This window comes from Hippocampus zosterae, chromosome 11 (assembly GCF_025434085.1).
Source record: "Hippocampus zosterae strain Florida chromosome 11, ASM2543408v3, whole genome shotgun sequence".
NCBI classification, from domain to species: Eukaryota; Metazoa; Chordata; class Actinopteri; order Syngnathiformes; family Syngnathidae; genus Hippocampus; species Hippocampus zosterae.
Window position 1 is genome coordinate 10,971,681 of NC_067461.1, and position 263,457 is coordinate 11,235,137.

The following is a 263,457-nucleotide window of genomic DNA, read 5'->3' on the forward strand; positions in this document are numbered from 1 at the left end:
GATATCCAATTGTTGGTGGACCAGTCTGGACACCAAATAAAATGTTTAAGGTGCTCATTGTCGTCAAATTTTCTAAATTGAGAAAAATTTGAATGACGTGAGAAATAATTTGTCTTGTTATTTTCGATTCAGGAGGAACAAAGCAAAAACAAAAATAAATATATATATATTTTTTAAAAACTCTGCGTCAGACCAAGTGTGACTCCTCGCTAGCCTGAGATCCAATTCTAGTTTAGGGCAACAATTTATGCAGTTTTGCACCACTAATGTCGATGTATGCTTTGTCAAGGCTTTATATTAAACTTAAGGCCATGTGAATCTTATCATATTGATGTAAGTCATATTAAAGCTAAGTGTGTGTGCCATAAATCAACGTTCATGTCAAACAATTCTTGAAGCTACGTGTTGGCACAACCTTGACATGTGCCCATTGGCATCTTGAGGCTGGAACACAGGACCATTCCTTTACATAACTTTGTGAACCTCGAGGGTGGAAAAACACAAATATTAAAACATCAAAAATGCATACGATGTACCTTAACATTAAATTACATTACCATTGAAATGGAGCCCTGGAGTGAAATATACCGAAACACTCAAGGGCCACAGCATTGATACAATTGTACAAAAGTGTAATAAGAAAGTGTAATTGGTTAACTCTCATCATCGATCAAAAACTGATCATTACTGCCTTTGTAAAGATAGCTTACTTGCCTGAATGCAATAAGTTCCAAAAGCTACATTACATTTGAGAAAAAGATGGCATCTGGCAAAATTGACACTTTGCTTTGGTTTGAGAAAATGTCATACTCTGAGGATTGATTCAACATTTTAACATGACCTTGATCATCTGCTGACTGTATTATTATTAGTACAAGTGCAAGCGCCCACAGGCATACAAATAATTTGATTAGCTTCTTTTGTTGTCCCTGTTGAATCCAAACAACTCAGATGTGAAAAGGAAATAAACATTTGTGCTAAACCAGAGCCCCCCTACCCCCCACACACCTCATTGGGGACATTGGTGATGCTGAACTTGACACCGCCATCACAGCTGCTGTCGTCTGAGGCGTTTATCTGACATGTCATTGCTCTGACCTCAGGAGGGGGTGCGCAGATGAAAGAAATGAAAAACAACATTGAAGCATTCATTGTCTGCCTTGTATACGCCTCGTGTAAGCTGATTGGACTTGCACGATTGTAACTCCTCACCTGAAATAATGACTGGGATTTAATTTGCATTGTGAGGAGGCCAGGAAGATGATCAATGAGGTGCCAGTGAATGAGATGGAAGCAGCATACGTAAGTGAAAAACGTGGTAAACAACTGCAGAGAAGTGATGAGAGACGTGTTTTCCATTTTGGCGTGCTGTGCTTCAGCGAAGACATGAAAATATAACAGGCTATGACGATATAATGAGACGACAAAAAGTCTTATCAATTTTAGCTTGCTTGAAAATTAAATGAAAGAAAATACTGTGATACAGAAAAAAAATCGTTGCAGCCTCTGCCTAAAAAAATATAGTTAGAATTATATATATTTTTTATCATTGTGAATTCACACTGTACATAGAGAGCCCCCTGCTATATTGTGGTTTATCGTATTTCTTGTTTTGAAGTCATTTTACAGTAGGCTCATTCCAGCTGAATTCACCCAAAGGAGGTCATCTGTTTTAGAACCTGAAATCCAAGATTTTAACGACACCGCACCAGTGGTTTGGAAGAAATTTTCGGATTTTGATAAAAACGGGCATGGAACCCAACTTTTACGTTATCTTATTTTCAAAATGAAATCTATTATTATTAGTGAAAGGGGAATTCAACAGGGATTTTAAATATACAGTACTATTTTTCAATAGAGGCAGAGAGAGAGAGAGAGAGAGAGAGAGAGAGAGACGTAAACTTCTATCTCCATTCCAAACATGTTTATGGAAGAAGTAACAAAAATTGTTTATATATATATGTGTGTGTGTGTGTGTCATATATTATACCCTTTTGTAGCATATTAAAGATTGGCAGGATGGAAACGTTGAGCATTATAACATGTTGTGGATTCTGCGATTGGCTAGCAACTAGTTCAGAATGTATTCCACCTACTGCCCAAAGACTGCTGGGATAGGCTCCAGCACGCCCAAGACCCTCGTGAGGATAAGCGGTTTGGATATTGGATGTATAGATGTTTGGGATTGAAATTCAGGAAAGTTTATCTCAAGGTCGCATGGTCCACAAGATGAATACAATTCAAGGTCAAAGTAAAGGTCAAAAGACCTAAACATAGTTAATGTTAATAAGATATTTGTATCTGCATTATGTATGAGCGGCCTCGTTTGAAGACAGTTCGAGAACCTTTTGTTGTTGTTTTTTTATGCAAAGAAGTAACACCTGGGACCTAAAATGTGAAATCAGCTGATTTTTTTTTCCAGTGGGACATTTCTGCAGCATTGCATTGTGGTGTTGTTTCAACATTTGCAACATTCTTCAACTGGGAAATGGAAATTTGCATGAAAACCAGCCAACGCTTTATTTGTGGCAAAATGTTGGCGCAGTGCTCTTACTGTTTAGTCTATCCGAGCACCAACAACACAACATGTCAAAGCTCATCATCGCTGCAAAAATAACAAATGAGCTTGGGGGGGGGGGGGCTTTCATACTAAATGCACTTTGAGATGGCAGACGCTCTGCTGTGGTGAACATTTTCCTAAAACAAATGTGCAGCTCAATCTAAACACCGTTACCTTCTGTCAGCTGGCTTAGATCCCAGCTTGCTGTCACAGCAAACAAAATGAAAATCGTCAGAAACCCATCAGGGAATCTGACTCTGCTCTCAAAGTGGCTTTTTTTACATTCAGGTGACTTTAAAACATTCTTTTGGATTCTGCCTCGTCGTGCGGCCGTTTAAGCAAATCTGGTAAAATACGGTTGTCATTTGTGGTAGTGTTTCTAATATTTTGCAGCCTCAGAAAAAGACACCAAAAATACTACATATGATCCATTTAAAATGGCCTACTGGGCAAAGACTATTTTTAGTAAATAAGAAACAATCACTATACACTAACAATATTAAAATGGCAAACGTATGGTACATAATTGCAGAGGTGGGGGACTGGAGTCGCTGATTTTATGACTCGCGACTTGCTTGTCAAACACTTCTGAAAGATTTCACTTGACATTGACTTGACATTCATGATAGCCATGACTTGAAGAGTCAATCAGTCCATTTTCAAATCCGTTTTTTTTTCTTGAACTATATAGTTTGCCTTTTGCTTTTGAAAGAAAATCATTTGTGTGTGTGTGTGTGCTGTACAACCAATAATCCAGCCACCAGGAGCCTCCGAGTGGGCTGTGCTCCACTCTGACAATTCTGAAACTCAGAGCATGCACCTCTGCACTGTGAGGCGAATGTGTTAACCGGTCACCTGCCTAAAGTGGTTTAAAAAAACTAATTTAAAAACGTGATTATCGTGTAGTGTTTGTGCACTGTATGTCCTACAGTAAACCTCGGAGCTAAAATATTCAGAATGTTTTTTCTTGCGCTGCTAATTCCCCTCAATCCACTGCATGCCTCGATGGATCCCGCAGTTACAATGTGTCATCACACATCTGACATCTTGTCTGATGCGCTTGATTGAGGGGCAGCCTAGAGAGCCAGAGACAATCAACTCGTCCTTGAGATCCTGATGGAAAGAAAACGACCTCCCTCGTTCACTATCTCATCTCGCGATTTGAAACAATCATTTTGTCTGTTGTTAGGATAAAATTGCTGTTTATTTGAGGAAATGCCATGAAACATTATCACCAAAAATCAACGAGCCATCGTTTATTGTTCAAACGGGGCCGCTGCATGCATTACTAGCCAATAACCAAGTCACAGCATGCAGCATGTGAAAACGTCTCCTGCTTTCTCAGCCAATTTAAACACATCAGCAAGATGGTATCAATATGCCGCTGCATAAGCTTGCACATGAATATTTTGCAACATTTGGTGTGTTCTTCTTCACATTAATATTTCACACCATTTCTGTCAAGCCTTATAAAACAAAACATCAAATTACGCTGAGCGGTATATTGCGTGACTTAAAAGACAGAAGTGGTATTTTATTTAAACACGAAGATCCTTCTTCCAGATGAATGACAAAGAAAAACTAGTGGCTAAATTAGCATTAAAATTTAAAACCTCACCCATACCATGTGACTCATTTCTTACAAAAAATAATAAATATGCCGAGGAAAGAACTGTATGCAGTTCTGTCCACAATTTTAGCTAATTTCAAAAAATTCACGAGTTCAGTTTCTCAGCCAATGGGTTCACATAATGTGTGATTATATTTCAATAAAAAAATATATTCCACATTCTTTAGCTGGGTTTCTGTTGGAAAAGCTCAAATCATGGGACCATTTTTTTGTCATGCATAAAAAATGGGGGGCAAAATTAAACAATCCCCCATTTAAATGTTTATTGCTTTCTCTTTTTTTTATGTAAACACCCATTCAAAAGGGTATCAGTAATAATGAGGCAATGAAATCATGCACACAACAAAACAGTCATAAAAAAAATAAGGTTCACACTGCTTAGAAACATGTCAATTAACTACAGAAACATGTCAATTAACTATATTCACATCTTTTTACAATAAAAAAATGTTACCTTATAGTCTTTGGATTGTTGAAGGCGTCACAGAATTCATGTTCGCCACCAATACTCCGCAATCCACAATTTTAATGCATTACTTAACAGAGCGAGTTACTGTCAGTCAAACTCAGCCCTCTCATCCAAACACAAGCCCCAAAAATGTTTGTGTTTCTGTCAACAAAAAGGCTGCGTCCACTTTCATGCCGCATTCTGCTCCGAGGGCTGTGTCATGGAAAATAAACACAGAGTGGCTCTTTGTGTGGACTGAAGGATAAAGAAATGTGATGACAGCTGAGAAGTCTTTAAGCACCTTAGACTCAAGTATTTCTGCAAAACAAGACAAATACACAGTGAGTAGAAGGATCCTTTTGGAAAATCCTGCATGTAATCTGAATGGGAGAGGAGTTTCATCAGTTGCATTCGCACCCCGAGAAAACTGCAGTGACAAGCATGTTGTGAAATGGATTTGTAAAGGAATTTTGCAAATGGATGCATGCATAAAAAAATGACATACAGTATATGTAGAGTATACTGAGACACCACATTAACACTTATCAGGATGTAAAAATTGAAGTTATACATTGCAGCCATGTGGGAAAAATAATGCAGAAGGTTGCTAAAATTTCTTACTTAAAAAAAAATGGAATATGCAAAAGTGTAAAAAAAATGTGAAAAGAAGACAGAAATGTACGTACATTCTTTTTGGGTCACATGCTGTTTGTGTGATTTATCTCAGTGATTGAGGGGGTCAACAAAGACATAAGTTATAAGTTGTAACGTTGAGAAACATCAATATGTGTTGACCACACAAATTTTGAACTATATATAGTCATTCTTTTTCATTGAAGGCGAAGTCAACCCAAAGCATTTCTTTACAGTGATATGCTATATTGCCCCCCCCCCCCCTCCCTAGTCTAATCACTGCATTCTGATTAATAATACTGTTTTGCGTTTGTGGAGTATGAATGAAGAAGTAAAATCAATGTTTTTAGACATCTCAAGGGGGCGCCATTTTGCCACTTTCTGCGGACTGATTTTGACATCGCAGTGACTCAGGTAATCATGACTCACCTGTTTTCTGAGGCTGAGCCTTGTTTGGTTGTTAACAGAGGCTTGGACAACTGTGTTGCGCCCCCGCCCCCCGATATGGATGAAAACATTTGGATTTTGCTCGTTAACTCATATTCCAAAAATATTAATCCGACTGAAAAAAAATCTACCACCCTTTACGGGGAGTTAGGGAAGTCAGTGTGCATGTTTTTATTAAAAGACATTTCAATACAGAATTTAAGTGTCATGTTTCGGTTTGGGACAAACAGGTGGCACTGTAGGGCTCTCCCTGCAGCTGCACACCTGTTGGTCGTTATGTCATTGGTGCTTAAACAGGACTCCCAGCCCGAGCACTCATCTACTGTCATGTTTGTTTGTTGCCGTTTGTTGCTGCCATGCCGTCCACGTTTGTCATGTTTTTGGTCATGTTTTCTGTTATTGATAGTGTTTTGCTTAAGTCATGGGTTTTGTTTGCTACTTTGGATTTGTTTCGTTATTAGGACTATGTTTTGGATTTGTGTTTTTGTGTGTTTTCTGTGTTTTATCTATACACTTCTTCAAATAGACCCTGCTCCTGCCTCTTGCCTGCTTTTTGGGGTCCACCACCACCACCTCGCAACGTGACATTGAACTGTATGAAAACATGTTCACTCTTCCTGTAAAATATGCATACATACCACGCTGCATTCTTGACCAGTGATGAGCGCTGAACCTGTCCTCTTGCAGCAGTTTCTGCAGTCTACATGGTTTTAAAAGAAAACAAATAGAACATGTCACTTTTTAATGTAGACTGTGAAGTAAAAGTATGTTCTACATATAACCCTATCTGGAGTGCCAACTAAAATTCGAAAGTATTATCCATATACAGGAAAAGGATTTGATACTGATCTTGTATTCAAGTGGTATTTAAAAAAAAAAAGTCCAGCTGAGTGTTTTATCACAGCAGCTGTGCTTATTAAAGTGACTGTTGATTTTCAGGCAGCGGCCCATTCGGGTGAATTACGAATGGTGAACTAATTGCGGGGCTACATAACATTTCAACGACACAAATATTGTCAAGAATCAGTTATGATTGATTCATGGTCATCCAATCAAATCGCAGCTCTGCAAAATGGATTTCACTGCTTGAGCCTAGGCTACTGTACTTTATTGTAGACCCGTGTTCTATTGTCTTCTAATGGGCGGTCAGAGTTATTAAAAAAAAAACTCTTTGCAATCCCTGTGGGAAGTTTCAAATGAGCTGATATTTGGAAAAAATACGACATTTCCATCTTGCAGCATGAAACACAAAGGAGACATGCACCTTTTAAAGCGCGTTCAACCATTTTGTGCGGGTGTTTTGTTGACATTTTCAGAACACGGTGAATGAAAATACTTTAAACAGAAAACGTTACAGTTGTTTATTGGTATTTGATTTAACCAGCGGAGGGATATATGAGCCAAACCTAATAATTTATGGATATGCCCCATCTATATAAATGCGGATAACCACAATGTTACACAATCGTACGCACGCAAGGGGTTAGTTTTATTATTTTCTTTTATAGCGTCGGTTTATTGCATCCACTCACCTGTTTTATGATGCATACGTCTTGACCACCGATGGTGCTTTAATACCTAAAAGAAAGCAAACAAATTACAGTATATTTTGCATCAAAAATAATAACTTGGTAAATCCTGGCATTCATGCATGTGAGAGGTCGCTGCATTCTATCACTGTGAAAAAAGTAAACCAATCGAAAGGAAAAGCCTGGAATTGAATGTAGGACAGCTCTGAACTGAATTCATGTGGCATTTAGAACAGCATTTTAGTGCAGTTTAGCGTAATTTGTAAAAATGTAGCTATTATAAGCATCTAATTAGAGGAACTTTTAAATCAGCAGGATGTTTATTCTGGGAAGGTTTACTTTTTTGTTAGTGGTTGTTAGATTTGAATATTACATCAGTATTTAATTACCTGTTTAGAGTTTATCTGGACAGCAGCGATGAGGTTTAAGAGATGCATCGCAAGATCTCAAATTCAATGACAGAAAAACAAAAAAACGTTAGAGACATCGAAGAGTAGGTAGATCAACGTTGCAATTTTTCACTCAGAAATTCCAAGAAGTATGTTAGTTGTGGTCTTAAGTCACAGTTTGATTTAATCGTTAAGATAACACAATATAAGGGGACTTCTTACCTCTTTAACAGCATATGATTCTCAATGTCAATCAGTCTGTTTATTGACGTCAAACTTCACAAGATGGATTACAGCGGAACAAAACAAATTCTTACATAAGGATGTTATAAGTTTCAAGGATGTTTAAGCATCGATTTAAATGATAAATAGAAGATCTTCGTGGGCTCCTAAAGCAGTGAGTAGGTGTCAGTAATGCAAATATTTAATCGCATTAACGGTGTTGCATTTTGTCAGCAAATGAAAAAATGAAAGACACATACATAGCCACCTACTGTATTCACAGAGTCTTTCACACGGTGCAGGGCTTTAGATTTGTTTTTATTAAATAGTCTATGTACAAAGAGGTCAGACACACAGAATAAAAGCACTAATTAGAAAGTACAGACTGTACATTGCTTGATTGATTTCTACCACAGAGAGAAAAAAACCGGTTGTGAATGAAAAAAAGAGGTGGTTAGACCTAATTAGTCCTTTTTAACACGACATCATCATGGAGAGAGAAACACGGGGGTCATTTGGAATTGGGTTTTATTCCTTTCTTTACTTTCTCCTTCCTATTGTTTTTTTTTTTTTTTCAAACATGCAATTACTTCCAAACAATACAGTGATCACAAACCTGCAATTACAAAATTGCACACTAAAGGTGGTGAACAGAAGTCATTTCGGATTCATTTTTCATGAGGATTGAGGGTGCATTTAGATCATTTGGAATTGTTGGCGAGTCAAAAACTTGCTCACCACCAAGGGAAAACTATTGCGCCGTATGTTTGCATTGGCGGTGTTTGGGAATCGCGGCAATATAGAAATAAAATAGCACCATAAATAGTTTTTAAAAAGTGTCATTTTTCATTTTTTACATTTGTGTAGATAGCCCCCCCCTCAAATTATGATGCAAGTTGATGTGCTTTAGAGAAGAGAATTTCCCAAGTGTCAATCACAAATTACAAACTGCTTTTTTGAATCATCACAGTGGGTTCTGACACCAACAGAATTCATAACTGCACACCGTGCAAAACTCGACCTATCAGAGAACATTTTGGGGATTTTTTTTTTCATAATAATTGCACCTGATCTCTTTCACACACACTGATTTTACTCATTTAATTGGTGCAGCGATCTGTTCTCCCCAGACTCACGCTAGGAACTGAACTTGCTTCGGAGATATTCCTCAAGTATTTTTGTCTTTATTTTTCTCAAGATCTTGCATCTTTGAAAAGCCACTGCTTCAAGTTCTTATCTCCATGCAACTGACAAAAAAAAAGAAGGTTTTGACATGAGTATTAATAAGTTGACATAAATTGCAGGTCACATGTGGGGCACCTTCAGTATCGATTGTAAGGATGTTTTCTGTATCCCCATCTTGTCAACTGTAGAACTGGAGCTTTGAGACTGGGACGGGAAATGGGCCACTCCTCCTCTGGAAAACCAGTCAAAGCATCGGCGTTAGTGTGCACAGGTATCACCTTTTGTCACAGTGACTGAATCACAGTGAATCTGAAAAGAGATTCTCCACAAAATTAACTTTACAAGGACTTTGGCCTCTGTTGGAGCATTGATGTGCTTTGACAGCCAGCAGCTCCATCCTCCCTCAAAGTCACATTACAAAAAGGCGGCCACCTCTTGTGCATGGCACATTGAGCAGGCTTCCAAATGGGAAAATGTTTATGGAGCAGAAAATCAAATCAGTGGCCTCTTGGTTTTTGGTCATCATCATCATCAACACTGCAGTGCGAATTTGGCTGTGCAAAAAGCTTGCAAACCCGCGGCAACCGTCTGACTGTGCCACCAACCTGTGACAAGCAGGTCAGTAGGTGTTTTTTGTTGGAAAAGATTTGTGGTCAGATTCATTTGTTTTTTGTCTGGAATGAGCCATCAAGGGCCCACATCCGAGAGGCAAAACAGTACACCTTCACAATGTGCATCCGTCATTTCCCGGCGCGACTTTCTTTTGGCACACTGACTGCAGTTGGAGCCAAGAGGGAATCAGCGGTGGCTTGCAAACATTTCCAATGCATTTATTGAAGACAATAACAGGATCGGAATGGATTAAAATTCTAAAAACGATTGATCCTGAAGCCGATTGGATATATTTATTAGGGACGTCAATTTAGCGCGTTACCCAAACTCCCTTTAATGCAACACTTTTTATTGCAAAATACACATAAATGATAACAAATATTGACAAAAATGTGAGTTGTGTACTTACTTTCGTGATTCACCGTTTATGTCGTACAGTTCAAAAGTTTCAGTTCATTTAGAAATGTGCTTATGTTTGAAAGGACTGTTTTATTAATGTATTTTTTTAGAGATGACTTCACATTAATCACAGATACAAACGAGGTATGAATGTGGTAAAAACATCTTTTAAAAGTAAAGACCCTCTAACCTTTGAACAATCATGTATTCACATTTAAATAGTTCTCTTCATAAGCTTACATAGACTGTATACTAATTACATTTTTAAAAAATGTGACATATAAGCCACAAATGCAATCAGGGTCATTTGAACATAACAGTTGTGACCAAACCTCACCAGTTAGGAAAAAAATATGCTAGCATAGTCACTTACCATAGTTGTTATAGGTGTCGTCATTTGTTCCTTGCCCATATTCATAATATTCCGAGATGCTAAATGATAAAGATGTCAAAATGATCAAGTCGTCACGACATGTTGTACATCATGCCCAATCGATGCATGAAGTTAAGATGACTAAACGATGACTACATTTAAAATCTTTGCTGGCTAAGAAGAATAAAACGAGACATGGAGATGTTTTGTGTGTACATGCCAAATACCGTGCCAAAGAGATGCATGCGAGTTAACAGCAAACTTCAAAAATAAATGCGGAATGATTGAACTGCGTGTAAACGTCACCTCTTCGACTGATTGCTGAAGTTATCGTCGTAGGCATCGTAGCTGTCATCGTCGTATTCGCCCCCATAGCCATCGTCGTAGCCCTGCGCGGGAAAGACGTGTCAGCAAAACAGTTGACTCCTCCGCTCATTTATTTGCACTCTCACCGACAACGATCCATGCTTAGTACTGTAGGCGATGCCCATAATGCGAAAAGAAATATACACACCGTGTTGCAATTATTGATTAAGGTTTGCAGGAGAAAATGTTTCTCAATTGGAGCTAAATTAACACCTTCTGAGGCTTCAATTTCAATGCGCAGCGGATAAGCAGTTCGAAAGAGAGCGAGCACAAACACCCACTGACAACTCTGAATACCAAACAAAAATGCCAGTTCAATTTGCTGCAGAAAACACACAATACATACATTCTCTGACGGGGTCGCCGTCATTTTTTTTCTTCTAAGGACAAGCCCCTTGTGTGCTTCTAAAAGACATGTATTTTTTTTCAATCCACACAAAGCAATGTTTTGTTTTTTTAAATCTGGGAACAAAGGGAAAATATATTTTATTATATTTAAAGCTTTCAGAGGAGCCGAATTCATTGCAAGGACTTACTATTTATAACTAGAAAGAGTGTGGCAGACAAAAGTGAGAGGAATTTCTCTTCAATTAATTCCATGTGCAGATTTTGAAAAGTGGAAGGAGGCTGGAGCAGCTGCAGGGCTCCACACAAGAAGGCCGAAGCTAAGAATCAAACCCGGAACCTCGGAACTGCGAGGCAGACTGGATCAGTCAAACTACAATGCTGTCCAACCTCACCCCCGTAGATTTATGTCAAATTGTACTTTCAAGGTTCCGCTGTTTCCAAGACAATGCCTTTAAAAACACGATCGGGAACGACAGTGTGCCCTTGTGTCCTTTAATTAATGACGCATGGTTCTTCAAGTTTTACCATCATTTGTTAAAAAAAAGAAATAAAATAATAACACTGGTCCTTTTATCCAAGCAGGTAGGAATAAATCAAATGTTAACACAAAGGTGGAGGGTTCTTATTGGGCATAATTAGACCAGCAAGGAGCTGAAGGCCTGTAGCCATGCGCTTCATTATCAGTTGACAACCTGCATTTCCCCCGACAGTGACGGATCTTCACGCCGGGCTGCCTCTCAATATGCCACCGCAAAGCAGGATGGGAAGGAAAATGAGATTTGCTCCGTATTTTATTTATTTATATATATATTTATTTTTTGTCTCAGTGAATGGTTGTCGCTCTTCACGCTTTCCACCTTTGCAAATGCACCTTTTGTTCAGGCATATTCCCATTATTTATTCATATGGTTTGCTCAAAATCAAGCCCTTATTATCACCTCAAAACTGATAAGCAGAAATCAATTTTCCACATGACTTTCTCAGTTGCATTGGTTGTCGCTGGGGTGAAAGATGTTAAAAAGTGGGGGGTTGGAAAAAAAAAATCGGACAAAATTTGAACAAATTGTTTCTTTTCTCACCTGTGATTTACACTAAGTCTAAGTTTTGTATTTCAGTTAAATAATATTGCCTCAGAAGAGTGAGTCATCCGTATTTTTCGATAAACAGAAAAGGGATACACGTCGACTTCTAAACAAAGCAGATGAGCTTTTTGTCCTCAGAAGTGGCCTGAGAAAGTGCTCCCCTCCTGCGCCGAAGCATCTTTCAGAGAACAGCTAAACCGGGGAGGATTTTTCTCATTTCAAAAGGCTGTCTTTTGCCGCTTCCACAGACGATGGAGTTTCTTTTTTCCCCCCTCCAAGCCTCCCAAAGCTCTGTGTTTAATCACATTAGCGTTTTTTCCCCCCAGCCCTGTTATGGTTGCAGGGCTCAGGTTTTGCAGAAGCAAGCAATGCGTTTCAAATTTGACCAACAATTTCCACACTCACCACATCATAGGTGTAGAATATAAGTATGATTATATATTATAACAACATAAACACAAGCTTCCTTGAAACCACCTATTTTTTTTTACCCTAAAGTACTTTGTGTTTTTAAACTATTCACCTTTCACTAGAGTACGTGTCTGTGCTTTAAAAAATATATTTTTTTAACTTTCACTGCAGGTTTCTTATCCTGTGTACATTACATTTTGTGTTTGTCCTTCAGAAGAAATAACACTTGCTTAATGAATTTTTAGATTTTTTTTCCCCCAAGACTTTGGTACTAAGGCCATCTGCAGAAAGTGCTATTGTGTCTTTCCTTGAATCAGACATTTTTTTTTCCTTTCATGCTGTTTTGCCACACTCGATAACACATACTTAAAGTAAAAAGCACCAAATTATATCCCATACTGTTGTAGCATACCGTGATGGGAGGGGGGGGGGTGGTTGGAACCCTAATAATATATCTTAACAGTGGAAATATCCGCCGATCGCTGAAAAAGCAGATATGTTATCTGTGGAAAACAGTCCTCTTTGGACCTGATAAGGGATCTGCATTGGAAGCACTTTCATATCATAGCAAAAATGGAATTTTGCAGCTTAGCGCAGACGAGTGACAGATCTACAAAAGTAGGAAATGTCAGCTCACATCAAACTGTTTGAATATTGAGCTTGAATACCAACAGCACAGAACGCAAATGCTGACTTTTGGTTGCCCATCAAAACTTTTGAGCGTGCCCAGGACACTTTTTAAGCATTAACGTGTCGTAAAAATGGTTGCTACTTTGTCATTGCCCTTGATTCTGGCATATAGCCAGTGTAGAACAACCACCAGCCCCACTGCGCTCATTGCATTAATGCCCTTCGATCCTGATTGTGTTCTTTGAAGAGCGAGAATGATGCTCTCTGTCATTTAACTACATGGCGGTGAAACGGGGTTCATTAATCCCAAATAGTCTCTTAAGAGGTTTTTTGCGACAACCACGCTCACGCTACACAAAGTGGAAAATAACGTTCACATGATCAGTTATTAGGGCGACCCAGTGGTCCAGTATTTAGCGCGTTGACCTCACTGTGCAAAGGTCGTGAGTTCGATCCCTTCCTGTGTGGAGTTTGCATGTTCTCCCCGGGCCGGCTTGTTTTTTTTCCGGGTAATCCGGTTTCCTCTCACCTTCCAAAAACATTCATTGGCAGGCTAATGGAACACTCAAAATTGTCCCGTTGATGTAAGTGTGGGTGCAAATGGTTATTTGTCCATATGTGCCTGCGATTGGCTGGCAATCGGTTCAGGGTGTCCCCTGCCTACTGCCCGAAGACAGCTGGGATGGGCTCCAGAACACCCCACGGGCCTTGCAAACAGGTCCAAGGTCAGTGACCAGACAAAGCACGGCTCAAAAGACCCCTTATGATGAATGAAAATTTTGCAACTAGTTTTCCCTTGCCCGAATGCAGGTCACCTGGGTCCCCTCTGGAGCCAGGCCTGGTCGTGTGACTGATTGCCGAGTGCCTGATTGCCGAGTGCCTGATGGCTGGGTCTGCACCCATGCAGGAGGACCTTCTCATGGGCTCGCCACCTGTGGAAGGGGCCAAAGGGATTGGGTGCTCTATGAGCTGGGCAGTAGCCAAAGGCAGACAGCTTGGCGGTCCGACCCTCAGCTACAGAAGCTAATTTTAGGGACATGGGATGTCAGCTCTCTGGCAGGGAAAGAGCCCAAGCTGGTGTTGTAAGGCAGAATGGTTCCAACTAGAAATAATTGAACTCACATCCACACACAGCTTGTGTGTGTCACATCCACACTCTCGAAAGGGGTTGGACACTCTCCCATTCTGGAGTTGCCCACGGAGAAAGGTGTAGAGGAGTGTGGGCATTCTTTATGAACCACCCAGGACACGCTGGGGAGACTATGTCTGCCAGCTGTCTTGCAAATGATTCAGGATCCCTCAAGATGAGTTGGATGAAGTGAATGGTGAGAGGGAAGTTTGGACTTCACTGCTAAAGCTGCTGCCCCCGTGACCTGACCTCAGATAAGCGGAAAAAAAGGATGGCGATGATGATGACGTATTTCTGTCCACTAATCATAATTTTGCCTCTTGACTCATTTTGTGGAATGGAAATGAATCTCAGAGCCCATGATGGTTGTGAGCGTTGTGCACACAAACACTGTACAATACTGTTAATCATAGACTAATTTGTTGTTTTTGTTCTGATTAAGTATTTTTTTTTGTCTGCCAAAACAACTGAAACACATCAGTAATCACCTGCTCTGATATCAGAGTGAAATTATGATCGGAACTACATGAATGAACTCAATAACAAGGCAACTCAAAAATAACAACAAAAAATATATCGCATGATAATCCTTATCCTTATGATTTCCATCCAGTTCCAGCAAACAGCCACTCACATGAAATTTGGACAGTTAAGAGTGTTCAATTAACCAAAAAAAATTGTAATCTTGGAATGCCTCGGAGTACATGGAGAAAACAATAATTCAACCAATAAAATCAAACTTTTGAAGAAAACAGCGTAGAATTAGTAGTCTACATAAATACATGAGAGGGGAAAAAAATCGAATACCATGTTCATAACTTATAGTCCTCAAAATGTCCACTTCAAACCAATGAATTAAATAATTCACGAACTGTCCGACTTTTCCAATTCAATATTTCCCAAACTCCTTTGCTGAAGTTCCAATGGAAATGTAGTGGAAAATGTCCTTTTGGAATCCTATTCACAGCTGGTTTCTTTGTAGCTTCCATCTGGCAGATGCAGTAGTGGCCAGAAAGGTTATAGCAAGGTGATATTTGTGGTAGAAAGAATATTGAATTCATAAATTATGAAGAGGCACAGAAACATGATAACTGCCAGCTTCTTTGTACTTTCTGTTGAAGTTTTAATTCAATACCACCCTCAATAGGTGCCATGGACATGGTATCACTTTTAGGAGACAGCTTGACACTTTGACAGCGTACATAAGTCATCGGCCTCTGGAGAAAGTGACACAATATCCACACAGGGTGCATCTTTGCAGAGCCAAACCCGCCCGTGCTGAGCGACTGTTGATTACCGCACTCAAAATAGAATGTTTGGTTTGGCATAAAGAGAAGCATTATACTGACCCTAAACTCAGTCATTGGGGGGGGGGAAATACACAACCCTTAGATTAAAAAAAAAAAGATCTTGCAGCCTTCAGAATAAGCTCAAAAGAAACTGTGTAATGTAGCGGAAAAAAAAGAGAAACACCCGTCCAAGTATGATATGAAAGAAGAAACTGTTCAGGACAAACTCATCTTCTTCCTGTAATCCTCTAGTCTCTGTGCTCCCAACCTCCTTTCTAACCTCCAATTCCAAAGAGAAGAAACGTTGCGCTTTTTCACTTTGCAGAAATACGCAGGCTCCACATCAGAACTCAATTTGGTTTGGTAATGAGACTTTGCTTGTGCATCTCCTTGTACAGACAGCCCAATCTTCACATGCCAGCACACACAGGGGCTCTGCTTCGCAGGGGAGCCTCAAATGGGCTCCACTGGTGAAGGGGTAGCCTTTTTATGTTTGGATGGAACTTGGAGATCACCTTGAAATCTAAAACGACCTTGACAAAATCTCAAGACAATCTCGCGTTGAAGTTGATGTGATTGTATATAAATCTTTAGCATGAGGAGCCACCAGTGCAAGTCAGTTGAGTATTTGAAAGATGTTCATGTTATGAGCTGGGGCAGATTCAACTACCGCTTTATCACAGGAGATAGATTCAAAGACCCAAGTGAAAACCTGCAATCTAAAAAGACCATATAAACAAATTCTTGGTGATAGTTTTTTTCCTTATCACCCAAATTTGGAAAGCTCCTATCCACAAGAGGGGCAAACATTTGCTTCTGCTGGTGAAAGTTAGCGAATGTATATTCACGTCAGGGTTCATTCAAGTTCGCAAACATTTGTGAATGTTTGTCGCAAGGAAATATTGAACATGTTAAAAATTCCCCTGCGACAAGAAAAGTAGAGGCTGGCTCATATCTGGCAAATTTATGGTGACTGATTGGCAAACGTTAGCGACCCTGACGAGATCACAGTCTCTCCTTTCGCAAACAACTCGCAAACCCTCAGTGGTTTTTCTGTAAAGAAAATAATGTATGTACTGATGTGTCTGTGCTCATGGCCAGCAACAGCTCCCGCATGATTATGCTCATTACGTTTATGTCTTTTACTGTTCTCCTGGAGACTGCCGCCCTCCTTCACCCCATGGGAGGACATTACAGTAAGTAAGTGTACAGTAACAACCCACAAAAAAAAGGATCACTTGAAAATCCACAAAGTCAAATGGACACAAATGATGAACCGCAACATAGTGGGAGAAACAATACAATTGTTTTGACCAAGTGGAAAAACTTTCATGGGGAATGTTTTTTTGTTCTTACTTTGATTGTTGCATTCATGAAGTGTCATGATTGAACTGGGGCCAAATCCCAACCAACAATGGTTACACAGGCATTATACACTCTGGACTGTTTGCCTCCCCATTCTCTCCATAAATGCCTGAGCTAGCAATTGTACAGAAGTGTGGAATTGCCAATGTGGGGTAAGCATTTTTGACTGTGCTATGGCGTTTCATGGAAAGCAAAGTCATTTGAACATGTTTGGTAAATTATAAGTAAAATTTTAAAAACATGAACATTCCCCCCCCCCCCCCAATAATTTAATGCATTCTTTTTCCATAATGGCACACTATGCATAGGCAAGCCAGTCCCGTGAGGGCATTATGGGCAAAAATTTGATGTGTTCGCATTTATCTTATGCTTTACCAGTATGTTGAAATGGCCTTACCAAATATGTTCAAACGACTTTTCAGGGCATTCCAACGACTTCACCACTTTTTTCGAACAACTTTGCTGTACGATTCAATAACATAGCCCAGTCAAAAATGTTTACTCTACATTGGCAGTTTCACCATTCCGTACTACAGTCATACCTCAGTTTTCGACCGTTCCAGAAGGCTGTTTGAAAACCGATTTGTTCGAAAACCGAAACCAAGCTTTAAAACAAAAATTCTTGATTGAACACATCTGCTCACAATGGAACGCTACACGACGAAGCGTCAATTCCTTGTGTAAGGAAGGCAAGAGGACGCAAGTGGTGCATTCAAGTGCGCTCAGTTTGGACGAGAAACGATTTTCGGTCGTAATCCGAGGCATAAAAAAAACTCAAAAGTTTTTGGTGGAAAACCGATTTTGTTGAGAACAGAGACATTCGAAAGCTGAGATTTGACTGTATTTATAAACACAGCAGGGGTTTTTGTTTTTAAACAGCATCTGTTTAAAAGACCAAGAATGTAATGCATTCTTCCTGCGTCTATGACCCACCATGATATTTTCTGGGGACGTTAATTCAGTGGAAGTAATTATACATCTTTTTAATGAAAAAAAGTTGGCTCCTTGCTCCAATCTTTCCAAATAATGGAATCCATTGATGCTCCAATTTGCCCTACCTCGAGATGTAACATAAGACTCATCACATTAACGGCGGATTAAATCAAGTCTGATTTACCGTTCACCAGCAATTACTATGAGCTCTACTTTTAACTTTGAGCAAAGAGGATTAGACTCACATAGTCGTCATATGAGTCATGCGTGGCGGCTAACAGTGGAGGTCGGTACCCTCCAATTGCCGCAACCGCTGCTCCCCTGGCTCTCGGGGTTTGAGCTTCCCTCGTTAAAACAGATGCGGCAAGTTTGCCGTGCGTCGTGGTAGCCGTCCCCCGAGGTGTTACTGTGCTCCTTCCTGTGTTCCTGCGGGCCCTGCACAAAGCATGCAAGCAAGCAGAAAAGCTTGGTGGTGATTTGCCTTGGGAATCTACCCTGCAAGTTGACTGAGCAGTCTGTAAATTGCTGCGAAATCAGTGAAATCAGTTTTATTGCTGCTTGTGTCCAGGCAGCTCCAGTCGGCGGTCGTCTCACAGACGAGCAGGCCTGGATGAAACCTGAAATTCAGCATAAACTCAACCTTATGTGTCCGTTTGTATCGACAGACAGATACAGTATTTTCATGTGAACCAATTGATGGACAATTACCGGTACATTGAGTTATAAACGGACAGACATGTTTACAATGTGTGGGAACGGGCATGGGCACGCAAACATTTGTATTGTATGTGCACATAATTGACTTGATGTGAATGAACAAAAGATATATTGTGTGAAGGTACAATTTTATGTGTGTATTGCGATTGTATGTGAATGATCGATAAACGTTAACATTACCGTATATATTTAGGTGAATGGCAATTCAGCCAAAAAAGACGGAAAATCTTAACCAAGAAGATTTTGATTTTAATTAAACTTGTGTGCTTGTTGATCGTGATAGTACAACACGAAATGTCAAATTTGGGGTCAATCGGAGGAGGTGCTTGGGAGCGGCGGCTTGCTGAATTCTGACATTTTCAGCAAAAATCTTAATTCAGGAATGATTGGGAAAATCTTCACAAAACAGGTGTCGTTGGAAAGAGAATTCAACAAGGATTCGGTTGTGATACCATTTTAGAAAATGTATACATTTGTTCGTAACTTGACCTTTTTGATGTATGATTTGACCTTGAAATTGAACTTGTGGATCACGTGACTTCATGCAATCTCTCACATGTTCTCTAAAACAAAGTTTTCAAAGAGGTCAAATGTTTTGCTTCGCAGTGATCGGGAGTTAAAATACCCTCAGACTTTCACTGAATATTCAACTTCTAAAGAACATGAAACTATTTATCAGCTACCTTAAGCTGTGAGATAATATTGTTTTTAGTTTTTTTTAAAATTCCAATTGAAATGATTCCAACTGAAGATTTCTGGTCACTTGTTTACATGCTCCATTTTGTTGATCACAAGATCTGTTTTACTGCAATGTGACGCGTGCAGATTGACGTCAACATCACGTGATTTATCAAGAGAGAGTTCATTCACATGTATTAAGCATGGAAGTCTCATTTTTTTAAACACTTCTTAAAGCCACAGCTTGAACAGAAGAAGCTACAAATATTTTGAAACAAGTTCTGCCGTCACAGACAAGCCCTGGGAAGATGTCACCATTTATAAGTGCGTAAACAATAATGTCACGATGCATTTACTTCAAGACAGCAAATACTCAGACTGGATGCAGCTGGCCAGGCCAGCTCCCATGGCCTCGGCGTGATGAGGACCTCGTGCCACATTAAGATGCTTTAGTTTGACACAAAGGCAGGCTCACACACGAAACGGGCACGCTTCCGTAACTCATTCACTCCCAAAGACGTTTTGACGTCTTTTCAGACTTACTGAATGAGCTAATTAGTTATGAGGGAAACACAAAGAACTGTTGCACTGTCCGCCTCCTGAGTCTCACACAGATACGAAGCGGAGGCCACTATGTTGATTTTTTTCTTCAAATATTTAAAACAATCTCGATGCATGACGGGCGTAACGAGTTAGTGTTCGTGCAGTGATTTCATAACATTGGTCAGGTTTGCATTGCGGCGCATAAATATTGCCCCATTTGCAATTTTGTGTTTTTATGCGTTTGTTCGAGAAGTGGAACCACTTATTTTGAGCCCTTCCAACATATGTTTACATTACGAACGTATAAACGAACAGACACTTCCATAATTTGAATTATCATATAGAGTACAATATTTTCTGGTGAGTTCAAGTTTGGAAAATTTGACTGGTAAAAAGGGTGTCGGTACAGCATAAGCACGAGGGAACCACTGTGTGGATCGCAGGTCCGGATTGAATTTAGCAGTCTGTTATCCTTTAACTTACATTTGAACATGATGCAGGTGGGATGGAATCGCTTTTTGGGGTTTATTTTTTTTTTTGCTCTGGTGTATCCTCCTCTCGGTAACAGCCTAATATGAGCCAGAAATACAGCATCTCAAAGGGGTATTGGCGGTGCATATTTTTCATGGAGATTTACGGTAATTGCTTATCAGTGTGCCATAAACAGTAAATCTGAGTCGGGAAGTGCTGCTGGTGGTGCCGACTTTTTTGTTGTTGTTGTTGTTATTATGAGCATTCCGTGACAATGTTGAAATCAGCACGTCTGTATGTTCTGCCAAAATTTCACAGACCGTACCGTTTTACAAAGACCACCATCTGTGATACTGTGGACAATTTGCTCTAATGAATAAAGAAGTAATAAAGGGTGGCAAAAAGGCAAAAATTCCATCCAAGTAACCACGGGCGTGGCTGAGCTAATTAAGGGGTTGGTTTGATTTACATTTTATGCTTTTTACTTATTAGGGTTAGTTGATGTTTATTGTCCTCTTAAAATACTTTATGTTGTCTAATGAGACCATAGATGGGTGTTTTGTTGACAATGAGCACTGTGTTGCACACAACTCATACTAACTGCAGGTTTGGGGTGTTAAGCACGCTCTGAGTTGGCTTGCAGCAATTTAAGGAGGACTTAAATCAGAGTTACAGTTGATAACCCTTTGAATACAAAACATTTATATTTCTCTCAATTTGGGGAAAATATGATAACTATCTTGAACGGCCGGCATACTTTTAGGTTGGTCCTAGGCATCAGGGCTTTTTGGATTTTTCTTAATTCAGTTTTTTGCTTCTTCCAAAGTGCCTCATTTCCTCGTTTTACATTGGTTGAAATATTTTTTGAGAGCACTTTTGCTTCGCTGCCTTTCTTCCCTCCATGTGCGTCCTCCTAAATCCTTGATGCAAACCCCGCACCAAAACAATGCATACTGGTCACGCTTCCACACTCTTTTCTTTTAAATACTGTATACATTTATTGCAAGCAGACAATTTACAAGCAAACAAGCAAATATGTGAGCTTGCTGACAGGATGGACAATGACAGAGTGGACATTTTTGGCCACTATTAGCGTTTATTGACCACATGGTGGACCTTCACTTCTCAACATGATTCAGTTAGCGGGATGTGTGCCATTAGATGTAAGAAATATATCACACTGGTATGTGTGCAAATGTTTGGCATGTCTATAATGAGACATGAGTTTCATTATTCTGCTCATAAACTATTTCACCTTCCTGACTGTATAACCTCATCCTAATAAACCTGTTTCGGTATGTGTAATGAATGAGTTACCTGTTAGATACTGTGGTGGTTGCCCGAATGCTCCTTCCTTGTGCATTCCTGCCTCTGTTGGACTCATCGGAACCATTTAATAGCGAAAGCTCTCGCAGTTGCTCTTGTCTGATCTCGTCATTGTAGTCCTGTGGAAGCAAAACAGCATGCCTCACATTTTAAAAACTAAACATGCAATTGAGCTCGGACTCCCACAGACATTCTGAACAGAAGCAGCTGTCATCAAATTAACATCGTCTTGATGGGTGTTTTCATTGGAATGAATAAAAAAGTAATAGTATCTGTTTTGCATTCATCTCCCACGAAATCGTCCATCCCAGACCATCTTCCTATTTGTGTTGGAAAAGAAAATCTAATTGAAGGTTTCAACTTTCTTTTACATTTTTGATGGGTGAGAACCAATTTAGTCATCCCATTACCAAACATGATAATAATTACACAGACAGGCAGTGTGGTAGGAAAAGAAATGACCTTGTAATTTCTGACAAAAATAACATTATTTTCAAGAAAGAAACACCATGTCAAGTCACAATAATGGCCCACTCCCATCTTAAATGTGTTACTGGTAATAAAGATGTGACGGCAACAGTTTTATTTATATAACTAATTATTTTTGACATGTTTTCACACTTTTAACTAGAAAAGTAAAAACCCTCCAATGGTAAATAGAAGCGCTATGAATGAAATAAAATAAATATAAAATAAGTAGACGGTACCCCTTACTTTAAATATAAAAAGATAGAGTAGTTTATATCTAACATTTTCATGGTCAAGATTAAAGCAGCAGCTGGGGTACCTCTCACGTCGTTGGTGCTAATATTATATGTACAGAGTTAGCACAGCCTAAATTGAGTATTTTTGATTCATAGTAAAAAATATACATATTTTTTAAAAAAACATCAATTTTGTAACTATTTTGGAATATGACTTGACTGTCAAGTCAGACAACGGGCTCTATTTCCGTGCCTGCTGCAAGGCTCACGCGCGGTACGGCTTAAATCTGCGCGGAGGCGGTCGAGACCAAGATTTTGTATTTCCACAGATGCATGCAACTTGCCGCAGTCAAAAATGTCCATTTTGCGCCGTTGTGGGTGTGAACACAACCAACTTGATTAGTCATTAATGAAAACAGCTCCTTCTATTCCTTTTAAAATTGGAGTGAAAGAGACACAGGCCTTGACATGGCAGGAGAAAAAACTGATTTGCTCATGCAAGCAGTCTTCCTTGGACAGATGATGTAAAAGTCACGTCTGTGGGTGTCACAGTGGCTATGCATATTTTTGATTTGCAGCATGGTGGGTGTAATAATTGCAATAAAACAATAAAAAAACAATATATATCTATTCCTTGAACGGTTTTAGTTGCATTCAATTATTCGCACAATTCACTGCATGTCAAAATTTATTCCTGTGGCATTGAAGTAAATGACACCAACTAAAATTAAGTTACAGTATTCATTCACCCAACATCATTGCTTTTGAACTATTTTAGATTCTGTAGAGCTCTTGAATGCAGCTACGGACACATTTATTTGAATTCATAGACAGAAATACTGCACAATGTTTCGTGGGATAACATCAACATGAGATGGCAACTCATAAATGAAAAATGTGCTGCCTTTTCTCTTCATATCCTGCTTTTGTGCAGTTCTTTTGATCACATGTATAAGCCCACCGACGCTGCATTTAGTCATCAGGATAGCTCAGAGGATATGTTTGCCCGACAACAATTTGTTTCAACCAAGAACAGATTATCAACAAAAATAAGAAACGCAACTTAAATTATTCTTTAAAAATACACATATGCAAATTTTCAAATGTTTGGAAAACCCTTGCAGAATAATTATCCACTGGTAAAAAGAACATCAGAATAATGAATAATTTTTGCCATTCAATTTTCACTTGCACATAGTCCAAAGCAGAGCAAATTCCATGTGGTGAAATACCCAGTAGCGTATATCTAACAGGATTATTTATTATTATTACTCATACAGTGGATGCATTCATCTGCAGTTGACATTTAATTGCAATGTTAGAAGATGCCACCATAAAATTATACTGAGGAGTTCACTGCATGAGTTTGCTTTCTCAATCAATAACGTCTATCGCATACAAAATTAAAAATACGGCTGACTTTTTGGGTCAACCGCAAATCATGTCAGGAAGACTGTTGCAGAAGATCACTTGTGAATTTGAACTGTTTTACCCGTTTTACCTGTTTTTTAGGCACTGTTGTTGTTTCAACTGATTTGTTGAAACAAATTTAGAAGCATACAGTACATCTGCGAAAACACATAAAATCAAGGCACAAATGAGAAGGTAAACACGCTGCTTGCTCGTGTTGTTTCTTCCATGAGCATCCGCAGAGTCCTATTTTGATTTGTTTTGTCAGTTTTAAACGGGCACTACCAACGCCGACAGGACTTAATTAGAGCAGCAAATATCCCAACAAAGCGCGAGCACTTTAGTGGTGTTGATGGACTTGTACAATTTGAGTTAAGAATTTAACATGGACAATTCCAAAATCATTAAGAGTATGCCCACATTTAAATGTTATACAAAGTCAAGCTATTTTTTAAAAATAAATCAATCAAGCATGACCCTAAATGCTTGATGAAGATATTTAAGCAGCAGGCAAGGCAGGGAAGGCCACACAGACAAAGAAGGAAGATATTTTTACATTGTTCAACGAGAGTAAATGATCTACAACAGCACAAACTAAATGCCAAGCAGAAGACAAGAGTGCAAGATGTTTCGGCAATCAAGGGCATACATGTTTTAGGTTTAGTTTTTTTTAACTCAAATTTTACACATGAACATCACGTGTGAACAAAAAAAAAAAAATCCTAATGCCAGACATCGGAAACATTTGACACGCCGCGCACTTGTTCATGAATTAATATGGCCGACAGCATTCTGTTGGTTTGAACTCAGACTGGCAGGTCTTTTAATTGGAAAGCTGGCAGTTTATTCAAAGCGCTAGAAACGTGCCAGACCTTGTAAATGTTGACTGTTGACAGAGGCGTTAGCGTGAGTACACAGAGATAAACCGCGCCCAGGCGCTTTGGGTCAGACTGTTTGCTCACACAGATTAATTTTGACCATGCGTGATGCACTTCGCCCATCACGGAGCTAAAGTTGGATCTCGAAGGGGTTAACATGCCAGGCAATGCGATTCGCATTCGGCCAAGACAATGTGGAGCTTTTTTTGTAAAATGTTTAACCTAGCCACTCCTCGGTGTGCTCTTTCATTTCTTGTCCAAACACAGCAGTCAGCGCTCTCCTCGCATATTACGAGACTATACAAATGACAGAAGTCATTTGACTCCCTGTATTCCGAGAACCAAAAAGTGTACCTGCTTGGCAGTAGTAATTCATGAGAAGCATAACACTACAGTCATTTAAAACAAAAGTGTAGCCTTTGTTATGCTCTCCACAATTGCAGAAGAATGACTGAACACTTGTCGGCACCATCGACAAGCTATCGCTGCCTTCTGCGCCGCAATTACTCTTCTTGATCTCATTATCGCATCGACACTGGTAAAGACTCTTAAACATACTGCCTAGTGAACACAAATCTTCACAGAGCGAAAATTTGCAAAAATCCCCACAATGCCAGACGCCCTGCACTACTTCCTGCTGAAAAATGTTCTCTGAAGCACCATGTGACTGTTTATCTACACGCACACAACTGCAGCAGGATTGCGATGTCTATTGCTAAATTGGTCAATTAGATCAGCTCACTTGACATCACTAGGCTGTCAATTTGGATACACTGTTTCGTACATTCTCATGCTTAATGGTTGACTTTGTTATTTTGCTGCTGCTCAATGGGAGAGCTGAATAAAGTGATCTTTGTCATCCTGGTGACATCACTGCAATTTGTATATTGCGCCTACTTTTGGTTTGGTTACGAATCTATGACTCTATCCTGGAAGCGGGACGCTCAAAGTTACCATACATGATGATAGAGTGGCCGAAATTTTTTAAATTAAAAATTATAGTAAAAAATATTCATTGCACGTTTTACTGAGATCTATGAAAATTGGCAGGAGTATATCACAGCCCGAGACCAACAAAAAAGTATTTTTGAGCCATGTATTAAATCTTGGTGGACCAGTGATTAGCGCATCAACTTCACAGTGCAGGGTCGTAGGTTCGATTCCAGCTCTGGCCTTCCTGTGTGGAGTTTGCATGTTCTCCCCGTGCCTGCGTGGGTTTTCCCCAGGTACTCCGGTTTTCTCCCAAAACATCCATGGCAGGTTAATGGAACACTCTCAATTATCCCTAGGTGTGAGTGTGAGCACAAATGGTTGTTTGTCTCGGTGTGCCCTGTGGTTGGCTGGAAACTAGTTCAGGGTGTCCACCGCCTACTGCCTGAAGATAGCTGGGATCGGCTCCAGCACGCCCCGTGACCCTTGTGAGGATAAAATGGATCAGGAAATGAACGGATGGATGGATGTATTAAATCTTACTGGACAGCCGTCAGTTAGATTTTTAGTTCGGAATTTGATGCAATTTTTTGACTTTTATACAGGTCATATTGGAACAAAGTCATCCTATTGAAATTACCCGATCGTCTTAAAATTTTGGGTGTTTCATCTAAAAGTGTTTACGATGAAAATATCTTGAAAGCTTGGTATGCTGTTGCCATGGTGATGTGCTGTTTACGAAGAAACATTTTGGCTACTTTTGAGGGTCTAAACTTTGAACATTCATCAGGCCTGGAATATATACTTTTATTTTAGAGGGTTATTGTCCTCTGTACCAGTACCCCAATGTGCAAATACTCCAACTTGGCCAGAGTTGCAGGCCCCTTTATAGTTGCTCCCATCTCTACTTATTATTATTATTTTTATATACTACAATGTGCACCATGGTTACATTTGTACTAGCATTGTAGTAGTGCAGGCTGCTGTCGTTCATGCAAGACACTGCTGCTTCAGGAAGGACAAACTGTGCCAAACAAATCATGTGGCGACCCCTGAAGGGACAAGCGGAAAGTCGCAACAATACAGCAGGCTTGAATTTCTTTGGGATCCTAATGTAACAGTGTATTTGAGAGTTCTTTGACAAATTTGGTTTCTATACACTTTGGCCCATTCTGAATAATGGCCACTTTCTACATTTGTGCATTTAATATATTTGATATCTAACTACTTAGTACATATGCGGTATAATTATCCTTCTGGCACAGTTGCAAATACACTTGTAAGAAGGGGGAACAGCATCAACTCCATAAAACAAACTTGTGCAGCTTGTCACATTTGTAAAGTTGAATGAAAATGAACAGCTTAGACATAACACAGTGTGCACATTTGTTTTTGCCAAGTTCTGCCGGCTGCGCCATATTGCATTTAAATTGCTGAATAGAATGTTTCTATTTCTCAGTGAGATTATAATGTAGTCATGTAGTGTTTAGATGAAAACACATCAGACCAATATGAATTCCTTTGCAGCAAACAACTCTGAATACTGTACTTATTCTTTATGTCGGTAAGCCTGCCTGAAACAATCAAGTCAAATGCAGTGGCATTGGCAAGAGAAGTTACACAAGAGATCAAGTTCTGCTATGAAACAATGATGTCACAACGGTTCACTTACTGGAACAAGGAATTTTTTAATCTCCTCCAAAGCGTGGCTCATACGGGAATACGCCTCGCCCGGTGGAGCAAAGACTTCAATTAAAACATGAAGATCGTGACTCAGATGGGCATATTTGGCCTCTCCACTGTTCCTTAATTCTTCTTCCTGTGGAAAAAAAAAAAGAAAATACAGCGCAGTTCAGTTACGTCGAGAGTATGTTAAGTTTTATATGCCTGTGCATGAACTTTAATGAGATAAGTCTTGACAACATTGCCAGGACAGAAGTTTGAAAAGCAAAATACCGGGTATAATAATAATAACAACAACTGCAATACATTAATAATAATAATAATAGTAATAATAATGAATAATAATAATACATCATATTTAAACACTTAAATTTTACAGAGAATTTTTTTTCTTGTTTGTTTTTATCACGCTGTAGCTTGCAGTAGTAAGGGACTGCTCTGCCCCCCCCCCCCATCCCCCCAAAAAAGGGGACTACTATGCATCATAATGGATGGTTACTTGTTTACTGTCCAACCATTTTTCGTCTGTACTGCTTATCCTCCCCCGGGTCATTGGTGAGCTAAAAACCTACTCCAGCTGATTTAGGTTGAGAGACAGAGTAGGCCCTGAACTGGTTGACAGCCAATCGCAGGGCAAAAATAGGCAAACAACCATTCACACTCACATTCACATCTACGGACAATTTAACCCTTTCGGGGCCAGGAGTTACTACAGTGGACAGTTTATCATGTTAACAGGTTACAGGGTGCATGAAAGGGTTCAAGACCATTTCTGCCTTTCTAGATCAGTATGGTTTTTGATGGGAATATGTGACATCAGATTGGTTAATTTGTGTTTGATAATATAACAATTGCCTCATCAACATGGACACTGCCAGCGATTGGTAAATCAGGAATACATTTCTCACTACGAGTTGAAGAAATGAAATGTGGTCTCTCTTTGACTGAGCGCCGTGTTAATTTGCTTGATCCATGAACACAAAGTGCAATATTGATGCGCCCTCCAAGATGAGCTGTCACCCCATTGCCGAGCTGATGTACCCAAGTGGGTCACAGCTGAATGAGATGGTTGCGAAAAGCACACCACACTGACTTTGCCTTCATTCCAGCCTTTCCGACAAAAAAGTTTATTTGTCAGATTCTCTCAAAAAGGATGTCAGAGTGTCGACAAAATCAATATCATCAACACACAGACACACACACGAGCACATTAAAGACACAAACACAGTGATTCTGCTTGTCCTTGGTACCAGAACCATGGCACAGGTATATAATCTTTTCCTTTGCTACATAGTGTCATAAATCGAAATTCTCGGCAAGACTCTTCACTGACTTAACACGTTACTGGTCAATTAACTCAGGAGGTTAGGTACCATTAATTGGAACCAAAGATTGTTCAAGGCCTGTGGCTAACTCCTCAGGGACTGAAGACCTAACAATTTCATTTCAATCAGTCCTGACAAAGCCCTTACATTTTTTTTTGTAGTCGAATCCTTCAAAAAAAAATGTCCTTGACAAACTAAGACTTCTCTGCCAAGGCCACTATGATAAAACGGATGTCTTCGTTTCGAAGTTTGACAAAGAACTTTGAACACGGTATTGTAAAAAAAAAAAAAAAAAAATGATAGGGCTCTGACAAGACTCTGCATTTGAAGAAGACTGAGGTTGGGTGTTCTTGAAATCGCTTACATTTTAACTCAAAGTGAAATTTAATATTCTGCTATTTTGGGCATATTTTGTAATATTTTGAAAGATGGAGAAATACGTGGTCATACACAACGAATCGCAGTGTAGCCCACTGGGAATTCTGATGTTTATGACAAACTGTGTAGTGTAAATTAAATTAAGTCCAAACAAACCTGAGCCAAAGTAACAAAAAAAAAACAATAACACCAAACTCAACAAGACATGAAGACCAGTAGACAGTGACTACGATACAGAGCAAGAACAAATGACCCAACCAAGACAGCAAGGAGGCAGGGAACTAAATGACATGACAAGGAGGAAACCTGGACAAGAAAGGTGTCCTGACAACTGAGGGAGCTGACTGGAAGACACGAGGGATTGGTTGACAAGCACAGGGGGAAACAAAGGACACATTCAGAAATTCACTCTGATGTCGGTGCATTATTCTGAGAGTGTGCGTGTTCGGAGAGGCTCCTCTTTATTACTTAATGCGACCCATGTTCTAATTCTGGGTTGCGATAGCCCTTATCCAGACGGTTTTAAATGCTTCAAACACACCTGATTCAAATTCAGGATGTTTATCAACCCTCTCAGAGTGTCCGTATGAGCTTGACCACTTGAATCTGACATCTAAAACAGGCTGGATCGACATCCAATCAACCAATAAGCAGCCCATGCTCGAGTTGCTTCCATCTCTACTGCATGACTTCACAGGCGCATGGTGTCCCCAAGTCAAAACACCTAGTGCATGCAATGGCACTCAGTTTTTGGTGCACTCTGAAAACCAAACAGCAGATTTAAGCAACGGTCAGAGTGAAGCAGTGCGTGCACGGAATGTATTTCCCAAAAACACCGAACGGACAGAAAAAGTCATGAACCACAAGAAAATAAGAAAAAACATGAAACCGAATGCAAACCTTAACAACATCATGACAAATAAGTGGCAGCAAAGCACTATTTTAGAAATGAAACTCCTCAACTAACTTTAACATAGTTTCTGAGCATCAAAATGGTGGCAAAGCAGGCCCCCCCCAAAATTTTGGACTATGTAAATGACAAAGCACCAATATGCATGGTTCTACTGTACTATTCATCAGTGGACGTAATGGTTGGACATTTATGATTCTAATGTATACCCCACTGGGATGCAATTAAATCCCAACTACGGAATTCTCTTACCACGTACATATTAAATAAATACAAAGCAGAACAGAGACCAGACGACAGTGCAGCACTAAACCTATATATGGTCAATTGAAAATGAAGGACAGAAAACGTAACAAGACCAGCCAACTTTGTCTGATACAGAAATATGAGCACACATTTCATTGCTTCAAGATTATTGGAACAATTATGAACACACATAAAATTGGAAAAATTATGAACACACACGCCTGTTAAGAATTCTGTCAACTGTGTGTAATTAAACGATTAGTCGTAGGAAGGAAAACTGAGTGCAATACAGCTCAATAATCAACAGCGTTATGAAACAAAAAGTCAGAACAAAAAGCAGAGAGAGATTCTCCAATCCCAATGTCAATAACATTTCAAGGAATTGGAATTAATCAATGAATTGACTTTGCATTTTCTGAAGTGCACTGACATCAAAACCACAACCCCTGATTTCTTTTAAATAACTAACTTGCCCTCACAAGAATGTAAACTGACATCACTTCTGATCAATCCAAAGTCATTAAAGCCAATAAAAAAATTATGATGATGTCAACAAGAAACTTGATGTATCCTGTGATCAGGCTCCAGCGCTTTTCGGATTGTGTGAAAGAAACGTCACCAGTATTGAGAGAAACAAAATTCTACAGGACGACATTGATGGAAGTGGCACTGTTATGATGGCAGACTGAATCGCGCACGCCCTGGCTAAGTTTAGCTCCAGGGGATGACATGTCAGCACGACAAATGACTATAGCAAAGTGCTTCATTATGTTGCACTCACACATGACAATTACACAATATGCTTTTAAATTATTCATATCCTCCCCTACTTATGTTTGACAACTGAAAGCTGTTCATCTCTGCGTGTGCTTGGATGTTATTTTCAAGTTGCTATGAATCTTTATATTTATTTCACATCCCAAACAACCCATAAGACCATATTTCAACACAAAATATTATAATATTAATATTATATTACCTTTGCTTTATCCCTCATGGACCCTTTTCCGAGGATGGACATCTTGACTCCTGTTTCCTCTTGTAGCCTTTTCATGGAATTTCCCCGAGGTCCCAGTAGCTTTCCAACAAAATTAAACTGCAGCAAAAGGGAGAGCAAAAGCAACATGTCGAAGTAGAAACATCTAAATTGTAACATGAACCAATGATTTACACGTGAGGAAATGAAATGTGATCCGTTTGGGGGGAAAAAAGGTAAACCGCAAAAGGTGTTTACAGGCCATTAGTCTTTTTTTTTTTTTTAATCAATATAATCTCAGATTCCTTTCACCACCCGCCACGTGGGCAAATATCGTGTAATGTAGCCTGTAATAAATCAATGTAATTGTGCTTTTTCTGTAGCGAATGAAAGGTGAATGGGACCCTCATTCCACGGGTTCAGCATAACATCATGCCACCTATCTTTGGCTTGAACTCTGCCCTCGCTGGTCGTGTCTTATTGGTTTGAGGATCATATATAGTGTGCGGTGAGAGGAAAAATATGGGAAAACATGGGATGAAACCAATAACATCCCTGAGACTGTTTTGGAGGTCAGTGGTGAGATAAAGTCAGACATAATGAGTTTCCTCCCTGTGGAAATTAAGCTATAGTATTCAGATGACAAATGATCAGATTCAAGCCTTGGGCTCTGACTATCATTTCCCTCGCACTCTGCACCAGCCTATAGGTGTTCATATGGGCAATAATATTTTGGTTGTTTGAGCAGATAAGCATTTTCTTTACATCAGAAGGCTGAAATGCTCACTTCTGGCCCGCAGCAGATAAATGTATTCTCATTCGAGGGGGACGTGAGTTGAAACAAAAATGCTTAAAATTGAATTTTATATACTGTACATATCTATACACACACACACACAAGTGGGACAAGGAGTCAGCAGAGGGCACTATGATGAAATTATTTGTTAAGGTGATATCTCACTAAGCTGCCAAAACATGGTGGCAAATGCTGCTTTTAATGTCAGCGTTTGTTAATAAAATGTCTCCTTCATTCGCTATGTTTGCAAACATTCGCAAGCCTACGAAGCTCTGTGAGATAGCACCTTTAGACTTGCGCACATTGCAGTTGCAGCAATGACTGAATTGATCGAACAAAACATGCATTTGTGCATGTTATAGTGATGTTTTTGATGTCTGGATGTCACTTAGTCGAAGATTAAAGAGAATAGGGAGCTTGTTCATTTGTTAGGTAGCAGGGCAAAGCCAAAAAAAAAACAAAAAAACAAAAAAAAAAACAATTTCCTCTAATCCTAGTGGAGTGATATCGCATTTGGTGAGTGCACTTAGGTCTAAATCTTCTACAAAAACCTCAATAGAGTCATCCTTTATTTCTATCAACTTTGAACCATTCCTCTCCTCTTGAATACAGATTGCAGCGTCTCATCCAATTTACATCTTACTATACGAATCTCAGTTTGTTATACTAGCGCGTAAAAAGGAGGGGAGAAATCTAACAAAGACAGAAGTGCTTCTACTCAAATGAGCGCCCCAGGAACTCATTTAACTGCCGTTTGAGTAGAAGAACCTCTGGATAAAGACCAAGGAACCGGACAAGTCTGTACAAAAGGCAAATTAAAGTCAGAAAACAATGTGTGGTATGAATTGGATACAGCTTTAGCAAATCAACTGTATTGTATTTTTCCTGATATGTGTGTAGACTACATAGCACCACGGGATTTGATTTTCAAATGTCTGTTCTTACTGTGAAGAGACCACCTTGGGAACTGAACAGGTGGTCTTCGTCACCCCACCATCACTTCACAAGCCTAACCCAGATGATATTAACCTTCACACAAAGCAACCTTCTCCCGCTGCCAATAACTCCAGAGCCAGCTGCGGGGCTGCTGTGACTCAACTCCGGTAAGTGCACACTCAGCCGATTTGGTCAACATTAACATCTCCGCTGTGCGCCATGTTAGTACCAAGGCGAAACCATTCTTAAGAAAATAAAAGCTTCCATGCTGTCCTCGCTTGTCCTCTGATCTGCATGATTAAGGCACCTTTTGGACGCCTCTCCTCACAGGGGCCGCTTTGACAGGACTATGCCTAAGTTGGCAGGGAGCTGAACAGCAGATGGTCATAGCTCCTACGGTGGGAACACACTTGCTGGGCATGAGAAAGAGAATAGCCTGTTTTCATTAAGTTAATGTCTGGAGCCATTCTGCACCTCCGTGGCAGGCAATTTATGCTTTGAAGAGGGGGCAGGTACCGCTGTTAAATGAGCTTTGAAATGATCCAATGTGCCCCCTGCTGTACCAACTCCGATAGTTATGTGTATATTAGAGGGAAGGATGCAAGGGATTCTACAATTGTGGAGGAACTACACCTCCATAATTCAATACTACAAGAGTATGAACACGTTTGCTAAGATTATAATGCATGTATCGTTTTGATTGGTGACATTGGATAGCGACTGGCTCTGCAAACACAATGGTAATAATTATCCATCCATCCATTTTGTCGCTTTGTCCTCACAAGGGTCGGGGGGGGGGGGGAGAACCCAGAACCGGTTGCCAGCCAATCGCAGGGCACACGGAGGCAAACAATCATCCGCGCCCACACTCACACCTAGGAACAATTTGGAGTGTTCAATCAGCCTGCCATGCATGTTTTTGGAATGTGAGAGGAAGCCGGAGTACCCGGAGAAAACTCACACAGGCCCGGGTCGAACATGCAAATTCCATACAGGAAAGCCAGAGCCGGGATCGAACCCACAACCTGCGCACTGTGAGGTCGACGGGCTAACGATAATAATTATATTTTTAAAGTTTGGAATGAGAATCTCCTGGACAGTGTCTACCAAAAATCAGCATTGTTTTTTGAGGCGCATTTTGCAACCAAGTGCCGGCATCAACATTTCACTATATCACACATGCTCATGTTTAATTCACAGCATGCATACTGTTTCACTTATCAAAGCAAAACACCTTTCCATAATGAAATGTTTCTTTGGGATAGACAGTAATGGAATGCCGCTATGAAATGAATGGAGCAGAGCACTATCTAAAGGTCACAATAACACAAGAATGGATGTACTCAAAATGGTGCTATTCACAAGGACATATCGTTGTTATGGGCTGTATATAGACGAGCAGAGCCTGTCATGCTATATGCAAACTAGCTTGTTGAGGTGAAACAAAAAAAGAAAAGTGCATTCAAAACTATGCACATGCTGTCTCAATCTTAAATGGCACAGAGTGAATTCTAATCATTTTACGAAGGTTTATTGTAAGGAAAACTTACAAGTTAAAAGGCTACCAAAGTGAGTATACTTCACATCCCAAAAGGTAGGTTCAGGAAACTAAGTGAGCCATACATGTCCTGATCTCGACCTGCTGTAAAACTGACAACACATCTAATCTATCCCATTTTGCATCAAGAGGTGCACAAAACACTCATAGGCTCCAGCACACTCTGCGAACCTCGTGAGGATAAAGCGAATCGGAAAATGGATGGATGAAAAATAAAAATAATCTAAATTATTCATCAACTTCATGGACGGGTGCGAAAATAATTAAAATTTTCGTATTTATACGTGGGCGGCCCGGTAGTCGAGTGGTTAGCACGTGGACTTCACAGTGCAGAGGTAAGTTCAATTCCAGCTCCGGCCTCCCTGTGTGTCGGTTTGTATGTTCTCCCTGTGCCTGCGTGGGTTTTCTCTGGGTACTCCGGTTTCCTCCCACATTCCAAAAACATGCATGGCAGGCTGATTGAACACTCCAATTTGTCCCTAGGTGTGAGTGTGAGAGCGAATGGTTGTTCCTCTCTGTGTGCCCTGCTATTAGCTGGCAACCGGTTCAGGGTGTCCCCCGCCTATTGCCCGGAGACAGCTGGGATAGGCTCCAGCACCCCCCGCGATCCTAGTGAGGATAAAGCGGTTCGGAAAATGAATGAATGGATGAATGAATGAATATTTATACGTTCATTCTGATCTTAGTTTTAATCACACAACATTCTTCTTAATTAGCAAAAAATACCCCGTGTCGAGACAGGCATGGGGACCAAGAATACAAAACGTATCCTCAATGACCATTCCCTTGCTGTACTGTTCATTTATGAACATGATGGAGGCATACACCGCCAACCTCTAACACAGATGGTGTATATTTTCTTAGCAAATTGACTTTTTAAGCACCAAATAACTTTCATGAAGATGAATTTCGCCCGGTATGCCAGCATTCTTAGCAGACCTCGTCCACAACACACATTTGGAAAGCAAGAAAGGCACAGGCGGAACCGTCAACAATGGCATGGCTTCATTCAGGCGTCTCGGGATGCAACAACGACGCATCCTGCATGATAGGCTCATATGCTCGGAGAGCCAAGACTAAATGCAGGGATTAGTCGAGGTTATTTTACTGCAGGCTGACATTCATCTTCCATGCACCAATTCAGCAGATCAGAAACTATGTGAAGAGTTTTCCCAAGCAATAATGTAATTAATTTACATTTAATTACGCTCAGGCAGGAGGGCTGCTGTAAGCAAGAACGGGCACTGCGGCACGTCCAAAACCTGACAGAAGAGATTTATGATGTCTTGTGAATTTCTCTTCTGCTCTGCCACCAAGGCAGGACGTTACTGAACACCCGAGCAATCAGCAGCAATGACAAAAGTGAGCCAGGAGTGTGAAAAGAAAAAAAAGCCAATTAGCTGTATGCCTCTCAGTGGGAGACTCATTGGAGAAGGAACTACTCAAAAATATATACACAGCATGCATCTGCACAGTCTGTGCCTAGGAAAAATTTGAAGGTTTTTTTAGGCTTTTTTTTTTTTGCGGTAAAACAGTAATTTAAATTGTAACAACTTTTGAATATACCTTATTCACATTAATGGCAACAACGTTAGTGCTTAATATAACAAAGCAAACAAGTTCTTTGCTGCAAAATAATTAGATGATTTTTATTTATTTATTCGTTTACTTTTATCTTGAGCTTTGGCAACCATGACAACAGACAACAGTTCTTTGTTGTTAACTGCTGGAGTGCCAATTTTCACAACAGCGAGGCTTAACATATTTAGTTGAATTGTTTGTTGCCTTGAAATTTTGAGTTCACTCAACATTATTTTTGACAGTGCAGAACTTGCTCAAGAACCTGACAATGGACATATGCCTCATCTCCTGTTTGATGAACTATGCCTCTCAAAGAGACCACGGTCAGTCAGGATGGGCGGCTGCACATGGAACACTGTCAGTGGCACTGAAGGATTTGTATTCGAGTACCTCTGGTCTAGACATTCAAATCTGGGTCTGCAGCTCACACCAGACATGTCAGATAACACTGACATCCACAGCAAAGTGTCTGGCTTCCTTTTACATTTGTCATAATCTGCTGCTGATGTTTTACATGGCTGCTGTTGCCATTGCTGGCCTGAGTGACCTCGATAAATGTCTTTGCGGCAATTTTGGTTTTGTATTTGAGTAGCTCTGTATGTATGCTGCTTTGACTTTAAAAAGTCCCTTATGCAGCCTTATAGCTGATCAGGGGCTGTGCATTAATTTTTTTGAGTGTGGTCATCAAGCTGTTCAACTGTGCTTCTTGTATTTTCATTCATTCTATAAAAAGTTCATAGCTCTTGTTATTTGCAGGCTCTGCTGTGCTTTCATTAACTATCTAATCAAGAACCGATTTACCTACTGGAGCTACCAGACATCACTAGATGAATGCAATTAAGTGGAATTGTAAGGAAAGCACGCAGCACTTAATTCTTCAATAATGTGTCGTCTCCACATGGAAATTAGTCTGCGACGGAGTAACCTTTAAAAAAAAAAAGTTGCACTGGAGTATTCAAAAGTTTGCTCCCTCAGTTATGTCTCATTCTCTCTTTAATTTTATCAACATTGCCTTTGCCGAGAATTCACGATAAATTGAATGGAAATGGGAAGTGGAAGGTATTCTGACATGTCATGATTTAAAACTGAGAAACAGAGTGGAGATCCTGAAACTAAAAGTTAATTAATGTATGGATGTGAGTTTACTGGGCTCAAGTACTTGGCCAACACAAGTACAGTGTAAAACAATTCCCATAGGTCCCGGAAGGACGGCATCAAGAATTGCCACGGGAACAACGGACATGTTATACTCCTGAGTACCAGCTAGTACCGTTTATCATCATAATGATTTTAAGGCGTGCTACTTTAACCCTGTCATGCAACCTGTAACCTGATAACATGATAAGCTGTCCACTGTAGTAAGCGCTGTCCCTGAAAGGGTTAAGGTAAATGTCTTGACTTTGCGAATTGAAAGAGTGGACTCGCTGTAGATATGATATTGACAGATATACGGAGCAGTTGCGTCTTACCTTTGGATACTGTTGCACAGGGATGAGAACTCTTTCAGACAGCTTAATATTTTTATTGCTGATAATGTCAAGGTATTTCTTCATTATGCCATCTTGTTGCAGTTCATCACCTTCATGCTTTTCAATTTCTGCAGCGAAAAAGATAAAGGGGATTATTAGTTATACTGTGCAACAGTCCGGTGGCAGGGTGACGGCAAATGGTAACAACATCAACAACAACAATAAAATCAGACTCTGGGGACACTTTGGGAGAAATGTACTGTAACTGTGCGTAGCCTCACACAGCTGTAAGTAAGAGCACATTATGACACAAGTTTAGCCTGCTGCTCGATGTCATTAGAGAGCAGTTGTTTGGAGTGGTGCAAATTAGGTTGATGAGCTCTCAAATGAAGATCATATTTGCAGATAATTGATTTCGATCAATGCGCACTGTCTCTGTATCATTGACATGAGTGGGAAATCTTGCACAAATTGGGCCAACAGTCATCTGACATATCCAAGTTGGATGGGAAATTGATCAGAGGTGGAGCAGACTGAATCAGCATGGCAAAAAAAATGGCTCGAAACATTCCCAGTAATGACTTCCTGGAGAGAGCCTTTAAATGCAGTCGAGCTCCAGCTGTCAAAGGACTCTGAAGAGCTGCAACATTAAGATGCTTGTGGGAGATCCAGAAATGAGATGAACAGCAAGTTCGAAAATGAAATGCAGGCATTTTGCCAAGGCACGATTGTTCCTTTGGATCCTTGTCACACACCTATTTGCCGTACTCTTACGGGAGTGGAACTAAACAGATTAGAGAGGCCCTCCAACTTCAGCAATATATAGTGGACCCCCAATAATCACAGGGGATAAGAGCCGAGACCGGTCACGAATTGCAAAAAGCCTGGAATGATTGATACTACCTAGAAAAAAAAATCTGGGGCGCAGGGGTAACGGACGTCTCCACAAATAACGGGGAAGAGGTTCCATAAAAAAGGCATAACCACAAATATGTGGCAGTTATCTGTACATGTACAGTCGTATGTCAATATTGCTGACAAAAAAAAATGTTAAAATTATTCTGGCTTGGAGAATTTTTGACATAATGTCCATCCATTAGGTAAAACTGATATTAAATGTCTGCCTTTGGTCTGATTGATATTTCCAAAGTATGAATGTTTATTATATTGGGGGTAGTTTACAGTGGTGTATGATTGCGCTGCATCATACAAATACAGTAAGATTTGACTGATTGGGTGTGCGTAGAGGTCTGCTTTTGTTTAAATGTTTTCACATTAGGTTGTGGATTCATTTTTAAACATTATTTTTTATTGTGGCTTGCGACCAGTCCAGGGTGTATCGCCCAAAGTCATCTGTGACAAACTTCTACACAGCTGCAATATTAATGTGGATGAAGCGGTAGAGAAAATAGATGAATTGTTTCATTACGATCGGTAATAAGATGACAACATCAATCAGTTTGTTTACACAGTCGATAGGGACTGGGCCGGCCCGCGAATATTGAAAAAAAAAACATTAAAAAAATAATACTGAAAAAAAAGAAAAAAAAATCTGTCAACCTGCTATAAGCAGGATATTGGCATTGTGAATGTGGGCTCGTTGAATTGATTGCAGTCTCAAAATGCATTCTCAGTCAGTGAACACTATTAAGTTAAATTAGTCTCTTATTTTTGGTCCGAATTGATGATACTAACTGATTAGTTTTGAATTGTTTTGGTACTTTTGTACTTTTTTTTTTAATACTATTTTGTTTTGGGGGTTTTTTTTGTATTTATTTACCTCATTTGTGTGTAGCAATAAAAAGACAGTGAGGACTTTTAAGTTCCACAACAGTGCATCTCTTGTGGTCTGCAGCCTGCCACAAGAAGATTGTGTTTGTGTGAAAGAGGGGTAAATCGGCTTACTGTGAACAAATGTGGCAAAACAGTTGCACATGCATCATGGTTTTGCCACAAAAAAAAAAAAAAAACGTGAGCAGGAGCAATGTGAACGGGAGCAATGTGAGTGCAGGGATCAGAAGAGCACGAAAGTGAATTGAAGGTCACTGCTTTCAATTATCACACAGGATAAAAAAAAAAGATCTCATTGCGGGGAAACGAATCATTTCAACTCTCAGTTACTATTCTGGTGCTCTTGATCCGCTCTGATGCAATGGCCAAAACTGCTTCAGCAGTGCTGCGCAAAGAAAAGGAATTTTGGAAAAAAAAGGAAGGTTTAAAGGGTCAACTGTGGGATAAATGTGTCTACCTCTACAATTGAGGAGTTTGAGGAGGCATGACCTAAGGAGGCCCAATTTCATTTCCCAGACATCAAAACGAAGGAAAATAGAACCATTGAACTGTGAAAAAATAAAAAAAAAAAGAGAACCTTCATGCTGTGATAATTTGTCTCTCGGTATGTTAGCAGGTCCTTTTTGGTTCACAAAGGATTGTCAAGTCAAGTCAAGTCAAGTCAACAGTATTTATAGAGCACTTTCAAACAGCCATCACTGCATACAAAGTGCTGTACATGGAGCGATTTAACATATACAATAAACAGTAAGACGAATCAGTAATAAGTAATAAGTAATAAGGCGGTAGAAAGCACCAAGCAGTAAAACCAATAGCAATCTAAGTCATGCTGAGTCAAACGCCAAAGAATACAAGTGAGAGATTGTGGGGAAAGGAGGATATTACCATTTTTAATCTGGGGTGGGGCGAATGACGAAAATGGGAGAAAGAAAATATAAATTACCCCAAAATTTAAAATAAAGAGAACTAAAGGCTTAATTTTTTTTTGTGTGTGTTCCAGCCTTTGTCAGCTGGCTACTTCCTGGTTGTTGGAGAGTTACAATATTTCAATTATTGCTGCAATTATTGACTTTTTATTTTTAAAGCCAATGATGAAGGCTCAACAATGCAGGAAAAGACAAATAAATCATATGACTGCATTAACTTATTGTTTGTTCATATCAAAGACAAAACGAGGCCAAAGGCATGCTATGATTTACAGCATCAATCTGTTAGTTGAATTGACTGAACAGAGCAATTCGTTTTGTCTTTTTCTGCTTTAGACAGATGAGTGTAAATGCGGGGCGGGACGGTTCCTGGACAATATGAGTGTTTCATCTCTTGCTGTTCCTGTTTGTGACTGATTGATCTGTTTGCACTGTGATCAAGTAATGATTGACAAATCAAATTTTAAAGTCAATTGTCTTCTGCTGTAAAAAAAAAAATATTTTAAAAGGAGTAAAAACCAATTACCGCGCATACAAATGGGATGTGAAAAAGCAAGCAAATCAGGGAAATGCAATTCAGTCATTTTCAATTTGTCAGAGGTGCTTTCAATATGAAATCATCTGATTCAATACGAATGGGACTTTAGTTATCTACATTGGTGTTCGTACAAGTTGTTAAAAATGTCCCAATGGGGCTATTTTGTTTTATTCTAACAAACGATTTGTCATATTTATGACTAGAAGTTTACAAAAGCCCAACTGACAGTTTTAAGGCAGTTTTAAACCGTGATTAATTAGTAGCCACGATCCTCTTGGGGGCACATTTCCAACTCTCCGTCATAATACAGCCATTTGTTAAATATGCAGGATCAGCAAAACACTTTGCCAATTTATTTTAATGAATAAACACAATGCAAACATGCTCAGATGAGTGCTCGTGGCATACATATCGTATGGTTTGCTCATTAATGCGGCAAGTGTTCACCACTTGAGGTGAACACTATACCCATTCTTTATTGGTTCACCTCCCTGCTGTTATTGAGCTTTGATTTTTACAAGTCATCAATGAGAATAGGCCAGGCATACCATCAGTGTGTGTGCGTATGCTGAACACAGCTGTCTCCCGCTCTCCTGCTCATGAGCGAGCGACGGACCATCTGTCGATGCAAGTGATTAATGCGTTGTCTGCTCTTTAATGGCGGACTATGTGACGCGAGGCGCGACGAGACATCGAGCCCTGCGAGTCTGATACACAACTGGCCATTCAGGCATTGTGAGGAGTTAGTGGTTCACTTTCGACAGTCATCTGACAGGCTATCAGCTTCACATCTAATCCAATTTCTCTTTTAAGAACCGCAATACCATTTGCTGCGCCGTTTTTATTGTGTGTCCTCATATCAAAATGTGGACATAGAGAGCTACTGCAAAAATGTTGAGAGTTTATACCACCTGTGTCAAACTCAAGGCCCGGGGGCCAGATCTGGCCCACCTCATCATTTTATGTGACCCGCAAAAGCAAATCAGACGTCAACTTCTAACATGATTGCTAAAATTTGAACCAGAATTTCAACTCCTCATATGTAATAAATAAGTCAGATATTGGAAGCATTTTCTTGTTACCAAATCCCTCATTACAGAAACTTCAACAATCGTTGACTCAACCATTATTATTGACTTCTTTAAATGGTTTTCACAGTCGTAACGGTCCTCCAAGAAAACAGTCACTTCAATGTGGCCCGCGACATAAATGACTGACACCCCTGGTTTATACCATACAATATGTTATTTTAAGTGTTCATTTTACACCTTGAAGCAACAAAAATAGGACGATATAATAAATAAATTATTGGTTTTCTTTTTGATAGATCACTGCTCCTGGCTGACAGACGACATCGACTGCCGTAATTCATTTCTGACTCTGGTTCTATTTAAAGAGTAGATTTTCTCACCAGTGTCCAGGCATGTATTAGTTTGCCTGTTATTTTTCAGTTTAAAGTCGGATGGTCTCCGCTTTAACATAGTTACAGCAAGACATCTGTGAAATGTGTACCCCAGAGTGGTGGGAGGCCAACTTGCGGCTGCGTCGCCATGACTACACAGTTGATCATACAAAGACCTCAGCATTTGACAGTCACTGGGTGAGAACATCACCGTGTTAGAGGAACCTCAACACCTGCCTCCATGGTATTATTTTTCCTCTTTCCCAAGCTCAAGGGGGACATAAAGACGGCACTTTTTGAAGATGTGGATAACATTATGATGACTGTGATGTAAGAGCTGTGGGGGATCTTGGCAAAATCCTACCAGAAGTGCACAAGGGCATAGTAGAGATGGCTGGGAGAGTGTGTCAAGGCTTTTTTTTTCTTAGTGGCTTTTCTTAGTGTCCACTACGGACAGGAAGCAGCTCATCCTCGGGCAGTTAAGTTCTCATAAGCCACCTCTTGCTTATGTAAAATTACTTGGCACAGTGTTGATTTTTAATGTCCCATGCGTGGCGTGTCCCCTCTTGAATTGTAAAGTACTCCTGGTCCCGGAGATGCTCGCTGCAAACACACGCATGAGTCCCTGTCCATGTGCACACCAAGTTCTCGACAACACCTGCGTAAGAACACTTGAAAAAAATGCTGCCTATCCTGCCAGTGTGCATCTTGTTTGCTGTTTCTGTTTCACCCCTTGCAAATTATTGCTATGCATTCTGGATGATATGCATTTTTTATCTTGTCCTCCTTGTTGTCCAGCGTCTATCTATTGTCCATCAGCACACGTTACTTCTCGTTGGACCCAACATGGACATACCCATGTGTTGCCATGAAAGTAAAATAAATCAACACGGAGGTGTATTTTTCAGCTCTTATGCATTTTTCCAAACTAAACGAATTAATTTCTACCGCGTATGCAAAATTGATGACGCCTTTCTTCAATCGATGAACGAATCAACCGTATTTTCACAACCATACACTGTGTATTCATAGGCGTAGTCACAGTTATGGGTGCAATTTCTGTATACATCACATACACAATGCACACTGCATTATTCTAAAAATATCCGTAATAGTGTTGCGAGAATAGCTCAACTCGCGTTTGGTCTGACCGCAGCATTCACATGTTTAAATGTTAGCCTCCCTTTTGTCGTTGACATTGACGCAGCATTTAATGAGCCAATCAAATCCCCAAAGAGGTACAGTTATGCCCATCTCCATTCTCTGGCTCATTCACTCATTAGAATTGCTCGCAATGCTCCAGACCTTGAAAGTGAAGGATAATGGAGCCAAACATTCATTGTGAGTCGACTTTGATAACCTTGTCATCTTAATACTGAAAATGTAATGCACCGTTTCACTTTTCCAGGATGTGACTTTTGTGTCCTTTTAATGGGTCACGTTACAACTTGGTTTTGATCTGTCACAGTTGCCAATACGTATTTCTAATATAGAATGGACAGGCTAATGAGTGAACAGGAGAGACAGGTTCCAACATCAGTATCCTATTAGTATTCAGAGTAAAGCTTTGTTTTGTCTTACAGCACACATTAGTTTGTCAATTAAGTGATGAATCAGATTTTTAAAAAACCCATTTACATTCCCAAGTCTTAATTCAAATGCGGCACTGTGCAGAAATTCACTAACTTAAATGGATTATGATTCAGTTAGCCTACTGGTTTGGTGCGTGACTTGTCAGAAAAAAAGGGCATTTTTTTTCAAAATTAAGTTCAAATGGCTTATTCTGACTGAAGACAAAGATAGTCAGTCACCTTTCAGAAATCTGACAGTACAGTATTTACTCTTGCGAGGCTGAAATTCTGAGGAGTTGGACAGTTTTAAATTTAACAAGGTCAAAATGATGAATCTATTATCAAAGTAATTATTGATTAACTTGATCAACAATTAGCTACCGATTCATTTTGCACCTGGACCATACAACAAAATGAATAAAGTAGATTATGCCGCACCATGGCTGGTCTTCATATGATAAGCAATAATGTCTGTGGATATTTGAGTGTACCTGTTGTGAAAGTTGCCTGGCATACTGCAGGCCAGATGATCCTGTTTTGTGATCTGGATGACAGTGGGAAGTGCGAGACAGTCAGGTGTGTCATCAACACGTTCTCATACACACCGTATGCTTCCACTCTGCTTCCCAGTGAAGGACACACACGTTTACCTTTTTATAGTACGATTGCAGGTGACATTAAGCTGCCATCTTTCTCTTTGAGTTGAGCATTTATTGTGTGTCCTTGACACGACACATGAATGCACAACAATTTGCAGACATAAAATGCATTAGTATAATTACATCAACATTTCAATTATTGATTGATGAATTAACAACTCATCATTTCTCATATTCATCCAGAATTATTATTGAAAATTGATGAATAATGTGCAGAGATGTTTTTATTTATTTTAAATTGTCCAAATGCTATGAATTTTAGCTTCGCACCAGTAAATGTTATGCCGTTTATGCAGTCCTCAATGAAGGCGGACTGGTTATCTCTGTGTTTAATCCTTTTTTTAAGGTAACACAACTGTAGAAAGAAGATACAGTACATCCTATGTTGAACCAGCTGATGTTATTCCTGTTTTTCTGTGCAGGAATAGGCATGCTGCAAAGGTGACACAGTACTTGTATTTTAACGAATACCAAATGACTTGTCTGCATGTTTATCTTGGAGTAAATCACTGCAAAGCACTTGTCTCTGTCTTTACACTGTGAAGTTGGAATTAGTCCTTTGTGGAAAACATAACTTTACTCAGCATGCAGAAAAAGATCTTGTTGAAAGTTGGCCTCACATTTTGGTCTGCAGAATAGACAAGACAGAGGAACATGATAATTTATGTGTACACTTGAAATTAATAGGGGGAAAGTCATAGGTGGTTTGACATTTTTGTATTAATCTTAACCAGAAAATATTCGAATGCCTATGTTTGGTGAACGTTAACCTTATTTGTAAGTTGTCACCTTTTGTTCCACTTAAATGACAGCACATTCACTTAGGTCAAATCATTACTTCTCAACTTCTCAACTTTTGGCAGAATTACAATTCATTTTTTATGGCGAATTAAGGTTTCATCGTCTGTGTTTTTGGATGGTTCGCAATACATAATGATAAACTTTTCTAACTTAGTGGGCATATCCATTAAAATGTGTGCACATATTATAAAACAGTTAGGAGTAGGCCTACTGTCTATGGAGTGACATACCTTCTGCAAGCAGGCGTAGAGCATGCCCAAACTGAGGCTCCAGCGTGTTTTTCTCAGCTACCAATTCAGGTAAGTAATTATTTTGATGCATTCTATCGGGGCAGATTTGCATGCACACAGCTGGTCGTGCAGGCGTCCGATATGAAGCTCCTCGCTGCTGGTGCTGGCAGCTGCAGACTCAAACACGAGCAGATTCCTTCTTTTTTTAAAAAGAGCCCAGGATTATTTCGCCCTCCAAGGAGTCCAGTGTGCTTGCTTGCAGGCAGACTTGTGAATCACACAAGTGAGCCCATCTCTTCCACCCCTGGCTCTTGCCTTTCCGCCTCTTCAGCTCCACACCAGAAGCTCATACTGGGTGCTCACGGCACGCTGCTCCCCGCCCCTGCGAACACGATTGGACACATGCTAGGACAAGGGATGCTGCAGACGAACACACCACTCCTCCTTCCACAATCACATGCATACAGTAAAAACGAAGTACTGTACTGTAGTATAACGAAATGCTGCTAAACTTGGACAACGTTGAAAACAACAAGGGGCTGTCCCATATTGATCTTGCGCCAAGAACGCCGTGTTAAAGAAAAGAAAGATTGTTTAATTAAGTCTCATAGTTTCCCCCAAAAATCATGTGGTCATCATTAAATCAAGTGGATTACTCAGGTGAAAATAAAACTTTCAAGGTTTGACATTCACGCAATTACTGTAAACTCGTTTGGCTGGAAAGGTTAAATCGCAGTTACCGCATTTGCTGTGGTGTCTTTAACTAATTTGGCAAAATATAAGGTTTAGCCTGACATTAGACACATTTCGCCGTCATAAGAGAAAGTCGGTTTCAAACCGCCAACAGAAGAAACAGAAGAGGCAATTAATTTAGCAGGTCCTAAATGGCAATGACCATGTTTACTACAGTACAGTACATATCAATTTCCACCACTTTAGCCATCCGTCACATAACTTATTATTTTCATGTCACAACACATTCAAACTACAGCTTTAGAGAAAGTTAAAATGACCATTCAATCCATCCAAAGCGTTGAGGGGTTGTTTACGACGACTACTAGTTTGCTGGAAGTATTGAAACGTCATGGTAAAACCGTTTTACCGGCTTGATGTAAATTATTTTTAGTAAAACATGTACTCGTACTTTGTCTTTAGAAAACTGTTTATTTCAATTCACTTTCAATTTATCCAGTACAGCCTGTTTATTAATTAAAAGCATTCGTTGAATATACAAGTACAATTACGAGTTTGGTCATGGAATGAATTAAACTCGTAAGTTAAGGTGCCATTGTTTGTGGTCCCTCACTGAATGACTGATTTTGGTGGACTCTTGTCGACCTCAAGTGGTCAAAAACAATACTACATGTTTTGAAACTCCTTTTCGTGGCCTTGGGTTTTTCTGAACAGACTGTTTTTATTATATTTATTTTCCTCTCAAAAGTTGAACATGTTAAACATTTCTTGACGAAAATAAAAGGTTTTAAGACTATAAAAAGGGGCCAGGAATGGCATAAAGCCCCATTCTCTCCCGCCTCTCCATTTTATATAATTGGTTCTTCCCATTGTCTAAAATTTGCATTTCCATCTGGGGGGCACGGCCTCTTTTGAAAACACAGGCCGGGAAAATCTCCAAACCCATACCAGGAGTCCTGGCCAGAATAACACATTGCACCAAATCCCGCTTTTCCCAGGGGTGCACAATCAGCCACATTTTCAGGGATGTGGCTAATATTTTTTTCCAGCTACAGTTGCAATAGGGAATGCTAGAAATCCATAACAGAGGCCTTGTCCATATTCATTCAAGTCGCACTTTTCCTAACACTATTTTCATAATAACATGAAAGACAAATACGGCTCCTGACAATTCTTCATGATAAAATCTGATTGTGAGCTGGACTTTTTTGATTTCTTCTTCAGCCTCTTTGGGAAGGAAATCTGCATTTTTGCGCCCCCTGCTGTTACATATTGAGAGGTGAAATCATTCTGCCTCCACTGGGTACGGAAATAACGATTCAACACGATGTAAATTGATTAGACGAAATTTAATGGCTACATATACTAATTTAAAACATTTACACGTCATCCCCTCGCCTATTTTGAATATCAATAAACAATGCATTCACAGTATGTAGCGTGTGTGTGTGTGTGTGTGTGTGTGTGTGTGTGTGTGTGTGTGTGTGTACACATACTGTACATACTTTATGGCTATTTTGGGGGCGGGGTTCTTAGTTTTGTTTTCATGGAAACCCCCATACTGATCATGTTTCATGTTGACAGTGGTGCTGTTTGCTGGGAGCATTGGCATGACTACAGTTCCCACTGATACACTGGTGACCAGCTACGAGAAAAGAATGGGAGAAGCACGAGAAGTATGTGACAGGGGTGATGGAACACTTCAACACCCACTGGTAGTACTTCAACTTTACCTGTTCAAAGTGACTCCTCTCAGTTTGAAGCAATCCAAGTGTATACAAATACTACAAGCAATAGCAGGATTCCAGACCATGGTAGAGTAATAATAGTTTCCTGTGGCATACATAATGTTGTCTCGGGACACACCGGTTGAGAATCACTTATTGCATGTAGTGCATTCATACACAATAGTAAAATATGAGGTGTATTAGAAAGGTTCCAGGACTTGTGTCACAATTTCAAACAGGAGAAAGCCAGAGAAAATCCACATCAGCACAGGGGAAAAGTGCAAATTCCACCACAAGAAGGCCTGAATTGAGATTTTCAGAAGACCGCCCATTACTGCATATTGTCTTGATAATACTTATTTGAGAAAATGTTATGTTTTGTAATTTGACAACAGTGAAATGAATATTTTATCAGCGGTTGGTTAAAGTTGACCCAACCAGCTCACGTGCATGAATGTTATCTTGTCGACTGTCATTCTCGGGCCCATGATACTGTCTGTGCTGTTCCTTAATTTGATATTATTTCTGTTTCAATTGTGTTTTCCATGTTCTCTATTGAAAATAAGGCTGTGGGGGAATATGCAGACAACCTCAGTGGTGCAGTGTCTTGTACTGGCCATGGAGCGTAGATCCTTAATTAAAATCACCCTGGCCAGACTCGTCCTTACACACGTGGAACAAGGTTTCAGTTCATGTGTGACATTTTATATACTTTGCAATGACATGACTACTCACTTGTTATCAGCATATTTACCCCCCTGGCACAATCATCAGGTAAATCCGTGGAAGAGGCTTCAAACATGTCTCTGTAGTATATGGAAACTCGTGTGTGTGTGTGTGTGTGTGTGTGTGTGTGTGTGTGTGTGTGTGTGTGTGTGTGTGTGTGTGTGTGTGTGGCGCTAGTGGAGTTGTCGTTGTTCCTCCAAAGGGCCAATGGGCACCAGCTTTCACCACCAAACAAATGGCTAAGGCAGATGTGGAAAACGAGGTTCCCTACTACGGATTAGAGCCGCGTGAAAAACGCAAGGAGCATTTCTCCTAATCACAACAGCGAATGGTTCTTACGCATTATGAAGTACCGTAGGTGTGCAGACCTATGCATACTCACACCTTCTTCTCTAACTGAAAATGCTGTCATGCCATCCACAGTCCGAGTTTCATGAAATAAAATGCACACATATCCAGAACCTTGCTCAACTCACAACAAGCCGGAACAGGTCTAAGTGAAATGCAACATTTTCCTGGTCTTAATTCATGAGATAATGCCATATTAGTTGCAATTGCATTGCTTATAGTCTACTTCTCATCTGTTTTAAAGTACCATCTCTGCAAACTGAGGCTAGCTTCTTTGGTCCCTGGTCCTAGAATGATATTGGGAGTCGAATTGTAAACTAATTGTCAACTGATTGTTTATCAGTTGCACGGTTCTGTAGTTTTTGCTCTTCATTCTGGGTGGATGATAGTCTTTTTGATAGCAGTTTCCTGTTTGTAATTGTACTGTTTTTATGCTTGCACGTTGCTATGACGTGAATTGTGTTTGGCCATATTATCTTTGAAAAAAAGTCTTCGGGTTTCAGTTTTTGAATAAAGGTTTCGATTGCAGTTGATTGTATGTTCCCCTAGGAATGGGTTCATGATAAGGTTCTCGGATTAGGAAGTTTATCCTCAACGTTTTACCCTCATGCAACGTCTATGTACACTGTTGGCATGTTAAAATTATATCTCTAAACTGAAAATAAAATAATTCCAAAACAAAATAGCTGTAGTTTTTTTGCAGGAGGAATAACTGCCTGCACGCTCGCAGCTGCTAAGATACCTGCTGTAAACACAAACCACGTGACTTGCAGATCAGGAGCTTTGCGGCAGCGGGACGAATGACGGCTTAGCTGTAGAGGAAGTTAGCGAGGCAGGAAAGCAGGCAGCTGCGTTACTATGTAACCTATACGAATTGGACACATCATTGCACTCAGACAGAGGTAAGCACCCACGTATAAACGCTCACATGTTAAAATCTACAGTGAGCCAAAGCTGAACTTGATGCTCGTGGGCGTGTTTCCGCAACGCCTATTAGCTGCAGTCAGGCTACAAACAACCCTAGGCCTTTGCTAGCACGACCTAGTTAGCATGTCTGACATGTTTTGCCTCGTTCTTGATCTTTTATCTACTGTACATGTTATAAATTTGTCTCTAGAATGACAAGCCGATTTGTCATGCAGTTATGGTACAGTCATGGAGACATCCGTATGTTTACTTGGCTAAAGACTTGAGGAATAACTAAAACTTCCTCCACAGGTCATCGTTAGGTTGCTAACGGATATGATCCATAGCTGCAGATTGGCATTAGCAACGCGTGCTAGCTAGCAGGCAACTTATTTGTCGTCTGTTAGGAAAACTAGTCAACATATGTAACATTTTACATTCGTTTCCAAGTCAAAATAGTAATGCATCTCAGTTTTTGTTCAATAAATCCTCACCTTCTCGTTCTTACGTTCTCAATGAATCCATTCTGGCCTCTTGCAACTTGTGTACACGCTTGTTAAAACTTGAATTACTGATTTCCATTTGGCATTAGTCGGGAGTTTAGAATGTGCTACGAGTACTGCATAAACGTTCCAGCTCTTTAGTGGGCCTCCGACATTTGAATCAAAAACATTGTTGACCGAAGTAAACAACTCGCTCATTGTTAACTGCTAATTTAGGACAGTAACGTGCACCAACGATGGAGAAAGCACTGAATCGTGTTATTGTCACAAACTTAAGCCTCCCGTCCCCACTTATTTACGTTATCATTTATTGCATACTTGATCATGTTTAATTACATTTATGATGCTTTGATGTACACGTGTAGCTGTAACATCCACATGTAGGTTATCTAAGTAATGTGTTTTATCTGAATTTCCCCCTCGCAGGAAGGTAGCAGCATTCATGGATATTGTGGACACTTTTAACGTTTTAATACCCAGTGACCAGTTAGACGACAGCCTTGTCGTAGGTCAAAATCTGGAATGTGAAGCCAGTAATGAGTTTGGGTCGGGACTCTGCCTTGAAGATTCGCTCAAGAACATGTTGAGTGACAAAGATCCCATGTTTGGATGTGCAACGTCTCAGTTCAACCTGCTGGATAATGAGGACTCTACTTTTCAAATTTCAAGCTCAGCAGGTATGCTTACTACCAGTACATATTTTCATATGGTGTTGAGCCTGTTAATATGTGCTTTTGGATATAAAGTAGTTCTATATGGTTTAGTTTTTGTAGTTGTTGTTTTTTTGTGTATAGCATGTTATTTCACACATTTTAATACTCATGTAGTAATGTTGTTTTAAGTCCACATGTGATTCTGATGAAGGATTAAGGCTGACTTTTACTTCTGCACTGCTATGAACTGCCCCCCACAATCCCATTTACACAAACCTTTGTCTTTCCTGGCAGAGCTCAGTGGTGGTTCAACAACCGCGGGCCTCAGCGGTGACCTGGCAGTCACAAAAAACAATTCAGCCACAATCAAGAAGCCTGTGGGCAGACCCAGGAAGCGCCCAATTAATGTACAATTAGGTAAGCTGCAAGCTTATTTTTTTCCTGTATACTGCATTTCAACAAATTGTGACATTTGTTTGGCTTTTAGACACAGAATCCAATGACGGTCCAAAGCCTGCTGAGATTACCACAAATCCTGTACCCAGAGGAAGACCGGGAAGGAAGCCTTCCAACAGACTACAGAAGTCGTTTCTGATCAAGAAAGGGGTTAAAGGAATACAGCTGAAGAAAGAATTAACTCTGGGTGGACGCATCAATATCAACGATATTGAAGGTGGATTATGGTTAAAACCATCTGTTGTGTTGAAACGACTGACTGTCACCATTGGAGGATTCAAGATCGAGCTACTTCCTGGGCCATCCTATCTCCAAGACACAGAAGCCAATTTTGACGGTAGTTTTTCTTATGGTGCGGATGTTGGGTTCACCATGTTGTCAGAGGATGGTGTCGCTGCACCAAATCCTGTACTTGAGAAAGTCGCGGACCAGAATGTAACTGAGAGTTTGGGTATTGACGATACACCGCTTGGTCTGGGGCCGTATGTGAACCCTAATGACGTGCAAGCGGCTAATGGGACCGAAACAAAGAAATGCACCCAAGAAACTAAAGATGACAATCAGTCTGTTGTGAGAAAGCAAAAGCCTGTCAATGACAAAAAATGTGGTGTTAAATCGCCACCCAGCAACGGGACCGCTGCAAGTAACAAGGTAAACAATAAAGAAAAGAAACCAATTTTAGCCAAAAACCTGCTCCAATCAAAGCAACCGCTTACTTTCAATAAGAAAAGTGGTGTTATAGGTGAAAAAAGCAACGCGACTAAAGGAGCTGCAGTCTCCCAAAATGTACCATCCAAAGTTGTCCAAAGAGATGTCCTCCACAAATTGAAGTCTCTTAAAGAGAAAAGAAGCAGTGAACATTTGAAAAGGCGGTCTGACACCACCCCGAGTGAACATCCCACTAAACATCCAAAGATGCAAACAGGAGATCCCAAAGTGAGGCCAAGCTCTCCAGTGAAGAAAACGGTATCGAGTGGGAATCGTGTTGTCGATCAACACAGTCCAACCAAACCGTCTCATAGTCTCAACATCTTGAAAGCAGACACTTTGAACTCCACCCATGTCACTCGTCTGGGTCATTCCTCCAAAACACCAGAAGAAGCAGGGCAGGAGAAGCCAAAAATGAAGAAGCCTGAAAAGATGCTTCAAAGGCAAAAAAGTAAAACTGCAAGAAGCATCTCTGTGGATGAGCCACAGCTGTTTATTCCCGACAATGCTCCGGCTGTAAAGAAAGAAAGTGTGGAGCCACAGCAACAGGAGCAACCTGCCAATAGCGAGTCTGTGTGGGACGGAAACAACTGCTGTGGTCAGTGCAAGAAACACCACAACAACATGTAAGTATACTTTCAGATAAACATTTCCTCAAGCTCGAAACACAAATTAGAAATCCAATTCTTCATGATTGTATTTCTGCAGGCATCATTCCAAAATACTTTTGTCAAGATGTTTTGGGTGTGCTTGATCGACAGTAAAAAGCTTTTTCAAACTGCACTTCAACCCGTTCATTGTTGATGTGCTGCCGCAACACAACATCGTGCCATGTTGGCTGGCGCCTCATGAAGTTGGCCTTGCTACTGAAGCAAATCGAAAAATGAGTGCGCAGCTTGTAGCACATCTCCTTCCTCCTCCTCATCCTCGTTAAAAAAACAAAATATGGTACCATAAATTGCTTTATGGTTCATTATTACATAGAATTATTGATGGTATTAAACTGACATGTCCTGTAGCGATCAGATCAGATAGTCAGTAGTACGGGCTGCAAAGAAAATTGGTCAAAATATTTTTTTCACCCCCTTTCAGGTTCATGGTTGGCTGTGGCCGCTGTGATGATTGGTTCCATGGTGACTGTGTTGGACTTGACCTGCTCAAAGTACGCGAGATGGAGGAGGAGGACCAGATGTACGTGTGCTTAAAATGCTGCGAGGAGGAGAGTAAAAAGCAGGAGCCCGAAACCACACCTGCGCCTGAACGAAAGACCGAAGCTGTCAAGCAAGCTCCCAAGCCCAAGTCAGCAGCATCTGAGGAAATGACATCAGGGGGGGTGCGATCTTTCAAGAAGGTTCGTCATCTTAGCGTTTCGCTCACTAAAGTTGTTTAAACAACAGCTGTAGAACATTAATTACAAAGGATGTCTCGCTATGTGTGCTCCCCAGCTAAGTGATGCTCTGATATTAATCATAGCCAGTGTTTCCACTACACAAGGGTTTGTTGTCTTTTTTTGTTATTACTTTCCCTGTACACTGATGGCTTGCGCACGGGTGTATGCTTCCCGTAGGTCTGTATATTCGCCAACGTTTGGAGCGTCTCATAAAAGTTAGACATGGACTCATCCATTGCGTTGTACCAAAATAATGAGATTCAGCCAACATGGGAAAATACACCCACTGGTACACCCACATAACGTAACACATTCAGCCACTAGAAAGATAATATTGATTTGTTTTGATAATGTTTGACGCTGTCAGGGTGCTTCCAAACAATGTTGATCGTTGTGGTTGTCATTTCTAGTGGTGTAAAACTGCATGGAGATGTTTTGACACTCTCATTTATCTAAATTAGGTTATTAAAACATGAGATGAACATTTTTGAAAGATATTTTTGAATGCATTTGACTATTCTCATTTATGCAGGTCATTTCATTCTCAGGGCATTGAATCAATGGCAATTGGAAGAGTCCACTTGTTATTGATTCAGTGCCCTCAGAAGTACGAAGCCATGCCATTTTACACACCTGGGAAGTACAAAAACAACTATTAATGTACTAGAATTAACTTAAGAACACAAAACTTTGCCAAGTCCGAACATTCCGATTCTATTATCGTAAAGATGAACATTCATAATTGTTTTTACTTTTCCTGTTGATTGGTTTAGCCCCCCCTCCCCCATGCAAATGCTGGTGTTCCTTAAGTAATTTGTCATTCCTATCTCCTAAAATAGGAGCAAGGTCGAAGATCATCCGCAGATGTCAAAGAAATTCATCATAAAACAGGTATTTGATACAGTGCTTAAATATGGTAATGCTGTTAATATATTTTTATACTATTTTGCTACTTAACTCTTAAATACTAAAAGCACATTCATGAATCTTTTCATTTTATGGATGTTATTTTTACATTTTTCACAGCTAGCAGTTTGCGTTTCCAGATTGTACACCATCAGGAAATACATTTGGCAGTGCTGGAACTTTTTTTATATGGTTTTTATAGATTTCATCACTGAGGAAAAACACCTGTGTTCGAATTGCAGTTCCTTCTTTTTTGTTGTTGTTTTGTTTTCATTGAAACTTCCTCTGTACTTTTTCTGTCCTCACAGGCATTCAGCTGAAACCTGAGGCAAAAAGTAAAAGTGTATCTTCCTCTTCAAAAAAGCCTGCATCTGTTGAGGAGATCAGGCGCAGTGTGCGTGATTCTCTGAAAGACATCCTCATCCAGAGGTAGGAGATCTCCTAAATTTACATTACACAGCCTCTTCATCGAAGAGCTTTCAAAAACAGTTTTGTTCAAGATGCTGAACGTGTGACGCTCTGCATTTTAGGTTGAAGGAGTCTGATTTGAATGTCCCAGTGGAGAAAGCTTCTGAAGTTGCCAAGAAAATCGAGAGAGAAATTTTCCATCTGTATAAAGATACGGAAAACAAATACAAGAACAAGTATCGAAGCTTGATGTTTAACCTCAAAGATACTAAAAATAATGTAAGTGTAGTTGATGTCTCCAAATGAGACTAGACATGATCTGTGAAGCCATGACAGTTCCAGTATAATTTACAAGTAATCTCCTTTTGTCCTACCACTCAGGTTCTCTTTAGAAAGGTTCTAAAGGGAGAAATATCTCCTGGTAATCTAATCCGAATGAGTCCCGAGGAATTGGCTTCCAAGGAACTGGCTGCTTGGCGGCAAAGAGAAAACCGACACGTGAGTAATCCTCAAATCTCATGCATCCTCAACTAAACTTGATGGCCATTAAGACGCTCAGCAAGGCTGATTTATACTCATCTCCTCTTTAGTGAACAAATTTACCTCTGGATGACTTTTTTTTTCCACAGACAATTGAAATGATCGAAAAAGAGCAAAGAGAGGTTGAGAGGCGTCCCATCACCAAGATCACACATAAAGGGGAGATCGAGATCGAGAGTGAAGAAGCAAGGAAAGTATCTGAACCTGTGGAGGTTGAGGTAAGAAATGGACCATGACCTGATTTGTTTTACTCACAAGTCAATGTGCCACTCAGTTGTGGACTCCGCCTAACTTCTTCACAGGTTGAACCGCCAGTCAAAGCCCCAGAAGTGCCAGTCGAAGCTCCGATTGCTCCAGAGAAACCTGCAGAGAGCACCGAGACTCAGAAGGACACCACCAGCAAACACAAGTCTCACTTATTTGACCTCAACTGCAAAATCTGTACAGGTGACTTACAACATGAGCCCAAGTCGTGACCTCATACATCAAAGACGTCAATAACCGACTTTCTTGTCTGACCGATTCAGGCCGCATGGCACCCCCGGTGAAAGAGGCGCCCACCAAAGTGGTCAAAGTTGCGACAACCGTGGCAAAGCGACAGTCTGCCAAAAGCGAGGAGACGACAAGCACACCAACGCCATCTGCTGTTGAGGATGACCTCCACCTCACAGTCTTGGAGGAGAGCTTTCAGAAGGCTCACACCAGCTACGAGCGAAGGCGAGCACTCGTTTGTGATACGCGTCTTATGCGGCTGAGTGCCAAGATAGCGGCTGAAGTGCTACTCTCTCCATCTCAGGTCAGACAATCCAGCTGGCCGAGACGATGACGCATCATTCCTCTCCAGCCTGAAGTCCTTGTGGCGAGGCTTCCTGACTATGCACTCTGTGGCTAAACTTGTCACAAAAGCTTTCCCTGTGTCAGGCATTCTGGACAGCTTGACTCAGGTACGCCACTCTTTTTAATGTCACCCCCCCCCCCCCCCCCAACATACTTTTGACTTAAGTGTTTCAAGTCCACTTTGAAACTTAAATCTGTCTTATTAATATTCTCATTAAGATTTTGACGTCTTTGCCCCACATTGAAAAGCAAAATGGTTGCATTTACTTCAATGATTTAGCATTCAATGAGGGAATTGTGCTGATTTAAAGAGTGATTTTCTCCGCAAGTATGAGCACTCGCATCCTGAGGCAATCGAAGGTGACTCACTTGAAAGAATAGAAAGTGAATCCTTTGTGTTTTTCCATAGGATCTTCCTGACAGCATTATGGTTGGCGGAAGGATAAGTCCACAGACGGTGTGGGACTACTTGGAAAAGATACGCGCTACAGGAACTAAAGTAATAAATATTTTGACTTCTTAACTGGAAGGTTCAGACATTACATTACATCTAACCGTACATTGATTGCTGACACATGTTGTTTCTTTTTTCATTTAAAGGAAGTGTGCCTGATTCGCTTCTCCCCTGTGACTGAGGAAGATGAGATCTCCTACACTCTCCTGTATGCTTATTTCAGCAGCAGAAGGCGTTTTGGGGTAGTGTCAAACAACCGCAAACAAGTGAAGGACATGTATCTCATTCCTTTGGGTGCTTCTGAAAAAGTGCCACATCAACTTGTGCCTTTTGATGGACCAGGTGATCAACACTAGCAAATTCACCCCTGTCAAGAATAAAGTCATTGTCTTGACACAAATGTAATTATCATGTGATTTGCCAGGTCTGGAAAACAACCGAGCAAACCTTCTCTTGGGACTTATAATTCGTCAGAGGCCCAAAAGAGATTATATTCCAGTTGACGTCAATGAAAGGACAAGGATGTCTCCTGATGTCAAGCCCGTCCCGGCTTCTGTCAAGGAAACTCCTGCGGAAGAAGATGAAAAGCTCTTCCTGGCCTCCTTGACTACTCCCAATAAAAGCGAGAAGGATAAACTACTTGAGACTACAGAGGCTGTAGAGGAGCCCATCACAGAGTCTTTTGAAGAACCATCTGCAGCAGCGAACAGCAGCCAGGAACCCCACAAGCCTCTGCGTTTTCTTCCAGGTGTGTTACTCGGCTGGGGTGGAGAACTCCCGCCTCTGCCAGATTTCGGAGGACAGCCTTTTGCCGACACCCACAAGGCCCAACCTGCTCTGAAAACAGAGGTGCCACCCAGCGGGGGCTCCAAGGGCCCAGCTGCCGCTGCCACTGCTGCTACGCCTCGAGACCGCTTTGTCATCAAGAAAAAAGAAGTGAAAGTTGTCCAAGCTGAACCGCAGTCATCCGGCCAGACAGAGGATTCGAACGCATCACTGGGAAAAGATGCTGAGCCCGCACCCCGAGGTCCCCAAGTCTCTCTGAGAGATAAGCCTCCAGATGTTTCCACGGCAGCTTTCTTGGACAGCCTGGCGACGATTCACAAAGATGGTGAAGTGAGCAGCAGTGATATCCCCAAGAAAGAAGACATCGCTCTCCCCGATTCAGACAAAGCAAAGTTGGAATCACAGCCAGCATCAGAGAACACAAATTGCTCCAAACCTCTAAGTGGAATATTGAAAAAGATTTCCAACTATTCAAGTGTGACTGAAAACAAAGCCAGCGAAACGAGCCCCATTACCCCCGTTGATGATAAGCGTGCTCCTGTGTTGGGTAGCAGCAAAATCGGCTCAGTTACAACATTTCATCAAGGCTTTTTACAGATCTCTCAGGCCAAACACAAACTGAAAGAACAAAACCCATCTGATAGTCAATCAGTCCCCGGTGACTGCAGCGATCCTGCTGGAGGCCATTCGAGCGGCACAGAAAGTCAAGCAAGAAACCCTTCTGCAGTACCACAAGACACGGGGAGGGCGCCAGCTCCGCCAACATGTAACAGTGCTGCACCTGCCCACCACCAGCAGCAGCACCAACCTCAGGTACCATCTGTTCAAAACTCTTTTCACAACCTGCACATCCAGGATCCAAATCACAGCACAGCAGAGGCCCAGGAGTGGCCTTCCCCTGAGACAAACCCCGAGACTCTCGCCCAACCAACTGGTCCACCTCCATTGCAGGCCAAAGAGGAAGCACAGGAGGAGCTCTACACTTACTGTCATCCGTGGGAGGAGAGGGAGTCGCACAGCGAGGACCGGGACCAGCACCACGAGAGGCACGGCCACCGCAGAGACTCTCACCACCGGAAGAAGAGCAGGCATCATGATAGGGGGCGCAGCAGGAAACACGAGCACGGCTCCGATGACAAGCGCAGAGACAAGAATTGGCACCACAGACACTCTGAGGACCACTATGGCGAGCGGCGGAAAGAGCGATACTACAGTGATGACTACACTAGCCGCCACAAAGAACGCCACGGACACCGGCGGGACTCTGACTATGACTATGACAATGGGCGAAGGAGCTCTAAAGACAGTTACTCGTAATAATTAGGTTTTTAACTTTTTTGTGTGTTTTTTTTAATGGAAAACAAGCACCAGTTGTATGTGTTTTGGTGCTCTAAGAATCAGAATCAGAATCATCTTTATTGGCCAAGTATGTAGAACACACAAGGAATTTGTCTCCGGTATAACACGCTGCACTAGTATCATCGTAAACAACAAAATCATTGAACCATTTTAGAGTAACCACTAGTTTTGAAGTACCATTTTGTGGTGCAAGAAGAGTGACTGTCAGTGACTGTTTAAGGAGTTAACAGTCACTGACAGTCATTCTCTGATTCAAACCACTACAGCTTTTTTTTAGCTGTTTCGATTGTTTGGGATTTTTTTGACGTCGTCAGTATGCAGCTTGTATGTAACATCCCTCCCATGACTTCTGTTATGACAAGCTGAGCTATTTTAGTGGAGTTACAAAGTTCATCACACTTGCTTGTCAATTTGTTACACCTTGTACAACCATCAACTGCAGCAACAAAACCTCAGTTTTTTAGATGGCTTTGCTGCAACCAGTTAATCCTCAATGTAATGGAAAATAAGCAAATCCATTTCCGTTCCAATGTGAGCTTTTCCTATCGAGGTGTGACTATGAAATTGATGAGTGGGTGTAGATACATTCTTTTCCTACCAATTTGGAAAAGGGGCCACTTTCAATTTTAAATGTATTTTTTTGGTTGATCTTGTATTTTTTAAATTAACTTTGTTTCCATTGACCCGCTGCATTATATTTTCAATATCCGGTAATATTGAGCCGATTGATTGATTGGTAAAATTGTTTTAGAGCTAAAGTTATATTAGCTGCAAAAACAAACTTTATGGAGGCACCCATTGAGCAGCAGCTTGTGTTCCCCAAGTTGGTTCCTTTTAAATTGCCTGAAATATTTTATAGTCTTACTTTCTACTGGAAAAGCATTGTACATTTTTTGGCTTGTAATATACCTTAGAATGAAGTGTGCCTTTGCACGTGTGTATGTACAGTTGGTAATAAAGCGAATTCCTTTTTTATTGTGATAAAATGTAAACATTTCTGTGTACAGTAAATACAGTATATTAAAGATACCGTCACCTAAACAACACTGCTGTACTCTGATTAAATGTACATGAAACAGACTACCGACAGTTTTACCACTATGATTTGTCTTCTTCACAAAGATCTTTGTATGAAATGAAACAACTTCCTTTTTTGGGGGGATCTTTGCATACAAAAGAAAATTCCATTGAAGTTGGGAGGACAAAATATTTAATGTTCAAACTGATTAAACCTTTTTTTTTAAGCAAATAATCGTTGGCTTAGAATTTTACGGCTGAATTTAAAAAAAGCTGGAACAGGGTTATGTTTATCACTACACATTTTATTTCAGCACCTGATTTGAAAAATCACTTTACAATACAGTACTCGCCTTAATTTGCCTGATAATTTGTGAACTGTTTTGTTCCAAGCGTAATGAGCGGCCAAGATGAGTATCATTACCCTTTGCCATTGTAGTCTTTCTAGTGAGGCGACATAAAAAAAGTGCAACGCACACACACACAAAACATCTCACCCACCATGATAATAAGACATGATTAAGAAGGTGATTTACCTTAAAATCAGGGGTTTTATAAGGAGGTCTTCCTGCTCTGGAGGGCCTAGAGCAGGGGTGTCCAAAGTCGGTCCTCGTGGGCCACTGTCTTGCCTGTTTTCCTGCTCTGCCAGGAGCAACACACCTGATTCAAATCATCAGGAATGTTCTAATGCTGCTTCAGAGCTGGCTGATCAGCTGATTATCTGTATCAGGCGTGTTGCAGTTGGGAGAGCTGGAAAACAGGCAAGACAGTGGCCCTCCAGACCCGGAGCTGGACATGGCTGGCCTAGAGTTTTTGAACACCCCTCGAACCGCAGGCTGACTTTTAGGAGGAGGTTTTGTTACGTCTGTGTTCTGAGATTTTGAAACCTATGTTCCTAGAGTGTTAAAAATCATCTGCAGCGGTTGTGAAAGCGCAATATAAATCAGCATGTATTGTATTAAAAAATCTGGGTGTTTCACTTTCTCACAAAAGCCACTTCCCCTTCTACTACTAATTACCGTTATGAACATTAAAGCCCTCATCCGTTTTTGAAAACAGAAGGGCTTCGTCAAACAAATAAACATTTCGGAGATTTCCTTCAAAGCCCCCTGAAAACAGTCCAGATGTCACGACGGATACATTTGTGAACATTTCAAATCCCCCAAAGTAGAGCTGCCCCCCGTAGTTTAAGGCTACGTATCTCCCATGTGGGTCCACATCCTCGAGGATGATTCTCTTATTGTTCAAATTGACTTGAATGACCGTGCTGTTTATTACAATGGAAACATGGTGCCATTTGTTGCAGCAAAGTGTCTGACTTTTTGAAATCAACGGGAGGGAAATCCTCTCCCCAAGATTAAGTGCAACTTTCAGGCCTCCCTTCTCTAGTCCCACTGCCAGGAAGTCCTCATCTTCATGCCCCCCTTTGCCCATCCACATGATTAGACTGTCGCTAGTGTTTGTGAGGAAGATAAAAGAAACGTGGGTTGATCTTAAATTTCTCCTGCTGTATTTCAGATCAACGTATTTAACGTAAGAACGTCCGACAAACTTTAAAGTGTCTGTTGTCCCCTCTCTGGTGCAGTACTTTCCTCCCCATCCGAGGGGGCACATGCAGGTGTACGTTGTCTGACTAGCAGGAGAGCATATGGAGCCATGTTTACAGATGTTGTTGACACAGCTTAAAGACTGATTACAAGTTGGGCCGGTCCATGACGGTGGGCAGTCACACGTGATATCGTCCTTCCCCGTTGCCTTGCATTGACCTCCATTGTGGCACACCTTGTACCCACAGTCACTTCCATCCCGGTCTTCGACATTTGCGCCACTAAGAGCCCCTTTTTCCGTCAACTCCAACTCAAGTCCGTTTAGAATCATTTCTCTGATGCTGCCAGTGAAGCCCGTTGGCTCCCCTTCGATCGCGTCCGTGGCCACAGAGCTCAGAGAGGAGACGCCCCCGACAAAGATGTCGGTGGCAACATCCAGGGTGCTCATCCCCTGGGTCATGTTGCATCTAACTTCCTTGCCATCCAGAATTAGGAAGCCCTGCTGACCGATCCGGCCTGCCTTCACGGTGTGCCAGCTCCTCGCATGCAGGTCTACTCTCGTCACAGTCTGTAGGGCGTGGGGACCATCCCCCAGATTGTACCGCAGCTGGACAAAGCCAGACATCAAAGAAAGGCAGAGGAAGTCTCCTGCAGGAAAGAAATAAAAAATGAGTTGCTCGGAAGATATTTTGTAAAAGGTTACTTTAGACACATTTAATCCCAGGTAATTATTTATAGTTTTGTCATATATATTTTTCCAAGATTTGGGGTAGAAAAGGGTCTGAAAATGGCTTGTAATGAATGAGTTAATGTACTTTTATAACACTGGTGGCCAACCCGCGGCTCCCGAGCCGCATGTGGCTCCCGAGCTTTCACACAATTATCGTAAACGCCTCTGGGATGGCGCTGCCATACAAACAACGTTGCTTAATACACTACGTCAGTCTATCATCAATCCCTTTACTTGATTGACATAGAGGGCAACCAATCAGATGACTGAATCACCGCATGACTGAAATGCGCAGACAAAGGCGCTAAGTGCTAAGCTAGTTAGCGAATTACCTCTTTTTATGGGGGAGGGGTGCCCAATACGTCAATCGCAATCCACCAAGAGCCAGCAGAGCGGTGGGAAGAGGAAATGGGGTGGGGGGCGGTGGGTATTTATGTGTTTGTGTTTTAAGGTTTTATTTATCTTTCGGCGCTCCGGCTGTTGCTCGTCGTGGCGTGTATACATTCATATGTGCGCGAGTGCATGGTCGTGTGTGAGTGTGTGTGTGTGTGTGTGTGTGTCTCTTTGCAGTAACAGTAAAAATATTAGTCAGAGCTATGTTGAGGTGAAGTTTAGGTGAGTGCCCTCTTTCTTTCAATCAGATTTGGATGAATTATTATCGGCAGGAAATATGCATTTAAGAACATGTCCTTTCGTTTTTGCAATACTCTTGATGGGTTGTTTCGCTTTATAAAGTAGTTACCAGGTCTGTTCCCAAGATGTTGTGCAACGTAGAAAAGGATGCCACCAGGTGATAAAGGTTGGAACTGCATTTGTAAAACAGTCCGATGTCTCGTATTCACTGGGGGGAAGGACATCCAGGAGGAACGCTTTCCACTGAAGAATGGATCACTGATTCTCACAGCTGAAATGGGGACAATAGAGCAGTTAAATTATTGAACAGCGAAAGTGCTTCCTTGTTGACAAAATGAACAGAGAGAAAAAAAAAATACACGTGTAATGATGAAGATTGCGTGTGATGGCGTGACCTTTCTCGCAGTAGACTCCTGCTGTTCCCAGGGGGCAGTGACAGGTATATCCATTTGGAAGAGGGATGCAGGTGGAGCCGTGGGCACACAGAGGCGGGGGAGCGTGCGCGTCATCGCACACTGACATCGTCTCCGAACAGAGCGCTCCTTTCCATCCGAAAGGGCATTGGCAACTGCGGGAGGAAAACGCAAGCTCGTAGCTAATGATTTCCCATCCACCGTGCTTCTCTAAGTCTAATAAAATGTGCGGCCTTACTACACGGATGAACCAGAGTCCACACATGTTCCTCCATTCCTGCAGTGAACATGAACACACACATTGACTCCACATTGACCCACGCTTCGTCCAAAGGCGGGATGTCCCAGATCTTGGACTGTTCCATTTCTTCTCGTTTGAAAGTACATGTCAAAAATGCACCCTTGAAAAAGACAAGACAAACAAAGGATGCTGTTTTTATAGATGCACGTCTCATATCGAGAGGGTTATTTATCAGTTAGCTGAAATGCCAGGGGGAAAAAAAAATCCAGACTCATGAAAACAGACAAAGTATTCCCCGGTTACAATACAGCCAGTGTGAGACACATGGGGGAGGACGCCTGAGCATGCCTCGTAAATTCAATGATGTCATTTACATCGCTACTTATGTCTTTTCTGTCCATCTCGACATTTGGAGTACCAATATTTTAGACTTGATCAATCTTGGGGAACTTCCCCTTTTTTTCAGTCACATAACGATTCACATTTTGTCTTTCAGTGGAGGCCGGGATAGTAATTACTTACAGAATCAATACTGTATTGACATTGATCATATTATGTGCATAGTTTTCAAGCTCAACATGTTCATTGTTCAAAGCGAAATATCAAATGACATAAAAGCCTTTTAGAAAGTTGAAATATATTTGTTTTATTTTGTATTTAGTCAGCTAAATCAATCGTGTTGCGAAGAAAAGGTGTGATTAATGACTAAAACATCAATCCATCCATCCATTTTCCGAACCGCTTGATCCTCACTAGGGTCGCGGGAGGTGCTGGAGCCTATCCCAGCCGTCTTCGGGCAGTAGGCGGGGGACACCCTGAATCGGTGTCAGCCAATCGCTGGGCACACAGAGACGAACAACCATCCACGCCCACACTCACACTTAGGGACAATTTAGAGTGTTCAATCAGCCTGCCATACATGTTTTTGGAATGAGGGAGGAAACCGGAGCACCCGGAGAAAACCCACGCAGGCCTGAGGAGAACATGCAAACTCCACACAGGGAGGCCGGAGCTGGAACCGAACCCGGTACCTCTGCACTGTGAAGCCGACGTGCTAACCACTGGACTACCGGGCCGCCCTGACTAAAACATGTGCTGATTAAATGGTAAAATTAGTCCAAAATGTCCACCCTGTCATCAAGATCACATATTTTGCTGTTGGCATGTACCTTGTGTGCTTGCAAATTATTTTTTTTTAAATTAAAGGTGTGGCTTGACCAAGATGCATTTCTAACAGTGTAATATCTGACCAATACAAGGACTATGAATTTTGGGGGAAAATAAATGGAAGTAGTAACCTAAGTTACTAAACTAAGTAACCAAAGTAACCTAATCTGCTCAAACTCCATAGCAACCCAGACAGCAGGTTGGGAAAACAGTCCAGTTCTAAGTTAAAAATCAAATATTTCAGAAGCAATACAACGTAGGACTCAGAATAATTATATCTCTTTGAATCCATTGAGAAACGGTGATGCTGTCACGGACTGCCAACACATTTACTCTCTCAAAAGAACACTATGAATGCTTATTGCTCAGCGTTCACACAATAGTCAAACGAGTATACCACGGGCTATCATCAACCATCTACCTGGTCTTGTTTGACTCTTGCTTCCATAAATCCATCCCATCCGGGCCATAACACTTCATTGCATTGCCCAACCCTCTCCCTTGCGTTGGCCACTGGCGCAAACAGGATGCACTAGAAATGTCATATTCATCATGAATATTCATGGGCCGATGCCATCTACGTCGACTTAAGTGATGGTTGCGGCATTAAAAACGTAGGCCTACTTCGATGTGTCTTTTTAATATACTGCAGCTGTACCCAGGCGCTACTGTTCTAAATGTCTCTGCTTCACATCGCGGTGAATAAATGCCCTCAATCGGAATGTTTGCATGTAATGGTGTCGAGCCTCGACAAACACTATTCCCAGTTACTTGTTATTTGATCAGCGGCTCAAATTGACAGACTGATTCATTTCAGGAGTCACCGTGTCTCCTCAGCCACCTTTCCACAAGGGGGTGTGTGGGTTGGGATGGGGTGGGGGGGATCTTTTGATAACTGGGAGTGAAGTGAATTATCAGTGTGTTCACTGCCAGCCATCATGATTAGGGCTCCAGGAAGGTCACACAGATCTGATTAGACGCCCATGAGTTCTCATTACATCCTCAGCACTGGGGCGACGGCGCCACCGGTGTGGAGTTTACCAACACGAGGACGTCGCTGGGTCAGGTGGAATACGTGAACTGTGTTCACCGCAGCTGATTAGATTTTTTTCTTTTTTTTTTAAGCTTTCATTTGAAAGGCTGAATTGAAATGAATGCCAGACTCATAAATAAGACGCAAAAACATTTGGGGCTCTGGACATAAAAAAGTTGCTTTTGAATTCAAATGATTTTGTTGCAAAATAAGAGGCCCGCATACTGAATGTGTTTATCATTGCATTCCTCAATGTTATTGTCAAGGTCAATGTTTGCGTAATTGCAGGCATGGTAAGTAAACACATTGCTGTATTTACTCCAACCCATGTTGGGAGTAATTCTCGTTATAATAATAATGTTCTGGGATAACGATATACCAATTCCAATGTCAATATGTTATAATGTACCGGTATATAAACCAGAAAAAGGTGAGTAAGACATTTCCACTTTGTAGGCTTACACAAAGCGTCCCCTCGTTAAAGATTTAATTAGCGCACCACAGGTGGCATGTCTTGCATTTGTAACGAATCTCGCCAGTTGCCAGATCGAACACCGTCACAACTCTCAAGAGACTTGTGACATCATCAACATCATCATGAAGATGACACCAGTGCGCCAAAAGAGAGGACATGGCTTTCGGTCTAAGGGAGTATGAAGACCATATCCTGTCCCTAGATGCTCACATTAGAAAGTCACATGACACTCAAGAGCACAGCAGAAGCTGCCAGTGTTCTCTTGTGTGTTGCTGAACAGACCATTAAAAAGTTACATCTCAATTTGGGCAAAACTCATCAACCATGATATGGAAAGGCATATTAGGAGGCAAGTAACTGACTTTTTGGACCGTATTTTAATCTTTGGCATCAGTTGATTTGGGGGGAAAAGTGCAAAAGCGCCTGCTTCCTTTGGCCTATTAGTAATATAATCATTGTTAAATCAGTTCTTTTGGCATTGTTGCCTTTTCAAAGGACTTCCAAAGATCTGTGGCATACATTGAACGCCAAATCATACTTCTGCAGTTGTTTCTGGTGAAGTTAAAGCGTCATCTTGTACTGCAACCAATAAATCTCAATGGACATTAGCAAGTCAAGTTAACTTAACGTGCCTTCCTCCGGAAGGCTTTTTTTAGCTTCACTGCAAACTGTAGTTTGTCCACGAATGTAAATGTGAATGATTCTTTGTCAGCACAGGCCTCTCGCCTTGAAAGTCAGCTGCGATAGGCCGCAACTCAAACATAACCCTGAATAGGGAAATGTAAATAAAATGGATCGATAGTCATAATACTTTTACTATTTTAATTTTCTGTACACCGCAGCAAATAATTGATACAACCACACTATGTGCTCTTTTCTGGTCTTTTCATGATACGTTTCTCCTCTGCTAACTACGGCAAGAGTGTTCCTGGGATGAAGGCCAAGCTTCAGTGATTCTTAGTGCACGCTGCTGAAAGTGGCCGTCTTACCCTGAAAGCCGCGATGGAACCTGGAGCCAAGTGGCAGCAGGTCAGAGCTGTACTCATTATATCCGCCTACAAAGAGTTGCTTGACAGCATCGAGGACCCGCAGAGGTCCTGGAGATGAACCGGTTCTGTTCCTTTGTCCATCAACCTAAGAAAGACACTGTTTATACTCGAGCAAGTACTGCGAATAATCGAAAAACCTCAATGCACGACCTCCTATTATTTTCAGGTTCATAAATGTTTTTGACTCGTACTAAAAGACAATAAAGATTTTCTTCCCACAGGGATCCTCATTGACTTTTTACATTGTTCTTGTGGATATATTTGAGAAAAAAAATGAAGCACAAGCCTGACACGTGAAATTGTAGCATCATTTACATTTATGACACTACAGCAGACAAATATAAAGAAAAGGAGGAGATGCTTTTTGAAAAATGTTGAAAAATGATGATTATTATTATTTTTTGTAGGTACAGCAGCTGCCATTTTTCATGATTTGCAATCTGCAGTTTAGAGTCAAATCAACATTCTGCAATGATCCAGTCACCTTCAGCCATCCTGTTTGGTTGGTCCTTCCAAATGTGACAGTGTGGATGTCCATGCGGAGGTTCAGTCGATCCGAGACCATGGTTGCTATACCTGAGCCGAGATTGAATTTATGCAGGACTCTCCCTTTCCGCACGCCCAAAACAAAGAAGTCATCGCCATCAGTGCCTGTAAGCAGAAGGCATTAATGAACAATGAACAGAGAGGCAGATATAGTACAGTGAGGTCATAAATATATGATAAACAGCATGAACTCTCACTGAACTGGAACCCACAAAAAAAAACAATAACAATCAATTACCCAAGATTTAAATTCAATTATACATGCGGTTGCTTGAAGGCACACTATAAACGACATTGTTCATCACTGCAACCGCTGCGGGTTTTGTGTAACTTGATCCTGTGCATTAATAAAATAATTGTGCCCTCTATGTTTTTAGTAAGTGATCAAAGCTGACATATCATTAAAGTAATTATTGTTTTCGTTGTTCAGATCTCATCTTTTCTCTTATTTCACCTTTGAGTTTGCAATATATGTGACTATGCCGCTCTCTCTCCTGGCAGGTATTTCATTATTCATAATGCTCGGATTTTTTTTTTTTCCCCTTCTTTTTTGTTTATGAATAGAACTCTCTGCAGAAGACCACAGCAGATCTACTGGAACTTTTTTTGTATTGTTTTTAGAAACTATTGTTGCAACGGCCACGTTAGCACGTCTGACTAATTCAACACCGCATTTGAAAATGTATTCAAGGTGCCCCAAAAGTCACCATATCTTTTCATGACGGATATTATTCAGACAGACTTGAGGCCATTTGAATTTGACAGCTTTGCGGTTTTGTAAGCATATCCTTCCCTTGCTCATACTGTAGCTTTCCAGCTGACATTGGAGCAGCGTTTTCCAATTGCCCACTGGTAAGCGTTTATTTCCTGTCCACTGATTGCAGTGGAGTGCCAATTTGACAAGCGTGTCAAAAGTGTCTGTGGTCATGTTACTAAACGCCTTGCTGAAGAAAAAAAAAAAAGCTCCAATCAATCCAATGACATGGCAAAACAAACCAAAAAATATTTTAAAAAAAACATATAGCAACTGCTTAAGTCTTCACTGATATGTAGACCGAAATAGTTTGGATGTTTTCATTGAAATATTACAGTGGAATGAGCATTACAGGTCAGATGTAAAACACAATCCCCCGAAAGATTGCAGGTTTCTGACCTTGTCCTTTCTGCCCAGCAAACAGGATCAGGTTGTCTTTCAAAGCAGACGAGTGATTGGCCAGCGTGAACTTCAGCTGGAACTCGTAGAAAAAGCCGAGATTCGGAATGTTGGAGTAGGCCATAAAGGACGTGTAGCCAAACTCATCAGTACCACTGAATCTGGCTCGTGTGATGTTGACGGCTGCAAGACAGAAAGAATCATTGGGAGTAGACCATGTGCTCTCCATCACAACTTGCCAAAAGATGGCACTATTGCCACACAGCACTTAGGTGGAGGGAGTGAACCCCTTTCAGAATGCGATTAAATGGTGACCTGTTTTCTAACACTATCACCTCTCCAGTCCCATTCTATTTCCATTAGTAGCCATTTAGGCAGAATTTTGGCATGCAGACGATAAATGCTTCATCCCCTGGCTGCACACAATGACAGCAGCGTAACATTCAATTCACGTTTAGTGGCAGAGAGCGCGTTGGTTGCATTACCGCCATTCGTATTGAAACTCTGCATTTGATTTTGCACCGCGGACCCAATGTTAAGTTCCATGATATTTTCAGAAAATCACTTTTTCACTCAACACAAAACTGATATTCTTGACTGGAAGATACATGTCATGGTGGCAGTGATAGCAAAACAAGTTCAAAAAACTGCTCTGCCATTGTCCCCCTCATGCACATAAATTATTTATAAAGCTTCATCAGCCCCACTAAGAGTCCTATTTGCTGACTATTTCTCTGAATCGCCTCTATAAAAAAGTAGACAAATGGCACCCTGCTGCTCCTATTTTGTTCAACTAACAAGTTAGATACTACTGGCGCTTTATTTTTTAAAAGACCACATCTGGATATATGTGTGTTGTCAGTCTTCACAATGACTATTACACAGTTTTTACACTCCCACCATGAGTAATGTCGCATCAGAACACTCACACTATTGATAACGACATGCTGAACTAGCTCAACTAAAGCATACGTATGCAAGGTCAGCATACAAAGAGGTACTACAGCATCCATAAAAGAATAACACACCTTTTGTAGGAAAAATATACAATTTGAAATATAAGAAATACAAAAAAATAAAAATCCACATCTTTTGAAAATGCCATTCAACCCGTCTAACCATTTTCTTTACCGTTCATTCTCATCAGGGCTGTGGGCGAGTTGGTGCCTATCTCTGCCATTCTGGACAAAAGGTGACGCAGTAAAATCTGGACTCATCACCATCCAATCACTGCAAGCCATTAAAATAGAACCTAAATCAGGGGATGGGCAACTGCGGTCTTTGAGGATCACAATTCTACATGTTTTAGATGTTTCCCTCCTCCAACACAACCGGAACAAATCATCAGGATCACTAGCAAATCATCGGAACAAATCATCAGGCTTCTGCAGGTGCATCAGAGGAGGGAAACATCAAAAACATGCAGAATTGTGGCCCTCAAGGATCCGAGTGGCCTATCCCTGATCTAAATGATCCAAACTAATAAGTAGACACAGACTCGTAATTTACTGTGCAACATTGAGGTTCACCCTATTTGTGTTTCTTAAATTATTTATTCCACTAATGAGACATCAATTATGTAAGTTAATGTCAGACTCTGCATCATGTTTTCGACGTGTAATGCTGCATTACATGTAAACATGACAATGTTGACACTCATTGCAAGGTTTGATTCAGATCCCGTTGACCTCGGTGAATAACGGAGCTCTTAACATTTTAACATTTTGCGCCGTACACGCTTTTCATTCGGTTTGGATTGGAGATCAAACATGAACAAAGGTCAAGGGACCTGAAAAGTGATTTTCTTGAAAGCCTTACATTGTGTGTTTGCTCGATAGAAATGCCGAACACCAAAATCAACGACCATACAAAAAGTTCACCTTCGAGGGTTGAGTCAAGACATGAGTGCACACTGCACACTGAGTTAAATGCCCTTCAGCACCCAAATCGAATCCAGAACAAAACTAATGGGTAGAACTGACAAATATGTACATCCAAAAGAGGTGCCACAAACAATATTTCATCGGAGACATATTGCCTCCATGTTTAACCTCAACACTACAAGGATGCAAAAGTAACTAATTAATAACGATAAAAAAAGCAAGTAATTACTAATTCTAAGTGAAGTCACCCCAAATATATATGAATTTTTCACGAACTCTGCTAAGGTACTCCAACATTGGTTGCACTTCCTGGTCTTTCGTTGCATTTGGTCTCCTAGCTGGTCACAGAGTAACGGTCTCAATTTAAGAGCACTATAGACGAGAGCTGAAAAAATTGCACTGAAGAAGACAACTTTGGTTTCTGGCTTCCTTGTCTTCTGGCACTTTAACGCGTCTTCCTTAGCTGCTCTTTAAAACCAATAACGGTTCATGTTTTGACAAAGAACAATCATCCCCAAGGGTTTGAAACATGCATTGCCGCAATGCCGAAAAGGAACGTGAAGTGATCTTTGACTGCCGCTATGTTCGTTTGGTTACTTACCCTGCAAAGTTAACAAGTAATGAGCAACCCCCCACCCCCACCACGGTTATTCCCATCCACTTTGTTTCAAGTAACTGTCAATACATACAATTGTATGTGTGTAATGATTTCACAACAATACCTTTCATACTCAAGATTACGCTGGGGTCATTCTTTGACAGTGGTCTATCTGAAGGTTTGAAAATCACATGCAACAATAACAGAACACGGCATGAAAAACCATTGGACTCAATTATTAAAAGTCTAGTCCATATTAGGAATGAGGAAAAGGGCTCTGTGGCCTTGAGACGAGCAAGCCCCTTGGGAGTGATCAGCTGTGATTGTGCTGATCTTATCGGATGTTGGCAGGATTCAAATGTCAGGCGCACGCTTGGTGCTGCACTGGATGTTTGAATTGCTCTGTCTGGCACGTGGGTGCTGGAGCATATCTGTGATATGCCAAGCACCCTGCTGCTCTTTAGTTTAGTCATGCAAAACCTTTGCTTCTGAGAACCAGAGCTGACTCTTGCTTTATTTTTTATTTTTCAAGAGGATTCTCAAAACAAACAAACTCTTAAGCCAGTGGTCCTCAACTAGAAAGGCTGTCGGTCCACTTTTTTTTTTTTTTAATAAGACCAAGGTCCGGTCCCATGCACGGCGGTCATGGGGAGCAGGGCTATATGCCCATTTAGTATGGTCAAGCCAAGGGTATACAAATCAACACTCCTCACATCCAACCAATAATGGGGTGCATGAAAATAACAATTACCGGTATTCACTTTGCCAGTACACAGCAAATAATGAGAGGCATTGTGTTGGTGCACAAGAACTCTTTTATTTTGTTAAGTTGTGCCTGCTTAATGATAGAAATAGCCCTTTTAGGGAAATAAGACATTTTTACTTTAACTTAGTTAAACAGTAGTTGTCTTTTTTCCCTTAATTTAACAAAAACAAAACAAAATACTTATTTTACCAAAATAAATACTAAACATGAAAACAAAAATATCCTTTTCATTTGTACAATTCCCCTTTTCGTACCCCCTCTGAAATCACTTTAAAAATATATCAGAAGAGGAGTTAAGAACAATTTTAAATACTGACACAAGGGAGCACAGAAATGTGCAGTGCTGTTCTTCCACTAAAGGCGAATGCAATGTCTGAAGCATGCAAATATTATTTGAGGACGCCATTGGGATGTTCATTTACCACGTTGCGGTGTTCTGCTGTTAAACAGCTGCAAAGATCCCTGGGTAGACGAGAGCAAAACTGCACACAATCGAAACCTCCCGCGATTCGTCTTGTCTAATTGTCTGTGTGCGGCTCTCCTGTGCTGAATCATTTTGATCATCCATCCATCAGCGCATCGTTATCGCCGACATGCCCTGCTCAGCCATGACACACACACAGTCGCGCTGTTGCGTCTATTCGTGCACGCAAATAATAAAACGGATAATTTTAACAAGCGATAGCGGTAATGCGCAGATTATAGTCCAAAAATATAAAATGTATAACGTAAAAATCACTTTATAATTTATTATTTTATACAATTTGCCAAGGGTCCGGACAGAGGAGGTCGGCGGCCCGGTCGTGCATCGCAGTCCGCCAGTTGAGGAAGACGGTCTTAAGCAAATGAATAGAAAAAAACCATAAAACTTTCCACTTTATCACGCAAAAAAAGTTGCTTTAAATCAATACAATCTGATTAATTTAAAAGTCCTTTGAAATATTCAGCAAATCCGCCGTGAGTTTTGCTTTGATTATCCAACTTTATTGCTGGAGGAAGAGCACATTTCTACATCCTCAGCACTATTTAGTTCCATTAATCCCTTTACTTAACAACAGGCACTCACTCTACCAACTGCTCAAGGCTCCCATTCACCAACTGTTTGCAGATGGGTCCCTTAATAAAGCTGCAAAATCTACATTGCTCTGATGCGAGTGCTGTGAAAAGGGGCTGTTTTAGGGGCATCGTTCTTAACTGAAAACTGAAATGGGCCCCATTTTGGGCGTTTGTTCACACAACAGCTGCATTTTGGAGACCAAAATAGTAAATCTAACGGTTTTCAGCTTGGGCACTTGTCTAGATGCCAAAAAAACAGTTGGCTGTGGATGTAAGAAGTAAAGACCAATGGCTGTGCATTCACAAAATGACAGTACCAACTACAAGCCTGGCACGCATACGACCGAGTTTCTGTCTTTTGAATCTTGTTATTGAATTCGACTTACCTTCCTCACAAAGTAGGCCTTGTCTTCCATAAGGACAAAGACAAACTGCCTCCAGTGGCGACTTTGGCATGCATGTTGCCCCCTGACTGCAGGGGTTGCGGTCACAGGTCATAAACTGGCACAGCTGGCCAGTGTAAAGTGGGGGGCACTTGCAGAACCAGTCCTCTGCATTGCTAGAATGGTGCAGACACACAGGGACACATACTGTAATTAAACCAAGAGCTGAAACATCATGTGCAGATGTGTGTGTGATACATGGGACTGGCTATCATGCTTGGAAACTGCGTGTCTCCAGATACACACTTGAATAAAAGCAACATGTAACATGTACATTGTAGAAGAGCGGAGCACACTTTTCCACCAAGGTGGAAATATTGTACTCTGTATATTAAAGAAAGAATTAAAGACAAAGAATAGTTGAAATATATACCTGTTAGCCAAAAAAAAAAAAAAATCCTAGTTATACAGTAGTTATTGGGGCGTCGTCAAAGTAGGATATCACTCAATGGCCATCATCTGCTAGGGGTTTATGACATGAGGAAAACATTGTTAACACCAAAAGCGAAGGCCCACCAAATGGAAAATACCAGGATACAAAAGTAAGGTGATGATGATGATGATAACGACACCATCTCTGTTACACACACTGTAAGAAATGTTGAAAAGTTGAGTGAATTCAACATTTCAAGGCAATTTGGCAATTCAACAAAATATTAAAAATTGCGTTCATGTAAAAATTGTTTTCCCCTTGATTTTTAACAAATAAATATGATTTTACACAACTAATTCCCCTTGCATGTATCCTACAAGTGAAAATAATTCAGCAAATTGTTTTGGAGCAAACAACTTGCTTGTTGTACCAACTAACACCGTTGCCATAAATGTGAATTTTGTTGCACCTTAAATTACTGTTTTAACCCCCCCCGCCCCCCAAAAAGTTGGTGTTTTTTTTTACAGTGTACACAGCCTAATATTGTCACAGCTGCCATCACATTCTGGATCCAGTAAGGGAGAGTGTAAATAAGACCAAACCATTTTCATTCTTGGCGGGGTTGTTGAAGGTTCACAAAAGTTGACGGCAACCATGAGAGAAAATTCATTCCCTTATCCTCACTTGTATTCAGACGTAGACCAAAATATAACAGATTCACACAATGCACATGTCCTACCTACTGTACCGAATGTGTGTTTCATGCAAATACATTGTGTATATCTTCAGTCATCCTGCTCACTAACACACAAACCACCAACGCCAATGGGTGAAAACAATCGTTCTGGTTGTCTGGATCTGTATATACACGACCACATCATTCGCCCTTCTGCACTGAATAGTCCTTGCTTGGCAGTAAGACAAACCAACAGTCAAAGTAATATGGTGGCAGAAGAGACATGTACCAAAGGTTTCCAGTCACAGATAGAGGAGGCACTGGTGAGTTTCAGGTCCATAAATTAATCATGTGCTTGGTGCAGCAACTCTGCAGGGTGTGTTTTTGCTCCTTGAGAAAGTGCCTTCCAGAAATGAAATATTTACATTCTGTCACCTATGTAGTGCATTGTTAGACATGACTGAGTCTTCTACCAAAAAAAAAAGGATTACTAACGCCCGTTTCTAAGATGCAGTGATACACAGCCGCATACTTGCAGTACTGCACATTCATTTCTAAATATCACAGATGTAAATTTGTTACAAAGATCAACTGTGCCTTCCAGTAAACAGGTACGGGTACATTCGTTCGAATGTCATCTGACGAGCTCTAAGAATCGATTGACAATAAGTTGCATGTCAATCATTGAGAAATGAGCTACGACTGGTCGAGCTCTGAGCAGTAGGTGTCAACAGAGCAATTTGACTGGACGATGTGTCAGTGCGATGATCTTGCCTGACATAATTTCCACACCGTTGCAAGGTCACATGATTCTCATCCTGAATTCACCCCTATTTTCAGGATACGTTTGGCGTGCCTTAAAATATCCTGCCTTTGACTTTCAATGTGGGCAATCTCTTACTTGATGCTATCCATACACTATGTTTTGAACGGCCATGGCAGACGCGCCAATGTTTCAATGCATCAAATTCAACACTTCCATTTTTATATTGACTGACGACACTATATTTTAATATTTACTGATAAAAGTGACTAACAATCTGGTCAACATAAAGTTATTTATTTGAAATGCAATTCCTCCTCCAACCCTCAAAAGGCTGGTGGCACAAGTGCAATTTCTTTTTTTTTCTTTCCTTTTAAGTGTACCGTTGAGAAATTAGGTTGCCTGGGCGCCCAGATTGGTCTCAGTCTGGAGCCCTGATGGATGCTGGTACGTTCCCTCTCAGCCCATCACATCCTGATGTGGTCTCTCACACTTCTCACATTCTGTCAAGTCTTTCCACGGATGAAATGCGAAGGAACTTTGTGGCCATGGAAGATTGGCGTACTGTTTTGTCAAATGGAGGTCTGAAACGTGATTACCTTGGCCACTGGGAACATCGTAGAATTAACAGTGTAACACGATCTTCAAAAGAGCCAAAACAAACAAAAAATAAATTATACAAATGTGTGTGTGTGTGTATATATATATATATATATATATATATATATATATATATATATATATATATATATATTTCATTGGGTAACATGAAATAAATGCATATTTACCACATGTCGAAGAAAATTGTAGCGACCAAACCAATGGACTAAACAAAAGAAAACAACAACAACAAAACTAATCCCGTCCATGACTGTTGCTGCAAAAACATCACTTGCCTCCAGCTGTGCAGAAAGAAACTTAAGAAACAAAATGCATTACCTCAAATGAAGCCCAAATAAATTGCCACAAAACGGAGCTCTGCATGCGTGACACTTTGTGTTTGTGAGTGCACTACGCTGAGCAGAAGAAGCCAGTTTGAAAACACTTTACTTTTAATTGGCCTGCTCCAAATCTGATTTTTGTGGTAACAAATAGTTGCTTCAATCTGCCTCTGTCGGCCACTTTGATGATGAAATAGAGGCAATTTTTGCAGAACAATCTTAATATGTTAAAGCAAAAATAGAAAAACCTTTAAAATGTTTTTTAGTGATTCACATAGACGTCATAGGGAGAAGAGCATTTCTGTCAGTCAGGAAGTAATTAGCACTGTCAATGCTAACAATGCTCAACTAAAGTAACTGTTGATGCTTGGTTACGAATAACAAACTGCAATATCGCAGTTTAGAAGAGTATTACAGAAAATACATCCCACTTCTTCATTAAGATTGAGTTCGAGCTGTTATGTAGAATACAAAACAGTCTCGACCCAAAGATGGGAACACCAGTTATTTATCAATCTTTACAACACTGCTCTTTTTTTCTCCCTATCAATACCTCGAAATAGGCCATCACAGGTACACTTCAACCTGCTACAGCATGTTACTGGATGCGTCTGTAATGGACTTCAGGTCGAAGCGCAAGGAATGTATGTAATGTACTGTATGTATGTAAGAATATAAGTAATATACAAAAAACGCTAAAGTATGGAGCGGCCATGGCTCAGGATGTATGCCATGTCTATTTTAAAATCACTGTCCAGTTTGAGACCCAAGTTCGAGGCTTACCAGTTAAGACTCAGTTCGAATAGCACCAAGCACTGTCAATAAAAAAAATAAAGCCAAAGCAGCAGGAGCATCGCCACACATACTCGCGCACTGTCTGTCATCTTCAAAGCCTTTTTTCTACTTTTGTGATCTACTGCAATTCCAAAATACTGTGGTATACTGTTAAAATAAATCACAGTAGATACGGTGTAAAATTTCACACACCCACTGTTATCCTTTGATAATATACTGTCATTCAAAATAAAGCACACAAAACTACGGTAGGTGCACTGTATAATGGCAGTAAATTAGTCGTGTCCCTGATGCCAGTATTCAACTGCTATTTTAATGAGAAATTCTTTACAGTGTATCCTCCATACAGTATAAGAGGAACAGGAAGAATAAGATGTGTTGACACCTGCCTTTCGCAAAGGCCTTTCGCAGTAAATTACATACGCAACACTTGTTTTCAAGTGCTTGTTGATATGGAAACACTCATCTACAGGAAGTCGCTGATGAGGTTCTGCTGTCATGCTAGCCATCTGGAAGAAGCAGTTAGTCCGCATTATCCTTCGTTAAAAATGAAACGGAATGAATGTTTCTAGTGGATATCATTCAAAGACAAGAGCTGCTTTGGTATGAAACACTTGCCCTCCATTATTGTAAACAAACAGCGGGATACCATAACAATTGAGGGTTCCGGCGAAAGGCGGGAGGGTAAATCATTTCAACATCACTTTGCTCTTCCCTCACTGAATTTTAGCACGTGGCAAGGAATAAAAGTAGAACTTGAATTTATACGTCACATTCACCTGATGTACTGAGGCTTCTGTTTGAGCAGACGGCTCAACGACATTTCCCTGACCTCGTCCAGTCAGTTTTGGCTTGCCCGGCAGTGACGAAAGGCGACGTCTGCTGAACCTCCGACGGGGTTGTTTGAAACACACTGTCAAAGCAAAGCATCACTCACATGCAATTCCTTTAAGGAAGGAGGAAAAAAATACTAGACTCTCAAAGGATCAGACATTATTCACTCTTTGCAACCACACTCTGTGTATATCGAAACTAGTGCCCAAACGTTTTTCTCCAAAGGCTGTACACAGGAAAAAAATAAAAAAATCAAAGGATGCGCACGTACCAATGTGACATTCTTCTCCTTGGGGTTTTTTTTTTAAGATAATGAAACCTATTCATTGTTGTTTTTTTTTCCCTGAATAAATACCAAATGGACTAAAAATGTGCTCTTTGACTAAATCTGGCCTCAGTTTCAGTGCCTCCCCGAGTTTTCAAGTTCCTTCACATGCACTATATCAGCGATTGGAGATATTGATCCGATTGCAATTGATTACTTGAATACATTGTTTGAGCCATCAGAGGTCGTCCCACTGATGAAAAACAAAAGAAAGTGATGCTTTACCTGCTTGTACGATAAGGGCAACCGTTGTTCTTAAATCAAAAGTAAATAGCAGGGCGAGTGTCTCTTTGAAAGCATCTCTACCGATCACTGTCAGTAGTGCCTGCCTGGAGAAAGGCAGCACTTGCATTCAGTTTGGCCAACAACCATGAGTACTTTGTGATGGGGAAAATAAAGAGAGCTGATGTACTACCGAGTGAGTGACTCGCTGCATGCTGACCGCGAGTGTTCCCATTTGAAAATGATCGTGTTGATGGATATTAAATGTGCTTAAATCAGTGACATTTTCCCTACAGGAACTTGTATTTGATGAAATCCACAGACCAGTGACAGTGGCCCATTCAATCATACCTCATTATCGATACTGATAAGATTTTAGAGCGACTGCACATTTAACTTACTGTGTGAGGCAACATCCCCAGCACTCTCTATTTTCAAATGATGAATTATTCATTCATTGAATTCTCAAAAATAGAATGAAGTTATCCTTCTGATCATTTTATCTAAATTTAATCTAGTGCAGTTCGTAAGGCTGGGTGATATGGCCTTCAAATAAAATTTCCCTGAATTGTTCATTTTTATCCCCCCACTCAACTAAAAAGAGGGAGCAAATAGCATAATATTCAAAATTTGAGAGAGCGGGAGGCAAGAAAAATAAGCCTGTCTACAACATGAGGCTTTGGGCATACCGGTACCACCCCTAAAGTAAAAACTTTCTGATGGGGGACTTACAGTACGTATAAATAGGCATTTCGAGCCCATTTTATTCAGCCATGAAAGGTTTATTTCATGCTGTTGTCATGTTTGACGTAACTTCATGAGGCTCTTAATTGTCAAGTCAAACCACTGGTAGTGGTCGGGGTAAAAAAAAAAAAAGATACACTAGGACTGGCCGGGAACCCGGGTGAAGTGTGTTGTGCATTTGGAAATGCTACAATATGAATTGTATGTAGTTTATAACAAAAGCTGCGAGCACCATTGAACTGGATCAGTGTGGGGGTAAATAACAGATTTTGCAACGTAGAAACATGCATTGTGTCGTTTAGAATGTGCTACGGTGATCGCCTTCCACCTGGCTCCTTTTTTGTCAAATGTAAAACATCCATCAATGCATTTTCTAACCCACGTATCCATATGAGGGTCGCGGGCGTGCTGGAGCTGATGCTCGCTGTCTTCGGGTGGTAGGAAGGGTACACCCTGAACTGGTTGCCAGCCAATCGCGGGGCACACATAGGTAAACAACCATTTGCGCTCACAATCACATCTAAGGACAATTTAGAGTGTTCCATGAACATGCCATGCATGTTTTTGGGATGTGGGAGGAAACCTGCAGGCACGAGGAGAACATGCAAACGCAGCACAGGAATGCTGGAGCCAGAATCGAAACCTGAACCTCTGCACTGTGAGGCCGACATTCTACAGCATGCCCGCAACACTTGTGAGGGTAAGCGGACTAGAAAATGGATGGATGGATGTTTGTGCTCATTTTCTGGGGCTGCAAATCTGAACCAAGTCCATAGAACTGCTTACTATATTAGTAACAAAACCCGCAAAGAGAGGACAAAATTATTCATCTTAAAAGTAAATTAAGTCTGATACCCCCCGAAAAATGATCATTAATTGAATTGAATATTCACTCAAAAAAAGTGTTTCAACTAATCAGTGCCACTTTGAGAAGATGGTGGCAGCAATTTCATTTTTAGTTTCAGCGCCACACTGAAAAGAAGAAGAAAAAAAAACAATACCAGGAGCAATTTAATTAGCCAACTGAATGTTTGGGATTTACGGGCTGCACATTACATTCACTGTTTTTCCTCCTCGCTGCATTCTTATCTTCTATAACACATAACTTTGTGAATCACTCGGACGCTCAAATGGGCAAATGGGATACCTCAGTAGCTTTTGTGGATATTTAGCAGAGAACAACTATAGTGGTAAAAAGCACATGAAGAAGGCATCGTGTGACATCAACTGGCTAATATGCTTAATTATCTTATTAGGATGCACAAATTATACTTGCCGACTGTGAGTTTGAAGAGCACAAAACTTTAGCTCTACTCTGTGTGAGGTAGGCAAACTCAAAGGGCGAGTGCCTGTTCACCTCACAAATCATACTCTATGTGTGCTTTGTGCAATAGCTGCTAATTGCTAAAAAAAAAAGAAAAAAAAAGACTGTAGATTAATGTGGATGGCTGGACCTATGGCTCAGCAACAACAAGCAGAAAACTGTTGCTGGGAACCGTTTTCCCAACTGTACTTTATACATTGATAAAATAATAGCACATCATTACCATAAAATAAATAAATAAATAAACCCAACCAGGTGTTTGCAATGCTTTTGGTCTTGCAAGATGATAACAAAGCGAGAATACTGTGTATTTTTACAATTCATAGGCTGGACGACAAGGTCCAAAACATTCAGAACGTACACAATCGTATCAAAAGATCATCCATACATCCCCTTTTCTAGCAAGTGATTTCATTAGGGTCACATGTAACTGGAACTCATCCAAGCTGACTGATCAATTACATGTCACTCATAAACACTAGTGGGGGACCACACACTTCCTATCCAGATGTATGACAAAAACTGTGCCTTAAATATGGATAAAATATGCCCAAAACACACACTCTTAACACATTTCATTTTACATAATGCATTTCTCCATGCATGTACTGTACATAGACAGTTTCCACAGAAAACCTCCCAAAACAAAGCAGAAGATAAAATAAATCCATCCATCCATCCATCCATTTTCTGAATCTCTTTATCCTCACAAGGGTGACAGGGGCATGCTGGAACCTATCCCAGCCCTCTTTGGGCAGTTGGCAGAGAACACCCTGAACCGGTTGCCAGCCAATCGCAGGGCACACAGAGACCAACAACCATCCGCGCTGTTGGTCTCTGTTGGTCACCCCTACGGACAATTTGGAGTGTTCAATCAGGCTGCCATGCATGTTTTTGGAATGTGGGAGGAAAACGGAGAGAAAACCCACGCAGGCCCACGGAGAACATAGGGAGGCCTCTGCACTGTGAGGTCGACGTGCTAACCACTGGACCACAGGGCTGCCCAGTTTATTTATATATATTTTTAATTAATCAAGAGGCCACTGAGAGTGCAGGCGACAGTTATCCATCCCTGTGTATGTATAAACATTCACATTCACATATATGAGTGACAAAATTAGTGTATTGAATTAAACACGTTTCTCGAGTGGGAGGAATGGAATACAATGGAGATTCAAACCTGGACCCCTTGACTGCCTGGCAGTCGCTCTAACCACTAACGTACTACATTGTCATGGAAAGATTCCGTTTTTTATAGACTTTTTATTTTAATATGCTATTGTGCTCCAACAAAAGACAGCAATAGTGAAAGCTGCAGCCACCTGCTCCTGCAAAAGACTCGCTGCATGCCCACACAAGCATACCAACATCAACAGCAGGTCCCCCAGCAGGAAGCACACAGATAGGAGACGTGGGAGTCAAACTTTACTCGCTACCCTGTTGTAGATCAATAAAATTGGCTGTTGTGAGTTACCACATAGCCACAGTATCATGATCTCGTCAAATACTCAAATTTATGCTTAAACAGAAAATGAGAAATTTCTGAACTATCACAGTGAAGAAATTATATTTTGCTTACACAGAGACATTTTTTGTTGATCAATGAGTATTTCTGTTTTCGTTTACAGTACATGCAATGACCTGGCGTCCAATGCATTGAAGACGAGATTTATAAATGTGACACGTCAGACATCAGAATGCCTTTGGCATTTCGCAATGACGTTACTAAAAAGCCTGATATGCAAAGATGCCCACAGAAGAATACGCTCCAGTTTGACATTGATATGGAATAAACAACCTCTGGTCAGGTGAAACCGCAATTGGCCTTGTCATCCGATTGTCTCACAGCTGTGCAACCAAAGGAGTAAGAGAGCTCTGTGAACTCTGACTGACCTGGATGGTGCGTGTCGTACAAGAAACTGCATTCATGTGCATCCATCAGACTGAGATAATTGCTAGACCGCCACTTTAACACATGACAAACCACTAGTACCACAAAGCCATCACATCCTAATTGGCATTCTCCGAGCCTTTTCTTATCACAATAATCAGGGCGCCCTCTTTCATTTCCTGTTCAAGAAATGCAAATGTTAATAGATAGTGTCATAACAATGAACAAGTCATTTAAAGCACCTATATTCTGGATTAGCCAAGGGGAAAGAGTGTCACAGGTCATCTGTGCAGACTAACAAAGAGGGTCAAAATTACGAGCAAGTGAGGTGTGATCGTGTTCTGATGAGCTCAGGTGGCTCAACACAAAGGCAGATGGAATCAGATTACAGATCAATTTGGGAAATTAATGTCACCTCACTTTTTCACCTTTTGGTATTGAGAACACGGTATCTCATATAATATCACTCGAATATAAATCATATGCTTTTGGAATGAGACAAGTTCTTTGTAAATGTGGCGCCGAAAAATAGTGTCATTTTATAACGTCGTTTCGTGTCACATATAGACTATGCACTTACACACAGTAACATTTAGAATGTGTAAAGAGAATGGAGCATAATTTACTGTCGGAACCACTTTGGAAATACAAAATTGAAATCCCAAAACTGTATTACACAACATGTAGTCTATTGAGAGACCTAAAGTCAAGATGCTGCTCTTACCTCCCGACCAAATTCAACAGCTTTTTCAACCAAACGTTATTTGGGATTTATCAATCATCCGATGCTGATCAGAGTTGTGATTTCAGGTTTTGGTGGGTCTCAGACAAATTTAACCCTGGAGAACCCAAGAACCTTTTTCTTCTTTGGAAAACGATGAATTGTACATTAAATGACTGCTACAGGTATATGTTCACTGAACGCCAAAATATGTTTTTTTCAAATATTCAATGCTGTAATCCTGATTTAGGATTAGGGCCAAATCTGACCCTTTGGGATTTAAGGGTAGGATTAAGGTAGCAGAATTTATAGGGGTCAAATTTGACCCCGTGGGTTCTCCAGGGTTAAATCGGACGTGTGTAATACATTTGCTGGCAATAATGATGCTTTACCGATTTTCAATTTCTTTTTTATTTTTTTTTGCCACTGGGCAATTACATTATCTTGAAACTTGTGCTCCATTGTCAGTGTTTTAAGTAGTTCCAATTTATGTGAATGGTTAAGAGTCTTCATGAGTGTGAGATTATTTTATTTTCATTATTATTCTACCGAAAGTGTTTCTAAATGTCAAACCTCTCACTTTACTCTGTATATAAAAAAAATATGATCTAAACGTAATAGAGGGCAGAGAAGCAGTAGTACGCCGTGCATGGAGAAAGTCAGGTGGACCATCTTCTCACATTTGGATTTTTCCCTTTGTATGTTTTATTGAAAAGGAAAGATACAAGGATGGTTTGGCCTCGGCAGATGTCAGTGCTTAACTGCGTGCAGTTCTACTTTGTTATTCAGGAGCAGGGTCAAACAATTTACAGACTTGAGACTGATTTAGACAAACATTTGAGAAGGAGCATGTGCCAAAAAATCTAGAGAGGAGATTGTTTTTTTTTCCCTGCACACGTTTTGCGTTATTGTTATAAGACACGCAGATGTGTGCAAATGGAATAGATGGAGGTGGATAATTGGGTGCTAATCAAAGTTGAATTTTGTATTAATTTACAAAGTGGCTTTCACTTACAAAAGCAACGGATTAATCACCTGACACAGGTCCCTCCGTTGCGACAGGGAAGGTGCTGGCAAACAGGTGGGTCACAGTTCTTGATGTTCCTCCCTCTCACGGCCTCACCCACCAGGAAAATCTCCTTTGAGTTTACCTGAAGTTGCCGGATACATCCAATAAATCCTCCTTTTGCAAGCCCGTCATGCAATTCCCAATGGGAGGACGCAAGCCCAAGAAAAATAGGCCCAAATGTTCCCTGCAGAAAAACAAAACAACAACCGAAACAATCAGAGCAAAAGATCATTTCCCCTCTCCTATCATTTACATCCAGCTCACTAGTGTAACCCTTGATGTTAATAAGTCTTCTCTTCGTTACTTCTTTATTACCATACATTGCAGATTGATGCTGATATGAAGAAGTAGGCGATTACATTTTATGTTGCTGTAATTGTCCATTATGGTTAATAAGTCATCCTTGTCAACCAATGGACACATTTTATATTTATATTGTTGGAAAAGTATATAAAACATGAGTGCAAACACTTCCGTCACATAATAGACAAATTATGGATTTTACATGGGGACATTAATTTTTGTATTCAGAGATGTTTTTATTCAGTTGGACTGATGTGAGATCAGTCTCCGAAGGAGGCTTTTGAAGAGTCAATTTTTTTTCATACTTGTCCATTAGAATAACATTCCCATTATTATGTTTTATGTCTTGCCTTTAAGTTTGCATCAGTAAATTAACTTGAAAAATCAGCAGTCGTCCTATTCAGTTTGTTGTGTGCAGTTACTCATCCCGAGGACAATGTGAATGGGGGAAAGGTGTGGTCTGAAACAGTGAAATATGTGTTTTGAGGGACAGCAGCAAATGAGTCTCTTTTGCAGACGCTGACTATTCTAATGATCCAAAATGCTATCAGTTTGAAGCTCATAACAAAAGATTTGTGAGAACAGGTACTTGGGATTGAACTACTTCATTTTTTATTTTTATTTTTTTGTAGTTGACGCTAAGGTGATGATACTCGGGTTGACTTAGAATAGATGATGTCTTCCATCTTTAGTTTCAGTCGTCGAACGCGTCTCCAAACAAAAGTTGAGTCACTTACTCGCCTGCTTTCCTTGCATGCAAAGTCCACGGCCCTGACTCGCTCATCCAATCGTATCCAGATATCTTCCTGGCTCTGAACTCTAACCCTAATTTATGAAATGCCATCACAGGGTTGCTACAGTATGTAAGCAAAAAATAAATAAAAATGAAAAAAAAAATCAGGAGGTGTGAATGCTTTGCAATAACGCATTGTAGTAAGCCTGCAGTTGTTGGATGAGTGATTGCGTATTCACTTGCTGGAATTGATTTGGCATGCATTTGGCAACATCCTTAAAAAGGGGTGTAGAGTAGCCTGAATTGTTTTCACCTTGAGAGAGAAAATAAATCTGTCGTCCAGATCATCACATTTTTGGTAGAACCACAAACTACATGAAAGCCATGTTTTGATTTGTATTGATTTAATGCGTCTTTATTGGCCATCCTGCGTTACATTAAACTTGGGCTAGAACACCCCCAAAAATTGCTATGCCAGCACTAGCAAATTGTCTAAATGTCCTGAAATGACCCAGACACAAGAAAGTCATCTTTGAAAGGATATTTGTTTTGCCATAAGTGATATGGCATGACTCCTTCTTGTGAGTGGATTCAATACAGCCTTTAGAAGCTTAAAAATTACAATACCGAATGAAAGATAGGCTGCAGTGACATTTGTTTCTTTTTTCTGTCAAGAAAGACCTGTGTCATTTTTTTTCCATTGCTCCCTTCCCCTCCACATATTCAAAACTTTTTCGTCAAAGATCAAACAATGCAAACCATCTCATCCTCATTTTTCTCATACACAAACATCTGTCTTTTGAACTTTTGATGAATGAGATTTTTTTTTGCCAATGTTTCAAAATTCCTTTCCATTTTTCATTCACAATCGGTGAACAGCATAGCACAAATTCATTCCTGTTTTGACATTAAGATGCTCAATTTTATGTTGAGAGGGAAGAAATTTCATCTGTGCTGTATGGTACACATACAGTACATTTGACAATAGAGTTGATCCAATCCAATCCAAATCAAAAGGAACTGTACCGCTCATTGACTTGTGTGTGATTTTTGTTAAATAAAGTGAATGACATCCCCAGACTACCTGATCTTTCTTTTAGTTAAGATGATTAATGAGAAAGGTGGTAAAGCGAGGTGCTTATGAAGTTTACAATCCAAAACGGACTCATATTTAGTGGGCTTATACTTCGAAATTCCAATCTCTAATATCATGCGTTGTAAGAAAGTTGATGCTTTTTTTGGCATCGCGGTGTTGTTGTGAGTGCCAGGATATCACAAACAATAAAAATAAATCTCACTGGCAGCGTCTTTCAGAATAAGTCATTGCTATGTATTGTCTGTCTCAGTAAAAAAAAAAAAAGGCATTCACTGACGATAAACATCTTTATAGACAAACAGACCATTGTGGGAATTGATGCATTTCACAGAATGAAATGTTCCTAAGCTGAACAGTCTGAACATGTCACATTGGAGTTTTTATGAACATGATAACCCTCGACTCTTGAATATCATTCATCCTGACTTGATGCTGGCGTTTCTGCCGAGGTGCAATGGAGGGCGGCATTGAGGCGCATGGCCAAATAATCTTTTGAGATGATGGCTTTATGCCATCAGATGTCATCGACACAACAAATGCACCACTTGAAAGTTTACAAAGTCAACAAAGAGTTCCGCAGCAGCATGCATATATTAAGACCCACAAAATAAATCTATTGCTCTGATAATTATAGTGGAACCAGCTACTGCATGAAAGTCATATTTTGTCTAATTGTACTCATCTCGTTGCCCGTCCTTCATAGCAGTGTTTTTAAAACTTGGGGCAGTACATCCCAAAAACTGCTTTGGGGGAGACCAGCAAAAGATAATTGGCACATTGTTCGAATATGACCCAGATACGAGAGAAAGTTTTACCATAGCTTGCTGGCGTCTGGCTCCAAGTCACCACTAGATCCAAAATAACATTGCTGAATAGACGATATGTCAAAATAATTTTAGAACAGCTTCCAGCAAACCTTCCGTAAATCAGTTCCTGAGAGTGTTTTGATTTGATGCATTTGGAGTGAGCGAGGGAACGCGCTTTCTGAACCACGAGAGCTGCATGTTGAGAAGTAACCCTTATGTCATCGCATCACAATTTGAGTGTGCTTAACCTGTCTATGAGCTGAATCCATCCGAAGCATGTACTAATGTAAGATTCATGAGTGTGTAAGTGGACTTAGAGCATTGCATGCCGTATTTAAAACAAGTCTCCTGCAGCCCCAGTCCTTGGCAGGAGTTACCTCCTATTATTTATGTGGGGTGGCTGGCAGAGAAGTCACTCCCTTCAGACGTTGTTTAACTGGGGGCACGATTGTCGGATTACGACTTTGAGACAGCCCCAGGTTTACAAGTGGGCACCCCCTGCTTTAGTGGTGTTTCATTGATGAGCCTGTGATATCACCGAGAGATTTAAGTGGACGACCAGCATTCTAGAAGTGCTCTCTTCATCCGTGGGGTCTTCCCAATATAGCACTGCCCACCCTCTCTTATATCACTATGGTTTCACCATCGCTCTTTGCATTGCATCACCATCATTCCTCTTTAGCCACAGCCGTCTAGATGCCTTCTCTGCCTGCTTTGAGATGTCATTCACCCTGTTCTTCTAACCAGATTCTACCCCAGTGCTCTCCAGACTGACTATCAAGGTAAGCACCTGCAACCAACCTCCATAAATAGATTGAAGGCTGGCCACAGTCTCTGCTAAGTTTCGAAGATGAAGGACTGGGATTTCCCCATCTTTTGCGTATGCCCATGATGGAGAGGTACTGAAAGTTTTATTGACCCCATCTGCTTCTGTCCCTTTGCTGGCACATTGTCTTTAGGCTTCCTCAAGTCACCTCTTTCAGGGTCGGTTTTCATCTTCCCGATAGAAGAATAATGCCAACTCCGCACAGGAAAGTCTAAAACTGGATTCAAACCCACGTCCTCTGGACTATGAGGAAGATGTGCAAACCAGTCGTTCACCGTAATGCCCATCAAGAATATTTTTGAAAATAACGTTTTTACTCATGACAACTGAAACCATATTTTGGGAAAGAGTCTGGAACGGGTTAATGCCTTTATCATTCATTTCAAGGAGAAAATGAGTGTTTTGAGCTCCACGCGTGGTCACAAAACAAAAGAAGCTATTATCTTACGAAACCATTGAATATTATTTTATCCATAATGCAACATAATATTAACACAGACAAAAAACATCCTCAAATTAGAAAAACATAAATCACATTAACAGCGGTGCAGCGCATTGAGCCTGCGGGAAGGTCAAGCTCCTTTATGTGCCTTTGAAAAGGAAAAAGAACATTATTCACCTAAAATTAAATGCGAGCGCTGTTAATCAAACTAATGAGGCAGACCAGCTAGATGAGCAGGTCAAAACCAGCCTGGTGCTACTTTCATGACTTGTCAAAAAAAATTGTCACAGCCACATGTGACAAAAAAAATTGTCACAGCGATCACAAAATAATGTGCGGGTAACAGAATGGCACAAGTTTTCAAGACGCCTTTCCCAGCAGTCATTTTGAAACATTTTAATACACTTTAAAATATTGAATCCAGCTCTTTTCCTTGAAACTTTTGGTGAGGGGCGTTCCTGCAACTATACGTACAATACCATTGTAAGTATGGACAAAATAAGATGCTGTCCAGATTACATTGTGGTTTAAACATTTATCAAGATGTATGTTCATGAACAAGGCCAAATAATAAATAACACCTAAGTGATGCTCCAAGGGGTGGAAGGTACAGGGAGGTCACATTACCTCCGACATGGCCAGTGACACAGACTCCTGGAGACGATGAGCTGGGCCATTATTTACTGCTATTTCAATCATACATGACCCTGCTTGTTTGCTGGTGGGCAGATTGTATCTGTTCAGAGGAAAGAGAGAGAGAGAGAGAAAGAGAGAGAGGGGCAGAGGGAGGAGAGAGAAAGATAGGAAGAGGTTTCTCAGACAAGGCTCTACCAACAATATTGCACAATAAATCCAGCAATGCATGAAAACATTACGCAGTGCAGAAGGAATAATGCAGCTACTAATGTGACCACGGAGACTACACACTATTTTACAATAAACTTTATGCACTGCTAGATTGGGTATAGAGAGCAATGGTGCATTTGGAGCTCAAGCGGTAACCGAAAGCCAACGACGGGCAAACCAATGCGAAAAACAATTTCTAGTCTTGGGATGATATTGAGATACAACAACGGTTCATGAGGTCACGTACAATACAAAATATGTTATCACTATCCAATAACTGCAAAACACAGTGCTAATTATGTCATTCGGGATGAATTAATGATAAAAAAATGGGGGCACAAAGCAGATATACATTATAAAGCTAGTGAGCGTGAGGACAATTTTATAATCTGACCCTCTCAAGGGAAATATACATTTGTACCAGTCATTAATGTTGCAGTCACAATGTTAAGTAGCTGGTCTACTTGTGTCATAAAGCAGCTTGGCAAAGTCAAGTGATTCCCGCGCTCCCATTCATCATTTGTACATAATATGCAATAAGAGGGGTGTGCATTATATATGAGCTTCTACAAACTATGCCACACACATTTTAAAGACGCTTCTGATCAGTGTAGTGCCTCGTTGCGATGCACTTTTTAATCTTAGTGTGTCTGATAACACAAGTAAATAACACTGGTCAACACACATTACAGATTTTTTTTTCAATATCAGAGCTGCAAGTTACGGTACAGAGCCCCTAAGGGGACATGGAAGGAAAAAAAAAAACTTTGCGAGATCTCGCAAAGAAAGATTGCGAGATCTCGCAATACTTTATTTATTTATTTTTAATGGTCGTTGACGTGCTTCCGGGTCATCGTACGTGTAAGCGCAGACAACAGTTATGGAGCGTGTTCAACCGTTCGTGAGTTTAATAGAATTTTCGCAATCTTTTTTTGCGAGATCTCGCAAAGTTTTTTTTTTCCTTCCATGTCCCCTTAGGGGCTCCGTAGATAGTCAATATTTTCTTCGATTATTACTATTTTTTGCATCAATTCTGACTCTGCCGTGGTGTTATTCTGGCACATTAGGTTGTAATAATAATAACAGTAATATGTTATATAGTATATTTTAAAATATTCATGAATTAAGGTTTAGTTTCAGCAACAAGTGAATTTTTTTCATAAATCTATAAATTATGGGACATCTTCAAATCCATATTTCTCATGCTTTGCAAGATCAAACTAAAAAAAAAAAAAAAGAAAAAAAACTCAAAACCCTGATGTGCCTCCCCCCTCAAAAATAGACATTTTTACAAGTAAGCGTCAGAAATACACTGAGGACCGCATAAAGCCACCACTGATTAAAATTTGCTGTGTAATTAAAGAAGTTCAAAGTCATTTAATATACATAATTTGTACATTTTCTTAAAGTAGAGCCATTATAAGACGTTATAAGGCTGACTGCATGAATGTCATTGCCGTGGCAACCCCGATTATCACTGATGTTGATAATCTATTATGATGGCGGAACAGCCGGTACGCCTCTGATATCGTTACAAAGAGTTATGCGGCATGTATGAACAAATACACGTCATGTTTATTTTATGACATATTGGGAAAATACATTTACAATACAGGCATGTGTTTGGAGTGTTAAGTCCTGGTAGTAGTTTGGGATACTGACGAGCTTGCCTGTCTCATATTCAGTGGTGTGGGATTTTTTTTCTTCTCTTAAATTCCAAAGCCATGCATGCAAGTTTAACTGAAGACTAAATTTAGTCCAAGTGTGAATTATTGTTTGCCTGTATGCACGCTTGCTATTGACTGGCAATCAGCACACGGTGTAACATGCTTCTCGACAGAGGTTACCCCTGACCCTAATGAGGACAAATGTTACCAAAAATGCAGGGATTAATGTCATCAATGTCACCATGAAAGCAAGTTCAATGGATGCTAAAAAGGTGCTTTGAGCAAGCTTTTCATAATCTCCTCTTGCAGAAAATTGGCCAGTATTTTGGAATATTGGCTTTTTTTTTGGTATAAAGGGGATCGTATTGCATCATCACATTATGACGAATAAAGTCCCTCTGCAATCAACCACAAATCACATACATAATTTTAATTTGCAATATGTTGAGCAATGTCATCGTTATTAGGCAAAACCAAGTCGAAGAATGAAAACACAGCAATGGATGCTCTAGTTGGGCAGTGTCCTGACACAATCTTGAACACATTTGTTGAATGAATAAATACATGTGAACCAAGAGGTGACATCTTTACAGAACATTGGTGGTGAAGTGGCTCACATAGCAACTTTTATTTCTCACTTAATACACTCCTCACAATCACGCTGAGATGTCTTCTCGGGGCATTTAAATCGATCGGAACTGCATTCGCCCATTTCGGAGCATTCATTCTCATTCCTCCTGTCCAAGCAATAGCCCCTCCCAATCCAAGAAAATGACTAGGTCTTCACTTTTCCACATCACAAACTGAGGTGCCACCCCCATACTGCCCCTGCAGACTCAACACGCACCCTCTTTCACAGAGAAGCCACCAGTGAATCACAGTCATTTTTGCACCGGAGTTTGGGAAAAGTGGCTCATTTCACACTATGAGTCTCATTCACTTGAATGAGAGGTCTCCACCCACCAGAGCGGAGCATCCTTGCTTCTCTGGCCCGACTGTTGTGGCTCCCGCCTCGAGGCCGAAGGCGGCCACGGCTTTGGACGCCACAGAGTGAAGAAGGCAAGCTGTTGATTCGGCGACGCGACTAAATGGATGACAGTGATCTCATTCTGAATGACTGAATGAGCTTTGTGTGCCGCTGGCGAAATCACTGTCACGACTTTAGTAGACGATACGCGCTATGTGAAATGTTACGGTGAAACATCACATGTTGCGTGTTGCCATCAGGCGTACGCCTGACGAAAAAGCAAGAGAGGCCGTGCAGTGTGGTGCCGGGTCAAGCGGAGTGGTGTGTGGTGTCGGGCTATTACCATTGTGCCAAAGGTAATATTGTGACTGTCGAAAGCTTATAATAGCATGTAATTCCTCTTTATATATATATCTTTTACCCCATATTTATCCACATCATATTACAGCACTGTTAAAACGTTTAATCTTTTTCCAAAAGCTGTTAAAATGTTTTCAGTGCGATTAAAAATGTAGTTTGGCAAAAACAAACATATTCACGCTTTGCAATTGCTTAGGGAGAATACCGTACTGGAAAACACACAAGATCTATGTAAAGATATATGTGCATGTTTGATCATTCTACCAGTGAACTATTCAGTAGTCAACTACTGTATATACAGTATATGTCTATATTAGTAATAATTTCAAGCACTTCAAGGCACTTCCACATCCAAAATTCAAGCACATTTCACATCTTGAAAAAGTCAATTCAGAATTTCCAGAATCCATTTGGTGCACAGGAAGCCTCGTCCGAGCAGTTTCCTTTCAATCTTTTTTTTTTGTATTGCGTCTGCGAATGTTGCAAACATGCAACCCCATGAGACTCAAAGAGCATTTTCGCTAAGCAAACATGATGATACAACTTCACTCGTGAGCGCTCGGATGCTCCACCACGCTCATCTACATTGGTCTTGCTCGAAGGCACAAATGACTATTCATGAAGATGACTTCTTTACATCATCCAGGAGCCACATGGCGGAGGAGAATAGTTCCCCTGCAGGTGCTCACCACCCCCATCTTCCTCATTCCCCTCATCCATGCATCTACATCATGCAAGCATGCACTCGCAGGTCGTATCAGTCGGTACACCTGCAGAAACCGGTGACGTGTCATACAAGAGCTGCGGTGAGCATTCTATCTTTACAAAGATACGCTCATATTCTTTATTTTAATTGCTCCACCATTATGTTGTGTGCTATTTTGATTGATTGGCCATTTGCAGCGTATGTGGAATTAGAGTTCATCATGAATGGACCAATATTGTCCATGTGTGAAGGAAAAAAAATCCCCTTGATGGACAACAAGGTGTCATAGCATCACTATTGGCAATAATAACAACAACAAAAAAAACATTAAATAATAATTCCATGACAGAAATTAAGACCCCCCCAAAAAATGCATCTTAAAATACAAAAACATGCTGTTGAAATAGTGTCACTCTAAAATCGAGAGTTCTCCTCTTTGAAAAGACACCGTTTTGTTCCAGTTCTTTTGGAACAAATCGTATCATGCAGCTGTTCCTAATGTTGTGGACTCTGAGGGTAAAAACACAAGCGCACACCAACAAAGACATGATTACTCAAACAAAGGAGGAAAAAGGCACCGAGTAATTTCTTCCCTTGTGCACCATTCAGTGTTCCGTCTCGCAGGACCGACAGCGGCTCCACTTGAGGTAAACAAACAAATATGTGTGAATATTTCATTTTCTCTAAGTACACAGAACCACAATATGGCGCTGATTATTTACACTCACTCATTACTTATGCATTGCTTCATCTGGCTAATGCTCTAATCATAGGTTGTTGTTTTTTTTCTCTTTTTTTGTCATCTCAGCCATCCTCATTTAGGCTCTCTGCCGCGTGACTGATTCCATGCGATCGAGACACTTTGCCTCTCACATGAAAGCTATTGTTTAGGGATTGCATTCGAGTATTTTCGGCACCGCACCTTGACACAGAAGTATTTAATAAAGTTGTCATAACGCTCCTTTTTGACCACGCCTCCTTCACCGTGCCCTACAGATAATTAATAATAACACCCGAGCATTAAAACGTTACCTTTGCATAAAATACATCTGAAGGCTTTGGCGACAGATGGCAGTAAAACGCTGCGCACAAAGCCTTTGCAACACTTAGGAGCAGCTGATGAAGGCTTATTATTCTAATCATATTTCATAAGCTTACAAGAATCACACCATAATGTGGAACCTGTTAGTGGTTGAATTCATAATTTGCAGCTCACTTAGCGCCTCACTCTCTTTGTGGGAAGAGCGAATGTTCTCGTGGTGTTTCATACCTGTGAGCAGGGAGTGTAAATAGGTCGCATGCATTAAATGTAGGAGGAAGACAGCTGGCACCTTGGAATTGAAATTCACCAGATTTGACTCCCACCAATGATCGTATATCATTTTCAATCATATCACAACACAGCTCTTAAATTACTGTTCTACTGTGGACTTTGGTTATCTGAACTTCATCGACATAACTGAACACTTCACTCACTGTTCTGGTCCAGTGCAGCATTTGTTTTGGTCGTTGTAAAACACACTGTATGTGATTAGCAATTGGTTCAGGTTCTACATCGTAGCAGGGTAAAAACGTGGATGGTTGGTGTGTAAGGTGAGCAGTGCCGGGCTGCTGCTCTTGCTCCTTTAGTGAGGGAGACTACAGAATGTGGACCAAAGTCCCAGAACATACCTTTTCATCATCTGATTAATCAATGAGCTCAGTTATTTGTCTCCGAGTTCTACTAGAGATCCATGAAACACCACCAAGACATTTAGGATAACCTCCCATTTTTGGAGATTTTAAATAATTTTCCCTCTTAAGAAAAAAAAAATTGGAAATAGAATCAATCTGTGCTTGGATTAAACATCTAAGATCATAGCTCCATCAGTTCAATTTTCATGGCACTCATCCTCATTGAGGTTCCATTTTGAGCACATCATATTTTGCCTCCTTAATATATTGACTGGTAACGTTCTTTCGTGGCATCACAAAAGTCTCCCACAGAAAAGCGAGAGAAAAAAAAACTATCAAGGAACCGTATCGTCGTGTTCAACACAAGGTCAATAAAAGCATGCTTGGATGCATCCAGTGTTACAACCTGAGAAAACACCTTTCGGATCTGCAAGAGGAGAAGTGATGTGCAAGGAGGACTTCTGATGTCTCACTTCACAAATGCACAAAATGCAACCTGTTTTGCCGCCCGAAAGAAGAGTCCAGATTTGCACTGACAGTATGTGCCCATTAAAAAAAAAAAATAATAATCACAATGTAGGCGGCCCGGTAGTCCAGTGGTTAGCACGTCGGCTTCACAGTGCAGAGGTACCGGGTTCGATTCCAGCTCCGGCCTCCCTGTGTGGAGTTTGCATGTTCTCCCCGGGCCTGCGTGGGTTTTCTCCGGGTGCTCCGGTTTCCTCCCATATTCCAAAAATATGCATGGCAGGCTGATTGAACACTCTAAATTGTCCCTAGGTGTGAGTGTGAGCGTGGATGGTTGTTCGTCTCTGTGTGCCCTGCGATTGGCTGGCAACTGATTCAGGGTGTCCCCCGCCTACTGCCCGAAGACGGCTGGGATAGGCTCCAGCACCCCCCGCGACCCTAGTGAGGATCAAGCGGTTAGGAAGATGAATGAAAAGATGAATAATCACAATGTGTAATTAACATACATAACTGGCGACAGGTAGTATTGCTCATACAGTACTGGCAAAAACAGTAAAATGGGTACCGTTCTTTCAAAAAACAAAAACAGTGATCATTTCACAATTCTGTCACAGTGTGTAAATAAATGTATGAGCATGAGCGCCTCATTAAAATAAATGCCTTTCGTAATCATGAAGTGATTCAAAGCCATTTGGAGAATTCAAAAGATAGCTCGTGCCAATTGTTGTAGCCCAGAAAAGGTAATCAATTGTCCTTTTCTAATTAAAACTCCACATTGCAAAAGGAATTATCTCCCCATTATTCATTGGGACCCTAATTACAGTCGTGATTACTTTAGTTTTGACTTTCCCCTAATCCGGGTTTATCGTGGGATTTGTTTGTATGGAGGATATGTCGCTTTGGTTCCAGAGTTGCAGTGGCCACATGTGGTGTGAGCAATCATGCCATTCATTTTCTACAATGCTTATCCTGTTCAAGGTCATGAGGGGACTGCAGGTCAATAACACATGATCATAAATTGCGTTTTTCACGACTACATTGCATATCAGGTTAGTTTCTGGGTAGTGGCGGCACTTGTGTAGTGCGGGAACCTCAGAACTGCCAATCAGACGTGTTAATTATCAATGAGTGGTCCCATTGAAGTTGTGCATGATATTTTTACTATGTTTCTATGCCGGTCCCGCAAACTATATCTTCACACGGTCCGGTGCACAGTTTGGCGATTGCTGTCATTAAGTTGGCAAAAACAAAAAACAAAAAAGTGTTTGTGCATTGTTACAATGTCAGGACAATATAAATATGCAAAGATTTATTATTTGAAGAATATTAATGTTTGGAAAATGCAATATTCTGATTTTAGAGAAGTTCCAGGCTAAAAGTCGTAACAAGTTTTCCCGAGTTGCATGTGAACAGTCGCCAGATGAGATGAATGTAGTCTGCCTGGTGCTCAAAAAAGCTGGTCTTGTTGTTTTTTCCCCCCAATAATGTACGTGGAGTAAAACTCTTGCATGTGGAGAATGTAACCAATTTAGGACAAATAAAAGCTAACATAAAAGGGCCTAGGGGAAAAATGTGGAGTTTTGTCATTTGTGTTGAAAAAGCAAGGAGATCTCGGACTCCAATTCCTCAGCACAGAAAAAAAGTTATGAGTCGCATCACTCACAGACACTTCAAATCAAAGGTTATGAGCATTTTAAAACATAAAGGTCAACAATGTAATTTGTAAACCTGCTATGTTTCACTTGTTTATTTGGGTTTTTTTTTTGCTTGTGGAAAACAAAATAATTGAAACTCTCATTCTAAAGCGAAGACTGTCTAGGAATGCTTCCAACAGTATGTTGGCTTGCTTGCAAGCTATTGAATTGTAATGTTAGAAACAAGCTCAATCCTGAGTTTCTGCTCTGAATCAGTGCTCATAGTGTTGCACATATTCTTTCAAACTTCCATGCTACAATCAAACAAAAGGGTTCTTGTGATAAAGCTGTGATTGATTACAAGATATAAAGTGTATGTTTTGAGATATTTGGTGTAAGTAAGTCAACGACCTAATTTAACATTCACATATTCTTGTTCATTTGGCGGCCCTTAATGTCTAGCCTCGGAAATTGTTTTATGTTGGGAATGTTTTTGTGTGTTTGTTTGTTTGTTTGTTTTAAATGCACTGTAAAGGTACTTAAGCTTGAAACTTGACTTCTGGATGGATGGGGGAAGGGCGTGCAAGCCATGTCGAGGACAGCGAGTCAAGCAGAAAGGGAGTTTGCAGTCTGCAACTTATTATTTTCTAAATTATGGATCAGACCACTCTTATTATTGCTACTGCTAATTTTTCATATTTATGTTTCAAAATGCCCAGTAAAAAGAAACAAAAAAATGGCATATATTTCAGTTCACCATCCAACGAAAAGGAAATGTTATTGTGCAGATGGACACATTGTGTATGTTGCTCTTCAACTCTGCAAATAAAAAACAAAGCTCGTGTTTTTCCAATAATAACATACAGAGTCAACCAACTACTAAAATGCACCCAAAGTGCGGTTTGTCACCACCCAATTAAAAAAAAAACAACAACACACATACACACAAAAACAGAAGGAAAGTGTACCATCATCGATAGCGGTGCCAACATCAAAAATGTCCCAGTTTGAAGAAAAATTTCATTGGCTCCCTTGTGTGCATGCCATGCTGTGTAATAATATAACAGTGCAGTGGCGGGTGGCCTTTTGTCTTGCCCCCTGTAATGTTCTATTAGAGCTCTTCAAAACAAAAGTGCTGGAGAAATACATTAGAGTGTTCCCGAAGAAAGGCTATTCAAGGCAATTGTGTACTGCGAATCTCCTGTTTACATGCACAATATGGATTCTTTCATGAGATACAACATGTATTGGAGCACCATTTCACTCGGAATTTGTTCATAATAGTGCACATAATTAAACACAGGCGTCATATTGACATTTTTAAACCGACAATGCTAATCAAAAACATTTGCTACAAAAGCTCCTCGCAGGTAAAACCCTTTTAGTGGAAAAGAAAGAGAACAAAATGATTCAAGTACAGGATATTTAAATGCCACAACATGCTGCCAAATTGTTGACAGCAGAAGCTGAAAATGTGTTTTTGCACCAAAACTGTGTTGATAGACTAGAAGAAAGATTGCAAACCTCGGAGCAGGTGCAACAGCTGTGTACATCACCCACCAGAGGGCTTTTAATGTCATTTAAATAGACCCTCCACGTTGTTTAATGTGTTGATTTGCACTCATCCTTCCAACTACTTGAGGGAGCAATTATGTCATTATAAAAACGGCAGCGCATAACAACCCAGCGTGGCTAAGCAGCGAAGAAAGCGAAGCGCCTTTTTCCAACGCACTCTCACATCAATGACGGAAAAAGGTTGACTCATTCAGGCATTTCTTTTACCGACACACGCCATGTCTGACTCACAAACAGGCCATCGCAGGCTATGCGATGTGTCTTGCCAACATCATTTGGCCACTGTCTCTCAATTGTGTTGGCTCCCACAATAATTTGCTATATTGTGTGTACATTTGATGGAGGATAGCTTTGTCAACGTAAGCTTTCACACATGCTACAAATGCAGTGGGGGGTTTTAGTGCAGTGACACACACACACTCTACTCAACTCAATTGTATTTATGGTGCACTTAAAACAACCACCGCTGCATAGAAAGTGCTGTACATGGAGCAAAAGTAATTCCTAAAACAACAAACAAACAAACAAACAAACAAAAAATCCCAAATTAATAACAAAAGACAGTAGAAAGGACAAAAACACTAAATCAAAAAAATCAAGTCTCATGCTGAGCCAAAGAATCAAAATGAGTTTTAAAATGAGCAGAGAGGGTGCTTGGCGAACGTTCATTGGGAGGTTATTCCAAAGAGAGGGACCAGCACCGGAAAAGGTTCCAAACCGTCTGAGCCGCTGCTAATTTCTCGGTACCTCAAATAGTGTCTGGCTCGCAGACCTTGCGAATGTACTTGTACCATTACATCCTAATGACAAACCACTTAAATATTGAACTTAAACCATTTTATAGACTTATTTTGACATTTTGTTTTGCATAAAACAGTAGGACAAAAATTGTATTATGATGGAAGAGGACTTTTGTAATAAAAGGGAAGTGATCGAACCTGCGTGCGATCGAGCAATTAGTCATTTGATTATTTACAGTCAGAGGAGTATGAAGTGAACTGTGTCTAAAAGCCGATTCACTCTGTGAGGCCAATTCTCATGCTAGAAAAGCAGGTCGTCACTGCTCAAACGGAACCGCACGACGCCAATGTAAGCATTTGCATATGAATGCAACCGTTCCACGATTAAGGCTAAAAGGAGACCCAGCACAGCGGCAAAGTCTCCTTCCTCTCTGCCGCGACTAAAACATGGTGATCACTTCGATCCGCTTTCGACAGGCAAACGCATATGAATGTGCTCCAGAATCTGGTGAAACAAATCAGGGGCTGTATCGCTACGAACCAAGTTTCCTTTGGAATCTGATGGCACCAGTGTATATTTACTACCCTCTGATTTTAAGATTTAATACATTTGACATGTTATCAGTGCAGGGCTCAAACCCCTGAGACAAAGGTTTAAAAACAAGCACTTTCCAACGTTCGTCACCTCACGGCTTTGCTTATTTCCCTGACGAAGCTTTAAAATATCGTACGAAATACTTTGTACTGTGATTGGTGAAAAACGCAATTCTTACCGAACTGTCACCGACATCCATCGGTTATTGTTGATGGTCTGGCTGGCGGCCACACTGAGGACATGTTTCCCGCCGCATCCAAGTTCAGCAACAGGATTTCCGTCTTGAAGGAACACGTGAACAAAGTGGCCACAAAACTTCTGCTCCTGGGCTGAAAAAGAAAGGAAATAATTCCAAGTCTATTTTCTTGTCAATAAATGCCCAGATTTAGGAAAGTGCTTTGGATGAATCGTGTCCTGTGTTTCTTGCTAATTAGCTTTGCCAAAATTTCAAAGCCGTTAAGGTTTTTCTACTTGACCTCAGACACATGTCCGTTTTCTACTATGTATGACTTTTTTTTTCCCCCTGTACAGCATACCCCTAAATTCATGCGGTACTAAACTCTATCTCTCAAAACGATGCTACATCACAAGTTGGATATCAAAGAGAAAATACATATTTTGGTCCACTCCCCCACTCAATTTCCAGATGAATTTACATCATACGCCAGCGGGAGAGTCGACAGCGGAGCAATGCAGTTGGGGAGCCGACGGGCAACTGCAGCGCTCATCCCCAAACACAAGCTCATAGGCTCTACAGCAAGGTGGGGGAAAGACGATGCGCTTTAATCCTGCGCATCTCCCTGAGACGACACAACGCTGCGCTACCCCATCGAGGAAAACACAGCGCGAGAGGTTGTAAGGCAACGCAAACTGCGTCGACCACTTTGATGCCATCGTGACAGCGATGACTGAGCCAAAGCGCTTTGGCGCCGTACGTCTTTGTACCACTGCTGCCATTCGCGATGAAGTCACGACAGCAGAGAAAGGACGGAAATGGATGAGAGGAATTGGAGCAAAAGCTGAGCTTGTTGTTTCGAGTCTGCAAAGCTCCTGATATGACCACGCTCAACAATTCCTCCAGGATAAGACCGGCATCCTGAAAATCCCCCATCTTTTTGTCACAGATAGGCTACGCTTAGCTTAATACTGCAGTCTGATAATGCCTGTTATAAGCTGACTTGGAGGTCTTTCTCATCATAAGCTGAGACAGCGAGGCTCTTAACTGTGACATATTATCTGAACGGACCACAGAAGGGAAATCGTGTTCAGATAATCCACCGTCTTCTGTACGACTCTTCCTCTCTAATGAAATCGCGTGACAAGAGAGAGATCTTAGCAAGGGCAAGTGGTCTTGAAAAGCAACACATTATGAATTACGTCAAGTAAAATTTTGAAGTCAACAGGAGCTCTCTAATGATTTACAGTTTGCGTTTGCCAGAGCATGATGGATGATCGAGCTGGCTGAGCTAAAGAGTCGGAATGTAACCGTCCATGCATCTATCCATCCATCCATCCATTTTCTCATTCGCTGATCCTCAAAATGCAACCATTGCATTTTTTTTACGTTTTGTCTGGTGCTGATTTTTCCAGCTTTTTGATTGTTTTCTTTTTCTCTTTATTGTTTTTGTGTCAGTGTTATTTTGTGTCAGTTTAGTTTTGTGATACAGTGTTATTTTGTAATACGTCAGGTTAACTCTGCAACGTAATTTCACTAACTGTATTGAGATGGTGAAAATGTTTCTTGATTTGGTTGCAATTTGTTGATAAGAAGTGATGGTGGGTCCTGAAGGCAGAACAGCTGAGAACCGTCGTCATACTTTACGACATGCTACCCCTTCTCTCGCAAAGAAAATAAATTCCATCCTCTTGCTGAGAACCAAAATACGTTTTTTTGTAGTTGACGCAATCATGTAGGTCAACGAGTCTCTGAAACACCAACAAATGCCCTCTGAAGACAAAAAAAAAATTGAGTCTCCACTGTAAGACGTTTTTCAGCTCTTGCCATTAGTCATCTGGCAACAAGTATTATTTATTGTGTCAACAGTGCCCCATCGTTTTATTTTCCATTTTTCAACATTGAGGACATTGCTTCTGCCGTCACCGCGCTCCTGTTGCTAACGGAGCGTTCGTCCTCTGGTCGTATTCTGTCACCTGGTTTCCCCCGACCCCCTTCCTCACTCTCCCATCCTTGCCCTCGCTCTTCCTCTCCCCACCGCTTCGGCTTTCTGTGCTATAGCTGACAAGTGAAGCCCTATAGTGGAGACACGTTTGCTTCAGGGAACAGGCGTCGAGAAAAAAAAATAAGGAGAGAAAGATGAAGCGGTTTTGGCAAAGGAATTCTTTGCATCTCAATGCATGTCTTTTGGATCACTTTATTTGATCTCTGGAGGTCAACCCCACCCACCACCCGTTGGTATCCTCTGATGTAAGAGTGATACTGTGCCATAAGCCAGGAAGCATTACAGATAAAAGGAAATCTGCCCTCTGTGTATGCTTTCCGAAAATCCATTATTTTTTTTCCATAATGTGTGGGAAAAAAACACATTTTTTTGGTCACATTTTTGTCAAGATTCTCTTAAAGTGAGAATCTTGCCAACCTTATTTTTTCTTTCTTCATTGGCCTTAATCCTCTTCCGTAAGACCAAGACGACGACTTGCTTAGAAATCAAAGAAGCCAGATGACTGGTGGCAGCTGATAAATGAGGCGGTGAATCTTGACAGGGTGAAGGTGAAACAATTAGGCTGGTTTGACATGACTGTGATCATATCTGATTGCAGTGAAGTTCTTCTCCTGGACCGTGTGAGGTGTAATTCTCTGCAGTAATGTTACTTTCTCTTTCAACTTTTGAAGATCCAAACTGAAAATTTTATGATTCACCTTCGCAAGTATATTCAACGAAATATATTACATATATATTGTATTGATCCAAAGTTATGCGCGCTGATTTATTTTGCCAATATTGTCCTATTTTGAATTTGATGCCAAGCAAGTCATTAAGAATTGAAAAGAATTCCACTTCAGGCTTCATAAATTGGCATCCTCAGCTCCCAGACGCTTCTTGCAAGTTCTTAAAAGGAAAGGTGATGTAGCGCAGTGGGAAACATGCCCATGTGCCAGCTTTTTTGGAATATGTTGCAGGCATCAAGTTCAGTGAGTATATATTTGAAGAGAGAAAAATAAATAGTCCAGATGTTTGAACATGGGGCGGCGCGGTGGCCAACTGGTTAGCACGTCGGCCTCGCAGTATAAAGGTTGTGCGTTCGAGGGTGTACCCCGCCTGCTGCCCCAAGAGCACAAAGCCATTTACTATTCCAAGGAATAGAAAGCTGCTTAATAATGCAACTGCCTAATAGCATCCTAAGTAGTCAAACTAGCAGTGTCCTCAACGGATAAATCTCATTTTGAGTGGATTGAGTTGCATGTCAAAAATGCTTCGATTGCCTTTAAAATATCCTAATAACAAGTGTATCTACTTCAAAACTTTTAAGAAGGAAAATAGAATGGCACTCATCAGAGCACAGGCTGCCACCGAGATTCAGCAGCCCTAATTTAGATAAATACCAAATTTTACACTTTCACAGATATCCGTCTCCTCCACATCAATGAATTTCTTCATTAATATTAATGCTTAAATAACATGGTCTAAAAAAAAAAACGCCCCACACAGGGGAATACACTGACTAAATATGTGTGTAGTCTTGCTAATTAAAAACCAAAACAAAGACAATCGCTTTTGATCATTTTCCATTTCAGATCTTCAGGTGGTCGTAATGAACATGGCAAAATAAAGAAAAAAAATGGAAAACATTAATTTTCAGTTGAATTCTAAATTTCCTGCAATGATATATTAACAGTTATCTCAGGATCTTAGGGCTGGGAGAAAATAAAAATAAACAGCAGTCAAGCGTGAGAGTTTTTAATATATATCATCACGTCTATTACGGGCCATCGGAGAAACCAAAATGGCCCACTCTCCACGCCTTCACAATGTTTTTTTTTTTTTGTTGAAAATAATTAGCGACGCAGTTAAGTTTTGGTAATGGCGTATGCTAAAAAAAGGACAGAAAACATCTCCCTGGCAAAGCTAAAATGCAATTCTCATAGTCATGTGGTGGTATTGTCTGGTTTACAATGTGACCATTTAATTTGAAATCAGGACATTTCGAAATCAGTTTGGGAGCAGCTAATTGCTGCTTCTCCCTTTCAGCAGCACCACAAAATAAATGTTTTGATCATGTTGGACAAGATGCCTTGTGCTGTATTGCCATGCATAATGACTCGGTAAATGTAAATGAGAGGCCGTGAACTGGACTGTGATGTCACGGATAAGAGGTTAATCTAAGTTACAGCTCTGAGATGAATGTTGTGATGGCTGTGCCCATCTGGGGCAGAATCAATCACGGGTAATCACCACGCAATCCATCGAGGTTAAGAGTTCTGCCGGACTTGCGAGTGCCTCACTGCGGAGTCACACAGGGCAAAGATAGCCTTGCAAGATCAGGGTGGCTGCACTCATCAGGGCAAGACATTTGAGCCCGTCTGCATCTATTTTACTTCTATTTGGGACTCAATGCAAATTCAATTGATTGCTATTCCATTAAGAACATTTTCAGCACTGCGCTAATGAGTTGTTATTGGCACATTTTTTTCCAATACTGTATACTGTACAATCAATTCGCTGTACTATTATTACAGTACTGTTAGAAAACTAAAATTGTGAAATTGCTCATATGGAAGGAATTTCGTGTGACCTAGCTGTGGACAAAAATTTACAATAAATTCTCACATCCATTATACTTGTCGAGATTACCGAAGTATGTATGGCAGAATCATCACCAAGAGGAAGAAAAAGTAAAGGTAACTATGATCGATAGATGAAACGCCTAGCTAGACCCGAAATGGAGTTGAATGGTGAGTCAGCGTTGTAGATGACCACAATGTATCCCATTGGGCATTTGGACAGGTTTTTTTTTGCATTTTCAAAGTAACAACTGTTTGGAAGAGTAGGTACCATGAGTGTGCATGGGAGGGAGTGTGTGGGGTGGCGCGGGGGTGGTAACAGCTTAATAGAGGCGTAAATACCCCACAAATTAAAATAAAAAGAAATAAAGGTCAACCTCTACTTCACGAAAATTCACTCAATGGGGAGCTTGGAACGTATCACCCGCAAAAAGTGAAGGAACCCTGTTCCTGAAAACACTCAGTTTAGTACCACTGTGCCACAACTTTTTACATGCAAACAAACTATGCTCAAATTTTACTTAAAACAATTATTTGAAATGTTTTACAATTGCAAAAGTTTGATTGATTAAATTGAATTACCGCTACATTTTATTGTAGCATGCTGAAATATCCACAGCCATTTTCCATTATAATTTATTAGTCATATTTTCTTTTCTGAATCTCTCTTCCCTCATGCGGGTTTGTTTAAGTTATCAAATATGGTGAGATAACGCCACAAAGAGAAACAACACTGACTAATTTTGCATTTGTAGGCATGCACTGTATGCGTTCAATGCTGTCTGAATATGTTTTATAAGCAAACAACAGATACTCGGGAGAGCAACCATAGCAACAAAACACAAGCGATCATCTCTCATCAGCACAGCCAGAAAGGCGTTTCTAGATGTGCTCCTTGACCTCCTTTACAGAAGGACAAAGAAAAAAAAAAGCAAGTAGCTACTGACATGGTTGTAGGACAAGGGGCAAAATAGACTCTGTCAGTCAACGATCTGGGGGAGGAAAACAAAATGTACAAGCTGTTCTAATGTGGGAGCACACCAGGAATGAGTGGAGTTTACAGCTGTCAAGGTTGAAATTTGCCATTTTCTAACTATGCGTGTGTGTGTGTGTGTATATCTCTCTCTCTCTCTATATATAGAGAGAGATATACACACACTTTTTTGTGAACAAAATCACAAAACTATGTAAATCTGGTAATATTATTTCAATCTTGTATACTGATACTTTGCCTTCAAGTGCATTAGACTGGGTCGAACGATTTCTGGGATTGTCAGCACAGAAAAAAATGTGGCTACTCTCTGCAAGATTTGGGAATGATAGTTGGGGATTTAATGGCCTGCTCAATACCATCATTAAATACCATGTGAGAAATGCCTCATTGACCACATATTGCAGCTGCAACTTTAGCTACATGCAGAAAAATGTACATACATGACGTGAAAGACAATTGTAAATATCACTGCGATTTATCCCTTTTGTATTTATATTGCACTTAATTGAACGGTGTTTGTTGTTTTTTTTCTTCTTTCTTCCTTCTACCTACATTCTTGCTACTGGAGGCTGTAAATTTCCCCAGTGTGGGACAAATAAAGGATATCTTTAAAAAAACAGAGTCTTGCAACAAATGTTCAGATGTCTACAAGTGAGAACTCCAACAAGCCATCCATCCTAAATACTATGAAGACATATCTAAATGTACCACAGGAAGAATTCCATAACAGCATCTAAAATAACAAGTCATAGCTGCATGGAATGCAACACGCAGCTCCTAAAATTAATTATTCAATCACTATTTTGTTTGGATCATTTTTATACCAAGTGTAGTGGTGTGTGTGTGTGTGTGTTTGTGTGTGTGTGTCTGTGTGCGTGTGTGAGTGTGCGCACCGTGACCACACGAATGTGCGGAATCTTTCCATGATTTTCTGCGCATCCCATCATCAGTATTTATCACAACAACAATGCCAACTTTGATTATACCACACAGATGCTGTAGAAGTATAGTTATGTATATCAAAAAAGTTTTGTTTGGAAGTTTTTTTTTTGTGGAGTACCGATTTGAATTCAGATGAAAGCAGCATGACATAAGACATTAATATCACAATTAAGAAAACCGCAGGGTAATTTGCACTCGCAAGGAAAAAGCAACATTAAACGCAATCACCCTAATTGAATTGTATAGAAATACAGATTTTTCGGTTTCATCTGTGCTTGCCGCGAGTGCTCTCAGACATAAAAATGTGACTCTACTCACTGTAGAGGAGGGTGCCTTGTGTAGATCCAGTTTTCACAGTCAAATGGAGAATAACGGTGGTGTCCTTGACAGGGGGCGGTGCATTCTCGTCGGTGTCCGAGGACTGAGGAATGGATGTCATGGGTTGCAGCTCCAAATAAGATGTGCCATCAAAAGATGGCACGTACACTTTGGACTCTGGAAAAACAAAAGCAAAATCCTTGATATAGCAGGAAACGGGAAATTTTCTGAAGAACACTGCAATCAATTACTCATTGGCCACACCAATTGTACTGCATAGCGTATCACACTCCAATAATGCAAGGACCACTGGGGAAAAAAAATCTGCCTTTACAAAAATAACAAGTCATAGAGGTATAACCTTAATGATGTTGTACCACACTTGTACTTGTGTATGATGTAGTTCTGCTTCTAAACTTGGACCCTCACATTAGAAATACCTGTTAGTATGCCAGTGAAAATTTTCATCCATCCGGGTGATTTCATTCTTGGGGCACTGAATTCATATCAACTGGACTACAGTAAAGCCTCGTTTATCGCTGGGGTTACGTTCCAAAAAGAACCTGTGATAAGTGGTATCCGTGAAGTAGTCATCAATTATGACACATACAATACTGTGTTGAATGACAACATAGATTCAACCTTTTTTCGGGCTAAACATTTCGAAAAAATAAACTGCAGGAAAAAAACCCCATCATATATATACATACATACATACATACATGTATAGATACAGTGAAGCCGTGATTGATGAATCGTGTTACAGCGAGCGATTACTGTATTCCAATTGTCCAAGAGGATGTTTTGCGTCTCATCCAAGCAGGCTTCCATCACTTCATACGCATTGCCTATGAACATTTCATGTTAATACAGATCTCATTTGGTAGTGCTGGTGTAGCGAATGCTGTGGGCAGCAGGTGTATAGTTTAAGTGACGCCCAGAAAAGTTGTCAGGCTTCTGCCTTTGCTGCGCTGACAGTTTGCTTATTAGCGGCAAGCAATGCTCTGTCAGAGCTACTTGGGGTTGTTATTTTCCCCTGATGACAAAGGGTATGACTTGAAGGGGAGCTGAAGGAGGTGCTCACTCAGGTCATCAACTCCACAAGACAGTGATGACATTGTACACCTGGTAGAGTGTTTGAGAGCTTGCTGCGCAGGAACGGATTGAAAAAATGGCCAGCTTCAGCTCAGGGAGTTCTAACCTCAGTGTCCGACATGAAGCAAATGTTAGATGACAGCATATGATATAAATGCAGTGGGGTTTTTTTAAAATAGAAAAACAGGCCAACAACTACTGAAACTAAACAAAACAATTATTTTTATTTTGATCTCTACCATACAACAGTGATAATTGTTGTTTGGTCTTAATTCATGATAAAGCAACTGAAAATAAAAATAAAGAAATTGCACAGCCAACCATTTGTCATGGTCTTATTGCTGTTGGAGCAGAGAGCTCTGCGACCCAACAGAGCAAAAAAAAAAAAAAAAAGACATAAATAAATAACTAACTAAATAAAAAGGGGGTTCTAGCTTTGTGACCAGTGTCGATCTGGCAAGAGGGATGTTTGCCATGGGTGTGAATACAGTCAACTTCAATGATGTTCGATCATAGGGGCGCTTGTCATTCCCTTTAAATGTGATGTACTAGTCCTGACAGCTTGGACATGGCGGAGCGCAGCCAACCACATTTTTCTGAAGAAGAAACACAAGCAGGCTTCCAACAGATATATGATGCAAATTTGGCTTGGGAGAAGATCACAAATAGCTCACTCACTATTCTAAATACAACAGAGCAAAAGAGACATTACATATACAGTACCTTGAAATCAGTTAAATTGAGTGCTCATTTCAAGATTATCACCTTCTTGTCTCTGCACCTTCATTGTGTTAATATCTCATTTGTGTTTAGGGAGAGTACACGATTTAGTTTTCTTTTTACACTGGTTTGACGATTATTAAGAATGTTAATGAACTTCCCCTCTGTACAATTAAATGGTTTTGAAAGTGTAAAACTGTGAGGTGCTTGTCACATATTCTGAAAAACAAAAGAGCCACTTTCATGATGTTTTCCATTTTTAATACAAGAAATGTGACAATTCAAAGCAACAGCCAGGCAGGCTTCTGTGATGGGGATTTTACGTGCACATTTGGGATCATAACGTCTGGCTGTCGAATGTTAGAACCCTGCATGTCATTACGTTCATCTCAGTCTGTTTCTTTGTGGATGATTAACAGTACAATACCAAGAAGCCAAGAATACGGTCATGCCAGTCAGAGTTTTACGCTCCTGATAAATTGTTTCTTCAAAGATGAGGTGGCTGGTCTGGGATCTACTCAAAGACATTGTCTCAACTCTGCAAGTAGTCAATTGAAAGCGATGTAATCACAGGATTAGTTGGGGACTAAATGGCTTTGAGGAAAAGATGTCGTCATAAAAGACAAAACCACCGAGGTGGGAAATTATTCAGTCTGTATTGATTATGACCTCCTTCTACGGCTCATTACCTGATGTTCTTATTTCTTGAATTTCTGAAGGTCTGATGTAGGATATTGGCTGAGAGGGGATCATTCAAATGAAAGGCGATTGAGTTGGTCCCATTTATGTCTTTTCAAAAAGTTCTACCTTATTCTGAGGTTATTTAACAAAAATACATGGTCACTTTACCTATTCTGTGTCATGCATTCATGTAACCTATTTTCAAAATATGTAGGACATTTCTAGCCTTTTCTTTCTTATGTCATTGAAGAACCTAAGAAAAGTAGGTACGCACTTCGGGTTTGAAAAACTTTCTAGTATGGAGCAAGCTGGATGCAACACCAAAAGAATTCTAAACTATAAGGAGTTGGTTTGGGAATATGAAAGCTCCAGTCACATTTCAATATGGGTTGAAAAAAAAACAAAAAAAACAAAGAGAAAGCAGCTGTGCAGTGTGGTTTTGCTGGCCTACGCTAGCTTTTGCACAATATGCTTTTCGGTAACTTCGCTGATGAAGACAACATTTTGAGAGATTGATGAGAATTGAGCATACTGTATGTTTCGGCACATGACGCATAACATATTGATACCATTTTGATTTAACATTGGTGTAGGCAGCCTATGCCCATGTCCCCCGGATGTAAGCATCAAAAGGTTACAGGATGCAAGTCAGCAAAAGTCAATGTCATTAGTTCCATGCCAAGATGACATCTGGCGAAACAACAAAGAGCAGCGATGACTTTGTTTCTTCTTCTCTTGTGGCTATCACTTAATTTAACAGGATGTGAGGACAAGGTTGTCAGTGAGCAAAGCTGCCATGGCGACACACGTGCAAAGGCATGTGTCAGCATGTAAACAGCCGTCGGAGTTCTTCCACAGGCCATCACGAGCGGGGACTGCTAAGCACAGCAGTGGATGAATGCTCATATGAGATTGGAATGCGTTGAACCTGAGAGACTGCATGGAATGCTTTTGAGAAGGAACAATTCTGACAAAGTCAGCAGAAATTAATCAGAAGGCCCACCGCTGGTCTTTAGAGGGAAGCTTCGCGGGTCTGAGAATTTGTTGGATAAGCAAGAACTTTCTTTCTGGCAGGGTGAGGAAAATGGCGCCGTTCAACACGATTTAAAAGTTACATCGACATTTTTGTGTCAAGCGAAAAATTTTGATATAATTATTACCATTAAATCCTATAAATCTTTCCTTTATGACGAGCATAGTAACACAACATGGCTGAGGCAAAATGCTTTCACTCAACAATCCAAAACTGCCCCGGCATCATTTTAGTGTGCAGTTAAGTGTGTGCGAATTCTGAAAACAACTCTGTGGAGAAATATAATTGCAGATGCTCGTGCGAACCAATGATGAGCAGTGATCTTTTTGCTCATCTACAAGACCACTATAACAGGGAACAATCTTCTCAATATACAATCATCATGATGTTGAAGCTATCTAATGAATAATTATTGACTAAATACCCTAAAGAAATTATTGGTTGTACATATCGTACAAATCATTTTTTGAAAAGGCAGAATGCATCTCTTGTTGATTCATTTCCTGCATGTTGCTTTTCCTCCTCTTTTGAATCGAACCTAGTCAATTGTGGCGTTCAAAGAAGTATTTTTTGAAGGGAACGGTTGAGAGTTTGGGTTGAATGATGAACAAGTGCCGCAAGGTCGCATTCTCATTCAGGAATGGTTCAAGATGATTATATGGATCTTTCATTTCATTAATCATTTCGTGAATAATTCACATCACTCAACATTTCAAATGCAGCGGACTCTATTCCGCTTCGATGTGAAACCTATTACCCAAAGAGGCTCAGCATATATTAACACACAGTACTAGCTGTCTGTCTCTCCGAAGATACCACTGCTGAGGTCACGATAATGTAGCTTTACAAGTTTCTTTTTACCATGTGGGTAAAATGGCAAATTCTCAGCTCACAAAAATAAGCAAACCAATTATACACACACACACACACGCACACACACACGCACACACACACACACACACACACACACACCCACACCCACAAAAATACACATTTCAATACCTTTCTCACAAAATGTTCCAGTAAAATGAAGCGGGCAGAGGCAGGAAGGCGTTTCGTTGGCAGGGTGTTTCATCTCATGACACGTTCCCCCATTGAGGCACAAATCATCACCACAAATTTCATGCTGGGAGTGTTTTGCTGCTTGAGCGGGAGCTCCGGTTGTGTTGACACTGTTGGTCAGTCACATAAAAAAGGAGTCATCTTGATGGGCAGCATGCAAACGTCATGGTTAGTGGAAAAAAACACATTCAAATGAGACTAAAATGTAATAGACATCAAGGTAATTTTTGTCAAATGATCAAAGTTTGAAAATACATACACATTTTTTGAAAAAAAAAAAAAACTTTCTTTCTTCGTTTTAGAAATTGATGTGTGAAAATACCTGCATGTGCCGATGTTGCTGCTGGTGATCGCATCAGATGCGTGCAAACTTGTGACTTGGTTAAATTCAAGGATTTCAATGCAGCCGGTATAGTTGTAGAAAGGCCTTGGAGTCTAAAAGGGAGTTGGGGGGAAGCCAATTATTTTTTCTCTCCTGTTTTTATGCCAACATATACTCTTTAGTATGACCTACTTGAAACAACAGCTTTTAATCCTTCAGAAGTGATGGCACTTTCAATGGGAGTTTATTTTTTTGTTTAGGCATTACTCAATGATTTAAACATGTTTCTTCTTCTAACACCAAACAGCCATTTAGATTTTATTTTTGTCTATACTCTACTCGTTCAGACCAGCATATTGTATGTACCATAGTTTTCAACTACTCTGGGACTCGTGCAGTAATGGGAGCAGGTGTGTAATATTCAAAGAACAAAATGTTGCTTTCACAGTGCAGTGATCTCATGTAATTGATGTATTCTTATCTTACTCCAAGGATCTTTCATTGGCGACACATGAGTGTTTTTCAAATCTTACCTGAGTGGCCAAGTACCGTTGTGGCAGACCGCCAAAGAATATGTGGTTTGTTCTTTGCATCATGTGTTCCAACCTCAAATTACTTGCTGCACTTTTGATTTTTTCATGGCCGGAGAGAAATATTTCCGCCTCACAAGGAGCCAGGTGTTGCCTAATAAGAAGTGAGACACACAAGGGCAATTGGAGGTGGTGGCACTGACAACCTTGTATGTCCACTCCAACTCCTTCCAAACATGTACTTCTTCAGACGACAGACATCACCTTTGTTTGAAAGAAATGCTGAACAAGAGCAGATTCTTGTTGATTATTTTTGGTCAAGAAACAAATGTTTTTTTTTGCAGATAATAGATTAGGTATGTTTCACCAAGTCTGATCCATACTTCCAGCTTGAAAAATGGTGCATATAATTCTAATTCAAATGTTCAAATCGTTTCACCGTGCTACTCATTCCTACTAGTTCAGAGGAAGATGGCCAGGACATTTGTGTAAGTATCCATTTGTCGTTGGATGTTTTACTTCAGACTGTTTACACATAAACAAAAAGGCATTGATATTTGACTTTTGGGTGATATTTCAGGATGAACCAAAGATGCACTGTAACCTTTACAAGTAAACTTCATTTGACCTTTAAATGCTGCTTTTGAATGCAAATTCATTGGTCCAATATTAATTAAAATTTTGCTAAAGGATCATACAAGCCATTCAGAAATACTGAGTTGAAACTGTACCACATGGCAAAAGGGGACGTCCTTATGATGCTTTGGAAGAGCCCTGTGGACCATGGTTTTGTTCTACTTTAGTTGAACTCTCTTCCCTAATGAAGTTAGCATAACAGGTTATAGTTTGCTGTGGAACCAGTTTTGTTTTTTTCTTTTTCTTCACATCACAAAACATGTCTCAACAGATTATTATTATTATTATTGTATATTATTGTATATGTTAAATCGCTCCATGTACAGCACTTTGTATGCAGCGATGGCTGTTTGAAAGTGCTCTATAAATACTGTTGACTTGACTTGACTTGACTTAACAGGTGCTTATAGACTTAATATTCAATATTTTTGGTGCTAAACATTTCAAATAAAAGTCAAAATGTGACAAAGCAGGTTGTTATGGGATCACAGTACCTTCAACAACGTCAACCTAACCCCAGCAGCTATCTTTTATTCTTCAAAAACGAATGTCCACTTGAAACTACATAGGGGACCAGATAATTACATCGGTGCCGATTCAGCATGAACCATCAGTCGCTTGAGTGTACTCAGGCCACAGATTTCCCCTTCACCTCCGAATAACCATTGTTACTTGCAGTGAAGTAAAGAAATCCACGCAGCAACTAAGGTCGATTTGCTTGGCCATCACTTTCCAAACAGCTGCAAATGCCGGCTAAATACTCGGAGAACCAACTCCTGCCTTCCTCAAGTCCTTCCTCAAGAGCTTGCTTGCATAGAATGGCGGTTAATTTAGACGCAGTCTGAGCGAAAGGCCTGGCCAGCAGCCAGAGGGCAGTGTGCACACTGTCCTTGAGAAGCCAGCCCCAACGGCCTTTCTACTTAACATACTGGACAGAGTCTTTGACGTGAAGATATATTAAAAGTCTATAATGGGTTTGGTGGTGAGAATGACCATGGTGTTGTAGCTTTGGGTCAAATCAGACAAAGATGGACGGAGTCCTCTATCATTCAATTCCAAATTATTTGGTTTGTGACACCTGCACACATTATTCCATGCTCCTGGCCCTCCAGTTATGACAGCTCTCAATCTCAAAATGTCTCCAAGGGTTCAGCACAGCACATTATAATGGATTCTTACCGCTGTTGTATTTTACTTGTAGCAAACAAACAAACAATGCCCCCCCCAAACAACAACAAAAAAAAAAAGTAAAACGGAATGGAGTCTCGCAGCTCTTTAACCTGATAGGCCAGTTTTTGCGCAATTACCCATTTAGGGCAGAAATGTTTCTTCGGGGAAGGGGGTGGGGGAATGTGCGTGTGTGTGTGTGTGTGTGTGTGTATGGGGAGGGGAAACAACCTTGCCAGCTTGATCCGAGATCATGTCAACAGCTTTGCCGAGTTATTTTTTATTTTTGGATACACTAACAACTTCTATAGTATGACGTACTTATAGCTTACTTCAAGGTTTATTTTATTTTTTTTCTTGTTTCTCCTCCACTTGTTCGTCAATCTTGGCTTTTTAAAAAAACATTTACTCCAAAGTGATTTATCTTTAATGTACAGAAAGTAGTTCCATTATTCTTCGTCATTTCATGGCTGCCCTGAAATCAATGAACAATGCCATAGGGTATTTGTATATATACACTCACATTTAAACTTGAGTATTGTTGCATCTTTAATCTATATGCAATGTGCATTTGCAAGAAGAATTAGAGCAGCGACGTGGAAAAAAATCACATTTTTTTTTACTTCTATTATGTGAAGGAATGAATGCTGCGGCAACCTTGTTTTTTTATATTGAACTGTGTTTTCTCATTACTTTCTCTGCTTCTTGTCACCACAGTTAATAGTAGCAACACTTAATTGTGTGCCTTGCTCAAAGACATTTCAAACCGAAAGCTCTTCAGCAACTAGTTCTCCTTTCAAGGATTTGGCCTTTTGAGAAAAATGACTTTGGGGATTCTCAACTATGATACAATTAAAGCATAATTACAAAGCGGCTGCCAAAATGGTTATTACAGTTGTGGCATTCGCAATATCATTGAGAAGTGATGGTCAGATTGTGCCAAGGCTAAAGAAAAAATATCTCAAAGGGTTTGCAGCCTTATTTTAAATCTTTGAAACATTGATTTTGTGCTTGGCTCTTGATCGCTCATGTTTTCATCATGAAAAATTGCAAATTAAGACTTGAGAACAGCCAATAAAGCATTCCAGCTGATCACTAATGTTTTTTAATAGCAGCATTGTGATCCGGTCCTTTGAAAAGTAGGCTTGTTGGTAATAAACTATAAATGACTTCTCTTATGGCCCCTTGATTTAACTTACAGTCATTCATTTGAACAAACGCTTCAATACCTGACACAAGGGGATGACGCAGGATGGGAAGTTAATACCACCTGAGGCGCTAATACCGTTTGAACATATTTTGTATGTTACGTAAAGCTAAGAAGCTTATGATACAAATAGGCTTCTTCTTCCTCATTAAATGAAATATAGCCAAAGGCAGATTTGTTTATTTACAAACCCAAGTCAGAACTGTAAATTGAAATTACCACTCCTAAACACAAGCTATTCAGGGATGTGATAATCCCTCACTGTGCGCTGGAACTCATTGAAAAAGAACATACCTGATGTTGACAATCTGTACTTGGCCGTTATCAACGTGAATTTGTGTGTTAATCCAAGCGGCATCATCCCCTCCATTGCAGGAAAAGACATACTGAAAGTAAATTGGGACAAACGTAACTGCGGACGTGAGTGTATTCTCTGTGAATGACTGTTTTTATCATTGACACAAAATTGTGTTTCATTGACACTGAAAATAATTTGTAGTGATATATGAGGAACCCCCCCTCCTCAGAAATTCAGACTAAGCTTTACAAGGAGAGTTTTTGAGTTAATTAAAAATAGTAATAATAATAAATCACTCAAGCATTGAGGAATGAGGCCACAAGATTTAGGTTTGGAGATGGCCGCTGTACTAACCTATAGCCATGCCGCTCCTCCAGTGACCTAGTTCATTACTGGTGTCAGGCGGAATACTCGTAACCCCGAATAACATTTTTGGGGTCTCATTTTGGATACCGCAGCGCAATCGCTAACACACAGTAGTTAGCGGAATGACACAGGTAGTCGATTGACACTTGCCATTTTCCACAACCCTTGAGTGACAGTTTTTTTTTCTTTTTTCGTAACATTAAGTCATACTATGAAAACAAATCAAGAAATCCCTGTGTAAAATTATTATTTTTTTCCTCCAAGTGAAAAACACTCAATTTTTTTCACCTGACAGGCTGTCCTTGTCTTAAAGTTTTACCTGTAGCGTCCCATCCATGACAAAGAGTTCCATGAAAACGAAATCTCTCTTATCTGGTCCTTGGCCCACATACATAATAGTTCCACGGTCCGCTTGCGTCTGAAATCTCACAGTTACGTTGTTGATGATGCTGAGGTGGATCCCTTCAAACTCCAGGTAAGAATTTCCAAAATACTGGAGATATTTTGAATCTAAGGGGATACAAACATAGATGTTGAAGTGATGGAAAAGGTTTGTGCATATTTATAGTAAATTCTACGGAGACTCACTATTCATCCCTAAACGGAAAAATGAAAATCATTTGTCCACCCACTCCTAGCGTAGAGAGTCGGTTGCTCTGGGTGAGTTTATGGAACTTCACGGAAAAGCTTCCATGCCTAGCTGAGGCGATGTGAGACAGACTTGAACTCGCTGTTTGTATTCCTCCGAGTCTCTTGCTTTGTTGCAGCATAAAATGTAAATGTAACCTGTATCGATCAAATAACCTTGGCAACAGAAATAGAATACAGCTGAAAGACGCATAAGAGGAAAACGAACAAAACTTGAGCAAGGAAGCAAGGGTAGATTTGCTTTTATTTGACAAGAAGTGCAAAGAATCCTTCAACATTATGCAAGTGCCTTTTTGCTCACTGTCGAGGCAAACTGAAACCCATCGTATTCACTGGGAAAGCTGTGAAGCATGCAAATGACACAATATCAGGAGAATGAAGCTGAATGCAGTCATGCACATTTATTACATGCCGAGTTTTATAGCGGAATAACTTGTCTTGTATCATCCGCGAGAAGAGGCAATTATGGGACACTCCTGTTCAAGTATCCCTTGCCCATAAGCTTCTTGAGCGTAGTCACGCAGACCAACTCAAACGACAGGCTCGGACTGGGACCTCATGCTCAATAATCCACACATTTGAAAGAAAGCCTGCAATCTGTTATTGAGAAGCTAAAGCAGGGAGTGTGTTCTATTGAAAAGCATTTGTGGATGCACCTGTCTCATGCTCTGTCTGTTCCTATCTGGGGAGAGGGAGGAAAAAAAAAAACATTCATTCCACTAGAGAAATCAGCAGCGCTCCTTTTAAGTTGTTGCCATGATTAATCGAGCAAGCACAAGTGAGACTGCTATCAATATTTGTTACATGTCAAGTCCTAATAGGTTGGCAAGCACTTCTGATCTGACAGGGTGCTCCTCAGAGCATTTCACGAGCAAATTTACCTAAATACCCCATTTGGACTGGGAAGCTATACGACCAATACCCTGAGGAAAAACCACTGACAAAAAAAAAGGCAAGAGAATCACAAGGAGCATACCCACTCTGATCTGTGAATTAATGAGGATAAACCAACAATGCAATGATGCAGCGCTGAATTCTTCACTCCTGGCAATACAAGTTGCCAGTGCTGATGATGTAAAATTACCCCCCAGAGACAAAGCTTTTCATTCATTTTAAAGCCTTGTTTAGTCTGAAGTAGTCTTTGATGTAGTATGAGCCTGCTGCAAGGAAGTAGTCCAGTAACTAATTAACAGCTAACTCCAGCTTCACCTTCAAAGGTCCCGCCTTTCTTTTACCTTTTCAATGGTTTTCTCATATTTGTACATACATTCACAAGTCCCAACATTAGCAACACTTGCACTCGAAGAGCTGTGGGTAAAAATGTCCAAAAATAGAATGACCCCAGTTTTCATACAACTATATGTTCATTGTTGTTTTTTTTAAACTGCTGCGTATCATACAAAGAAGCAGCTCATATCCGACTAGAAGATTGACAAAACATGAAAAAGGTTGTATAGCTCTGAAATTGAAAACCAATCACGGGCATTCCGCCCCTGAGACGGAACGGTTCGTCCGTCCGTCCTGGACGGACACCCATTTTTGGAACAGAGGATGAGAATTTTTTTTTTTAAAAGCCCAGCAGTCCGTTGAAATAAAAACACACACCAGATAAAAAAAAACTCCAAAACAGTTTGGGGTTAATTCATCAAACCATGCCATTCCCAGTCTATGAAAAAAAAAAGTTCCCCAAGTCCTGATGGTCAATCATGAAGCTGATTTGGTTAAATATGGTATACACACAAGGATAAACTCGTCCATTTTGATCCTGATTTCTCCCTTCCAACCAAAGTCAGCAAGCGTCCGTTTAACATCATCATTATGTTACGGATTAAGATGCGGTAAGAGAGATTTCGATGTGCATTGACAACAGTCAGCCCACGATCATAAATGGAAAACAAAAAACCCCACAAAAAATGGAAACGGGTGGGGTTAACAATGAGGCTTGCAAAATAACAGATTTCGACACAAAACAGAACCAATCAGGAAGCGAACTGGACATCAGAAATGGAGGAGCAACTGTTTTAAGTTTGGTGTTTGTTTTTTTTTTTAAGTCATTCACCACGGAAATGGAAATGGAAATGGAAAGAATTTCTTTTGGCAAGATATTGCCCCTGCGCTGTTTTACCAGATAAACTATCATCTGGCCTACTTTCATGTACCGGTACTTGTTTTTCTTTGTCTTCTGTAGCAGTCTCAGTACTACACCAGATTTCCTGCTTGGGGACAAGACCCTTGATTGTTGATAGTGTGTTAAGTCAAATGTCTGTGCTGTGTTCTAAAGTACCGCATGCAAGTGGGAACAGCAGCAGTAACAACACGGAGGGATTTTTCTTTACCTATCGCATGGGGCCTCTCACATTTGAAAAATGGTCAAGTTGTTTCTAATTTTGACCAGACAGTCCACAAGTGATTTCAGATTTTGCCCTTTGATTGAGCTGTAACTTGTCTAGCGACGCACTGATGAAATATTGTTTTTGTGTTGTTGTCCAAAACAACCTTTTATCACCCATGAGCGTTAATTTTCTCATGGCTCTATGGGAGAGTTGCAGTGTCTGTAGGGACATTTAGCATTAATCTGTCCCCTGCTTTTATTAGATGCGATTATCTAGAGCAGATGTATCTAAATCCATTTTCCACACCACTTGTAGTCATTCGGGTTGCGGGTTAGCTGGAGCGTTTCCCAGCAGACTTTTGGCAAGAAGTGGGCTATAATTTGGGCTCGTCGCCTAACAACCATTCAAACTCATTCACACCTATGAGCAATTTTGAGTCGACCTAACGTGAGTTTTTAAAACGTGGGAGGAAGACAAGGTACCCAGGAAAAAAAAAAAAACCCTATTCATGCAAGAGGAGAACACACAAACTGCCCACTGAAGTCGAAATTCCAAAACCAAACATTCGAACTGTGGCAGACATATAAAACGCACGGTCGTTAATGCTGGTGAAAAGCATCCACTTTTTTATTTTAATACTATGGCTAAGGTTATGACTATATTTACAGGTATAAAGCACAATGGATAATGTATTGCTGTTTTTCCTCCACTCCAGCGTGTTCAAAGGCCTTTTCTTCTTTTAGAAGAACAGAAACTTCTCTTAGTGGGAGTATGAATCTTTTAGAGCCAGCGTAATTACATCGCGTCTTGATACCGGTCCACTAAGGAGGTGAAAGAATTGATATAATTCATACATTCATGACATGTCAGTCACAAAGGTGAACTGTACGATGTGTCAGTGAGGGAATGTCAGGTTATAACACAAGTCATTCCACTGTGGAAAACACAAAACACACATACTTTGTCAGATGTTTAAGTTTAAGAACAATTATTGTGTCACGTCGCGTGTCCGCCAGCAGGTGGCGGGTTTTCTCCCCCGCCATCCGCGCACCTGTCCGTAATTTCGGGCTGATTACCCTCTTTTATTAAGAGACTCCGACAGTCATCTCGCTGCCGGAGAATTCCTCACCGTGCCATTGATCTCTCGTGCTAAATTCCTCTATTTGTAGATTACTCGTTGCCTTCTTGCCTTGCGGCCTTTACTCTTGCCATTAGCGTTAGTCACTATATTGAATACTTCGATATTGCCTAATCAGTAGTTCCTCGCACTTTGTTTTTCAGCGAGCGTTTTCAGTTGTTTCCTTATTTCCTCCCTGGTCCTTATTTGACCAGCGTTTTGTGTTTCCGTTTTTTCCCTGTCGGGCTCTTTCTGTTTTTGTCATTAAAGACACTCTTTGCTTTGAGAAAATCCTTTCGTTGTCTGTTTTCCGGGGATCCAATTCTTTATTTTCCTCGTTCTGCACGGAGCGATCATTATCGCTTCGGGCAGATCGTGACAGAATTCTCCGGCCACCATGGATCCCGCAGACATCGAAAGAATTTTGTCCGCTCTTTCCCGACAAGAGCAACAGATGAGTCAGCAGGGCCAAGCCATTAGGGAACTCCGTGGCGCGGTCTCCATGCTGGCTCATCGGTCCGATGATTTAGAACCTCGGTTGGTCCGGGTGGAAGAGCGGAGACCATCTCCCCCCGGGGTTCGTTCTATCATTCCCGAAGCGCCCCTCTCATATCCCATTATGACGAGGGAGCCATCGCTTCCACACCCCCCTCGCTACGGGGGCGAGCACGGGCAGTGTGGACACTTCCTCCACCAGTGCTCTCTCATTTTTGATCAACAGCCGTCTGCCTATGCTAATGACGCCGCCAAGGTGGCTTATGTCATGAGTCTGTTAACAGGTCCGGCAGCATCGTGGGCGATTGCGACAAGTGACGCCAAGCCGAATCTCCGTACTTCGTTCCCCGACTTCGTGGCTGCGTTCCGCCGGGTGTTCCATCATCCCGTGCGGGGCAGAGAGGCAGAGGGCCGGTTACTCGCCATCCACCAGGGAGAGCGATCGGTAGCGGACTACTCCATCGAGTTCCGGATCCTGGCCGCCCAGAGTGGATACGATGATCGGGCGCTGTGTGGTCTATTTCGCCGTGGACTAAACCCTCAACTCAAGGACGAGCTGGCGACCCGCGACCACAGCACCAACCTGGAGGAATTAATCGACCTCTCCCTCCTCATGGACAATCGCCTGAGGGAGCGAAGCCGGGAGCGTGGGGGTGAGCGGCCCCAGTTCCGACGAACACCCACGGAGGAACAGGTGCAGCTGGGAGGCAGGGACGCTGGTGCGGAGGAAGGAAAGCGTCGTTTCAGCGATCGAGTGACGACTGACGGCGTTCCACCATCTCCTCACGCCGCAACCAGCCATCCGGGGCCGTCACCCCCTGCCCACCAGGAGTACTGTGAGTCACGACCGCGCGCGCCTCCCTTCGAGTCTAGGCGAGTCGACTCGCGGCCTGGTCACCCCAACAGACTCGAACTCGAGGGGGAGATATTAGGGGGGTCCCGGTCGTGGCGGGTTCGGGCTCTGGTAGACTCGGGGGCAGATGACTGCATAATGGACACCGATCTCGCTTCCGAGCTGGGTTGTTCCGTGGAGAAGCTGATAGATAGGAAGCGGGTTTGTGATCTTGATGGGCGTCTCCTGGCGGTAGTTACGCATAGGACGGAGCCGTTGAAACTTCTACTGTCCGGCAACCATGTCGAACATCGTCGTTTTTACTTAATGCGGTCTCGCAACGCCCCGATCGTTCTCGGGTTACCCTGGCTCAAGACACACAATCCCGTGATTTCCTGGGCGCGCCCAGCGATAGACAGCTGGAGCCAGTACTGTTACCAGCACTGTCTGCAATCGGCCGTCGGGAGGCATGAACGTGTCACACCCCCCGAGGAGATCTGCCTTGACGGAGTGCCGGATTGCTATCGGGATCTAAAGGAGGTGTTCAGCGAGGACCGTGCCCACTCTTTGCCTCCACACCGCCCCTACGATTGTGCTATAGACCTGCAGGCGGGCGCTCCGTTGCCGACCTCGCGGCTGTATCAGGTGTCCCAACCCGAGCGCGAGGCATTGACGGAGTACATCAACAGCTCGCTCGCCGCAGGTCTTATTAGACCATCGCGTTCACCGTTAGGGGCGGGTTTTTTCTTCGTAGGGAAAAAAGACAAGACCCTGCGACCCTGCGTAGATTATCGGGGTTTAAACGAGATAACTATTAAGAATAGATACCCGCTACCCTTGCTGGACTCCGCCTTCGCCCCATTACAGTCAGCCACCATTTTCTCAAAATTAGACTTGCGCAGCGCTTACCACTTGGTTCGCATCCGGGAGGGTGACGAGTGGAAGACGGCTTTTAAGACCCCTCTGGGTCATTTTGAATACTTGGTTATGCCTTTTGGGCTCACCAACGCCCCTGCCGTTTTCCAAAACCTAATCAATGATGTGCTAAGGGACATGATTAACATCTTTTGTTTCGTTTACCTTGACGATATTTTAATTTTTTCCCGGTCATTACACGAGCACCAGCAACACGTTAGGCTGGTGCTACAACGTCTACTGGAGAACCGGCTCTTCGTCAAGGCAGAAAAGTGTGAATTCCATGTCCCCGTCATCTCCTTCCTAGGGTTCATTATTGAACAGGGCAGGTTAAGGGCGGACCCCATTAAGACGCGTGCCGTCACTAACTGGCCGGTTCCAACCAATCGCAAGGAACTGCAGCGCTTTCTGGGGTTCGCCAACTTCTACCGACGCTTCATCCGCGGTTATAGTCAGAAGGCGCTCCCCTTAACCCGCCTTACGTCCATTAAAACCCCATTTAAGTGGGATCCGACCGCGGATGCGGCGTTCGCAAACCTGAAGGCGGCGTTCACCAGTCCCCCCGTACTACAGCACCCTGATCCTGATCTCCCCTTTATCGTGGAGGTGGACGCCTCGGATTCGGGGGTGGGGGCTGTGCTGTCCCAGCGCTCTCCGGTCGACCAGAAGTTGCACCCCTGCGCCTTCTTCTCCCGTCGACTCAGTGCCGCCGAGTCCAATTACGACGTGGGCAACCGTGAACTGTTGGCAGTTGTGACCGCCTTGCAGGAGTGGCGGCACTGGCTCGAGGGGGCAAAGGAACCCTTCACGGTCTACACAGATCATAAGAACCTCGCCTACCTTCGCTCCGCCAAAAGACTGAACGCCCGTCAGGCCCGGTGGGCCCTCTTCCTCACCAGGTTCGACTTCATCCTCACCTACTCTCCCGGGTCTAAGAACACCAAGCCCGACGCCCTCTCCCGTCTCCACGAGCCTGCGGGGAGGGATCGATCCCCGGAGACCATCCTCCCGACCCGGTGCGTCGTGGGGGCCGTCCAGTGGGAGGTTGAGCAGCGGATCCAGGCAGCCCTGGAGGGGGTTCAGGTGCCGACGGAGTGCCCAGCAGGGAGGCTATTCGTACCTCCCTCCTTACGATCTGAAGTTCTGCAGTGGGGACATGGGTCCAAGGTGGCGTGTCATCCCGGGGTGAACCGGACTGTGCAACTCGTCGCCCAGCATTTCTGGTGGCCGGAGCTCCGCAACGACGTGACGGAGTTCATCAAGGCCTGCACCTCCTGCGCCTGCGGCAAGTCGTCCCATCAGCCGCCGGCGGGACTGCTCCAGCCGTTGCCCATTCCTCCTCGCCCGTGGTCCCACATCGCCCTGGACTTCGTCACGGGTCTCCCGCCTTCCCGGGGTCGAACTGTCGTACTCACGATCGTGGACCGCTTCTCCAAGGCGGCTCATTTTGTTCCTTTGTCCAGGTTGCCGTCGGCGCTGGAGACCGCCGACCTCCTTGTCGAACACGTCTTCCGTCTCCACGGCATTCCACTGGACATTGTCTCGGACCGGGGGCCCCAGTTCGTATCCCGCGTCTGGAAGCAGTTCTGCCGGTCCCTCGGGGCCACTGCCAGTCTGACCTCGGGGTACCACCCCCAGTCCAATGGACAAGCCGAGCGTGCCAACCAGGATCTGGGGGCGGCCCTCCGCTGTGTGTGCCTTCACCGTCCCTCGTCCTGGGTCGACCACTTACCCTGGGTGGAGTACGCGCACAACACCCTCGTCTCTTCTGCCACCGGTAGGTCCCCCTTCATGGCCGCCTACGGGTACCAGCCGCCGCTGTTCCCGTCCCAGGAGGGGCAGGTGGAGGTCCCCTCTGTGCAGCACCACCTCAAGCGGGCCCATCGCGTGTGGAAGGAGGCCCGGGCTGCGTTGTCCCGCACGGCGGCCAGGAACCAGCGGATCGCGGATCGTCGCCGGCGCCCGGCTCCTTCATACGTGGTAGGACAGAAGGTGTGGTTGGCGACGAGGGATCTTCGGCTGGCCGGCACGTCTGCGAAACTGGGACCCCGATTTACTGGACCGTTCGAGGTCGAGGCCGTCATCAGTCCAGCTGCAGTCAGGCTCCGGCTACCGCCCACCATGAAGGTTCACCCCGTCTTCCACGTCTCCCTTCTCAAACCCGTGTCTCCCAGTGACTTGGCTCCTCCTCCCACGCCGCCGCCACCTCCGCGGGTCGTCGACGGTGACCCGGTGTACACGGTTCGTGCCATCCTGGACTCTCGGCGCAGGGGAAAGGGGTTCCAGTATCTGGTCGACTGGGAGGGCTACGGGCCTGAGGAGCGGCAGTGGGTGCCTCGCTCCTGGATCCTTGATCCGTCCCTTTTGCGCGACTTCCACGCTGCACATCCATCCAAGCCGGGTAGTCCGCCGGGAGGCGTCCATTGAGGGGGGGGTACTGTCACGTCGCGTGTCCGCCAGCAGGTGGCGGGTTTTCTCCCCCGCCATCCGCGCACCTGTCCGTAATTTCGGGCTGATTACCCTCTTTTATTAAGAGACTCCGACAGTCATCTCGCTGCCGGAGAATTCCTCACCGTGCCATTGATCTCTCGTGCTAAATTCCTCTATTTGTAGATTACTCGTTGCCTTCTTGCCTTGCGGCCTTTACTCTTGCCATTAGCGTTAGTCACTATATTGAATACTTCGATATTGCCTAATCAGTAGTTCCTCGCACTTTGTTTTTCAGCGAGCGTTTTCAGTTGTTTCCTTATTTCCTCCCTGGTCCTTATTTGACCAGCGTTTTGTGTTTCCGTTTTTTCCCTGTCGGGCTCTTTCTGTTTTTGTCATTAAAGACACTCTTTGCTTTGAGAAAATCCTTTCGTTGTCTGTTTTCCGGGGATCCAATTCTTTATTTTCCTCGTTCTGCACGGAGCGATCATTATCGCTTCGGGCAGATCGTGACATATTGTAAGGCGGACCTTACCTGATGACTTTTAATTGACATAGACTTTATGTCCCATATATAGAAAAAAATGCAGGGTGTTTTGTCCTTGATTTATCGGTTAATGTAATGTAATAGACTGACTGATTGAACTTGTCACACGACAGAGATAAAATACTGCGAAGGACCATTCTTGGACTCTTGCAATTTCTGTGCCTTGAGGGGAGGCAAAAGGTCATTCATTACCTTCAACATTTGCTGGGGGGAAAAAAAATATTTTTCTGAAGATAGCTGACAGAAGAAATCTCAGCTGACTGTTATGTGGTAAAAAACTACATCCTCTGTGTAACAGTTATCTTTTCTTCGTAATTCTATCCTTGGACTTCACACCTGTCTATGTTTTTATTGAATGGATTTAAATAATAAATATTACTCATAATTCAGGGGAGTTCCTTCAGGCTGTCCTTCATTCATGCGCATTCCAAGCGTGAGTGTATCCGTGACTCAGTGGCAAAGTCGAGAAATATTGTACAATCAACGCATTCCAAACTTGAAGTATTTCAAGTAGATGGAAGTATTTGACATATGCACGGTAAGATAAAAAATATTGAGGAAAATAATCACTGGCTGTTACTATCAGAGAACATTTCATTCAATAGAGATTATGCAGCATGCTTATAATTTTACTTGCAGCGTAGTGTGGTGTGGACCTGTAGTAGTTGTGACTGTTTTTGACGCAGTGAGTCCCTTGCATGTTTTTTTTGTTTATTACCCCTTTTTTTAATGTACCACGACACTATCAGCGCTTTCCAAGTACTTAAATAAATTAATGATTAAAAGCTGTTCGAAGCAGTAAAGTTCTACTGCACTGGAAATAAACTAAAAAATAAATATATTGTTGAAAAAAACCCCGTCTGATTATAAATCTTATACGACTAAAGCCCTTGTGTTGGACCTTATATCTGTCATATTATGCAAGTGTATAAGGCCGAAGAAAGTCAGCATGTCTTAACGGCATTCAGTTTTTCTCCACCGGCTCTGGCCTGTGAGATCTCCATCGACTCTCAAACTGCAGAGCACAGCATTGTGTGCATAGCGGCAGCAGAAAAGGAAATAGACGAGATTGGTCTGTGAAATAAGGTTTGCTGTAGTCATCGGTGCGAATCCAAGTCACTGTAACTCAAAGCCTCTGTTTAAATTCCTATTGACGTTTTTGCTTTTTTTAAAACACGTTGCAAAGCCGACTGGGTTTTGAAGACGCACCATCTATCTCTATTTCAAGCAACACCAAGGGCACCGCTTTCTTTTCGATTGTGACCTAGTTAGATTAACTTGCGGGTTTCCATTCCCCTAAACCTTAAAACTAATTCACTATCTTTATAAATTTGTCAGTATATGAGATGCTTTATGAACTCTCAACACATGTAACTCCGCACTAACACAGTTCACCCGAGGCCCAAGAAAGGATCAGGTGTAGCTGGGATGACTCCATTATGTTTGGCCCAGAGTGAATTTTAGTGTGTCACACTGAATTGGTTCGAGCTCGTCTGTGTTCAATAGGTCCGCTTAACTGCGCTGCTGCTTTGTGAACAGTTTCAAAGCGAAGGCAGACCTCATCTGTCAAGAAGAAACAATCCGCCTCCTCTCTCACGCAGCGCAATTCAATCGCAATAACGTTTTGAAATATGTGATCTGTGATAGAGTGTTGAAATGATTGGACTTTTATCTTTTGGATGAGATCAACATTTTTGCCAAATGTTTGCCAACCTATTCAACATGAGTTCAGTCAGCACCAATCAGGGTGAGAGACCTTGCCTCAGTGCTGTTCCATATCAAGATGTACCGGCCTGATCCAGGGCATTATGTCGATGACCCTTTGATACTGAGCACCAGATCCTGCTTCACATTCTAAACATCCCCCTATGTGCCCAACTCAACCATATATACATAGAATATGCCAACACACCTTTCTTGATTGGAAATGATAGATGGGTTTTTCTCCTCTCCTGACAGGCTTCGACTGATAGCAGCTCATTTTGCTCAGGACTTTACCCAAATTGTTGGCCATCATGTCAAAGCTATTGCTCACCAATGTGACATTTTAAGTGCCAGACACCTTTACCAAAGGCCTACCAAATTAGAAAAGTCAACCATATCTATTCACCTATCATGTGATTATATCCATACATCTCTTGTTGATGCAATGTGAAGTTTCGAAACAAACATGCCGTTGAGAGGTGCGAGGATTCCCCCCAATGCCAGTGATAAGTAAATACGGAAGAACAATGTCCACACTCACTCAACACTACATTAGGCACCTTCATTATCTAAAGAGAACCCATACAGGACATTGATTCAAACTTGTGTGTGCTGAAGGTAATATTTCTGACTTTTGATTGATATATGGTGGGATATGTCTCTTGTTGTGTTTTTAAAAGCACATTACTGATGCTGTTATTTCCCCAAATCATGAATCTCGATTGTTTCTCAGGATTTTAGGACCTGGGGCAAACAAAAGGGGAAGGACGTACTGTATATGCACAGTTCACTAGTTCAAAAATATATTTTAACACCACATATTCAAATTATAGTCTCATAGCACGCTGTGAACTTATTGAGACAGCACCAACATGAAAGAAATCAACATCTTTTAATTTGATTGAGGCTATTTTTCTCGTAGCATCGACCGAAGAGTTCATTGTAGGTGAAATGCGTCTAAATTCTTAAGGTGGACAGGGTATGCCGACTCAATACAAGTCATTGCCCAAGGCTCGTTGAATTTCATAAATGCCAAAATAGGAAGGACATTTTTATTGGGAAACATTCAACTCAGAGACTCGAGCGTCTCCACTCATTACAAAGTGACCCGAGAACAGTCAATGGACAGGCGATGGAAAGAATGGATTTGTTTAGAATCCGCCCTCAGTTTTGTGTCTGACAATTTGCAGATGACCTGCTTCCTCATTCCCACCGCTTGTTTGTTGCACCAAAATAAATAAAGAGAAAATACACAAGACGGTGCGTCAAACCAAGCATGAATCTGGAATAAAGCGAGCAAAAAAAATCCTGATGCATCCTTTCCTGCATATGAATAAAAAATTAAACGTTTCAATCCCAAAGGCAACATAAGGACACCGCAGAAGTTGCGCGCCTATAGGACCCGCCGTCAAGTGTGGTTTTGTACCTGTGGATTGCGCAGCTGCTGACGACGGGCTGAGTGTTGGTGTTTGCACACGTGGTGCAAAGCCGCGAGTGATGTTCTTGAGTGCAGTCTCCAAGGGAATAGCATCCGTTGCAGGAGGGAGGCAGGTGACCTTGTTGATGCCATCTACACAGGAATATGCTTCTGGACATGGATTTAAGAGGCAATCATCATAGTTGTGCTCACAGTTCTTCCCCTGTGTACACGGAATAAACAGCCCGTAGACGCGAGTGTGAAATGAAACACCAACTGTATGTAAGGTTAAGAGTATGAAAAATAAAGTTCACGTTCAAAAAGTCATATTTAATTATGCAAATGTATGCAAATATAGTCTTATGAAGAAAGACTAATTTAATGATGCTAATTTCCAGTGCTTGTGTATTTGTTTGTTTAAATAGTTTCACAAAAAGTACCCTGCCACTTTTGAAAGAACTTTTGGAGAGGGGCGGGGCATAAGCCAAATAGCACTGTGAGACAGTCGCACTAAGCAAAAGCGCCCTTGTTAATTTTGGTGGTGGTGGTGGGGGGATCGGGGCGTTATTTTATAATTGTCATGAGAATATTGCCCTGGCAACCGGTTCAGGATGTTCCTCGCCTACTGCCCGAACACGGCTGGGATAGGCTCCGGTACGCTCGCGACCCTCGTGAGGACAAGCGGCTCGGTTCATAGATTGTTATGAGAATACCACACCAAAAACACGATTTCGAAAGGTTTCTTTCAATTTGACTAAACAAATACGACTCCTCGTCTAAAAATGGTTTCTAACCCTCAGAATGCATCAATGCGGATGACAAACGTATCATGACTTCATTTGCCACTGATACAAAGTAGTCTTGTTCACCCATGCGAAACATTTGCACTATAGATGTCAATTCATTATAGCACCAGTATTTTATCAGCCCAATAAAGTAATGTTATTGTTTCATCATAAGGATGATTGTCGAGGGAGTTGAGGGTGCAGGAGGATAAAGGTTAATTCTTAAAAAAAAAAAAAAAGAATAAAAAATGGAGAGGCAGAAACAGGTGGGGAGCCTCACCACAAATCCAGGACGACAGAAACAGGTGTAGCCGTAGCCCGGATCACCCTGAACGCATATCCCCTGGTTGCAGGGCTGTGGAAGGCACTCATTAATGTCATCCTCACACTGAAGGCCTGTCCAACCTGCCAGGAACAAAAGCCCACAGAGTGCACTGGTGAGCCCTGGCTCTCCCACTTCCACCCTCTGAAGTGAATATCAATCAGATGCTCCCACATCGATTTTCTTTTTTTTGGGTTCACACTTATGCACAGACAAGAAAAGGCTTTCACTAAAGCGTATGGGTGCGACATACATTTTAATGAGGCGCAGGAGTATTGTCTATTTATCATTTTATCTTCATACTGTATGACTAAATCGGTCCCCAGAGAAAAGCAAACGACTATGAGAAGGTTCGGAAGAATAGTACCGGTAACTTTACAGGCGTGATTGTAACCTTTCACACCTCCTCAGTCAGTTGCCTTGAGTCTAATATGAATGTTTTTTAAGTTTTGAAATGCTTTACAGGTGGCAAAGTGCACTCCAAGAAAGTGGGCCGCAGGAAGACAACATTGCAGTCGTTTCACGAGTAACAAAAGGGTTCACGTAACAGACAGCGTGGGCTCGTCACCTCCTCAGCGTGTGAGCGACTTACCTGACCGACAGTGGCAGACGTAGCTATTAATAAGGTCCTGGCAAATGGCATCATTGTGGCAAGGAGATGAGCCACATTCATTAAGTTCCACTTCACATAAATCCCCCGTGAAACCTGGCGGACAGCTAAGAAAACAAATGATGTTCGTGAACGTGGGAGGATGTCGGTTCCTTCTATTCACGTGGCTGTGACCATGAGATGCTTCATTATTTATTAGAAAGCTTTTTGGCTGTTGTCTTTTTTTCATGCAATTCAGTTCGGCTTATTATTAAGATTTGTTTTTAATTTTTAGCAGGATACCTTACGTAGTGGATTCATCTCTATTTGTTTTGCTATCAATTTCTCCACTCATTTCAATATTTACCAATTTGTCCTAAATGCTTTTTTTGTTTTAATATATAACGTCTTAAAGAATGGTGTCTTATTATTATTCATTTGATTGCAACATTTTTCTGGTGATCTATCAAAATCCACACGCTTTGGTGAGAACCCACTCTTTGACCTCAGGAAGCATTTAAACCGCATAAATAGCACTCTCTTCAATCATATATTTTTGCTGCTGACTTTTTTTTTCCTTTTTTGCACCTGTGTTGTGAAGTGAGCTGTGTAAGGTATTTTTGATTTCATCATGGACAAAAGCAGCAAGAACGAATGAGCAAGTTTTTCATGCATGACCTCCGAGCTGGCCATACATGCACAGAGTGCTTCTGAGGCTATTTGCTGGACAGGTGCAGACCAGAATATGCATCAGTTCAATCATCTCGTGCAAATGAAACAAGGGTTTTTTTTTCTTTAATATGACCAGGAAAAAAATATTGCAGGAGTAAATGTAATGTTTCTTCTACGCCACATTTACTTCCTACATGCATTCCCCAAAACATATTTTCCATGACCTTTTTTCATTCTGTTGATGAAACGGTATTCTTAAATTGGATATCATTGAAGTTGTGAATGTGTCCCTCTAGTTTGTGTCGCGCTGCACATTTATTTGTAAATGCCAAGCAAAGCTTGCATTACCTGCCTGTAATACACATTCACTCCCATAAACTTACCTTGAAGTGAATATAAAATTGCAGTCCACTAAATCAATATCGTATGAGAGCTGTGGGCTTTTTGGAGTCATGGTTGTTCCGGATATATTAAAAACGTGACACAGACCATATAGAAGCATATAGCACAAGGTCACACAAAGTAATTAACTGTAGGACACCGGGCGAGATGCAAGTCCTACCTCACTCTTACTACAGACAACATATGTTTAGATGCGTGTCATCACTCAAGTGACACAAAGACTGCAATTAAATAGTAATGACTGGCTTGCAGTATACCCGAAGCACTGGTGGGCGATGTGATCGAATACACACACCACAGCTCCACTCAAAATGTATTTTTAATTGTTGACAGACTGAACTGTGCAAGCAAAGATGTCAGTCGAACAGTTGATGTTCTTACACCTGCTCTGAGGTGAAATTCAAGCATTTTTACTTTTTTTAAAAGGTTGTCTAGGTTTAGAATGATTATTCCAAGACCACAAACTACATTCTGTCTCATTGCCACATTCAGAAAATCCATAAAAAGAAATGTATATTCGTTTTGTGCACAGGTATGTATTATCATCAGCTTTGAAAACACTTTCTTTCATAGCCTCTGACAGTAAAAACTGTAGTGCCATTGGTCATTCTATAAAATCATGAATCATTAGGCATGGCACCAATGACTGGCCACTTCACTTTCTCGCACAACTTCCATACAAGTTTCACTGCTTACGATAGCACATTACATGTTTTAGTCCAACAAGAGCAACCATATCAACTCACCTGCAAGTAAAGTTGAACCCTTCACCATCAATACATGTTGCACCATTCAAACAGCGATTGTTAACACAGTCCTGCAGAGAAATATACATTACATCAAATACAGTATAATCCGTAAGAAGTCACAACAAACGTACCAAATACTGTATTATCTGAGGCAGTTATAAATAACTGCATATTTGTTTTCTCACAGGCGGAAATAATTTATAGACTCTGCAATAAATCCAATTTGACAACACAACACATGATTGTAAACAACAATCTTATCACCAACGCTCCAGCTAACACCACACGAAAGGTGTCTGGGCTAGTCCACGACTCTTATAGACCACAACCGGGCAATCAGAAGAGATTAAACTAAATGTTCAAAGAGACATTCTAAGAAACTCGATGCCTTATTTTTAGAGTCCAGCTCAAGCTGTGTTTGAATCAATTACGCATTGGACTGAGCAATTGACTTTAATCAGGTAGTTGTACAAAGTTTGCATGATCGTGGTACTTCGGTCCCACTATCTCGCAGGAGAGTCAATAAAGTTAGTGACACTGGAGACCACACAAAGACTACAAAGTTCTTCTTCCCGAACATTCAGCAGGTTTAATCATTGAAGTCTACTCACATCAATGTTTACTTCACATCTGCCGCCGCTCCATCCCGCCTCACAAAGACACGTGTAGGAAGAGATTCCATCGTGACAGCTAAGGTAGGCCCGGAAGCAGTGAGGGGGCGGAATTGATTTAAGTAGTAAAAAATGATGAGAGTGGAGATGAAAAAGAATGCTTCTTTGAAAGCAGCTCTATTGCTGCACAAAACACATGTTGAGAAACATCTAATTTGACATCCTGAAAATCATCACGGCAATGAGGAGGGACCTTAATTCAAAGTAATTCCATCATAGCGCCTCGTAATCATTTGAAGGGGACAGAGATAAATACTTACCTCCCTTGAAAACAAGGTGCCGACAAGCATTCGTCAATGTTGGTCTCACAGTCGGGGCCGAAAAAGCCGTTGGGGCACACGCAGTGATATCGATCGGCTTCGTCGATACATTTCCCACCATTTTGGCAAGGCTTTGAAATGCACTCGTCAATGTTAACTTCACACCATGCCCCTAGGAAATTAAGCATACTTCTTTAAATAGTCCAATTCGACCGGAGAGGTATCTATTTAGAGCTTGAAGGAAAAAGAATTCATACATTTGTTCGTTTGGAGAGCAAACGTTAAAAGTGTAAGTCAGGATCTTCATACTCATATTCGTAAAGTCAGTGTGTAGATGAGGATGGACAGCTGGTGGCCACTTGATTAATTGAAAAAAAAAAATAATAACAACAAGGGGCACAAAGGAGAAATCATTTTTTTCTGTTCCAACTTGCTGAATAATGATCGAAGTGTGCTTATTTCCTGTGTGCATGACAGAGAGTTTCACCACCGCCACTCCACAATAGCACCGGGGCATATTTCCCGATGTACTTAATTTGGTCGCCACTGAGTTTATACTGCAAGTGCAGTACATGCTCTCACACGCATATTAAGTTTGAAGTGTATAATTGCTACGGACGGTCTCCCAATGAAAGGCAGGTAAAGATAATATGTGATTATACAATATGAATGTGAAATTATCCATGACTATCTCGAGGGAAACAGCACAGCCACAATGTCAATAGGAAGCTTGCGTGTCTTCATGATACATCTAAATTTGTTGTTGTAGTGTGAATGACAGCATTTTCAATAACACGTGAAACATTTCACTCATGTTTGACTCATTCTGGCTCAGAACTATGTGTAGGATTGATAGAGGTTGGCTGAACAAAAAGTACATATTCGGGGAACGAGAGTTCAAAAATGATGGTCGAGGTCAGATGAAAATGACCAGAGTGGTCAACGAAAATATCCACTCAGGAGAAAATCTCTGAAAGCACAATAATTTGAACCTTGAAGAAAACGCAACAGAACATATGACCTGGTGCCACTCTGAGTTCAGAGTAGGAAACTCAAGTAGCCTTTCCCTCACTCTCACACAGACACACACACACACACACACACACACACACACACACACACACACACACACACGCACACACACACACACACACACACGCACGCACGCACGCACGCACGCACGCACGCACACACACGCACGCACGCACGCACGCACGCACACGCACGCACGCACACACACACACACACGCATTGTGACAATGCAAGATTGGATGAAGAAAGTTTGACAATTGAAGAGAGGAAGAAGATTGCTTGGTCTGATGCTCCTCGACCCCTGCTGCCACATTGGGATCGGAGGGTCAAACTCTGACACAGACCAAAAAAAAAAGAAAATAAAACCCAAAACAAGGATCCATCCTGTCTAACATCAGATTAAGCTGCTGGAGGTACGAAATTCAAGGGAATATTGACTCTATTTATTGACCAACACCATCGGGAACGCAACCTCATAACATCAATACAAAAATGCAAACAGAGTAGAAATTAAATGTGTTTTGACATACTTGCATACAATTTGTCAAAATGTCTTGTATAAAAAAATATATATCACCACCCATTTAAGCAGTTTGAGTATGTGATGTGTTTTTACTAGGCTTTTTGGCGCAAAGAAAACTAACTCGGCAGATTTATCCTTTGATGCTACTCATGGGTTGTATACCGCATGCCCTTGTCAAGCTATGTAATGATTATCTGTTGAACTGTATATCCCATTGATGCAGTAAACTGCTTTGTCAGGCTCATTCATTATTTTCAATGGATTGCAAAGACGTGGGTCACATTGCACACTCGCCCTTTTTGTTTGTTTGTTTAACTAGAATATATCCATGTGTGTTTTTCTTTCATTAAAAATCCTGTGGTAAGTGACCTTTCCCATTAGAACTTCCTGTTACAGTTGAAAAAAACTTCTCATTCTTCCTCTTCTTTTCTTTGAAACGTGCCCAGGGACAGATGCTTTATTAATCAAGTATTTTGGTAAAACTAAGTGGTGTTGGTTTATTGTTAAAGGCCAGATTCTTTTGGGCTATCATGATATTAAAATATCTGTAAATACTTCATCATCAATGATAATACCAGGGACCATGACTTATATTGTTCGGTCTGACGGCAGTTTTTAACTACATTTTCAGTACGGAATCAAAAACTGATTTTCGATTGGCTCTATCACGCTAGGTTTTGAAGCAATAGGATCTCTGTTTTATTTAAAATGTGAAATAAATGTGTATGTCTGTAAATGAAAAAAAAAAACACCTGAAATGGGATACTTACAAGAATTGGAAAGAAAAGAAAAAAACAGCATAGAACAAAAATTGAATTTACAATTTTATGTCCGTGGAAAAACCAGCACTAATCATTGTAATTCTTACTTCACTTGCTTTCGGTTTGCAGAATGTTGAAAGTACTGACCAGTGGGAGCTGCACACACCTCTCACCGCACTTCTCAAGTGTTACTTATCTCGTCAATGACTTTGTTTGCAGCTCACAGAATGAAGACACAACAACATCTAACTTCACTAGATAACCTACAAGGAGAAGTAATCCAACATCACAGTTTAGTGAGCAATATAAAGTCTGATTTGAGACCAGTTAAAACTGTATGATTTTGAACATGTAAGTACAGCTAAATAACATAACTCGGTGTGGAAGGGTTTATGAAAACTGTCTGAATCGTTGGTTTCTACTGTTGAGGTTCGGTTGGCATGAGGGTCCCGCCTCGCTGTCCCGCTCCTATTTAATAGGTGGAGTTAAATTGAGTATGAAATGCAACTTCAAAACAGTGCTGTGCAATAAATTCAATCAATCCTCAACCCAGTTGTACTTTATTTGCCCTTTTAAAGTGTTAAATATACTGTTCAGTGTTATGATTAGTGGAAAAACATTATCATCACTCCAATATTTGTTGTCACTGAGTAAGATTGTCTGACTGGTCTTACGACTTGCTTTAAGTCTGCAATGACTTGAATCATCCATCCATCCATTTTCCGAACCGCTTAATCCTCACTAGGGTCGCGGGGGGTGCTGGAGCCTATCCCAGCCGTCTTCGGGCAGTAGGCGGGGGACACCCTGAATCAGTTGCCAGCCAATCGCAGGGCACACAGAGACCAACAACCACCCACGCTCACATTCACACCTAAGGACAATTTAGAGCGTCCAATCAGCCTGCCATGCATGTTTTTGGAATGTGGGAGGAAACCGGAGCAACCGGAGAAAACCCACACAGGCCCGGGGAGAACATGCAAACTCCACACAGGGAGGCCGGAGCTGGAATCGAACCCGGTACCTTTGCACTGTGAAGCCGACGTGCTAACCACTGGACAACTTGGTTGAAATTTGGCGGCGACACCACTTGACCCCCACCCATAGTAACTTTAGAGTTGCTTAAGCCTTGAAGGTTACGACTTGAGACTTGCTTGCTCCTACCTCTGAAAATGAGTACAGACTGTGTTTTATAATGTAATCGATTTGCTCTTCACAGTGGATCATTTTGTCATGGAATGTGTTGTCTTGTTTGTTCTGTTTTATACGAGTGGGCCAGGGGCAGCTACAATTTGAGTATGTTAAAACTGCCCAAAAGACATTTTAGACGCTGGGGTGACAATATATATAAATAAATAAACAAAGAAACTTGTATGGAAGTTGTGCGAGAAAGTGAAGTGGCCAGTCATTGGTGCCATGCCATGATTTTATAGAATGACCAATGGCACTACAGTTTTTACTGTCAGAGGCTATGAAAGAAAGTGTTTTCAAAGCTGATGATAATACATACCTGTGCACAAAACGAATATACATTTCCTCGAAATGTGAACCTGTTCAGAATAAGCGCTGTTGAAAATATTTGGATGAAAGGATGAGTGAATGGCAAGGCATCTATAAAATTATATCATGGCTCACTTGTATCCTTACTCTTTAGCTCAAGGTCCCTCACGTTCACTTAATATCCTACTACCGTAAAAAAAAAAAAAAAAAAAAAAGAAAAGTTATACCTAAATATTTGCTGCAAGCCAAATCATCAACTCTCATGAGTCAGTTTGACACCTCATTAGTTATCATACGGAGAAACATCCTTTAGTTTCTCACCAGCATTAACTTTAATCAGCCGGGTTCCAAACAAACATCAGCAACTGAATTAGGCATAAAGCCGGGACTATACACATTAATGGAGGTTTTAGAGTTCTTTCTCCCCAGCATGTGGTCTACATTTGTCGACATTTCATCGTTCTGAGTAGAGGTTACACAAATCCTCAAAGTGCAAATATCAATACACAACTGGAAAAGAAAATGAACTCCCAAGGGATAGGGGGAAGAGGAGTTTGGGTAGATATAGTGCAATCCATAAATTGGTGTCAAAAAAGTATTCACTGGAAGATAAAATCAATGTTGCCTGTATTTCAAAACATTCGCTTGGATAAAGTTAGGAGTTAGAATTCAATAGAAAGGTCACAGGGTTGATTCAAATCTTTATAATAAAATGCTACAAAAGTGTGCTTCTTCATTGTAAAATCATTTACCACTTAAGGTTATAAAACATTATTTTTAGGCTCAAGGAATTACTGTGAGAGGAGAGGGAAAATAATTTATAAAAAAGGTTGTATCGGCGTTTGCATTCAGTTGAAAAGATATACTTTGATGTTATTCTTAAAGGGGGAAAAAGAGTCCACAATGACTTTTAGTTACAGCATTAATTGTACTTTCTTTTATTTTTACTTCAATTTAACCTTTAATTGTGTTGGGGGTCAATTGTATGCCAGGATACAGTTACCAAATAAGGCTTCTTATCCAAAAAAAAGTTTCACGGGGATTAAAGAGCAGACACCTGTGTTCCTATGCTATATTAAAATAAAACAATGCAGTGTAATTCAAATTTTTTCAGATAAAAGATAAAAAGAAAAAAAAAGTCATATTTGGAAGACAACAGAAAACTTTAGGCACCCGAGATTGAACTGATGACGCGTTTCTCTTGCCGTGTTCATCCAGCAGCGCAAATTCACTGACGCTGCACTGCAACATCATCATCGTCCAGCAATGTGCTGACCGAGGAAACCGCAACAATGTGTTGATTGCTCTGTACCGTCACTCAAGGGAAACACGCTACTTAATGACGAGTGAAGAAGAGAAAACAGAGGGTGACAAATTACAACAGCCCAAACTGCGATTCAAATAAACATGATCGCCCATGAATCATGTCACCGTATTGACTCCTGACCTCAGGACTTAACGCCGCTCGCATGCATAGTTAAATAATACATACTGGGAGCCTTAAAAGCAAAACATCCTCATTAACGATCCGACAAGTGATTCAGGAAGCTGCCTGGGCTGTCTCAGAGTGAGATTAACATTTTTTATGGTGTATGTCGATATGGCACAAAAGGGAAATGATGTATACAACAGCACAAAACACAGTTGTGCATCATTATGTGATTAGGGGAGAGCTTATACGAAGGCAATTACTGACTGCGTGCCTTTGCGCTGGACCTGTAATGTAACAGTCAGCTTCCTTTTATTTTCCCCTCCCGGGCTATCTCGCGAGTTGCATACAGTAATTTCCTTTAAAGCAGGGGTGTCCAAACTTTTTGCCAAGGGGGCCAGATTTTATGTGGTAAAATGTCGGGGGGCCGACCTTGGCTGACATTCTTTACATTGAACAACAATATTGTTCAGCAAATTTTAGTAAGCCAGTCTGTTTCACATTTCCATTTTTATTTTAATTTCAACAATCTTAAGAATTTCTTTTGGTTCATTTGAAACAGGTATATCACATGCAACTGCTTATTCACTTGACTTTTTCTTAAACAGAAGTCTCCTGAGTGCAAATTGATTGATTTGAAACATAAAATGTATCACCATGACTTTTCAATAGTCACAAAACCTTTGACTCGAACAACAGGGAAATGAACAAGCAATACACATATCCACAACTGCAAGGATCATTTGAAATATGACATATCAGTCAATATAAACACGGAGTGATGTCTTGTTAACTCGTGAGTGATGCCCTCTAGTGTCTAAATGCTATTACTCATTTAGTGGATGCTATTACTCATTTAGCCACTAGAGGGAAGCAGTACTCTATGAAACATCACTCCCCAGTCTACGAGACCTCAGTCAATGCAACACGTGTTCCATTGCGCCCAACCTGCGGGCCAGACGGCACTGATTTTATGACAGGGGCCGAGGGCCGGATGAAATTCGACCGCGGGCCGGATTTGGCCCGCGGGCCGGACTTTGGACATGCCTGCTTTAAAGCCATTGCGGTGGATTGAAATCAACTGGGGTGGCCCGGTAGTCCAGTGGTTAGCACGTCGGCTTCACAGTGCAGAGGTACTGGGTTCGATTCCAGCTCCGGCCTCCCTGTGTGGAGTTTGCATGTTCTCCCCGGGCCTGTGTGGGTTTTCTCCGGGTGCTCCGGTTTCCTCCCACATTCCAAAAACATGCGTGGCAGGCTGATTGAACACTCTAAATTGTCCCTAGGTGTGAGTGTGAGTGTGTATGGTTGTTCGTTTCTGTGTGCCCTGCGATTGGCTGGCAACCGATTCAGGGTGTCCCCCACCTACTGCCCGAAGACAGCTGGGATAGGCTCCAGCACCCCCCGCGACCCTAGTGAGGATCAAGCGGCTCGGAAGATGAATGAATGAAATCAACTGCATTCAAAAGACATGGGTGACAAGCTGCTAGTAAGACGTGGACTCAAAAATAACTCTGGAATTATACCTTTACCGTAGATAAGTACATTCTATTCTTTTAGTTGTGAATGGTTAAAAGCTAAAGAAGCTGATTAAAATGCGAAACATCCTAAAATGTCACGACTTCAAATAAACATCTTATGATTGTAATGTGACACTTCACAGTAATGTTCTGACTCATGCAAACAGGTCCGCCAGTACCTCACACCACGTAATTAGGCAATCAGGGACCAAGGCAATTCTATTAGATGTTACGCTCCCTATTCCAGCTTGGTGATTGTACTTTTTTTAAAAAGCCCAAATTATTACTTATTGTTGGTATAAAGACAAAACTACTGTTGTGTAACATTTTTTACATGGATCCCCAACCACCGAAAAATACAAAACTAATAGATATGCCGTTATGTATTTGTAATTTTTTTTAATGTGATTTACATTATTCTGAAGACCTCTTTTCTTTTAAAGGTTACCACTTACTTCTGTGCCACAGTTTACTTTTTCCTCTTACCAACGATTCTGCAAAAACGCCGAGTTGGATTCAATGTATTACAGTATGATGCAATATTAATAAACATGCTCATAATATTGTAAAATATATTAGCATGGACCCTAAACACAGAGGTGTCCACTCCATCAGTAGAAATGAAAGGTCCGTCAACGGCCCGTCAGTGATAGATTGAAAGAGTAAAATGGCAAAATGTCTGGAAATGGGTTTTCATCGGTCACCAGAATCGTCATTAACCCGGCCTGTGTTTTAGCCATGGTAATTTTTTACTGACTATAGTAGTGCTTTCATTTTGCGGTTTGTTTACAATGCACACTGCGAAGGGTGTTTCTGCTTTGAACATGTTGCTGGCCTGCATTAAAATCGAAAACCTTTGGAGCCTTCACAGCCTTGAAAAAGTGTAATGGAAAAGCGACCACGCAGGATGGAATCAGGCTGTTTCGAGGTAGAAAAGGGTCCTATGAAAAGGGGGCTTAACTGGAGCCGGAGCGGTCTGGATGGCCTGATTGGCAGACTTCACATTGCACCCGTTGGCATTTTCAAATTTAAAGTTTGTATCATCTATTTTATGAATTTCAATGACATTCACAAATGTTAAGGAAAAATCCACTTTTCCACAATTTGACGCCAGCCTCAACTGTCACTAAATCACATCTCTTTGGTGTTTCACATTCATTCCCGGCTTGTGTGCAGTCGGTGTGTCTGCTGCGTGGGAGGAAAAAAAAAGGACCTATGCGTTACCAGGAGAAAGTGGCCCTAAGTGCAGGAATTTAAATTGAAAAATTGCATAACAATTTCCATCACCACCTTATTGTGTTGGGTTTCTTCATATGTTGGAATTGATGTCAAAACAAAGAATAAAAGAGTATCGGGGGAATAAAAAGTAAATGTGACTTTGAATAACCTGGTCAGACAGAATGCCAAGTCCAAAATAAAGCTGAACATTCTGACTCACTGGCCAGCAACACCAATACAATTCAATCTAAAACATAATGCAGTTGGAAATGAACTGTCATTGTCATGTAATCACATCCACATCCATGCAAGCTAACAGATATAGACTACACTGATTTATTCGTAAGCACCATCAACTGTTGGACCCTAAATTGATTCTGGCATTCAATATGCTCAAAGAAAAAAAAAAGCAATTCATTTGCTGATGCCAGTAGCACATAATATAGTTATGTGTCACATACATACACATTTCAGAATTTCACCCGAAAAAAAGAGTTGACACTTTCCTATCAAAGCAGAGTAACATTCAAATTTGAACTTGAAATGAAGTTTAAACAGGGTAATGTTTGAGCCCTCCACAAAAAGTTACATCAAACCATCCAGGTAGTTTTTCTGCTGCGGTGGAAAGTTACAAAGTGAATACTTGTGTGAATTTCAGTGGGTTTGAGCCAAGTTGGACTGCATCCTCTGGCTGCTTGCTCCCTAAGGGAGTCCCGTTTCCTCACATGTGCTTAGAGCCTCAGAAAAAGTAATGACTGGTACAATAGTGTGCGCAGGCCTAATAATAAAAGCTGCTTCGGTGGGAATTGGGCCATGCGTGTCAGGTTCTTCTCCCCAGAGTTACAATACCTCAGAGATTTCACCCCCTCTCTCAATTGAGGAAGGATAAATTGATGATACAAGTACGGAAGACAAATGAAATTAATCTTCCCACTCGTTGACAGGAATCGGTTTTAGTGCAAAAACACACGCTCGCGTGCTCACGGATGTGCGCTAAAATAGCTCGATACCTGTCTGGCTGGAAAATAAGACGAATGGATTAAAGTAAAGCAACTACAGCGTTGCGAGACGAAGGAAGCTGATGTAATAAAATAAAAGCAAGCAAGTGACAGTGAGAAGTTTCCATCAGACCAAACAGGTGACATGAATGTTTATCTTGTTAGCGTTACGAAAAGGTAACCACTGCATCTGGTCTGGGCAGGGAGACCAATTAAAAGAAGCAGGTTTTTTTTGTACTAAACCTCATCTATGTCAGTCCTGTGGTCGACCCCAGAGCCCGATAAGCTTTTTAGGCTCTACTTTTGATCTTGTTGTCACCAAGGGGAAAAAGACGTACCTGAGTATCCAGGGCGACAGACACATAAAATGCCCTCCGGCCTACTAATACAGGTGCCCTCCTGTAGGCAAGGTGAAACTTGACACTCGTTCCCGCTCAGGTCACAGAGCGCTCCGAAATATCCAGGAGGACAACTGCACTGAAACCTGTGGAACACAAAGATATCGCTGAAATATTAAATTGAAAAGTGGAGCATGCTGTCATAATTCATTTTGTTTTCACTTCAAACCATTGGCAACTTTGCAAATTGTCATGTTTGGAGGATTATGGAATATCGGATGCTAACTCTTTTATGAACATTTCTTTTTGTCCACATGTCCTTTTTACGTGGCATTTGGGAACGTGTGGAGAATCAGAATTTGAACAGATGTTTATTTTCAAGGATAGATTTGTAGAATAACGCAACTATAATAAATTAAATACAATATAATGTACTGTAGTGACAGCATCTGAAAATAGAAATCTGAATTTTGCTGCAGATTTGGATGGGGATGAAATTTCCTATGAATCACAGTTGGAACTCAGATGATGTCCTATCATTCGTTTTCTTCTCCGAAAGATGTTGATTTGCTTTGGATTGTCATGGGGAAACACGATAACTATCTGACAGGTAACTCTCGGATTGATGTCGGTAAAACAATGATGTCACGTCTATGGTAGGTTATCAACAAAACTTGACGAAGACAAGAGATGCCTTAAAACAATATTGGTCTGGTTATGCTCAATTTAAGAGCAGGACGTTTTTTTTTCTTCTACAGTGTTGTAATACTGTAATACTGAAAGGAAATGCTATCGTGATCAGATAAACTGAGTACGGTAAGTTGTAAATATTCCTATAAAGTTAAAGTAAACCATACATCAAAGAATTTCTATTCTGGCATATTCAATTTAGACCATAACAAATACGCAAGAGAGATGGCATAATATTGATGGAACTTTTTGAATAGGTGGCGGAACTGATTTTTCATAGTGATCCTGTGACCCATCTCTCTCGAACAGGAACAATATAGCGGCAATTAATTCTCCCTGGTTGCCACTCGCTTTGAATTATGCTTGATGACTTATTACTGAAGGGAATAGCTAAATGAGTCTGGTAATGCAGTTTACTCCATTCAAATCCCTCTCCCCAGCTGTCATTGGCAAAAAAAAAATAAAAAAGCATTGCACCTTCTAATTCCGGAAGCTCTAAAAGGCTCGAGTGGTCAGTGACAGTACTCTGACAAAAAATTAACAGCCTTTGCTTTGCCGCCTGCCTGCTAACACTGCGTTTGAGCTTCTTATAAAACAGAACTGAATCCGTTGATAACGATTTATTCTTTCCCAGTGCATGCAGTATGATAAGAGCTGAATGTGAATGTGTACAGATGTGGAAAGACACCGTGGAGCACAGTGCAGAGTCAGATACATCAGCTCAGTGCACAAGAGCTTATTCAACTTGTCGGGTCAGGGAGATGAAGATAATGGTGAGTGTGTTGTGTTGTTCTTGTAGTGGGCACTGAGGTTAAGACACAACGGACTGTGCAATAAGGCCAGAACTGTTTTGAGGAGGGTCGGGTCACCCGGCAGCCAAATCGTGACGGGAGACAAACTGGAGACAAACCATTGAGGACTCAAATTGGGCCAGGGGCTCCCATTAAGCACACCAGAGAGAAGTACATGCGGCGCTGGGCTGTAGAATGAATACAGACACCTGATGTTTTCCAGCTGAATCTAGTTACTGTCTTGTGGAGAGCAGCTTATTTGAGATGCAGTATGCCAAGGATGCCCACAATGCTTTTGAGAATGAAAGGTAATCAATTCTACCTTGCTTTTTATTCTTACTTGTTCACTAGGTCTTGACAAGTTCCGCCATTGAGGCAAGGCTGTGAGGAGCACTCATTGATGTCTTGCTCGCAGTGGAGGCCGGAAAATCCCATTCGACAAACACAGCTGCAAAAACAACACAGAACAATCATATCGGTGGGTGGTGGCTGAACAGACATGGAGATGATGGTCCATTTTGATGGATACTTTTTACATTGGAGTGTTTGTTTACCTTTTAATTTGAGTTTTAGGTGACATTTTCCAAGAGATTATTGCAAAAACTGTAACCAAAAGACCTAAAATTCTTGTGTAGTTCACTTAAAAAAAAATAATAATAATTTTACCATAACTGTATCGTGTGATCAATGAACTCTCTTAATAAGACTGAACCAAATTTCGGGTGGGAGCTAACTGCCACATCAAAATAAAGAGCAAAGTCTAAAACCACAACAAGCAAGTACAAAGTGTGATCACCAAAATTTAATTCTACATTCTTCCTACAAGCAGCTGCTAAAAGGTCAACAGTGGGAATTCACAATTAATGTAATGCGCTGTCAAGAGTGTATAGTATTTACACTCTGGGGCAGAGGGCAATTTCAGTGGGAGGAAAATACATTGAAATTATCCACATTTTGGTTCTGATGTGCATGAAAATTGAACAAGCTCTCGTGTGCCACCTACCAATGCAGTAAAAGGAAGTATGCAGTTGTTTTTTTTTTAATTAAATCTACCACCTCACCTACGAACAAGCACCTGCAAGCTTCTTTGGGATAAGACAAGTATGATTGTATGAATGTCATTCTGTTTTGTGAAACCACAGTATGATATTGTTTCAATTTCATTCAATTTGATCTCAGTGTTCAAGTGTAACCGTTTAGTAACGCTTTTGTACGTAAAGAACAAAACAAAACAAAACAACAAAAAAAGTAAAAACAAGTAAGGTACTACAATGCCATTCCAATTAAGGTCCCACTCCATGTACTGTAATTCTTAAAAACGCATTCACTCCCAAAGACGTTTTTAAACGCCTTTTCAGACTTGGTCCAAAATTGGCTGGTACTGAATGAGTTAAAGAGGTAGGTTTGTGCACATTAAAAAGCTATTTCTTCCCCCCCGCCCCCCCGAGACCTTTTTTTTGTGTGTAATTGAGTGTATTTCTATGTCAAAAGTACAGTGCAATGACCTTTTCATACGCCACTCAGTGTGAGTCACGTGGCAACATGAAATAACCGGTTGCCAGAGTGTCCATATTTGAAAGTGCTGAGGTAGCAGCCTGCCAGGAAGTAAAAAACTGAGATTTGCCACTGGTTATTTAGACCGTACTTCCACAAGGTATGTCTTTCTGTGGTGAGAAAGAAAGCCCTGAAGTTACTCATTTTACAAAGGAGGAGGAGGAGGAGACAAGCAGCAGAGAAATAAGAAAAAGAATGCCTAGGCGGGGACACTTGGACAGTTTAATGACGCTGTTTCCTCGAAGTAAGTCAGCCAAAATAACACTAAATCATTCTGTCAGCTCTTCTTCAATTGGAGGCATTTGTCTAACATCATGGCGACGCCACTCTCCAATCGTACAGTTTCCAATTTGAGTTGCCTTCTCCATCCCGCGGTCTCCACCACAAGTTATTGAATGGTTGTCGTCATTATAGCATTGCTCCCACAATAAATTGAATGATGGTCTCAGACTTTTGCAAAGACTTCTGTGCCAAGCAAAGGACCAAAAAACAAAATTGAAGTTGATGTTTCTAAGTCACAAAGTAATATTCAGAATGGAATACTAAAGTAGCAGGCTACTTCAAAATGTATTCTGATTGATGCGGTATTGTCAATTAAAGCTAATTTGATTTGAGGAAGCATCGATGTGCTCTAAACACAATCCTGTGAAATCTTCCAGAAATATCCAATAAACTGCATTTAGAGGAAATGAGACTTGTCACCTGTACCCGTTGACCTGGTCCAGACAGTCGCCGTGGTCTCGGCAAGGATTCGAAATGCACTCATTGGTGTCGGTTTCACACCGGCTTCCTTCAAATCCTTGAAAGACAGAGGAGACAGTCATGGATCGGTGAGCCCGCCCACATTGCTGGAAGCGTCAGTGTCGATGATAACCAAGGCCCCGGTGAACACCATTTTAATGGAACTAGTAGCCCCTGTAGCATTTCTCATCTTCCAGCTCTCAGCACTCACCGGTTCCCCTCAGAGAGCGTGTTAGTCTAATAATACTTCAGTGCCATGGACAGATTGGTCTGAGGGTTAGTGGTTTGGGGTTTGGGAGGTGTGCGTCTTTCTGTGCCATTCTATGCATATGTCTGTGTGATGGAAAAAGACGAGTAAGGATGGGGGCTTCTTGTAAAGTTCGGTAAGAGGGACAGCCCAAAGCCCATGAGCTCTTTTTCCCTGCTTCATTAGGGGGTTGAGGGCAGATCAGCATGGATGTTTGGGAGCGACTTCAGAGCTTCGAAGGTTCTGCCTCTGGTGGTTTGTACTGATTCACTTTGTAATATTTTTTCTGCTGAACAAAATTTGGAATGAAATAAATGAAGCGGCCAATTGAACTTTTTTGGAAGATCCATTCATTTTCAATACATTTGTCCTCATATGAGTGTGTGTGTGAGTGTGTGTATGTGTAGACACGATGGAGCAGACAAAGAAGCACCCTTTGTGTGTGTGTGTGTGTGCACACGATGGATCAGACAAAGAAGCACCCGTTGTTTTTTTTTGTTCCATTGATTATGTGGACGACTGCATAGCTCTATCCCGAGCCTGCTTGTTTATTGATTTTTTTTATTTTTTGGGGGGGGGTTGATTTGGGGTTTGGCAAAAATAACCCCCCAAAACATTTTCCTTGAACCTTTCTAACGAACACATTTTTGGTGTGTAACCGAGAATACAATGGCTCTCAAACGATATATTTCCTTGTGTCATAAAGTGATGTTGTAGGTAAATGCACTGAAATACACTAGGGTGATGCTATGTGGTGACAAGCTACAGAATTTTATGTCTTGGGACGTAAGAATGCGAGAGCACAGAGAGCACGGAGCATCCAGTGAATTATGGGACAGTACAGGTTTCCCAACCTGGCCTGTCAGTCACGGCAATGGTGGAACACCTCGGGGGGGCTATTTGGAATGTCACCACAATGTAATGCATCTTGTGCCACTAAGCACTGACTGGAGGCTCCTCTTTGACAGAGCACTGAGAGATAGCGCAGGCACAAGCTCGCAAAGTCATTCCATCATATGGTCACAGGGCTGGTATGAGATGGCTGCCACTGCTATTGAATCTCTCAGAGGAAAAAGAAATTGAGGGTAATCCCCGGTGGACAGTGAGCTAACTTTGACGGGCGTTTCAATTGAAATATGACTGATGTCTTCATTTTCTGACTGTGAATTTGGTTTGGACTGCGACATTTGTCCTTACAGTCTCCTTATCAGAGTCAGAGTCAGTTGCGAGGAAAGACGCTAAAAAAATGGGCTCACTTCAAATGGTTTAGGCTCTTTAATATTTGTAATTTGCAATTTTGCAAATTTGCTCCAAGAAAAAATACACAACTGTGAAATAATTGAATATGATGATTAGCATATGATATGAAACAATATTGGATAGGGAAGCTTGTTATGACAGCAACATTTATGATGGTTTCTAGGATACAAGTCTCACTGCTTTTTTCTGTTTTAATCTAGAAAATCCATATTTTATCAAAACGTGTGTGTGTGGGGGGGGGGGGTGGAGGCTCGCCTCTTTCCAACCAAATGTACTATTTCTAAGAGAAATATTGTCGCTTGACCACATATAATGCCATCTAATTTCTCAAGAATAATACACACTTGTGTATGTCTTGCAAAAAACCCCACACCCCCCTCCCAAAAAAGCCAACCTTTAGCCTGACATGGTCAGCTTTAATCATAGTTTCATGACCAAACACAGCAAACAGGTTAACGGACCGTTTGTCTACGCTGTGAGAACGAGCATAACTACTGGCTGATGACCGGACGGTTTGAAGTTGTAGTGCTAAACTTAGTGCAATTAAGTGTTTTCTTAATTGCTGTCGTCTTTGGACAAAAGTTCAATTAAATTGTTCATATTGAATTAAAAAGTCTATTTCTCTACATTTGAAAAGAAAGCCATGAACCTTGACGTCACAAGGGGAGGGGAGTGTGTGGAATTTAACTCTCTGGCATGAACAATGCTCATCATGTTCCCTGATGTTTTTCCTTTCACCTCTGGATTCTGTTGAGACGAACTACAGTACATTTAACAACTGGTGAAACCAATTTTATGCTTATAGCCAGACACCACTGCATGTGAATCCTCTGTCTGGAAGAAATGAAATAAGGAAGGAAATGGGTCTTGGGGAAAAGCTGAGGGGTTTCAAAGTTCTTAAAAGCTTTGGTATGTTAAGTATGGCTCTTAACCAACAACTGTGAATATCATTATTAAGAATACCAATTGAAATTGCACGTTTGAATCTTGTAAAAAGCTGATTTTCCTCTTTCTTTCTTGCTCGCTTAATTTTAAATATCAGATGTGCAAAGAGAGTCAGGGGAAAGGGAAATTTGCACTTCCCTGCTTCGGTTGCTGTCACAGCGAACCAATCCCGGATAAGCAGAAGAATACGGTGAATGGATGGTATCTCCAGCACTAAGAGTGAAATACTAAAGTATTGCAACGAAAGCTCGGATATTTTTGTAATTTCATGGAAATTAATCATGAAAGGTTAGACCTGAAACATTTTCATAATTGGTTCTGGAAATTCCTTCCAGAACCAATTAATTTCATAAGTAGAGGTACCACTGTATAAGAAAATAGGTAATAGGTATCTAGCTGGTAGTTAAAGCCCTCTGCTGTGACATGCACTTGTGAAATTAAGAAGCAACCTATTGGAGGGCAGCATGGAAACACATTTTGAGCACTAATTACTTTCGCATCTACTTGGTAAGATGTTTTTATGCCATGAAATTCATGGCATTGATTGCATTGCTTTTTTTGCATGAAGCTGCCACATCATTTTACATGTCGCAATAAGTGCAAAAAGTGGGGAAACATAAAGAACGGGCAAAAAAAGTATCCCGCTATGCAGTGAAAGCACAGTTGAATAAGCCTAGGGTTGCTGCTCAATTAGAAACCCGCTGTGAAAGGCTCAGAGGTTAAACTCCAACATGATATAACATGCCACTAATAGTTGTGAATTTTTATGAGGAGAATAACTGATTCAGGAATTCTCTTTTTCCATGCAGCTGTTGTCTCGACATGAAATAGAGGTCTTGCAGCTACAAATGGAGAGAGAACTAAAGATCCTTTGCCCTCAGTGATGGTTGTTAGCATGCTGAAACCATAGCACACGGATGGGCCGCACTATTAACTCTATTTTTGTGCCTCACACAGGTCTAGCATAGTCTAACTGCACTGGAAAAAAAATGGTGTGTTGAATTTACTCATTTTGATTTTGTCAAGTGGTTGCACAAAGTTAAATCACCTGGATTCAGACTTTTTTTTTTCAAGTAGAGATTTTTTGTAAGTATTGCAGAGTCTCTGTCTCTCAGTTAGCCCTGCTATATATCATATACCGTAGCAGGCATCTGCACTGGACATGTCGTACACCTGCATAAACTCATGCGACTCGATACAAGAGCTTATTGTTTAAAGTTGTTTTGATGATTAGTTGTTTAAATTTATTTTTGAACCTTTAGGGCACCTAAATACGGCAAGTCAAATACTTTTGAAACATTCCGCCCAGTATAATGTAATACAAACTATAACTGCAATCATAAACATATTGCTGTATTAGTTTAGTTTAGTCGAGTTTAGTTGGGCATGGTACATTCCACAAAATGCATTTACAATCTTCGGAACATGGTAATGAGAGCCTAAAAGGTGGAGTCTGAAAAAAGATGCTTATCGATGCATACCCCACTACACCTCATGCAATACAGCAGGGATGAGCACACTTTTTACATTGAGAACTGCATATTACTGTGGGGAATAAAAACATCAATATACAGTGGAAATTTAAAAAATGGATTTTGTCACCCCGGGCGCCCCGGTGGTCGACTAGTTGGCGCATTGAACTTGGACAGGTATAGGGTTCGATTCCAGCTTCGGCCTTCTTGGTTGGAGTTTGCATGTTCTCCCTGTGTCTGTTTTGGTTTTCCCCGGGTACTCCGGTTTCCTCCCCCGGTCTAAATTGTCCCTCGGTGTGAGTGTAAGCTTGGATGGTTGTTCGTCTCTGTGTACCCTGCGATTGGCTGGCAACTAGTTCAGGATGTCCCCCACCTACCGCCCAAAGACAGCTGGGATAGGTTGCAGCACGCCCCGCGATCTTTGCGAGGATAAATGGATCAGAAAATGGATGGATGGATGATTTTGTCACTCCAAACTAACTTGCTATGTAATTCCTAACTAAGTTTCACCACCAGTAGGAATGTCTATTAAAAAAAAACAAAAAAACTTTGTATTAGATCCCATTAGATTTCACCAAATGTTGTGGCCAGTGAATATATGCAGATACTCTTCCACAACACTGGAGAAAGCTGAGGTCAAAAGTGAAGGCCACCCTGAGGCCACCCATCAAATTCTGTTCATGTCCTAAGGCTCGCCTTTTGAATTTGAATGAAATCCTCTCTATGTGTTTGGGCTATCCCAGTTGTGAACTTGTTTTTCGCCTTGAAGTTGCTAATTATTTGCACTCTGAGTATTTTTTCGGAAGAGAGTTTAAACCTGACTGTTATACAATTACTCTGGGTGAAGCAGAATGTATTTTCCTCCAACAGAATTTTGCAACTTTAAAAGCATTAAATGACACAATAATTTTAAAACGGCACTTAATTATTGTGATGCCATGGAATCAGGAGATGATCACTCATTATGAAACTTCATTTACCATATCTAACGTTTACGAAAAAAAAAACGCCGAAACATATTAAAAAAATTATTTTAAAATATAGCACTTAAGTATTGTGATACCATATAATCAGGAGATAATCACTCCTTATTAAACTTCATTTATCGAGCGTTTTTTTGGGCGGAAAAAAAACCCATGCCAAAACAACCCAACAAGTAGTAGCTTCGTATGCTGAATAATAATGGGAGGAGTGAGTCATCATGCTTTTTGTGAAGTGAAAACGAGTGAACCCACGCAAAGCTTTTGGTATAATGTATGCAGCAAGCACCTAATTTCCTATTCCTCTCCAAGGAAACCTTCAGAAACCAACCCAGCCGTTCTATTTATATCTGGAAACATCGTTCCCTCTTTGCACTGATAGCGCCATTAGGCACAGAACAGTAACAATGCTGCTTTAGAGAAGTCAACCGCTCAACAATTCCTCAAATATCAACTTCAATCTCTGCAGGGGTCCCCGAATCGACATACGTGGTTATTATACCAGATTTGATTTAAGATTTACATTTTTACATTGCAACAGTTTAAACAATATCTGTCTCTATCTCATTAGCATCAAGTACTTGCTGCCTGACAGGTGGTGCTCAAACTCACCGTTTCCCACAGACAACAGATTTTTTTGGAAGTTGCCTGGTCTTTAAGAAAATGAATATTTGTAGTCATCAAACAGCCCACAGCACAAGAGTGTTATGGAAAAATAAAATAAAATATGGTAAAATATACAAATGAATGCAAATTGTGACCATATGGTTGGATACGGTGAGGTGAAACGTGGCAACAGTTTCAATTTTGCTCTACAGCTGTTTTAACAAACTTTTCAATGGGGAAAACTTCTTTTGTGAGCTTCTGAGTCTCAGCTTCACTAAATTCATGCCCAACATACAGGAGATTGCTTGGCAAAATATTGTCCAGCTGCCAGAACTGTCGGTAACTTCTTTTAGCATGAGCCACTCTAAGTTGAGCAAGAGACGACAACCAAATTCTTTAGAGATGCCCACGATACTGTGCTGTGTATCTATATTTTATTAATTTAGCTAGCTATCGATACATTTTCATTCTTATTTGAGTCTGCTGGTTTTTTTTCTTTATACGTACAGAGTTTGTCACTCTCATTCGGGCTTGCTTTGCTGGAATTTCATTCATTCATGTTTCAACCCTGAAAATGAAATAGATCGGGTCATTCATAATGCAGTGTTTGGAGCATTTTGTTATATTTTTGACCAACATGTGCCAAAATGATGATGGGGTCTAACAGATTTCAGTATTGTAGACTGATGCAAAGAAAGATAATGAGCTACTGCATCATAAAATACAGCTCAATCGGAAGCCTGTCTGTACATAAAATTAGCCTGGCTGCTGAAATGGCGATTAGTGTAATTACACTAGATTAGTCCCCACCCAAAATACCTTCAATGTGAGGATGAGGCCATGCGTGCACTCACCAGCTGGGCATGTGCAGAAGGCCGTTCCATTGGAGCGTGTCAGGCAGGTGGAGTTGTGCAGGCAGGGATTGTTGAGGGGATCACATGGGTCATAAGGCTGGTTGCACGATGGGCCGCTGAGAAAGGGGGGGCAGGTGCGTAAGAAATCCTCAGGTACATGTGACTCCTGACACCGAGCGCCATTTTGACAAGGCCCAGATTCACACTCTTTCACTTCTTCACTGCAGTCTGCACCTGTCCAGCCTGGTGAGCACATACACCTTGGAGACACCAAAAAATGGAAATGGGTCAGTTCTTTTTTTTTTTTTTTCTTATGGCTGATTGTTTCCATGCTTCAGCAAAAGTACTGCTATTTTGTTTAGCCATGTTGTTGGCAACGTATTGCAATCAATCTAGGCTCAAGATGTAACTCTTCAATGCCGCGTGTGTACAGCATCGGGATGCATGCGCTTCCCTAGAGCGTTGTGATCGTGAGGGATGAGAGTATCAGTCAAACTAAAGTCATTACAGTCACCACCTGTTTTATTTCTTGAGAGAAAAGTAGGCGGTCACGATTTGGGTTAAATACTTTTTTCAAGTGGAGGACGTGCCTAACAATTTGAGGCACTGCGTTATTTTGAGTGGAGGTGAATATTTTCAGCTCCAATATGTTCAGAGATACAATAATCCCGAACAGATGTCGATAGGACTCTTCAGGTAATACTTTCTTACCTTGCAGGTGCACAAAGGGCACTTACAAGTCACAAGGGATTGAACCTGCAACCTTCCAAATGTGAGACAACCACAGGAGCACCTGAGCCGGCCAGGCTGCCCAAAGCACTGGAGTAGACTTAACATAGTAGAACTGTAGCTGTGCAATTTCAGTACAACGATAAAAAGTGAATGAGAGTGTGTGCTTCATATTTTTTATTTTTTATTTTTTCGCTGGGGCAATTAAATGTCTCCAATGACATGCTTTTTTTGTTTAATAAATGACTGATGCATCTAGTACTTGCACATACTTGTAGCCATTGAAATCAGTGCAGGTGGCATTGTTTTTGCAGGGATGTGACAAACATTCATCCATTTCTTGTTGGCAGTACTTTCCTTCCCAACCGGAGTGACACACACACTCGTAACTCTGCATTTAAACAACCACAAAAAAAGAGGAAGAAAAAAAACAACAACTTCTGATTAAAGCGGAAAGTAGCCGACGGAGCAGCTTAATTCACTTTGTTACATTTTAACATACAAATGCTCGGCATGAAATGTTTCCAAATGCAATATATCGTACAATCCCCCACTCGCATTAAATATGCATTCCGTTTGGGAATCTATTTGAACTGTGGAAGAGTCACGCTTGTCGTACATTTCCCTTCACTGCATATGCATTTCTCCTCCCGCCCACCCGGTGGATGAAATGAAAGCTTGTTTTCAGCTTGTGTCATTCAAGGCATATGGTAACTTCCATCAAGCACACAGGAAACATTATCTACATATTTTGCAAGTAACCGTTAAAATATAGCTGGTTTATTCTTCTGTTAGTTTATTTCACTGCCTCGGTCTTCAACAGCATGTGAATGATGTGTCCTTTATTCACCATTGCAATCTGCATTCGTACAATTAATCATAACATGGAAGATTAATGGTTTGTTGTACAACCACGAGCAACTGTTTTAATATAGATTGCGCTTTGCACAAGGGATGGGTGCACTCCTGTGGTCAAAGGTTTTTTTAATAAGGTTTGTCTTTGTCAGTGTTTTGTTTGAATGTCCTGGATGCTGTCGGTTGAAGGTATGCTAATCAGCATCACGTATGCTATAGGGTGTGCAGTTAAAATGTTCCTGATGTGACTGGTGAGTGCTGGGGCAATGCTGTGTGCAGCAGTCTCATGATAAATTAGATAGCTTCAGGATATTCGAATTTGTCACCCCTGGCAGTAGAACTAAATCTCATTTTTGTTGTTAAGTCACCTTCAGGGACAGCAGTTTTCCAAAATAAGCTCCATAGGACACTTTATTCAGTGAGTGAAATGGCTCGGCTGTAAACAAGGCGATGTAGCAAAAAGTATTCATAATGAGTTTAGGGACAGACTAGGAAATAACATTCTAATAATCTTCCAGTAGAACCTTCCAGTGTGGAAAAGATATTCTACTTTGACATGATAAGAGTCAGATTCATCCCGGCAAAATGACTATACCCAAGGCTGGTTGCCAGTCAATCACACAGCATGACTATTGATTAATTCATTGTTAAAAATGTTGTCAATTACATGGGATTGATTGATCAAGATGTGGAATTAAAAAAAAAAGCCAAACAAGGGGAAGCCACAGAAAAATACAGTTGGGATAGTACTGGAATATTGATCGTCCTACATGCCAAGAATGAGTTAAATGGCTTTGACCACATTTTCATTTGCTTCAGAGGTTTGATATTTCAGTTTGTTTTCTGATACCTGAATATTTATCCACACAAAATGCCTCATTTATTCATCATGCAGTTTAGTCAAAAACAAAGCAAATGTACAGTAAACACGCTACTGCAATCTATTTATTTGTCATTGCCCCTAATCATCAAGTTTCAATCAGTGCCCTATTTGCAGCTAAAACCATTCAAGCGAATGAAAGTCGATACGGAGAAAGGCGCAATTGGCAAGGGTGCTTGTTTTATTTTTGACTGGAAAGGAAATGTACGCTTCACCACTTGTTTGATTCATCCCTCTAATGCTCCTTGGGAGCAAATTGACTCATTCAGACGGTGATGGTAAATCCCCCAATAAAACCAAGACCGTCTGCCCGTACAGCCTACACAACCCTGATGGTACTGACACACGGCACTACACTTTCTCTCCCTTTGGATATGAAACTAATAATGATATTAGACAGCTGTGTATTTTTTACAACAACACACGTCACGATGCAGCGAAAGCGTAATGGTCATCGGGCAATCGGCAATGCCTTATGTGAATCACTTGACTCCATATGTAATGGGAATTACCAACTGCACAGATTAATGTGACACATTTCATTTGAAGAACCTCATGGTCCATCTCATAAGACCATTAAGATGCCATATAGAAAAGAGAAAAAAAAGTCGACTTACCAGATGGAGATCCTTACATATTGAGTTGCCACTGCACAGATTGTTCACGCAGTCGTCAATGTCTTTCTCACATTGCAGGCCGGCATAACCAGGACTGCAAAGGCAGTAAAAGCCATCTACAACTGAAACAAGATCAGCAGCTCAGTTGCATCTCCTTGCAACATCAATTGCTATTCACTGCTCCAGCAGGTAGCAGTCCATTTCTACAGAGCTAATTGTGAGCATCACCAAAAATTTCAACATGGAGGCATTCTTTTAAGGCCAACTGTATCACTGTAAAAATGACAGGATTACATAAGTACAGCTCGCTGCATCTGCGTGACACAGCAGCATTCAATGCATCAGTCTGATAGAGTCCGACACTTTAACCATCTTTAAATTAACCTGTCTGGCCACTGGCCTTTTCCTACCCGTACACCCCTTTCACTTCGTTCTCTTTTTCTCCATAAATGCCGTGAAGGCTTGTCATTTGTTTCCACACTATCAGAGTTCACAGTTCAGGTGAAGGTAAGTGAAAGAGGAGTGATTTTTTTCCACCCACACATTACAAAATGTGGCAACTTCCTACACCATTTTGTGAAAATATTCTACCGCTCATAATGTGTTTCCACCTCACAGTTTTCTGTCTAATGACAAGGGATGCATCACTGTCTAGGCAGCACAACACTGATGCAGTTAACCAATGACAGAGGTAATTGCGCTTCTTTCAGAAGTGAATTTATTACTTCTCCAGTCAGGGTCCCAAGATTCTTCATTATCCCAAAGATTTACCACATAATCTATGCTGTCACTCTGTCTCGGTGTGTGTAGCCACGATTACTCTCATTAAATGCTTTTGGTCTTGGGTGGCAGCAGCATTACTCATCCCAGCCACTGAGGCTCTGCGGTGCGCTCCCCAGGGATGGGGTTGGCCTGCGTCGAGCGCCGGGACCGTGGGTCCAAGAGACCCCGTGTCAGTGCAGTGAACTGGTTGCAATCAAGATTAGTCCAGACAGCTGGCTGAGGTGAACGGTAACATAATGAATTGAGCCACTGCATCACAGGCCCACAACTTCATTCCACCCCAAAACTGAAGTGAAAAGCTTAAATGATATTGGAAATATAATATAAAATGTCACAATTCAAATTAATTGCATTGTATATGCAGGCTTGCAGAGCACATTCACACTCACATTTAGACCTATAGATAACTTAGAGGTCTTCGGTTAGCCGAGCATGCATGTTTCAGTGAGATACAATCCTTGTAAGTAAGTTTTCATGTCGGATCTGTGCATTGTACGATAAATAAATAAAAATGCACAATTGCTTACATACTCCCTGCTACAATTATATTCCTGTCATGTACGTTTTACATGTACATCGCATGGCTAAGAAGTCAGAGATACTGTAATGGATCATCTTCAATTTCATCATTTGCTCAACACTCATACTCAATTATACAATTTGGAGTCGCACTGATTTCATTTAATGTGAGGCAAATAAGAAGGCCTATGCTTGCAGACATTGTCCTATCGAATGGCATTATCCCATTCACATAACACCATTATGAGCTCCGGCAATGACCAAACTGTAAAATGTCAGGCAGTGTGAATGTTATTGAGCATGTTGGCATGGTAAGCATCTTATATACAGGTATATACAGTATATATACATATTTTTTTACCATCATAGCAAAAGCCATTGACACATGGGTTCGAGCTGCACTCATCCACGTTGATTTCACAGCGGGGGCCCGTAAATCCTCTGTGACAGCGGCACCGGAACCCCAAAGGGTAATGGTCCTCATCCAACTCTTCCACACACAAGGCTCCATTCTCACAGGGATTGCTGGCCTCACAGGGTAACAAGTCACAATTTGGACCTAGGGTGAATACACAAGAGGAACATCCAGCCTTGTTGAAAAGAGAAAAAAATAGCAAGGTCGAGGATTTTAAAGACTCACCTGATTCCTTGAACTCAAATTTATGAGGGTCTGAAAGGGAATACACGGCTGAAAATACAGGGGGACAAAAGCTGGTAACATTCTGTGAGAAGCTGCTATAATTGTCTTCTTCTAAATATTTAAATTCACCTACATGTCTGAAATCGAATATTACATTTCATATGGGTTTCTTTGCTCAGCCCATTGTTAAATGTAAACCATCAAAGATGGATTAAGCCGTAATAGGAGAGATGTGGTTGAGATTGGACTCCAGGATATTAATGAGAATTAATAAAATGATGTCCTAAGTACTTGAAACGATGTTTCCATGTTTTCACAAAGAACAAACAATGGACGATCCACACCAATAAATCCATGAACCTCACCCTGATGAAATAAAAACGATGGTCAAGAATTAAATGTGACTGAAAAATAAAGACCATTTTCATCAATGATTAACCAGATTTCTACATGAGAAGGGAAAAACAGACGGAGATGCAGCCAATAGGGCCGTCATCATATTTTTATTCTAATGTGATATTTCAGCCAAAATAGTCACATTGACCTTCATTGGGTAATTAAAAACAAAAGAGAAACCAGAAAATTTTACCATTTGTGCGAGAAATGGTAAAAGAACAAAGAAAACAGCATTAAGTGTTGCAAGATCGTCGTTTAACTGATTTTGCACTAACATGTTTAGCCTCATTGCTCTCCATAATCTGTTTTATGCTTCACCTACTTTAATCAGCATACATTAGTCTAAAGCACCAACATTGTTTATGCAATCATATCACCATACCATGACACTTGGACCACACATTTAGTTAACGAGCAAGCGGAAGTCCTGATAAATCACGTTTATACTTTAACACATGATGTACTTATTTTGTTGCAATGTGAAGTGAGTTTAGACAGGTGAATGTAAGAGGATGAGAAGTTAATTAACTTTTTTTTTTGGGGGGGGGGGAGGGGTCCCCACGCCAAGTGTTCATTACCTTTAAAAGGTTCCAGACATTGGCAGACGTAATTACCGGGTTGGTCAATGCATGTGGCTCCATTCTTGCAGGGTGATGAAGCACACTCATGAATGTGAAGCTCACAGAGGTTTCCTTCAATAATAATTACAATATTAATAATAAGTGCAGCAATATATGAGAGTTGCTACTGTACATAATTTAAAATTATGCCATGTTAAGTGTTGGATAAAATAGTTAGTTAGTTAGTTAGTTAGTTAGTTAGTTAGTTAGTTATTAACCAGATTTCTACATGAGAAGGGAAAAACAGGACCTGGCGTCCACATGTGTGGACATGATGTCTTTGGTTTTCAAGACTATAATGTTAAATCTTGGACTATAAGGGCCTGGCGTCCACTTACGAGGACGTTACATCAAGTAAAAAGATAATTCTTTGTTTTTACATTCATCAGGTCCCAATTAGCCAAATTGGGACCTCATCGTTCAACTCAGATAGCAAACTATCAGCATGTGTACAATCATTTAGAAGACATAGTTATTTTGTTTGAAGTTTAACGTTCATCAAACATTACATCACGAACGCTGTGCAGCACATGAAGTGTGTGCACAGATACATGAATTATTCAATGAGAAATTATCAAATCCATGAATCAAACGAGAGACCAGCAGCTTAAAATAATTTTTTCTCACCATTTCAATAAATGTAGGGAGAAAATAATGCAGATTTTCATTCAGATCGAAAGGAATGGTTACTACCTTATTTCTTAATTCTTTTTGGATTTGAAGTCGTTTTAGCACATGATACAAATGTATATCTAAGTACAATAATACAAACAATACTAGATCACAGCGATACACAAAAACCTCAGTTCCTTCCGCTGTCACAGCGGGGTTATGAACTAACAAGAAAAAGCCCTTGAGTAAAGCCAAGCATTTCAACATATAACTTCTAAGCATTTCCGAATGAAAAGTTCTCCAAAACATATTATTCACAGCTATTATTCAGTGCTCCACTTTGATCCCCAGATTCCGTGGTGCAGTGAGTTTTAATGATCAAAATGCACAGCAAATCTTCCTCTGTGGGATTTATTAGTGAACAATAGTTCAAATGCACTTACTGTGTTTGATTTTTGACAATGGAAAGTATTTCAGTGATTCATTTATCTCTGTTCTTTTTCACAGAGGATATCACAGCACCACATGTTGGAAAATAATGACAGTATGCACCAACATCTGCCTTGTTTGCTTGCTTGACGCTGAGTGTAATCCCCCCCCCACCCCCCCACGGTTTTATAAGTTTGATGAGTGCTGAGTGAATTAAATTATTTGTGTAGTAAAATTAAACCAAACTTAAAATATATATATATATATATATATATATATATATATATATCCATCCATCATCCGAACCGCTTGATCCTCACTAGGGTCGCGGGGTGTGATGGAGCCCATCCCAGCAGTCATCGGGCAGTAGGCGGGGGACACCCTGAATCGGTTGCCAGCCAATCACAGGGCACACAGAGACGAACAACCATCCGCGCTCACACTCACACCTAGGGACAGTTTAGAGTGTTCAATCAGCCTGCCGCGCATGTTTTTGGAATGTGGGAGGAAACCGGAGCACCCGGAGAAAGGCCACGCAGGCCCGGGGAGAACATGCAAACTCCACACAGGAAGGCCGGAGCTGGAATCGAACCCGGTACCTCTGCACTGTGAAGCCGACGTGCTAACCACTGGACTACCGGGCCGCCCTATATTTATATATATATATATATATATATATATATATATATATATATCCGGTGAAAAAACTCAAAACTCGCATTATTGACCAACCTGTAAAGCCAGATGCGCACACGCATCCATGGCCATGAGCGCGGTTCACGCAAGTGGCGTTGTTCAGGCCAGAACAGGGAGATGACGTGCACTCATCTGCGCTGACTTCACAGTAACTGCCTGAGAGAAAGACATTTATGAGAATTGAAAAGGGGCCTTATTTTTAAGATCCATACTCAATTTCACTGTCCTTCATCTCTGATGAATATAAGTTGGCGTTAAGCATAGTTAAGCTCCGAAATGCAGCATAGAATACTAAATGTGAAGGCTGGTTGCACCTTGAATTCCCTCTTCACAGTTATTGGTTTCAAGTAATAGATGACGAATTTTAAAGTGACATACATATGGTCTGGCTATATAATATGTCTAATAACAAAGATTTTAGTCGGAATCATAAATTGAGCCATTTTCTGAAATTAAATATTTAGATCAGTGGTTCTTAACCTGGGTTCATTCGAACCCGAGGGGTTTGGTGAATAAGTCTCAGGGTTTCGACAGAGCCTCTGCCATGGAGGGTAAGACACACCCGACTCAACATGTTTATTAGTTATGACATGTCTTGACCATTACTTCCTGGTTCATTTTGTGTACAATTAAAAAATGTATACTTTATATTTATACTAATTGTGGTTACTTTTTTCTGTTTTTAATACATTTTTTTTATCTCTTGAATTTCTTAAAGTAAAATAAAATCTATTTTTATTTTTCAATAATGAAGGGTTCGGTGAATGTGCATATGAACTGGTTGGGTTCAGTACCTCTAACAAGGTTCAGAACCACTGATTTAGATAAATAATATAGATGCAATATTATCAGGATAATTTATTGTCTCGAAATCACCTACATAGTGACCAATTGCATACCGCAACTATGAAATTGTAGCAATGTAGCAATAAGTTGCATAATCTGATCAATTTTCCATGGCAAGTTAAAGGTAATTAATTATTGTGTTATGTTGCTGCTTCATCCATCTGGTTAATGACATGTGGAGAAGAACATCCATTTCAAGACCGCAAAATTTCAGTCATGGACATTTGTTCTGCTTTAAGGGCAAAATGATTAACTTAATTGACTGTCTAATAAAACAACGCTTTGTGACTATTGCCATAGTTGCGGGGATTTGAACATCTGTTTACCACCAAATGTTTTAGAGTAACTTTTTGGCACACAAAAGAACGCAAAGCTCTTGCCTCAACAAACATCTGCAAATGTGATGATGCTTTCATCAAAAGTTGTTGCGATTCTTAAAAATGTTTGATAACTTCTTCTCCTCCTGACTCGTTATGCATCGACCAAGTTTTATGATTGCGCCACAGACTTCAGGTCACATTGAGCAGAATGATGGCATGCCAGTCTTAAACGCTAATAAGGAATTACAACTTCATAGTTTACATTTCAAAACACTTCTTGTCCGAAAGCCCACTAAGTGACCTCTTCTTCATCCCATTAAGAGATTTTGTGGCCCATTAGCGACAGGGAGTACAGCATCATTTAAATGGTTGATCGACTCATTTTGGTCCGGCAGGAAATCTCACCGCGGACTTCAGTTGCATGAAATGTGAAACCATCAGGACAATTAGTACGCTGTGACTTTCCTAGGCTGGCATCATCAGGAGGCAATTAAATTTACTGGTTAATTTACAGGTGATTTAATAGATAACCTTTTTTACAGTTTGTGTAGGTCAACTTGTCCAACTTAGATTGAATACTAATAGAACCAGGTATTGCGGAATTTACTGTGTTCACCATGTCCAAGGATGACCTTCGAGCCACCTTGCCATTCACTCATATGGCCAATTTCTTCCACACAAAATTAACATTGTATTATGAAAATAGCATTTTTAAAATGTTTGTTTTTATTTTGGAAGAACACCATTTCGGTCTAATTCAGTGGAGACAACCGGTTAGCGATACGGGAGCTCTATTTAGAAAATATCTGGGAGCTAATGAATTAATAACAAACAATCCAAGTAAAGTCCAAGTCTTAAGCCTCACAATTTTTTACTTGCAAATTGAAGACCCAAGTCATATTTAAGTTCCGACATCCTAGATCCCAAAAAGTAACCACACAACAATTGATATTTAATGGAATAGTAACGTAGCTGAACATTTTCGGTGATAGACTTACTGTAGAAATTTTAATTTTCTTGAAAGAAAAACGAATCTTGTCATCAACAAAATAAAGTGTAACTTCTCTGTCTCTCTGGAGTTATATTTACTCCGTTAAATGCACACTCGCACACACACACACACACACACGCACACACACACACACACACACACACAGGTACTACCTGTAAATCCAAAAGGGCACAGGCAACTGAAAGAAGCGACACCATCAATGCAGGAACCACCATTTCTACAAGGCTGGCTGAGGCATTCATTTACTTCAACCTCACAGTTATCACCTATGTGATCATAAAAGGGAACAATGAGGACAAATTGCTGCAATCAATCAAAAAATGTTCAAAAAATACAGTATGTATATATATATTTCTACATATAAGATATATACCGATAAATCCAGGTGCACAGAAGCAAACGTAGCCACTGAGAGTGTCTTTACAAACACTCAAGGCACCACAGGGCTTGCTCTCACAATCATTCATGTTCAGCTCACAATAAAGACCAGTCCAACCTGGAGAGAAAGGGCAAAAGCCTTTGGAAATCTCAATTTGAGAGGACTCTACTCTAACAGTGTAGGACCTGAATTAGTTCATTGACTACTCTGTGTGTGTGTGTGTGTGTGTGTGTGTGTGTGTGTGTGTGTGTGTGTGTGTGTGTTAAAAAGAACTTGTGAACTAAACTTGGATCTAGTTTGTGTCGAAAATAAACTTTCCCAACACTGGTGACTTTATGTAACTGTGGCCACATACATCCACATAGAAATTGTAAGTTTTGTCACGATCGTTAAAAGTTAGCCCACATTCTGATGAATGACACACTCAAATTCAACAATTTACAAAAAAAAAAAACAATTGTAAATAGCACTGTGATGTATCCATTTTGTATTTATATAGCACTTAATTGAACGTATTTGTTTTTTCTTCTTTCTTCTTTCTACCCACATTCTTGCTGCTGGAGGCTGTAAATTTCCCCAGTGTGGGACAAATAAAGGATATCTTATCTTTTCTTATCTTAAATTCATGTCATAAATGTCTTATGTGTTGTAGTTTAAGCATGGTGAGATTTCACATCCAGCAAAATAATCAGCCTGGAGTGTGTTTGCGATGATTAGAATTCATTCAAGTGAAGCCTCAATTGAAGCCAAAGTGTCTGCTGGATACTGGAGCTACCTGGTAAACAATCACACTTGAAGCCTCTCCAATGGTCCAAGCACGTTGATCCATATTGACACAGGCCGTCAACACAATGGTTGATAGGCGTTTCGCAGCGTGTCCCGGTGAAGCCACGTTGACAAACACACATGTAGGTATTTGCAAGACCTTCACAGCGGAGAGTCCCGTCAGGGTCACAGAGATTGGACACACATGGGTTTACAGATGAGGAGCAGTCACTGCCGTGGTGTCCTGGGAGAAGCAAGAAGTGGGATTAAGGGAGTGATGGATGTGTGGCGGCGCACCATCGACAGCATTCACCCGGCACATCACAGACTATGATTTTATTGAGTTTTTTTTATCTTTATTTTTGGACAGACTGACATTGTTTATCGAACCATAACCTGCCCACTAAGACCACAGAAGGTATTCCAGCTGTTATAAGCAGTGGCAGATATTTTCTATGCATGCTATCATTTCATATGCAATACGTGGTTTTGTGATACGAATAATTGATGGACTTAAGTATCAGTATAAAGTAACACGTGTGGTTGCCATATGAAAAAGTGAATTGATTCAATTCAACACATACATGTACGTTGCAAATTGGTAATAAATGATGCTGAGTTCATTCAACAAAAAAAGTACTTTGTAATAGACGATTTTCAATACCTGGTGGGCAAATGCATTGTAGCTCTCCGGTTAAGTCATGGAAACAGGTTCCTCCATTTTTGCAGTACTCAACATCCATACATGCTGAGAGAGCAACTGAGCAATTCTTACCTGAAAAGGAACTTGATTTAAGTATAATGCATAGATGGTCACCTTACTGTGTGTTACTAGGAGCACTTTTTATTTGAAAAAAAAAACAAACAAACAAATTGTCATGCTGAAATCCGGGATGATTTTTCAGTGCCACTGTATACAAAAAAAATGTAAAATAGGATTTTTCTGTTCATTGTGATACAACCGCTCTAATGATTGGGAGTTTTACAGTCATCATATTCATGAATGTCGAAATGATTACAATGATGACATCGATAACTCACCAGCAAAGCCCAACGGGCAGATGCACTCATAGTCCGCAACCAAGTCAATGCATGTGGAATTATTGGCGCAGTACCCATGAACACATTCATCATAATTGATTTCACAGTTTGACCCTTCGAACCCTGAAATGAAGAGATAGAGACAAAAACAATGTGCACACATTTGTTGAGCCATTAACATTGCATCATCAAAGCAGGCTATTTCCGACACTTTGTATTGGTCAACAATATGTAAAAATAACATCCCCAGTGTGGTGACTGACTAATCGGTTGGGTTTTTCAAAAGCCAAATTTTCCGCCACACGATGTCACTACTGGGGCGACTCGACCGCACTTAATTCACATTAAGCCTGTCCAAATTTGGCACAAATTATGCAGTCCACGGAGGCTACATGAGGAAGAGCCTTTGAAGACGTTCAAGAACCCAGCCTGCAAATTGTCATTCTAAATTTGGAAAGCATGTGCGGTCCAGTCGCGTCTGAAGTGATGTCTGGTGACCGAAAAATGTGGGCGAAAATACTGAACGGGGCCTGTGAATGTGGACAAAGCCAGAGCATCGATTTGTGAACAAGTTGTCCCAAATTTAAACAAGTGATTTTGGCCTGACACAAGCGAACAAACGTGTATATATTTTGATGCAGATCTTTTTCAAACAGACTAACTAGATGGTCCCCATGGTCACCATGGTTGTGTTAGTCTGGGTCTGTTATTATGATAAGATTGTTGTACAATGTAGTTGTTAATCTGCTGCCTTAATTTCAACAAATAAAAGTACTTGCCAATTAAGCCTTTTACCGTTTCCGTCTTTGTGTTTACTTTCTACTGTATTCGAGGGTGGAGAAAGTCATCTTCATTTTATAGGCAGTACAGCATTGCTACTTTATGACTGACACAAATATGCCGTACAATAATTTTATGCATGGCTTTACTTGATTAATATTTCGCCACATGACGATATTTTTTAAACTGAACAGTTAATGGCATGACGTGAAAATGGGTGCTGCCAATTCTGACATATTATCCTCCTCATGAATATATTGGAGTGTATGGTCACGCTCCAAAATGACTATCATTAGCACTGTCACAGCAACTACAGGAGCGCCATGACTAATGCCGGGCCATCAGCACTATCGGTGCAGGTCAAATACTCATCATTCCATCGTTTCTCAAACTGACCATGGAAGCAATTTCCACCTCTCTCCGAGTCATGAAATTTGGCAATTATCCTGACTTCATTAAAAATGCATAACTGGCTTAACCTGCGGTGGAAGCTTAATCAGAACTATGACGAACGTAAGACCATCTGGACTAGAAATGATTGAGAAAATATCTAAGATTTATTTGTACTATCCATAATGATGCAAGTGGCTATTTTGAAAAGAATGACTGAATAGGATGCGATCATTAGTGAAATGAAAACCAAATATTTGTTAACATTGACAAGTAGGCAATTGCTTCCCAGACCCCACCAAGATGAAAACTGTGTCATTGAAAACAACTGCTATGTTGAAACGGCATCATCAACATGCACTTAACCCCCACCCCCTCAAAAAAATAAATTAAAACATTTGGAAGAAAAATGCAGGCTTGCTTTCTCAGTAAACATTATCGCAAGTCAGCTGATTAATTCCCACTCATAGGCTGATCAGCATAATGTTCGAGTAGAAGTCTTTTTGTGCCGGATGTTAGGCAGGGAATGTTTTGAATAAAAAAGTTTCCATGAACATTTATGACTACACTGATATCTTTTTGGGTGAATAATGTTGAGTAAATTGGATTTGAGAAATTTTGTTAGAAAACAAAATAATAATAATTTTTAAAAAATTAGTTAAGGGCAAAATAATCAATGGCAAATTTTTTAGTCATATTTTCCCAGCCAGAAATGGAAGACTGGAGTCAGATTAGTTATTTTTACCTCGCAACATCAAAATAATTCCAGAGATGATCTACTATTGGAATGAGTGATTTTATATATATATATATATATATATATATATATATATATATATATATATATATTTTTTTTTTTAAGTGTGAGTTTGCATCACAAGGCTGCGATCAGGTTTGCAAACGGCATTCATGCCTTTCACAATTTTAACACATTTGTAACATTTACTGTCCCTCTATGGCCATTATTGACAACACATTGATTTATGTGACCTACCTGTATACAGTATTTAGGTTATATAGTGGCTTATAGCAAGACATGTTACATTGTGTGTTTGCTTAGGAGAAAAATGTGTTGCGTTATGTTAGCTTTACATTATGGTTCCCAGTGCGGTTTGTCATGCTTTACCGCGGACACCAGTACATTCTCTCCTGGCCCGTCAATTTCTGAACAAGGACAGACACATTATTCATGTTCTGTAAAGCCTTTCTATATATGAATTGTGGACACCAGGCAGCCTTGAAGCATGCTTGGGGCAATAGGAATCGTGGCTACGACAGCATGACTGTCCATGTCTTCTGTTATGTGTTCAGCTATATTATTTTGTTATGTTAACTGTTCTGTTTAGCACTTTGTTACAGCTGCAGCTGTTTTGAAAGCGCTATATAAATAACGATGTATTGTAATGCAACGACACAGTAGAATGAGGGGCCCCAACCGACGTGACTTTATACCCCTTCTCTGACCACATATTCAGTGTCAGACTGTAAACAAATGCAAAAGGCCATTATCAGGCTGGTCCCGTAAAGCGTCTTGCTGTGATGCTAGCTCGCTTCGACCCAGACTAATCATGGTACAATACTCCAGAATGAAAGCACCATGAGGGAAATACATCGAGTCTTTTTTTCTTCCCACTCCCCAATTTGGCACGTTGCAAATTTTTGGACTGCTTAAAAATCTGGCCTGGCATCCACTGTGATCATGGCCAGTCGCGTTAGCCACTCCTGCTCCCCCGCAGTGTCTCATGTCCATTCCAATTCATCTGTAAAAATGATTGCGGTGGCCGCTGAGAACAAAATGTAAATCTAGCATTGATGTTGAAATTCCTCTTATTTTGCTTTCCACATGCTATTAACTGCGACCTTTTGTTGTTAGACTTAAAGACAGCAAGCTAACAAACTTAATTTAAGTATTATTATTACAGATAATATGTTCTTCCTTCACCTATGTCAGGAAATCATGTGGAAAGTCATGTGTATTTTGAGCATAATGTCTCCGATCCACTGGTGAAAGGAGACTTTGATTCGCTCCTCTTTCATGTAGAACTGCTTTAAACAATAAAGCGTATGCAGGAATAGGATTTCCGATTGTCTGTCCATGGTTTATGCTATATGTTCTGTTATATTATTTTTGTGATTTGATGTTAACGGTTGTGTAAAGCTGCAGCTGTTATGAAAGCGTGACATAAAAAATATGTATGTATTGTATAATTCATGATGCAGGCAGTGTACATTATTCGAGGATGTGTGTAGTGGTACATTGCTATCCACAATCACACAGTATATGTGTGTGTTTATATAACATATATATTTCTAGTCGCATTTGGCGTTACCCTCTGAGCAGAAGCAATGATAAAGGTCAGTGCCATCCACACAAGCGCCATTATTTTGGCATGGCTTTGACTCACACTCGTTGAGATTGACTTCACACAATGACCCTGCAAACCCTGCAACATGTCAAAAACAAACAAACAAACAAACAAAAAAGAAGCATGTTATTGGAATCCTGGTTTTATTTTACAGATGATCCAGACCAACGTATCTTTGTTTGACTCCTAAGTCAAGCATGGATTCCAAAAGATTTCCAGGCGCAAAGACGACTGTATGCATCCGGCTCACTGGATGATTAAATCATGTCAAATCAGTGCAAGTCATTTATCAGAACAAAGGAGGGCAGTTTTAAGATCAAAGTCAATCTATGCATGACGGCACTTATATAAACTCTTAAACTCGTGTGCACACACATTCCCCCCCCCCCCCCCCCCCTCCCACACAACCAATTAATTACAAAAAGTCAGTGCGTATTTTTATGTTCGCATTTGTGGTACCATTATATTCACAGTATTGCACCACTTTTGATTTGGCAATCTTATTAAAAAGTGTTATGAGTTTTAGACTGAAGTTCATTCACTAATATCCATTTCTTTCATCTTTCAACATACTCTATAATCAACAAAATTTAGTTGAAGAACAAGAATCTAAAATGTGACAACAGAGGATATGAGAAACAGGTTTTGCAACAAATTAAGCTGGCAAGTATGAATGCGAAGTTCTCCCACCTGCAACATCCAAGGCAAGGCAAGATTTTAAGAGTGTGCCCTTGAGAGCTGTGGGACACCAACTCGCGGCAAGTTGCTTTCATTTACATAAGAAATCACTCACACTCCTTCATTTTGACATATGCCCAGCATACGTGAAACAGGCGTAATGAAGTCGCTCAGTCATTGATTTGGTAGCATGAACTTTTACTAAATAGAGTAGAGAAGGCGGAAATATAAGCTTTTGATAGGCAAGCGATCTGAATACATATGGATGTATGCAAAGAATGCCAGGTATGCACACACAAACCTTGTGAGCATTAATTTGTGCTAATTGGTTTTGAAATTATACAGTATGGTACACAGCTAAAGGGTAATTAATACACCTACCTACAGGCTCTTTAATTTACATTGTCCATATGTAAAGTGAGGCCAAACAAAAATTCATATAGGGACACATTTTGAATTAGGCCCGCTGCACATTATGGGGTGCAGTCAAACATGACTGAAGTGGTGAACCATTGCCCCCCCCCCCCCCCCCCCCGATAGAGCACCATAAATTTACTGAAGGAGAACTACATGGAAACTGAACGTAAAAACTTTTTGAGGTCCCATTATTTTGACATCCGACTGGACTTTGCTTAGCATTAGTACCAGGAAACATTTAATTTTTATTAAATACACACACACACACACACACTTATATTTTTTTATTTTTATATAATCAAGAAGACCTTCATGTTCCACGTGCATCATCTCCCTCAAAGGCATACCTCTTTCACATAGGCAAAACACGTTTTGCCCATCCTTTGTTTCCGTGCACAATACTGTATGTTCAGTGCACATCCCAAATGAGCAAAGGTCAATATCTATGGAGCAGTCTTTGCCCTTGAACCCTGAAATGAAAATAGCGTTGACAATTAAAATTCAAAGAACATGGCGGAAAAATATAACGCAACATCCACGTGTTAATGGCTCTGTATTTTATAGGGAGAAGACAACCTTTGAGCACATTTATGCATTATTGATTCTTCCCTTGCAATGTAGTTGCTATGTATGCAGTATGGTAATTGAGTGTCTCATTGACAGTGACCCAACTCATCACTCTGATCGAGATCACATTCATCGACAGCACCAAAAGGACATCTCCACGCCACTGATACAAGCCAATTCCAACTTCTATTAGTGTACCGGTAAATAAAACAAGCCGATGGGGATGCTCATCCGAAAAAAGAAGGGTAACACATAGACGACATCACATACTGTATTTCGGTTTCAGACAAAATCACTGAACTACTGACATCCTAAACAACAAAATCGGATATGATTGGACCAAACTGGGTATTTCTTCAAACATACTGTCAGAGCTTCACATTGTGCACTTTTCTGACATTAAAGTCACAATGTGTGTTTGGGTAGGTGTATCTCACGTAACCATTTGACCTTCTATCAGTCTTATTCCCAACGTTATATATATATGACCTAGACAAGGTAATGACCAACTATTGCCCCCAACAGAGTGTTCCGAAAGTGCTTAATAACCAATTGCGCATGCAATTCAGTAAGCAGTTAATGTTGCATGAAGGAATGTCACATTTCCAGTGTCACAATCATCAAATAGAACACCCTGTTCATTCTGACAAGCAGTTCAACTCGATTGTAAGCACCCAATTTCATCCATCTGTTTATAAAAATTTCAAACTGCCAAAATGACGTACCATGTTGTTTGTTACGTCCCCTAAAGGTCAACATGCACTGACATTCCGCTTTTAGTGTCTCAAGTGCTTCAAGTCAGCACATTTTAACAGCTATTTTAATACCATCCATGGGGCTCACTATACATCTGCTGGTGGGAAAGATTAACATTGATGGCCGTATATCAGTTTCCACATGACCACTGAGACTGCTGTTGCTGTTTATTACCTCCACTTAGAGAGATTTTGGCCTTGTTTATCACCCCACGTGTTCACATCAATGATATTGAATGTGAATGCAATAAATGAAGACATGTTTGCACAATCTCAGATGCATTTTACAATTCATTCAACAATTTTAGCAGTTTTGGAACAGAAATGTTTTGGATGGGCAAGTGGCAACAATCAAGGCATGGTGACTCCCTTCATGATGCAAGTACCTGTCCCAGAATTCAATGAGAAAAGTGGATCTCAAACGTGTGCTTGTTTCAGTCATATTCTTAATCAATTTGACTTCACCCTGAAAAAGCTACATTGGTCATTTTAGTTCTTGTCAACGCGACAGTCAACTTTTATATGCTGTACAATAGTAAACTACTATATAATCTAGTAAGAAATTCATGCACAAGCCAGGTTAATTCATTAAATGAAACGACTCAGGAAACGATAGCCACCTGGTCTGACTTCTCAGGAAGACGCGAACAAGGCCGACTGAATATGTCCCCCCTCCCCACCACCGTTTATTGGGTTTCTGAAAAGAGATAAGCCCATTAAAAACACCTGTCTATAAATCTGTCCATGTAATAAAACAGTAATGGAAGCTTTACTCACACATTGGTGTTCTGTTTTCTGTTTAAATCTAATTTCTGGGAAAATGCAGGAAATTAGTAGGAGCAGATAATCCACAATGATGGATTTGTTCTCTCTCTAACGTCATAAACACACCATGTAAAAGGTACCATGCAGGGTTGAAGCTGGTTAATGTTTTAATGACAATGCATTGATTGTCCAGTAGCATGCAATTCCGGGAACAAAGCGTACAATGACAACAAAAGCAGTAAGAACATTGAATTGATACAGTAATAACACATGTAAACACCAAAACAAAATGTGTCACACATGTAAGGAGGCATTTTATTTTCTAATATTTTTTGTTTTTTACATGAACTGCTTATAACTGAACATGACATTGGACTCAAAATGCCGAACAGCGCTTGAAGCAGAAATGTGACTTGTGCAATCAAGTGGTGATTAAATATTTTATTGCCAGAAGGAGCCGTCAAATCAGCTGCTTACCGAAGAATGCAAAACAGCCTTCTGCTATGGGCTGATTACAGACACTTGTTATGGAAGATATTACACACAGTAATCCAGTTTTAACGCAAGGGGTGGTTGAGAAATGGCGAAGAGAAATGGGTAAAAGAAAAACTTAGATTTGATGCTATAGAAGAGGATTTAGTCACATTGGTTTCCAAATGTGGTCACAAAGACTGTCACATTCATTCGCAAAGCACGGAGGTGCAAAGGCTCGCTTAAAACTACTTTGTTACTTTAAATGTGTCTCTATAAACAAATCAAAATACATAATTTTCTTCTCAATCTGTGTTAGCGGGCATTTCGGAATCTGGTCAAAGAAGGTCTGTGCAGTAACCAAAATGCCATCAATAAAATCCATAATAACTCACCACCATGGTGACTTCAATCTACATTATTTACAAATTCATCATCCAGATGACGCCATACTCACCGTTTGCCAATTTGCCCTGTAAAGTGAAAACGGATTAAGTCGTGAAGAGAACAACTGTAAAAGTACCAGGCACCATCAATGTGAGCATTGGCTCACTCATGTAAATTACAGCAACAAACTGCAGTCATGCTGACAAGCCGATGAAGACAACGAGCATTCGGTTGAGCATCCCTGTGACTGTTTCTGACAGTTTGCCTAAAAATTCTTTTGTTATGCAAAATGATGATTGCAGCAGCTGTCCAGATGGTTGGTCTCAGACAATCTTCAGTTTGAAGATGCTGGAGGCGGAGGTCCTGTGCTGTTGTTATGAAAGGCTGTAAGGCAGGTTGGATGTTCTGCCAAATAGTCTGAAATGCCTTTAGAGACATCATAGAAGAAAAACCTTCCTTTCAAGGGCAATAGCATTGTGATAGAAACTGCACGTTTTAGAGCGGGCCGGCTAAGGCACTACTGTGCAATAATCATACGGTTTAATTATCATCTTGATACATAGCATGCCACATTTGTGAGATGGATGGATTATCTTGACAAAGGAGAATAGATTGTTGAATACATTTAATCAGATTCTAACCCATTAAAAAATACAGATTGAATGTAAACCCAGTTCTGAGCTTTGCATCCCGGAGTTCAAAGTAAACATCATGAAGTTGATTTTAGCTGTTCTGCTGCATGGAAATGGAATAAACTGCCTGCAGAAGTAAAGTCAGCCCAAAGTGAAAATGCTTTTAAATTTGGGTTAAAAATTTCCTTGCGAAAAAACAAAATTGGTGTCACAGTATTTCTATTCAGTGTATTTAGACAGCTTAGATGAGAAATTCTTGAACGAAAATTATATGCAGACACCATTGTCTTTCGACATATTTGTAAAACCATGCTGCTCTTTTGGGTGGCCATATATATCGTTTTATCTGCCGTTCATTCTTCATTCATCTAGTCACGCAATGCCGGAAGGAAGGTAATTCACACATTGTTGGTCACAGCTTGGCCATTGACTGGCAACCGACCAATGTGTTTTAATCACGGCGACATATTTCATATTCATCGTGTTATTTTCCTGTGCATCTAAGTCACAATTTCCACATAAAGCAACTTGCCAAAACCCACGTGACTCATGATACGACATTGACTATGACCATTGAAGAAATGAGTACAGATGGGGGGAAAAAAAGCCCCAAACATAAAACATTCATTCATGGCAGACAACGTTGTGCAGGCATAATTAATAGCATTGTATTTTTGTAAACACAATCAATAACAATACACATCTAGTTGGCACTTACCAAGAGGACAATGACAAATGTAGTCATTTATCAGATCCATACACAAGCCACCATTGAGACAAGGCTGTGACCAGCAATCGTTCACATTCTCTTCGCATCTCCTTCCTGTGGGATGAAGATGGATAGATGCATTCAAATTAAAGTCCAACCTTAAATGGGCTTGGACTCACGTTGATCAAGATTGTTAGCATTCACCAGACTAAAAGTCTGCCTTTGTAAAGATGGTAGTACAGTTTATATAATAGGTGTGGTTACGGTAACAGCATTATGCCACACAATCACTATCGTAAACATCTGACGAAATTATAGTCCGAAATGGGTTTGCATTGCTTTAACGACATTATGATCACATGTATTCTAATATGAAGGTTTTCGCAACCATTACCTCCATTATCGCCAGCCTAGGGAAAAATGTGGGCTATTACCTCAGCTCACACTGGCTGGAAATCTAATTAGATACGTATTCAAATTCAGCATGCATCTTGTGTACACAAGATGCATCAACTCAGTAATCTCAAAATGACTAACCCCTGGGCAAGAGTTGAGATTGGAATTAAACTAAATCATTACTGACACATTTAAAGCTCCTCTCACTTTCGCCTCTGGTGATATTTCAGACCACTGAGAAGGGGAGTTCATTGGACACATGCTCCGGCTGTGCGCTTCTTCTCGTCCACTAAACGTAATTGTAATTTGCCCATCATGGCCCCATGCATGGACAAGTGGAGGTGAGGACATGATTCATTGTACTGTATGATTTTCACCGAATTGAGGCAGGCGCTGAGTATAAATCAGGTCATGCCCACATGCAGGAGGCACACTTTACACTTTTTGCGACAGTTATGATTCCTGGACCGATTGCGCAACATTATATTGTTGTTACTTTTACATTACCAGTATGTTCGACAAGTGTCTCAAACATACATGTATTACCTTTATATTTTAAGTCCCAACACAGTCAATCAATACGAAAACATTAGTTAGTCGAACCAGGCTTTTATACTACACATGTACTGTAGTATAATTCCTTCATTTTGCTGGATGACGAAAACCTTGCATGCCCATGTTATATTTGGATTTTTTTTTTTTTTTTACATAATGTCGTCCTGTAAGTACTGTTGTAGTAAAAAAAAAACCCTGCCCCAGTTATGGGTAAATTTTAAGAAGACAGCAAAGAGGAAAGCTCAGTGGTAAAGTTGTTATTTTAGTCCAATAGACAAACATGAGCTCCAAACGGGTGTCTATTTTATTGACGAATTTTGAGGTCACTGTTCTGACGTCTGTGCTGGCAGTGTGTGTTCTGTTCCCACTTGCATGGAGAAAACATTGCAATGTATTGATGGCATTGTGAGCTTGAACTATCCGATCAGTACATTAAGATAACCTTCATTGGTCACAAGAGGGACATTTGCAAATTATATTGTTACCTGTACACATACAAATACTGTTTGTCCTCCCTCAGACATAAATATTGTGAACAAGTCTGTGAAAACCTCTCCAAACTTTAAACATACATCTACAGTTGCGAAACTACAGATGTAATTCATGATGTATTTTTATTCAATACTATTCATTCATTCATCTTCTGAACCGCTTGATCCTCACTTGGGTCGCGGGGGGTGCTGGAGCCTCTCCCAGCTGTCTCCGGGCAGTAGGCGGGGGACACCCTGAATCGGTTGCCAGCCAATCACAGGGCACACAGAGACGAACAACCATCCACGCTCACACTCACACCTAGGGACAATTTAGAGTGTTCAATCAGCCTGCCACGCATGTTTTTGGAATGTGGGAGGAAACCGGAGCACCCGGGGAAAACCCACGCAGGCCCGGGGAGAACATGCAAACTCCACATAGGGAGGCCGGAGCTGGAATCGAACCCGGTACCTCTGCACTGCTAACCAACGTGCTAACCACTCGGCTACTGGGCCGCCCTATTCAATACTGTAATGTGGCAAACAGGAAAACATTTGCACATTGACCCAAACTCACCAGACTGCCTCTTGTCACACAGTAATCAATTTACAGTTACATAACAAAACACTGAAGATATGTTTTATATTCAATGAAATTCCATCTGGCTATCAATAAATCAGATGCTGAAAAGGAAAATTATTATTATTATACATTTTTTGGGGGGTAAATGTCTTACCCTCAAAGCCCGGGGAACAGTGGCATCGATAGTCACCGATGAGATCCTCACACGTGGCCCCGTTTGCACAAGGCAAGGTGTCACATTCATTTGTTTCCAGTTCGCACAGGGCCCCTTCATATCCAAGAGCGCAACGACAGGTGAAATTCCACCGCTGACCCACGCAAATCCCATGTTCAGAGCAGCTGTGGTCCACGCAGTAATCAATGTCCTTTTCACAGAAGGAGCCAGAAAATCCAATGGGACAAAGGCAGCTGGAAAGATATGAGAATTCCTCACGGCTGCATCGTTTATGACGAACTACTTTAGTTAACTATGACAAAGGCGGCAAATATCATAGCTTTTACACTGAAGTAGCGGGTCATCGCAAAGGTGACGGTGGATGCTAACACTCACCTATAACCGTCAATTTCGTCCACACAAGTGGCACCATTTTGACACCAATGTTGAACACAATCATTGACATTTGTCCGACAGTTATGGCCCGACCAGCCCGGGCTGCAGATACAGGTGTAGCTCTTGCCGTTATTCAACACACAGCGCCCTCCATTGGCACATGGCTGCTGAAAGAAGATCGGCTGGTTAGGTAGATATGACATCTGAAAACATGAAAGAACATTATTTTGTATTATGTATAATGTCTTACATTGCCCAGGTCAGGAATCCTGTCATTATTTCACAATATAAATTCTAATCATTTCTTCTTCGTGGCAGCCTGAGAATGAGCCTCATTACTGGAACATGATTCTCATGAATATTGATCGGTGCTTTATACTGAATTCACTTGCTATTTTATGTTGCATCTAAATCATGTCTTTCAAGACAAGATCAATGACCAGAGAGGGCAAAAGCTCTCGAGAGCCCTCTCGCAAAATTAGGGAAAAAAAGAAGGATGCACGCCACAGCGTATTAATAAGGTTTATATACTTTGTGCAATCCATCCATTGCCAAAAGCCCGTCACATCAAAAGAACAGTTCCACACCATGCCTTTTGAATTTTTTAAAATGTTACAGTATTGCTCTCCACAAATGGAATTCTCTTTTCAAATCTGTTTCTGATGCCTTGCTCAAAGTCCCTTTGACATGACAGTTCTTAGCGAGCAGAGAAAACACAACATTTCCATGTTTTCAACCTTCTCTACAGCTCCGACACCTAAAATTTTAATTCTCATACCCAGGCCACCTGAATAAAAAACAGGAATCCTAACCACTAATTTGCACAATGCTCTGAGAACAGGGAATGATATTGGGTACCTGCATATTGTAAATATCACAAATAATTTCCAAATGACTTGATATTATTCATGTGTTTTTCACACATTGACATTGGAGTCTGCGCGGCTGGCCGCTAGTCCATTATCAATTAAGTGGTCACCCATGTCAGCTACCATGGATCCTCTGAGAGACTAAGACACGGCAAGACAAGACAGAGATGCTAACTACTGTTGGAGTGTGCGGCTGTAGCCGACCAGAGACAAAAATTTGACCCACCTGAAGGCTTGACGGGCAGGGCAAACGACAGGTATATTTTAAACCATCAGCGAGATCCACACACAGAGTCTTTGGTGGACATGGGCTGTTTAGCTCACAAGCATCTATGTCCAATTCACAATTCTTGCCAAGAAAACCTGCAAAAGGAGACTAGTTACGACATTGAGTAACAGTCACGGGAAGGGTGGCTGGTCCATCAACTCGAAGTACACTAGAACACTTTGTCGCCCCATTAAGTTGTGTTCACTTGATGGTTCTTTTGAACATAAATAGCTGTAAATCGTTTTGGATATTGAACTTAGCTGTTCTAGTTCTCTAAAGTTAAAGTTGCAGTCACAAATTGGCTTGACTAGTTAAATAATTTGTATGGTCTGTCCACGTTGACTTGACTTGGCAAGTTAATTGTAGAAAAAAAAAGAAACCAAAAAGAAGGGCAATGGCAGGAGTTTGGTGAGTCAAATAGGTGGTGTTATTTTTAAATACAGAAATATGCACGCCTGATGTTGGTATGGATGAAGCGTGGATGTAGGCCTAATTAATATTATGTCATGAGGACATTCCTCAAAAATATTTTGCAATCAATAACAAAGGACCTCCACCTGTGGAGTAACTCTGTCTGTGTTAGGGAGTTTGGGTTGATAGCAGACGGCGGCTGATATGCGCTGAATCTAATTCATCAACAAGGGTGGTAGATTATATTACCGTCGTATAACAATTGGTCACAGATTTCATCCATTAAAAGTGACATGTTTTGGCTTTTTTTCTCCGCTAGCGGCATTTGGCGAGCAGCCATCAACAACAAAAGCCAGTCTTTTTGAGGCTAGAAAAGTTTACGATATAATAGTAACGTGTATCGTATTGATTTTAATTTCTGAGATTACAAACAGGAGATGTTACATTTGGTGCCAGCAGAGCATGTGTGTATTCACCACTGCCAATGCCAACATAATAAAAGGCTTAACCTTTTGTGCAACTACAATGAGATTGAACTGATTTACAATACAATACATGCTGATTTATATAGAGAAAGAGAGCGAGAGAGAGAGAGAGAGAGAGAGAGAGAGAGAGAGAGAGAGAGAGAGAGAGAGAGAGAGAGACGGAGAGAGAGAGACACCCCCAACCCCTCAAAGATGTTGCAAAATTAGAACACTTCAGGTACTGTTATGGTTTTTGGGACACTCGCAGCCATGATGTATGGGGGAAACTCTTGTCATAGTGGGGCCAGCATTTAATATACATTTGGGTCGGATGCAGCAAGGTCATTGTTTTTTGCAATATCTTTGAGGGGGTGGGGGTCTCTCTCTCTCTCTCTCTCTCTCTCTCTCTCTCTCTCTCCTCTCTCTCTCTCTCTCTCTCTCTCTCTCTCTCTCTCTCTCTCTCTCTCTCTCTCTCTCTCTCTCTCTCTCTCTCTCTCTCTCTCTCTCTCTCTCTCTCTCTCTCCTCTCTCTCTCTCTCTCTCTCTCTCTCTCTCTCTCTCTCTCTCTCTCTCTCTCTCTCTCTCTCTCTCTCTCTCTCTCTCTCTCTCTATATATATATATATATATGTGTGTGTGAGGGCTTTTGTGGACACTACTTTTGCTAAACCTATATAGTATTGTTACAGTATTATTTCCTTCTGTACAGCTTGCACACCAACCTCAGGCCCTTTCAGTATGAAGCTACATCATGGACAATTCAAGCCTGAAGACACTGAATTAACATACGGTATGCGTGTGCTAACCTCTGGACCTGACAACTTTTAAAGGTTATACCATGTATCACTTAAAGCGGATTCTATGTTTAGCAGTAAACAAAACAAAACATGATGGCGTATGATGCACAACCTAAAGTGTCTTTCTATCTATGATGAAATACCTCCATTAAAGGGGAAAAGCAACTGCCAGAGATTCTCCATGACCTGCCAACTACACACAGCCCTCACGAGGGCTCCATCACTTTGCATTTTGTGATTGTAAATTCAGGTCTCAGCCGGTGAGGTAAAATAAGCAATTAATGGAAAATTATTTTGATGGGAGTTTCGAGATATATGAGCTCAATTCCAATGCATTATTGGACTCTGTTAATGAGCTTTGTGAGTTCTTTCTGCTGTCAATCATGGGCCAAAATTGTTAAACAGAGACATGTTGTCTGGGCCACTCCAGCCTTTTCATTGCTGCCTCGAATGCAGAAGTGAAGACATTTTAATTATTTCTGTAAAGAGGTAGCCCAGTGGAAGAGTGGCTTGCGCTGATTTCTCAAATAGAGACCATGCTTGAATCTCTCTAATCTCAGGCCTTTCTACGTGAAGTTCGGCCTATTCTTATGTGGCATCTCTATTGCTTTATGCCACAGTAGAAAAACTACATGAAAAATTAACTAAAGCTGAACGCTTAAGCTAACTAAACTGACCATCGTTGCGAATGTGAGCGTGAACGGTTGAAAAAGACCCAGCTTTTCGGTCAGATAATATGATCCCACATAATCTTCCACAGGGATAGTGAAATAAGAAGTAACTCTTTATGTGAGTGAAAAAAATATATTTAATACATGCAGAATTTAATCATGCCTATTTACCCAGCTTAATTTCCTCCGGCAAATTGTGTTTTCGCTGAGGGATGCCCGTGGCAAAGGCTAATCACCGTGGGTTTTCCGCGAACACTAAAAAGGCCAGAGGGTCCCTGGCGAAGACTCAGAGGCTATATTCACGATGCACAAGTGCAAAAGGTTTTTATTACTACTTTCCACCGTAGCTAATAGCAATATCTATGCACAAAGACCAACTTGGAAAAAACTAGATACCTGTGGGACATTGGCATTCATAGTGTCCTACCAGGTCAAAGCATATGCCATTGTGCCGGCAGGGATTGGAGTGACACTCGTTGATCTCCGTCTCACAGTGTGCTCCTGAGAGGGGGGAAAAAAAAAAACAAAACAAATATAAAAAGAAAATGCCTGTTCATTTGTGATTAAAAAAAATAAAAATAAATAAAATTGCATATTATATATATATGTATATATATACAGTATATATAGAAATAAACACAGCCACAAAGTATATATGGCATGATCATAACCAGTGAACGCGTGAATGCTTCTACAGGAATTTACACGGTATAGTCTGCCTTAGTGTCTATGTTACTCAAACATAACCTTATGAAGTGAACGAAGCAGAAGCAAATCTAAGATGGCAGCATATTGAGTCTCATCGTGGAAACACAGAGGGGAGAAATGAATCATGAAAAAACATCAGAATGGGCTTTTGAGGATATGTAACATGACAAATGAGTTCATCTGAAAGCAACATATTTTTTTGGCCAAGTTTGTCTTGAACAGCTCTTCATACATAACTCTGCATAATGGAGTATGACAGCACGGCAATGACCAAATAGATGATGCTTTGAAACGGCGGCATGCCATTTCTATTCAGGTTTATAATGATGTCGTTTTTCCAACGAGTCGTCTTTTCCAACCTATTTAAAGATGCGCATGAACAGTTTTCCATTCAGTCTTTACATAATCACCCCTCTGGATTTGTGTCGCGTGTTTGTTTTTTAGAGCAGGGTGGTGTCGTTTATATTTTTATCCCTTTTCTAAGATGATAGCTAATTAAGAAGTGGTTTGCCAGATTAAATGTATTGGCAGCAGTGCTTCAAATGACAAGCAGGTAGATTAAGTGGAACCTCTGGAGTTCAAGTATGTTCCTCCCCCTTAGCTGTATTTTCCACCTGTGTAGTGAGGTTAGGGATAAAAAGTCACTGACAAGAAGAAACCTTGAGCTGGGAGCAGGCCCATCTTTCCGGGCACTTAATCACAGTTTGTTGCAAACATGACAGCGGGAACCTCAACTTCCACAACAATGTTGGCCTCCGTGTGACATATTTACACTACTAGAGGTCACAGAGACTTCCTAACTAGGTAGAATTGTCCTCCACATGTTCCATCTCAACCTTTAACTTTATTTAAGTCATCGTAAGTTACGGTTGAGTACTACGAGTCCTTGTTGGGCTTCGTGGGGAAATTTTATCAACACTCAATTCAGTTTCCATTTAAAGACATTGATTGCAAATGAAATGGCAGATAAACAGATAAAAGCAGCTAAAAAAAGAGTCAAGTGCAGGACACACTTGATTTGATTTTCAAAAAGTCCTCAGCCTCATCATAGGGACTGTGTAGCCGAGAAGTTCCAAGATATTTACTTGGCATCATATTTACAAGATATATGATGCTAAGAAATGGTCAGTGGTGTACAGTGTATGGTAAGTCAACTTACTGATGCCCACTCATTTGAAGTACTTCAAGCAGACATGTATGAAATCCTAAAGGTTGTGTGACTTTGGTTTTGAATACCAAAATAAAGGCCCACTATGAAAAAATGAAAGTCAAGGCATTTACTCACTCTCATTGCGTGCACACATTTGTATCATTCATGCCACAAATAAAATGGCATATTACATTTAAAAAAACTAAAATGTCGGAACTGCTTTTTACATGTACATTTCAATTCTGACTTCATGGATTAAACATATTCAATAACATCCACTGTTTTCTGGATTCCAGCTTTTTCTAAGCATCTTCCTGATTTCCTTCAATCAATGACGTTCTCTGGTGAGGACAGATAAGACAAAGCTCTCTCACCTGTGAATCCGTTTGTGCATTTGCAGACGTACTCTGGAGGAGACGACATCTGGCTTGTTGTAATACATGTGGCTCCATTCAAGCATCTGTTGGGTTTTATCAGACAGGCATTGCTCACGTATTGACAAAATTCTCCCATCCATCCTGGTGAACAGATACACTGCAGGAAAACCAGCGTGGAGGTAAATTTAACAAGGTGTACCACTCATTAATTTTGTCCCATTAGACAACACTGGATTTGAGCATAGTGATAACTAGAAGGCTCTTCATCTCCAGTGGGATCCTGAGATTTATGATTATGGAGGTGGGGTGGGAATTTCTGAACCAATAATGATGACATCCCCATTCAGTGATTATATGATGAGTGTACTAGGAGTAACTAGGAATACATTTCTTCAAACAATACTGTATCTAACCAAATAACACAAACTTAACACTAACCATATGATGTTTAAAAGGCAGTCGAAAAGTAGATATTTCCGATTGGAATTAGCATATTTGAAGACTTAATTGAAAAATTTCCCTATCAATTTTGAGTTCAGTGAAATTTGACCTTTACTGTTGATTATCTTCTTAAAACACGATGTTTGTTATCCAACATTGTCAATTATATTTGCCACGATCACATCAGGTCATCGTTAATTGGGTCCTTTCTTTGCTCCAAATCTGACACCAGTGTGAATCTTCGCGTCGACACAAAATGAACAGAATGGCGAGGAACAGGCCAACCAAATATTAAAAGCACAAGATTTTTAAAAAAATGACAGTGGTCATTTAAATTTGCTCTTTTAACAATACTTGGAGGATAAAATTTATGTCACATATAAAAAGATCTAACTCAGAATGTAGATCTGGATCTTCGATGTCTATCAGCGACAGTATCAAATTCTAGTGCTGACGTTCCGATGCAGTATTTTAGTTTATAATGTTGCAACATTGTCGGCGAATTGGCTTGCAAGGGCCCCGCCTGGCTTCGTGCAGCTTGTTTTTAATCTAATTGTAAATGTATTTAGCCCACTAATAGTCTGATAGATAAAAAAAAATCTAATAATACTAATCAATCAGAAGAATAATAAGAAAAAAGGTTAATTGTTGGCGTACGGTCACGTTAAATCTTATCAAAGTACTTTCCTCACTTATATGCATCTGACAGCCACACTAAGTGTCTGCTTGCAAACTTGGTCTGGCATTTGGCGCCTCCACAGTAATATGCAAGAATTTATTCCTGACTCTGAGAAACATTTTTTGAACACAGTTCTCCACATTAGAAAAGGTCCAGTTGTTCAACTGCCGTTTGCAAAACATAACCCTAACATTCAGAAAAAAAAGTGGAATAACGGAGGTGCATAAAGGAAAATATCCACACTCATCGCCTCAACTCTTCGAAAGCAAAGACCGGTGTTGAATTTATCCAATACCGCTGGGGCACACCTTTGTAGAACGCTTAATGTTGAGCATGTGCGCGCGTTTATTGAACTGCAGAATTTTCACATCAATGCCGACTTCAAGAAGTGCTCCGAAGCCGACTTTGTGCTGCAATATATTATGATATCAATACAGTACTGTGGACCATCAGGGCTGAGAAGTGCTTAGAGGGATGAAATGGGTAACGTGCAAGGACTACCAAAACTACTTTTGTTTTTATTTCCACTCGCTGGTTCCAAATAGTGACCGTTTTTTTGTTTGTTTTCTGTTTGGTGAGCAGATATACAGTAGATGGAACAACATTTGAATGACCATGCGACATGTGAATGTTGCGTGCGGGTTTTAAAAACTATATATACTAATCACACTTTTTATTCACTTTTCGTATTCAGCTGGAATAAAAAACAAGTCATGAATACACGCAGCTAATTGGAGGCATCTGTCACAATCAAACTAATCAATGTCGAATTAGAGAAGCTCACATGATCCTTCCAGGTGCAACATGAGACATATTTCTGGGGCCTCGGAGTATTTGATTATGACCGAGACATTAAATTACTCACCTGATATCCGGCAATTACACTCAAACACAATCCCTCATTTAGACAGTTGATATTGAGCAGGCGGCAGTAGTCAATTACTTCTCCACAATTCTTCCCCGAAAAGCCCCGCAGACATCTGTGGAAAAGAGGTGAGTGTCAGAAAATCATTTCACCCCAAGCCTCAGGCGCTATCGAGCTATATTTTTACACCGTGTCTGGACTCATACATTTTTTTTCAACTTTGTTGTACGAATGAAAGAGTTTATCAAACACTCTGCTTCTAAAAAGATCTGAATGCCGATTTTTCTACATATATATATATATATATATATATATATATATATATATATATATATATATATATATACACACAACTTCATGGTATAGGATCTTTAGGGATCAGCTGATAGTTGTCAGTCAGTGCATGTCTTCTAATTCCATTTTATTAAGACTGGAATTAGTGTTAATATTGAGTCCGATTAGTTGATTACCTCATGACTGACATATAATATATCGTATAGTATTTGCTTTAGATTATGGGAATTTAGAAACATGCAGAGAGCTTTGTGGCGGTTCTGGTTGAATTTAGGCTTGCTGAGGGGGAGATCATTTTAAGACTGTCTAGAAACTTTAACCTGGAAAGTTCGGCTGAGAAATGTTTGAAATAAGTTGGTGATTTGAAAAAAAAATGTCAATCAATGAATTGGACCTAAATGGAAAATGCACATCGATTTATACAAACACTACAGTATGAAAACATAATTTACCTGCACGGATCTGACTCTCACGACATCTATTGCCCCCGACCCCTTTTTTAAAAAATTCTGTTCAGGGTTTCAGGTAGTTGAACTTTATCCCAGCTGATTTTGGGCTAAACCCTGGAATGTTTGAGTCAACCAGAGGATATAAAAACACACAATCATTCACTACAACAATCTCAGAGTGAGATTTGAATGTGAATCAAATGCGTGCACTGAAGTCAACTGAATTAACCACTACTACAGCAGCAATGACCCGAATTAAAATAACTAAGAATTAAAGATTTTTCTTTTCCTTACATTTACGTTTCCTTCAGTAAATTAACCTCCAATTTTGCATACATATTTTTATGGTATAAGTACGCATTCATTAGCTACACCACAGGCGGCCCGGTGGTTAACTGGTTAGCACGTTAGCCTCATAGTGCAGAGCTTCAGGGTTCGATCCTGGCCTGCGTGGGTTTTCTCCGGGTACTCCGGTTTCCTCCCACATTCCAAAAACATGAATTGCAGGTTACTGGAACACTTTATATTGTCCCGAAGGTGTGAGTGTAAATGCGAATAGTTATTCGTCTGTGTGCCCTGCGATTGACTGGCAACCAGTTCAGGGTGTACCCGGCCTACTGCCCAAAGACGGCTGGGATAGGCTCCAGCATGCCCGCGACCCTTGTGAAGATAAGCGGATTGGAAAATAACTGGGTGGATGGATAGCTACACTACTTCACTGTTTTGGGTCGTAGGGAGCTGGAGAACATCCCAGGTGACTTCGCTCAAAAGGCAGACGACACACTGAACTGGTTGACAGTGAATCACAGGACGCAAATACTGTGAATGCAGAGATAGAATCACAGTCAATGAGTGTGAAGTGAGCCTACACTGCCTGCATTAAAGTTATAAGTGAGGTCACCTTGACATCATCAGTGACTAGATGATCAAGATACTCCATGTAAGGCTTCTACTTGAATCATTTTGCAATACGAGTCTTGAAGACATAATTTCTCTCCTCGAGACAGGTATCCATTTTGGCTGAAATTGTACAGTGTTATTCAACGGCACTACAAAGAACTATTAATCACGACTCTGAATATGCTGCCTGTATTACAATAAGGTTTGATAAGTATCTACCAAGCAAGGGTGCGGAGAATGGAAAAACGCAATCTACAAGAAGAATGTAATACAGAAGAAAAATGCTACCGACATGAACATTAGAATCTGAAAGAACAATGTGTTATGACGTGAAAGAAATGTTTCAAGAGGACATGATATTTAGCATGAAACTCGTCGGATTACTTTTGAGACTTGTCGTGGTCGAGGGCCCCCCCCCCACCCCCCACCCCCCACCCCCCACCTCTGTCGAAAATAGAAATCCGAATTTCACAGGTTTCAAGTGTATATTGAAAGGACCTCATCTTTAGTTTAAAAAAAAAATCAACGGTACGTTTTGCTTAGAATGTGATTAGTTTTGAGCACAAATATATTCTACATGCAGTTTAAACCAAATCATAATATACAGGGTGCATTGTATTTTTTTATGTATGTGCACCACACCACAGTTACTTTGGAATAACTGTAAAATACATTCCATTGGGGAACATGCAGATACATTTCTAGTAGTTGTGCTCCACTAATTACGAGGAGCTGATTTTAGCCGAAAATGCCCGGGTGGGCTTTTGGTTGCCCTCCACCCCTGGACACACCTGAGCACTTTAGTTAATCTAAAACTGTCAGAGGATGCAAGTTTTTTTTTTTTTAATCCATTGATTAAACAATTTGATGCTCACTTGAGTATCAAAATAAACAACAGGGCCATGTCATTCGTTAAAAAGAAAGATGTTAACTTGTGAAATACCAATAAACTCAGCCTGGCTTTAAAGACACAGGGAGGACATCATTTTGCAAGCATTGTTATATTCACTATTATAAAATGTATTTAGAATATCACCACAGGAGGTCATTTTCAGTATTCAAGTGAAACATTTGTGTTCATATTGAAGGGTTGTGACAAAATGTGATCAAATTGTATCAAGCAGGAGTATTTTCAAGCAGTTACAAAGAAAGAACAGTCAGTGTTGGATCCCTGTGTGTGTTTTGTGTTTCACCTGCACACATAATCACGTCCCCTGGACACACAGGTGGCATTATTGAGGCACGGTGATGGCCTGCACACGTTCCGCCGCTCTCTCTTGCATGCTGGGACCACTTTACCATCTGCGCACGCACATTCAGAAGCCTGCACACAGGGCCAGAACAAACCAGGTCATGTGAAAACAAGGCTGGATTTCACACATGACTGAATGCTATCTTTTTCTCGAATTGTGCCTAAAGGCACAATTTTACCATTCGAGAAAAAGTTACTATTTGTACACATTTTAATATTCAAAGGAGATTCGGGAACCTCGAAATTCAAACGCTCCAATGATAAGACAATTTGGAAAATGCAACATGTTTCGTGTGATGTGATGTGAGAAGGCAACATATCGAATGAAATTGTCTATCATTTAGCATGTTGCAATGTTGCTAGCTGGCAGAGAAGGGCAACTCGCACCATTTTCAGGCTGGCTACTCAAGACTGGTCACTTGTCATTCATAGGATATTTCTAAACACTGACTTTTTCCATTTTAAATATTCATCTCTTTAAATGGCCACTTAGTAGTGTGTCCAAGATGTACCGTGCCCATTTAAGCTCCGGTATTGCTGCGGAAAACACAAGCAAGGGTTCTCTAATGATAAAATTCTTTGACCCTCCAGTAATTGCATTAAATGGTAACAAAATGAAAAGACACCCAACAACAGTGCAGCCAAATTAGGCAGGAAATCTGATTTATACCTCTATAAGCTATATCTATATCTAAAAGATGGACATCAGATTGATGAACAAAGTTTTACCAGTGCATGCGCCTCAGTATTTGACAGCCTTTTTCCCAACAGTGTGATTATTAGATTTTCCACTGCGCTTCTCAGCGATAGATTACACTTTACGTTAATTTTGTGAAAAAAAAATCAGAATGCAGACAATACAGACGAACAAAAAAATCTGCATTTTTTTGCCCATTTTCTGCTGCGTTGTGAATCATACCGTAAGCATGCAGTCCATTCCAAACTTTTAAAAAAAGTGCTGGGCCCCTTTTAAAATAGTGGGAGGTCCACCAAAACCTTAAATCACAACTCTGTTCAGCTCATGAGAGCAGGATCAGGATTTCCCCAAGTGATTTACAGTTTTCAGAACAGTGTTCCATACGCTAACTTGTTCTAATACGGTATCATTTTTTTTCCTTTTTCATTTTGCAATCAGCAAATCGCAATCGGTTTTACAATAAAATCCAATGAAACAGCATTCTATTGAGTTAATTTGGAATTAACTTCAATGAGTACAGATTCATTTACAGAAAAACTATTGTTTCATTGTCCAACTAGATCTAAATCGCCTTCATCATATCAGTCAAAAGAAGCGATCCATCACATTGTGTCAAATCGTTAGGCCTTATATCGATACGCAATGTATTGGTCAAAACGTGTATTGTTACATCCTTTGTGAAAAAGCCGTAGAGCAGCTTTCAAACACAATCACATGCAAAAAAACAAAGGGCACGTTGTGCATCAAGAGTAACATTCAATTGCAGCAACCACTCTTTCCCATTGCTCATCTTCAGGAGGAAATATTAACTGTTGCCTCATTTGATCCTATATCAAGATAGGAAATATATCCATTTTTATGTGCTATAGGAAACGAACAAGGGAAAATAAGTTCTCACATTTTCTCCTGCACCGCAAATTTGATCTTGCTGACATGCGTTTGACATGCAATCAACGGCGACTGCAGAATCACAGTAGAGGCCCTTGAAGCTCTCAGGACAATGACACACAGGACCTGTGGGAGTCTCCTCACAGATGCCTCCATTTCTGCATGGATTTGGATCACAAGTTGATTTTCTCTCACAAGGTGGGTCTGCAAAACAGAAAATGTGATCTTTATGTAACAATGTTGATCAGACTAAAGAAAGGAGTCGACTGTGATGTCATTCGGAAATTGTCGGGCATCAACCGTCATAATTGGAAAAGGGCTTTGATTTGAATTGCGCTTTTCTTTCTTCAAGGCACTCAACACGCTTTGACAGTGTATCCTCTTTCCTTATTCTCCCACTGAGGCAATAGGAGCATTTGGGCTTTAGGTATCTTGCTCAAGGATACTTCAGGACGGTCATGGAAGATTGATGACCTCTCTGCTGCTTGAGTCAAGCCTCCCCACACATCAATGGTCACAAGATGAAATGATTCCTAAAGTGATTTTGTCTCACGCCTAATATTTGCATTGTTAAACACAAAAATGTGTTCTAAATCTGATTTCCAACTGTGAGAATGAATACAGTTTACCATATAAATGGGTACCTCAAGTTACATAATTCATTCAAGACGCTGTAACTCAAAACATGTTTCCACTTTTCTAACTGAAATGAATCAAAAGGCAGCTAATCAGTTTCTTATATACAGTATTTAAAAAAAAAAACATTTTATGTAGGCTGAAATTCTTATTAGGATACATTTATTTGACCATTAAATAATTATTGCAACAGGTCTAATTGGTTTATTAAGCTTATGGAAGCATTCATAGCCAGATGGGACAGAGAAAACCCCCCAAACTGTTTAGATATATATTGTTTAAAAATACTCAGTTCTTGGTACTACATTAATGATAGAGACAAAATCAATATTTTATTGAGTCATAAAACAAGTCATCAGCTGTTTGGGCTAATTTTTTTTTTTTTTACCTGCATGGAAAAACATGGAAAATGTTGATGACATAAAAAGCAAAACTAATGCATTTGTCTGGTTGCACTGTGTGTTTTGTGTGACAGAGGAGGAATTGTTGATCTGTGACTGCATTCGGTGAAGTCAGGTGAACAAATGAGCATTTGGGTCAACATCAACGTGAGCCGTACCGTGTTGTCTTTTGGGTGAAGTCACTGTACTGCTAAACACTGACGAGCATCTTTTTCTGCTTACTAAAGCTTTATATTTTTAATTTGAAGACATTGTGATGTTTTATTTAGCTTTCGAAATGGTTTATTCAGTGATTTCAGACCATATGAGGTCTGTTCATGTGTTTACATCAAGCTCCCCCACAGTATCATGTACACATGAGGTCATGTATAAATAGCTTTCAGGAATAAGTTATATTTTCGAGTACATCAGCTTCAGAGTTGCTTGTACGTGTTCCATGCAATTCGAAGTCACCCACAGTGTTTTGTAGTTTATACACATCATCAAGATTTAACGGTACTGTATCCAAAAAACAATGAGATACACCATCCGCGCTTACGGTAAGTGAATTTCTGACATGCTTTTCTTGTGCACTTTCAAAGCGTGGCGGTTTCCCCCCAGTCGAGGCTTCGGACACTGACACATGCGTAATCCTGCGCAACCGACAAAGAGGCACGATTCGGTGAAGTCTGAGAGTGGCCATGGCTTCCGCATCGTGCGAATTTCGTGAGACGCCAATTCCGTAGGGATCCTTTTTGAAAATTTGTCGCACCTTGATTGTGAAATTAATATCTGTCTCGTATCTGGAAGTTACCTTCAACAGTCACGTGTGGAGTTCATCTGCAGGCTAGTTTCAAGCAGAGTGTGGTTTTACATTCACTTTTGAGTAAATGACAGAAGCGATAATGGAAGTGCAGTTAAAATAACTGGCAGACTGACTTTTACGTTTTGGTTTGGCTTGAAAAAATGTAGACAAGAATGACGGAGGGGTGCGCAGGCAGCTGACGGATGACGAATTATGGGCTGGCAAAATTTAGCGAAATGCTCACCTCTGGTAATTGGCAAACCTACCCTAAATCGACTTTTCTGACTTTGGCACACAGGATATTCTGCCCATGCACAGTGACACTCTTCAGGGAAATTATTTATTTCAACGAGAGGTGTCTGTACATTTATCATTGCAGTAAATCTTTCTATGCACATTTACTTTAATCCTTCTGCTGCAGGACAAGTGGCCCTGTTCCAGAGGCATTTCATGGCCTCCACTCTGGCAGTTAATCTCCTTGTATTTATCTTCAAGGCTTGCTTGAGTCACATATCACTTTGCACTCCATAAATGGAGTTTTTGTTTTTACACATACAGTAGTTGCTTCTTCAACAAACAAACAATTTGACATATGTTTTACAGAGAACTTACATGTAAGATGACATTTTCCTGCCTTTTTTAAATTTTGGAACAGATAAAAAAAAGTATGCGGTAATTTAAAATTCCCACTCAAAATGACCAAATATGCTTCGTTAATTTTGAAAGGGCATATTTCCACCCCTCATTAATGCAGTGGTTAACAGTGGAAATTTAAAAGGGAATCAATTTATCTCTTTCTACTGTAATTTGATAGGTTAACAGGGGTGATGACTGCATACTTGTTCCTGATTCTATTTTGCTAACAAAATGAGATCGAGATAAAGACAATTAACATCTCATAGCAAAATGAAAATGGACTAACGAGGACGGTCAGTAATATTTTGAAACAGAGTGGAGGACAGTCAAAAGAAAAGGAAATCTCATTTGAAACATCCCACGAGCTTGGCTCATTATTCAGTGCGCATAGACTTTGGCCTATGAGGGCAGCCGGCAATGGAGCAGGCTCCAACTCTTCGCTTGATTAATGAGGAACTGCAGCAGAGAGGAAGAGCAGGAGCGGGAGGAAGCAAATGCTCCAAAAGAACTCCCAAGAAGCTGATGGGACAGCAGGGAAGCATGACTATGGAAAAGCACCCTGAGGAGTCAACACGCAAGAGATTGCAGCAATTAACCCCCCCTCACCAAAATACATTTTATTAAACCAGAGAATATAATACTCTCCACATCCAAAGGTTTTGCCGAATGTTTAGTTGATCAGACAATATTTTACAGAGCAGTCGCAAATTCACAAGCATTAACGAATTCGGAGGTTCACGCATGAGATTAAAGTGTAGGCCACTTAATTGCCGTGCCATAATTCACAAGAAACTGTGCACACATCGGTAAGAGAGGAGAACTGTACTTTTTTTTTTTTTTTGAAGCCCAAAGGGTCTGGGGGGGGGCAGAAAGCATGATGGACGTGACAAATGGCAAATGAAATATCAGAATTCAATTTAATAGATTCATCTGTGACGGTGTCAATTTGGATTGTACAGTGTTGTTTGGAAAGATGGAGTTTATATCTCAATCGAATGGCTACCAAACATCGTGTTGAATAAGCGTCTGCACCACTCTCGACTTAAATGATTAGAGATATATTTACGTGTTACGCCCACTCATTTCAATCAAGAAACTACATGCGCCAGCCGATAACATCAGAAAACTCACAGCAGTATCAAATTAGTGGCTGCACACCCGTGTTTTATAAACTGTGACACGCTTCGTTAGCCAGGAGCTATTCATGGCTTTTTCCAGCCGTATATGAGCCGTCGTAACGCTGGCTTCTCAAGTGTTTGAAGGGGCTGCTGCAATGATTACGATGACAAATAAACTAGGTCTCACTTGAAAGCCTATAAGGACATGCTGATCTTGGATAGAATGTTTTCAGCTTTGACCTTTTCCTTGAGAGTGAGGCTTTTGAGGTAAATGACTGTGTGAAAAAACCTGCCTGAGAATTCTGCACCACAGATGCACGTGAAGGAGCCGGATGACACTTGAACGCATGTCCCGTTTGGACATAATTTGTCACAATTTTCCTTCCCAATGAATTCCGTGCAGGTTGTCCCTAAAACAAAGGGGTGGTGGTGGGGGGGGCAATTGAGAAACAAGAAACAGAGCGTTAAATACATTGCATGATGCACTCAAGTTGACTGCTTTGCATTTACATTTTTTCCCCCAAAATTATTGATTATGCAGAAATAAAGAGGACACAATGGCGGCGAAGATTAAGAGGTCATTTTAAACGCAAGTTTTTTTTTTGCTTAACAAATAACAGTGGAACTGATAAGAAGCTCAATTCTGACTAAATTGATGTGTCCACTGAATAAATCACTGGATCCTAGTTGGAGCCTTGCATGGTATCTTATGTTAGAAATTCTCACACTAACCTTCTCGTGGATTTTTTTTTGAATGATTATACTTTATTGATCCCTGAGGGTGAATTCTCTTGCACTCTGAGGAGAGACGGCAGAATGTGGGGGCTGTACAACTGTGTCGTGACCCTGAGTATTTGCAAATTCAGGATCTTGCTCAAAGGCATCTCTGCAGTTCATCTTTCAACTGCAATGGGTCTTGAACCTGCTACTTGTGCAACAAGTCAAGCAAGATTAACAAAACATATTGCGGATGTATCGGAAAGCTGTAGAGTCAGTTAAAAAAACTGTAACCGTAACACGAGCTATATTAAAAGCAATGCAGCTGTGTCACTTCATTCACTCCATAGAGCAGTTAATTTCATGCCAAATAATTCTGAATTTTGCTGGGCTGTAATCAAAGACCCTCCGTTTTTGTTGGCAGCCAGTTGCTTTTATTTTCAGACTTTTGATCCAGATTGGTGTGATAATCCTCCAAAGCCAGAAGTTGTTTCATTGTCACATTCACTGTCCAATATTCATGCACACATTTGGTAGCTTAAATAAGAAAATAAAGCAACAAGGTCATCAAAATGTATCAGAGGGACGAATGCAGGCTGAAAGAAATGAAAGTGACATTTATTGGAGCTATTATCTATTTCACTTTACACTTTGTTTTTTTTTAAAGTTAGTATGCTAAAAGTGATGCTTGGGTTTAGTTTTTACCGGTAAAATGTGGAGGACACAGACATTTATACGTCCTGTGGTTCGATTCCGCAGAGCCGCTACTCAAGCACACCCCTTTGTTTTTACAAGGACTGTCCAAACAAGGGTCAAACTTTTCACAAAACCTCCCGGAGTAGCGGTGGTGACATCGGCATGAGTAAGTCGGTTCCTGGTTGTCTGTTTGACAGATACCCTTCCCAGAACAAAGTGGGACCAGAGGGGAGGACTGGCATAGTTGTGTCTTGACCAGCACGTTGAGCCTCAAGCCGTGTTTACACAACTGAGTGTCTTTATCATGCAGAGCAATGAAGTAGTGGTGGCCTGGCTCGAGCCACTTGCTCTCCACTTCTTCTCTTGTGTTTAAGCGCCGAGGAAAAACGAACTGGTCTCTTGCTAGCCCGTCAGCAGAACAACTCTCAAAATCGGCTTTCGACACGTTGAGAAGGCTGACGCCGTATGACGCCAGTGTCTCATCGGTGACGAGAACCAGTTTGTCACCCTGCTGCAACTGAAGTGGGCAAATCTGTGGGAAGTTAAATGGTGCATGAAGGTCATCTCCGCCATGGAAACCCCAACAGTCTTCAGTGGTGCCGCACGTGTTCTCCATGAATGTCAAGTTCATTTGGACGAGGATCTGGTCCAGGTGCCACTCAAGTGCCACCGGTTTGCTGCAAACAGTTAGGCAAAGACTCTTGAGGACCATGCAGCTCACAAAGATGGTCATCAAGAAAAATGGTGGCGTCTTCATATTTTCTATTTTTGTCGGGCTCCAGGAAAGAAGAGGTGCGGGGGAATACCTGGGGGATGATGACACAACATTGAATGAATCATTTGGACATGGCACCTCCCACAACATTCTCAAAATTGAAATAAGTATCTGGGATATGATGGAGGGATTGTCTCACAGCTGGCTTCAGAACTCAATTTCTACAGCACTTTCAATCAGCAATTGCTGCAAACAAAGTGCTGTAAAAGGAGTAAAAATCAATATCGTGCAATAACAAAGACGGTGAAAACAGTATATTAATAACAGAAATCATCAAACATTTTTATAAATGAAGAAGTATTAACCAATTAATTAACAAATCAATCAATTCATAGCAACACAGACTGCAAATACCCTCAACAATAGAAGAATGTGGAGCGAGACGCCAGAGACTGGTATGTCTTAGCATGTGCAATTTCTTACTTAAGCATAGAAAAGTGAAAGAAAAAAACAGATCAATGTGAGGTAAACCAATTAAAATTCAGTTATGCGTCATAAAAATAAAATCATATTCAACATCGGTTGCGCATGATGGAAATGTGGTAAACCTATCAATAATTTTCCCACGTTTTCCTCAAAAATAAACAAACGATCTGGATTTGTTGAACACCTTTTAATCATGTGCAACTGACAATCACGAACAGGATTACATTTTGGAAGTAACTTCCCCAACATTGCCACTTCAATAACCCGCAGCATCTTTTGTTTTTTTGAAATGACTTCTTAATTCACACTGTATTTCTATTGTGTTTCTTTTGCCTGAGTACAGCTTTAATTAACTGCATGGTGAACCAAGTCAAGCGCAACTATGGTACGTGACTAAAAGCTTTGACTGATTGGGGGTCCAATAACACAATTGCAATAAATGCGTATCTGTTGATAGAGCAATTGTTTGTTTGTATATTTGATCATTTGTGTGTGTGATTCATATTTATTGTCTGTCATTAGCTGGAGCCACCACAATAAAGCTTTAGCCCATTAAAGTTTGGTGATTTTTTTATTCCCCCAAAGTAGAACATGGGGATTTTATCAAGCATATGGAGTAGGCCGTTATTCACAATCTCTATATAAAGCCTCCATTGTTGTCCCCTAAAGGTAAGGAGCCATTTTTCTGAGCATGGTTGTGTGGGGTTAGACAAAGAAAAGATTTCCTGAAGTGGAAGACTATCAATCACGCTCCGTGATTTTTGCAGCCCCTTTCTGAGTGTTTGAAATCCAAAGTGCAAGTGCAGGTATTTGTTTGCAACATTTCCTTGTCTTGCTCACATACGCACAATCAAGCCAACAATACTTGAAAAGGTTTTCACAGATAAAACATTAGGGGCAGTGCCTCAGTTCCAAGCAAGCTGGAAAAAAAATCAATATAAGAATCGTATTTTGCCCATAGTTTTGTCTGTTTGCCTTCAAACACAATGCACATGAACAGTAGGTAAAAAGATGGCCAGTGGATTACCTCTGAATAGGACTGCAGCTATAGCACAATTTTTTTCAAGATCAAGTGTGTGATTTTAGACAAGCACTGGACACAATGTGTGCAGGAATCTTGAGCCAAAGCTAACACGTACACACTAAAGTAGGCGACAAGAATTCGGATCACAGTGGGGGAAAAAAATGCTAGTTTCTTCATGAACCCCTTCATGCAGCCTGTAACCTGATAACCTGTCCACTGCAGTAACCGCTGTCCCTGAAAGGGTTCAAATTGAGTGAAATACTATTTAAAGGTCAAATTAAACACAGTGCAGTGTTTTTTTTTTGTAAGACCAACACAATAAAACATAAATGACACATTTTCTTTTCTTCGACGCTTCATGCGCTTAATTCTTCAGCTGTTCATGAAGACTAGTCATATGAGCGCCTTCACTACAGTGCTACTGACCACAAAGTGTGTCCCAGCAGCCTCAGGTGATCAAAAGTTGCTGCAGTGAGAGTGACAATGCCAGATAAAATACTCTTTTTCTGCCACATCGATGCCTAAACCTCAGTCCCTGGTTGGGAGATGAATTAAAGCAGACTACACAGTGTTTTAACCCTCAGGCCATTTTCATATGTGTTCAATTTAAACAAAAAGTATCAATGCCTTCTCAAAAAAAAAAAAAAAAAAAAAAAAAGAACACTGACTGTGGAACTGCAGTATCAAGAGAAGTGATGAATGCAACAGCAAATATCATTATGAAGCCCGGGTGCCACGTATGAAGAGCAGGCTGCTTTTCATCCAACAGGTTGATTCCTTTTTGTTCAAATATAAGACGATAGGATAAGACTGTCAAGTAAAAGGCCTCCGTCACCTTTTTGTATTTTACCTCTTGACACAGCAGGAACACGGCTTCAGAAAGTTGAAATGTAATTTTTCCAAGTGTAGTTTTGCCCCACTTTTTCAGCACTCAACTCCAAAATGAGTGTGTTTGTGAAAAGGCTCGGTTGATTAGAACTTTTAACCAGACTCGGCAGTATATTACTGTGTGCTTGATTGAACACCTGTCATCGTCACGCAGAAGCACATCCTGTGCCAACGGTTAATTTTTGTCTCTAGTTTGGAAAGGGCTTTGTTCATGGTCAGTACAGACAGCCAAGCAGTTCAGCTTCGTTTGGAATTTAAATCAACAGACAAATAAAATATACAAATGTGCATTCCGCAAATTTCAAATTTAGGAAAGCAATAGATGGGAAGAACACTTGTCACCGTTCTTTAGAAAAGGAACCATATTTACTAAGTTTATTTTTTCATGGAAACTGCAGATCTCAATATGGATTAGAATTTGATCACTCTTAACCCTGATATTGTTCTCGGGTCTGAATTGACCTGTTTTCAAGTTTAGATATGTAAAAAAGTACCATTGCCTTTTTTTGTACTGAAAGGAAGCTTCATCTAATTCTCAAACAAATTTAATGCAATAAAATCATGACTGGTACTGTACTTCCTTTGGGACCCGTTTTCAAGTTTAGATATGTAAAAAAGTACCATTGCCTTTTTTTGTACTGAAACGAGGCTTCATCTAATTCTCAAACAAATTTAATGCAATAAAATCATGACTGGTACATTTGGTAACAAACGACTTCCCTATTCTCTACTTAACAAAATTTCAATAATGCCGTGCATCATCGTATATATTGTACAGCTGCTGTAATTCCAATGCATGTATCCTCAAGCTGGGTACGGCAACGATGGAGCTACTCCAAAATCAGAGAGGGAGCTGGGACACAAAGAAGACACTTTTATATCCCCATGCACAGTGACATCAAACTAACAAACTCTACAAGCAGCATGAGTAATGGATGAATGTCAGCGGAGAGACTAAGACCACAACCTAATTTTTGGCCAGTATTTACCATGATGATGATGAAAGAGTCATGTGAGGCCTCCAGTGTTGTATGTTCAGTAATCCATTCGATCCAAAGACTGACTACAATGAAATAATAAAAATAGATGCTTATTCTTATTGATTTCATCGTAATCACAGATTACTGTAATACATTTGGGACTCTAAACCACAATCACCAACCTTAATTAGTTTTAATTGAAAATGTCAGTTCATGAAATCACAGATATCCACACTGTTGGATAGCACCTACACAATGAGACCTGAGATCGATACTTTAACGTCTTAAAGATATTGGTATTGATCGCGATTAAACTGTTGGAGGAATACTTCGAGTAGTAAGGGCCAGTGGGTTAGAAGCAAAGTCGGGAATGTGAGAGTCAAGTAATTGCCTCATGTTAGCGTGATGCTTTTGTGAAGGCTCTGCTGTTCTGGGATGCCAAGCACCTCGGTGCACGGAAGACAACGGATCGAGGGAGGCAACGTAAATCCTCTATTGACCGATGACACCGCGAGGAAGACTTATTATCACATTTATTTGGATAGCTAACATATCACTTGTTGCCGTGCTTTGTGACAAAATAGAGCAACCCAGTTATATTGATATTTGACTGCTTTGTGGAAAACTTTTGTATTTGAACATTTTAATAGCTTCATCAATATTGAAAAACACCATTGAAATTGTACCGATTGAGTGAAGACCTATAAATAGATCTTAAACATTCTCCACTCTTGCTTTTGAAAGTGTGCTTAAAGCACTACAGTCATTTGATGACGAAATACTTAATTTATCTTTATTTTTTTAAGTTGCTAAAAAAAATAGTGTTGGTCCCATTACATCAAACAGGAAGAATCGCCGATATTATCGGGAGCAAATAAATACAGTACAATGCAAGAAGCAATGAAGCTGCTCACTCAAGAATGGTAACTAATGACACTTCAATTAGCACACACAGGTGTAAGCTCCTACAAATCCAGTCGAAAGCCATCTTGGTGCATGGTAATTTCTCATCATGATTGACTTGATTCAGATCTTTTGACAGCTGCATGAACCGAATGTTAGAACGAGAACGTTTCTGTGTTTGTTGGTCTGCTCTCTGCATGTGCAGTGTCCCTCATTCTCTTTGCCAGCATGTGCAGCAGGCTTGACAGAAACGAATATCCCTTCATGTAGCCAGCCTCCCTCTTAGCCCAAGACTGTGGCTTTTCTGTCATAATAAGGTCTCCAGAAAGCCTTAATTTACTTATTTTATTTTATTTGGGGAGATAGGGGCAGGAAGTCACTCCCAATACCAATGCTGAAACCATTAATTGTAAAATTGAAAGCTCACAAGGCGGCGGATGAACTACATCACAGAATCAATTCACCAACACGTCAGTCTGTTCTAAAAGTCCAGCCTTTTCTTTGTGTAAAAATGACACAATCACCGGGAAAATCATTGGATTGTAAAATAACGACAGGCGCAGTATATCAACTTGCACAGACCTCATTTCTCTGACCACTAACTGCTTTTGTGTCTTTCTGATACACTCTGTGGTGCTTGAATGTTTTTTTTTTTCTGAATACATATGCCTCACAGTCAAAGAATCATGAGATGGGCTTGATAAACACCCACACTTAATAATTCCAGTGAACTACAATCCAAATTGGTGTCCAGAGTCAGCTGCAAGTCATTGATGCCTCTGTGCAGCCATGAGAAAAGTCATTCGCGAAGCATCACGGAGCTACAGCCTGCGTCACATTGACGATCACTTGTCCTCCATCTGAGACTGTGTAGCATCATTTGCTGTAAAACTGATGAACATGTGACTTATTCAGCCTTGAACAGTAACAACTGTGTCGACTTCACTGCTGAAAGGCTTTTGTTGATTACAATGGCAAACCTGATATTGGCCATATTAGTAAATCACAAACAAACATGTAGTATTCCATGGCCATGTGTACGTGAACAACCCTGAACTAGTTGCCAGCCAATCACAAGGGCACACAGATACGAACAACCATCTGCGCTCACACTCACACCTCAGGACAATTGCAGAGCACAGAGAGATGGACAACCATCCGCGCTCACACTCACAGCGAGGAACAATTTACAGTGTTCAATCAGCCTGCCGATGCACGTTTTTGGAATGTGGGAGGAAACCGGAGTACCCAGAGAAAACCCACGCAACCCTGGGGAGAACATGCAAACTTCACACAGGGAGGCCGGAGATGGAATTAAAGTACAGTTTATGTCATTGTACACATTTTAACAGAATTTCCTTGAGAATCCATTTCTTTTGTGTGATGACTATGACTCAGTTTATGAACAACAGCAGCTCATAATGCAGGATAGCTTATTGTGCGATGGAAAGATGCGGCTCGATAAAAAGTCTCCTGTTGTTTGTGTGTGGGCTGTTATAGGGGTGGAAGTCCAGGGTCCAGGCAGGGAGTAAATGAGATCCAGGCGTGAAAGGGATCAAAACAGGAGGCAGACTGAGAATCAAATTGCAAACAGCATAGAATCAGTTGTCGGGAATTCAAAATAGAGTCTTCGACATGGCTGGATGCAACAAACTCAATAATGAGTGCTGAAGATCTGCCGCACGACTCCGACAACCTGGGCGTTGACAGTGAAAATCATGAATGAGTCTTGAACAAAATCTGTCAGCTTTGGTCTTCTGGTCAGTGACAGGTAGTGGAGGCCTCGTGAAACCTTGGTATCTCTGCAAGTGCCTTGACAGGGTGAGATTAAACTCTTTGATGTCGACATCTAACTGAAAACATGGTCAAATATTGTCCTGATTTCCTCCATAACTGCAGAAGATGTTGCACATTTTGCTACCTTTGCCGACAGTCACAAATGTTTGCCTCTCTCAGTGGGGCAGAAACTTAACATTGTTGGCCAAAAACTACTGCAATTAACATTTGACAAAAAATAAAAATACACGGCATGTGCCCATAGCCCCATCATACAGGCTTGGTCCCGGTACAAACAAATCTTTAACTGATAGGGATTGTGCTGCCAGTGTAGTAAGTGTTTTACAGGAATGAGGGTTCACAGGGCATAATTAGTTGTCAGAAAGTCAAACGAGAGTCTTGTTGATAGCTGGATGCAATAAACTCAATGATGACAATCATGGACAATCTGGCAGCATGGTAGACCAGCCTGAGACAAGCAGCTTTAGCTGCTTGCTGCCACCATCACGCTTGTGTCCAACGTGTAATGACACAGACACAAAGCACAAAAAGAAATGGGGTGGAGTTCAGAAGGAGAAGACAATGGCTCTGGCATATTTTTTTTTGTTTTAGCCATGTTATAATGACCAACTATAACTAGAATGTCAATACCTCCCAGTTCCGGGAGGATAATGGAACATAGCAATTAAAGTCTAATGGGGCAAGGGGTCTGGGGTGGTTCTAATGATGCCACCAAACAGCAAAAAAAAAAGAAAGAAAGAAAAAAAATCAAATCAAAAACCTACATCTGAAATAAGACCCAGCCACAGTGCAAAATAGTTTTTCCTTGGTCCATGTTCCAAATGCATGTGTCTTGAGGTACCTTGTGGTATTGCTAATGTGCAATATACGCGTTACTATTTTTAGTTTTACTTTGTCACAATACTGTGAAAAAGGGCACAAAAATATCAACGCAAGCAGTTGTTCACTGCATTGACAAAAACAATCCATTCAATAAAGTGGTTTGTGTCGAAGGCAGTTGTCCTTTTTTTCATGCTAAAAAAAACTTAGCGGACCGTATTTGGCATCATATGAAGAAATTGTGTTAAATTTCACTTTTTGATGATGCCACCAGTCAATCACAGTGCACAGAGACAAACAAGCATTGCCATTCACAACTATTGGCAATTTACCAGTCTTCAATGAACCTAATACGTACAGTATGTTTTTGGACTGTAGTAGGAAGCCACCAGGATAAAACATACGCAAGCAGGCATGCAACCTTCACTTAAAAAGGCCTCACATTTTTGAACGTGAGGCAGACATGCTACCGCCAGCGCCATCAGGCAACACCCTCAAACAATTGGACTATTTCTGATGCAATAAGTGGCATCAATACGTTCTACTGCTGAGTCACATTTAAAGCGGCTGACACATTAGTCACTGGAAACACAGCATTTCACAGTGAGTAAATAATGCCATTGCTCTTCCAAAAAGAATCTATAAAAAATAAATAAAGACATTTTGACAGTGGATCAGTTTGAAATATGGCAGAGTAATGGAACGAGAGAACAGTTGCAACAAGCTGTGACAAAAATCATTGCAGGCGACACTATTCAATTTTAGTGAACTTTTGGGTTGTCCAACTGACAAAGATAAATGTGTTGCTCTAAATTTGAAAATCAATTGAAGAATGTGGCTGGTATAAAAGTGAGAACAAATATTCCACAGCATCCATCGTATCTAACTTTATTTAGCAAGAGCATTATTAGGCATTCAAAATCTGTGGCATTCCTGCCCTGGCAAAGATGAGGACCCAGTAATTCCACACATGAAGAAAAGTAACTGTAAGTAACAAACATGAATAATTCTGGAGCGTTTGAAGATGTCAATTGATTTGACAGGTAGAATGTTGAGAACCGCCATTGCAGACTAACGGTCATTATGTCATGGCCATGATTTAAAAATACAAGTAACTCATGGAGCGCAAAATGTCGAAATAATAAATCTTGTTGAACTAACTTAAACCTTAGAGGCATGTGGTTTCAGTGAAAAAAAAAATCTAACTATTTGTGTTGAATTTCATTCTGGAATAGTCACGATTAAACGGTTTGGCCTTTGGCTTCCTGCTGTACTTTCTTGTTTCTTTCTTTTCCTAACTACATGGAACATTTCAAAGAGCAGCATGTTTGCAAGGCTGAATGCCAAAAAGACACTTTGAACCATTGACTAAATTAGGCTTGGGCCTCAAGCGACATTGCTTCACCTAAAGCATTGACTTCACCATTGTGACTTTCGTTTGAAAAACACTTCATTTTCGGTTAACTCACAATGCTTTCAATAGCCCCCTCGTTGTGGCAGCCACTGTTTCTGTGTAAATTTGGCACTCCGGCCAGAGAGCCATTACAATATAATGCCCCCACCCCCCCCCCTTTCGGTTAAATACAATATATCTTTTCTTATCATTTATATCTTTTCTTTCAAACACATAAGCCTTTTTGGTCTAATTTTTACAAAATAAATAAATAAATCATTAAAAAAATTGAGCCCATCTTTGAGGCGGCACAGTCGCATAATCATGATTTAGTTTTACGTTGTACACTCACAGACCAGAAAATGGCTTTGTGATTTTCAAACGGCTTTAGGCACATTATTGCATCAATTACAGATTAGATGTTTAGTGTTTTTTTTGCCAACTTTGCATAACCACTGGGTAGGAAAGGTTTACAAACATCATAGCATTTATAACCCCTTTGTTGCATGATACTCCTGCAATTATGGCATTAAGTGTTTAATTTGAGCTCATATAGGCTGTCGGTATATACTTCATTCAGCAGGTGAGTAGTTAAGACTTGAAGTACAGTATCTGTGTAAAGGATATCACACCCAGAAACGCAGACGGCTTCTTTGAGTTTGAGTTTATTTAAAATAGATTGATGCAAAGTGAAAAAGTGGCCTGTCACATGAGGAGTCCACATTTCAAATTGCTTTTGGAAATTGTGGACGTCGTGACCCCGGGGGGTCGGGGGGGGGGGGGGGGGAGACACACGCATCCGGACCGTTATGGACACAAGCTAGCATATGTGATGGTATGGTTAGTGCCAATGGCATGACTAACTTACAGTACACATCCGTAAAGGCACCTTGAATGTAGAAAGGTACATCCAAGCGACGTCCTTTTCACCGACACGAGAAGTTTATTTCAGTAAGACACTGCCAAACCACATTCTGCCAATGTTAAAACAACGTGGCTCCGTAGTAAAAGAGTGCAGGTACGAGACTGACAAATGCACCCCATTGAAACTGGTGTTTGTATCAGTTTGATTTAGAAGGAAGTGAGAATTTGAAAGCTATGTTGCTTCTCTTGCACTGATCAGGGGTAAGCCTCGAGTTGAAAAAAAAAAGTCTTCTTGAGACAACAGATTAGCAATACACCCGGCCGACGTCTGGGTCTGGACCCTTTTTACGAAGGCGAGGCCGAGGATTTAGCATGTCTGGGTAATCTGACTAGTAGGGCCATCTGCTAGTGTATGCAGAGCAACACTCGTTCGTCTCTGCTTGTTGTCAATCAGACAAAGTCTTTGCTGGTCGAAAACATGCTCACCATTAAGTCGAAAAGGATCTTCGCCCTGTGAGACCAACTTGCAGCACCATTTTGCCGAGTTTCTTATTCAGAATGGAGATGTGTAGCTCCCCGGGGAATTGGACAGCTGAGCCATTTCGGAGTGCACTGGATGAAACTGTTGCTAGGAGATGTGATCAGACGCTGAAGACCGGAGGCGTGCCTGCTTGTAGGGGAGAAGCCCTCTGGGGCACAACAGGGCGGAGATGCAGCCTGCCTGATTGATTATTCAATTAGGCTTGACTAATTATTCAGCTGGCAAGCCAAGCCATCATCTCATGTCACAACTCAGTAAATAAAAATTAGTTTTTGCCACAGTATATGAGAGATTGGTTTGCACAACAAATACAAATGTGGAGCATAAAAACAAACCTGCGGACCATTGGCTATGGTTTAATTTAATCAGATGACTGATGTTATTTCTGTTATGTGATCCATTATTGGAGGTAAACAAATTAAAAGTTATGCACGGTACATGCATGCAGTGCATAAATTGTTTTGTCCAAACTATTAAACCACTTTGCACAATCATAATTTTATATATTGGATTGGCAATACTGAAACAATTTATGTTATTGAATATATAGATTATAATATCTGGAAGTGGAAAATCCAAGAAAAAAAACCCCAAAGAAACAAACAAACCAACAAAACGAAATAAGAAACACAGGTACATTTTATTGCTTATTTCTTGGCAGGTTTCTGAAGGAAGAAAAATCACCCCTGCAGCAAAGTGAAGTCTGTGGAGTAAAAGGCTGGTCCGTGTTGTCACAATAATTTTTTCCTGACAATACAACCCTCCACCCCCAAATATGACAGGTTTCTTTCAAGATACTGATACTGTATAGTGATGATGTTTGTTGAGCAAAAATAAGTAGGCAAAAGTGAATCCTTTTTAAGTTGGAATTTATTTTCAAGGATATTGAACATTTGCATTAAAATGCAGTTTGGGATATCCACATTTTTAGGCAATTTGTACTGCCTGTCTAATCTGTAGTTCGAATAGGATATACAGAGGCGGTCATGTTTGTATAAACGTACAGCAATTTCAAGTGATCTCTTTTATCGCTCTTGATGCACCAGAGATGTCATATTGCCGAGATACAGACTCAGTATGTTGGTCTCCCTGTCAATTATGGCACTTGAAATGGGTACCTTGTTTCGGTTGGCAGGATCTTAATGTTCTTTGAAGGCAAAGCAAATATTCACAGAACCAATGCGGGTGCAGAAACAAGCAATAACATTGTACTATAAGAGCACCTTTGCATTGTTATCCATACAAATGTTTTTTCTGGCGAGCATTAGTGCCACTTTGCACTGTTGTACAGTGCCACGCCTCATTAATCAATGAAAAAAAGAGTTCCACGTGTCTATGAACTGACTGGACACATGCAAACTGAAGTGAAACAGTTGAACCGAACGGTGAAAGCCGTTCCACCCAGTACCAACTCGCACAGCGGCAAGCAAGGTGACTGACAGGAGAAGGAACGAAGCAGAACTATCCCTGACAATTTTCACTCATCCAGTGAGAAGTGAAAGTAGTAATTATCATGACGGTCCTCTCAATAAATGGTATGTGCATAAACTGAACAAACTTGCACTGCTCCAAATTTAGCATTTGTATCTTTCAGTGAGAAACGGTGGTCTTTGACACCATTCCAATGATGTGTCACAAAATTGTGCGAAACACTGGAATAAGTCAAGTCATCAACAACAACCCCCCCCCCCCACCAAACTCGTTAAAGAATAACTATATGTATATGGTTTGTTTAATTGGCAGAAAAGTTGGACAAAACACTCCTATAGCGTACTAATTAGGGAGCTTGCGAAATTCTGTCACAAAAACTAAGCCAGTGTAAATATACTACTACTGATTGTAAGTGGGACCCCCCCCCCCCAAAAAAAACTATCCAAGATGCATAGCTATTTATTTACATACAGGGTAAATGAAGTTGACCAAAAGAGATTAGCATTGTTTCACGGGTCAGTTCACTTTGAAATGCATTTCTTGCAGCCCTAGAGCAAGATTCTACAGAACCGATATTCAAGTTGAGTTGTTCTGAGGCCGTTTTGACAGCTGGTGTATGAGGGTTTTCCATAATGGCCCCTATTCTTTTCAATGAAAAGTTACATTCACATCCCCCGCTGTGCCACTGCAATCACTTTTCTACCGAGTGCTCCTTAGCAGCAGTTTGAGTATAGGGTAATTTTTGCCAGGCGATTATAGGTGAAGCCGGTGCAATTTAGATGTCTAGACTAAATTACAGCACGTGGACAGATCAAAAATACACATTTTTGTCTCAGGAGTTTGTATTCCAATTCTTCAGTGAGAGAATTTGTTTTTCTTTATGCTATTTACAACTTCCAAGTATGATCCCCCCAAAAATCTGAATGACTCAAATTTATTGGTCAACTATGTAAAAACATACACAAGGAATGTACTTTCCCAGTTACAACCATCCAGAGGAACATGAACAAAGCAGTGACGAATTTTTTGGGTGTGGACTCAGGAAACAAGAAAATGCAATCGTTACTACCTCTGAGAAAAAAAAGAAACCCAAAACAAAACACAGCATTATGCGAAATAGTTTACAACGGTGTGCCCATGGTTACAAGGTTAAGAGGAAGACCAGTACTAATCCTCTTAAATCCTACTATAGTAGCTTTCAGTTTGCAGATCATGATAGACCGATTTTGTGATGGCACAAATAAGTTGCACCGCTGAAAGCCGCCAAAACTTACTAAAGTTGATCATTGGAATTTTGCTTATGTGGTATAAAAGCTGTTGTGAGAAAACGGGAAAAAAACGACAGCAATTTTTAAATCAGCATTAAAATAGAACAACAGATTTGTTTTGAAATGATTCCCTAATAAAGACTGAATTCTGATAAAAAGGGGCTTCTTGTGTGGATCATTATCAGTGCTGAACCCTGTGCTAAAGCTATGTCACTTTGAAACAGTAATTAAGGATCAATTTTGGGGAAAACCCTTCTCATCAAAACACATGACTATAAAACATGTGACCTGAACATTTGATAGATTTCATCTGCAGCGCTTATCCTGGTCGAAGACATTTAAGATGGCGAATTCGGTTGGCTCCCCCACTGTGGTTAGATTAATGAGTTGCCCTTTGGCTTGTAACGTTGGCAATATTTCCTGCGGCTTAAGGTCTCTTCATTAGGTGTAGAAATGTTGACCTTCGCTGCTCTTTTTCTTATGAGAATGTATGACCCTCAATGGCAAGCATTTATCCGTATACCACTGCAAACTATTTGCATCATTCCACCATATTCGGTATGAAAAAGGGCTTTCACGTTTGACCTTGTGGTCTAAAAGTAATGGGTTATTTAAGTTATGATTTTTTTTTACTGTATATTAACTCCCAATTATATGCTGAAGGTCCTGCAATGGAACACCAAATGTGAGTTATTTCTTTTTTAGTAACAAACATAAAGCATATTTTCTTTCATCATGCGATTTATTTTTCTTTTGCAGTATTTACAATCATTGTCATCTGGATGTAAATTTTTCCTGCATTATCACTCAAAATAACCCACTCCGCTTTCATCGCTTTTTGACTTTATTTTAAGTCACTCGGTTTTGTTTTCCATTATGTAAGGTGCGTGCGACAATATTATCTGAAGAGAGTAAGTCTTGCGTCAACAAACAAACCCAAAGTGGACACCAGCATACAATTGAAAGGCGGGGTTTGCTAAACTGGATTTGAATGCAAATATAGTGAATGCCTTATTTTAGGTGGAGTCTTATAATTGGAGAACTCTTTAGGCCTTATCCATTGATCAGCGGTTATTTGTAGTCCTTTGCAACAGATTGCCGCAGGTTACAAAATCTGGGGGCTTGAGGCTCGTTGGATTAAAACATGCTGACGCATCATCTTGTTAATCAAGCCGGCAGTAATGCACACAAAGTCGGCTACGTGGAGCCCCTTGAGAAATACCGGGATCCCTCTTGAATATAAATATAATGAGGCTATTGCACAAGTGCTCAGCGACTGAATAATGAAGTCAAGCTCACGTTTGGGTTCACTACACATAACGCGGTGTGTGTGCAAGCCGAATAACATCAGTGAAGAATGACAATTGTGGTATGGCAGTCACAGGTCTGCACATACAACTGAATTGCAATATGTCTTGAAAAGTATGGCAGGCAGAAATCACTACCATGGTCATGAAAAAAAAAAAAACACAAAAAACATTGATGAACTCAATAGTTATTGCGTCACTGGACACCAAGAGTGAGCTCCTGTGTTGCGGCCTTTGAGGTGCTCTTCTGGAATGTTGGCAACATCTTTCTTCGAATCAACGGTTGCTCCAACTTTCCAGAAGAACACTTTGAAGGCCTTAACACAGAAGCTCTCCCTTGGTGTCCAGTGAAGCAGTAACTATTGAGTTAAACGATGCTTTTTCCTGACCATGGTGGTCATTCTTGACTCCAGGCAATTATTTAAAACCAAGACAGACTTATTAATTGGAAACAATATTTTCCAGACTCTACCAATCATTGACTGACTCTGTCACCAATGCTGTCATTCGTGCTCTCATAACTTGCCGTCTGGACTACCGCAACAGGATTCTGGCTAGGGTGCCTGTCAAAGCCCTGGACAGGCTCCAGGGTGTCCAGAATTCTGTTGCCAGAGCTCCCACCCGTTCAAAGCCCTGGCAACACGTTATCCCCGACCTCATGCAGGTCACTGGCTCCCATTCAAGTGCCGCACAGTCTTTAACTTCTCTTTTGGCCTGCTCTCCATCCCAAAGTGCAAACTGCAAGCGATTAGTGACAGAGATTTCAGTGCTGCAGTCCCCTCCCTCCAATATTTTTCCCCCTTTCTATTTGGAATTATATCTGGCACAAGATATCCAGGTTCAGGTTTTATTGCTCCATTCCAAAGCATGAATCCAGTGGCTTTAAAATGATGTTAATAAGTGCTGGTAAAATAATCAAATTATGAATTATGTGCATTATTAAACAATGACTAATTATGATTTGGGTTTGTTTTACTCTGCCGTTTACTGCCCCATCGGCATTGCAAGTAAGAATCTGTTCAATTGCCTTGCTTTGCTTAACAAAAGGTTAAAGCTTCTATAAAGTGGGGGAAATGGCTTATAAATTTGACACACGACAGAGAAGAGTGTTATTAACAAGCCTGCCAAATTTGAATGAATGCAAAACTAACTTCACAAGTATTTTTAAAAATGAGGCCGCAACATGGTGAACAATGCACCTCTATTGTCAGCTCTTATGCTGCAATCAAGGAAGATGGGAAGTATTTTTTGACATCAGACCAGGAGAAGTTATTTGGTAAACTCAATGAAATGATTTGAAGATATTCCGTTAAATGCATTACGGTCATTGTTAAGAACGTTTGCTGAAGGTCAAAATGTGTTGTGGTGAACCAAAAAACAAACAATGTAATTGGAATCAACTATCTTTGGTGTTATTATTCACTTCAAATACTGACGTCAGATTTGGGAGAAACCGAAAAGTAAAAATCCGACTTCTCATTTTACTTGAACGCAGCATAAGAGGCTGTGGGTGTGTCAGCTGAATGCACCAAAACCACAGCGCATTCAACTGTCAACTCAAATCTCACACTTTGTGATCTCTATGTGATTGAGCTGCAATAAAGCCCGAGTGACTAGAAAATATCCCAACAGTACTTTTCCACAAAACAACACAGGTAGCTTGGCAGCTAACAGACTTCCAGATGCCATGGAAAAGTGGCAGGCTGGTCAAATTCATCAACGTCTGTCAACATATTACAATAACCCAAATAACCCAAAACACGTTTAATATAACACTTGAGTATGACACCGAGCAGTTCTGAAAATTTTGGCAGCCAGGGAAGATTTTTTATTTTTATTTTTTAATGTAGGCATCTTGAGCTAGCTGACAGTGATGCTTTCTGTCCGGTCAAAGGTCATGCAGTTTTCAACTAACATTCCTCACAATAAGCAGACTGATTATGAATGTTCAAGAGAATTGCAGAGATAAATCGACATTTACTTATCTATGATATTCTCTGTGACTTTTCCTACTCTCTGGTATTCCCGATTGAGGAGCTCTGGGGTAAACACTATCTTACTGCGCATGCCTGACACTCATTTAACACAAATGCCATATATTATACCAGAGTTCACCCGAACTGACATACAGAGCATTGATTCCCTTCAGGTTTAGGCACGACTATTCACAAAGCAAGTACTGTATTTTCCACACTAAAAGGCACACTGGATTATGCGGCGCACCTTCAATGAATGGCCTATTTTGTAAATTTTTTCACATATTGGACGCACCGCATTATAAGACAATCTGCAATGCATCCACTAGATGGAGCTACTCTCAAGGAAATGACAACAGGACACTACACTACACCCTGACTTATATACGTAGGTACGATCAGATGTTAGTAAAGCGCATTTAATAAAGCAGCAACACAGTTCACTTAACCAACAGCAAGTTACAACATTGACTCGTTAACGAACTCTCTTGCCACTTCTCTATTTGCGTGTTCAACTGCGAAATGATCGCCTGAAGTTTGAACTCTGCGTTGGAAGCATGTCTCTTGCAAGGAGTGATTTTGGGGTTGATATTTACCATACACAAGGCACATCACATTTTAAGGCGCGCTGTGAGCTTTTAAGAAAATGGGAGGCTTTAAGGTGCGCCTTTTAGTGTGGAAAATACGGTAATATCCCGCAACATTTCGAACATTCAGTAACTAGCGCAACATTCTCTATGTGAAAAACAGCAATGCCAATAACAAAAATAATAAATGAAATCATGCATACCGCAATATAAAAAATGCATATCATCATCATCATATAAAAGTTCAGATCCTTGAGACCCCAATCAATCACAGTTAGATGGAAAACACGGGCTGCATGATTACAGTGCCTTGGATTGATAATAGAGTATGGAGGACGCTTGAAACAAGGACACCCCATCCTTCTCGCTTTCCCCCTGGGATTTAAATATTAAACATAAAGGATGGCAGATTATTAGACCTGTCACCTTGCCTTAAGCAATGATACAGTATTCTGTTTTTAACTGCACTGTCGAGTACATGCTGTGACATATTGTGATGTCGGCTTCCCTAAAATAGAGATGTTTACGAGCAAAGGGACTTAAAGGATCCAAAGTAGTATCCCCATGGATAATTGGTTCATTATTTCTGCTTGGAAGTATGCTTGAATTAAATGTCTTTTTTTTGGGCGGGGGGGGGGCGGGGGCGAAGTTCTCCTGAAAAATAATCATGTTTACCTTTCTTTTGAATCTCAGAATTTGAAAGAAGAAGATGCCAGCAATGACAACGTTACATAAAAATTAAATTTCAGTCTCACTTATACTGGAGATATTCATCCTTAATTGTGACTTTTTAGGTGAGGTACCATGATGATCTCTGTGCAACACAGTAACACCGAGCCAGAAAGTGGGTTATTTTCCAATTCACCATGTCTTACTCGAACAGAAGCTGCATGTCAAGAAGCTATTTTAGGTTGCATCCACTACGATGAAACAAAACTAACAGTGACCTCTTTCAGCTCTGCTGCTTCATTATTATTTTAGGATAACTCCCTTGCATTGATATGTAGAAAATCCATTCATTGAGTACCGTAGTTCTTTCACTAGTTACCACTTTTGAAACCAGATGCTATAAGAGTTCTTAATATTAAGAAGTATGTCTCAAGAATGGCTGAACAATTTATCTGCTTTTCAAATAATCAGTTATTAAAATAACAACTAAATAGAGATGCATTATGAATCAACAAAAACACAAAACAATGACACGTACCCGCATTTCATAGATCCTAAAAAGTCATATCTATAGTGTATATCCCCAGGATGTGCACATATCATTTTTCATGCCAACACAGCACATCTCCACCTGGGACAAAGTAATACTTTCTCCTTATTTTTAATACCCAGTTTCCATAACAACACAATCAAGATTCTGTTGCCGCGATCACGCTACAATGAAGACTTGACTTACAAAAAGAAAAAAAAAACTACCGGTAAATCAAATAAAAACACATTTAGAGTACGGTACTCAAATGAATGCCAGAGAACACTGAATCCAGGAAAAAAAGCTAAAGGTTTCTGGGGGGTGAGGGTGGGGGTAGAAATCACCTCTCTCTATAAGGTGTTTGTATTTTGGGGGAACTGCAGCTCTGACGCAGCTTTAAAACTGTAACTGTTCAAAAATGAGAATATGGGTTATCATAAATCCCACAATGTGATCGTGTGGGGGGGGGGGGGGTATTGAGACTTTAATACGGTAACCATGAATAGAGCCAATTGCGTGAATAATCTAAACCCATACTTCTAAAAGCTTTTCTGCAAACTTTCATATTCAAGAAGTTGCCTTGTGGATTTCACACTCGTTTAAAGACATAATACAGTCAGTGGCAGCGTAGACCAAATATAAAACTTTGTTCTGGCCTCGTAGAGATGTGTTAAATCCTCAAAGTTAACCAGGCACAACTTTTGGCACTGGTGGTGAGGTTGTAGATAGAAATGATAAGAATATGATGATGATAATGAAAAGGACGTGCTGTGGTTGAAGAGAATGGTCACGGGTGTCACACCAAAATCTGAGCATCCATAATTTCAGGGGGTTTAAAAGGGAGGAAGGGTGGAATAATGACTATTTTCCCAATATCAACTCGTTATCACAAATGATAAATATGTAGAAGACCAGTCATATGGTCCAGAAGGTGAGCCCTGCCACCTTGGTCAACAGAGTTAGGGAAAACCTGAACCAATTGATCGAAAGTACCGCGTTGACTGGGGGTCAAGGGTGGGGTCACAGAATATATTTGGGCCCAGAGAAAACGGCTCGTCTTCTCTCTCCAGTCAGGCACACATAAACAATCACAGGGCCACCCACCTGCTCCTCCTGAACCCTCTTGACCACTGACTTGATTTCCCAGGTAATGGAGGCCACATAAAAGCCAGAAGGCAGAATGAGGTCAGTGTCTGACTTTAAAGCCCTCTGGAGGGAAATGCCAAGATAGGGCATCAGGTCTGGTTTAACATTTTCAGACCCGGGACGAAAGAAGAAATCACAAGTGTGAATCTATCAAAAAAAAATGGCACCCACCTGGCCTGGCGGGAGTGCAAATGTTTGGCAACCAGATGTGTTCCTGATTTTTTATGATCAGTCCACACAATGAATAGTTGTTCTTCCCTCTCAAACAGATGTCACCATTCCTCCAAGGCCATATTCACTGCCAAGAGTTCCCCGTCGCCAGTATTATTATTATTTTTTTCTCGACTGGAAAGTGTCTGCATGAAAAGAAGGTGGAAGGGTGCATCTGCTACAATAAATTGTCTTGTGGAGTCAGGGTGGATAAGAACATGAGCTGAAGTAGAAACATTCTTTGAGTCTCAGGTCGGGTAAAAGCCAAAGGATGTAGTCCTTGAACACCCGTAAAAATTGGCAAATCCAGGAAAATGTAACCGTTTTCGAGAAGAATGTTTTAGTGATTCAGGAACCTCATTTACAAGTGCATGATCCATCCTAAGCTTTTCCTCTGCAATGATGTATCACAGAAAGGTGGTCTTTGAGACTTGAACTTGCACTTCTCCGCCTGAGCAGCCTCTGAAGAATTTACAATGTTGTTCACACAAACCAGAGAATATGAAAAATCATCATAGTAAACAAAGAAAATGGCATGACCAGCTCGTCACAGTGACCCCCATGTGATTTGAAAGTTTCCTTTTATTTTTCTCACTCACAAATGTGGGCAAGTAAGTACCGGTAAGCGTGGCACAGGTCCAGTTTCGTAAAAAGCGGGGCTCCATGGAGGAGCACAAAAGCAGAGTCAATAAGAGGCAAGGTGTACCCGGTCTTGACGTGTTATTTAAGCCACTGTAACAACATACATACGGAGGGCTTTAATGTTCTTGTCCACAAAGAATTAGCCAGCTCCCTCAGGTGAAGATGAATTTGAATAACGCCTGCAGCCATGGATTCTCTGATGTATTATTCCATAACCTTGTAGGACTGCCGCGCCCACTCTGCCTTGGCACAAGACAGTATGGAAAACCGCAGTCACTCTTCCCCTGGTCCTTCGAGATCGTATCAGAGGTTCTTTTCAAAACACAAGCAAGTGGTGAACTAAAAACGCCAAATCACCACCATACTTCTCTTTCCGTACAAGTGTACTTTTGTGTGTTTTGATTGCCTGCATGGATTCCAGCAAATCAGTTTGTGCTTTCTGTTTCTGTTTGAAAGACTGTGCACCTCTTGTGTGCCGAATTTAAAGGAGAAGAGCCCATTCTATTGGTAAATGGCTGCGGTCGCGCCCACAACGGTGCACACCACGCTCATCTGTGAAAATAGCCAAACAAAGTATAGCCTGCCACGCACAAAATTGACTGAACTGCCGAAAGAGCGGTGCCAGGGACAAATACGTGACAAAAATGTGAGTACTTTTTTTTAACTTAAAATACCCATTAGCTGAAAAAAAGATCTGAATAAATGTGTCAACGTTTCATGTTTTTTTTTCTCCACCTCTAATAGCGGTGTTTCTGTGTCCTTTTTATCTTTTGCTCCAGCATGAACAAAGTACAGTCCGAACTGCATCATTTAAGTCTCTCCGTGGCTTCCTTTTTCTTATCAAGTGAATCCGTGTTTAATTTTGTCAGGCACACAAGATTGTTACCTTAGTGTTTGTTGACTGTACTTGTGTCTAATAATTCAGACAGAACATTCGACTGTGTGAAATCCTCTACATATACTAAGAAATACTGTCGTTCTTACAACTTGTTAAGTGAAAACATTTCACTTCTTGTGAAAGCTGAATGGATACAAAAGTTTAACTTTACGGCTTTGTGTTATTTGTTACAGAAGGCAGAAGGCCCACTTTCATATCTCACATTTCTATCAAATTATTATTTAAATTAAGTCACAGCAACAACAACAAAAAAACCATTTACAAATGCATGCAATGACAAAGGTCAAATGTTATACAATATCTGGAAGAGAAGAGGAAGAAATGAACAATGCCACCTGGTGAGATAAATGGAATAATAATTGCTTTGTCGCAATGACAATAATTTGACATTTTCATTCAAATGGAAAAGTTCAACCCAACTGAGAGCAAACAGTTGTCAGTGCAAATGCTCTGGGTCACGTTTTAACAATGTATGTCATGCAAAGTTCTGAAATATAATCCAAAACCAATTTCATGTAATTACAGTATTTGTATTCTCTTTCTTTGCTGAATATTCTCTGTAGTCTACAAAAGGAACCGGCGCCACCTCCCAAAAAAAAAAAAAATACATTACCCGTGACCTGCATCACATTGTCTCACAGCTTTGCTGCACTAATGCTTTGTATTCATATTTATTAAATGGTATTATGCTGCAATTAGTGATGCTCCAGATAATATTTTCAACAAAAGAGTCATTTTTTTGAGGTGGCACTCGTACAGACAAAAGAAATCAACCACAGCTTCAAAAATTATTAGAATTCCTAATCGAAACTTGAATTGTTCTCTCTCCTTGATTATTTTCAACTAAGATCACGTTGACAAGATTCTGTGTGACGATATGTTTTCTACAGTTATTTTGAATACAATAACATCCTTTGTGAGCAATATTCAATTGAACTCAAACTGGTGATTTTTCTATTGAAGTTCTCTCATTTTGAATTCGATGCCTGCAACACATTTCCAAAAAGTTGGTACGGGGCCACAAAAAAACTGAGAAATGCTTCACAAACAAATGAGTGAAACATTCCACAGGTGAAAAATGTATTTGGAAAACAGACGAGTGTCACCTTAACCTCCTTGAAAAGGCTCGGTTCTTAATCAGAAAGAATGGTGCGAAGTTCACCACTTTGTGAACAAACTCTGCAAATAGTCCAAAAGTTTCAGCACAACATTCCTCAACGTACAATTGAAAATATTTTACAACTTTTATACTCTTCGGTCCACAATATTACCAAAAGCTTCAGGGAATGTGGAGAAATCTCAGCAAGGCCAAACAAACATTTTTAAATCAGTGCTGTCTTGAGCAACACAGGCGGCATCTTTGTGTAAAGCGTGAGCGCATAGCCACTTCAGAAAATCATTGTCAGTCAACACCCTTTGTGGCTAAACCCACAAATGCAAGACAAAAAAGTCCATGCAAAGGAAAAGCCAAATAGAAACAACACCCTGTAAGCCCGGCTTCTCTGGCCAGAGCGCCACTGATGCAGTGCCACTGATGCAGTGATGCAAAGCGGAAAAGTGTGCTGTGGTCTGATGAGTCCACATTTCAAGTTTTGCGGGGAAACCATGGACATGTCACAACTTCACCGGAACTGGACATTTTTTTATGTTGAGAAAGGAGCAGAGCCCAAGCAATTTGGCTAGATTAAATTAGGTTAAATTGATGGTTGCCAAACTACACCGCTTCATACAGCCCCCTGGATTATTTCATTCAGCTCCCATTTTCAGTAGATTGTAGCCTTAATAGCGAAAATAGAGTTTTGACTCCACACTTTGATGGCTCATGATAACCCTTGCTGTATAAATGAATCTTCTTTCTCATAAGTGAGAATGTTCTCTGCACTCGACAGTTTTACATCCTCAGCCTGAGATTCCCTCATATAAGGCACATAAGAGAACAAAGCAGACGTAGTACATAAAAACTGTAATACGACTGGGTTTCATGTCTCAAGATTTCTCGCTTAAGCAGGTCAAGGTTGTCCCAAACATCCCTTCTTCGTAATAAGATGTTGAAGCATTATTATTATTTTATAGCATTCACCAGCAATTATTCCTGGCACATTTATCTTGAACCGCACTTCTGATATACTTATTCTGATTTTCTAATGAATATCAATTGGGCTTATTCATTAGTTGGAAAAAAAGTGCCTTCCGAAAGCCTTGAGGGATGCAATATTCTCTGCCTTTTATACACTGTATATGCAGAAAAAACAGCTTTCCTCTTCAGACAAAATGACAAAGTGAGGTAAGAAAAAGGCTCAAGAACAGATATGTTACTGTTGACCTACTTATCGGTGGACCCAGCCTCTGTCCACCTGAATCATTACATCTGTGGCACAGTCCCAACCAAATGCCACCACTGTCCATTAGCCATAGTTGTCTCCAAGACTCTTCCTACTTTTCCACGTGTTATTTTCCCGTTATACCCTTGATATATTATGGCATGGTAATTGGATGGGGACTAGCCATGACTCACAGTGGCTCGAACATGAATCAAGGTGGACAGAGCCTATCTTTGTATCCAATGGTACAAAAGAGGTTGCCCACTCCTCCTGCTTTTTGAAACGTAGCAACATGGCAAAGGTTCACTGTGATGATATTTATTTTTGGTCTCTCCCAGTGACAGTGTTGTTTTCCACTGTATATGTGGACTGTTTCTTCGCAGTACGAGTGCTCCTGTCCCTACATGACAACAATTTAGCATTTGAAGTAGAGTCGAAGGTTTGAGTCTATTCAAGGGGAAGTCAACCCCAAAATGTTGTTTACAACATCTATTCGCCCCCCTGCTAGTCTAAACACAGTATTCTGATTAATATTAACGAATATGAATTAAGCAGTAAAATCCACCCCTTCTCTGGCGGCCATTTTGCCACTTGCTCTCAACTGAAAATGACATCACAGTAACTCAGGGCTCATTCAAAGACCAATCATGACTGTTTACTAACATCAGATCACTAAACTCAGAAAACAGGTGTGTCGAAAAAAAAAAAAATCAAGACTTGATATATTTGGGTGACGTGACTTGATTTTTATTAATATAATTAAATTAATTTAATTTTTTCACCACATTAATTTAACTGGTACTTGGATGAACCGTGAATGCTACAACCTGAGACTTGCACTCACTCCCACCGCTGCTGTGTACGCAGGTTTATAGTCATCCAGTGGAAGATCATTTAATTATTCTCCCCATCCCTTTATGCCGCTGGATATGGATAAAGAAATATACGTTTACAATCAAACAACAACAATTGTTTGATAATTATTTGAGAATCCTTTAGGTGTTAATTCTTTACCGAACAGTTCCACCCCTTATATACACTGTAGCCTTAAAGTAACTGGAATGATTATACATATTACTTAACAAAACTCACTTGTATTCTTTGGCGTTTGACTCAGCATGACTTAGATTTGCTCTTGATTTTACTGCTTGGTGCTTTCTACCGCCTTATTACTTATTACTTATTACTGATTCGTCTTACTGTTTATTGTATATGTTAAATCGCTCCATGTACAGCACTTTGTATGCAGCGATGGCTGTTTGAAAGTGCTCTATAAATACTGTTGACTTGACTTGACTTGGTATGCTAATAATTAATAGTTTAGTTGAAATGAAGGCCTACCCATAATAAACAACCTCACCCCTATACTCGATGCTGTCTGCAGTAGAGTAATTAAATGCCCACCACTACTAAAATGGTATTTCATACTGTATAATTTAGGGATACTGTGAGTGTACAGTCAAAAGTAAAGTGAGCAAAATAGCATTCTGTCTGTGATGTGTTAGAAATTAATGCGCTGCCACATCTAAGTTGATGTGTTGTTCCACTACCTGCAGTCTTCAGTGGGTGATTGGATGCCTTCTATGGTGTCTTGGTGAGCCATGGGAGCCTTAGTGCCTTGTAGCTTCCCTGAGTCAGCACATGGGTTCTTTAAAGGTAATTTCCTGTTTCTATACGGTGTTCTGAAGGTTATTTGGTATATTTCCCCCGACACTCAATGTGATATCATATTCACATTGTTGTCTTGTGTCTGGAAAGAATATGGTTTGCTTACTTTGACTTTTGCTTCAATTTTTTTTGTTGATATGCTGGCACACAGATAACGGTTACATTTTGCAATCTGTAATATCCATATGAACACCTATACCGAGATTTAATTAGTTGACTCATTTTTCCATTTGCAGCATTTCGACAAGGGCATTTTGACAAAAGCACACCCTTTAAAAAAAAAAAAGTGCTTAACGTGTCCTTTAACGGCCGTGATAGTTTAAAATAAAATCTATTAAGACAACCACACTGGAAATGAAAATATTTCTTCCAATTTCCACTTACCCACACTTTACATGCAAAGGCAGCAACACGTCCAGACCTTCCTTTGAAAAAAAATAAACCCAAAAACATCCCATCTCCTTTTTTCCTCGATATGTTAGCCACATTCAAAAATATCCTGAGAATGCAAAATTGGGATGTGTTGCATGATAGATGTTCCTTGTGTAAGACATTCTACAACCCTCAGAATTTCTAAATGAAAGCCACAAACTTGTTTTTATATGTTTCGCATGTGCACAATAACTTTCAAAGTGAGAGGTTCCAATCATGCAATTTTGAGGCAAACACACACTTTGAGAAGACCTACACATTCAAGTCATATCTATAAAATGTCACGAGGCAAACCCCTTCCCTCTCCGTTACTTTTCTCTATATTTAGATGAAATTTCAGACTGTTAAATGTGACTCAAAATTTGCTGGCACGGGTGATAAAGACTTTATGATGGGGACAGAATGTACCTGCAACGAACAAGTTCAAACTTGCACTAAGACAAGAACATATGACATTTTTGGTATGTTAAAACGCTGTAGAGGAAATCAGGCGTATGCTTTCTCTCCCCATGCCTGCGTGTGTTTTATCCAGGTACTCCAGTTTCCTGTCACATTCCATATAGACATGCATAGCAGGTTAATGGAACACTAAATTGTCCCTATGTGTGATTGTGAGCGCCAATGGTCGTTTGTCGGTATGTGTTGGCTGGCAACCAGTTCATGGTGTAGCCCGCCTACTGCCTGAAGACAGCTGGGATAGGCTCCAGCACACCCACGACACTTGTGAGGATAAAGCGGATTCGAAAATGGATGGATGGAAATGAGTTGAACATTACAGCTCATGTTTGCAAATCTGAATCTATGCAGCGTATCATCTGACAAACTACCATTAGGATGTCAGTCATAATGTCATTTTTCTGTTTGTCTGTCTGCCTGTTCTGCCATTTTTAATTATGTTTCCAGTTTCCACAGTATCCTTGTGAGGCGTTGGTGGATGGAGTCTACTTCATCGCACCTGCTGTCAATGATCATTGTCAGGATGTTTAGATGCAGCAGAAGCAGAGTATTGCCACGTTATTACATGGCTCGTCACCAATGTTGCTACGTTGCTAATTTTTAGTGCACAGTTTGACTCGCACCCTCCAGCTGTACATCTGTGTGTGTTTTGTAGTTTCGTCTCCTTCAGCTCTGGCTGTCTCCACCTTTCTTGTTCTCACTGAGTAGTTTATTAACTTGGAGTGCTGGTCTTTGTTGTTTTTCTTCTTTGAAATGAGGATTTGTCTTTCTGACTTCTACACCTGCAAGATAAATTCTGTCGAATATAAACGGGGAAAACATGATAACTGACCTACATTTTTTTCAAATTGTGTTTTGTATGGGAGCCGCTTTCAAAAGGGTCATCACATGCTGCCTTGATGCCAACATCGTCACCTTTGAACCCTCAAGTCTCCCACAACCTTATAAATATTCCAAACATTTTGCAGATGTATTCCAAATGACCTTGTGCTACGCATAAAAAATTAAGAGCTCCAGCGAAAGGCCGTGTGCAGCTCTCCTGGAAGCGACTTAAAAACTTTCAAAAGCGAGCTCGGCCAAGTCTGAGATGTGAATTCGCTTTGTGTTTTCTTTTAAGTTTTTAGAGTCATAAATTTACTTTAGACATGATCAGTAAAACATAATTAATAATAAAGATGTATTGTGATTGAGCATGGCGGCCCGGTAGTCCAGTGGTTAGCACGTCGGCTTCACAGTGCAGAGGTACCGGGTTCGATTCCAACTCCGGCCTCCCTGTGTGGAGTTTGCATATTCTCCCCGGGCCTGCATGGGTTTTCTCCGGGTGCTCCGGTTTCCTCCCACATTCCAAAAACATGCGTGGCAGGCTGATTGAACACTCTAAATTGTACCTAGGTGTGAGTGTGAGTGCGAATGGTTGTTTGTTTCTGTGTGCCCTGCGATTGGCTGGCAACCGATTCAGGGTGTCCCCCGCCTACTGCCCGGAGACGGCTGGGATGGGCTCCAGCACCCCCCGCGACCCTAGTGAGGATCAAGCAGTACGGAAGATGAATGAATGAATGAATGAATGAATGTGATTGAGCAAGATGGATGACTTGATTTACGACTTGCTTGAATCACGTAATAACTCTACCTGCTGGACATTTGGTGGAGATGCGACATGCTTGATTTTTTTTTTTTCCACAGTAAATTCAGACTTGAAGATTATGACCTGACTCTGGCTTGTGATTTGGACATACGTGACTTTCTGCCACCTCTGTTTACCACAGTTTTCATTCATGTATTTGGGCAAAAATTCAAATGTAACATTTCACGTTGAGCTCCAACATTTCCCAGCAGTCTTGAATGCAATTTAAGTCACATCGGATATAAAGATTCTGTGGGGAGTTGTAATGCATTTCTGCAAATGCTGAGAATAATTTTTGATATTGGCAGTGCAGCACAATAGAAACCATAATAGCTGGAGGCGCTCTCTGATGTGTGAAGGCTTTCCCATTACTGAGGTATCTAACAAGAGTTAGCAGGTATTCAAGGTCCATCTCAGAAAGGTTACCTGATGTGAAGCGCCTGTAATGGCAGAGCTGATTAATGGAGTGAAAATGTTATTCGTGTCCCCTTTAACAATGTTATAATACTTATTTTGCTTTTATTGGACCAAGCTCTAATGGCTGCTTGATGGCTCTCACATCAGTTCACCTATCAGGGTTTGTTGAAACCTTTTTCACCCACTACACTAATGACAGTGACAATGAGCACTTGGTTTATGAAATGCAAAGACAATTTTCTCCCACTCACTCTGCTTACACAGCTTGCACACTGCTTAAAACATTTGTCATTTTGAGCTGCAGTCACTGGCTGCACTTGCACTCATGAACAACAAAAAGCACAGTCACCATTAATTCTACTCGCCAGTTAAATTGTGAAAGGGGATTAAGATACTTTTTAATCATGATTTTGTTTGGCGGTGCATTGTGCGATATATATATTTTTTTTTCTTTCGTAAAATATGTACCTTGGTTCAAAAGTCGAGGAAACCTCTGGATACCAGTTACATCGTGCTCCATTTGATACAAGGTATTGTTTTGTGAACAAAAGCAGCAGATAGAAACAGGGCACGGACAGCATTCTGCCTGTCAGGTCTATGAAAGAACAATCATTCCAAAAAAATGAAAGTCAGCTGAATAAATTAAATCAGAATCATGTGCTAAAATTATGAAAATCATATAGAACTGCTACTCCAGGAACAAAACTTGACATTTCCTGCAGTGCCATCATTTACTCAACCCAATGAAGACAATAAGGTGGAATATGTCAAGGTTGCAGGGAGTTGCTGGAGCCTATCCCAGCTGACATCAGGTGGAAGGCAGACTACTCCCTGAAGTGGTCACCAGCCAGTCACAGGGAGGCAAACAAGCATTCACTCAGTGGGAACCGATTCCACGCTACCCGCAAACAAGTCAGGCGAGGGTACCGCCCCACCCCCATTTTCTAACAAAAGGAATAACTGTAAACAGGTAAAGGTTGGGTTCAGAAATCATTGGCTATTTTGCTTTAGTTTTTTAACCTAATTGGAATATGATCTGTGAAACAAGGTTTTGAGCTGAAGAATGCACACACCCAAATTAATATTATATATATATTATATATATATATATATATATATATATATATATATATATATATATACTGTATATGTGAATAAAATAATAAAATCTTCCTATCACCTACAGTATAGGATGACCTACATTTGAACGTGGTCAAGACTACAAGATCGGAATTGATTTCACTTTGAAGTGCTTCAACTGATTAATCATTGTTGGTCGACTGTAACCGCTTGATTACTAAGTGCAAGAATTGGAGCAATGTGACCTTTTGCAAATATAAATGTGTCTCAGAAGATGTGATAATTGGCTGCAGTGAATGCCTCAGAGAGATCAATTAACAATAACAAGCAAATATCTTCCCAGAATGCTGAATTGTGCAAGGGGGTTGGGGAAGCCATCCAAAGCTGTTGTCTTTTACAAAAGAGTACTGGAAAACTGGAACTAAGAATAACTTTATTTACAGAACTATGAGTGTAGTGCTATATTTCTGATTAACTTTTGAGGTACAGATTAGAAACTAGATCACTGCTATCAAGAGTAAACCAAATCTCTGTCAGATCATAAAACAGTGAAACAAAGAAACACAAGGAGCTAGAAACAAAAGAAATCAACAGTGCTGAGGTAACAACCACAAACAACAAAGCAGTGTTGTAACCTTCTTCTTCATGGAATCAAATGTACTTACTAGTGATGGGTCCAGCGACACTGATGCATTGACACATGCGCCGGGCTCACAGAGCAAAGCACGTGAGCTCCAGACTGCAGCTGATTGCAACAGGTGTGACAGGTGCGTTGCCACGGCAAGTGACTGAAATAGAAGGTAAACCGAAGACCATGAAAATAGACATGACATGCCTCTACTAGGAAATGTGCTACTGTGCGACTAAGGGTATGTTTCACAAAGTTTTCCTCTCTACTCCTTTGTGAAGTGAGGGTAAAGTTGTAACCACATTTATTCTATCCATTTTTTTTCTCCCTGCTCAGGAAAAAAAACTAGTTTCATTTCAACATGCAGCGATATTCTGCAGAAACTACAATTGTCATACTTGTTCATCATTATAACTAGAATACATTTAAATTGAATAAAACAATTGTAATTGATGATCACCTTCATGACATCGGATTAGGCAGGTGTGTGTGTGTCCAAGACTGTGGCAGGCTTGCGGCCTCCTCAGTATATCCATCCATCCATTTTCCGATCCGATCACGCCTGCGACCCTTGTGAGGATCGCAGGCGTGCTGCAACCTGCCCCAGCTATGTTGGGGCAGTAGGCGGGGGACACCCTGAACTGGTTGCCAGCCAATTGCAACAACCCTCCGCACTCACACTCACACCTAGGGAAAATTTAGAGTGTTTAACCTGCCATGCATGTTTTTGGAATGTGGGAGGAAGCCGAAGTACCCGGAGAAAACCCACGCAGGAGAACATGAAAACTCCACACAGGAAGGTCATAGCCGGGATTGAACCCGCGATTTCTGCACTGTGAGGTCGACGGGCTAAGCATTGGAGCACCGGGCCGCCTCTCCTCAGCATACAAAAGGGTTATTTGTAATTATTTGACTAATTGTAATCCCTTAAGGGATATATAACCCACGTTCAGATGTACCCCTTATGGTGCTTGAAATCCTAGGAGGTTATTTGGAAAAATAAAACTAAAGTCTAAGCACTGGGGAGGAAAAAAAATATCTTAATAAAAAATAATTAAAGTCCTTGTCACCCCATCTTATTTTAAAGCCACCCCTGGTTTAGGAGAGGATGATTTTCAGACATTTTCGGAAAGATATTTTATGATAGGGTGCTTAAAATTTATCAAATGTATTTGTAAGATGCAGCTATGTGAATAAAACAATATGAATTTTCAATAACAACTCTTGGTTGTGGCTGGTGATGAATTTTAGGAGGTGACAGACCACCGCTGCTGTCTCTCACTCTCTTTTTTTTGTCATTGTTGACAGCAACATTCTTTTTAACTCATACATAATTCATAACTCTGTGCCCTACTATTGAACACTTTTTTTAAATATACGATTTCACCCGACAACTGGAATGAAAAAAAAAAAAAGAGTTCGGAGCACCTTTACCCTCAAAAATGAAATGTCAGCATAGATTATAAAATATTGCTTAAAATACAACTATATCTCAGCATTTGCAAGGAAGGGACATGGCTGAATCGACAATTAAAAGGACAATTTGTTACATCAAATGAGGGTAATGGCGCGGTCGCTTCTTTTGGCGTCATTGATTTCACCTGTATTGACAAATTCATTATGGTCACCATATTTGTCAACATCATGAAACACTTTCTAAAGAGTGTCAGCTGGAATATCTTCACCCTATTATCCCGCAAGAATTCCCCTCCTTGGGAGACTCCTTTTTCTAGTGCAGCCTTGCGTTACTCAACATGCAATTGTGTGTGAGAAATTTATACAAGGACATTTTGAATAGTAGAGAGGAAAAAAGAAATCAACTATTAAGGTACATATACTGTATATAAAATGATTATAGTCAATCACGTTTTTAAAACAACATCAACAAGTTTTGTTGTGGTATTCAGTAATTGTTAGTCCTATAATAGACTCCAAGAAGAAACATCATTTTGAAGAGACATATGATAGTTTAGAGCAGGGGTGCCCAAACATTTTTGACCGAAGATCTACTTTTCGATCAACCAACCTTCCGCGATCGACCTGTTACCGCGCACGCTTGCATGCGCACACATATACACACGCATGCCACGATGACCCAAAGCCTGGTGTGTAGGCATCCGAATCACTTTTGCAGCCTGTTACGCGTACAGTTTTAAAATGCTTCTTTCGGCCCTGACCTGCTTGATTTTATTTTGTTTTTTAAATACTTTTGGTGAAAGTGAGACTGATAGGATGATTTGGGTTCAGTGTATATTAACACAAAAAGTATATCCGTATTTTCCGCACTCAAAGGTGCACTGGATGATGAGGCGCACCTTTATTGAATGGCCTATTTTGTATTTTTTTTTAATATATTGGACGCTACAATGCATCCACTAGATGATCTTAAGAGGGTGTAGACATATGCCTTCCCTTGCTGTTGTCACAATTCGCTGCTCAATGCTGTAAAACTTTTGATGGGATACGTGTCACTGGATAATCTCACCCTAGTTCCCCTCAGGCATTGATGGCAGGTCCCTGACATGGGCCCAGGCATTTAGTGTGGCTCCCAAGTGTCACCAGTGGCACAGCAGGACCCTGCAAGGCTGCAGGAAGCACCATCTATCATTGTCATAAGAGCAGCCATCCAAATCAGCAGAGCCTTTGCTTCAGCAGCAACCGTGACGTCCATTAAGTGGTCTATATGACCGTATTGTGCTTGACAATATTTCCCTTTTATCTTGTTGTTTTGGTGATGGGAAGAGGGTTGAAGGGGAAACACAATGCTGCTTTGTTCTGTTATCTTAACAGGAAAATACAGCTTTGGTTCTATCGAGTGGGGACAAAATTGAACAGAAATTCAGGTTTAATCTTTAATGGAAGCGTTCCAGTCGATATTCAGTATTATATCATTCGTACTACGTTTGGATAATTCTCCAGGGTTCCTGCACAGATAAGGTATGTTAACAGAATGTTAACAGTTGAAGTGGGACTTGCACAGCGATCATGACAGGAGGTGGGATCCTACGAAATGGGGAGGCGGAGCAGGGCCGGCCTGTGACAGAACCGGTCTATGCCAGAAATAAGCAATTTAAACAATGCCATAATCAGCTATTTCATCAGCGTTACCTGGAGGGGTGGGGGGGGGGGGGGGATCATAGCGGATGGCGCACTTCCTCACAAGATGACAAAGACACTATATGTGCTATATGTGCTATATGTGCAGACTGTATGTCTATTTTTAAAATCAAAGCTATGCACAGAAAGGGAATCTTAATTATTTGCATTTTCCAATGCATATTGAAAAAAAAAACATTGCTGAACTAAAAATTCCCTCCTTGCCACCCCCTGCAAAGGACTCTCTGGCATAAAAAATCATATTCAAAGATGGCACAAAACCGTTGAACAGATGAGCAACATTATATGTGAGAAGTCATTTTGAGCATGCTTTAAAAAAAGCCATAAAATTATAATCCCATTTGTTTGTCCTGTTTATCATGTCATTCAAGTACCCAAATTTGTACGCTGGCTTACTCACCTTTGTGAAAAACAGAGCTGGAAAAGACAGTGCAGTAAATTGGTAATTGGTCTTGGATGTGTCCCCATCTGTAAAGTGAGTCCATCCACTTGTCCACATAAGCACCCATAAGCATTTGTGACATTATTAAGCATTTAATATATTCATGATTTTGAAGGATGCAAATAAATCTGTCAATGACATTAAAAAAATCACTTTAATAGTTGTTTTAAGTCATTTTAATGCAACACTTTCTGAATATACTGTACAAAATGTGAAACTGCACAACCAAGAAAACTTCGGCCTTTATTGTCTGGTCCAAGTCATGAAAAAAAATCATGTTAACACATTCGGTTTGATGGGTCTCGCCCGCTGAGCTAGTGCGGTGGCCAATTCCTCTGCAAAGATGAGCTCCAGCCGCACACATCTGGAACATGACCACCAGCTCGTCTCGAGACGAGTTCAATTGAGGGCCTGCAGCCAGGTTTCAGCTGACCCATATCGACAGCGCTTCCAAGCAGGATCATGCCTCACTTTTTTTTTAATCGTTGTCCAAGCAGAAAATGGACAATGTCATGATATTTGCAATTGAGCCACGGAGACGCATCAATGTCCCCGAATTTGACGTGCTTTCATGACGAGAAACGTTCTCTGCCATGACCGTGCTTTCATGGACATATTTGAGGTTTAAAATACTGCATTTGGTTGATTGGGGAGTCCAACAATTGGCTAATGTGCACCATTAATGGAGATAGATTGCACACATCCCTGCCAAATATGCGTGTGTTTGCGAAAGACAGATGTTCCGCCCCGAGCTGCAGAACAACAGCTTGGCCTTTTCCAAGCATTCACTGCGAGGGGCTTTGTTGAATAGCAGAGCAAGAAAACATCCTGCAGCATAGCAGCCACCAACAGAATTGATGTTTGCGACCAAGACGTTTTGACTTTATCCAGTCGAGCTTGAGAGGGATCATTCAGCATCATTGAGCTGCGCTGAGAATTTGATGGAAGTGTTTTTCCCACAAGCTTTTCTTCATCTCTAAGCAGCCACTATTATCAAGCCAGAGTCTGAACCACGTCACTAGTAGAAAGTTTGAGACATTCATCTTGGTTTTTGTTTTTGTGAGAGAAACTTTAGCAAAAACAGCAACACACTGAAAAACAAAAAATGTTTATCAAAACTGCAGAGTTTGCATTATTAGCCCCCCTACACCTACTGTGTATCTGATATCGCAATCTTTATTACTGGAAAACATGAATTGTATTTCTGCAAATGTAAATAATTGCGCACATTGATGTTTTGTCGGTTGCATATCCAGTGAATTTATACATTTATGAGTCTCTGCTGTCCTACCAAATACAAATTTCAGTTTTGATGAAGTATTTCCAATCATCATGAACCGATATAATATAAGCGCTTTGGGAGATTTTCTCGTTCTGCCATACCGGAAAAATCATGAGGAGGCAGTGAAAGTTGGGATGATTTGGCACCGTAAAATCGGATCATAATTCCCAGCATACACTCGTTAAAAAAAATAAAAAAATGCAACCGTGGGACCGTTTGCGCCTCATGAGTTGGTTATCCATCCCATGTCAGTGCCACAATCAAACTGCTCCTCTTGCTGCCATTTGAATGGCGGTTTGATTACTCTCGACTGAAACCCATCTGACATTAACATTAGTTTTGTGATACTTCATTATACAGTGGACGTTTGTACATCAGCTGTATGTTTGACATACAACATGAGCTTTAAATGTCAACTTTTGTCAAACAGTATCTTTTATTTGTGGTTGAGGAGGCAACGTTGGAAAAATGCTGAGTGGCCTAAATAACCGAGAAGGCGTCGTACATGATGCTTGGTCGTCCGAACTGGTGCAATCTGGTTCTATGTGTGCTGTGCAGCACAAAATATATCGCAAAGTTAAATTTCCCTTTGAATGATTACAATGAGAGACTGCCTTTTTTTGCCACCGTTAGTTGTTAATGTTCCTAAATATGATACCTCCATGTTTTAACCCATCAAAATTGTTCGATCGTCTTGGCCAATGAGTCATTGCAAACATTTTATGGATACACTCCTGTCGAATAGTACTTCCTGTTTTAATATCCCCCCCCCACGCAAACATCAGTATGTTCCATGGGGAAGCGGCTGCTTGTCGGCGGTCCGATTTGATTTTCATCTTTCTGTGGAGCATTATATGCAACTTTTATGATGTTCAGCCTCAAGTCTGGCTCTGTTTCCTCGCAGTTAGGAAAACCACTCAGCCGATGTGTCGAAGGAAGTTAGTGAAAATAAGCTTGAGGTATACTTTGAGAGTATCAGCAGCAGACATCCCGCATTCAGAAATCTTCTAGTGGTGGCTTATCTGAAGCTGTTAGTTGCTTAAGAACTGCCTTATTCCAGATGCCGTCCGAATTTCCACATGACTACTTGCAGATTTTGAGTCTCAGAGGTATAAAAATTAGAGCTGTCAAACGATTAAAATATTTAATCTAATTAAAAATGCAACTGTCATAATGTCATAATTAACTCAAATGAACTAAAAAAATAATCATGATTACTCACACATTTTTATCGTTTATGAATTTCCTTTTACATTTTTTGTCCTATTTTGTCCCCTTTTTAATGCTCTCATCAACATGGAATCATGAATCAGTTTTCTATATGCCAAATGCAAATATTTACTGAAATAACAATTTGGATTTTCAACTTTAGGTGAACAATTTTTCACTTGGTGCAGTTATTCACACATAATCTCTCACACAATATTACTGTGTTTTTTTTGGGGTTTTTTTTTGAGACTTCCGGGGTGAGAGGACGCTGGCGTGCATGTCGCCGCTTCTCATTCCAAAACGTTTCCAATCTTTACAAAGCACAGATTTTTCTTCTGATTTTTCCTTGCCCTTCTGTTTTTGGACTGTTTGGACTGTGATTGATGTAGCAAATCATAGCTTCACCTGGTCAACCAAACCCAAATCGTAACTTAGTCCATGGGCTAACGCCGCTAGCTTAAACTTACCGGCTGTCACCGCACCGGCATTTCTCCCTCGTCATGGCGCGGCACAACTTCGCTGCCTTTGGGTTATTTCTGATACTCCTGACGTTCTGCCATCATTCAGCGACAGGACTACTCCATTATTCTGTCGCGGATCTTCTCCGGATCCGGAGGATTGCACCGGAGCCTCCACCGCCGGAACTGCACTATCATCCTGACATCGCTCGCCTGCCTCGACGTCGCTACATTCACCGCGGGTCGCGTAGACATGTTGACTGCAAAAATGCTGGCTCAATCAACTCGACCTGGTCCACTTCTCGACGTCCTCCCAGGAACCGCGGCTGCAACACCACCGACTATGCAGTAGCCCGCCTGGCTAGGTCGGCTAACGGCACTGCCGCCGTAAAACACGACACCTCCGTTGTCAACTTTGGACTGCTGAACATCCGCTCACTTACGAACAAGGGACACCTCATTCAAGATGTACTCGCCGAACGCAAACTTGACTTCCTCGTTTTAACAGAAACCTGGCAACAAACAAACGAGTTCGCTGCTCTGAATGACTCCACTCCTCCCGGCTTTGTTTACATCTGCCGACCCCGCGGCAACGGCCGTGGAGGAGGGCTCGCGGTAATCCACCGCGAGAAGTGGAAAGTCTTACCAGTCTCCGTTCCTGCATCAAGCTCTTTTGAATGCATGGTGTTTAAACTCCCTGGACCCACGCCAACCATCATTGCCACAGTTTACCGCCCCCCAAAGCCGCATAGTGATTTCATCAATGAATTTTCCAGTTTAATCACACACTTATCCACTCTCTCGCCAAATTTAATTTTGCTGGGAGATTTCAATATTCACATGGACAACCCCGACCTCCCACTCACAAGAGACTTCACATCCTACCTGGAAAGTCTTGCGATACACTGTCTCACTGACTTCCCCACCCACATCAAAGGCCACACATTGGACTTGGTTTGCTGCTCCGGCCTCTCCCCCTCCAAGCCCACTGCTCATGTTTTTCCTGAAACCGATCATTTTCTCCTCACTTTTAACACCGTACTCCGTCTCTCTACGATCAAAACCTCTCACCTCATTTCTTTTCGTAATATCAAAAATATCAACATTGACACCTTCTGCTCCATGATTGACCGTTCCCCGCCTCCAGATGCCCTTTCAAACCCGGATGACCTCACCGCCCACTACAACTCCTGCCTCACAAATACTCTAAATTCTCTCGCCCCCTGAAGACCAGGACTGCTTCATTCTCTACATCTGCCCCCTGGTTTACACCCGCTCTTCGTTCATTGAAATAAAAAAAACGCCAACTTGAGCGACTCTATAAGAAAACCGGTCTCACCATCCATAAGGACATGTACACTACACATATCACTAAATACAAGGACCAAATTGCACAAACCAAATCCAGCTACTACTCTGGCCTCATCCTCTCCAACGAAGGAAATTCAAGATCTCTCTTCTCCGTCATGAACAAAATCCTCCGGCCACCAAACTCTCTCCCCCTCCACCTGTACTCCACAGCAACTTGCAACTCCATAATGGAACACTTCAACCACAAAATCCTCAAGATCCATCACCAACTCCATCACAACCTGCCTGCCCCCCCCATCTGAAACTTCTTCTCCTTGTCATTTTTTCTCCAGTTTTGTTCTACCAACGACTGCTGAATTATCCGACCTCATACTCAAATCCAAGCCCACCACTTGCCAGCTTGATCCCCTCCCTTCATCCCTTGTTAAATCCTGCCTTCCTTCTGTGCTTCCTCACATATCTGCTATTATCCACTCCTCACTCTCTTCTGGTATTTTCCCATCACTCCTCAAAACCGCTGCTATTACCCCCACACTGAAAAAACATGGCTCTGACCCCAACAACTTTGATAACCTCCGCCCCATCTCCAACCTTCCATTTATCTCAAAAATCCTTGAAAAAACTGTTGCTGCTCAACTCCACTCCCACCTGTCCCTTCACTCTCTCTATGAACCCTTTCAGTCCGGTTTCCGCCCCCGCCACAGCACAGAGACTGCCCTAATCCGTATTGTAAATGATCTCCTCATAGCATCTGACTCCGGTTTAGTCTCCATCCTCATCCTCTTAGACTTGAGCGCTGCCTTTGACACAATCTCTCACCCTATCCCCCTCAATAGACTCTCCTCCATTGGTCTCTCCCACACTCCCCTCAGTTGGTTCCACTCCTACCTCACTGGCCACACACAGTTTGTCCAGTTCAAATCATTCACCTCAAAGGCCTCCCCAGTCACCACAGGTGTACCACAGGGATCTGTCCTAGGTCCACTTCTCTTCATCATCTACCTCCTGCCTCTTGGCCATATCCTCCGCAAATTTAACATCCACTTTCACTGCTTTGCTGATGACACCCAGCTCTACCTCTCCTGCAAGCCAAACTCCATACTCCCACCCCCCTCCCTCACCTCTTGCCTCTCCGAACTCAAAACATGGTTCACAACAAACTTTCTTAAATTAAATGCTATTAAAACTGAAGTCCTCCTTCTTGGCACCAAATCCACTTTATCCAAAGTAAACAGTTTTTCCTTCAACATTGACAGTTCCCTCGTGTCCCCCTCCCCCAGGTTAAGAGTCTGGGTGTCATCCTGGATAGTATGCTCACCTTCCATTCACATATCAACACCATCACCCGCACTGCTTATTTCCACCTCCGCAATATTACCAGACTTCGCCCTTCCCTCACCCCCCGCACCACTGCTATCCTTGTCCACAGTCTTGTCACATCCCGCCTTGATTACTGCAACGCTCTCCTCTTCGGTCTACCTCAAAAGTCCCTTCATAAAATCCAGCTGGTTCAGAACGCCTCTGCTCGTATCATCACAAAAACATCTTCCCACCAGCACATCACCCCCGTTCTCCAACAGCTCCACTGGCTCCCTGTTCAACATCGAATCAACTACAAACTGCTTCTATATACATATATGGCCATCCACAACCTGGCCCCTCCTTACCTATCTGAGCTTCTCCAGGTGCATATCCCCTCTCGCTCCCTCAGATCCTCGTCCTCCCTCCGCCTGTCAGTGCCCCCAGCCCGACTGATCACCATGGGAGCCAGAGCCTTCAGTCACGCTGCTCCAAAGCTCTGGAACAACCTACCTCCGGACCTCCAAAACTGCACACCTCTTTCCACTTTCAAGTCCCGACTAAAAACACACCTGTTCAGAATTGCCTACAACACATAACTCTTCCATTTCCTATGTTTTTATGATTTTATGTCCTGTTTTTATATAACATCTCGTTTACAAATTTTTACATTGTATTTTCTTATTGTTTGTACAGTGTCCTTGGGTGGCATGAAAGGCGCTTTTAAATAAAATGCATTATTATTATTATTACTGTCCATCAATAACGGTGAAAAAAATATTTTGTCACACAACAGCTGCTCTAACAGCTTTTTTTTATGAAATCAAAACAGAACAATATAACATTATAAAGTGCACATCTAAGGTACACTAGTACTCAGCCTATAGTGGATTTAAACCATGGTTGCATACTTCGTTTTTCTCAAGTTTGCTTTCAACACAGCAGTCTGTTTCTGTATGTTTGTTGAAGAATAACGAGACACCGGACACCAGTGTTCATTATGTGCCGCTTCGAAACTGCCGGCCGTACAGACAAGCACACGCACTTGCCCCGTGCTGCAGGGGCAACCATTCTGGAAGGGGGGGGGGGGGGTCACTCCCCCTAACACATTCAGGCTATGTTGATTGTATCCGTCCTTCTTGCGCGGAAGTCTCTCTACGGTTTTGTGTAGACCTCATTTCGATTGACTACACTTGGTTCGATGACAACACTGGAGACATTTTACTTTCGCGAGGTCGCTACCACCGTAGCGCACTGTCGCTGTCAGACGAACACAGAGAAGCTCCACCCGCTCTATTTATATGGACACAGACCACTGTAACCTTCCACACAAAATAGTTCCAAACAAGTAACAATCGCGTCAGTGGCATACATCGTATACCTGTATGATACAGAGAGAGAGAGAAGAACAGATAACTTTGATCTTCTCAGTGGAGCAATATGGCAACTATTTAAAAGTAAACTTTCCATTCATAAACTCTAAGTATCCCTTTTCGGTGTCTCGCGCTGCCGTGGCTGGCAAAACAGACATTGTCGTGGACTTCTGCAGCGCGCTTGTTGTTTTGTTTCTGGTGTATTTATAGAGCAACGTAACATCCGCTTGTGACGTGTGCCGCGTTAATCTCGCGAGAAAATTTTTAATCCCTTTAAAATTCATTTAAATTAATGCCAATAAAAACGCGCTAAACTGACAGCTCTAATAAAAATGTCTCCACTTCAAGGCAAGGTGGGATAAAAATGAGAACTTTGAGCATTTATACATTTTCCAACATTTGGATGATTTGCAGTCTTGTTCTTTTTTTTTTTTTTGCATTCAGTTGAGTTTTTTGTTCCCACATAGAACTGAATGAAGAAAAGTTACAGAGCCATTTTTAATTGTATATATAGCATAAAGAATGTGACAGTGAAAAATCTAAAACTTAAACTCAATGACTATCACAATATCATTGCATATTAAATGTAATTTTTGACACATTTATGCTAAATTATTTTGGGCATTTGTGACAAACGATGCAAATATATTTTTCATATTTTAGACAATATTTATTTGCAGAAACACCCCTGTTGTGTTTGTTTTGGTGAGGCAAAATGTTGCTTCTGGAGCTATTTTAATAATTAAATGAAATTAAAATTAAATATTTTTTACTTCCTCTTACCTAAAAGTGAACATGTGCTGAGCACTACATGACCACGTTGAGTGTGTGTGCCTGTTGCACATCCAAGGCGGCTCGGTTCATAAAACATTAACACAAGCTGCAATAAATGCTAAAAGAAAGCTTAGGAAATACTTCTCTGCATAAAAAAAAGAAATTTATACCCTACATTAATATATATTGAAAGTAGAATAGACCACATTAATATAAATGGATCTCCTCTAAGATCAATCTTAGTCATCAAATGTCGTTAATGTAACCTGAGTTGATGTACTTTGCATCATAGTTCCTAGCTAGTTCCGAGCTAACACAGAACAGCCATTCCTCTGCATCAACAAAAACAAAATTATACCAACACAGACACGCACATTTTTTTGTGGTATATGCATGTCATTTCCATCCCCTGATTTGATATTCAAATAGCCAACAGGTGATGACTCCTATCAGAAACTTCCATTTTCTGTGTATGAGGTCTGATTTTTTGGAAATCTTGCCTAGCAGCAAGTTGCTGGGCAAAAATGTGAGCATACCACAAAAAAAAAAAATAAAAATAATCCATCCATCCATCCATTATGCGAATCCCCAAGCCGAAAAACGCGATTGGAATGTTTCTGCATCTGCAAGACTCTTTAAGTTAGTAGTCAGATCTTTGACAACAGAAGAGTTGATCTACTGAGATTGTAAAGCACCTTTCAGTGCTTCTAATATTTAATTAATCAGAAACTCAAATGTGTTAAACCGGTTGTTAAGACTGTGAAAAAATGGACAGATGAAGCAAAGCTAGCTCTACAAGAATGCTTAGACTGGACTGATTGGGGCGTCTTTGAAACTTCAACGGGCACACCGGATGAATACACAGACACTTTAACATCATACATCAGTTTCTGTGAGGACATGTGTGTACCAACGAAGTCGTTCCGCTCCTTCAACAATAGCAAGCCATGGTTTACTCCCAAACTCGGGCAACTCTGGAAAGAGAAAGAGGCCGCATTTAGAAGTGGAGATCGGGCACTGTACAAACATGCCCGAAACCAATTGACAAAGGAAATTAACATCGCAAAGAGAAGCTATGCAGAGAGGCTGAAAAACCAGTTCTCTGCTAACGACTCTGCATCTGTATGGAATGGCCTGAAAGCAATCACTAACTATAGAATGCCATCCCCCCAAACAGTGAACAGTAAGGGTCTTGCTAATGAACTAAACATGTTTTTCTGCCGATTTGAAAAGGACACCCCCATTTCCCACACACACCCACCTCTACCAGAAACCACTCTACCTACCCCCCCACCCTCTTTTTCTCCACTACAGATCCACGAACAGGACGTGAGACGGCTCTTCAAGCAGCAAAAGATCAAGAAAGCTCCGGGGCCCGACAAAGTGTCCCCCTCCTGCCTGAAAGTCTGCGCTGACCAGCTGGCTCCGGTCTTCACACAAATCTTCAACAGATCCCTGGAGCTGTGTGAGGTCCCATCCTGCTTCAAACAGTCTACCATCATCCCAGTTCCCAAGAAATCGGCAAAATCGGAACTGAACGACTATAGGCCTGTCGCCCTGACGTCTGTGGTCATGAAGTCCTTTGAACGCCTTGTGCTGAACCACCTAAAGAACGTCACTGGACCCCTGCTGGACCCTCTCCAGTTTGCCTACCGGGCAAACAGGTCTGTGGAAGACGCAGTCAACATAGGTCTGCACTACATCCTCAAGCACCTCGACAGCACAGGGACCTACGCAAGGATTCTGTTTGTGGATTTCAGCTCTGCGTTCAACACCATCATCCCGGAACTCCTCACCCCCAAACTACTCCACCTCGGTGTGTCCCCTACGATCTGCCAGTGGATCCACAGCTTCCTGACGGGACGGACACAACAGGTGAGACTGGGAGCAACAACATCATCAATACGCACCACCAGCACTGGAGCCCCACAGGGATGTGTCCTCTCGCCACTGCTCTTCTCTCTCTACACAAACGATTGCACGTCAACAGATCCAGCTGTCAAACTCATAAAGTTCGCAGACGACACCACGGTCATCGGTCTCATCAAAGACGGTGACGAGTCTGCGTACCGCCAACAAGTGGAGCAGCTGGAGCTGTGGTGCGGCCGACACAACCTCGGGCTGAACACGCTCAAGACTGTAGAGATGATCGTGGACTTCAGGAAACATTCTTCTCCTCAGTTGCCCCTCACACTATCCAACTGCCCTGTGTCAACCGTCGAGACCTTCAAGTTCCTGGGAATCACAGTCTCCCAGGACATGAAGTGGGAAGTCAACGCCATCTCCATCCTGAAAAGGGCCCGGCAGCGGATGTACTTCCTGAGGCTGCTGAGGAAGCATGGCCTGCCACAGGAGGTGCTACGACAGTTCTACACGGCAGTCATCGAATCAATCCTGTGTTCTTCCATCACAGTTTGGTATGGGGCCACCACAAAAAAGGACAAAAACCGACTTCAACGGACAGTTAGGACGGCAGAAAAAATCGTTGGCACCGCCCTACCCACTCTGAGGACTTGCACACTGCAAGAATCAAGACAAGGGCACGGAAAATCCTCCTGGATCCCCCGCACCCTGCCCACCACCTTTTTCAGCCACTCCCCTCAGGCAGACGCTACAGATCCATGCGCACCAAATCCAGTAGACACTTAAACAGCTTCTTCCCTCTAGCCATTAACTCCTTAAACAGTCACTGACATAGTCACTCTTCTTGCACCACAAAATGGTACTACAAAACTACTGGTTAGTCTAAAATGGTTCAATGATTTTGTTGTTTACGATGATACTAGTGCAACGTGTTATACCGGAGACAAATTCCTTGTGTGTTCTACATACTTGGCCAATAAAGATGATTCTGATTCTGATTCTGATTAACCTGGGAACAATGGTCGCATTTAGAATAGTGCGCGCATAGACAAACTGTCATTCATAGCTGATGTAACCTGAAGGCTCAGTTTCACATTTATTCTGCCAGCTGAAAACATCTGTAAGATTTTTCACAACCTGTAGGGCTACACATACGCCTAGTGCATTATAAGGTCAGAGTGAAAAAGGCAACTCTGTCCGTCACAATTACAGAAAAGCGCAAACGTTGTCACCGGAGCTCAAAGCAAAGAGAATGGTTTCCATAAATTTTCCGCTGTCGTGTTGTCTCTTCTACAAACAAATGGTGAATGCTTTCAAATGGGGCCTGACATTCAAAAGTATAAAACCTCCAGGTGTCTACACAAGGTCATCATAATTACCTCAGCAGGAATTCCAAACCTTATTCAAGTAAAGAAAAAGAGAACAGCTTGACTGACTTGATTGAACTTTATAGCTGATTTTTTTTGAAAGGATCACAAGCAAAAAAAAAAAAAAAATTAAAAATCCTGGCTTGTTTGGTTTACATTCTGTCACATTCATTTGAACAAGAATTTGTTGTCAAGCAATAATCCAAATATATTAAACATAACTGTATGTGTGGATACACTTTCAAATTGAGGTTTTTGATCCAGGTTAGGTTTTTAAAGTAGGGTTTTAAACAGGTTAGGTTTTCAAAGTAGGGTAACATTTAAATTTATACCAGTGGCAGTTGTCTTTCAAATTTGTATAATCTCCAAGCACAAAAAATAAATAAAATAACTAATTATAATTAAATAATTAAAATAAAATTTAAAAATTAAAAAAAAAAAAACTTTCAGATTGCATATACCAGTACTCTGAAATTTAATCATCAACATACGGGTGTCTAATTGTTCAATCCCATGCAAACATTAGACAGCAGGATCATCAAATAAACTAGACAATAATAGACAGATGATTTAATTCTACGACTAAATGTTGCAGCTGCCAAAAGACTGAGCTTGCACGCTCACTGTATTTTTTTTTAACAGTGAAATAAACAAACTAGAGGTCAGTCAGACATTTGTGGCTGTGAATTTGCTTTCTGCAATTAATTAGGCCTGCCAAAGCCACCTTGCTAATGTCACATGAAAGGCACAGCACAAACAAATTTCTAATCGAGTACTGAGCTACTGGACAGTGTAGCAAATGCTCATTGGAAATATTCTATTAGTCCCTCTCCATTTTGCACCTCATCGTAAATGCATCTTTTTTTTAACAGTTTTTTTTTTTGGTATACAATTCAGTGCAGTGTATCAACAAAGTCTGCTTTCACAATAATAAGCAGCCAGTAGAAGTCAAAGCCTCACTGAGTTTGAACTAAATGTAGAGCACAGTATGTGTTTATTTGTCCAGCTGTTACTTAATCTGCAAATTTCTTAGGAAGTAAACTACATTCTCCCTGATTTTCCGGTATGCAGTTTTGGTGTTGTCCAACGCTGGACTCACTGATGAAGCACTGATGGATTGCCCTCGAAAATCGACATGGTGCATCTCAACAATGTCGGGAATTCTCTGCCGTTCAAACAGCACACCTCCAGGATTAACCCCCGACTAGCGCACTCAGTCACAATAGCAGTTTGATTACATGCACGTGATGCCTCAGACCACTTTTGTACAGACTTCTGAAAAGTCGCCAAACCAGATTATTCGTTTCCTCGAGTTTGATGAATGCAGCGCTCCTGTTTCTGGCGCCTAGTTTGTGACAAAACTAGACTTTTGAAAAGGATATACCGACAGGCTCTGGCTCATGTTTTGGCATTGAAGCACGTGGAGGTCTAAGTTGGCGGTGCTCAGCTTTCCCCCGTAATTGACACAGATAATAACCCTCTCACATTTTTGAGTCAGATGTGTAAGGCTAATTGTTGTTTGGATGCGTTGGGCCCTTTAGCATTGAGGTCAGGCATACCAGAGGGTGTGATGATGTCCTGGCCAACACATTACCGCGATGCAAATGGACTGTGACCGCGTGTGGCGCGGTTCACTATCTTAAGGTGGGGGTGTTAATTGCAGACATAATGATCTGCCTGGGCATCCTCTGGCCACCATTGGGGAGCTCCGACTTCTCCTGCCGACCTGGTGTCACATCTGATGACATGCAGCACTTAGGTGCAGTAGGTAGTGGGTTGGTGAGGATGTGAAGTGCACTTTTTCTTTTCAAAAACATGGCACAAAGGTAGTGGTGGGGTCGACTTAAAAATATATATATATTTTATGTTATGGTTTTACTTTCATCTCTTTTTACCGCAGATGCCCAGCTCCATGCATTGGATTGGATACAACTTTACTGTCAAATTAGCATGACTAGCTTGCTGTAACGTTTCTTATTTTACATTCTTGTTGTAGTTTTGGTGAGTACTGCCTGTGGCCTCATTAATTCACTGTTTCGATGGTCAATTTAGATTTCTCCTTTCCCTAGGTTAGCGGGACCATAGTGGGTATGCCAACATTTGATTTGGGTTGGTCCACCTATTTTCATGTCATCAGGCAAAATATACATATATTTTTTTTACCTCAATCGTTTTTTGTCTCTGGCATCCTTCCATCCACCAATCATTCAACATTTAACATATTTCTAACATGTACATGATTATTAAAGTGAGCATTATTATCTTCGTGAAGACAAGATTTGCTATACGACACTTGTAGCGCCTCTCGTGTTATCTTGTATGTTATGACCAAAGAGTGCATTTAAATAAAAAAAAAAATTCCCACCCGCCACCGAACCGCCAGCACCCTTCTCACTGTCATTGTTTTTTCCCCCTAAAAAATATTGCAGGACAGGTGCCCAGATGCTCGTACATTGAGAGAAATAGAGTGATTCTGCCAAATCATGGCGGAGGACAAAGATGGTCTCCAGGGTTACAAAAGAGTCATATTTACACACGAAAATGTGAAAAAGCAATGACGAGTGATCCCAGACTCCCAAAAATGTATCGCTTTAACCTTGGCATTTCAAGTTTACTGATAAGGATAGCTTCATGGGTGTCAGTGCACCTAACAAATAGATGAAAATGGGCTTGTTTCACTGGGATAAAAATCACATTATGGGGATAAATACACAATTTTGATTGATTATAACACATACTATCTATGTTTCTGATTCTGTGCTCATGTTTTAAACCTTTGAGACATCAAATGCATTCAGAACCAAAATGGGATGTCCTTGATGTATGCACTGCAAACACTGCAGGCTGTGAATCCAAGGATAAATGAATTCATCCTTCTAACAAGTTCATGCGCACTACATATCTGTGTAAACGTATTCATGTTGAACATATAACTCCCATGGATTTAATTGCATTGAGTCGTTTTTTAGAATTAATGAAACATAACATGTAAAAAAGGAATAAATAAATAGACTCGTTATAGATGTCATGCGAAAGACGTGCAGTTCTTTGCCACTGAGACGATCATTGAAGTGGATAATTAAATGTAAACGACCCAGTGCAATTAGTCATGTCATGTGGAGTTACCCAAGGCTGAGAACAGCAAGCAGATGCTCCTCAGCACTCCTCCATTAGAATATTTCATCTGGGTCAACGTTTTCTTTACAGTGCAATTGAGATAGTAGTAATAAGTAATCGGGTGATGCCTTTTTTCAAAACTCACCTTTTGAGTCCTTCTTTTAATTGTTTAAAGATGTTACAGCAATACAGACCTGTCATTTAAAGTCCCATTTGAGTCACACGCCCTCCCCCCCACAGATGGTCAGTGACCATTTGCAGGACTATTGTTGCGATTTTGATGACGCACAGTGCATTAATCAAGTTACGTGTAACTATTGATGTGTTCACCCCACCCCACAATTTATCTCATTCCAGTGCTCATAGTTTTTAATCCAGAATTCAGCCAAACATCTGCCGCAGGCTTTCTTGTTCTCATAGCAGCTGCCCTCCTTCCATATTTGATGCATCACATTTTATTTATTTATTTATTCATTTAGGGTTTTTTTCGCCGTTAGATGGGGGCCAGCTTTGCAAGATTAAACGAAGGAAAATGCCTGTAAACTAACTTCTGAGATTATTAATTAAAAAATAAAATTAATCAAGGCCACTTATCGATAATAATCGGAGATAGTCATTTTTTAAAAAGCTTTTTTTTTCATGGTTTATATATGGGTCTTAGACATATTTTTAAAATGCAAACTCTCTTTCCTTCAAATCTTTCCTGCCTACCGATGAAAATAAATGTAAATCACATATCTGCTCGGCATTTGCACATCCTTTCTTCAAGTTTGGTGCAATTGCACACGTCAAACTGTTGAGGTTGTGTGAAGTGTCAAACTATATTTGAACAGAAATTTAAAAAAAAAACTGTGGAATAGTACATCCTATGAGTGAGGACTAGATTTTTTTATTTTTATTTTTTTTTAAATGTTGTTATTCCACTGAGCGGGCAGTGTGATTTGGCAAGCTATTGTTCATAATTTCTCCTGTTCTCATGTAGCCATTAGGCCCTGCAGACCTACTTTGTCAATCAGGTGACAGTAATTCTCCGTCTTCATGATTGGTGGTTGCGTGCAGGCAGAACATTTGCACTTATTGATCCAGCGGACTCCAATGCCTTGTGATCCCTATCAGAGTAAAACCTTATCAGTGACACGCAGGGGATTTGCCGTGCTGCTTATAGCTTCCGCTAAAGATTTATGCATGAATGTCCACAGCGTTATGAAAAATGCAACTGCAATAAAGCCTCTGCATAGAATAAAAAGATAGTTTTGTAAATTGGGATATTAAATGTTGACGCGGTACCGCATGTGACTGCGCCTGTTTGCGGGTTTTCTCTCATGTTGAAAAAAGAAGCTTGTCATCAGGGATATACTTCAGCTCCCACCGCGGTATGTAAAAGACATTTCGATGCATAACTCGCTCAGTATGTGACTGCGCTCAACATCGCTTTTCAAAACGTAATACGGCATCATGGCTACTTCTGAATTTGTCTCACTGTAGGTGAAAATGTTCAGTTCACAGACACGGTCAACACAAAACAGGGTATGTAGTTTTTCTAAAATATTTACAAACATGACAATAATAACATTGAAAGCCATTACCAAATCGTTCATGAATGCTTTACCAAACTGGTTTTCTCACTATTCGGCATGTGTACTGTATTTACACTTTAATGTGGTTTGTGATTTCCAAGAGTTTGCAGCATTAAGATAAGATAAGATAAGATATAAGATAAATTTTACGCGATTATTACGCGCTCAACATTTCTTTTCAAAACGTAATAATAATTAATTAATTAGTAATTAAAATAAATAAATAAATAAATAAATAAATGCAATCCTTACTATGAACAACACAACAGACTCACTATTTGGCATCAAGTAAGTCATGTTCACTGTTCCTCTACTCACTGCAGTATAGCAGTTTTGTGTTACATCTAAGTGATTCAAAACTAACTCATAAACACCATCAAGCAATTTTTAACCATGTTTAAAAAAAAAATCCCTCTGATGGTACATGCGAGCATTTAATAAGAGTTTACAGTAAATTAAGAGTACATTGATTTTAAAGATTTGTTTTTCATTTTACATACAGCCCAAATATTTGTAGTGTACTCTTTACACTACAATCTTGTTTTTATTTGTAATTTTTAAAGATATTATTGTGAGGACAGATTGTCTCGTTGATATTCGTACCGACGAGTCAGACAAAAGCAAATGTATTTCCTCGCTGTATCGCCTTGAAAGTCTGAAATTATGGCCGTGTTAGTCATCAGACATTCTAATACTCTCTTTCTTGTACAGCCAGTCACTCTTTGGCACCATATTTTGTAGTGTCACATAAAATATTAATGTGTATCTGTGAGTCCTTTAAGTCAAGCCAAGTGAACACTTGCAGCACACCTAAAGCTCATATCAAACAGACGCAGCCGTCGAGAAGCCCCAAGCCACCTCAGCTTAATCCAATTTGACTGGCCATCACTGTGGGCCATGCTGGATGCAACATTATGTGAAGTGCTTCGAGCTTTGCACCGCACATCGGTCAAAAGAGATTCATCATGCTGCTCTTTGTGGTTGCTAAGGAGACACATATCTTCTAAATCAGACAAATATTTGAATGGCATCCATCAGGTATGATAACGTGGAAAGAAGTGATGAGCGATGTATTGTCCGGGATTACTTTTGAACTGCAGCTACCCGGATTTTGCTTGTAGGGCATTAGCAATGTGTTTACTACATCCATTTCTGTGGCTTGGCGGCTTTGTATGCTTGTACATGTTTTGGAAACTGGTGAATCATCTGCAAAGTCCGTGCCCTGGTGAAAGAGAAGGTCAAGAAATAAGCTTGTTAATCGCCATAGCAAACATGTGTTACAGCTGTCACTTGCAGCTCTCGCCAACAAGTCTATTTGAATCTGTCATTGTTCCTCACTGGTCAACATGCCTCCATGGTGCATGCACTCTTTGTGTGATATTATCTCGTGAGGGGCTGTCTGTGGCTTAATTAGCATAAAAATGGAGACCTTCCATCTCTCAGAATAGACTCAGTGGGCAGAACCATCACCTTCTTGGCAATCTCTGCCGAACCACATTTTAACTCTAAACTCTGGTTGAGAATTGAAAATACAGATGGAAAAAGCAGACTCATGAAGGACCATTTTTTGAAGCTGCAATGGCTCAACACAGTCTCACTTCCGACACACGCGAGCGGAGTGATTTTTGTCAAAACATTCTCATGATGATATGAGGCATGCCTATATAATTAAACAAATGAACACAGTGTCACCACTTCGGGACTTGAAAGACTTCAATTTTTGTTTTTATGGGCAGATGCACACTTTGGACAACCCCCATTTTTGGCACTTAACAGCTTCCACATTGCTTTGAAACTAGTGAATTGTCTGACGGGTTTTAGCTCCAGTGACAGAGAAGGTACACAAATTAGCTTAGAGTAAATCCATGTCAAACATATCAGACAACTGTCACTTGCAGCTCTTGTTGGCTTTCTGCTTTTCAAGATCATTTGGCATAAAAAAGTAAATACCCGCATCACTTTACGGCAAATTCAAGATCATTCAGCTGTATATTTTCCCGCTCTGCTCACACTGTGCATGCACTCTATTTACAATGGCAACCTTTGAGCCCTGTGGCAGACCCCCTGTGGTTTAAATGTAAAAAAAAAACCACACACACACATTAAGAGCATCGGCAGAATTTTTAAATTAGTCGAGCATGGCCCCTGAGAAGAAAAGGTAGGTCACACCATTGGGAGATCATGCAACATACCTGAGCTGTATGCCTCAAACTCAAGTAAAGGCCAGTAAAAATACAATAGATAGAGAAAGTCTACACACACACACACGCACACACACACGCTTTCAAATGGCAGGTTTTTGTGAATTAAATAAATAAACAGACCGTCTCTGAAGACCGCGTTGTAAAATGTGTCTACAAAAATGTCAGCGAAAGCCTGCTCAAAGAGCTGCCATTTTTCATTACTCAAAACCTGGTATTTGAACAGGCATGTACATCAGATTCTTTTTTTCCCTTTTTGAGAGTGCATGGGTTTTAAAAAATATATATATTTTAACTGTTGTGTGTGTGTATATGTTCTTATGTTTGTATAATGTGTGATGTACATGTACTTGGAAAAAGACCAACACAGCACACTACATTGACAACTTTTCACAGGGAAAACAAAACAAAATACAACACCTCACACCACAAGATTTTCGGTCAGGAGCATCTTTAGAGCTTTGGCCTTGGTCTGAAAGGGAAAGTCAGGCTCAAAATCAGCATGATTCATACCTGTCAACTTTTCAGAGTGCCAACCTGTATAAACTACCCAAAACATCGCTATAAAGAGCCAAAAATCCTTATAACATACCAAAGCATTTTACATGTCAAAATAACGGCAGAAAAAAAACCCCACGGAATTTTCAATGATATGCAATGAATAATCTGCTGTTTTCAACTAGGAACCACATGATTTACTGGAAAGTTACCGGAAATGAAAGCATTCGGGTAGACTAGCACCATTCTGGGCAAAAGCAAACGGAACTACCTGTTAGGGGAAAAAAAAAAAAACCGAAATTTTCAGAATCCGTATGATTTGTGCGATACGGCCTTATACGTAAGACTCACCACAAAATCCGTATGAACTATGGCTAAACCGTATGAGTTGACAGGTATGATGATTGTCTTGAGCGCACCATAGAGATGCAACAATTGCCATTTAGAGACCATTCTGCAAATATTTTGACGGCCTTCTTTTGTGAGGAAACACCTATTTTTCACTGTCCTTTCTCTCGCTCTCTCTCTTAAGACCCTGTAGTAAAATGTAATTGTTTGATGTAAAAGCAAAGCTGACAGATGAGTGTAGTGTCGGGTGTGCAGGCACCTGGGTGTGACACTAATGAAAAATGCTAATCGAGAGCAGCTCACAGGGATTATGTGATTTTCGTGGTGATGGTTCATTTGGTGGAGATCACTTACAAAGTGAGGGGTGGGGTGAGGGATGGAGGATGCTTAATAGATTTTGTCTTCATGAAGTGCTCCCTTTACTCTGTTGAGGCAATTGTATTTTTTTGAATCACGAAATGCAATTGTGAGGCCTTTATATGGAGGCTTAAAGTCAGCAATCCGAAATAGCTTTGGCACCCTCTGCTGTTAGGCGTGTTCTCCAGATGGCGGCTGCTTACACACGCGCACAAAGACACACACGTCCATAGAGAGAGGAAAAAGATAGAAAAGTAGCTGCCTTACTGAGAGGTAAGATGAAGAAGTAACTCTTCTGTGATTTGTTTACAGGAAATTATTGTGCTTTGTTTGCTACCCTCTGCGAAGGAGTTTGGTGAATATTTATATTTGGTCAAACTTGCCTTACCGTGATAGTTTGACTCATTTACATAGTCATCCCCAACAGAACCCATTCTTTTGCATGGATAATGTTATTGAAAGAGTCAAACTGGAATATTAATGGACTCATTTTTACAATTGGATTTTTTGTACAGTGTAACCTTAAATCTCAAAGATATAAATCCGTGAAGCTGCTGAATAAAGGCGGGGGGGGGGGGGGGGGGAAATAATGGAAATTAATTTAATGAATTGCTTGGTCGAACTGTGGCCACCATAAAGCCTCTACTAATGGGAGAGGTCATGCTTTAAATTACATTTTAACATTTTTAAAAGTGTAAGTGTACAGAGGTTAACCTTGATAATCAATATTAATTGACGTGTGACAGACTGAAAATTTCAGTGTGGAGGGAGATTATTGAAAACCAGTTGACTTCATGCATTGTGCTTGTTAACTTCAACAGTCAAATATAGGTGAAAAGTAAACCAACTCTAATTGCCCCACAGGGATAAATAAAGTTTTCTGAATGTGAATCAAGTGTTCCAAAACATTGACAGAACCGCTGACTTTGATTTCACATGACAGGCGCCATGACTGCTCGTGATTATTGCTTGTGCGTACTGTGCAAATTATTTCAAAATGAGACAAAAGCCAATTTATTAAAATATATTCTATTGTTTTATCCTTATTTTTACTAGAAGTTGGGTTTCGAATCTTGGTCCCAGTCGCCGTGTGTGGAGTTTACATGTTCTCTTCAGGCTTGCATGTGACCAGGTTTTTTTTTGTTTTTGTATGATCATCACACTGTTACTCATTGCCCCCTCTATTCATCTATCTGAAGCCTCACAAGAATAAAAAAGCAGATAAAGTCAAAGAAAAAGCCAGGCGCCAATGGTCTTGACCCTTAGATGATGACAGGTGGTCTGTGGCGATACATGGAAGTCTTGTGTGTTGTGATGTATGAAGGCTTTTTTTGTGCAACATTCAAATGAGTCTACTAGCAAAATTCCATTTTGCCACCTTGGAGGCATTCATCTTGAGCCTTCCTTCCCAGGCATCCGTCCTATTGTGTTGCTACAAATGAGCATGCCTGCTATTCAGTGTAAGTCGCTGATGGTGTATTGGTACGCTCGCTGGACTTGTGTGTGGGCAGCTTGGGTTCGGTTCCCACTCAGTGAGGTTGGTGCACAGTTCAAGGTGTGGTCTGCATTCCGCCCGAAGTCAGATGGGAGAGATTCTGGTAAAGCTCGCCGACCCTCTTCAGGATAAGCGGTGTTGAAAATGGATGGATGTTATTCAGTGCCCGTGGGGGTTATTCAGCATGAACCCAAACAAACATTAATTGGTGACACAAGATCATTTGCTCCCGTCTCCTGCTGTGAGCCCAAGCCTGGCTTCGGTGTTGCAACCTCATCATCCCTCCCTATCCAAAAGCTCCCCTGACAAACCCAACATGAGCTAGCGCTTGGTCATCATCTATCATCCTTCCAGCAGATTGGCTCCTCTCGTAACACACAGCAGACCGATGGGTCATTCTCATGCCAGAGACCTGGCTGGAGTTGCGCCGTGACAAGTTTCTGCATCAGTGTAAGGCCGAAAGATGAAGCAAGGGAGGGGAAGGTGGTGGACTTGTCATCAAAGACAGAAGAGGGGTGGGGGGACCTTTTCATTTAGTGTGTGAGCGTGGATGCTCCAGACAGCTCCAATACTGTATTAACACACCTGCACAGGCGTAAAGAGGGAATAATAGGACCTTTTTTTGTGCTGTTCCTCACCATCTCCCTCAGAGATGTGCACCGGAGATTACCCCATTAATATCTCACACTATTCATTCGCAGGGATTGGGGGAGGTTGTGGGGTGGTAGGAAGCTGCCAATCGAAAGCAAATCTGTGGAATACCAAACGTGGCTTCTCCTGCAGTCAGGGTGGACCTTCAGTTTTTGTTTTTTTGCGGGGCGGTGGGTTGTACCAGGTAATAAAAAATGCAGATGAGCAGATTTGTTTGGGGTTTTAAACCAAAGCAGGACCAGGTTGGCTGGCGGCAAGCTGAATAGAAGTGTTGGTGATGTTACATGATGTTTACCTGGTTTTATTTTTGGCGCTCTCTTCTTCTAGTTTTTGTTCCGTTGCTTTGGCTTGATTGCAATCTCAATTGGTGTCTATCAGCTTTTTGTCAACAATGGGCTTAGATTTGGATCTTCTGTGATGGGTGCAACACATTTGAATCTATTTACATGCTTGACAACAAGGACCACTTGGGAGCTGTAGTGTGCAACGTCAGCACTCACTGCTAGCTAATTCAATGCTGACTGATTTGTCACCAGATACAGTAAGTTTGTACACAATGATTCCTGCTGCGTGCTTTTTGCTATAGCCCTAATCTCATGACCTGAAACAACTGTTTTCCACCACCTATGTGGTGATTGTGACGTCATCGTACCTCTTGAGATCCAGTTCAAGACACACTTATGCACATTCATTGTTGTGAAAAGGGCAACCCCTCTAATCCATAGGTGTCAAACTCAGGTCCTGGAGGGCCGCTGCCCTGCATGTTTTCCAAGTCTCCCTGTTGTAACACACCTGATTCAAATGATCAGATCATCAGCAAGCTCTGCACAAGCCTGACATTGAATCTGTTCATTTGAATCAGGTGTGTTACAACAGGGAGACTTGGAAAACATGCAGGGCAGCGGCCCTCCAGGACCTGAGTTTGACACCTATGCTCTAATCAATGAGATCATGAAGAGCCCCCCGTGGTTTCTTAAAGCCAGAGGTGACTTTGGTGACTCATGAGCAATGACACATTTTACTTTGATGACAAATTAAAAGTCTAATCACTTTGAGACGCAAGCTTGAATTTGCCATCTTTCAAGTTTACAGATATAATAAAAACTGGTTTAAAGTGGAGGTTTAATGGAAATTAGCTTAGTTTTTCACTCTTCGTCTGCAAAAGTGTCTCAGAGGTGCCACGGCAGGTTGAAATCAATACTGCGAGGATTAATCGACTACACCAGTGCACAAATAATAGCCGCAATGTTGATCTGGTATAAGTTTGTAAAAAAAAATTAATACTGGAGGCGTTCACGTTCTCCAAGGAAGCACGAGTAAAATGAAATTAGTTGCTGTGAGGTAAATCTGTCAAAACTCACCACCCACTCAGAAACAGTGTGTACACACAGGAGCAAGTCGTAATAAATGGCAGCTGCAGGGATTTGCCTGTTGTAGAGTAATTGTGGATGGAGCTGTGTGGTTGTGATGACAGAGGCAAAAAGTTGACCATGACCATTCATGCTGTTGAAAGCAAATGTGATCAAGAGAGGCAGTTCTCCCACAAACCCTCCCAACGCAGATAGACAAGTCGCATCAGACTGTGGCGATGAATATCACAAGAGACAGTGCAGATGCAGCAAGGCAGTAGTGAAGGCAGTTTTCAGCCTGCCTCATTACAGTCGACAGGTTGATACGGGCGAAGGCTTCTCAAACAGGCCTGACTCAGAAGTGCTAATTGAGTGAATGATGTGGAGGATTTTGATCCCAGAGAAACAGTAAATAGAAAGCCTACGCGCGGCACAGACCTCCACCGAGGCTCTGCAAAGTTTCAAGCATGAGGTACAATGGCATCCGAATCAAGAAACAAATGTAATACAATACCATAAAAGCACAGTAGATTACAATCTTATGTTATTTTACAGAAGTACAAACATGCAAACAAGCTTAATGCGATTCTCCGTGAACTCAAGTTACTACCAACCAATTGTAGATCCGATATCAAGGATAATGTGAAGCGTCGGACCCTCGACACAAGTATACGCACTCAAACATGTGGTATTGTATTACACAACATAGTACATTTATTTTAATGACAACAATGATCATCTCGTTATACAGTACAGTGATTTGAAATCATGAACATACAGTACTGCGATTGGCTGGTAACCGGTTCAGGGTGTCCCCCGCCTACTGTCCGAAGACGGGTGGGATAGGCTCCAGCACCCCCCTGCGGCCCTTGTGAGGATAAAGCGGATCGGAAAATGGGTGGATGCATGGATAATATACTGTATTAGAAGAAAATTTACAGACACTTCTAGTGACGAAGGAAAGACTTGAACAAATATGTTATACGTGCACAAGAAAGAAAACATTTCATTTAAAACCAAACAGGTCAAATATTTCTTTTGACAAAAGATAGTTTTCAATTACAACAAATGTTATTTGTTTGTCCGCCAGGTTGGAGGTGGCAAGATGCAGGATAAGCTGATCTTAAAATAAACGGAAAGACCAGTCAACCGACTCATGATTGTTTCTGTATTTTTTTTTTCTGTGTCACACTTAATATCATCTGTTATCAATTTCCCATCTTAGATGCTAGATGCTTTCTTTAGGCTGAAAAGTGGACAGAGTATAAAGAAATGTTAGAATGAATGTCAAAGACATGACACATGGATTAAATGGTCGTCATATACAACAATATTTACACATCACAGCCGAGACAGTTTTCCTTAATGACCCGGAAACGTTGACTGCTTATAATAGCTTACTTTATCTTAAACAGCATTACCGTCGCCTAACATCAGCCTCAAGGAAAGATAGGGTTGCCATCTTTCATAAATGACAATAAGGCACGCCCACCATGATATCTCAAGGCCATGGTCCCAGCAGGGACCAATGTAATGGAGCGACCGTAGCAGTGTTACATTTTTCTCTTCCTTCCAATGTTTTTAATCTTTTATCACCGTCATTATCAAAAAACCCACAAAAATATTTGCACCGTTCTCTCCTTTATTGAAATGAGGAAAAGAAGGTAGCTGACATTCAGCACAATATTTTCCACAGCTCCAGTGGGATGGTCAAGAGACTGCCCCATTGTGTTGGACACAATGTGCAGTTTCCTTGGAAGAGTTCATTCCGTTTCTCCTTCCAGTTGGTGAAGACAGATTTATGAATTCCAAAATTCGCATCTGTACTGTCTGCATCTAACATTGTGATTTGATCATAAAATAAAACTAATTTCTCCAGAGACTGTTCTATGTGAGCTGCAATCCAGAATACCCAGTGAGGCTTAGCCCGTCTACCAAATTCACAATCATGCTGAAATAGACTATTGCCCAGGCACGAAACTGACACCGCGCCCATTTTTACGTCGAGCGCTGACTACTACCTGTTACTTTGTGGGATGAGAGGTGCAACATGGCCCCGAACACACTAGAGTAGATTTGCAAAAATGAAGTTTCAGAAAAGTTCATTCATGCTGTCTGATGTCAAACAGGCCACGATGAATGACTGAAAAACACTTGGCAACTCACTTTACAATTAGCTTTATACTTCGTAATAATGTTGAGTCATGTGCTCCTGAGGATGAGTCTCTTCCCAGTCACGTCTGTATTATTTCTGCAAACATTTTCTTTTTTGCAGATGTGTACTGCTGATTTGTGAAAGCCACACTGTTCATCTTTCCCTGAAGAAAACTTTGGTCTTCTTTCCATGATTCCAAATTGGTGACGGTAAAGGCTGAAATGAGACATCGCCCCTGTATTGTTGTACAAAAGCATCATACTGTAATACGCTACTTCATGACGCTGACGCATGATGCCGCATCAAACAAATCAACAGAACGCAAAGGAGAGGTAATGAGCTGTCTGCTGCTCGTAAACTGACTCGTAAACAAAATGCTGTTGCAGTCTCACAAAACGACATGGATGAATCTCACAAATAACATGAAAATAAATAGTGTTTAAGTTTAGTGATAAACAATGAAACTGTTTAGTTGAAGTGGATCGATACTGTCATCACCATTGGCATGATGGAGGAAACATCCTGCCTTGCAATTCATTCATGTTTGTCCACCGCTTACGCCTAAGCACATTAAATCGGTCTTACCCTTTTTCAGTACCATAGTCAGTATCCTCTCACGTGTCCTACAAGCCACTGGAAGACCCTAATCTCAAAGCATTAATCTTTATTATACAGTGGAGCCATGACAGAATTCAAATCAGCAATCATGTACACTCAAGGTCACAGAGGGGGGATAAAAAGAAATGAAACAGATGAATACATTCTAATGTTCAAAATACTAGTGTGAGAGCCACACTCTACATTGACTGAATGAAAAAAAACAAAATTTTTGTTGTATTAAAACCAGACTGAACACTTAACACATAAAAAAGGTGGAAAACAACCAACTTTGGTACATAAGTACATAATAGCGATCTACAGTCGCTATTATGTACCATCAAGCTTGAAGCAGCTTTTTGTGGCCAAGACAGGCAGTTGTTGGAAAAAGCTGTTGTCAGGGCAGCAGCCAATTTACTGACGAGACACTTTCAGCGTCAAGAAGACACAGTGAGGAGCCAGACAGTACTTACCACATACTTTATTCCACCTTAAAATAAGACCAACATTGTACTTTGCCTGACATATATATATGTATATACATATACAGTATATATATACACTATATATATATCCCTGGTTCTTGCAATGGAAAACCAACCAGATATCGTGATCATAGATAAAGGGCAGATGAAAGCCGTTGTAGTGGATGTAGCGGTCCCAAGTGATGGAAACATCAGAAGGAAGGAACACGAGAAACTCGAGAAATACCAAGGGCTCAGAGAGGAGCTGGAAGGTAAAGGTGACAGTCGTGCCTGTGGTGGTCGGAGCACTCGGGGCAGTGACCCCCAAACTAGATGAGTGGTTGCAACAGATCCCGGGAACAACATCGGACATCTCAGTCCAGAAATGTGCAGTGCAGAGAACAGCAAGGATACTGTGACGAACCTTCAAGCTTCCTGGCCTCTGGTAGAGGACCCGAGCTGAATGAGGGACGGACACCACCCGAGGGAGGGTGAGACGAGGAATTTTTTAAAATATATACAGTATTATATATCTATATCTATATCTATATATATATAGATATCTATATAGATAGATATCTATATAGATCTATATATATAGATCTATATAGATAGATATCTATATAGATATATACTGTATATATATATATTAGTTTTCAAGTCTTCTTAATCTTGTATTTCTTCTACTAATTTTAAAATCCCCTTTTAGCAGTTTGAATTTACTTGGGTTGGGATAATGTCTTCCATCAGGAGAATACTATGTCTGTCGTTGCCATGACAACCACACAATCAGTTGACCTCTGTCCCCGGTCTTGATTTTAATTGTTTGCATGCTCAATAGCTTCATTTTGCTCTGTTCAGAACAAATAAAGAGGTTTTTCTCCTACTTCAGTGGTCTATAATATCGATGTGTTAGCCTCAAGTTGTTTTCTTGCGCTACTGGTTTTTATTAGCACTATATGGAGTTCCGGTGCACATTTTGATTTGCAATGAAATAAATAGGCAATAATTCTTTTTAAGACGGGATGATAAACTGCATCATGGAAATGTTTGCTCACCAATTTATACAGTGTATTTATTGTTCTGATTTGTATTTGTCGTAAATGTTCATTTCACAACCGAAAGAGGGGAAAAACTAATTTGGTGAATAGTTCGAGACAGAGGAAGGTATAAAAAGAGGTTGTACGGTTCAGACAAAGAAATTGAGGACGATCATACCTTAGACAAGATTTTTGAATTTTATCGCCAGGGTACATACATCATGCGATCTCAGAAGTCATCAAAAGCAAAGGGATTTTTTTTAGCCTTTTTGGAAATTTTTATTCCAAGAGAAGGAGCAACCTCAAAAATATGTGTTACGAGAAAAAGACTGTGAGAAGAGAAATAGAATGATCTTCAGAAGTTACAAAAAGGAAGCAGACTCTCACTGAAAGCTGTAACTTAACTCCAGCATCACAATACTCAAGAGTCTGTTGTTGTCTAGGAAGAATGTGTGTGTGTGTGTGTTTATCCTTTCCTAACACGTACACTTGACATCTTTTTTGTGCTTTTGTGACAAGAATGTAAGATGTGTAAGTCTGAATGCCAGGTGAATCGTCTTTATTAACATTCGTTAAATGATAACGTTGAGTATTTCAGTTCATAAATGCGCTGAGAGTGACAATTAATTGTAAGAACGGGAAGAAAGAAAAAAAAAACAATCTCCCAGCGTTATACCCATGTGCTCCCTGTGATGTCTCACTCAGGTGCCCCATATCTCGATGTGAAAATTAGTAACAGAGTTCCGCTTGTCCTTTGCCAGCAAATCGTGAGAAGCTTGAGAAGTTGCTTATCAGTTAATATGGGTGATTACCAAAGAATTTTACTCTTCATTGTCTGGCAGGGAGGCTAATTATTTTATCATGGAAAATTTAATTAGCTGTATCTCCAGGTTGTCCACAGAGATACAAAAGCTGCAGCATTGTTAGCAGCGGACAAACACGTGAAACTTTTCTGGCGAAGGAGCAGCTCAATGCCGCTACAAAGAAAATGTGGCCCATACAGCCAAAGAATGAGCAAGACGGACTTCTGATGATAAAAAATGTCTCTGCATGACATTCTGCAAAGTGTTCAGTGCAGCTTCAGGGGATGTCGATATAAAACCGCCTCTATTAAAGGAAGGACTACGGTTGCAGAAGTTAGCAATAAAAGGTCGGCTATAGAATCAGATTTTTTCGCATGGCTCTTAATCGATTCACCTATGCACCATTTCGTTGTGTAATGTTAATCATATTTATTCTATAGAGCACATCAATGTTCGAAGTGAAGAGTGGAAACGGCGGAGACTGATTAGCGTCTCATGATTGATTTGGCATAAGATGATGGAGTCACAAGAACGCTGAATTATCGGGCTAACCCCAAGTCATCTCCATTATTAATGGCTTAGCAGCTCTTTTCCACAGGTTCACAAGAATGTCTTTTTTTTTTAAGCTACATCTTCTCATTTACATTGCACGCTAAGTTTGCAAGGCAATTGAAAGACAGATGATTGATGGGGGATAGTTTGTTATCATGTGCACTCAGAATTGATAATTGCCAACGTGACCTTTGATCTCCTTGATTAAGAAGGACGGCGCTCTCTGTCCTGACTGCTGCGGGCTGCTTCGAACAGGCCTTTGTCAGCATGATTTCTGTGGCTCTTTTGTGCTGAATAAATCACACAGATATGTTATCAGTCATTCACTTTTTTATCCCCATAGACAGAAAGAGAACCTATGAAATGATAATGATTTCCCCTGCATGAACTGATTGGGATTGTAAGATGAGAGAAGAAGTCGGTTATATTCTCCTAATTGAAAAACCTACACACTGTATCAGTTGAATGGCAGATGGAAGTGTAGTTTTTTATTTTTATTTTTTAAAGTCTGGTATCAGAAGCGGGCAGCACATTAGCCAAGTGGTAAGCATGTCTGCCTCACATGTCTGCCTCATAGGTTGAGGTTTTGAATCTTGGCTCTGACGATCGTGTGATTGTGTAGTATTTCTTAAGTATATACTCTTGCCTTCCTCATTCCAAATACACACATCACATAAGAATAATAATAAGAAAACCTTTATTTGTCTCACAATGTGTGTGTGTGTGTGTGTGTGTGTGTGTGTGTGTGTGTGTGTGTGTGTGTGTGTGTGTGTGTGTGTGTTTATCCTTTCCTAACACGTACACTTGACATCTTTTTTGTGCTTTTGTGACAAGAATGTAAGATGTGTAAGTCTGAATGCCAGGTGAATCGTCTTTATTAACATTCGTTAAATGATAACGAATAACGTTTTCCCAATTTACAGCAGCAAAGTTATGAAAGGGAGAAAGTAGAACAAAAAGTATAGGAGCTGCTGTAAAGGCAAACCACTCTTGCGACGCCATCTTGAAGTCATAATAACACAACAATACAATACAGACAGTCATCAAACATTTAAAATTGCCTTGATGTAAATCTCTGTATGAATTGTAGTTTGTCCGTATGTGTCCTGCAATTAACTGGAAACAAGTGCAGGACGTATGGAAACCGATTCAGGAGGTACAACCTGCTTACAATACATTTAAACTGATTTTTAACCACAGTGCGTTTTTTTTTTTTTTTGGTATTCACATCATACATGTTCCATTAATACTTCAAAAGGTGAGCACCCTGATGCCAGTACAGTTTTCAAATATATCAGAACGTTCCAAAAGCATAAACGTTGCACCACTTCCTGCACTTTGGAGAGGTCAGGGACTGTTTTTGTGATGTGATGCATTCTCACTGTTTTTATGTTGGAAAGGCTGGAGAGATGTTTTCATTTTGGGTTCAGCTTCAGCTTTCCCAAGATAAAAAGCAATTTTGTTTTGTTCTATTCAAATCTATATTTCATTTAGTGATGTTTCTTTGCACCAAGTAGGTAGCAAAAAACTTTCAATATCAGTTGTAACGTTTTCTGCAAATGGCCTGAAAAACCTTTTCGATGGGATGTGATTTGCCACAATGTCAGTACGCCTGATGGCGTCAAATAGTGCATTTTATTCATGTTTTTTTCTAGGTTAGAAAAGGCTCAATCTAGTTTCAGGGGCACTTGCTTTTCCACTAAGGAGCATGAACATTTCAAGTCGAGAGAGCCTGTCAATCTCGTGTGGAGGCAGTAGCTCATGCAAAATTTGCAAAGCCAGAGAGTTGGGTTTGTGGGAGTCTTAGACCTGCTAGTTGGAACCACATTCAAAAGGAACGGATAAAGGCCCCAGGGATTCATGCAGAGCAGCATTGTCTTTGAAAACACACACACACACACACACACACACACACACACACACACACACACACATAGAACAGGAACACTGCGAGGGGGGGAAAAAACACCTTGTTTCAAAATTCCGTACTCCACCAGGCATGGAAAAAGGCAAATATAAATGTGAGTGTAATGCAAAGCAGAGACTGACACAGTTTAGGTCACACACGTATGCTTACATATTTTTTTTCCTGAAAGATAAATCATACCAAGATGATATGACGACTACAGCTTCCTGGCATCTTGTTGCAACAAAGTTATCCGACAAAGCAATTTGACCAAAAATGTGTAATCTCACAAATATATTTTTCCATGTTTCAATATGATATACAGTCCATGGAAATAATAATAATTAATACAAATAAGAATAATACAGTAATCCCTCGTTTATCGCGGGGGTTACATTCCAAAAAGCACCCTGATAAGTGAAATACATGAAGTAGTCATCTTAATTATTTGCAATTATTACATATACAATACTGTATTGAATAAAACCAAAGATTAAACCTTTTTCAGGCCCAAGCATTTTAAAAAAATCTATCCATCTATATATATATAAATATATATAAACATTTTCTTACAAACCAGTGGCAGTTTTTAAAAAAATTGTACAGAATGTTTCGTCAACATATTGTGGCTTTCGATATGGAGAAAATTTGGCAAGCTGTACAGCGATGAGGCGCGGAAACAGTCCCATATCCAATCGGGATGCACAACATAAGGTACTGTAAAAGTAAAGAAAACAAAATCACAAAAAAATCTTGGAAACAGCAAAGCCAATAAATTTGAACCGTGTTATAGCGAGAGATTACTGGAATAAACAATACGTGGTGGCCTCCTTGGTTGACTGGTTTCCACGTCCGCCTAACAGATGTGCAGGGTTTGATTCTGTCTGTGACCCTCCCGTGTGGAGTTTGCATGTTCTCCCCGTGCCTGTGTGGGTTTTCTCGGGGTGACACACATTGATTTTCTTATACATTTAACATACATTTCCCTGTGCACATACTTGAGGTTTTTCTGATTACCATACGAGACAAAGTGCAAGAACTGCCCAGAGTGCTTAACCTAATATCAACTGCAACACCCTGGAATGTCTGCTACCGTTCTAATTCAATGTAATGGGGAAATGTCAAAATAGTCCTTGAAAGGAAAGCGTACTGATTTTAATTTAATAGACTGACACATCATTTATGTAATGATTGCATTGAACCACATAGGTCACAAAGACTGATAGTGACGCACAGTAAAGAGAAAAAAGAGCATTAACTTAAGCATGAATCCATAATGCAAATGTTCAGTGAGCGTGCTTAATGTGTCCAACAGATATTGTATTAAGTGGAAATTCACAGCTCCAAGTCAAGACACCCTCAAACATTTACACTGGAAAGCAAAACACCAGTGGCCTTAGATTTTACTGAGCAGGTCGCCTGCAATCTATAGGATGGCCGTTCTGCTCACAAACGTCAATCAAACCCGTTTTAAAAAGACTGGCTGTAAATTAAGATTGCATACCTGTCAACTTGTACGTTTTCCCCGTATTTTATACGTTTTTTTTTAATAATTTCAAATCATGTACGGCGTATTAAAACTTTTATACTGGAAAAAAAATGTGAACCGATCTCACAAAGACCATTTTGGCTCAAATCCAGTTCGTCTCACTTGCTGGTAGTCAACGACAATGCCGTCGTTGATCGCTAATATTGTCACGGCAAACCAGGAAAAGTAATCCTCAATCGTATTTTTTTTTTCATCGCTGCGAACGGTCGGATTGATAAAACATGATGTGTGCATACGCAGTAAGCCGTTGTAAGGGTTTTTGTTGCTTCGTAAGGGGTATCGTAATGATTTATAAGGGCAGCTTTTAGCCGAGATTGACAGGTATGAGATTGTTACAAAGAAGTGATTCATATTTTAACCGAAATTTACATTGGCCATGTTTTGTAGGATACTGTATTATTTGGAAACAGTAACATCCTCAGACATTTAGAAATTGTCCCTGTAGAGTGCTGACAACCCATCACATTTTTTTACACATACAGTAGCTTAAAAAACAACAACTGCAAGAGAATGACATTGTTATAATAAATGTCACTATTTATCACGTCTGCATGGATACTTGTATATAAAATAATTCCGAAAAGCCATAAATGTGCTGTATTCCACTTAGTCATCACTGCGTGGCATTATTTAGTGACTAACCAAGGACTAGGTAATGTTATCAGAGTACAGTAAAAACAAAACCAACAAAAATATTGATTTCATTCAACTATGTTTTTCTTCTTTCAGAGGCTGCATTTGAAGGATGGCTGGATCAGATCATGGTTCCAATTTGAAGACACCTTCAAATGCAAAATTGTGTTCACCATTTTTTGGGAGGGATCACTGCTGCACCCAAATCCTTCACGGTCACCCACGCAAGATTCTTTAAGTGCCTGTTCCGTTCTCCACCCATCCATCCATTTTATACAGTTCATCTTTTTCAGGGTCACATTTGAGCTTTAGCCTCTTCCAGCAGACTTTAGGGAAGAGGCTCAGGACACCTTGGACTGGTCACAAGCCACATATACCTCAACAACCATTCACACTTTAGTTGACACTTATGGGCAACTTAGACTACACGTAGAAAGGCTTGAGTCAAGAGTCAAACTCAGAAATTCGTAACCGTGAGGTAAATGTTCTAGCCACATGCCTTTACCACGTCTTTTACCTTATTTGACCATATAATTCCATGGATCTTAAAATTATCACACTTAACTATAAGTAATATGTCCCCCTCGCTTTGCTATTATGTTCCCTCCTTGCATTCTTATACGAATGAATATTCTGATTACCGTAATATTATGTTTGTCGAAAATGAGTTATAGCAGTCAAATGCATCCATTTTTGTCTATCTTGGGTGGCGACCATTTTGCCACTTGCTGTCGACTGAAAATGACATCACAGTTACTCAGGGCTCAGGTGACGAGCAAATAATAGCTCAGCTTCAGAAAATAGGCAGTGTAATGTACAAGTGCCCGTTACTTATCGAGAAACTGTGGGAAAAGACATGATGCAATAAGCAGCAATGCAACCAACACACGACAATAATTTATCCTGAGCTGACATTTATGGATGCAAGTGGAACTTACATAAAGACAAACACAGCAAGAAGTAATGTCCTCCACAACGGCACTGTGTACAAAAATAAATCCAACCGTTCAGGAAGGCCTTTTTTTGTTCCCCAGGAATGCACACTTTACGTTTAACAATAAGTCACCCGGCTGAGATTCCAACAGAGACGAGGCCATTATCATCGTGCACAGCCACAGATGTACGCAGCATATGGACTACCTGGTGCTAAAAACCTGAATACACTTGGCTGGTATCTGGAGAATTTAGCCTATATGATTGAATGTGTGTGTATGTGCATAAATGTTACAAGCTGGCACAGAGCAGGCTCATCATTTTATCCATGAGAGTAAAGCTTCATATATTCTTCAAGCCGCCATACTAGCAAGAGTAGTAATGGATAGTTTTGCGACGATATATGTCTTTGTGTGAAGAATGCAATAAAACGGTCTTTGCGTCAAACAGACCTAGTTTATCTGTTTGCTAAACATATCTGCGACACATATGTGTGCAGCAGGTGAGCACAATTGTGCAAGCATGGACGCACACGTACCAACAGGAGCAAGTGATAATGGGGTTTTTCTTTATACGCGGTCATGAATAATTCAGAAAGCACGTGCTCCAAAGGAACCTTGACTTGATGGAATAATATGACAGAGAAGACGAATGCTATTAGATGAAAAGTTTTGGAGATTCTATGAGAGACATTGACCTCTGTGCTACTGCTGGCTCAACTGCTGTGATCTCTCCTTCTCTTTGTATGTATTTATTTATTTATTTTCCCAATTTAACTTCTGAGAGGCAGCAACTATTTAGTTTAGAGATGCTCGTTTTTGTTGTTGTTTTTTTCTGTCACAGGAAAAGACACTCTTCATTGTGTTCTCGTTGATATGAATTGCCAAATTGCATCCTTGCTTCATGGAAAGCACTTTTTAAATTTGTATTTTACGGATTGCAATAAAATTAATTGTAAAGAGAATGCGGTCAATGTTTTACTCAATTGTGGGGTTGTGAAGCCCTTTGAGACTTTGGAGTTCAAAACCAAACTGTCTGTGTTGCTTAAAATGATTGTAATTGGTTTGTTTTAATATTTTCAGCATGTTTTTGATTCATTCACAAAGGGAATACAGTTTGGAAAGCATGCCATTGTTCTGAAAACCACTCACATCTGCAGATACTTTTATAAAACGTTTTTTTCATGAACTCCATTATGTACTGTACTTTAACCATAGCTTTTTCGTTGAATGTCATTAAAAAAAGACAGCATTAGGCTCTCACAATGTCCTTGTTTGGAGGTGACTTGCCTCTCCCAAAAGAGATTTGTGTTTTTGTGAATGTTATTTATCTTTTGTGATGACTGCAAAAATGCTGGAACAAGATTGATTTTTATTTATTATATTTAGATATTTATTAAGATTTTTATTGTGAGTTTTTAGAATTTTTGCATAAGTGACTTAATATGCAGAAATGTATACACTGTTAATATAAAAGTTGAGTAAACTAAAGATTTTAAAGGGCAACAAACTCCGATAACATTTTGAGTTTAAATATTCAAAGCTTTACTGTTATGGAAACTGTCTTTCCCTCATTTCACAACAAAAAAATACAAATTTACAGAACTAATTGTTCCTTGTATTGTCCCCCCAATTTAAAAATAAGAGTACAACAATCGAGCAAATTGTTTTGGAGCAGACAATGGGTGTGGATGTGGGTGTGAATGGTTGTATGTCCCTTTACGTGCCCTGTGACCAGTCCAGGGTGTAGTCTGCCTTTCGCCCGAAGTCAGCTGCAATAGGCTACAGCTACTAACTCTTCAAGATAAGTGATGTTGGAAATGGATGAATGGATGAAACAGAACTAAATCATCTTTATGCACATACTTGAAGTTTAACCTTTGCATCTGACCCATCACACAACAAACTCACACTGTTAGTGGCACACAGAGTAGCAGGGGACCACGATTGAGCCCAAGGAGCAGTTGCAGGTCCTGCTCAAGGACCCCACAATCGTAAGTGGGGGAGATGTTGCTCGTGGATGGTCTTCATCCCGATACCCATTTTGACAGCTGACAATCTTAACTCCAGCAAACATGAAACCTTTTCTTGGCTGTAGAGACAAGTTGAAGTATCACATTTTTTAGCCACACAATGAATATGAGTAACAGTCACAGTTCATCCTTTAATCCCCACCGATTTGAGGTCTCAAATGAAAGCAGTTCAACTCATTTCACGACAGTTTGAATCCATTTCCAATTTGTTCGAATTCAGAGAGGTTGCGCTTTACTTATAAAATTTAAACCATACATAAGGTAACATTTGAAATGAGCTCAGACAGATTGTCACGGTGGACGGACTAGGTGTCTTTTTGGAGAACATTTTACACTGAAACTTCATTGAAAATATATAAACAAATCGCCCCTTCATGCAGCATCTGTTCTGATGGAAGACATTCAACCATAGCCGGAAAAAGCGTGCCAGGCTAATGAGAGTTAACTGTGCACAGCAAAAATGATTAGAGCATCTTACGCACCCTCCCAAACTAAAACCAAATTGTAATGAGTAACAATTGTTTCGGGCTTCAAAAGCCTTATTTCATACCTTTCTTTGTAGATATGCAAATATTTCCAAATGTATGCAAATGAACTGAGCTCCAACAAGTGTGAGGGTCATGCCCAATAATTTCTCATTCATTCATGGTTTTTATATGTATGAAGACTGTAGACCCACAAAGACTGTGCCGGTGCTGCATGTGCACCTGTTTAAAAGGAACCAGCAATGGAGACAATAAGCGCTTCTGCTTCCTGTACAAATGGAAAGAATTGTGGACAGCAAGCGTTTCTCGTGACTCGAACTCCCCAATCTCCTGTCCATTAAACCACTATTCTCCCCGTGAATTACAGCAATAGGCAGTGAAAGCCGTTGCACACCTTTTTGATGCTGCGCGAGCCTATTATTGTGGATTTAGCCGACTGTTGATTTTGGAATGAAAGAGAGAGTTCAAGTGTTGTCAAGTAACTATTTTATTTGTTCCCACGGGCTAGTGCGCCGATACACACATCATGTCTAAGAGTACAGAGACAGAGTAAGCCATGTGAAGATTGAACATGATGCACAAAGATTTCGAAAACCAGTTTATGTGATTAAAATTTGGCTATTTTTAGCTCAGCTCCAACCTCGGAAAACTTTTTTGGCACAAATTTGCATGCTGACTTGTCACGAGGTAGAAGGAGCCACCTCAATGCTCTTTCTTTTACAACTTCAGGGAGATCTGCCGCTACGTAGACTACCGTTGCAGCAAAAAGGCGCAGAGTCGGTCGGCAACAACATAGATTGACACACACTCAATACATGATTGCAAAAAATAGTCACATTCGGATCTGTAGGTCAATATGGAGTTTTTTCCTAAGAGTAAAACTAATCAAATGATATTCACAAGACATTGTGGAAAGATGGCAAATATGCCCTGTATTGACCCATTAAATTCAGATACAAGAATTTTGTTTCTCTTTTCGCAGTTTCTTCACAGTGGAATCGCCAACACCATCGCTGCAACCTAACCAAGCAAACGATACAGTTCCGTTGTTTACTCGTCCAACATCTCTTTTCTCACCTCACTCTCCATTTACGGCAAAACAACCCGCTAACGAGTGTGCGAAAAGACAAACAACAATCTTTGTACAGTGTCGTGACACTACATGGAAAGCGCTCAGGCAATATATGTTACATCGATTGGTGATTTTCCTGTTTGATGGACGTCGGTGCTCTCCTGTTTGGCAACTGAATCGTTACTCTTCATGCAATCGGTTTTCCACCCCACCCAGGTGCCATCTGCTGCATCTAGTGGGGCATTGCCTCACTTGCCCCACAATGTGAACGTGCCAGTGTCATCATCTTCATATTATACTTCAGCAGACCTGTGGCAATCTTTACAATGCATGGCGCTGTTATTCCTCCAGCAAGCTTGGCAAGATGTGACTCAAATGAATGCTTTTGAACTGCGGCCATAAAAGTGGCAGGAAATCAGGATGGTTTCTGACCGGAACCACGGAAAGCCCTGAGGAAAATGAGCAAGATTGTGATGGCAATGAAATCAAATGACTACAAATTTATTGTCATTGACAACCACCATTTCTCTAACTGTGTAACGATCATA

The 263,457-nt window shown here is 40.7% G+C and overlaps 3 protein-coding genes and 1 long non-coding RNA gene across 9 annotated transcripts; 1 reads left to right on the top strand and 3 right to left on the bottom strand.

Annotated features, from left to right (window-relative positions):
• Positions 1–4,590: 4,590 nt before the first annotated feature.
• khdrbs2 (KH domain containing, RNA binding, signal transduction associated 2) lies at positions 4,591–45,811 on the bottom strand. 4 transcript variants are annotated; one of them, XM_052080575.1, is made up of 12 exons: positions 45,414–45,810; positions 37,496–37,623; positions 31,159–31,275; positions 27,310–27,456; positions 21,707–21,834; positions 18,226–18,415; positions 10,734–10,816; positions 10,428–10,486; positions 7,637–9,275; positions 7,251–7,296; positions 6,357–6,418; positions 4,591–4,956 (listed from the first exon to the last, which is right to left on the bottom strand). In XM_052080575.1, exons 1-9 carry the CDS (start codon positions 45,523–45,525, stop codon positions 9,181–9,183), a joined length of 1,059 nt encoding a protein of 352 aa, XP_051936535.1. In that variant the 5' UTR covers positions 45,526–45,810; the 3' UTR covers positions 4,591–4,956; positions 6,357–6,418; positions 7,251–7,296; positions 7,637–9,180. The 4 variants fall into 4 exon arrangements, with proteins under 4 accessions (XP_051936535.1, XP_051936536.1, XP_051936534.1 ...); XM_052080576.1 differs by having other exon boundaries at positions 5,325–6,418; XM_052080574.1 differs by having other exon boundaries at positions 4,591–6,418.
• A 683-nt stretch (positions 45,812–46,494) lies between these two features.
• On the bottom strand, positions 46,495–48,653 carry LOC127610419 (uncharacterized). The gene is made up of 3 exons (XR_007964845.1): positions 48,569–48,653; positions 47,840–48,496; positions 46,495–47,751 (listed from the first exon to the last, which is right to left on the bottom strand). It is a non-coding gene; the product is annotated as an uncharacterized LOC127610419 (long non-coding RNA).
• A 1,026-nt stretch (positions 48,654–49,679) lies between these two features.
• Positions 49,680–58,872, top strand: phf3 (PHD finger protein 3). Its single transcript, XM_052080556.1, has 16 exons — positions 49,680–49,809; positions 50,743–50,993; positions 51,264–51,386; positions 51,457–52,759; positions 53,226–53,484; positions 54,363–54,414; positions 54,738–54,858; positions 54,960–55,116; positions 55,219–55,335; positions 55,467–55,595; positions 55,680–55,824; positions 55,905–56,094; positions 56,174–56,321; positions 56,624–56,713; positions 56,815–57,010; positions 57,093–58,872. The coding sequence occupies exons 2-16, from the start codon at positions 50,759–50,761 to the stop codon at positions 58,769–58,771; spliced, it is 4,944 nt and encodes a 1,647-aa protein (XP_051936516.1). The 5' UTR covers positions 49,680–49,809; positions 50,743–50,758; the 3' UTR covers positions 58,772–58,872.
• A 1,103-nt stretch (positions 58,873–59,975) lies between these two features.
• On the bottom strand, positions 59,976–203,436 carry eys (eyes shut homolog). 3 transcript variants are annotated; one of them, XM_052080552.1, is made up of 52 exons: positions 203,257–203,436; positions 192,911–193,707; positions 191,782–191,898; positions 187,924–188,117; positions 186,270–186,400; positions 183,434–183,548; positions 181,446–181,605; positions 179,610–179,714; positions 176,832–176,968; positions 175,737–175,900; positions 175,341–175,594; positions 173,192–173,296; positions 169,244–169,366; positions 167,766–167,879; positions 164,266–164,388; positions 163,889–163,999; positions 163,235–163,468; positions 162,454–162,576; positions 162,233–162,346; positions 159,939–160,058; positions 158,124–158,237; positions 157,150–157,197; positions 156,871–157,068; positions 155,208–155,329; positions 153,128–153,246; positions 152,127–152,386; positions 145,724–145,820; positions 143,808–143,915; positions 141,987–142,132; positions 132,674–132,845; positions 132,354–132,432; positions 131,740–131,810; positions 129,923–130,047; positions 129,289–129,413; positions 128,233–128,446; positions 116,108–116,298; positions 115,419–115,510; positions 112,118–112,268; positions 111,585–111,697; positions 111,203–111,372; positions 106,672–106,848; positions 99,855–100,005; positions 89,075–89,183; positions 84,208–84,425; positions 73,507–73,679; positions 68,818–69,000; positions 67,603–67,769; positions 67,059–67,203; positions 63,392–63,554; positions 63,136–63,308; positions 62,850–63,011; positions 59,976–62,025 (listed from the first exon to the last, which is right to left on the bottom strand). In XM_052080552.1, the coding sequence occupies exons 2-52, from the start codon at positions 193,656–193,658 to the stop codon at positions 60,842–60,844; spliced, it is 9,012 nt and encodes a 3,003-aa protein (XP_051936512.1). In that variant the 5' UTR covers positions 193,659–193,707; positions 203,257–203,436; the 3' UTR covers positions 59,976–60,841. The 3 variants fall into 3 exon arrangements, with proteins under 3 accessions (XP_051936512.1, XP_051936513.1, XP_051936514.1); XM_052080553.1 differs by lacking the exon at positions 159,939–160,058; XM_052080554.1 differs by lacking the exons at positions 157,150–157,197; positions 159,939–160,058.
• Positions 203,437–263,457: the final 60,021 nt, after the last annotated feature.

Coding starts and splice junctions, on each gene's coding strand:
- khdrbs2 (XM_052080575.1), bottom strand. CDS start 45,525: ATGCAAATCTGCCCCGATAGAATGCATCAAAATAATTACTTACCTGAA. Junction 27,457..31,158: donor CCATGAGGGATAAAGCAAAG/GTAATATAATAT, acceptor TTTTTTCCACAG/GAAGAAGAATTAAGGAACAG. Junction 10,817..18,225: donor ATGACTCATATGACGACTAT/GTGAGTCTAATC, acceptor TTTCCCGCGCAG/GGCTACGACGATGGCTATGG.
- phf3 (XM_052080556.1), top strand. CDS start 50,759: ATGGATATTGTGGACACTTTTAACGTTTTAATACCCAGTGACCAGTTA. Junction 55,825..55,904: donor CAACTGCAAAATCTGTACAG/GTGACTTACAAC, acceptor TGACCGATTCAG/GCCGCATGGCACCCCCGGTG. Junction 57,011..57,092: donor TGTGCCTTTTGATGGACCAG/GTGATCAACACT, acceptor GTGATTTGCCAG/GTCTGGAAAACAACCGAGCA.
- eys (XM_052080552.1), bottom strand. CDS start 193,658: ATGAAGACGCCACCATTTTTCTTGATGACCATCTTTGTGAGCTGCATG. Junction 175,595..175,736: donor GACGAAATTGACGGTTATAG/GTGAGTGTTAGC, acceptor ATATCTTTCCAG/CTGCCTTTGTCCCATTGGAT. Junction 163,469..163,888: donor ACAATGCATTTGCCCACCAG/GTATTGAAAATC, acceptor TGCTTCTCCCAG/GACACCACGGCAGTGACTGC.